Genomic DNA, 243,793 nt, shown 5'->3' on the forward strand with positions numbered 1-243,793 from the left:
TTCATAGAAGAACCGTTTTTAGTGCCATATAGCACCAGTAAAGCACCTGTGAGGAACCATATAATGCTATTTGGTTCTACACAGGTGCAACACAGGTGCTTCACCGGTGCTATATGGCACTAAAAACGGTTCTTCTATGATTAAGAGCAAAGAACCACTTTTGGTGCTACACAGCACCGTTTGTTTTTAGAGTTGTTTTAAATTAGGTGGATTGTGACATTCCTAAAATTCACGGGCAGGAATGCGGTTGGACAATTAACTCCTTGCAGGCGGGTAGTAGCACGAATGAAAAATATGTGCATTATTTGTATGTTTAAACTATACAAACTACTTTTGTTGATGCTTTTCGTAGCCTAGTTGGAGCGAGCATTGCAGGAGTAAAAATGTTGCAACGAGTCTTTAAAGGCAAAATCAGATGTGTGGAGAAAGTGTGGTGTATTTTTTCTTCTTGTTTTATTTCATTAGGATCAGGTTCCATAGCCTATTTAGCCTACTTGGCGCAAAACAAAGCACACTTTAGCTTGGTTCATTAGTCCATTCATAACGCTGTTGTGATGTTGAGAGGGGTGCGAGATAAAAAATAAAACACTTTAATTGGAATGATTTTAGCATGTGTGATTTATCGCATGCACGGATTGGATAACAGGCCAATAATTAACGGGTCTGGGCAGGTGCGGATTTGATTAAGATATTATCAAGGGTGACGGGTCGGATCTGGTGCTAAACTTTGCGATACGGGCGAGGGCGGGTCTCCAAAAATGTACCTGTGCAGGAGGGTTCTTCTTAAAGAAACAGCTACCTTTTCTTTAAATGGCAGCCCTGACAAATCCATCACACAATAATAAATGATAGAGCAGAAAAAGCATGTTCCTTATAGTATGTCATAAAGTATAGTATGTTATCCCCTTTTATATTATGCACCTTTCTAGAATACTTTGTTCTGATTGGTCAAATGCAACACTGCATAACTGATCGATTACCGAAGTCTATTTTTCATGTAAAAAATAAATAAATAAATAAATAAAGAACATACAGAAAAATAAGGGAATGAGAAAACAGGACAATTTTGGAATACATTTATAATGGAATAAATTATATTATTGCAAAATTAGTTCTTCTTATTACACGGCACATTTAAATGCTTGATTCTGATTGGCCAGTCAATAATTTTGACAAGTGCAGTTTAATATTAGACAAAAATTTAAAATAAATATGTCTTTTAATAACATATACATATTTACAAATGATTAAACCAAATCGCATTAATTAAAAATATTTCAAATCAATATTTAATGTTCCTTACCTTACTTATAAGTTAAATACCTTTGTAATAAGCGAGATAATGTGCAGGCAGTAATACTAATTACCAATACTACGTTGTAATCTATCTACTCATTTACTAGGAATGTGAAATACATAAAGAATTTCCATTAGTGCCATGAACTGTATAGAAACATGTTTTATTTTGACACAACACGTGGGAGTGTAAAGCTTACTTGCTCTTGGCTCAGATGAACAGATATAACATATGCAAAACAGTAATATTGGACATTCTTACCAAAGAACTACCTTGTAATTGTGATCTTTCTAGACGTTCTGGATCTTTTCTTTTGTACAGCCGTACACGACACATTAAGTGACTGCTTATGAAAAGTGTAAATGACAGTAATTACAGTTCATGCAAATAGAACAGAGCTGAAGTCTGATTATTAGATTAAACAAATACTGGAAGTGTATCATTAGATAATGAATCAGGTTAAGGTCGCTTGAACGTAGGAGTACAGTAAGTGTTACTGCAGGCTACATGACAAACATATTCATCATGAAATTGCATAAATATTTTGACTCACAATAAAAGCTTACTCTTCAAAATAATGCACTTTTAATTTTTGTGCACCATTTACCAAATAGGAATTATGTTTCAGTCAGTTACTTGCTGTTCAAATAGCCATGCACTTTGTTTGTCACGCTGTAGTGGTGTTAACTTAATTGATCCACTGTAGTACAGGACTCTTATCAATAAGAGCAGGATTTGCAGCCAAGCCATTGATCTCACTCTTCCAAATAAGAGTCTCTGGAGCAGCTGAGACACCTGCTAGTGTACAGCGTATAATGATGGACGACCTCTAATGCCTGTGGACATCTTGGAAGGAGCTGCATCATTCATGCCTTAAAAAAGATCAAAGTGTTGGGCCTCTCTTCATGCGGCTCTGTAGTGGGGCCATTGGTCCCCACACCTTATGGGAATGGCTCCTGTCATGCTGCATCATTTCAAACCCATATGGGAGCAGGCAGATGGTGGGCAGGCTAAACCAATGGTAAGCTGGGTTGCCATGCCAATAACAGTGTAGAATTTTTGCTAAGGGAGGAAAGGGACAGAGGCACAGTTGTTTGAAGAGTGCACTTATTTTTCTATATGAAATATAATGAATATTATAGAGTGCAATAGTGACCCAGACCTTTTCAACAATCCTGTTACCTAATTTTTTTTTCATTCCATTTTTTTTTCTTTAAGGATTTTGAGTGTTTTCTCAATAAAGGGTTGAACCAAATGGTATTGGATGATTCACAACATTCTTGTTTTGCTCTGCACTGCTTACCTTGTATCAACACAATTCATTTTTAAAGGGGACATATCATGAAAATCTGACTTTTCCATGTTTCCAGGTGCTATAATTGGGTCCCCAGTGCTTCTGTCAACCTAGAAAATTTGAAAAAGAACAACCCACTTGAAAAAATAGGTCATTGAAATTCGGCTCCCCTTGTGATGTCAGCAGGGGATAATACCGCCCCTTAATCTGCACTATCACAATAATTGCACTGCCATTTAGGGCGCACTAATATTATCTAAACCAAACCATGCCCCAGCGTGATTATCCCCCCTCCCTACTCCCCCAGATGCACGCACTCACACTGTACTTTTATCGATCTGAGCCCGAGCGCGCTTTCGTCATTAGGATGTGATTGTTTTAAACAAGGCAGAAAGTAAAGCGCTCTCTTAACACTGGAACCCATCGTAATGTTAAGTCTGTGTTTTTTATTTAGAGTCGTTTTTTTCGCGATGACAAATAGCCCTCTAACATGCCTCACATATTGCTTGATCTGTCGCGTGTGCACCCTAGACATTCACATAACCCTGCTGCATGCATCATAAGGTTTTAATGAAGGCAGATGAAGGTGAGTGGTCGTGCAATTCACATCTGTCCTTTTGAAAGCGATCACACTGCACCTTCCACGCCTGAGCCCAAGTGAACTGCGCTCCAGCCCACCTCTGTCAACCCGTCAGGCCGTGATTAACCAATCTGCGCCGGGTGCGGTACAGAGCGATCACACTAGTCAAACAAACCAGGCTTTGGGGGTCAAACGCGCCCAAACGCGGTTTGATTTGGATAGTGCGAGTACACCCTTAGTGCAGAGATTAACTCATTTGCATTTAAAAGGAAACCCCCGAAAAATCAACCTATCAAAGTGGCAATTTTAACATGTTATAATAAATGATCTATAGCTGTTTGAGCTAAAACTTTACATGTACAGATTTATTTGACATCTTAAAAGTCTTGTGAAATGTCCCCTTTAATCATACATTACCCATTTTTATTACGTTCCCTTCAAAATTGACAATTTTGAAATGTCATTTGTGACTCGGACCACAAAACCAGTCATAATAGTAATTTGTTTTTTAAAAAAAAAAACTATATAAATAAGTTTTGCATTGATGTATGGTTTGTGAGAATAGGACTATATTCGGCCAACTAGTTGAAAATCTGAGGGTGCAAAAAATCTAATTATATTAAGAAAGTGAAACCGAGTTGGTGACTCTAAAGTTGACTCTCAGTGACAAAGCCTATTAAATACTTCTATATACAAGAAATTATGGCTAAAAAGATGACACAAAAATGGCAAAGAATGAGGCATGCTTTTAGAATTTATTAAGGTTTATCAAAGTTATTCTTCAACTATTAAACAACTATATATCTCGGTAAATGCTTTAGTCACCTTTAAAGTACCAAAAAACTTTTAATCTCCTGTGACCTTTCCAACTATCTTTCCTTGTACACGCTATAATGAACAAGGCAGCCTGAGCTCAGCACTATTGTCTGTGCCAATTCATCTCTCCTGCGCTAGATACCACTTCCACAGACAGTGTCATGTGATCTTACTGGCGACAATGTAATGAGTCTGCAATCAGCAGGAAAGTGTCATAAATTCAGCTTGGACAAAGGAATGAGGCACACCAGCACAACCGAGAGAGAGAGAGAGAGAGAGAGAGAGAGAGAGAGAGAGAGAGAGAGAGAGAGAGAGAGAGAGAGAGAGAGAGAGAGAGAGAGAGAGAGAGAGAGAGAGGAGACTCAGGTGTATTTGTCGCCTCAATTACCCTCAGAACAGGTCATTAGCTTGAAGAGTTATATATCTCACTCAGTTGTTATGACCTGTAGAATGAAAGGATAATGAATGTACAAAACTAAAAAACAAAAGATTTTGGATGCAGAAGCAATGATCTGTGATGCCTTATGATTTTAGCTTGCAAATGCATTTTTGTGATAGCTTTAATAGTTCCTTAAAGGGCTCATACAGCATATCATTAACAGTTTTAATTCCCCTACGCGTAATGTGAATTGTCATTTGTAAAGCTTGGTTTCAAATAATAACCTTTTTTGAACTGATTACAAAGTTGGACATTCTTAAAGTTATTTTTTATATTTTATATTATGTTTTACTATATTCACTGGTGAGCAAATACAACAAGAAGAGTGGTAAATAAAAACAATCCTATCTTACTAAACAGTGCTCTCTCTGTCTTTATCTATCTATCTATGCACAAACACAGCATAATAGTGAGGCTGCTTTTTTATTTTATGACAAAGGGCAAAGTGAGCAGCAGAAAGAAGCTTTAAAACACAGAACAGGAGCTGAGTCACACATCAGTACACAAGCACCATAGAGCCTGAGGAAAAAAAATAGATAACTAGAAACAAAATAATGTGTCAGCTATCAGAAGTTTTACACTGTAAATGACTGTGACTGGTTGGGAAATAGTGTTTAGCAAATACATTACGCTGCTTTTGTCACATCATTAGAAATGAATGCACATGTCCTAGAAAGGCGATTCTTTGTACTGACTATAAAACAGCAGTACAAGTGCAAATTACAAGTCTGTCAGTCAATTTAAAGTTGTGATGCATAAACAAGCAATAAAGCCACACATGTGGCACTCTTAGTTGAAATGAACAGCTGGAATTTACACCGATAATGCTATTTAACTGACCAACAAGTCTGGGCTTGCTGGTCAGTTGACTTATTCCCATGGCTCACACAGGAGCGACAAATGCTTTTACAAATCAGTTAGGAGGTCTATTTTGCAGTGTGACTGATAATATACAATAAACATTACTGAGTGGTTATACAGAAAATGCCTTATGTTGACATGATTCATTACATTACCCACATAATCAGCCATAAAGCAAAATATACATGTCATATATGAGCTTATAAATCTGTGTCTGTAATTCGCAAATTGCACACTTCCATTTAATAAAATGAGGGGTTGAAACAGTGTAAGTGGGCCACATACTTATGGTGCACAGGAAAGATGCCCTCTAAAAAAATTCTTAGCAGGCGTACGGGGCTCACTAGCACCTGAACAAACACGGGGTCTCAAGATGATCTAAAATTATTTAAAATAAGACTATCTAGAATACTGTCGTTTGGATAGTAACGAAAATGGTCTGGGAATTAATCATTAAAAATCTGAATAGGCAAATTGCTCCCTGAGTCCAGTGCTTACAGGCGCAGATCAGCATGATCCAACACCTCCATAATTAAAATCACATCTTGTGACCATCTCGGAGCTGTGCCACCGCATATGCTTAACAGTGGGCGTTTCGTGCGCACCACTAGCACGCGCGCGCTCGTGGGTGGTTCAAGCGCGCGCACTGCACGAAAGGTTGTGGCAGAAGCCGCACGCGTGCGCAGTCGTTCTGCCTCACACGCAAAAAACGCAACGTAAGAGGGATGCGGTCACACCCCCTCGTCTTATCTCAGTACGCCCCCGAGACTCGTGGGCGAGCAGCAATACTTAAGGAGTTTGATGATGCAGCCTGTCACACACTAGCCAATATGATATGGATCTTTCAAATGAGCTCTCACGTGAACAGTTACAGATAAAAGACTGTGCGCCTTATGAATTCCCATGTTATCGGCAACGTCTGGATTTTAACTATGGATGAAGACGGTAAGATAAATACGCACACTTTCAAAGACGCGATTTATATTGGGATGACAAAACTTACGACTGCGTTAGTTGTGTTTACATTTAATTTATAGACAGATGTCGTTGTAGTGTTTCAGCTTCTCGTCATTTGCGCAAAGCATTAGGTCATTTTACGAGAGATGCGCGAAAGTGCGCGGGTCGTGCCGCAGCGATAAACGAGAAGTGTGCTTGTGTGTTACATTTTGATGCGATGTGCAAAGATTTCATTTTGTACAGCACTTTCTCAGGACTATTAAACCACAGCGTTTGGACCCTGACAGATGTGTTGACGATACGCGTATCATAAATAACGTACGATGGTCCTTTTACGCGCATTAAACGTCGACCTTGTAAATCAGTAGGACCTTGTGGTTTGATACTCTTGGTATCCAGGCGACAGGGCATGTGGTATGTTGTTGTCCGGAGGGAGCTTGGTTACAAGTTTTAATGTGTTGATGTTTTGTATGTTTAATTGTAAATGTTTATCAGAGTCTTACTTACAAATCAGAGTCTTACTGTCAAAACTGTTGATAAAGTCAAAGAAAGATAAGGAAAATTAATACTTTTATCTCTGGGATCTTTTATTTTAACAAGTCGAAAATGCTTAAACCCACAAGAGAGTATGCACTGCCTGCAGTAATGATCACAATATAGCATAATCACACTGCACCTGTTGTGCTGACTAAATGCAAAGGCTTGGGGATTAAAGGAAAATTATGTGTTTTTTTGGTCTGTCTTTGTATCTGGTATTGTTAGTAAGAATGTAAAACTGTAACAGGATTAAACATAAAAATACTTTGTAGCTTGTACAAAATTACTGTACCACTGGGACGGCTGCATAATCCAAGCATCCAACTGATATGGGAATCTTTATATGGGCAGTCATTTTAAAACTATTTGTTTTTATTTTGTTTTCGATTGTATAACATGCACGGGTGCCTTAACAAGGAAATTTTGAAGATAACAATCCCCCAAAGCCTTTTGGATTGTGCTGTTGTTTTTATTGATTTAACTTAATAAGAAGTGTAATTTTTTGTAATGTGTTGCTAGACTGTTATTGTCTAAATCCATTATCTTTAGTGCAAAGTAAATGAGGCTTTCTCTGACTTGGAACAGTGGTTTTCAAACTGTGAAATGTGCGTCTCTAATGCCTTTAGGAACTATGACTGAGAAAATGTTCAATACTTAATATATTATTAACATAAGTACTTGTCTTTAAATGTTTATCTATAGTTGCTCATCTATTTACTAATTTAATGTTAGTTTGTGCATCTGATTAAATAAAATTAACAACTAGTCAGTACTGACTACGCTGGTCATGGATACTTTTGTAGCTTTTGTAAGGGTGCAAAGACGCGAAAAGAAGGTTAATACATTTTTGGATGGTCTGATATAACCTTTAAAGGTGCAATGTGTTACTTTTAAAAGGATCTCTTGACAGAAATGCAATATAATATACATAACTATATTATCTGTGTTGTATTAAGGCCTTAAATAATAAACTGTATTGTTTTATCTACATACATGTGGGTCTTGGAAGTCGCTGTGATGTTTCTACAGTAGCCCTAAATGGACAAACTGTTTTACAGAGCGCGTTTCATCATGTTGTCTTGAACAATGACGTGTTTGTCCTGTGACTGCTACGGTAGCTTCTCATTGCGTTTCGAAATTGGCAAAAAAAAGAAGCTAAACTCACTTTTGGCACAAGGAGCACTTAGGTTTTCTCATGGCTTTATAAAATTGCTTTAGGACTGATATGATTTATAGATACGCAAACAGTTACTGGGTCTCAGTACCACAAAAATCATCTGAGCCTTCCTGGGATACAACCCTCCAATAAATCTGTTTAACTCTATAAAATCATCCAGCTGGGCTGCCTTCCCTGGGATACATCTTTCCCAGTGTCCAAATATAGCCTCCGTGCCTGATATCGAGCCAAAAAACCTGCTTGCTCATTTGAGGAATGGCTTTTTTTAAAGAGATAAACCTCATAAGATTAACTGCTTCTGCTCACACCTCATTTCTTACACATCATTTCTGCCATGGTTTCTCAGTCAGACTAAAATTAGAGAATTTACAAACTGTTAAAAAATAAATTCACTCCAGATCTGATTTATCCTGAGAGTTTACAGGACCTTATGATAAAGAAGCAGTAAGAGGATGCTTGGACAGGTGGTGATGGACTGTGTGAGAGCAGTCAGCCACAGGTACCTGAGATGCTAGGTGTGAAGATGCCTGCTGATCAGCCACCTTGCATATTGGAAGAAAATGCATTTTTAACACCTTGCTTAGATGAAAATGTTTATTTGCAGTGCTTAAATCTAACGAATAGCCTAACTTTAATCTTAAAAACACTGTAAGAGGTAGGGTGTAGAGTAGACAAACAAGCAGCAACAGTTTTTTATCTGATTGTGCTGCATTATATTACTTCTTAATTGTGACCTAGAATGTTGAGAGAACGAAAGCGAGAGAGATGGTGGCTAAATATTACCTCACCGAAAGGACACCTCTACACCCTTAGTCAGCTTAAAGCAGACTGATTGAAAATGGCAGCCGAAGAGAACCTTATCGTAAGCATCTGCCCTCAGCGACAGAGTTTTTATAAATAGCTTCCAAAATGTGCAATTCAGCTGTCTTTAACAATTGCCGAAAGGAGAGGTCCAGACGGCATACAAGAATTGAAACAATCTTGTGACATGAAGTACTTATGGGCCATCAACCATCCACACGAGGTTTGAACTCTGCACAGTCATTCCTGGCTGCAGAGACACAGGAGCCAATGCTTCTAATAGTGGATGAAGTACTTAATGCGTGTGCCCCCAAAATTGCTCCCAGCAGACATGTAATGCAATAAAGTAGTGCAAGTCATCCAATCCAAACGGCATCAATCACAGAACTGCACCAGATCTGATAGGTGATGACGTTTTATTACTCTTCATTTCCAAATTGTAATTTGTACCCGAGATCTTTATGAGATGCCACAGTCTATTGGCACCACTAGCTATTGATTTTGGTTAGCAACGCACAGAAAAAAAATTATGATGTTGACACTTTTTTTACCTAAATTTACAGTATGTGCTAACATTATCGTAACAAGGTTATAATTTTAAAAAGTTTGGTTCAGTAAGAGAAGCAATACGTTTAGAATGTAATGTGTAATGGTTTATACTACAGATGATAAAAATTAATTCACAAAACAAAATGAAGGTGTGAGTATATGTGTGTGTGTGTGTGTTTTAGACTAATCGTCAGTCCTCTCTGCAGGATGAACAGATGGTTTTCAGGATTGGCTGAAAAGGGTTAGCCAGTGAGTGGGCCACCATAGCTCCCACTGATATTTAGAAATCCATGCAACGTCAAATGTTGAAAATAACCTTAAAATCATATGATATTCTGGTAGATTCTAATGTAAATGTTACACAGTTTTGACCAGCGAGTAAACAAAATAGTAAAATTTTTAATATGGAATTTTTGTCCCTGTATAGTAAAACTACTATCTGGCATCCTGTTATATATGCCCCCATTTTTAACATGATTTCTATTCTATTCATTTATTTCCCCATAGAGCAGAGTGGGACAATTATTAATGGGTAAGGCTGTTGCAGTGCGGTAAAACTGCATGTATTATTTATTTATTTATTTATTTATTTGCCGTAAGAACACATTCACAAATATATTTTAACAGTAATACACTTTGAATTTAAAAGATAAAAGTCATTTCAGATTCTTGAATGATTTTAATTGCTGAATTCATATTGTGTGATAATTAAAAATGTACTATTAGCGTTGTTATTTTCAATAAATATAAATTACTAAACATATCTTCCAAATCTTTGAGGTATCTTTACATCTTGTTCATGTTGAGGAGCTTCAATAGTGATTAGAAAAAAAAACAATCTATATAAACTATGTCAATCTGAAATGAATCTGTGGAGATGTTGCAAGGCTTCCACATTTTTATAATTAATTCAGATATTTCACTCAGTGTTGTATTTGTTTAACATTTTGAGATGTTTCTCTAACAAATGATTTCATGTTTATACATGACTTGACATTCAGCAGGATGCACTTGCATTAATAGACTGAATTTCTGAATACTTATTAAACTTTATATTTTTTTAGTAGTTATATTATTTAAACAAAAGTATTACTATTGCAGCCACATACTAAATATAAATATGTTCTATAGTAACAAAAAAGTGTTTGAGAAGCAGTTTTCACATTAATTTTTGGAAGAATCGAGAAGGAAGAGAGATTTTAGGGGGTGGGATAACCTGAGAAAATCAAACTCAGTGTGCTGCAAGGCCATTTTGCTGATAAATGCTGATGAGTCTCTTGACATTTTTCTTTTCTCCTTTTGCCAGGCAGATATGTGACTGATGTCTATAATTTAAACGTACTTTCATTTGTACATAATAGTGGTCCACAAGGCCTATTGTAATGAATGCCTTGTCGAGCATACTACAAATCCACTGAGTCGAAAATTTGAGCTATTATGAAACAGTGGATAATATTCAATAAAGACCCTAATGTACAATTGACTTTGAATTAGATATTTAAACTTTACTATAGAGATATTTAAATTGTTAGATTTGAATCTAATAAGGCTGTTTTTAATTCATTCTAGGAGACACCAGCTGAAGGGAAAAATAACGGGGGTCCCTTTAAGATGACACGAACGGATCCCCCTGATATATTAACATCCACTTTGTATCAAGACATAACAATTGGCCCCAACTCTGGGCTCTCACGGTATTCTGGATCTTCTAAACAATGTGATTCACAAATGGTTGGCTCACTGAATCAAAACTTTGAAACTATAAACAAAAGACATTGCCGTAGCTTTGACTTCATTGAATCACTGGATGACCCAAAGAACTTATCCTCATCCATGGAGTATCCCTACAGGTCTGACCAGCAAACCATAAATAAGAATGCAGTCTGGAATGGCACTGGACAGCAGGGACACTTACGGTTTTCCTCTCCAGATCTGTTCAACTCTAGACACTCCCACCAACAAGTTAGCACAGACAAAGGCAACGAGGCAGCAAGGACAAGTGTTCACGGTAAGCCTCGATCAAAAAGTACTCCAAGGGTTCGAGCCACCTTGACCCCTGTGCCCATCTCGCCATCAGCAACCATGAGGCGTCAATCTCCTGTGGACCCCCAGAGGAGACCAGAAGGACTGCCAATTCGAGAAGCCTCCCATTCAACATCCAGGGTTTTAGTTAACGAGGTCCATCCTATCAAGCTACAACCCCATACTCCCTTGTATGTTTCTGATTGTTTTGAGGAGAACAGACAGGAGAAACAAGTTAACACTCCTCATGTGAGGTGCCGTGTTGATATTAAACCAGATGCCTCAGTTCTCCAGCACACTACAAGGAAGATGTCTTCCCAAAGAAGTAACGTTCCCTGGCAGCTTTCCTCTGCCTCAGGGATCAGGAACCACTCTTTTCCAAGTCAGACATCCACCCCCAGAACGTCAACTCCTAGTGAGTGTTACAGCATGGACTACAGGCATGCATATCAATATCCAAACAGCACGTCCAGTTCGTACATTCACTCTGGAGAGATACCATTTGGGAGGACTTCTCCCAGAGACCCAAGAGACTACAGAACCCTGTCCAATCCGAACATTCCTACCAAGTTCTTCTACACAGATGATCCTAACAGGTATCCGGTTCTGCCACCCAGTAGACCATATTATCAAGATGACCAATACAGTATTAACAGCAGTAACAGCCAAAATCACTCCCTCAATAATCAGTATGTACTTGACCCAAGGACTCGCTGGGTTCACACTTTGCCTACGCGTTCATACTATGCAGATTGTAATCGCGAACCCATGGACTCTTTCTACAGTAGACCATATTCAGTGACTGAGCCAGGGCCGTACTTCATATCTACCCCTCCCGCTGAAACATACTATCAAGAAGATCCAAGAGCATATGCATTTCCCTCAGACGCTTCGAAAATGTTCTATACACGACCTTACCATTACCCATCAGAGTTACACATTCCTACCAGAGCATATCATACAGAGGGTCGCAGACGCCCTCGCTTGTCCCAAGCCTTTTCAGATGACTGGCACCGGTCAAGCATTGCCACATATTCCAGTCAGTACGCATCCACACAAGCAACTCCTCAGCGTGTGCCATCAATAAGTCCTTGGTATCCTAATGACTTTTCTGAACCGAGCCGTTTAGGGCCAGATGTCAGGAACTACTCGAAATCCTGGGACAACATTCTCATTCCACACATGGACAGAGAACATGGGGTTTCACGAGGCAGGAGTTATGAAAACCTTCTCCATCACGGGAGGCCAAGTGCTCCTCCTAATAACAGCCAACAACCGGTTATTCTGAACCTTTCTAGTTCGCCCAGACGCTATGCTGCTTTGTCCCTTTCTGAAAACTGTCTAGAAAAATGTGCCAGTGACCGACGAAACAATTCAGGGCAGCACTGGTTTGTAACCCCAGAGATTACAATTACTGACAATGACATCCGTGCAGCGAACAGCAGCAAGAGAGATGGGGGCAACAGTAGCTGGAACGGACAAAACGGAGAGCAAAATGTGAACGCACACAACATACAGAGACCTACAAATACACCAGAAGTGACAGAGACGAATAACAATAATTACTCCTTGCAGCAAAGCCTGGAACAACTCGATGAGCTGCTTGCTGACTTGGTCATTGATTACAAACCTCAAAATAGCAGGCGACCAAGCAAGGACTTGATTGACCAGCTCAAGCAATTGATCAAAGATGATGAGACAACAGACGACAAGAGAGAAACAGATCAAGAGGATTCAGGACTTTTGAACACACAAACAGACTCTTCAAAGACCAGCCCTGATACATTTAAAGACCCAGACAGCGGCTGCGAAGGGTTTCCGAGGAGCATTGATGATGTATCTTTGAACCACATTACAGATGAGGATGACACGATGGTGTGCTCCAACAGGAAATGCTTGCGTAAAGACACAACATTTAATGCTTGCTTGTACTTCAAGGCATGCCACAGCTGTTATACATACTACTGTTCCAGAAACTGCAGGCGTGACGACTGGGAAACACATAAAGAAAACTGCCTCTATGGCCGCACCAGCAGTGTTTGCAGGCATTTATTAAAGCACTGTCGAGAGAACTCTGACATTCACAAGGCCTTTTCACGAATTGCAAGGGTAGGGTATTTGTCTCGAGGGAGAGGAGTGCTATTCTTGGGTTTTCCAAACCCAGGGTCTGCAGATAACTTTCTCCAGGTTGGTCTTGAGAGCCTTACCATCTCCCCAACATATTTATCCATTAGAGAGTTAGACAGTTTCAAAGACAACCTTGGGGAATACTGCAAAGAGTTGCAGAATGCAGGGAAAGAGTACGACCCCACTGAATGTTTCCTCCTGAATGTATCCATAGCTGTTGGAGACCTAGTGCCTAAAGTTCCTTCACCCAAATTACTGACGCCAACGGTCCGCAAATACGCCAAGATCTCATTAGCCTCCTCAAGCCCCGATAAGAAAATACTCAAGAAAGAATGCGAAATGGAGACACTCATTCTCACGCCACCTCCTGGGACGGTTGACATCGATAAGGATGGCCAAGAGGGCAGAAAATCAAGAGAGATCTGTTTCATTAACATCCAGAGGGAACTTCGTACCCGAGGCGTCTTTCTCCGCCACGAGTTCCCACAAATATACAACCAGCTTTGTGAGTTTGTTGAAAGCAACAAAAGATTCACTCCTACCACCATCTACCCCATTGACAAGAGAACAGGGAAGCAGTTCATGTGTATGATCATGGCAGCATCCGAGCCAAGAATGCTCGATTGGGTTGGTGCACCACACCTTTTAGATGACATTATATAATCCTATGCATCCAGTATTATTAAGCATTTGCTATATAGAACAAAACTCAATGACTAATGTTTTTAGATATGCATTTTAAAAGCAAGGCTATAGTTTTGGTTCCCCCTCACTTTCTGCCACTAAGTACTAGAAATAATAAGAGCTGCTTGTGGGATTAAAATCTAAACAGCACTAAGTAATAGATTTAAGCACATGTCCTTAATTATCGGTTAGCAATTACTGTATATCTCTTATGACTATGTTTCTTGTATTAGTATGTTGCAGCGAGGATGCAAGCGTATAACATCTTCAGTGCTAAACTTCTTGAGAAAGTCAAAATTTCTCATGCAATACAAACATTTATAGTTGTCTTTAGCCCTTTGAATGAATGAGAGTGCACTTGCATGGAAAATGCATGCTAGCAGGAGAAATGCAATTTTACTTACAATTTTAAGATGGTTGGTCTTTAATTATCCTCACAGATAACCAGTAAAGCAGATAACAACCTATGTTGGGTAAGCTTATTTTTATGGAGAAAGTCAAATAAACTGTTTGAAAGGTTCACTGTATTGTACATGGCAACAGCTTTGTGTATTGTGTTCCTGGAGTACTATATCTATTTACATGAGCATCAGCTATAAATTGTTTTACAGGAAAACCTTAAGTATGCTCATTTTCATTATATATATAAAAGATTACTTATTTTTAATTTGAAATAATTGTGCTTATATGCCATATTGTTTTGAGTGTTTTATTCATAAACTGAAACATTCATCCTTGGAAAGTTGACTGTTGTAGAGTTTAAACATGTACATAAAATAAGCTATTCAAATTTGAATGATTTGTAATAATCAATTAAACTTAGAAGCCTATATTTTAAATGTAATATTTCAATAAAAAATAATTTTTTTTAAATAATTTAAGCAGTGGTGTAAAACACCCATGCAAGACTGTAGAAATAGCACTTTAATAAAAATTCACAGACAGCCCAGTTAGACTATGTAAAAAGCATGCATTAAACAAACTTTACACCGATTTAAAGATCAGTATATTGTTGTCTTTATGTTAACATTTTTATGGCAGTAACTTATTTATTTATTTACTTATTTATTGACATTGCATATTGTGTTCCGATGACAAGTGATGCTTTATTTCTGTACAAATGGTCAATAAAATGAAACATTCAAAGCTCCCTGGCTCATGTATTTGCCTTACACTTTATAAAAACTTTCTAATGGAGCATTCCTGTGTTATTTCATCTTTTTACGTTAGATCAACAAAGTGGGCGCAAACCGTGTAAACACAAACCTTCACCAACTGTTATCTATCGAATACTAGTACATCATGTGCGTGCTTATTGTGAAGTTTCATAATGTATCTGATTTGTCTTACCGTGTAGATACAGGCCTGTTATAACTGAGAAGAAACAAAAGTAAATATTTAGGAAATGTGCTTCCATCGCCTACTATTTGTTGAGCGGCGGCAAACTAACAAAGCAAAAAATATTACTGTAGTGACACCTGCTGGTTACAATAACTTACTACAACTGAATAAGCCTTCACATCACCACACATTTCCGGAAAGGCTGCATCCTCCGGAGGTCGCATATGCAGGCTGCATACGTCATCAAGCCTGGCTTATTTGAGCATTACATTGGCAAGTCGTAAGCATTTTACAACAATTTACGATTAACCAAGAATAATAGTCAACTTTATGAATGATAATATTCTAAAAATAAGCATAAGTTTTTTTTAATGACGTATGCAGCCTACAAATGAGACCTCTGGAGGATGCAGCCTTCCTTCCTTTTTGGAGTTTCTGTCTTTGATGCCTGTTTATATGTTCTCCAATAAAGCTTTGAAACGAAAAAAATAAAATATAAATAAAGTATGATAGTTAGAGATATCACTTTAAACCTGACCAAAAAATATGATTTTTATGTAATTTCATATGATAAATGTATAATTTCTTGAAAATACATGCCCTTGATTGTTATTTAATATAATTTTTTTAACGTATTTCATAATTTTCAGTTAAATTAGCAGCCATTTATTCTAAGAATATGGCAAACCACTTGGCAAAATTAATGTGCATTTATATATACATATATATTTTAGCAGTGCCCTTCAGAAAATGTATACACATTGATATCGAAAATACAGCAGTACAGAAACGTATTCATATATATATCATATGTGTACATATATGTACAGTACAAGCCAAAAGTTTGGACCCACTCACTCATTCTTTATTTATATGTTTTTCCACAAAACAGAATAATAATAAACTCGTCAAACTAAACACAAATGCCACTGTGGGAATTATGTTGGTGACTGAAAGCATCCAAAATAAATCAAAACTCTGTTATATTTTATCATCTGTAGTGCAGTCACCCTTTGCCAAGAAATTGCAAAACCATACTCGTGTCATTTTATCAAGAAGCTTCTTGAAGTTTTACTTTAGACTGAATTTTAAAGAATATTGAAGGAGTTCACATTTAATCTGGGCTCTTATTGACAGCTTTTTCTGTAATATTCAGTGCAAGTCATCTATTTCAAAAATAATATTTTAAAATAAAATATTAATTTTCTAATAACAGAATTTAATAGTTTTTTTCTACAAAAGTATTTCATGCATTTAACCATACACCTTCAGATTAAAAGATTTTTAAAATCATAGTTAACATTTTAGTCAAGTGTGTCCAAACTTTTGGCCTGTACTGTGTGTGTGTATATATATTTTTGAGCACGTAAGCTTGTAAAATCCAAATACATTGCCAATCTTGATACATTTAAGCATAATTTTACCTTTTTAAATGTTCATTTAATAAACACAGCAGGAGATAAAATAATGAACCTTATTCAACAATCCTTACCTTGTGTATTTTCTTTGAAGCAGAATCAATGGCATGGATTTGGTTTGAACATTAGGTGGGTTGAAGTGTCAATTGTATAGGCTTGTATTTTCTGGTTTTGATTATGGGGTAACCTCCCTCCCACTGAAAACTACATCCCTAAGCAGAATGTTTTTACCATTTGGCATAGAAGTTCAAGTTACTTTGTACATATATACAGTACATATACAGTAAAGTGTAAGTTTAGCTTGTACAAGTCATTGTGCAATAAGCATGTATTTTTTCACACCTTTGACTGCCTGGATGAATTACAAAGGGTTCAGTCAACTCTCTGATAGCAAAGCAAGCAAAGTCCTGATAATAAAACAAGCAGCAATGCATTAGGCACTTTTAAGTTCTCCCTGCCTGCTCAGCCAGTAAAGCAAATACATGTTGGTGCTAAAACATGCGTATAAAAATGTCTAGTGCAAAAAAAAAAAAAAATGCTGAAGGCAGCGAGGAAGCGCAGAACTAAGATGCTTGTTGCCGGGAAACAGGAAGCAGAGTGAGTGAACATCCAGGCACTTCAGCCTGTGGGCAGGGTGATGATAAATGTGAGGCTGCTGGGAAAGCATGTGGCTGGTGAACTGATACAACGGTCTTCAGGAAAAACTCCATAAACGGGAATCTCTATCTGTACAGTAAATGGGACATTTCTCAACATAAGACCTTGTTAAAATGCCCTATTTCGAAAACACATTTACACAATACACTTTTGTGCCAAAACAGTTAATTTACTATACATCCTAAAGTGCATTGTCATTTCACAGCATATGCAGATTCTCAGCAAATAATCATTTGTGTTTTGCAAAGCTGAATGTTTTTAACTAAATTGCTTGGGTTAATAAATGCTGTGCATAGTCAAATAATTTCTTTTGCATAACATTATATGCAGCATATTTCAGAGGGATGCCAGAGAGATATGCCATATGATAGTGAATCTTATATATTAACCCACGTGCAGATTTTCCCTGTGTCCAGCAGAGGGAGGTAGACAGCTTTCTTAGTATGAGTCAGACTCAGAATGAGTCATGACTGATTCATCTGCTGTAAGGGGGAGATGATGAGCTACTGTTGTCTTTGTAACCACCACATGCCCAAACACATCCCAGCCCACATGATCACCAGGTGCTATCAGCATGTTCAAGGCACAAGTCATCCCACAACTTTGGTGACAATAGGATCACATTTGTAGCTATTAATTATGTTCTGGCCTAAAAAAACATTTACTTACAAAACAAGATACTTTATATTTCTTAAATATAAAATGTTTTGCTCTTAGATAGATTTGAGTAGGAAAAAACCTTTTTTTTGCAAATACACTGTGCAGTTTACTTATAAGCCACTTGACTTGTTTTCGTGATTCCATTTTTCAAACTTTAGTATGTAAAATGTTGCTGTAAGAGCATAAATAATGCCTGCGAAATTATAAATCTCAATGCAAAGCGATATATTATCTTAAACAGAATTCGCTTTTGAAAGACTACAAAGAGTGGCTGGTTTGGACTACAGCCCTTACTTCCGAGGTACTGACCTTCACCTACAGGAATATGGCAAAAAAGAGCGTGACCTTGGTGTGCTTCCATGGAGAAGAGGAAGAGTGTTAGTAGTTTATTTTTGTCGCCATGCCATCGAGACGCTGTTATTTTCATCCCAGGTCAAATCCCCTATGTTTGCCCATTGCTGAGGACAGCTTCCTCAATCTGGTGTGACATTTCCAGACAACGTGCGTTAAGTGCCTGCCAAATCACAATACACTGGACCAGCTACACAATCAGAACTCTTTACGTATTTCTGAAGGAGGGACTTCATAAAACAAGAAATAGCGGTATAGAGAAACGTGAATTTTGTGAAAAATACTTAATTTTTACACACAGGAAACATGGACACATGTTACATAGCGCACTCTAAACACAGGAAAAACTGCACCTTTAATGCATCCAACAGATCCATTTGAAATAAATAAAAATCATATACAGAACTGTTGTATAGCCATACTGAAAAAAATTAATGTAGTAAATATGTTTGCCAATTTCCAATAAATGGCTTTTGTGCATGCACAGTGCTTCTCACAGTGTCACTTTATCATTTCCAGCAACTCACACGCTTTATCTAAAGTCAATTTTCTCCTCACTCTGGCAGCTTACATAAAATGTTGAAAATGCTGGGCAGCGCTGTTGTGAACCAGTCCCATGGGTAAGCTTGTGGGAGTCTTGGCTGTTCTAGGCCAGTAATGCTCAAATACACTATTAGGAATATACTTCCAAATATAGACACATATATCAGAATACATTTAATGGTCTGCTAACATATGACTGATTGGAGAGTCCCATGCCATGATGAAAAAAACTTTGTATACAGATTTAGTGTACATATCCTAGTTTTAGCAACAAGTTATAAACATTTGAATCCTCTTAGTAGGGTATTTTCCCCACCTTCTGTCCTGTGTAGGAGCAAGGATGACTCAGAATCAGCAACCACAATGCTTTTGTTTACTGAACTTTGTTTAGAAGAGGACAGCGGTGGTGTCATTAATGCTGCATTGTATATAGATCATTATCATCACTAAACCCGCAGACACCTGTGACATTTGTGATACTATTAAACTTGCATTTATGTATGTATTTCCTGCATTGTTATTGTCCTTTTTAAACAGCGGTGTAACTTTCAATGCCCTCAATGTTATCTGTTTTTGTGGGTGAAATAGATCACACTACCCATTCTGGGAAAAAATGAGTCATCATAAAATGGCCAAAGTTTTCAGACTGTACTGTGTGTGTACATGGCTGTACAGAATATCAACCTTTGCTCTCTTAAACACTTAATCACATGGTCATTTGAGCATGAGGTCATCTGAGGAACCCTTGTGTGAGTGTTTGTCACTATGGTGTGGGAAAAGGCCTTTGTATTGTCCATAAGGAAACCCCATGATCTAAGTCACCATGGTACACATCATAACAGAGTCAGTAATCACCCTATATTTATCACAGATAATGGTGGCAAAATGTGACCGAAAGGGGAGTAAAGTGTCATGTTGACCATAACAGTCCTGTTCATCCAAAAACCGGTTGGCCACCTTAAAAGCATGTGTGGAATAAAAGCGTGGTTCAAGAGCACATCATGTCCTTTCCTTTGTAAATATACATCTGAAAATGTGTTTTTTTAATCAGTGTACAAAACATTATGCATGCTTTGTTTTTTAAAGGCTCATGGATGAGCCTCCTGGAAGCGCTTAGAGACACTGTGTTCAGAAAGGAAAAATGTAATCTTTTAAAACGATCATAATTATTGTTTGTTTACTGCATAAAGCTGATGTTTTCATCGATTCTGTGAAAAGATGTCTGCTTTGCATTTCCCTGTTACCATTAAGCACCAAGTTTTCATGGTTGACTCATTTTAAAGAATATTTTTAAAGACACTGTCAGAAACCCCCCCCCCCACAAATGTAACACTTACGTACCTAAAGATTTCATATTAGTACCTCAGAAATACATACTGGTACCAAAGGATCCATATTAGTACATCAAAGGTACAAATTGATACCAATTGTACGTCTGTACCCAAATGGTACATATTTGGGCCTTTAGAAACGGTATTACCACATGAGACCAATTTTTGACCATTTATTTTCTGACAGTGTAGTACATTAAAAATATTTATGTCTGTTAAAGGGATAGTTCACTTTAAAAGGAAAATTCTGTCATCATTTACTCATCCTCATGTTGTTCTAAACCGGTATGAATTTCTTTTATCTGATGAACACAAAAGAAGATATTTTGAGAAATGGTGGTAAACACACAGCAGTAAGTGACCATAGACTTCCATAGTAGGAATAAAAAAATATGATTGAATTTAATGGTTACCATCAACTGTGTGCTTACCATCATTTATCAAAATATTTTCTTAGTCATTTATCACAAAACTTCCAAAATATTTTTTTCCTACTATGGAAGTCAATGGTCACTTACTGCTGTGTGTTAACCATCATTTCTCAAAAAATCTTCTTTTGTGTTCATCAGAAAATAAAGAAATTCATACAGGTTTAGAACAACATGAGGATGAGTAAATGATGACAGAATTTTAATTTTAAAGTGAACTAGGCTATCCCTTTAAGTGCATCGCATTGGATCGCACATATGCATTTTATTAAAACACATCAAAATACCAAGCATGCAGAAGTGATGGCTGCGCTATAATCTCGTTCCTGCATTAGAATCGAAAGGCATCGCCGATGGCCGTTTACTGTTACAGGCGAATGGGAAGGGCTGATAAAGTCAGTACTGCTCTCTTCACTAATAGATATTGATTTCTGTATGGTTTCCTAGACTGTAGTGGAATCATTTCTCAGTTCAGAAGCCTTTCTGATCACAGCGAGAAATGAGAAATTTAACAGGTTTGTGCTTTACTGGAAAACATAAGCCTGCTGTGTGGTTGAGAAATGGGCTTGATTTCAGCACACACAGGAAACCGAGATGTTAAGGGGAACCCTGAGGCAAAAAAGACCCTCCTCAATTTGCTCACAGGTAACATCTCTGAGTCATTACATCACATTCTTCATAAATAAGTTCTGTTTTCAAGAAAAGCAGTGAGTTGGGGCTGTCAATTTAACATTTTATATTAGACATCTATGTCAAATCCACATCTACACAGTCAGGTCAAAAGCCTTTAAGCTGAGAGCTAATAGATGTATCAGCTCCTTATAGTAGACTATGGGGTGTTCAAGGGGCAGATTGACCTATTCAGCCTTGGATCAACCCTAAACTTAACCTCAACCTACCCATTAACCCTTCACTGATCTTGACCCCCATCCCTGTATCTGTCAGTTCTTAAGCCAGGTCAAGCCTAACATCATGAGCAATGACATAAAGAGACAATTACTGCCTAATAGCTGCTCTGTGAAAAACTCCATTGTGTTACACACTTGCACAAGAAACAAAGTGCATTTAAGTTATTTTTTCTAGAATATGTCGCTTCACATGATCAGGTCAATTATGAGACGGCACTGTGTGTTTTCGCCATTGCTGCACTGCGGTTTATCTTTGAGACAGGAAAGATGATCAGGCCTTGTGTTGCTCTTATAATGCAAACAGTGATGAGTCAGAATAAAGTCCCGAAATCTCTCCCAGGTGCTGCCAAGTGATCCGCATATGCTTCTGCAAATGTCAGAGGGCATTATGCACAATGGGGTTTTATGTTTCATCTGAAGTATTGATTCACTATAGTATTTAAATCATGTGCAGAATGCTCAGTGTTTGCCTCTCACAAAAGATTCACATGAGACTTTTAATAGTACCTAAAAGCCTCACTAGTTTTTTAAGAAACTCATGCCATCCAGTGGCATACAGAAAGGGTGGGTGTGATACACCTCATACTGTAAATGACAGTAGCTTGTGGTGCAGGCGACAAATATCAACTAATCTTGACATACTGTGACTCACTGTTGTGTAAAGGTTTTGGTTAGACCGCACACACTTGCGGTCTAAGTATGGTACAGAAATTTGTGGTTGCCCTTTAATGACATTCAGCTTATGCCCAAGAGGCATGTTTGAAAACAACCCTGTCCTGTTACATTTAAATATTAAAGATTTTAAATAGCTACAGTACTGATAATAATTCTACCTGGGGTTTTTTTAATGTGAAGAGAAAATACAGATAAGTATATTCTCACTGAAATACTTTGTTTGTTTGATCTTTGCATGCATTTAAAATAGATTCCTGAGGTGTCCATTTCAAAGAGCTGCTAGATGTTGCACATTCTTTGTCAATGACCTGAAAATCTTTACTTTTCTTAGCAAAAAAACTTTCTCTCATGTTCATTTGAAGCAAAGCTAAAACCAAAGCCCTCAGGGATGAGCATATGAGCTATTAGTGTTAGGGGATTTCCTTTGTTCTTGGAAAAAGATCAAGAGATGAGTTGTGTTTCTACCATATTCTGTATTCTGAGTCAGTTACTGCATAGTTAAACTAGAAACATCATGATTTAAATTCTTATATTTAATAATCTCCAAAAATAATAAATGCATTGCAAATCAGACTCATAATGGATGCTGCTACAAGCTGTAATTTCTGAATGGCCTGAGGCAGAATTGAAGCGAAAGTATTTAATGAAGGTTGAATATGTGCCATGAGCATTTGGTTAATATCATTACCTAATTTTTGACAGAGGTGGCGTTTAGCGGCTTTTCCTTTTGAGCTCTTCATATATTTGCTCATATTTGTTGAAAGAAAGTCATTTCTGTGAATAATACATAATAGTGTCCGGAATTGAATACTGTGGAGATGTTCTGTCCCAGATCTCACTGAATTAATGTGTGCTCATAATGTTTGCTGCTGAGGACAAAAAACATGCTGGTTTAGAATAAGGAAGACAATTTCACAATTTGGGGTGATTTTATTTCTCAGTGCACAAACCAGTTACATCAGCTGAAGTACACTGCTAAAGAAAATGCTGGATTGTTTTCAACACAGCGTTGGGTCAGAAAAGGAACAAACCTAACCCAGTGGGTGGTAAATTTACATATTTTGGGTTGTTTCAATCTAAAATGGTTGTTTTTACCCATTGTTGGGTTAAATATCAAGTTTTTTTGCATACATTTAAGCAAATGGCTTGGTTTGTCCCTTTTTGACCCAATGCTGGGTTGAAAATAACCCAGGATTTTTTGAGTGTAGTGAATTTTGAAGTCTTTTAAAATGTTTCTTGCACAAGTTTGCATTAAGATGTAATCAAACTGCAAAAAAATAATTATATTTAATAAATATTTTTGTATTGTTTTAAGCAAAAATATCTAAAAATTCTCAAGTCAATATGCATCGTTTTGATGGGCAAAATGACCAAAATAGTTTTTAGACAAAATGTCTAAATGTTTTTAAAGTTTTTTAAAAAAATGTAAGTAAATCTGTGCATAAACATTCAAAAAAATATTTTTTCTTAAACACTTTGGGGTGGTTTCCCAGACCGGGATTATCTTAAACCGGGACTAGGCCTTGGTTTAATTAGGAAATATATCTAGTTTTAACAAAAAAGCTTTACTAAAAGATTACATGTGCGCAATATAAGGCAAAACAAAAGACACTGATGTAAGATATGTCAATGCAAGTTGTTTTCAGTTTGGACAGCTCTAACATACATTTTAGTCTAGGACTAGTCTAATCTAATCTAGTCTAAATGTGCTTACCCCATTGGCAGAGTTTTCTCATCAAGAAAATGCATCTTAATTTAAGGAAATTTATGTATTTGTACTAAAACAAGACAAAAATACTAAGTAAGAAAGTCATTTTTTTGCAGTCGATATGATAATAAAGTTGATGTGCTATCCCATGGGAGTGCTCTGAGCTCGAAATTTAAGCCTGAATCCAGAGTACTTTCCATACTCCTCAGAAAACTTTCCTTAACCGGGATAGGTAGGGAGGCAATGATGTGGAAGAGGGATTCTGCTAAACTTTCACTAGGCAGAGGAAATGGCGGCTATATCAACAAATCTCTTCATGCTGATTGGTTGGGTTACATGACCATGCTCCTCCCAAATTAGTTTAAATTAATTTAATATTTTGATATCTGGGTAGGTTACATGCATTTCTTACTATGCTAAGCACACACTGTGTCTTTCTCACTCTATGTAACTCTTTTAAAATCTCAAAGGAGCAATGCAGCTGTCTCCTGAATTTGCTTATTTTTCCAAGTACAGTGGATGCAATGTTCAAATGGAAAAAACTTAATCCTAGTCTTCTAGTATAAATAAAATAAGAGATAAACACAATGAATACAAAGTGCATGCATAGTAAGTAATAAAGTGCCATTTGTTGATCCAAAGGAAATACTCACAATCCATTTTCAATGCTGTGGTCACAGACATCTGTTGGCCACAGGCAGAAGTTGTCAAAGGAGCTTGTTGGTCATATTGCCATCCATGCATCTGCTGCACTTAATGAATTTAAATCTTTGTTAATAAGAGCAAAGGCCTTCCTTTTTACTAAGCAAGAGCCTAACTAAAGAATGTTTATCCAAGTTCCCAAATGTCAGCAATACTATTTTTAATCACAATATGAGTAATACCCACAAACCTCAAAAACATTGATAAAATCAGAGAAAAAGATCTGCATATGAAAAACTGCACAGTACTGTAAATGTTTATCAATATTTTAATGACAGTTTCATAAATTCATGATTTCGCAAATTTTCTTGGGGAATGTTGTCACAATTGTTTAAAATTTCATAAACGTATCAATTATAAAATATGTTTACCAAAGCAATGTTTTGATAATTTTTATTGCATTACTTGTAATATTGTTTTTTGTTACTTGATCTGCAATTACGTAAAACAATAAAGGTTTATATATTTTAAGCAACTGCTTCTCATAAATTGAATTATTGTGAAAATTGAGTCTACGTGCTGAGGATAGCATTTAACACAGATGCTTTGTAACTGACTGACAGTAAACTAATAGCATGACCAGTCTCCCTGGAGCAACCCTGCGTAAGTGCTACGTGACATTTAACCTGCTATCTTTGTATTAGCAACCCAGATCTCTAGCCGATACACTTGTCCTCAACCTGACCCGTTCATACACATCATGAACAAGATGGCAGATATTTACTCCTTTCTGTTTTTTCTCCTCATCATTGCATTTTACCTCTAACCTAACCGCACAATTATTCATATGCAGAAATCCGTCTTGATACATATCAGTGTTTGTGTGGACATTGTTCATTTATTGAAAGTAGTTCAGCTGATTCATCTGTTTATGTCAGCATCAAGTGAGTGATATGAGACATATGAATGTGGCTGTGCTTAGAATCACGGCCTTCCCCTTCAAAGCCATTTAAACCACAGCAGCACACCAGCACATCTATCTGAAATGTGGTGTTGAATAAACACAATGCAGAACTTCCTCTCAAATCAGAAAAATTCAGCCAGCACTGCAAAACGTGCGGAGGACAGAAATGTTTTTGAAATTACAAATACTTATTTTATTTCTTGCTACTCTGCATTAAGATAAATTTCAGGTTTAGGTGTCCACATTATGTATGCATTTGGCAAACACTTTTATTCAAAGCAACTTACAGTGCATATTAATTTTATCAGTATGTGTGTTCCCTTGGATTAAACGTATGACCTTTGTGTTGCTAGTGCAATGCTCCACCAAAAACATTCAAACACTTTCAACCTAAACAGTATTTTTTAAAACATGTTAAACAAGTGCACCAGGCAAGCTAACAAAACTTATGAAGACTGTATGCAGTTTAAACAGGAAGTGTGAAGTGTGCATGCTAATTCTATCTCCTAGAAGCAAGGTGAACGTTTTCCTGAGGGCAGTTAGGAATACTGGCAACATGGTTGTTTCTCACTTTGATGCTAAAGTAAACACCTTGGTGAGTATATTTGGGAAGTGGACAAATATTTCGGACTGGAACGTTTCCGCATTTGGAAACTAAATGAACTAAAGATAGCAATCACACACGCCAAGAATTTACTAAAAATAGTCCAGTCTGTACCTCAAATAAATAACCTGCTACTGAAATAGCCTTTTATCTCATTACACTAAACCTGTTGGTTATCCAGCACATCCATGGCATTCCTAATATCCTCTTGTGCTTTTTACTCAGTCAGTCTAAAACAACATTCACAACATGACAAGGCTGCAAAATGTTGCATAACTTTTAATCAGCACTTTATTTTTATAAAAAAGTGCTAAAAAAAATACTGTTTTACTGTTTAGGTTAAAAATGTTTGAATGTTTTTAGTGTTTGAATGTTTTTGGTGGAGCATTGCACTAGCAACACAAAGGTCATGGGTTTAAGGGAACACACATTCTGATCAAATGTATACCATGAACAGTGGTGGGGAAAGTTTCTTTTAAAAGTAATGCACTACAATATTAAGTTACTTCCCAAAAAAGTAACTTATTGCGCTGCTACTTAGTTACTTTTCATGGAAAGTAATGCTTAAGTTACTTTTAAGTTACTTTTGCGTTACTTTTTCTTACTTTGCTGAGGCTTGATCTCTTTCAGGCCTTGCAGGTGTTTTTTATGATCGCAAATATTTCAAGCTCTGGCCTGCCATCTCAGTTTTTGACTCAAACTGTTCCCGCTCAGGTGCACAGAGTGCGTAATTCTATGTTAATATGTTCAGTTTAATTCAGTACATTATTTTATGTTTAACTTGAATTAATTAAACTGAAAAGTAACTTGCATTACTTTTTTTAAAAAGTAACTCAAATATTAATGTGTAAATTTATAAAGTAATGCTTTACTTTACTTGTTACTTCAGAAAAGTAATATTACGTAATCATGAATGCACTGTAAGTTGCTTTGAATAAAAGTGTTTGCCAAATGAATACATGTAATGTAGCCTGGTAGAACCATCCTCTGCTATTTTGCTTCGCTTCATAGACAGAAGCCATTTCTCAAAACCAAGTACGCTGAACTCGGACTTGTGTCCTTCGTAGTTCGAACTTGTAAGTTCAGACTCGGAAGAACGAACTCCTGACGCGAAATGCATTCTGGGAAACTTCGCTGTCATAAGTCCACACAAGTCTCCTCTGATGCATCCTCGATAAAATGGGCGGATCAAGAACACATCCGGGGATTTTATGTGAACTTGGGCTTGATGCGAACTTTGAATTGGAACAGTACTTGGGCCGCGACTGATGACGTTTCACAAGTCCGCAAGAACACAAGTACAGACAAGAACGCATATTGAGAAACGGCTAGAGTCTGGCTGGGCATAATTGACAATCGTTTTCCTTCTCATGGGAGGGGCTTGTCTGAAGTTTAAAATCATTGGTCTAAACGTAAGCCAATCACATAACGTTTGGATATGATGTGCGTTATGCGCCAGCTCAGCCGCATCAAATTTCTGCTGTAAAACACACGCATGATGTGAAAACAAACCCATCGAGCGAAATACCGAAGTTAACATGGCTATGAACGACTTCTGCAGATTATGTAAAGTAAATCGGGCCAGAGCTAGTTGAACACTATCCTTACGGTGTCTTTCCACTCACGTCTAAGTGGAGGAATGCCCCTCTCTCCTCTCAAACTCTTCCACCAGACGGCCATAACCATATGTAAATTAAATCTTCCTACCTTTTTTTCTGGTTAATCAGGAACGTCACCAAAGAATGTTTGCCCACGCGTCCTCCACCATTAACTGTGAACAATGAAATTTCCTTCCATGATATCTCGATTGTTGTGCACGTCAAGCTGTGCTGCACACAGTTTCTCGCTGACGATCGATAATAGTTGATAAATTAAACTTTTCCCAAAACCTGTCGGGAGTAGGGCAACAACATAATCTCCATTCAAAATGTTTAACAAACACTTTTCTTGTTCGGGATTAAGTTGGCAAGTGCCGGTTCTCCACAACAGAGCAAATAGCTTTCTGTGCCTCCATGTCCACTACAAACTACAACCGTACATTCAGCGCTTAGCGTCTACGTCACTGCTTTCAGCCCGCCCTCTGTTCATTGATTCGCCGGTTGTTTTGAGACCTGAGGAAAACGGTTTGAATGGGAGGTATCTCAGACTGAGTACAGAAGCGTAATGAAATTTAGCGGAAGTACAAAGTCTGACGTAGTCAGGCTACATGTAATGTGGACACTAACTGCAAAATACTAGCATGTTATTTTAATAGGATGGTCCTTAAAGAGACATTTCACCAAAAATTTGGTGTTTTGCCATGATTTACTTACACTGTAAAAAGTCAAAGTTGGATCAACTTGAAAAAATCACTTCAAGTGGTAACGTCTAAAAACTTGAAGTTTTTCCAACTTAAATTTTCTCACTGTAAGTAAAAAAATTAAAGTGCACCTATTTCATTCCTAAATAACAACATTATTTAGTGTATTTGGTATAATACAATGTGTTTGCATGGTTTGCGGTAAAAAAAACATAATTTTCTACATACCATACATTTTTGTAGCCCCAGATATCCTGCCTTCCTCAAAAGCATTGATTTTGTACAAAACTCATCGATCTGAAAAGTGCTGTGTGTACGTTGTGATTGGCCCGAATACCTCTGACATCAGCCAAATGTAGGCTCCCTACCATGCTTGAAAGATTTGCTCACAATGCAATTCTAACAGGAGTTAACTTACAGACTGTGAGTCAAGCGGGAGGAATTATGATAATGTCGATCTTGGCTGCATTACCAATCCCAGGAAGTAAACTGTTTTCCAATCCGTGTGTTTGTTGTAGTCCAAGAAAAGAGATTTACATTGGAGACGATATCACGCGTCATCGTTTACTTTGGGGTTTGTACCTGTTGCATATTGTTAACATGTACTAATACACACTTACACACACACACAAAAAAAATGTAAAATCGAGAATTGGACCATAGTTGCTCTTTATTAGGATGGTCCTTAAAAAGACAGTTCACCAAAAATGATTTTTTTTATTTCTGCCACGATTTTACACTGTAAAAAGTAAAAGTTGGGTCAACTTCAAAAATTACTTCACGTGGTAACGCCTAAAAACGAACTTAAATTTTCTCATTGTAAGTAAAAAATGTAAGTACATTTTTTTTTTTACAAATTTTAGATGTTACCAATTTAAGACATTTTTTTTTAAGTTTATTTACCTAAACTTTTGTACCAAATCTAATTTTTTTACAGTGTACTAAATATTGAGCCCTAGGTCAAACTTGTTGTTTTCTTTACAATAAAAGTAGATAGTGACGAGGGAAAATGCTCTGGAGTTTTTGTCATCAGAGCTGCATTTGGATCCTATCCTTGTTTTCTGAACTCTGTTATGTTACAGACACGAGGTGTGAGTAAATGAGTAAAAAATGTTCAACTGGATACAGTATATCCCTTATCCAATAACAACTCATTTGTTGCATGCCAGATAAATAGCATAAGCAAAAGCTTGCATGATGTCATGTATAACTGCACCACATCCACTGACGAATTACAACAAATGTTTTGCTAACAAGTAATAAGACTGATGAAAAGTCATAAACCAATAAGTATTTCAAACATTTCTGGAATGTCTCGAACTGCATGCTGCATCTGCACAGCTGTGGTGAAGAAATAATGTCCCTCACAAATGTCTGCCACTGCATGGTTTCTTAAAGAGAGGACAGAGACAGCTGTGCTCATTATAGAGTCATCTTTATAATAATGCCTCTGAATTTCCCCCATTTCCCAAGTGTGAGTAAGTGTGCCTTTTGAGCACTTTAATCCTTTGAAATAGTAGATGTTTGATTTCATTTACTTGACAAGCAGCGCGAGTGTTTTTCTGTGGTCCGGGCAGTTGGTGCAGTGAGCGGAGATGAGGACTACACCTGTTCCCCAAAGGAACTGAGCTTGCATTAGCCATTGCTTAGTAATGCCTAACCAACCTTTAACACAAATCAATAGAACACTGCAGGGATTTGCTACAGGAACCCACTTTGAAAAGAAAGATTCATGATATGCCTTTGTGCATGGATAGCTCATGTTATGCAAACCCATGGAGAACAGGATTTTATGCACTGACCACAGAAACACTGTACTTTAATGTAATATACGCTGACATGCTGAAGTGAGTCATGTATCTCTTTAGATATCACTAAAGTATTGCAGCTCTATTATAATAGGTTTGTGGGAATAAGTCCAGATTTATGCATAAAAAACACCAGTATTTCATGAGCAATTTTATATTTTATCATCATGCTTCAATTTTTGTTCATAAATCACAAAATTGTGTTGATCACATTTTTTTTAAATAACATTTTGTGTTGATTTTGTGTTGAAAAAACACAAGTTGTGTTAAAAGTAACCCAAAATGTGTTGTTTCAATAATAACAGATGGGTGGATTCTGGGACAACGCATTTAGTGTGTTCTCCCAGAATCAACACTAATGTGTTGTTTTTAACACATGAGTTTTAAGTGTGTAGGTTGAAATGTTTAATGTTTTCTGTTTCTGTCTCCTGTAGTTCACTTGGTAGAGCTTTGCACTAGCAACACAAAGGTCATGGGTTGAATCGACACACACACTGATAAAATACCTTAAATGCACTGTAAGTTGCTTTAAAAAGACATTCCACTTTTTTGAAAATATGCTAATTTTCCAGCTCCCCAGAGATAAACATTTGATTTTTACCGTTTTGGAATCCATTCAGCCGATCTCTGGGTCTGGCGGTACAACTTTTAGCATAGCTTAGCACAATCCATTGAATCGGATTAGACCATTAGCATCGTGCTAAAAAAAATAACCAAAGAGTTTCGATATTTTTCTTATTTGAAACTTGATTCTTCTGTGGTTATATTGTGTACATAGACCAACGGAAAATTAAAAGTTGCGATGATATTATGCACTGCCAGAAAATAGTCCCCTTGGTAACTTTCAAGCAGGGTACTATTTTCGGGGCACCGCGTAATATTAAAGTCCTTATTACGCCAGAATGATAGTTTAAGATGAAGAGTCAAGTTTTAAATTAGAAAAATATTGAAACTCTTTGGTTATTTTTGAGCACGATGCTAATGTTCTAATCAGATTCAATAGATTATGCTAAGCTACGCTAAAAGTGGTACCGCCAGACCTGGAGATTGAATGAATGGATTTAAAAAACGCTAAAAATCAAATGTTAAACTCTAGGGGAGCAGGAAAATGTGCATATTTTCAAAAAAGTGGTGTCCCTTTAAACCAAGGCATCTGCCATATTAAAAAACATAATATGGACACTACTACAATCAATTTTATGGTAAAACTGTTTTTAGTATGCTATTCCATTTAATAGGATGGTCCATAAAGGGACAATTCATCAAAAAATGCAAATCCTGCCATCACTTACACATGCTTTATCCAAAGCGACTTACAGTGTACTACAACATACAATTTTATCAGCCTGGGTTTGAACCACTGATCTATATAAATGACTGCGCATGACGTCATACTTGTGAAGCCACCGCGCCGCCATGTTGGTATACCCAAATGTTCTATTAAATCAATGGGCGTTTTCAGATTTTAATGAAAAAACATCACTTACTCGTCTTCGATTTCATATGTGAAGTTACCCTGTACATTATTACAACACAAACGTCCTAAGCATGTAAATAGTTATTTACTGAAAGTTGTACATTTTGCGTTTTAATCAGTTATTATATATTCATCTTTATTACAGTATCAGATCAGCAGACATACCGCAGCATACTTAGTATTAATGACAATAAACGTGCTCATTCTGAAATCTAAATAAATAATCATGCTTTGTACCGTATGTGCATGCAATAATTTGCTAGTTTTGTAATTATGTTATCTCAACTTACAAGTTACCTAAACTTATTAAGAGAAATAACGCTGACCGTCACAGTGTAGGTGAATGTCAAAAAAAAAAACTTTATTTATACAAATGCAACAGACACACTCACCTTAACGTTTTTTTATAAATCCATTATCCTGCCTGATTAAAACATAAACATTGCAAATAACACCAGAATTAACAAATAATTAACGTACACATATCCTAAAAATTAACCTTGTGTAACTGATACGCTGTAAAGGGGGTACATTTTGAATGGAAGTCAATGACGCTCTCAGCCGGTTGGGTATACCAAGATGGCGGCTCGAACTCTGCGCTGGCTTCACCTCACGCAGTTACGTCAAGCGTTCTATGCGCAATCCAGTCATTCATATAGATCAGTGGTTTGAACCCACAACCTTTTGCACTACTAACATCATGCTTTACCCGGGCCCGAGCTATACAGGAGCACATTATATTTGCTTACTAAATATTAAACAGAAGGTCAAAGCATTTTTATACAATAAATGTATATGGTCAAAGGAAAAGCAAGCATTCATTTTTGCTTATGAATCATATTCATAATTTTGCATATTTTCTGTATAGAACTAAAGTTAATTTCTGCTCTCTTCCAGAATCAACTCATTGTGAGTCACCTAACATGTTTTTACTGTAAAGACCTGAAATCTATCCAGGCTCCATAAATTATATCCCAGGTTTTCAGTGTAATACTTCTTAGCCTTTTTGTCTGTTTAATTATCTTCAGATTAGCATAACATCAAGGACATTGTGTCTTAGGTCCTTAGCGATCCTTTATTCAGCGTGTCTCTCTGGAACACACTGTCTGTTAGATTACAGTACAGAACTGGTTTATACAGTCCGTTCATTATGATGTTCAGTTATGCATTAACGTTCTCTTAAAGTCATCTCTTCTGTTCCAGCCCCATGTTGTCACTGTACATTAGGCAATATCTGTGTACTCGCTGACATTTTATGGCATTGACACACACCTGCTCCGTGTTCAAGTTATTTGTTACATAGTGTGATGTAATGAGTACAAATCATTAAAGACTCTTGAGAAAATTGCTGTGGGAAACAAACAAACAAGAATCACAAAATATCAGTTGTTTCTCTGAAACAGTAATAAGATGAAATTGAAAGCAAATGGACTTTTATGTCTCCTGCATTTAGTGTTTATCTTCTAAAAAAAGACCACAAGGTCTTATACATACTTCAGATAGAGATTCAGAACATTGTTGAGCACTGTGCCCAGACTTGCAAAAGTAAAAAATTGCTTACGCATTTTTTCATCAAACTTCTCCAAATGAGAGTTGTGCTATCTACATTCATTTAATGAGGCTCATTTATAAAATGCTGCGTAGAAACCAAAATTTCATCTCATGATCATTTCTCAAAAGTGCGTACGTGTGATGCACAGAAAACGCCCGTATAGATGTGAAATCTATAAATTGCGAATTATATTGGAATTGTGCACAGCTAAATACTTTCAAATCTCTGCATTTACACGATGCTTAAATAATGTCATTGACATATAAAAAGCACTAAGGCTTATTTTTCCAAAAACCTGCAGCAATTGGATTAGCAAAAGTGTCTGCTCAGACCCTGACGTGGCACTAAGAACTTTTCCACGTCAAAGACAGTTTTTATAAATATGGACTTTGACATATGCATATGCAAACTTTACGATCAAATCTGTGCGTATGCATGCTTTATAAATGAGGCCCCATATCTTTACATATGGTGTGTCAACAATAGGCTTTATGAACAGCTGCATTACTTCTTGAACTTCAGCCAGCTCCTTGTTTCCTGTCTGCCATTATTGGACAAACTGATTAATCCAGGTGTGTCTGATTATTGTTGTTGTGACTACTGAGGTCAGGCACACCTGGATTAATCAGTTTGTTTGTGACAACTGAGGTCAGGCACACCTAATCAGTTTGTCCAATAATGGCAGACAGGAAACAAGGAGCTGGCTGAAATTCAGGAAGTAGTGCAGCTGGGCATAAAGCCTATTGCTTTATGTTTCAGAAACATTTGAAACATGCTAAAATGACATGTTCTGAAAATAAAAAGATAGTTTTTAAGAATGATATTTATCTAGTAAGAACATTTAACAATAAAGTTTTGCAGATGTTACAATTATATGCAGAGCACAGTATAGTCATAGTACATACAGTGCATTGCCAAGAAAGACTTATTCATGATATTTGGTAGTGCGTGGCTATTTTAAGACATACACTTCTCAGCAAAAATGAATTAGCAAAAACAGTCAGCATAGATGCTCCATGTGACGCCCTTGCTAAAACGGGCACACTTGTAATGGGGCGGATAGAAGCTGTGAAAATAATAAACTAAAATCTCATGGAACCTGAGGGATGTGAACATGAAATGCATATCTTGTTTGTCAATCTACAATTCCCGACGTGACAGTCGGAATCAAATGTCACGAAAAGTAGGCCATGTCTTACACAGCATAACATTAAAAGAGGTCACTGTGGTACCATGTTATGTGTTGTGAGTGCTTTATATTGACCCACTTAGACATAACCTGCATCTTTCTTTAGTCATCTCAGGGGACAAAACAAAAATGGGAGCATCCATTGATCTATGTCGGGCCGGTGTCACTTTATCTTCCAGCTTTAGATGATTAAAAACAATCCCTAACCTGGATCGTTGTGTATAAGGTTACTCTAAGCATTATTGAGTCAGGTGCAATTAATAGACAATGTGTGGTTTTGTGTTGTAGATTTATGTTCGTTGGCAGAAATACAAAGAAATACACTAACAATGATAATGTCAGGATTCCCAGCATTCATGTGTAACCTGATTAAAACATCCTGAAGTCAGTACATAAAATGTTACACATTACGTGCATCAGGGTTGCAGCACACATTTCACCTGGAAATGATCTCAATTGCTGATCTGCCTGCTGTTGGGAAAGCATGTAGGCTTTTTGCAAGATGTTTGCCACTGTGGTATGATGACACTACTGGCTATACATGCACACTGCCTGCACGTGTCTCTGAAGGAAAGCCCGGTTATGGAAAGTGTTTTGCAAGCTGCATTTGACCTGATATTGGCTTCTCAACTGTGTTCCACTGACCTGCTCATCTGTTGTTTGTCAATACTAAAAGAAAGTTCAACCGTCTATGATATGGCTTTTGTAGACTCTGGCTCTGAGATTTTTTTTTACGTAGAGAGAAATCTGATGAATGATAAATGGTCAATGCATGAATGATTTGCCAGAGCGGTAGGTTACAACACAAGCTGTTCGCACACGTTTTAAAAAAGGAACATGATTTGCAAATCCATGGTCAGCTGCTTCCAGTAATAGCTGGTAGAGTTTAATCTCTACTGTGTGAAGAGAGAGAGAGAGAGAGATGTTGAAATACATTCATGGACTTTCCACATCCATTTACAATAAACTCTTACATCTTGCATATACAAAACAGCACAGTTTTTCAAAGCCTGACTATAAGGCTACTAAAATAACATTCATCGATCTGCAAATGTGAGTAAAAATAGAAATAAGTTGTATATTACTTGCCAGTTGCTAATAACTTTTTTGGGTACTGCAAGATGGTTTGATTTGATTTGTAAGAATGATAGTGTGACCCTTGATGATGTAAAGTGCATGACTCAACTAAAAGACCTTAAACTGTCTACTTAAGTAAATGTATGTCAAAGCTTGCATGTCTTCTTACAACTTTATTGATAGTTCACCATAATACATTGTTTTTCCATGTGGCAATATGTTTAATATTTTCCACATTAAGCCACCAAACAAAAATTTGATAAACAAATGGATAGTACACCCAAAAATAAAATCTGCTGTTTTTTCGCAACTTTGAGAGTTCAAAAAGCAGATCCAATGCAAAAGTAATCTCCATGACTTCTGGTGACATTTTGACATGTTGTGAAGCCAATCGATTGGCAAAAATTGGACATAATTTACAACATGATTAGCTTTAAAGAGCACTTATAATCCGATTCACGTTTTTAAATTTCCTTTGGTGTGTAAGTGTGTGTTAGTACCTGTTAACAATATGCAAAAGGTACAAACCCCAAAGTAAACAATGATACGAGTATACAATGTAAATCTCTTTTTTAGGACTACAACAAACACATGGATTGTAGGCAACAGTTTACTTCCTGGGATTGGTGATGTAGACGTTATCGTAATTCCTCCCACTTCGGACTTACAGCCTGTAAGTTAACTCCTGTCAGCAACCGAATCTTTCAAACATAGTAAGGAGCATCACATTTCCTGCTGCGTCAAATGTATTTAGGCGAATCACAATGTACCGATTAGCTGGCCAAACAGAGAACCCGAGCTTTTCAAATCCGTGCGTTTCAGGAAGAGAGTAAAATCTGTAAAAAATAATTTATTTTTTAACCATAAACCATGCGAACACATTGTATTTTACCAAATACACAAAATAATGTTTTTAAGCAATGAAATAGGTGAGTCTCTGCCAAACAGAGAACCAGAGCTTTTCAAATCCTTGCGTTTCAGGAAGAGAGTAAAATCTGGAGCTACAAAAATGAACGGTATGTAGAAAATAATGTATTTTTTAACCATAAACCGCGGTCACATTGTATTATACCAAATACACAAAATAACATTGTTTTTAAGCAATGAAATAGATGAGTCTCTGCCAAACATAAACGCTCTTCATCTTGTGTTGTTTGGTGGCCATTCGCAAACCTACCTCTCACTGCCACCTATAGATCGGGAGGGTAAGCACACTTCCTGATGGAACATGAAAGAACCAAAACAACATGTTGCATATTTCATAGCAGATTAAAATTAATTCATGCCCAACAGTTTAAGCAGATTGAACTCTTAATTTAGAAACTTCCCTTTTAAGGCAATGCTGCGGATTTACCACAAAAGTTCATGTTTCTGGACAATATGTGCGACTGTGTCAATGGCACGTGAGGCTCAGATGGATCTAAAAATAAAGCAGAACTGGCTGAAATAGCCTCTCGGCATAAATACTCAGTCACCTACATTTGGCCTAACTTGGGTAATGCAGCTTACATGACAAATTCCCCATTCGTCACTGTGAGTGTGCAGGGCGCAGCATAGATCCTCTGTGCTGAAATCCTCGCCAAACACTAAATGGATCTCAGATGATTTCTGAAACTCTTGTCTTTTTTGGCACTGAAAGCATTCACTAATATTGCATATGTCTATTTTGGTGTCTTTGCCTAGTGCTCTAGTACACAACCTTATACATTACCAGTGGCGGCTCGTGACTGCTTATCCCAGGGGCGCTAATTAAAAATAAGTGTTCGGAGTGTTATGTGTGTTGCTTGTTTTCAAAATATGTGTTCTGCGCGTCAAGTGATCCTATGTGCATCAAGTGTTTTGTCAAAATAAGTGCCTGCTGCACACGCTTCAAAACCGCTTATGATCAAAGAGCAGGCCCGGCGTGGGTAATCGGGAGAAACGGGAGAATTCCCGGTGGGCCGCTTCACTTTTGGGCCGGTCAAGGTTTTTGTTTTTTAAAATTTGTCACATTAGTGAGTCTATCGTCTCTTAAATAACACTACACACATTCCACATTCTGACACCCCAGCGCGCAGGGAGTTCTCCCCTCTCATAGAGTTGGTTCAGTCCATAGCGTGTCTTTCCAATACTTTTCTCAGGTAGGCTACTGCTGCTGGTGCCTACCGATAGCTGGGCTGTACTCGTTTTAGGGAGGATGGGTGGGAGGAAGAGGCCAGGAGGGGCTGAAAAAAGGCATTGGAGCCAAATGTGCCAAGCTTATGGATTTATTTTAAAGAGGACAAACACAAGTGGCAACAGGTAAAGAGAGATAGGCCTAGTAATGATTAGCATTAGCAACGTAATTATTCAGCTAATACCGTTGTCAACCTATTCACAAGCAAAATATAAATTTAATCAAAATATTAGCCTTTTGTGTTTCACCCAATACATGACGATTCATAGACTTTGTAGCAAATATTATGCAGTTTAATATTGATAAAAAAAACTCAAGCTTGATCTGTGTATGCAGTAAAATTACTTTTTATTATTATTTTGTTTTAATTACTAATTATTTTTGGTAGTGAATGAGTAAATTATTATTTTACATTTACATTATTTGTTGAACCATGGTATTAATAAAAACTACACAATAGCAAGAACTGAAATGTTGCTTCATTTATCCAATTTGGAATTCCACCATGGAAAAAGTGGGCCGGTCTTGGGCCTGAAACTCCCGGGCTGAAAAGTGGCCCCACTCCAGCCCTGTCAAAGAGATGCTCACGTTCACAAAATACACGCAAGACACTCCCTTTACAGTAAACTCTGATTACACATGAGATTATGTGAGTATCTGGCAAACACCAGCGTCTCTTTTATCATAAACCTTTAGACGCGTCTGCAGCAGGCACTTATTTTGACAAAACATGTGATGCACACATGATCCCTCAATGCGCAGAACACTATTTTGAAAAAAGGAACCACACACGGGCTACATACATGTTGTGACGAACTTTGCATCGAGCGCCATTGAAAAAAGAAGTCACCGCCACTGTACATTATTATTGCAAAACAGCATAGGAGAAAACGCCTTTTGTGTGTCATGGCAAACAAACTATACAAAATGGTTAAATGATTACACAAAATGATATTCATTTGAAGGTTTTAATCTTGTTTAAAACTGTGCAATGCTCTAAAAGTCATGAACATTTCATTATAATGAGAAAAATGGTCTTAAATAAATAAGTCAGAAAATACGACTGAAAGAATGTTTTTAATAAGAGTAAGAAACACCAATGCCCGCAATTTTAATATTTATGAATAGGAATACGTACAAATGTACGTGTGCGAAACTGTTAATGTGTAAATAATTGACGTATAGTCATGGCAACACATCAATATTATACGTTATTTATTCAATGAGTATGAAAACGTTAAGTAAATGTACTTGTAGTACAACCACACTTTACGTAAAAATACACACAATCATAAGAACACGTTTGCTATTTATAGACTGTGCACGTACGTAGCTGCAGGCACATTTTATAGTGAACTCCCCCCATATAACCTATTACAGCAAAACTAACATTTGCAGAAGGTGGAGTTCATGTTACGAACCAATTAAGAGCTATTAACACATTTGCACAACCCTCATCTGTCTTTGTCTAGGTGTGACTTGTTTACCAAAGCTTCTCAGATACTCACCTAATGCTTTAAATGGCAATAAATTAATACCGGGCTTATCAATTAGCACTGCTTGAATTCACTTGAAATGCACAGTGAGCAGGACAGGCCGCATTCACTTTTATTTTCGCTAAATAGTCTAAAAAGGAAAAGAAATCTCCTCCCTCATCCGTGCATTGAGTTTCCCTGGCTGTGCCCTCTTCTGTCTTTGGTGGTGTAGTCAAAACCTTAAAGAAATATTGTTCTTTGGTCTATTTAACCACATCAAACAAACCAGGTGATCCACACTGTCTGTGTTCAGTACTTTTAGTTAAATGCATTAACCCCCACATCTGCCCTTTCACATCTCCTCCCATTCTGCGTCCCATATGCTGTTGAATGGCCCGGGGCCCTGCGCACTGCTTACACAGCAAACACACAGCAGACAACACAGATACTACAGAGGAGCCCCTGCCTGGATATGGTGGGGTGAGAGACGGTGAGGGTAGCCAGACAGCTGTGACACAGACAGACTGTCTTGAAAATAAAGAGAGGAATGAGTACAGTGTAAAGACGAAGAACGCTGTTGATTGCTTGAATGATGTATTTATTTCGAGTTTAATTTTAGGAGTGTCATACCTACAGATTCTCGTTTATGATTTTTGCACCACTGATCTTAAAATGTGTTGTATTTTAAAAAGTATAGTGACAATCAGATTGACCATAAACATGCCCAAGGAGACAATACCTCAGATCAGACGTATTGCACATATGTGTGTTATGCACTGCCAGAAACAATTGTCAAAATTTTACCCCAGCTGTCAGTGGGGCTGTAAGGTACAGCTTTGCACCTTAGGAAGTCATATTAGTACCTCGGAGGAACATATTAGTATTTTAAAGGTACATATTTGTACCAAATGCATTATAACAGTGTAAAACGTTTCCATCACAATACAGTAGGCCACGATAATGTATTTTTATTGTTACATAAATAATATTGCTGCAACTGTAATGCACAATGTATAGCAAGCTTTATGTTTCAAGTAAATTAGCTCTGTATATATGTCAGAATCTAAAATTTGGTTGAAAACTGAATGTAGGTCAGTGTGCCACAATAGAGACCACCGGCGTGGCCTTCTGTTTCAAGCTTTACAGATCACCTTATCTACACAACAGGTGAAAGCACAGCTGCACTCTGCATTTATCTAAGTTTATGTGTGTGTGTGTGTGTGTGTCCTGTAATCACTTCATTTCATGGCTCATAACAAAGAGATCGTATGCTTGCAAATATGAGTGTCATTAAACAATTTTTAGCTTAGTGTGGATATGGTGGTTATCATATCATATTTCTATTCGTACCATGGTTCTGACAAATACATTTAATCAGGCATTAGAAAGATTTGACATATTTGTTTAGTGAACGCGTTTAGCAAGCTTTAAGAAGTTTTGATAAGAGCCAGTGTATACTGACAAGCACGCTTGTTTTCCAGATTAGAGAACGTGGCTTTATCTGTTTTTGATTTGGATAAAGATAGTAATCCTTTAACAATTGCTTCTCAGAACAAGATTAACCACCATATTTAAAACCTCTGTTTTTTTCTAAACTTGTGTTTAAATCCACCTGATATGCAAATCTCTTGTAAAGATGTTGGTTTTGTGTTGGGCCAACACCCTTGTCAAAACAAGGTGCCTGTAGAGAGAGATAGACAGTTTGGGGAGATGCAAAACCATTTAAGTGCGTCTGACATTTTCTTGAAAATTAGCATTTTCTATCAGGCTCACATGTTTAGGTTCAGTAATTTCACTTGTAAAGGTTATCAGTTAGTAATTGAAATGCTTTATTTTCACAAATGTCACTTTAGTCATTTCACTGGTATTTACCAAAAAAGTATTTCGCTGCAAAAGTGTATGCAAGCTTTTTTGGCAAAAACCTCCAGTTCTTAGGACAAGATAGTGTTGCAAAATCACTGAAAATGCAACTAGAAACATTGCAAAGCATAAAAGTCAGAATGTAAAAATGAACCGAAACCACACATTATAAAGTACTGTGATCCATGTGACTGCCACATTCAGGTGGTGCTCAGGTTCAAGTACCCACAAGGGACCAAAGTTTGAATTCTTCTGTGCACTTGGACGTTAAAATGGACGTTAAGTTAATTCTGCCAACAAACCAGTATTTCCGAATGGCCTGAGGCCGAGATTAAGGGAAGGTGACATTTAGCGGCTTTTGCATCTGAGCTCCAAACAAACAGATACAGGTATAGATTTAGATATTTAGATATCTAATGTAGCTTAAAGGAACAGTACACTCTCAAAAATAAAGGTACAACACTGTACCTTTTCTGTCACTGGGGCTGTACCATAAGTTTCCGTTTGGTACCTTAACATGAAAACAGAATACAATTTTGGGTAGATTACCGTACCTTTAAGACCTACATTGTTAGAAAAAAGTTAAAATATGCACCCTAGCTGTTAGTGGGGCAGCACCCTTTAAGAAAGTAATTGTATGGACCATTAGGTACAGGTATGTAAACATTTAGTAACAATATGTACCTTTGAGATACTAATATGTATTTTTCAGGAACTAATAAGCTCTCTTTGGTCCCAGTACCTCTGAGGTACTAAAATGAAATCCTTAGGTGCAAAGCTGTACTTTTTGAAAGGGTACAGCCCCAGTGACAGAAAAGGTACAGTTTTGAATCTTTATTTCTGACAGTGTATGTAAGAAATGAATATCAATTAATCATAAAATGGCCCTGATATATAGAATCATTTTCATTTCAAATACTTATATCACTGACTACAGTGGTCTGGCCAGGATATTGTCATTTAAAAAGTGGAGTTGCAGCCCTCAGCTGATGTTTATGTTGTCATGTTGTGTATTGGCCACCAGTTGTGTGATTGCAGTACCATTTTAGCCACAACAATCCTACATACTGTTCCTTTAATGTGGTCTAAGCCTTCCAGATACTGTTCAGGTTTAGACATTCTATCCCAGTTTAAATCTAGACTAAAAGAACATCTCAGGCTTGCATAAACATAATTGCATCATGCAATTCTGTTTTATGTTTATAAATAACTTATCATAAAATATCAGCAGCTACGCGAATTTGCCTTTCTCTGTGGGGCTGTTTACACTTGGTATTAAGATGTGTTTTCATCGATCGGATCACAAGTGGACGAGAGAGACACATTACGTTTACACCTGGTATTTAAATTCATCTCTTTTGTCCACTTTCGACCGCTTCTGTCCTAAATACTTTGAAGGGGTGGTCTGTGAGACGGTGGGCGAGTCTCTCTGCTGTCATTCAAACCCAAGTGGGAGTAATTATGAGTTTATATGGACGCAAACTAATATTATGTCGGAGCCCACTGCTTGTTACCTCAGATTAGATAAATGGGCGGAGAGAAAGCGGTCGCGTGTGGCTGTTTGAACACATTCAACCACATGTGCGTTCCGCAACTCCAAAGCGATCCGATCGAAAGTGGTTTCGACTACCTCTGGATGTGGTTGAAAGTGATCGAAAGTGGATGACCGTTTACACCTGGCATTAACGTCGTCCACTTGTGATCCGATCGACAAAAACGCATGTTAATGTCACAGGTTGGGGTGGACCCAGATGTAAATAAGGTTGTGACATTAATGCCAAGTGTAAACAGCCTCTGTGTTTTTTTCTGTTCCACATGCTCACACATGTGGAAACATGACACTGGCCCTGCTAAGACTTCAGAAGACACCTGCTCTGGACTATAACCTTTTTACAATTTTTTTATTTACATTTTTTTGTTTTATGTGTTTTTTACATTGTGTCCTCCTGTGAAAGCTGCTTTGGAAAAGTGTAACTGTGAAAAGCGCTATGCAAATAAATGTGAATTGGATCGAATTCATCTTTATATGACACAGCAGATAGCAATAATGCCAATGATGTTGAGCATTTTGACAGCTGTATGTCAGAATGTGAGTAGGACGCCAGCCCCCGGCTCACAGATCAGAAAGCATTCTTCTCATGCCTTCCATCTAAGCAGCAATGACGCTGGTACTGACCAGGCCAGGAGAATCCCTGTGGGCTTTCTCTACCATTACAACTGACCAAAGATCACACACATATTTTAACCCACACATAACAAACATATATCTTAGACAAAGGGATAGGGGTGTTGCTTTGATGTTTGGAAAAACTATTAGGACACTTGTCGGTCATTCAGAGTACATGCCCTCAATTATTGACAGAATACTGTTGATTTTTCACAACTGGATTATAGAAAAGAACAATGAATAAAAAAATCCACAATTGTTTAGGTTTAACCTGTAAAGTAGTCTTCTACATGTATATTGGACATGGTTTTCATATTTTAATTGCTGAGTGGTATACTTGTTAATGTTTATATGAACTGAAGCATTTGCATTAGAGCAGGGGACATAATTTATCTTTACATGGGAGGATTTACTGGTGCCTTGTTTTGAACAAAGGCTAAAAAGCAAATTCTGATCAGCCTGTACACAACATAAACAAACCTTTGTTCTTAACCTTGAGCTTTCAATCCTAAGGATTGAGGCTTTTCATTTTTGTGACGTTGATTATAACTCCCGATTTAGATCCAGATCTCAACAGTAAGTAAACAACAACAACAACATAATAGTTGTTTAATATCTATTTTAACCAAACCGATGAGCCCCATTCACTTCCATAGTAGGAAAAAAGAATACTATGGTAGTGAATGTGGCTTGTGAACGGTTTGTTTACAATCATTCCTCAAAATATCTTAATTCATGTTTATCAGAACAAAGAAATTTATATAGGTTTTATAACAATATGAGAGTGAGTAAATGATGAAATAAATTTCATTTTTGGGTATAATATCACTTTAACCACAAAAAAGCACACAGTTGATGGTGCCCATTGACCTTTATAGTATTTATCTTTTCTAGAAGTTAGTGGATACCGTCAACTGTGTTGTTACTATCAGTGTCGGTCAAAGTTACTTTTAAAAGTAATGCATTACAATATTACGTTACTCCCCAAAAAAGTAACTAATTGCAATACTTAGTTCCTTTCATGGAAAGTAATACTTGTGTTACTTTTGCGTTACTTTTGCGTTATTTTTTTTTACTTGGCTGAGGCTTTATCTCTTTCAGGCCTTCCAAGTGTTTTTTATGACTGAGAAGTTCTGCATTCAGAAATTGCATATTTCCATCGCAAAAATGTCAAGCGCTGGCCTGCCATCTTAGTTTCTGAATCAAACTGTTCCTGCTCAGGCACACATAGAGTGCATAATTCTACGTGACTACGTTCAGTTTAATTTAGTACATTATTTTTTTTTTAAATCAAGTTAATTAAATTAAATCGCAAATTAACTCAAATATTAATCTGTACATTTATAAAGTAATGTGTTGCTTTACTCGTTACTTCAGAAAAGAATTGTAATGCATGTTACTTATAATGATTTACCCCAAAACTGGTTACTATCATTTATCAAAATATCTTCTTTTGTGTTCAACAGAAGAAAGAAACTCACACAGGTTTATAACAATTAACATCAGGGTACGTAAACAGAATTTTCAATTTGGGGTGAACTATCCTTTAATTTAAAGATATTTTATGGTATTCATTTTAATTTGCTGGACTGGGTACAAAGAGCGGGGGCAGATAGAAAGTTTTAACTTTTCTGTGTTTTGTGCTTGTTAACCTTTGTATGTTGTAACTCATAATCCAGATGACAGATTAGCTGTTGTTGATGCCATTGTCTGATTGTTAATCTCCACAGATGGGCACTAATATCTACCTGCATGGGGTGAAGGAGGTTAACCCGGACAAGAGAGCAAAAGGAGAATCAAAACAGGCAAGTCCTACTTATGTTATTTAATTTGTGACAGCTTGTGATTGTTGGGTTTATAGATAGCTGTCACTAGGGAAGATAGCATAGGATTATGACAGATTCTACTTGGCAACAACATGACAGGGATGCTTCCCATAAATAATCCCCATTGAAATTTTAAGGAAGCTGACAGAGGCCAGGAAATAACATCCTCTGGCCCACCTGTTTGTTTATGACTGCAATAGTCTGACATGAGTTGTGTATTGTATGGTGATCTTACGGTAGACAGTATGTCATGTGTATACACTGTAAACAAAGTACATGTAATGGTGGTGGTTACAGATAGCCTGGTTAGCCAGACCTACATCAAGATGTAAGGTCTGGCAACTCTTCACACAAACGGCTCAATGCAAGGGGCGGGATATAAGGTTGTCCCTCAAAATGCCTCTGCACGCAATAGGATAGCGCTATGACCAATCAGAGCAACGAAGAAGGTGACGTAGTTACCGTAACCAGTCGGCAAAACTCCAAACACATCTTTCTTGCTTAAAATGGACTTCAGTAGGGTTATTTGCTCTTCTCTCAAAGAAAAACATAAGTCTAAGTCCTCCAGAGTCGCGGCCAAAGCCGCTTCAAAAGAAAGCTGTTCGCCAGCAGCAGCAGCCATTCTTTGTTTTCAAGTAGGAACCGTCGTAGCTCCGTCGTCATCATGTTAAGCCCACCCCACAGACGCTACACACAATGTGATTGGCCTGACCAAATTTTGGTTTTTGGAGCTGTTAAGTGTATTGTGAGTGCCTAGACTAAACCCTGGCAGCAAATATATTTTGCGGCCTCTAGGGTGCGTCTAGATTTCTAGGCTAGGTTACAGATGTATTACCGTAATTTAACTAAATTTGACAAAACAAATCATTTTTGATATTATAATAATTCTTTATGTGTCTCTGTTATTATTATTATTATAATTTTTAGCAATTTTGTATTAAAAGAGTAGCAATCCCTATGCCTTTTTTTTAGATTGCTAAGTAAAATATATCCATGTGTGTATGTGTCCAGTTGCAAATGCACATTAGAAAACAAACACACACATACAAGGCAAATCAAATAAATAAAAAATAGTGGAAATCACAAAAATAGTAAAAACACAGCTGAAGGCTTCCCCTCACTGTGCTTGTGTCTACGTGTGGGCGCATCGCCGTCATTGTTGGCTCTTTTGCGTACATGAGAATGAGGTTATCCAAAATGCCTCTCATTTCCACACATAATAAAAACTGCACCCCCTGAATGCGTCCACAGAAGAATACCCAGTGGAGATGAAAGGTCCACTCAATGCCCACTCTGCTTCATAAACGCTAGCTTTTTTACGTCAAGAGGCCTGCAGCGTAAACAGTGAGGACTCTGTTTGGGCTTCTTAATGAATGAGACATGAGTTTTAAACTGAAGAATATTTGTTTTATGGTCATAGCCCTGCAACACATATTCTTTTCTTTGACATGACTGTATGCCTTTGCTCTCTCTCTCTCTCTCTCTCTCTCTCTCATTCACTCACTCGCTCACTCACTCACTCACTCACTTTCTCTATCTCTCTCTCTCTCTCATACTGTACATACATGCAGGGTCATTGCAACAATTCACAGGGCACTGGACAAAATGTTTAGGGTTGGGCCCCCTCTCCCTCATATTTTGCATTTGAAATTCACTCCTCTGTTCAAATTCCACTGGTGTTTAACATGCTGAATAGTAACCAGCTTTAGTGAATGTATGATTTTATCTGATTTTGGTCTCTTTAAGAAAATCATGTAATATTTCTGTGGGTTGCTGAGCTGAATTCAACCTCTTTGACTCTTGTCTTCCAGCCTTTGGTAAAGACTGTCTGAACTGTCATGCTGTAAGTGATAAAATCAGTGTAGTAAAAATATTTGGTGTATCTACAGTGGTGTAAGCATCAGCACAGAGTTTAGAGACTTCAAGAGTTCATATGGTAAAAGAGAGAAAACACATTTTGAATCTGCTCATGCATAACATAACACCTTACTAAAATAGAAAGAACAATTGTTTGCTCATTCATGTACTACACAGTGAATTTCACATTGTTTGTTTAATAAAGGCCCATATTATGCTTGAAATGTGTGTGTGTGTGTGTGTGTGTGTGTGTGTGTGCGTGTGTGCGAGCGCGTGTGCGCGTGCCCGTGTGTGTGTGTGTGTGTGTGTGCGTGTGTGTGCGTGCGTGCGTGCGTGCGTGCGTGCGTGCGTGTGTGTGTGTGTGTGAACACAACCACCCTACAATGAAAAAACAACCAAATTAAGCCTAAGCAGTCTCATTAGACATGCTGTTTTGATTTTCTTGTTAATGTGATGTCACACTGACATAGCCCCACATACAGCCAAAGACTGACTGGTTAATTTTACCCAAAACACACATGGAAACAGCACTTTTTCAAACAGGGTAATTTTGGACATGCTATAATAAATTATCTATAGGGTATTTTGAGCTGAATCTTCACATCTAGGTACAGCTGAGACTTTTATCACATCTTGTAAAAATTGGCATAATATTGTCCCTTTAAGTCAAGAGTGGTTTGAATGCTAACCACTAAACGAGTCAGATACCATAACAAAATCTGCATTGTGTCATCACTCTCTAAACCAAGTCAAAGTAACTGTCAGTAACAACCTAAAAGTAAATACAATCCAACTTTCCCATAAAGAAACCTCAGTGCCTTTTATATGCTTAAAGCTTTTGCTGATATAACATTAAATCATACCCCCATATGAGAAGAAAATTGGACATTTAAACAAAATCATGAAAACTAATGTTCCTTCCTAAAAATAAAAGCCATCTTGTTTTCCTTACTTACTGTCACCATCATTATGTTTCTCATCAACTGAAACAATAATGAGAGTCCAAAACCATGCATTTATTTATATCTTGAAATAGTTTGCTTCCCGTGGCTCTACTTACGACTTCTCTTGGAACATAAGGGCTAAACTGGTTGAAGATTGGACAACAAACTTTTCTGGTTTCTTGAACATTATCCTATTTTATAGTTCAGCTAAACAGATACATTAAAGCTCCCGTTCTTTCTGTGTTTTTGAAGCTTTGATTGTGTTTACACTGCGCAATATAACATGTGTTCATGTTTCACGTGTAAATAAGCTGTTTATGTTTCACCCAATTTACTTATCTGTATAGCGCTGTTTTCACTGTCCTCAAAACGGTCTGATGTCTTCCTTATTCTATACGCAAGGATTTCTGATTGTGTAGTTTGTTAAGTGTGTTGTGATTCGATAGCAGCTTAGCTTGTCGTTAGCTTAGCTAGCGACTGACATATTCCTGTGGGCGGAGTTTAGTCAAAAAACTGTTCTACTGACGTCATTAAAGCAGGAAGTGATGGGATGTAGTTCAAACCCGCCGTAGGCTTTGAAAGGCGAAGTCTGTTAAAGAAAATACCGCCTGGCAGAGAAGTTTGAGCTTTATCATTAAAGGTATTATTTATGCTATTATAGCAACATTACACACTAACTAGGGTTTAAAAAATGGGATGAGAAAGAACGTGACCTTTAAGTGAGGCTGCTTCTTAGGCTACGTTCATACTGCAGTCTGAAACGACCCAATTCCGATTTTTTTGCCCCTATGCGACCTGTATCTGATCTTTTCATGACAGTCTGAACGACACAGATCCGATCTTTTCAAATGTGACCCAGGCCACTTGGGTATGTGGTCCTGAATCCGATACGTATCCGATCTTTTGAAATGCGACCTTCGTCTGAACGGCCAGGCCACATGGATCCGACCCGTACGTCACTGATACGCTACAAACGTCATAATTCTGCATTGAAGTAGGCAAGAACGATAAGATAAACAACAACCATGGGCGACACTGCTCCACATCATTAAATTTTGGCCGTATGGGTGCACACGTTATATGATTTCACATATAACAGCGTTCTCCAAATATATTAATATAGCATATTATTATAATGCTGCGAATAATATGTGAAGTAGCAGCTTTCAATAAATATTTTTAAAATGCGTTTATAAATCCAACAACCCCTGTGACCGGTCGACACGTCCATAAGAGGTTTCTATGTTTATAAACCATTGCCTCTTTGTTTCTACATTTAAAAGACAAAGCTGGCAATTCTGGCTATACTTTCGTTCTTTTAATAATTTCTTTATTTTATTTATAAATCACTCTGGGTTATTTGATTTATCTATTTGGCTTGTCCCAGATAGCAAAATCTGCCTGGCCCACCACTGGGCCACATATTTGCTTGAGTTCTGGCCCAGTTCTGGCTGGGTCCCCGGCCCAGAACTGGTCCACACACTAAAAATTGGATCAAACTATTAAATCTGGGCCAGTTGTGGCCTACACCCAGTAAAATAGATCTTACATACTGACTTGGCCCAGATTTGGCTAGCACACTGTAAAGTGACCTAAATTGTTTATTTGGCCCAGGTCTGGCTAGCACACTGTAAAGTGACTTAAATTGCTTATTTGGCCCAGGTCTGGCCCAGACCCTTTGTTTTATATGGCCGACAACATCTGCATGGTCCCTGGGCCAGATGTGGCCCAGAAACTGGTAAATATTGTATATTTTTTATTTTTCAAGAAAAATACACCCATTTAAGAAGATTAAGAGCCTTTTATTAAAAAAAATACACACATCACATTAATGTGAATTAACAGTTAACAAATACATAAATATGAACATGTTTTAACATGTACCAACAATTAACCAAATACATTGTAATTTTGAACATATTAATTCTTAACAAATTCAGTACACTTTACAAAAACCCAACAAATACAAACAGACATATATCTCTTACACAACACATTTTAAAAACACATAACCCACTTTATAAACAATTTAAAGGGATAGTTCACCCTTAAAATTATAATTTTCTCATAAACCACTTACCCCTGTGTCGTTGTAAACAACCAAGTGCTCCGATTGTCTTCAGAATACATTTTTAGAATTTTTTTATGAAAACCAGGAGGCTTTTGTCTGTCCCATTGACTTAAGTTAGTCTCACAATCCGTTTCCCAGAAAAGAATGAAAGACATCGCCAAAAAGGTCCATGTTCCATTAGTAGTTTAAGAATAATATTATGAAGTGACAAGAACACTTTGTGCACAAAGAAAATAAAATGAACGATTTCAGCAATTTGTTCTCCTCCGTAGTTGTTGAAAGTGTATTCAAGACCAGACTACGGCGATGCTGCTGACATCACCTGCAGCTCACGTCACTTGCTGATGTGGTTACCAATGTTTTATTTTTCTACGCTCTTTTTTTTAAAGCATAATGCAAACATTATAACAACACTTAAACAGCCCAAATAAATGTACAAATTACTTTGCAGCCCATTCTGTCTGTAGGCTGGCAACTACGTCAGCAGGTGACGTCAGCAGCAGGTGACGTCAGCATGATGCGCCGTAATCTGGTCGTTAACAGGCTTTGAACGACCAAGGAGAAGAACAAACTGTTGAAAAAATTTTTCATTGAAATACTGATGGAACACTGAACTTTTTGGCAATGTCTTTCATTCTTTTCTGTGAAACGGATTGTAAAACTAACTGAAATCAATGGGACGGACAAAAGCCTCCCAGTTTTCATCAAAAATATCTAAAAACATGTTCTAAAGACAATCAAAGAACTTGTTGGTTTAGAACGACAGAGGGGAAGTGATTTATGATAAAATTGCAATTTTGGGGTGAACTATCCCCTTAAGCAATTACAGCGAGACAACATGTAAAACAAATTAATTAACATTTAAAGAAAAAAATTCTCTCTCACACACACATCACACACAGACGTTGGCATATGTGGTTTACCGGGACAATTTCATAGACACAATGCATTTTATACTGTACAAACTTGTATATTCTATTGCCTTAACTTACCCAAGCCCAACCATAACAAAAATCTGTTGGAAGTCTTTAATCTATGAAAAAGTATCACTTAGTATTGTGTCCCTGTAAAGCATGTTTATAGCATATTAAACATGTCATTATACACTATTCCCCATAAACCACATATACCAACCCACCCGTACACACACCTCTCACACACAAACCAAGTAATTAAAACAAGTTAAACACATTTAACCAAAACACCAGCACTTTTTTACAGAACAAAACATTCTCCTTTGCAGACACAAACACAGGCGCTAACACTAACTGCTTTTCTTTTGCTAAAGTTGTCTCTTGCACCCACCCTCTCGATCGAGCCACCTCTTCATTGTCCCCTCCACAACTGTAAGGGACCTTCTCCGAACTGCATCTTTAAAATAATTAATCCATATTGTCATTGTGAAATCTTTAACATTTAATGAGCATATTAAAAAGAAATGTCTAATTTTTATTAACAAATAATTAACAGATATATTTACAATCACTACCTCTCTGAGTTGAAGGGTGTTAAATAAAGTATTTCCCATCCAGTTGAGGTTTTAAGCCAGGGAGTTGTCAGTCGCCCTCTTCAATGCCATGTGAAGTCTCGTACATCTGTCCCGCCAATAAGCCCCAACCAGTTAACCTGAAACAGATTTATAGTCTTAATAGTTGGTCATAGTTTCATACAGGACACAGGTCATACAGTAGTTGATTGCTTATATCAAAGAGGTGATGCATGCTATTTTTTGTGTGCTAATTTAAGAAAAGTTGTGTGCAATCCATAGAAGTAAACTGTTGTGTGTTTGTTGAAGTCCAAGAAAAGAGATTTAAGTTGAAGAAGATAACTGGCGTCATTGTTTACTTACACTGTAAAAAAATTCTGTAGAAATGACAGTATTACTGGGTATTACTGGCAACTAGCTGCCAGTAACTTACTGTAGATTTTACATTTATGTTATTTGGCAACAGTTTGTTCAAGTTAAATGAACATGAAACATTTTCAGTCTTTAACTTCTACAGTAAGTTACTGGCAACCAGCTGCATAATTACAGATAATTTTTTACAGTGTAGGGTTTTGTACATTTGCACATCGTTCACATGTCTCTAACACTTACACATCAAAGGGTGTGTAAATTAGTGAATCTGAAAATATGTGCCCTGCTGAAAAAAACAGCATACCAGCAAGACCAGCATATGTTGTGTTTTGGTGCTGGTTTGCTAGTGAACACCAGCTAAAACAGCCTCAAACCAGCACCATCACCAAACCAGCATTAGCACCAGCATCCCATGCTGGTCATACCAGCAAGCCACAGCATATGTTGTGTTTTGGTGCTGTTATGCTGGTGACCACCAGCAAAGACCAGCATAATTCCCATGCTGGTTTGATGCTGGATTTTTCAGCAGGGTGCTCTTTAACTTCTTAACTACTTTAGCTCAAATAAGGTTGTGTGTACTGCTCCTTTTTATGAAGACATGAACGTGTGTCTGAATTCTCTGCTTGATTATTAAAAACCTGTTAACCTGCACGAGGACGACGACTGGTTATTTACATCTTTCTAAATGGATTCAGCTGACTAACAACAATATTTAAGCTAACGTGATAGCTGGCTAAATGTGCAGGAAAATTCACGGTTTTGAATATGTAGCAAACAATTCCTTTTCATTGTTATCATGCATTTTTAACATATAAAAACTAAATCAGTGACTTACCAGTTATTGATGATGGTGTCTGTGTCGAATGGGAGCTCAGCTTTGTCCTCTGCTTGATTCAAATCATAACAGCAGTCGTGATGTTGCCGTTCAACAGCTAGAGGGCTGATTGCCACATCACGGAATCGGGCCATGTACTGTATACTGTTCGTCTGAAGCATAAACATTTTTAAATTGCCGCCAAACAGCGTTACAACCGGCATGTGTCAGTTGCACTGGCATCGGGCCACATACTGAATTTCTGACATCATATACATCTTGGCAGTATCATATCAAACCATAATCGGTCCAGGCACAATGAAATGTAGTCGGTCTGACTACACAATGCCAGATTCGGCCCGATTACACTGAGACACTACTTTAGTAGACCCGGACTTCAGCTGAGTATGCTTACACTCGGGCCAACATCTATAAAAAGTGTTTACTACTGGTATACTATTTCCTCATCTGGGCCAGTTCTGGCGCATACACTAAAAATCTGTCCGGCTTTCAGCCGACACTGGCGGAAAAAAGCCAGAATCGGGCCAGAACTGACTGCTATCTGGGGTGTTTTGTTTCCGTGCACTTGAGGCATTTTGCACATTTGTTCTGCACTTTGTTACTTCTAACCTTATTTTATAAAAAAATTGTATTTATAGTAAACGTAAATTCTGATCTAATTTAAGTCTGTAAATTTTGGATTGCGTTTCGTTGTACTGTATCGATGTTGCGCTATTGCGTGCTGGCCATGCTTGCGCATGCAATTTAGCCGAACGTGCTAGGTGCTCTTCGTCTCATATTTAGGAGTTCATCAAACTAAACATTAAAAAACGGATGTTTTTCGACGGGTATAAGTTTTTAAAATGTATTTAAAACAAACTGGTTATTTTGTCAAAAGTTAAACTACAAAACAGGTAAGCCGTTTATTTAAATTTCGGTGCTGAAACGGAAAATATCTGCACCAAACCTATATTTATGCCTGACACGACTGTCTTCGTGTGTTCACTTTCAAATGATAGCAAAGAGATTCCTGAAATAAATAATTTCATCAGGTCTTTCTGTATCTAAAGTGAATACAGAGATGATCAAAGTCAAAGCAAGCAGGTATTTCTATGCTAAATAATAACGCGTAGTGTCTATAAAATCATTAATTTCAGTGTTTTTCTTGTTATAAATTAACGTTTAATGAATTGTATGTATATAAAGCTTAGTTTTTATCATTTACAGTAACAAACACAAATTATTTTTCATTTCTCATTGTCGTTTTTTTTGTCATGACTGCTTTGACGCGCTAAATCTCCAAATTATATAAAAACACTGAATTGTAGCCGGAGTTTCCAAGGCAGGATCTCCTTTATTTTTTTTAGGTGTAGTTATCAAAATGTTTTTTGTGTGATGTTCTGTAGATCGTGGCTTTAAAATGATACGAGGAATAATTAAACAAATGTTACCTTACATTTTACATAAAAAAACAGAAGATTGTAATTGTGCTGGCTCCGTTGGGAAAATAACTTTAATATTGCAAAAAGAGCTCCACTGTTGACTACACCGTTGTTGACATCCATGTTTAACGTTAGCTTACAAGTGATGTCCTTGACCGTGGAGTACTCTTATGCGCATGCGGGTCACTTCTGGGTCATTTCACGTTCACACAGGAGATCACAAAAGGTCGCATTTTATTGGAAATGTGAACGGCCTTGCAAAAAAATCTAATTTTTTCAAAAAATCGGAATTGAGCATTAAGCCCTGCAGTATGAACGAAGCCATATATACCAGTTTCAGATGCAAATTAAGATCATGGGTTACTGTAGAGGTTTATCATGAAAGAATACAGACACAGACAGTACAATATGTATAATATGTATAGGAAGAATAACAGCTGATGATGCTGTGGCATAAACTGGCTGTTGGCTGTTGGCTGTATTGCGATGTTTGTGTGGGATTGTTTACTCCAACTGATACTCCAAATAAACTGGTTTGTTAATCATGACTAAGGCACTAGAAATAGATATAGGAAGAGTGTGGTAAATGCTCCTAACGTTTGATGAAAAAAGAATAGTAATACCTTTAAACTGGCACTGCTTGTTGTGCTCTAGCTAGCATATACAGAGAAACACTATGGGACGATTTCCCAGACAGGGCTTATCCTAATCCCAGACTAAAATGCATATTTGAGCTAAAAAACATCTTGCATTGATGCATCTTAACATATATCAGTGCCAATGTTTTGTCTCAAGATGCACACCAGTATTTTTTTGGTAAAAACTACTGCAATGTCCTAATATAACTCAGGCCTAGTGCTGGATTAATCTAAACCCTTTCCTGGAAACCCTATATAACCTATAAAGTGTGGAAATTCAAAAATCTCGACTTTTTGACCATGTAATGTAAATATTCATACTTCTGAGTTCAGGTTATATAGGATTCATCATTAATAGCATCTTACGTCTTTCTCCCTTTATCATGTTTCGTACTATCCTCACCCCTGTCCTCTACTGTAAACAACATGTGCTAGATTGCATTACCTGCTCTGCGGACGACAGAGGACACGTTTAGGCACTGGTGCCTGCGCCACTTTTGTAACCCTGACAAAACCTGACCCAGAACAGGTTTCATGGCACTGTGGGGGGTGGATGGAAAAAGTCTTTATAAGCCATGTGACTTTTGGCGAACAGTTACATGCTGTATTTTTTATTTCATGCTTAGCTTGATATTTGGCAACTGTTTAGCAAGTTATCTGGAACGTATCCTTTATCTCCATGCAAAAAGCATAACCATCAATCTGTGCACGTCGTTGCAGAATTACATTTATCATGATCTAGTGATAAACCTAATTCGGAAACACGTAGACCAACCACACACGTAACTATGCAGGTTATGAGAGAGTATTGTTTATATGAGCAATGAGCCCATATCAGTACATCTTGGTTTATGTGCAGAGTCCAGTGTTCCCTGTGCTGTATGTAACAACTGTTCTTTATTCGTTATCTGCACTCCTTCGGCTCTGACGGTAATATTGTTTGTTTTGCATGAATAAACCATTGTATGATCCCCAAACGTCCACGTTGCATTTGATAAGATAACTATCATTACCTGCAACAAAGCCATAATAACTATGAAAGAGTAAAACACTGTATTGTTGTTTATGTTTGTGTATTGTTATGTGTCTATTACCCCATAAAACTGAAGACATACTTCTTTTATGCAAACAGATGTTTTGTCATATTCCTGCATGCAGCAGTGGCGGTAGGCATTTTAATTGTCTTCGTTAAATACCCAGAACAGGGGCCAAGTGTGGAGGCCAGCACGTTCATCTTAAACTGCGATAAACCCGCATGTAACCAGAGCGCTTTTACAGCAGCTGTCGCGTGCAGCTGGTAACAGGAGAGACCCGAACATGTGGCGCTACCTGTCCATTTCAAATTTCATCCACACAAGGCAGCTGCCAGGGCTCTTAAAAATACAAGGAAGGCCAGACTGTAAGACTGTAATAGTCATCAACCTCACTAACAGTCCTTTGGGATGGTTAGCATGTGTCTAATCACATCAGGCTAGTGAGGATAGACACAAGCATAGACACTTACAGTGGTTCATCCGTTTGCTGCTAAATGCCACAGCATCACTGCAGAAAGAAAGAGATTTAGACAAAGATACACCATAGTCAAACTTAACACACTTTTATTATCTGTCTATGCTGAACTAACGACAAAATACATTAGTAATCTAATTAAAAAGAAAACCAAAGCGGAAGAGTTAGGCAACATCCCTTTTATCTGCAGAAAGTATAGTTAGACATATACGTATGTTATTTTATATATATGTCATTAGCATCTGTTTCTATGGCCCGTTAAGTCGTAAGGCGGCAGTAAACCAGTGTTGCCAAGTCTGCGACTTTCTGCGGAATCAGATTACTTTAAAACTGTTGACGTGGATTGTTTTTCAATATTAAGGTAATACTGTTTTATTTATGAAAGTAAAGTTTAGGTATTTGGGAAAAGGTCATTGGGATAGATCTGATTGGTCATTGGGATAGATCTGATTGTTACACAAATCTGGCAACCCTGCCAAGCCTGTGTGTAAACACTCGAGAGCAAGCTGTGTGCCAAGGACTGTAGTAATATGTATATTTATCAAATGTTACGTGATGTTATGTAGACCACAACATTACAACTGCTTACACAATACACCAGTGTTTCCCAACCAGGGGGCCGGGGCCCACAGAGGGGCCTCAGCAGAATTCCAAGCGGGTCTTAAGATGACTTAAAATTATTAAAAATTGGACAAAACAAGCATTAAATAAGCTTAAACAAGCAAAAATCAGGATTTTTTTGTCCATTTTATTAGCGAATATACATCTGTCTAGTCATTCCAAGCTCTGGCTAATTTTATTTGAAAAAACTGAGTGAGTGGGGTGCCTTCAAATATTGTTGTGGGCAACTAGTGAAAAAAGTTGGGAACCACTGATAAACAACTAGAAAGCATTACCTAACAACATTAAAGGGATAGTTCACTTTAAAATGAAAATTATGTCATCATTTACTCATCTTCATGTTGTTCTAAACATGTATGATTTTTTTTCCTGATGAACACAAAAGAAGATATTTTGAGAAATGATGGTAAACACACAGTAGTAAGTGACGATTGACTTCCATAGTAGAAAAAAAAAATTTGGAAGTATTGTGATACATGATGAAGAAAATATTTAGATAAATGATGTTAAGCACACAGTTGACGGTACCCGTTAAATTCCATTATATATTTTTATTCCTACTTTGGAAGTCAATGGTCACTATCTGCTGTGTGTTTACCATCATTCCTCAAAATATCTTCTTTTGTGTTCATCAGAAAAAAAATTCATACAGGTTTTGAACAACATGAGGATAAGTAAAAGATGACAGAATTTTCATTTTAAAGTAAACTATCCCTTTAAAAAGTTACTGTATATTAAAAATCTGTAATAGCGAGTTAATACATATACAAAACGCTTAGGTTACTCACGTAACCCCGGTTCCCTGAAATAACGGGAACGAAGCATTGCGTCAGTTTGCTGACGCTATGGGGGAAACTCCTGTTTACTCCGTGATTGAAGCCTATTGGTTAACGTCTGTAGAAAATACAGACCAATGACGTTTGAGCCCGCGCGGGGCGTGGCACACGTCCCTATATAAGCCGGTGAAATACGTCAAGAGCTCATTATTATTCGACTGAAGCGCGCAGCCGAATAACACTCGCTGCGTAGACGTTTGTAGCACGGCCAGCGACGCAATGCTTCGTTCCCGTTATTTCAGGGAACCGGGGTTACGTGAGTAACCTAAGCGTTCCCTTTCAATACGGTTCACTTCGCATTGCGTCAGTTTGCTGACGCTATGGGGGAACGTAATCCCATCCCGCCGTGCATACACAACGGACTGAGGTGCCCTTACCGGAGAGACACTGCATGTGGCCCTAACCCAGCATATACATAGCTCTAGCGAGCGCAAGTGTAAGCACCATATATGAGACAGTAATACGCATACAGTGAAGTTTCTAAACGCACCATGATGCATATACAATAGAGCACGAGACGGCGGGTTCCCTGAGCGCGCCGCGAGCTGTGCGTGAATTATTAATAGGTAGCCATGACGGTGAGCTAGCAACGCACCGTGAAAGCATACAGAAACGCAGTCGCGTGAATCATTAAGCCGATAAGACCTGTGCTTGTAAGGCAGGGACATCCAGGCTATAAAATCTGACAAACGTAGACGGCGAGGACCAGCCGGCCGCGTTACAAATGTCAACGATAGAAATCCCCGTAGACCAAGCCCAAGATGAAGCCATACCCCTCGTGGAGTGAGCTTTTAAACCAACTGGACAATGTTCATTCAGGGAGGCGTAAGCCAAAGCAATGGCTTCGACGATCCATTTAGATAGCCTCTGTTTAGTGAGCGGCATACCTAAGGAATGTTGCGCGAAGCTTACGAACAGCTGATCTGACTTGCGGTATGAGGCAGAACGGTCCGTGTATATTCTTAACGCTCTGACGGGGCAGAGCGTGTTCGGGGTTTGTTCGCCGTCCGCCGTCGGAAGGGCGAGAAGTGAAACCACCTGAACTCTAAATGGCGTGGTCAAAACTTTAGGAATGTATCCCGCTCTCGGTCTAAGGATCACTTTGCTATCGTTAGGACCGAATTCCAGACACGACGGGTCAATTGAAAACGCGTGTAAATCGCCCACTCGTTTAACCGATGCCAACGCCAGGAGGAGAGCGGTTTTAAACGAGAGAGCGCGCAGGTCAGCCTGTTCGAGGGGCTCGAAAGGGGGACCGCGCAGCGCTTTCAGGACCGTGGACAGATCCCAAGACGGGACCGTGTTAGGTCGCGGTGGGTTTAGTCTGCGAGCGCCTCTGAGGAATTTAATGATGAGATCATGTTTTCCCACGGTGCGACCGGCGATAAGGGCGTGATTCGCCGTTATCGCCGCCACATACACTTTAAGCGTCGAGGGCGCGCGACCGCTGTCCAGCATTTCCTGCAGAAAGGAGAGAATATGCTCCACTTCACAGGTGTTTGGGTTTAAGTCTTTCGTCGTGCACCAATCAGAAAAAATAGACCACTTTTGAGCGTAAAGGCGCCTGGTAGATGGGGCCCTAGCTTCAGTTAGAGTATTTAACACTCGTCCTGAAAGGCGTGATGGTTGCCGTTCAGAGACCAAACGTGTAGATTCCATAGCTCCGGCTGTGGATGCCATATCGTCCCTCTCGCCTGAGATAGGAGGTCTTTCCTCAGCGGTACTGGCCATGGTGCTGATGTTTTCAGCTGCCATAGGTCGGGGAGCCATGGTTGATTGTGCCAAAACGGGGCGACCAGAATTATCGCGCATTTCGTCTCTCTTATCCTCTGAAGGACCTGTGGTAACAGGGCCACCGGAGGAAAAGCATACAGAAGACACGCCGGCCATGCTTGCGACAGGGCATCGTGATGTCTCGAGAAGAAGATCGGGCAATGCGCGTTCTCGTCTGATGCAAACAGATCGATCTCCGCCCGGCCGAAGACGGTCCATATTCTCTCGACCGTCTGAGGATGCAGTCTCCATTCTCCCGGCGGCGGACCGTTGCGCGAGAGAATGTCTGCACCCGTATTGTCTACACCCGGTACGTGAGTCGCTTTTAACGAACGTACGTTCGCGTGAGCCCATAATAAAAGCCGTTTCGCCAGCCTGGATAGGGAGCGAGATCTCAGCCCTCCTTGGTGGTTTATGAACGAAACCACCGTCATACTGTCCGACCGCACTAGAACGTGTTGATGTTGGAGTTTCGGTCGAAAGTGTCGTAGCGCCAAGATAACCGCCCACATCTCGAGGTGGTTGATATGTAGCTGAGACAACTGGTTGTTCCACGCACCGAAGGCGAGCTCGCCGTCGCAGTGAGCGCCCCAACCCGTCGCAGACGCATCCGTAGTCACCACTTTCCTCCTGCTCACGGAGCCGAGCTCCGTGCCCGAGAGGAAAAGGTGAGGGGATGTCCATATCGAAAGCGCTTTCACGCAGCTGTACGTGATTTTGATTAATAAGCGGCCCGACAACCAAGCACGGGGCGGAACTTTCGCTTTCAACCAAAACTGAAGCGGCCTCATGAACAGCATTCCCAACGGTATTAGTGGGGATGCTGCTGCCATCAGACCCAACATTTTTTGGAATCGTTTGAGAGGGAGATGTGAACCCGCTTTGAACGATGCCGCCTCGCGTCTGACCGTGAGCGCGCGTTCCTGTGTAAGCCATGCCCGCATCTTTAATGAGTCGAGCGTCGTGCCTAAGAACGCGATTCGCTGCGTGGGGGTGAGCAAACTCTTCTGGAGGTTGATTTTGAACCCCAAATTCTCCAAATGCTGGAGTACAACGGTCTTGTGCGCAGTAATTTCCCTCTCTGACTGTGCTAGAATAAGCCAATCGTCGAGGTAATTCAATATGCGGATGCCGCTCTGTCTGAGAGGGGCGAGAGCCGCATCCGCACATTTGGTAAATGTGCGTGGTGCCAGAGATAATCCGAAGGGCAGAACTTTGTACTGGTATGCTGTCCCGTCGAGCGCGAATCTTAGGAACGGCCTGTGACGTGGCGCTATCGGAATGTGAAAGTAAGCGTCTTTCAGATCCACTGATATGAACCAATCGCCCGGTCGAATTAACGCCATGATTCGTCTGGCTGTAAGCATTTTGAACGGCCGTTTGGCAAGAGCGCGATTCAAAACGCGTAGATCCAATATCGGTCTGAGGCCGCCGTCTTTCTTTGGAACGAGAAAATAACGACTGTAAAAGCCTGATTCGCTTTGATCCGCCGGGACCGTCTCTATCGCGTCTTTTAGTAATAAAGAACGCACCTCTTCCCTGAGGATCTGCATACGATCGTCTGGGACAGTGGTGTAGAGAACGCCGCGAAACCGGGGTGGTCTCCGGGCGAATTGGAGTGAATAACCGTGTTGGATTACGTTTAGAATCCAGCCCGGCATACCGGGGGTGGATTGCCAAACGTGAAATTTGACGGCGAGCGTCGATATGCTTATGGACGTTAAGCCGTGTGTGTGTGTTTGTGTGTTGTAAGACGCCACCCAATTGGCCCAACGAAGGTATCCAATGCGTGGTGAAGGCATCACATGTTCTTGCCGTCCTTAGCGCTCCTAGAAGAATAATTCAATTTATTTAATTTGTTTCTTTGACCTCTGTGGTTAAATTATAATCTGACTCCAATTTAATATAGTAAGAATTTAGTGTATTATTCCAATTATCTGTTGATCATAATTTATATGTTTGATTATTTATAAATTCCCATAGTCTTAGTTATTCGTTCATTAGGGACCCGATATCGCACAGGATATACGCCGGCCGTTGCGTACATCTCACGGACACAAAATTGCCAGTCTGGTCTTAGTCAGAGGTTGCCGGGTAAACTAATATTTTTACGTCTGGCCGCCCCATGCTTGCTCCGATCATAAAAATAGTTACTTTAGTCACGATCATGCAACTTGCTAAGGCAGGTGATAGACATAAATCTGAGAGTCCTGGTGAATGTGCCCCATGCTCCATTCAACATCAAAACACCAGTGTGATCATATCCTGACATACTTATTTTGCGGTAATACCAGACTCCTTCTAATCTACTGGAAATAATAATTTCTGAAAGAATTAAAATAAATCAATACAATTTCTGAAGAATTTAGATGAATCAAATGTAACAATTTATTATACCAGGCAGGTTCCAGCTTCAAACATCAATTAAAGAATATCATACAGAATATGATTCAATTCCAATTAATTAAAATGATCAACAGTTGCAAAAGTTACAAAGTCATGCCTGGCAATAGACACTCTGGTTACAGAGTACTTTCATCGTGGATATAATACACCTAAAATGGTGTAGGAAGATTCTTGTTAAAGATTTCTTCCATGATGTTTTATACACACAAAGTGTGAGAGCTCCTGGTTACAGGATGCCTCCATAAGGTTTGAATACACACAAAGTGTTAGGCTACACACAAAGTGTGGGAGCTCCTGGTTACAGGATGCCTCCATAAGGTTTGAATACACACAAAGTGTTAGGCTACACACAAAGTGTGGGAGCTCCTGGTTACAGGATGCCTCCCAGAATGTTTTGCCAGGCCACCTTTTATACACAGCTTGAGAAAACTACCAAAATCTGGTTTGACCTGTACCAAGTGATACTAAAGAACACCTGGTCAAAATCCAGTTTGACCTGTGCCAAGTGATACTAAAGAGCACCTGGTCAAACTAGCCAGGAGTATCTTGGCAACTGGTCAAACTAGCCAGAAATATCAAGGCAAAACCCCACCTCTACAAGAAATGCATCTTCTATCCAAAGTTCTTAAACCTTAATCCATCATATCTTAGATTTATAGAAATGAGACCTTTTTACTCATCGCACCATGACCTTTAAGATAATACTAAACATTAATATTAAATACCAACTTAGAACCACATAATATGTATACATTACATCATATATTTCAGCAGATACTCAGTGATGTGAGCCTTAAGGCTAACAGTGCCAAAGCCTTTGTGATGAAGAGATTAGGAGAACAGAGAGTTGCATGTCTGTAAACAGTTTCACCTAAGAGTCAAATTTGGGTTAGCAACACCACCTGAGGTTTAATTGTTTTATAGTGTCTCTTCATAAATAAACTTAAAGTTGATTATTTACCAGCCGTACTACAATTCCTCCCCTGGCCCTTTTGGGGCAATTGAAAAATAGTCCATAAGGGCCATCGCTGGTCATATTCAAATCCTTGTGTGTTTTTTGTTATTGCAACAGTCTCTGTATGGCGGGCACTTGTAGGGGACTTAGGGTGATAGCAGCATTGGCAGATGTCCGTAAGCGAATTGTGGACCTGAAATACCAGCAAACACAAGTCCACTGCCAATCACACACCCACGAAACATCCAGTCCCACCAAGTGTATACATACTGTGCAAAGCGAATAGATGAACTTGACAAAATCTTTGCTGTTCCTTTGGCCAGGTTTGTTTCTACCTGAGCCTGGTTGAGATGATACTCAGTCTGTAGAATCATCTATTGCACCAAATCCATGGTGTCAGTCAATGACTGTGTGCTGTGTTCGTTGAAAGTGTCTCCCCACCACGGAGAGACGTGTGTCTAATGGGATCCTCCCCAAGATATTTATCTGACATTTCGAAAAGTCCTCTGTTACCTATTGACAGAAGGTTATTTTTTGTAGAATAGTCAGACCTCCATAGGTGAAGGAATTCCTCACACTGACAATGCACCACTGTATGTGGGACATCTGAAGAACATCAAACACATGATCATGCAATAGCTGAACACTGAAGAACTTGACTTTCATTGCAAGAATATGGTTGTGAAAATTACAAAAAACAAATGACATTATTAGAAGTTTCATAATAATAGGTGCGAATGGTAAAAGGTCTTATTTCTCTTTTCAAAGTAATTTCCCATAAGATGATCCCATTTAATTACCAAATTCTTCTCTATTATGAATCTCTTGTATAGAGTGGAATTTTGATATAATCTGTGTATTTTAAAGGAAGAGTGGCAAAAGTTTTTAACTGGCATATTTACCAGTGGTATACATCATTAAAGCATATAATAACAATACTATTCAAATATAATACAAATACATGTAATTATATGTATATAAAATACAGATATTTATACTAAGGTATATATAATATGATATGTCTATATGATATATGACTATATTTTAATAACCATATTACTAGTTCAGAACACTGAAATGCAAGTTAACCATGTAGATCTAAAACTTCAGTAAAGCAAATTAAAACATACCTAGAAAAACTTAAACAAACAGATTCTGAATTTCTTATTTAACCATTGTTCACAAATTCTATACATATACGTTGGCAAAGTCACATTCAATGGTTAGAAGTCTGATTGAGAATCAGTTGGTTGATCAATAGAAATGCCAGCACTTCAGATCTAACCATTTTTTAAAGTTTGAAATGTCATTAGACATGTTTGCAACCACATCAAATGGCTTAATTCTTCACTTATCTTATTCTCAAATAGGTCTTATTTAGAGTTTTCAGGTAGAGTTTCTACCTTTTATTTATACAATCAGAGACAAAACCTTAATTTGTGACTATAACCATGCATATGTCCTACGTACACTGTAACATTTCACGTAGTTCAAAAGAAAAATGCAAACATAGTTTTTATATTAAAAATAAAATTAGCATCATGAGTAGTTCTTTGATTTCCTATGTGTGAGATGCTAAATGGTTTTGCATGTATGACAAACTCTAGAGTTTGGATTCTTAGTCATTACTCATACATATGTGTGATGTTTTCAGCCTGGATAGTTTTAAAACTTATACCAGGTAACAGTGTTATGTTGTTTCAATGGTGAAAATATATGCATTAAATGTTCATGCCTGGGAGTGGGTGGATTCTAACTTAAAGTAATCTGTGTTGCACAATTTTAGTTCCGATGCTACATCGGGAGGTCATATAATGAATATAGTAGTTTATTACTGTGAGATGTGTATGACCCCTTAAAGTATTATCACACCCACCTCCTCATGCATTTCAGGTTTATGCCTGTATTTAGGCTCAGATACATCTCTAGTATCTGGACTCTTAAGGAGTCATAGAGATCCACCTGAAAAGGAAGATATTAAGATAACAGACAAAGAAACATGCATTTCTAAACTTTGGTCAATTTGCATTAAGGCATGGCATTATCTTTAGTTTCTACTGATGTCACTACCACCCAGCTGTCAATGACAGCATTAGGTTGTTAATTCTTCCTGTTAAGAAGATTTTTATCATTACTTTTTGCAAATTAATTTCAGAGGCCAGATTAAATTGGGAATTTTCTGTTATATTTGTCTATGTTGTTTCAGTATAGTCTGAGTGTATAGCACCATAAACTGCACTTGCATTTAAACTGTGAGCATAAGAAATCCCAGTTTTGCTGGGGAAATTTCTGGATTAACTTTAAACTTAAATGATTTTACTCTGAGTTGTTCTCAGTTGCGTCAGCTCACATGTTTAACTGCTGTGATGTCTGTTTAAGGTACATACTTTTAAACTTTTCACATCTCTGTGACCTGTAGGACTGTAATTTCTGATGATTTAACATTTCCCACAGTTTTAACCAACTATAAAAGTACATTGACTAATCAGATTCAGTTTAAGTTGATGTTTTAAACTTATAAAAGAGTTGTTTGGTTTGCTATCTTGTGCCATAGTATTCTCTGTGTTCCTGCAAAGCAAAAAACAAAACCAAAAAAACAAAGCAACAAGCAAGCAAAAGCATACACCTACCCCCGTTTTGGCACGAGATAGTGGACCAAATAAATTTTAATCTTAATATTCCCTGGGCCTTTTTGTGGGTCTTTAATCATGTAAGTTTGAAATGCATCTAATGCATAATTTTTCACCATATTAGGCCTGTCTGGCCATTATAATATAATGTATATTATAATATGATTATAATATAAATTACATTAAATTAAAAATAATATTCATTAAAATAATTTTATTACTGGTCTCAAGGGCTTCAAGAATGATAGTAAATTTGCAAAATTGAGAACATGTTCCTGTGCATTAACATTTCCACTAACAACAACAGCTACCTGTTGTGAATATAAAAAGTAATCAAGGAATAGGGTGTAAAACACAAACTTTTAAGCTCTGACTGATTCAATTTAAACAGGAATTCTGTATTTCTGCAGTGATTTCAGGACTCAGTTATAAGCTCTATTTTTATGACTTTCACAATCTTTAGACAATTAGACAACAAATTGCTCTTTAACAATTTCCACAATCTCATAGAGAAACAAAGACTCAGCTTCAACAATCTCTAGACAACTGGACTAAATTGTTTATTTGACAATTCTCATAATCTCATAAAGAAGGACTAAGCCTAGAACTTTAAACAGTGCTGACTACACTGTACTGTATATCATGATGTTAATCATAGCCTTAAATCACTTTGATTGATTCACAGAAAATAATGATGTATTTTATTTGTTACAACCAAGCTAAAATATTTCCCTTGAAACAAGGAGAAACAGCAGATCTTTTCTGAGAGGGGGTTAAGCCCTTTGATCTCAGTGATGAATCTTTCTCTGTGAGATAAGATCACATGTGTTTCATTGACAATTGTAAGAACAGTTTCATCATTATCTTTCTGTGCACCAGTTAAAGCTTTAGCTCAATTTGCCTCATATCAACATTATGGAATCCTGCAATAATTAGAGTTTTAAGATTTACTTTTCCCATTCTACACTTATCCAATCCTGAGTGTTCTTTAGGAGATTCACTCACAATCATTATTAAATCCTTACTTGCTTAATATCCAACATTTAGCTCCACTCTGCATGCACTGAACCTCTAACATCAACAATGCTGCCTTCAATCATTTATAAACTTCCATCTATCTTTCTATCTTCCCATAATAACACGCATCTCCTTAACTCATCAGGTATAGTTAACACACTGATGTTTGCAGCATTTACTGATTCAAAAAGGACTAATATGAACCTTTGCTCTTGTCATATCAATCATGTAAACCCAAAATTCACTTCTCATATGCAAACACATTAACTTACACTGTAGTTTAAATGTATATAAAATCCCTTTATTTAAGTTTATTCTTGCTCTGAAGGATTTTGTTCCTTTAAATGTTGCACATGTGCTGTGAACAACATAAAATCTCATACAGGGAGTTCAAATGTAGTTATTACTGTATTAATTCAATGTTTACCCTTATTTGAGAACCAGAATAAAACTTGGAAGATTTGGAATCCATTTTAAGTTTATCTTTTGTTGCTTTAACAAACAAAAAGATCTTTGATTTGCTAACGAAGGGGATTTATCCTCATCTACACTGCTGTTGTCATGCTGTATAAGTTAACTTTATTTCCATTAACAGAGTTATTATCGCCTGTTTTGCGCAGGTTTGTTTACATACATGGACGCAACGACTTGGGCACGGAGTTTTCTCATCTCATCCGACTGACTTTATTACTCACGGATATTCGTTAATACTTTACGGGTTACCGACATAGTTGCGAGATCGTTTCGACGAACAAATAGATAATCGCCACGGCAATATTTCCACTTTTAGACTCAAATGTACGACTTTTCGTAACGTACCGCGATAAAAACATGCATAACCGGATCTCTCCGGACTTTCACTGAGTTTACCATTACCGCCCATTCTACAACATACGCGGGTGCGTTTATGCTCACCCTCAACATTTCTAATAGGCAAATAAAATCAACTTACCAACACAGCTGCAGACAAAAAGTAGACGTTTAAACCTCCTATTTTGCAATGAATGGAATCCTCTGTTATGGTTGAAATGTCGCGCTGGAAAGCTTCCTGGAGTACCACGTCACTTTTTCGGGTGTACTACGTCACCAGAATTACGTCACCTGTGGTATACGTCATCACGTCGGGGTCACCAAGCTGTAAGACGCCACCCAATTGGCCCAACGAAGGTATCCAATGCGTGGTGAAGGCATCACATGTTCTTGCCGTCCTTAGCGCTCCTAGAAGAATAATTCAATTTATTTAATTTGTTTCTTTGACCTCTGTGGTTAAATTATAATCTGACTCCAATTTAATATAGTAAGAATTTAGTGTATTATTCCAATTATCTGTTGATCATAATTTATATGTTTGATTATTTATAAATTCCCATAGTCTTAGTTATTCGTTCATTAGGGACCCGATATCGCACAGGATATACGCCGGCCGTTGCGTACATCTCACGGACACAAAATTGCCAGTCTGGTCTTAGTCAGAGGTTGCCGGGTAAACTAATATTTTTACGTCTGGCCGCCCCATGCTTGCTCCGATCATAAAAATAGTTACTTTAGTCACGATCATGCAACTTGCTAAGGCAGGTGATAGACATAAATCTGAGAGTCCTGGTGAATGTGCCCCATGCTCCATTCAACATCAAAACACCAGTGTGATCATATCCTGACATACTTATTTTGCGGTAATACCAGACTCCTTCTAATCTACTGGAAATAATAATTTCTGAAAGAATTAAAATAAATCAATACAATTTCTGAAGAATTTAGATGAATCAAATGTAACAATTTATTATACCAGGCAGGTTCCAGCTTCAAACATCAATTAAAGAATATCATACAGAATATGATTCAATTCCAATTAATTAAAATGATCAACAGTTGCAAAAGTTACAAAGTCATGCCTGGCAATAGACACTCTGGTTACAGAGTACTTTCATCGTGGATATAATACACCTAAAATGGTGTAGGAAGATTCTTGTTAAAGATTTCTTCCATGATGTTTTATACACACAAAGTGTGAGAGCTCCTGGTTACAGGATGCCTCCATAAGGTTTGAATACACACAAAGTGTTAGGCTACACACAAAGTGTGGGAGCTCCTGGTTACAGGATGCCTCCATAAGGTTTGAATACACACAAAGTGTTAGGCTACACACAAAGTGTGGGAGCTCCTGGTTACAGGATGCCTCCCAGAATGTTTTGCCAGGCCACCTTTTATACACAGCTTGAGAAAACTACCAAAATCTGGTTTGACCTGTACCAAGTGATACTAAAGAACACCTGGTCAAAATCCAGTTTGACCTGTGCCAAGTGATACTAAAGAGCACCTGGTCAAACTAGCCAGGAGTATCTTGGCAACTGGTCAAACTAGCCAGAAATATCAAGGCAAAACCCCACCTCTACAAGAAATGCATCTTCTATCCAAAGTTCTTAAACCTTAATCCATCATATCTTAGATTTATAGAAATGAGACCTTTTTACTCATCGCACCATGACCTTTAAGATAATACTAAACATTAATATTAAATACCAACTTAGAACCACATAATATGTATACATTACATCATATATTTCAGCAGATACTCAGTGATGTGAGCCTTAAGGCTAACAGTGCCAAAGCCTTTGTGATGAAGAGATTAGGAGAACAGAGAGTTGCATGTCTGTAAACAGTTTCACCTAAGAGTCAAATTTGGGTTAGCAACACCACCTGAGGTTTAATTGTTTTATAGTGTCTCTTCATAAATAAACTTAAAGTTGATTATTTACCAGCCGTACTACAGTGTACAGAGGAGGAAATTTGCTCTTTTTGTGAAAAGGTAAAAATTTGTGTTTCGCTGTTACAGCGAGGGTGTGTCCAGCGCCCGAGGGGACTGAAACACGCAGAACTTTCGAGGGCGGGCCGGCCGAAGCGGGACCAGAGCCTCTTTTCCTCCTCAGACTCTCTTCAGGGAGGCGGCGCCGGCGTCGGGTCCAGCGTAATCCGAGGACGGGGACCGCGGCGTCGAGGCGGGCCAGCCGGTCGTGCAGGACGCTGGCGCTTGACCTCCGGTTCAGCTCTCTGCTGGGGCTGAGCTGGTGCTGGCTTAGGGCGTTGAGCTGGCGGCGGTTTTGGGCGGCCGGTCTCAGACGCTGAGGCAGATCGTTTAGGTAGAAAATGCCGCATAGCCTGCGACGATTTCTGTGCCTCAGTGAAGCGCTGGGTGAACCCCTCCACAGCGGAGCCGAAGAGCCCCGACGGTGACACGGGCGAGTCAAGAAGGGCAACCCGATCCGTGTCCTTTATCTCCGTCAAGTTCAGCCACAGATGTCTCTCCAGAACAACCAGGCTGGCCATGGCTCTTCCTACAGCCTGAGTGGCGACTTTAGTGGCGCGAAGGGCCAGATCAGTCGCGCTGCGCAGGTTCTGAAAGGTCGACGGGTCCGGACCTGTCTCGTCCATGTCACGGAGGAGCTTTGCCTGGTATACCTGCAGCACCGCCATCGTATGGAGAGCGGATGCAGCGTGGCCGTCAGCGGCGTAAGATTTTGACGCCAGGGTCGATGTCAGGCGACAGGGCTTTGATGGATGGTTCAACTTCACCCTCCATCCGCCGGCTGAAGACGGGCAGAGATGGGCGGCGACAGTTTCCTCGAGCGGCGGCATCTTGGAGTAGCCGTGTTCGTCGGCGCCGTCCACTACGGAGAGGACGTGGGAGACGGCGCTCTGAGCTCGGGTGGAGTGGGGAGCACGCCAAGATTTGGTGAGCTCCTGGTGAACCTCAGGGAAAAACGGCGCCGGCCGTTGGCGGGACGATTGACGGCGCCCGGGCTGCAGAAACCACTCGTCCAACCGGCTGAGTTGAGGCTCTGACGGCGGCGACCACTTGATGTTGAGCTCCGCCGTAGCTTGCGTCAAGATGCGGATGAGCTCAGAGTCGTGAGGACGCGACTCGGTAGGTTCATCAGCGGCGGCTGCGTGGGCGTCGTCATCCGAAGCCGCCCAATCCTCTAACTCCTCAGAGGATGACATCACTTCCAAGTTGTCACCGGACCCAAAGGAAACCATGCCGCTAGCACTCGGCAGGGGGCGCAGGTCTTCATGGGCGAAGGTGACAGGGTGACGGCGGGGAGACAGAGCACGCGGGGGATGAGCCGGCGTGGACTCGGTCTCAGGGCGTCTTCCAGCTTCACGGCTCCGCTGCTGTTTAGGCGGGAGAGCACGGGAAGCCTTCCGTTTAAAGATCTCGAGGCGGGAGCGCAGCACCGCGATAGGAAGGAGCTCGCAGTGGGCGCAGCCCGCCTCGGCGAGTACGGCCTCGGCGTGGGCAGGACCCAGACAGATGACGCACTCCTTGTGGAAATCCTCCACAGGCAAAGGGGCTCGGCAGGAGCCGCAATGCCGAAGCGACATTATCTCAACGCGCTTCTGCTCTTTTAGATACTCTCTTTTAGGCTCACCGGAAAGCGGCAGGGGAACACGCTGGTGTGTTGTAGTCCGCTGCAGTGCTTGGATCGACGGCGAGTAAGGGCTTCTTCTTCGGAGCAGCGAGAAGGTTCGCGCTGAAGGAGAAAAGTAATGAGCTCTTGACGTATTTCACCGGCTTATATAGGGACGTGTGCCACGCCCCGCGCGGGCTCAAACGTCATTGGTCTGTATTTTCTACAGACGTTAACCAATAGGCTTCAATCACGGAGTAAACAGGAGTTTCCCCCATAGCGTCAGCAAACTGACGCAATGCGAAGTGAACCGTATTGAAAGGGAACAACACATTCTCATATGTGATACGTCATCCAATTTTTTAGGGAATAATATTTCTGCAGGATTTTCAACCAGAGGGTGCGCAATGTATACTGAAAAACTATAAGTGACATCTGCATCAGGACCATTCTGAAATGGCAGACAAATCTACATATGGAATGGTCAAATGACGCATCTATGTATACATAACAATTCTTCACATGACCTTAAACACATAAAATACAGGATATACATTGGTTTGTAATGCACTGCTAGGTGCAGACAGTTTTTCATGGCTGTTATAAGTGCATTAGACACTGTTAGGTGCATAGACACTTTTTTTTAATAAAAGTGTCTGTCAAATGCATAAATGTAATGTTAATGCATGCTGTATATTGTAAACTGTGTATTGAGTCATACAGCTGCAGCAGATCAGACAATCATGCACTCATGAGTTTGACCCATCTAACAGATGCTCAGATCTAACAGAGCTTTCTAACAAAGCTTGTGCCATTGACAAGAACTACACTGGATCAGCGATTCCAGCACCTCAATCGTTTGTTGTGAGTTGTGATCAAAGAGATTTCTTCAGATCTGAGGTAGTTTTTCTTCTAAACGAACTTCAAAGACATCCATCGTACAACAGTTATATCTCAAACAAAGAAATGATGTATGCACACCTTCAGTACAATGACAAACATTAAAAAGCCTTATTCAAGCTTGGTTTTTACTCTCACGCTTTCTTATTTACAACCCACCATCTTTCTTTCTTTCTTTCTCTCCTTTCATCTCTTTCTCTCTCTTTTTATGTTTGTGTTATGATGACAGTATTGGTGAGTCAGCGCACTTTAAGAGCGTTGGACTTTCCTCGCGCTGCAGCGATGCCTCGCGGCTTCCCGTCAGCAGCCGCGCGCTCGTGGCTTTCCATAATGCTTCTGTGTGAATTCACCTCGCACCGTGCTGACAGAGAGGCGCGCGCTTTAGCAGCTCATTGAGAGGTTATGACAAACCGGGAACTCGCCGTTTTTCACGTGCACCTGCGAGCGGAAAGTGTTGAAATAGGGTCGATGTGATTTTAAGTTAAATATTGCATGCTGGGTTTTCTCTCTGTAGAGAGACTCTGTATTAACTGTGTGAGAGAAGTAATAATATTGTACGAAGGATTAATCACAGGTGTATGCCAAAGAACGAAAAGGGAGTAAATAACAAAAAGTTGGACCCTACATGAGTTTATGGACTTAATTATCTTATATATTTAAAGGGTCACATTTCTAAATATATATATATATATATATATATATATATATATATATATATATATATATATAAATAAATTAGAAATGTGACCCTTTAAAGCATAGTTCACCCAAATCTTCATAATTCCATAATTCATAATTCTGCATTATTTACATTTATTAATTCGGAAGATGCTTTCCAAAGTGACTTCATCTGCATTCAAGGTAAGGTATCAGTGTTTTAGGATCAAACCCATTTAATGTTAATTAAGGCGGTGCTTTGCCAATTAAGTAACAGGAACACTTACAGTAGCCCATGCTTTCTTCATGGTTGACTGGTCAGGCTTTAAATGTTAAAAAAGTTTCATAAACAGTACTCTGTTCAAAAGCATTATGGCTTTATGAGGGAGTGTCCAAATTTAAAGCCATTATATGCTACGAATCCTGCTTTTTGTTTTTCCAAATCTATTTCAGTGGGTTTATACAATGTACCCTAGTTAGATTTGCAGACAGCAGAAGCTCAGATGTTATCAGATGTACATTTCTGTATGTGATAATTTGTACTCCTGCATTTAACATACAAACCTATTTGCTAGTGGAAATGAAAGTTACGGAAAATAATGCAGTCCACCTTCTAAATATAAAATTTTCTGATGTTTATTATGGACACACATCTCATTTTTCAAGAATGTCTTTACTGATTTTGAACACAAACTGGGTGGGACGGAAATGTTTAACTCGGGGTCAGTGAGTTTTTTTCAGTGTACATGCACACACAGCACCGTATTGTGCTGCGCAAAACGAACGCTGTGGAGACTTAGCGACTTCATCAGATACTATAGGCAGGTAGATACTCGCTCTGATCTCTATCAATCACGGAGCACTGTGTGCTATTATGAGTGTAAACAGAGCAGATTCATCGGACAGACAATAAACACTCAGTTCAACAAATTGTCTTTGGGATGTCAGAAGTGTGCCCTTTATCCCCAGCATAATGCATGTGTCATGGAGAGGTGATAAAATCTACGGCATGTGTCACAGGTAAACAGCAGGTTGCTGCACACGCCGGGCAATGAAACCCCCACGTTCTTTTGTGACAGGTCACAGTCCAGCTGTAGTTTTATATAGCTGCCAGCTGCTAGAGGACAAACTTTGCTAATGCAGAGTGACTAAGTAAATGCCTTGTTGATAAGACCTGCATGTGCTGTGTTTTGGTTTCTTATAAGTTAGCCCGGTAGACTTCCTTTCTCAACTAGCTTGATCAGAAAAGTTATGCTGGTTCAACAAACCAGCCTGTATGCTAAGTTTGATCAGTAACTAGATTTTTCTCTAAACATTAAATATGCAATTGAGAATAAGGAAAAAAAACACCTTTCTTCATCTCAACCCAGTTTGATTGTATTACACTAGGTTTGACCTTTAGCCGCATTCCACCTAGTCTACATTCAGACACAAAAAGATGATGTAATCATTCACACTCAGTCACTCGCTGTTGACAAGAAACAAGACTTTCTTATCTTTGATTTGATAGCTGAAAATTCCCAATCGTAGTTTTAACCAAACAACCCCTATTTGTCATTGCTTTTGCATGCAAAAATTTTGTGAAGGTCTCAGCACTTTACAGCGCTCACTTCAGAGCTGTTTCCACAGGTGTAGCATATGCACTTTTCTGTTGAAACTTGGCAGTGAAGTCCCTCTTACGGTGCATAACCACAGGCAGCATGAGGTCTGTGCAGTCCCGTGCAGGTGTCTGGGCAAGAAGCAAACGTGTTTTCTCTGAACAACACGGAAGGAAATTACCACTTATGTTATTTGAGGGCAATCCAAACACTGGATTAATTGTAACATCAAACGCTTTAATATTTTTAGGCTTTGATACTTACTGAGAAACTTGGGAAAGTTCCGCTTATTAACTCAATTTGAGTCGGGTTATGTCAACATGCATGCTGAATTGCTTTTCAAGGTTTATGAGATCACAGACTTTTAAAACTTCTAAAATCCACACGTACACGCAATTTCTTTTTTTTATATATAAAGGTCTCTTCTTTTCCATTCTATTTTTATTTTTTGTAAATAAAACCACTGAAAAATAAACCTATTTCACTCTTTCTCTTCTGATTAAATGTTGTAAGAAATCTTTTAGAGAAGAATTAACCATCATACTGGAGCTGTGGCAGTGACTCATTAATTGTAAATGTGGCAGACGGACAGACTGTGTCACTGTGGGTTATGCAGTGATCTAATGATGACTGAGCTTACACTAACTTTTGCTCTCAGATCTCAAGAACTTGCTATTATTCAAAGCAAAGTCAGATGCTATCAATTATTAAATGCTTTGAAACATAAAAAAGTTACTGACATAAGAAATAAAACCTTAAAACAAAATTGCACGAGTTACACATCATTAAAACGACTCAATGCATATATTTCCATGCAAAACCCTCCATGCACACTTCACTCACAACAACGTTACAGGGCTCCCATTGAACACAGGCACACTTTTTCCAACAAAGCAGTTTGTTGCAGGCAACAATTTGCAAAGATAAGTGTTCAACTCTTTTGTTGAAATGACGGCTGACCCAGTAGCGTGAACAACGGCTCCATCATTCTGGGTCATGCAAAGCCATCTGCCCCGGCACACGCCCCCACAAAGGGTGTGATTGTAATTTAATCACTGCACAGTCTGACAATGTAAACTCGCCTAATTACTGAACAAAGCAGAAAGCTATTGAATGAGTGCAGTCGAGCACGGTGTCGCGTCGTGTCCGTTATTGTACAACTTACAAGTCAGTCAGAAGGAATGAAAACATCAAATGTGTTGCTTTTGACTAATAATAAGTCATTTTTTTATAATGCAGAACAAACCCAATCGTTGGGTTTAAATAATATATAACGTTTTTTATTTAAATAAAGTTTTAATATAGGTTAATTTAAACCAACAGTTTGTTTTTTTAATATATTTTTTATATTTTACCTAAACTTGAAACAACCCAGCATTCCTTTGAGTTTAAATTACAATTGTGGGGGCACTTGATGTATAATATTGATGCAAAATTTTACAAAACTTTCCACATGTTTTTATGTAAACCCACACAATTACCCACTACATAAGATTCCTGAGATTAATATATAACATGTATCATAAAATGCTAATTAGTTTATTGACCCAAATACATTTAGTGCATAATAAAACCCAAATGGGTCTGTAATATGCCATAATTATTATTTGGGCACATGATTGATTTGTTACAGTACATCAGCACAGCAATATATAAGTCATCCCTCAACTGAGCTCTTTGTGTAGCGTCAGTGTAGATGAACGTCACATGGTTGTTTTTTCTCAATGAGGGGTGAAAGTGGCCCACTCAGTGTTCCAGCTCATTCTTTTCAATTGCAAAGCCGCTATTTGGGTCAAAGCGTGCCTTTTCTTCTCCGTCAAACCGACACACGCTCCTCACCCCCTCCGAACCACTGTATCCACTCCAGTTCATCTTGCCGGCGGTGCGTCTGTGAAAGAAAGCAGAGTCAGATTTCGTGCACAGGGGCAGCAGCTGCTACTGTGCCACACACCAGAGCTTTTAGTACGGTATAGAGGACCTGACTCAGATGGATCAGACTGTCTCTTTCTAGTCTGCCTGACTGCTGCTTCACTCCTTTTGTCTTTTGCGTGATGTGTCCCTGTGGATGAAGAGAAAGGGGGGGTAGAGCTGGGGTGGTGGGGGTCTAAGGGGTCTATGCATTATCTCTACTTGGAGCCAATGCACACGTGCTAACATCTCTCTAATCTTTCTGAGCCAAAGCCACTGAGGCCTTCTGAGGCCTGGGGCAAGGGCAGCTGTCAAGGAAAAGGAGAGAGGAGGAAATAAGAGAGAGAGACAGAGATAGACAGAAAGAGAGAGCACAGCTGTCAGTTCCCTCAATCTGCCACTCATTAGGAACAATAGAGCTGTAGGGTCAAGAGGCCCCACGCTGGACCGAAATTCACTTTAATGTCTACTTTTCAGCAACAGTTTGCGACACTATTGAACTGATACATGACACCTCTAAAACCATCCATCAAGCTTTCAATGACAGACTCATCTCCAAATACTGTTATATTACTGTTGGGTTAAAAAGCACTGGGGGGCATGTCATCTGAAAAGTGGTTCTGTGATGTCATTGAATGATGGTTAGCCCACCTGACAACAATTACTGTAAAAAATAAATTTTTGCACAGGATGTAATTTAATGATGGGTAATACTTTATCTGCTTATTACAGCCACTGCCTATTGTTGATTAGAAGAAAAAAGAAAGAAAGAAAGAAAGAAAGAAAGAAAGAAAGAACGAAAGAAAGAAAGAAAGAAAGAAAGAGAAAAACTAAACATGACTCTACAGTCAATGAGATGAAAGCCTTTGAAGACTGGATGGATTTCATGAACAAGGTGAACCGAGCCCTGGTCTGTGTGTGTGTGTGTGTGTGTGTGTGTGTGTGTGTGTGTGTGCGTGCGTGCGTGCGTGCGTGCGTGCGTGCGTGCGTGCGTGTGCGTGTGTGTGTTTGTGTATCTGGTAGCTAATTATCATTTTGTGGGGACCAATTGTAAATTTAGTGTGAAATCATGGGAAATGTAAGCGGGTGGAGACATGTTTTGCTTTGATGTGCCTCATGAAGATCAAGAAATCAACGTTATGCTTGTCTTTTGAATAGTCGTTTTCAGTGAACTCTGTCTGTGGGTCTGAATGGGAGTTTCTCTCCCTCGGGCTCCAGACTAACGTTTGTGGAACCGTATTCCCATCTGCTTCTCCCGGGGACCCCCAAATGTCATGAAGCGAGGGAGGGGGAGGGATGAAGGTGAATGAGTGCAAAGGGAGGAGAGTCCTTAAACTGGGTGATGGGATGCACAGTGCAGAGCATGAGATACAGTATGAGTGCAATTTAATGTTACATGTAGCACATGCAGCAGGGTCTGACAATCTGAGAATACATCCATTCAGATATCTATCTATACCAGCTCAAGTACAATACTAAGGTGTTAAATTTGTCAATTAAAATTTTCATTTGCATTGTAAAAGTTGATGACGTATAGTAAAACTTTAAAGTCTTATGTTATAATTTTCAATATAAGCAAGTGTAGTTCTGGTGTGATTAAAGAAAAAACAACCGCTAGCTGCATAGAATAAGAGGCTTTGATCTACAGGCACTTTGTCTTGTATGGCCTGGGTCTATAAACCTGTTTCACCTGCTCCACTTTCCTGTCCTCTCCTCCACTTTTCAAACAGAAAAGGGCAGAAATGTAAAATTTAAATACAGTCCGAGATTCCTCTCAGCCCACCCCTCCATCACAGTGACCAGGAAGCTCTTTAATTTGCTATGCATTACAGCCCACTGCAGACCCTCAGGCACAGGCAAAGCCTTTGTGCTCCTTCCATTAGCTCTGGAGGAAGAACCTCTGTAGCGCTTAAAGAGAGGACGACCCACCCTCCCACCCACCCATCTCTGCTTCAATAGTGTCTCCCCCGACAAGCTGTGTGCTGTATTATCACTCTTAATGTTTTTGGGGGCGGACGAAAAAGCTCCAAGTCTACCTAGTAACCAGACTGTAGGTGCAGCAGGGTAGATATCTCATTACCACAGTGCAACTTCTTCCTCTTTCCGTTTCCTCTCATACGTTTAATCTATTGGTTTATATCTGCGTTTACTTATTTTTCATTCTGTACCTTTAAGAAGCGCAGTGATGTACACTCTCACTAGTTGCAGTTTTACCAGCTGCATCCTGTGCGTTAAAAGCCGGCTGGTTGTAGATGTTTACACAAGCAGCATGTGTGGCCACACACACACACAGCTGCACCTGCACAACATCATGCAATAGCACAGCAGTTGTGTGTTTACGGACCTGTTGTGTAATTTTGAGAGATGTAAAAAAAATATTGGATTGACTTTTTTTGGCACTTTTGTTATTGTGTCAGCGTGTAGTTTATTCAGTGTCAAATATTTTATCAAAGCGTAAGGAAAGTTTTAAACGACTTCCCAGTCATTGACTCTAGACTGCGTCACATGACACCTTTCTTGTAAGTCTTTCATAATGCGTTTTGTAAACATGTTTGTATAGCTGTAAAATTAAAATACAGCTGTTATATATAAAAAACAACAATAAAACACAATATATTTTACATTACATCTGTTCAAATGTAAATATAAATCAAATTGATATAATTCTGCAATAAATTAATATGTCAATAGATTTACAGTAGTGATAAATATTACTCTGTACATACGCTATACACTAAAAACTGTACTATTCACTGTACAAAGTCATCTACTTATCTTTGTTTTCATATTTTATAGCACTCATATGTTTACTACTATATTGCTGGATTTGGTACAGTCAAAGTTGCAACACTCCTCAAGCTCTGATTGGCTAACAGCTTTGCCTGTCTCCAAAGCAACAGTCTATCTCAGGACAAAGACATTTGGTCAACTTCAGTCTTTTAGTAAAAACAACCCGTTTAAGTATTGAATGACCTTGAACTTTGGCAGTCAGAAAAACTTTGCTGAACCCTGTCAAGAATGGCTCATGGAGTTACCCATTAACCGAAGTTTTTAAAGTGATTTTGGAGACACCTTTGAAGGCGAAAACTGAAAGAGACATCCAAAATCAATACTGCAATTTGACCTGTGGCACACGACCCTGTTTATCTGGGACATCAAAGACTATTGGTCTACTGACTGAGTGATGTAGAGCTTAGGGATGTGAAAGCTAAATACATAAACACATATGACAAAATCAACAGAGGGTAAACTCTGTTCTGCCTTTCTGAGCCAAATAAAAACAAGCTTAATACAAAACATCTTTTGATAAAAACAATAATACATCCCTTTTCTTTGACACTAAACACAGTTGAGCAATCCTAAAACAACCAATCGGAGCTCTGTTACCACCAGCAACAACCCGTACAACAGCATGGCAATGGATCCAGGCTTCTGATTGGTCAAAACATCACAGGCCCTCAGCTAACCACCCCTCCTTCTTTTCTCTCTCATCCACACAGATTAAACGACATCATCAAAACAAGTAGAGCTTAGTTTTATTTTCCTTTAGCAGCATGGCTCTACACAACAACAGTGGGCTGTGTTGCTATTTGGTGGAATGAGATTCTTGTGCATGCAATGGGAAAGAAACGGGATGAATTCCTGTTGCCAAGGTTACAGCGTGCTTTGAGGAGCCAGGAATGATGATATCGGGTGAAATATTGTATGTGCTACAGAAGGCAGAGTGTTGCATCAGATACATTAGGATTCAACCTACATAACGTAACACGCTGCTAACATGAACAGCGCATATGAAAGTTGTATGTGATAAATGCACAAGCTGTTACTAGGATGGATGGGGTCCTAATATGTACCAGATATGTATCTTTGAGGTACTATATGCACTCTTTAGGTACAAATGTATACTTTTTGAAAGGGTATCACCCCAGTGGCAGCCTTTGTACCTTTTTCTGAGAGTGTATGCATGTAATGTACAACGAATTGTACAAATAATACTCAGATAATACATTATTCTCTGTTATGCTTCACTTTTTTTTTTTTTGAAGAAGAAGTTCTGTATGGAGACAACAATGAAATGAGTTTTCGTTTGTAAGATATTAAGTCCATACAAACAGTGGGGTGCAAATTCAAAATATGTGTTTGGAGTGTCATGTGTGTAGCTCGTGTTTTCAAAATATGTGTTTGTTGCGTCATGTGAAACATGTGCATGTGTTTTGTCAAAATAAGTGCCTGCTGCACACGCGTCAAAAACGTTTATAAAGAGATGCTCACGTTCACATATGCATGAGATTATGCGAGTATTTGGCAAACACAAGTGTCTCTTTTATCATAAACCCTTTAGACGCCTCTGCAGCAGGCATTTATTTTGACAAGACACGTGATGCACATAGGATCACTCGACGTGCAGAACACATATTTTGAAATTACGAACCACACACGATGGGCTACATACATGTTTCGACGAACTTTGCACTCCCTCGAAAAAAGAAATCACCGGCCACCACTGCATACAAATGCAAATAGCGTTATTATGTTTTAAAACTTTTTTACATATGCATTTTGCTTTATCGAAAGCACTTGAAGTAAAAAGCATTTAAGCTATGAGTTTTAAATGAGCATGTGTGATCTCTGGGAATCGAAGCTCTGTACTTTGCACTGATAAAGCAATGCTCTACCAATCCAGCTGCAGGAACACATTATATGCATACTGTATTGCCTCATAAGTGTTTGTATGTTCTTGTTACGCATTGTAAATCATGCAATGTCTGACAGTTGTGACACAGTTGTAGATATGACGCCAAAGGATAAGAGCAAACAAGGCAACTGTAATTCAACAAAGGTGAGCCTTTCCACAACAGAGCAATGTCCACATCAGACTGACGTTGTTGTGAGGGCATTACAGAGGGAGGGATATGCATAGAGTGTCTATTTGCTATTGCTTGTTTGGGCATGCCAAAGGCTTCAGTTGGTGACCCTGACAACTGGATTCAGCGCTTCTTTAATTCCACCTCAGCAGTGTGTAGCTTTGTCTAAAAAACAACATTTTTGCAACCCACCTTGTTCATTTGTTTGCTTTGTGTTGTGTGCATCTGCCTGTGTGTAGCAGGTTGCACGTGACTCACCTGTAAGTCTCTTTTTCGTTTGGTATATTAATCATGTCATTTCATGGATCACGCTGCAGTGGTTTGACTGTTAATAGGTTTGTCTTTCTATTGCCTCTTTGTTATGTAGTAAATGTCTTTGATGAAAAGCAGGTGCATTTAAGAGCGTGTGGAGTTTCGACCATCATAAAGAGCCATGGAGTCGGTGAGGCTTCTAGACCGCTTTGATACCCTTGAGTAATCCTGTTAAACTCTAGGGCTTCTTGTTCTAAGACAGTTCTATCTTATCCTTTTGGATTAGTGAACTATCCCTAGTGAATTGAAGTGGCTTTTTAATCTGATTCAACGAATCAAGCAGACCAGATATCAGTTAGTGATACCATAACATTGTTAAATTCAAACATTGCCTTCATCACACAGGCTCGGACTGTTTCTGTGCTGTGCTCTTGCAGAGAGTACACATGGAGCAGTTAGCTACTGCAGTATATAGATACTGTACTTCTATTTGCTGAGTAAGGTAGACTACTTTGGGTAACCGGGCTGTTAATAACTTCCGACTAAATTTGTCCTGACACTTTCTCTATTTCTTTATATGATCACATCAAAGTTCTCAAACTTTTTAAAGCTCCCGTTCTTTCTGTGTTTTTGAAGCTTTCATTGTGTTTACAGTGCGCAATATAACATGTGTTCATGTTTCACGTGTAAAAAACCCAGTATTTTTCACACAATTTACTTATCTGTATCTAAATATGGGCTGATGGCTTCCTTGTTATATGAAGTCCCTCCTTCAGAAATACGTAACAAGTTCTGATTGAGTAGTTTGTTTATTGTGTTGTGATTCGATAGCAGCTTAGCTTGCCGTTAGCTTAGCTGGTGCCTGACGAATTCCTGTGGGCGGAGTTTAATCAAAAAACTTTCTAGTGACGTCATTAAAGCAGGAAGTGATGGGCTGTAGTCCAAACCGGACGTTCACTGTAGGCTTTGAAAGAGGAATTCTGTTAAAAAAAATCTATCGCCTAAATATAACGATATGCTCCGGGGTTTTTTGGGTCGTGTTTACGATGATGTCACAAAAGTATTGGCGGTGCAACTATGACGATAAGTCTATAATCCTACCTGTGGCAGCCGGTGACTTCTTTTTTTTGAAGCGCTCGATGCGAAGTTCGTCTCAACATGTATGTAGCCCGTCATGTGTGTGGTTCGTAATTTCAAAATATGTGTTCTGCGCATCGAGTGACTGCTCATCCAAGGGGCGCAAATTCAAAATAAGTGTTCAGAGTGTCATGTGTGTTGCTTGTGTTTTCAAAATATGTGTTCTGCACCTTGAGCGATTCTATGTGCATCAAGTGTCTTGTCAAAATAAGTGCCTGCTGCAGATGCGTCTAAAGGCTTTATGATAAAAGAGATGCTCACATTTGCCAGATACTCATGCGTAACAAAGTGTAGTGTTAGTGTCTTGTGTGTATTTTGTGAACGTGACCGTCTCTTTTATCATAAACGGTTTTGATGCGTGTGCATATATTAAAACACAAACAACACACATGACACTGTGAACACTTATTTTGAATTTGCGCCACTCGGATGAGCAGTCACGAGCCGCCACTGAATCCTACCTACTTCAAGCGGTACTAAACTGCAGTGGAAAAGCAAACCGAGGCCAAAGTAAAGCGAGCCAAGCTGCGTCGTATCAAGGCTAGTCGTACCACGCAGTGGAAAAGCGCTATAAGAGAGTAGTATTATAATTTGAGTTTGCATACTTCTAATAGTTAGTCTATTATTTCTACAATAATGTTTAACGTCCTCATACGCTTTGTAGGCTTTGGGATTATCACAAAAAGGACATTTTTTGCATTTTTGTATGAAAACTATTCAAACGTTTGTTTGTTTTTTACGCACCATATGTAGGTGGCATTTGGCAATCCTCTTCTGTACCTGCAGTGGCATCTGCCACAGACATCTTCGGCATTTGAATAGGCGCATACTGCTGTTATCACAACATACTTACAGCGTTACACGTCTGTACTGAGTGATCGTGTCTGTGCAGTTCTCCGTTTCTGTTTTTTGACTCTGCTATTTATTGGGTGTCAGATTTGCATTTTGAAATAGCACATGAACATGCTCGTCGGTCACAATAACATATTTAGACATTGGCTTATAACATTGACTATGCCAACGTTGCAATCGTGCCGCTCCTCCAATGACAGCATTGCACAGACGTATGACTGGACTTCAGAAGATAAGTGTGGAAAAATGTGTGGAATGTTAACACTCTCTTCCACCCTGCAGTTCTGCCTTAATAGTAGATCAATGCAAAGGAATGCAGTACAATCTAAGCAGCATGTGATCCATGAATATCTTGGCAGTGCTTTTCTAAGTGCTGTTCTCATACCATGCAGCTTTGTACTTAACGTAACGTCTGCACCCGGGCTCTTTAATACTGTTCTTGACCTTTTAGAGGTTTCAGCCAGTTGCAATCTAGGAAAGTGAGAGAATAGGCTGGTCAACAGCATATTTTGTGTTTTGTTTGCTGCCGGTCTTCAGCATGGGATGTTGGTGTCTTTTAAAGGAAAACACAACCTTTTTTCAATATTTAAGTATGTTTTTCCCTCAACTTAGACGAATTAATACATACCTCTCTCTTCTTAATGCGTGCACTTAATCGTTGTACAGCGCGTCAATTTAGCCTAGCTCCATTCATTCCTTAGGATCCAAACAGGGTTGAATTTAGAAGCCACCAAACACTTCCATGTTTTTCCTATTTAAAGACTGTTACATGAAGAGTTACACGAGTATGGTGGCACCCAATAAAACTTTTGGGCAATTTTCTAATGTGATAAAAAATGAGAACTATATTGTAAGGCGGAAGAGAACTTAGTTTGCAGCACTTCCACCTGGAAATGTAAATGGCTGCGCTGTACAACGATTAAGTGCACGCATTGAGAAAAGAGAGGTACATATAAATTCGTCTAAGTATAGAACACAATAAAATATTGAAAAACTGAAGTTTTTTCCTTTAACCAAGCTTCTTTATTTCAAGATATTATTTGGGCCACTTTATTTGGGCCAAGTTATTTTTTTTGGGGGGGGGGGGGGTATTAGGGTGGAGAGAGGGTTACTACAGGATCAACAAAGGACTTCAAACTGGGAATCAAACTTGGGTTGACAAACATGTTACCAAAAAATAAATATATAGTGCAAATTAATACAAAATACAATTAGTTAGTTGTACTATTTCACTGTAAGTAATGTAATCATTGATTTAAAAAAACAAACAAACTGAGTTTGTTGTGTGTTTCAAGTGTGTTTGTGTCTGGGGCGCCACCGAAACGAGGGTGTATGTAGGTCAGTAAATGAACTAAAAGCATGTGACTTGAGGCTGAGCTCTAATTGGCTGGTTTCAGTTTCACCTTGGGGCGCAGCACTGTGCGCCCCAAACCTTCCCACTTATGTTGTAAGCAAATCAATATTGTTTTTTGACTTTATTTGTTCGTTCTCCAAGTCTCATAACTGCGTTGCAGATTGCCATATGTTAAACTTTGCTTACTGTAGCAAACCATGGTTAATTTGTGGTAACTATGGTTTAAATATTTTTTTAAATGTAGTAAAACTATGCTTAACTTTTGTAAGAAGCTCAATGGACTCAACTTTTGGACTTTTTGTTTTATCAAAATGCTGTACATATCAACTAAACACAAAAATCGGAAATTACATGTACGCAGCATGGTTGATAGGCTCTCTTCACGGTTGTATCTCTACCACAATACTGTTTAATCATGCATGATTATATTTATTTCATACTTTATTTTGAAAGTTAGGACTTTTTTTGCACAGCCACGTATGTCAGGCTCAAAACTTCAAATATGAAGGTCATCTGTTTACAGATTACATTCAAACAGCCGTTTAAGAAAGGTCAAATGAGAAATCTACTCTCATATCAGCAGATCTCACTGTTTCTGAGTCATAAGACCAAGGGAACACTATGTCTGTGATCAGAGCAAGCAATATCAGTGCTAACAGATGCCAGTACTACTGTCTGGCTTTAGTCACTATAGCTGCAGGGCTTAGAAAGGAGGGGCACATGTGTGCCTATAACAGACAGTCAACCAGCTGCAAAGAAGTTTCGGGGTAAAGTTTTTATCTTCTGTGTTTTGAAGCGCACCTGTGAACATAAATTAAAGGACGCAATGTTTTGGAGATGAGCAACAAGTCACTGGAGTTTACTCGGTGGTCAGTTTTCAAGGGCTGAAGCTTTGCATAATAACTCGTATGCTATCTTGCGCATGGGGAAGTTTGGTGGCCTGTTGACTAACATTTCCTGAAAAGTTTCAGCCTCACTGCTTGGTTTTCACAGAAGGTCTGTGGGCCTCTGAGAAAAACCATGCACTTTGGGCGGAAACGCCGATGAGAAAGTTGTTTCACATTTAGAGCATGTGAGGACCCGTCGCATCTAATCACATGCGGTGCGCTCTCTGCTTAGCAGGTGACAGACGTGTGAGTCAGGTCATTCTGCGAATGTAATGCCACTATGACCAGACACAAGATAGCTACAGCATGTTATGAAACATTAAATTATTTGTCAGACAAGACACTGAAGTAAAACATGTGTTGACTAGACACTGTTCTTTCTACAAACAATAAAACTGTTTGGCAAATACAGAACGGTACAAAAGAAAACCTGTTTCCCAAGCACCTCCACACAATGGTTAACCAGGTCACCTCTGAAATTTACTTGTGTTCACATCCTCCACTAGCACAATTGTTAGAGCATTGCAAAAGTTGTGGGTTTGATGTACAGCAGGAAAGACACATACTGATTAAATATATACTTTAAATGCATTGTTTTGATAAAAGCATCTGCCAAATGTAATGCATATTTTATCTTGCTGTTAACTGTGAAAATCAGAGGATTGTGATGAAAATGACAACCGCATTGTGTCCAAAATCACATGATTCCAGAAAATGAAAGTGGATGCATTGTCTAAAATATACAGTTAACATAAAAGCAGGCATCTATTTGTGTCACTGATTAGTTTATACAACAGTTACTGGTTTATGTATTGAACATGCACACATTACAACAGACTAAATATGTTTAACATTCCTTTCTGTCGAATACGATACCTAAAACGGTCTGGAAAAAACAATGCATGTCTGAATACTTTGTTTCCTTTGAAATTAAAGAGGGTTTGTGTCATTGTTACTACTGTATTATCAAATAAGTACTCCATATCCCCTGTGTTTTCCAGTTTATGTTTTACAGAGATTTTAGTGCAATATGTGTCATAATAAATGTTAGTTAAAAGATCAAAAGATCATGCGTGCAAGGGTAAGTTTTGAGGAACCTCTTTGTTAACTTGCCTGCTGTTCTTTGTTATCATGAGCAGGTGTGTGTGGCTTTGTGTCTGCACATGTGTCTGCATGCGCTTTGCAGTACGGTTAGCGCTCTTGTCGGTTGACTTTCAAGAGCTCCCTACAAAGGTCTTTCAGCCACTACCGAAAATGCTCTTTCAAGTTTTGGTACACTTTGCTTTGGGCATTTGCCCGTAGTATACACCACCTGGTCCAGGGATTTGCTGCGAAACACATGCAAAATTTCCAGTGATGTCACTTCAGTAGTATTCTGAAGATTGAGATCTGATTGGCCACTCAAGCTCGACATGAAAGATCAAACGTGCCACATATGAGTGTCTGTCTTACAGGTAATCTGGAAGGCTTTCTCTTGTAAACCACGAACCATATGCAAATGACTGAGTTGAAATGGTCTTCTTCTTGGAAAGTAAATAAGAAGTACTCTCATTATTGTTAATAAAGAAAGTCAACTATGGACAATAGGACTCCCACAGCTTGATAATAGTATTTTAACCCCCAGCTACATTTCCTATTGTGCAAATTTTGCTTGCACTTTCATGAACTTGGTATGGTAACCTTCGCTGCACTTGTACAGTTGTGCATGGCGAGTTTAGCTCAATTAGTCATTTAACAGATCGGACTCTACCCTGGCTTTGCTCCAAATGGTTGGTGCAACCTACATAGATCAGGACTCGGTCTAAATTTGCAAGGGGGTTCTCGGAGTTGAGCAAGCCGTTTAAAAAGAGCAGCTGGTGCATGGGTGGTGAAAGGTCAGGCAGGGCTCTGGAGACGTGCCAGGTTTTCTTCTTCTATAGTGCAACCTCTCTTTCTCAGTTATTAAACTCCTGTGACCTTACTACTCTGATGTAACAGTAGGCTACATCAATTTTCACGTGTAACTGGGTGAAAATGAAATGCATTGCATTGCTAACACCATCTAAGAGCTTAAAATGAAAACAAAGAATCATTGATTTTTTTAGGTATTTATTTCATAATTCAACGGGTGGCTTTATGCATCTTTGCCACAATCTGACATTTCATTGTGAATACTTACAACTTCATTACATCATCAAACAAGGAAAGTCCTTTAACCCACAGACACAATAAAGCAAGTTACATTAGTGTCCATGTAATTTTACCTTTCCAATTCAATGCAATTCAAATGTATTTATATATCGCTTTTTTACAATGTTGCATTGTTTCAAAGCGGCTTTACAAGAAAATAAAGAAATCTTTCAAAGACATCAATCAAGAAAACTCTCCACGTGGCCTCAAAACAAGCTCTTCCAAATGTCACTTAAACTCGGCTCCTCTTTAAAATCCATATCTTCGCAGTCCATTAGAAAGCCAATTCCAAGGCTTTTCACATCCAACTATTTCATAAACATGCGCTCTCTTTCTCTCTGTCCACCTGTCCATTTTCTCCTCTTTCTTCCATGGTACCGACACAATAGACCTGAGTGGCACCAAAATCTTGACTTCTCCATGTTTGTCCAAAAAAACAAAACAAAAAAAAGCTTTGGAACAGCGGCCAGCTTTCCAGGCCCTACAGCTGTACTGTATGCCCGGACAGTCCATCTTTAACCTCCTCTGCTGCAAGGGTAATCCAGACAACATCTCAAAGCTTTTAGCTTTGCAGCTGTGTACCCTTCAGGATGGACATCTTCACACCCAGAGTCTTCGACTTGTTTCCTGCTTCACACATGTAAACATGCTAAAGCCGTCCCATATCAACGCTCAGGCAGGGTAATAGTAGGCACCCATTCATAAACATTGCGGCTCTCCTCGCAAAACATGCCCAGTCTCTTAAGAGCAGAGTCTTCCCAAGTGTCACTGTTGGGGCTCTTTGGAAAAAAAGAGGAGTAAATACAAATTAGTATGGAGTGTACAGTAGATGGAGTTCAGTATCAATGCAAATATATAAATGTACATGCTCCCTAAAAGTCTACTCACCGTTACAAGTATGCAGTGCGCATCCTTTGGTTCATCGTCTTGATCGGTGCCCAAGATGTCAGCAAGGCGTTCAATGTCGTTTACGCGAACGATGTTAATGTCGTTATCAAAGCAGAAAGCTTGAATGAGGGTGAAGTGGATTTGGAGGGCGATGTCACACTCGTACTCCTCATCCGTAGCCAGGACGCAGAAAGCCACACTGTCCGGGTCACTAAGGTCATAAAAAAGATCGATTAGGCACGACGTTGCATGCATGCATGCATATTAAAAGACAGAACTTAAATATAAACCTATCGTGTGCAAAAAAATAATTGTTACATGACAAACACTTACACATTCATAACTTGTGCGGACTCGTAAACCCCGACGGTGAGACAGTCCTGTTTTTTAGCGGAGACCAGAAGCTCCTCCAGTGCTGTTCCTGCACTTTGCATCCTGAAGAACAAAACCGGAATATTACTCAAATTGGATTCAATAAAATGTTTAACATAAAAACGTAAGTAAAGATAAGAAAATAAACTAGCAACTGATGAACTGAATAATAATAAATGCACCATATTTTTTGAACTCACCTATCGCCTGTGTCAGCCGCGTTGTCTTGTCCAGTAAATTCTTCAAAAGTCATTGTTTAAATCCACGTCAAGTGACGATGTCGTTTAATATCTCCTCTGCTGTGAGTTTTGAGTCTGTGATGTCGTGTCAAGCTCTCGCTGTGTTTTATAGACGACCAGCTTAGATTCTCGGCAGTGGGCAAGTCATTCCGCTCACGGCCGCTTCTGATTGGTTGCTGGCACGGGTGTATGTAAATCACTCTGATGCAAGCGCCTTGCCTGTAAACAGCCCACGTGGGTGGGTGTTTGAATATCACCCGATCCACACAAAGCACAGCTCGTGCTCTCTTTCTTACCGCACGGCTTGTGTGCTCTTGGGTACAAACAGTGTGGAGTTGTAAATGGTTTATTTTCTTATTCAGTCCTCGATCAGGAAGACAAAGTAATATCTCTGCGATCGCACACAAAGTCTGTGCAGACACACGCCGGTCTTTTGTATTTGTGAAGGAGTCATCCTAATTGACCCTTCTTTGTCGCGTGCCGATTAAGCAGGAATAATAGCCCCGTGTCCCACCTGCCCTTTGGCTTTGTTACGCCCTGCAGAAAGCGTGCGTGCCAGGAAGACCACAAGTCAAGCTGCTTTTGTTTATACTGTTCATTCGTTTTGTGCGTCAGTTTAATGCACGAATTAAATCAAATAAAACAGATAAATGCTTTAGACTTTAATACCAGAAGATATACAATGGTTAGCACTATTGTTCAATTATTCAGCAGCCCACGAGAGCTTCTTTGTAAAAATCCAGTCTAGGGGACCTAAACAAACTACATTCAAGGTGACTTAGATTTATTTAAAGTAGGAAAATAAAACACAACAACGCAAGCTAAAACATCTAAAGTGTCTGGTTATTTCTTTTCTTATTTTATAAGAAAAACTCATTTAAATCTTGTTATGGACAATTATGGCTAAAGTTGAGATCTAATCTAGACTATATTATTTGTTGTATTTTTGCATGCACTAGTTTAGACGTTGTAATTTTATCTGTGGCTATTTGCAACTTTTAAATACACTTGACATGATTTAAACTAGTATGGCAAAGATTTGAATAAACTCTATTTTAGGACTGTTGGTGATGATATTGGCAAATCTAAATTTTAGCAATTTGAGGCGCCATCTAGCGGCTGCCCATATAGCACGACCTTATAAGTAGTGAGTCACACAGATGCAGATTCACTCATCATCTACTCAAATATCACTGATGGGTACTTACTCATGTAAACAGTAAACACACTAAGAATTCACCCATCAGACATTAAACCTGGAGGGCATTGATATATGTAACCAAAGTACATCTGAAGATTACAAGCGGTATATTATTTCAGTATTAAACTTCGTTCCAGTAGTGCAGCAGATTGTAAAATTGTATTGCAATGTGATTCAACATGATCTGGCGCCATCTGCTGGTTAAAGATTAAAATAGAAAAAAGATATTTGAATTGAGATCCTTTAGCTTGTGATGTAATTGTTCCTCATTTTTATTGTCTACTGTTTGCTTATGTGTATACATAGGAATAAATATTTAAAAGGTATCAAAACTAAATGGGACGGTTTCTCGGACAGGGCTTATCCTAGTCCCAGACTAAAATGCATATTTCAGCTATATTGACATATCTTAACATATATTAATGCCCACTGTTTTGTCTCAAGATGCAAACCAATATTTTGTTTTGTAAGGTTTGTTTGTAAAAACTACTTAAATGTCCTGATATAACTAAGGCCTAGTCCTGGATTAATCTAAACCCTGTCCGGGATCCGCCCCAATATGTTGTAAGTAGAGGTTTACATATATTTACATATCATTTTGGTTAATGCATTTGCATTTAAGTCAAACTAGTTGTGCATAGGCGACTATAGGTTAATTTGTGTTGATTTGCATGTCTTCTCAGCAGTCCAGAGAGGTGGATAATGCTTAGACATGTACATAAGCTTAGCCCAGTTTCAAACATAATGTCTTACATGGCTTCTAAAGAATCTCAAAGGTGTTAATTTAAAGAAGCGCTGTTACAAGTGTCAATAAATGTAAAAGCATTCATTTTATATGAAAATGCATTGATTGTGAAATAAAAAATGAAGGCTTTTTATGCAAAGTTTCAACTTGAGTGTGATGAATGTCAAAAACCGAAAAGAAAACTCTTGAAGTAAACAAATTCTTTTTTTAATCAATATGTCCAGTAACATGATCAAGACTGAAATAAACAAAAATTAACATTTCATTTATAGACACATCAGTGCATCATATGACTGACAAATCAACAGGTAAATAAAAAAGATAATAAAATATACCATTAAGAGATTATAAACATTAAATATGACATTAAAATGTCTGTCTGACAGCAGAACATGAACAATTTCTTTTATAGATATATATATATATATATATATACATATATAGACATTAACACTTTATTATAATCATGTGGATTTGTGCAACACTTTACCCCTCTAAAAATAGTTTTAAGCCGAAATTTACAGCAGTGCAACAAAAAGGGGGTTTAAGCCACAAATAATGCACAATAAGAGCAGATAAACTTTTACAAAAAACATCCCTTTTCTAAATAGACCACATATCATTGATCTACTTACAGAAGTGGAATCTCTTTGAGCCAGTGCCTCCCTCACTACAAGGGAAGCTAATCTCCTAAATGCCCGGTTGCCTTTGATTGCTCAAGTAATATTTACATATGAATACATTTCCTGAATGTATTTAAAAAAATTCAATGTGGACGCAGTGCAAAGTTCAAGACAAGCTAACTCCTTCACATTTCCATAGAAAGAGATGCAGATGATGTTTAATAACATCCTAGCATATGGCTGGGTATCAAGAAAGTGCTACAAAGCATTTCAGTAGATGCATGTAAAAAAAAGATTTAAAAAAAGTTTTTTTTCTAAAACAACAAAGCAAAAGTTGTTAAATGAAGCGCTCATGCATGGGTTCCTACATTTCATCAGAGCGGTGTTGCTGTATTATAACTGAAGTTGGTTTCTGCTCCATCCAGGGCTCCTTGGTTTTACTCTGCCCGTCGTAGATAACCGGAGATGCTGTGTTTCTGTGGGATTCTGAGAGAGCTGCATCTGATTTGAGGTCTGATTGGCCAGGGGCGGGGAAGTCAGAGGAGGAGTTGCTGTTGACACCAGACTCCGAATCGGACTCCTCGACCCTCTGGTAATCAGGTGTGTGGTTTTGATTGCCTGAAAGCAGCACCTGGTTGCTGTCCACGGTGCCCACTAGGAGGAGGTCCTGATCTGGCACTTCTTTGACATGTGTGGATACGTCTTCTTTCAGGATGGCTGGATAAGAACGCAGGGCTCGGGACATCCCTGGATGGGAGCAGAACCATAATATTAATGGGTATTTCATATTTAAAAATAGCACAGTAGAGACAGTAGAATGTGCTTTGAATAGTGAGACTTCACTGGTATTGGTATCGACTATTGACATTTTGGTATTGTGACAACAACAGATACAAAAATAGCACAACAAACATGTGAGAGCAACTAGAATGACAGCATTCTATTACACAACAAAAAAAAACAAAAGCAAGCTGTGTGCTCACCTGTGGATGACGTATATAAATCTTTTTGTGCGCTGTTGCCGAAAGGATTGACCGAAGGGAAAATGATCAGACAGAAAGAAAGCAGGAAAACCTGGAAAAGTAAAAATAAGAGAAGATCAGGAAACATCTTGTATATAACTGAAATGATTATCTTACACTGCCATTGTATTAATTTCAGACAGAAATTTAATCTAAGAGAGTATGTGCTAGTGAAACACACAATCTGAATACATTTATGATAAATAATATTAATGAAACTAAATATTAATGAAACAAAAACAGTGGCAAATGCTTACCATAATACATGTGCTAGTTGTGGTGGTTTTCATTGTAGACATTTTCACAAGAGCCTGTAGTTTTCTTAGTTGTTCAACAAGGGACCTTAACACACATAAAATAAATTATTGATGAGGTTATTATTAAAATTTAAAAAACTTTAAAAGATCCCAATAAAAACGTACATGTTTTGTTTCTGTAGCATCTCAACTTTCTTTTGCAATTCCTGGTTGTGAGCAGTGCAGACCGCAACCCTGTGGATCACACAATAGATTTATTTTCATGTTTTAAACAATCCCAAAATAAGTAGATTAGTAAATGCTTAGTCTACTACTATATAATCTACAGATATACACGAATACAATATATTACAATTTCTGTAACCTTATTAACTCTTTACACTATGGGGAGGTTTTTCCGGACAGGGTTTAGATTAATCCAGGACTAGGCTTTAGATATATTAGGACATTTAAGGTTTTTTTTTACAAACCTTACAAAAAAAAAAACAATAATGGTGTACATTTTGAGACAAAACAATGGCACTGATGTATGTTAAGATATGTAAGTGCAAAGTGTTTTTAAATTAAGGCAGCTCCAATATGCATTTTAGTCTGTGAATAGGATAAACCCTGTCCGGAAAACCACCCCTATAAAACCCAAATGAAAAGTCTGTAAGTTTATGATGTTTTTCACGGAGGGCAATGTGGGAGTGCTCTTTAGACTGACCTGCTCTCCAGTCCATCCACATAAACTTTTTTCTTCTTGCGACTCTCTTGAGCAGACTGCTTGTTCCTGATCTTTCTCCTCACCCTCTTCAGGGTTCGCTCCTCTGCCTAAAGAAACACAAAACTTTTAATCATATCAAGTTCATCTAAAAACATTACAAAGCAGTACATGCATTGTATATTCATTTTGTAGCAAATATCTCAAAATGATCTAGAGATTAGAAAAGAATAGTTATATTTACATTTATGCATATTAATTTTAAGTATGTGTGTTTAATGGGGATCAAACTCATGCTCTTGTGTTGCTAGTGCAGTGCTCTAACAGCTAAGCTATATAAATGTAAAAGTATTTACCTTTGTAAGAGGCATGTTAGATGGAATGGTAGCACCTTCCTTGGCCAGAAGTCTTTTCTCTTCATCGGTCAAAACGATCTCTTTAAACTGGAACTGGAGGCAAAATATATAATGTAAGATCTGTGATAGCTTTCAAGGTAAAACATTAAGCTGCATGTTGTTTTGAAATGTACCTGGCTGTCTGTTTTGGTGCCCAGTGTGGAATCTTCAATTGTGAGGGAGCAGGGGAGCTCACTGGAGAAGTCATCTTCCAAATCCATGTCCAACTCATCTGTGGGAAGAAAAATAAAACTTAGCTGGGCCCTCAAATTAACTAGTTTCATTGAGCACCTACACACACACCTGTTATAAGAAAGCATATTAAATCCACAGTACACTACTTACCTACGTCAATAAAAACATCAGACTCAGGATTTTCGGATCGGACACTCAGCAGGGTCTCTGTGTCCTGAGGAAGGGTGTAGCAGTGGTCTGTCTGCACCACCTGTGCTTCATAGCTCTCTGTCATATACTCGGGATACTGCAGTGGTTCGAAGCCTGGACTGGGGACAGTGTCTGTCTCACTGCCGTCATGCGGACTTGGACATTGTGGAGAGGTGGTGTCCTCGGAAATTCCACTGTCGCTGCCATGAGGAGAGTGAGAGAGGCAGTTGAATGTCAGACCATCATCTTCCTCACCCAGTAGAGTGCTGAGAAAATCCTCTGTATCCATTCCATTCAGCATCTGCGACAAGAAAGGCCTTTGTAAATGAACAGTTTAGCATCGCAAGCCTATGGTCTTGGTTTATTCATGTTTGGTTAATATTAGCATAAATGTAAAATAGAAAGTGTTTGTATTAATTCCCATAAGTGGTCACCATTTTGTTTTGTTATTTTGTCAATTTTTGTCTATTATTTTGTTGTATATTTTTTTTTTGTATCCAGATTAATGATAATCAGTTATTATGTGAAAACTCTTTAATAACTATAAAATCATTGCAGTTTAAATTATGCTTCATCGAGTATAGCATGCAATACAACAGGTCAGTTCTCCATAATGTCTAAGAAACTCAAACACAACTCATCCATTTATATATTTAAATTATACACAATATTTACTGTACAATAGGCCTACTGAAAAAGTGCCAATACAAATGTTAACAAATATTCACATTGTAGGTTATAAATCATCATGGATCAATTATAAAAAAAAAACATGTTTTGAGTTTCAGATCACGTGAAGATTACTTACATCTTGCTCTGAAAGCAAATCGTCCAGCAGGTTATTCGCTTCTGCGAAAAATAGGTCGCTGGATGCCCGATCTTCATTTTGAAAGAGTAATTCAAGCAGGTCTGTATTATCCATATCCTCACCGACCGACATCTGAAAGCAATTTAAGTATAAATCAAAACTGAGACAAGAAATATAAAACACGGTACATCCGCAGTGATATTGCGCACTGACAGCTTGATAGGTGTGTCCGACTTCATACGGCGCTGCGCAGACGGATCGGTGTATGATAATGAAATACCGCGAGAGCGATTCGATAGCTGTTCTTTCGAATAGCTCTCGCGCTAGCTGATGTCAGGAACCTATCGGTCTGCGCAGCGCGGCATGAAATCGAACACGTTTATTATCTCATTCCCGCCCCGCCCACTCATCATGTGATTGTGGCTTTTCTAAATACAACAACAGAATAAACCCACAAGACATATTTACAAGAGTGACAGTCCAGCGTATCACAGTCAGAACCATAAAACAATACTGTTCATGACTAAACGTTTTGAAGAAGATTTATATTTGCAGAAAACACTCGATTAACTCGATTAGTCTTGCATATTAACCAACTAACATTATTACATTAACGTTAGTTACTAATGTAAAATGATGTATTTGCAGTATTGTTGCTACATTTTGGACAATTTATTTCGTTTAAAATGTTTAAGACTAATTTGCATGTTTAACGCAGTCGACAAAACTCGACGTGTAACAAGTACGTTATATAATATTAACAATAACAACAATAATGAAAACATATATTTACCGGGGTGGCACGCTTATATCAGCCTTTTAATTAACGTAGGGTAAATGGTGTAACGTTATCTGTCAAACACGCGGAAGGTCTGACATTTGACAGCTCCAATAAATGACAACAATAAGTCTTATTTAAATGTTGAGATTGAGGAAAGGAATCAACCTCTCATTTACATCTAGAAAGGTTGAAAATAAACGCTTACCTTTCTTGATCCTATACCCAAACAAGATACGTGGACATATACAACATATAGGAAGTCCCTTCGCTTTGTCTTGAAATCTCTCCTGATGAAATCACCCTCCAACAAGGCAAAAATTGCGTCATCACGTAAAGGCGTGTCAGCGAGGTCACGTCTTCCTCGCAAAGCTCTCTGGGAGTTGTAGTGAAATGTCTCGAACAAGCCATCCTTTTTTGGCAAGACTATTAGTTGTGCAACTATGTAACTTTTTATATAATATTAAGAACGTTATTTACACATTATCATAAAATCATATATTAATAAAACTATTAAAAATAACTGTACTTGAAATACATATTTTTACAGAAATGTTTTATTAGAACATACCTCCATCCGTAAATTCATAACTCCTGGTTAGTACTGTGTCTAGTGAATAATTATAGGTTTTGTTAAGTTAATATTGTCTTACTGTTCATATCGGTCTGTTTTTTTAAATATCATTCAGGAGTGTGCAGTTCATTCCTTGGATCACCGTAAGAACATAAACTTTATATTTAAAGTAAATGTACTTAAATTATAAAGTAGTATAATAATTTTGCACACTTAAAACATGTAGCATGGTTAATTTTCTTTGTCTCAAATTAATATTCAAAACAGAGCAGTCCCATGTGCTTTATTATATTTAAGAATAAGACATGACATTTATGACATTAGGTAGGACAAAGGCCTTGCTTTGTTCACTTACAAACATTCAGACCAGCTGGAGTCGCACACAACGTTTCAACTCAATATATTAGAGGCATTTAATGAATTCACTTTCAATGATAAAATATAACAAAAGAGGTATATCAAACATAACTACCTTAAATATAGTTTCCCATCATTTATAAATAAACCAAAATATCCCAGATTTTAGCATCACAAAATGATGCAGAGTTTGGACGTATGTCTAAGGCTTCTGTATGCTTTCAGGCGATCCTTTTTAGCTTCGGTTACATTCACTACATGGGTAACTACTGGCATACTCTCCACTGCTTGCCGCTTATGAGACCGGTGTAAGAGAATACGATAGACTCCTGTAATGGAGCTCCTGCAGTCTTTGCCCTGATTGTTACGAATGTGGTCCGCAGTGATGCCGAGGGTCTCTAAAGCATTTTTCACTTCAATTTCATGCTCCTCTAGCTCCCTCGGCCCAGACTCAACCAAATAGAGTGGGTCCAGTTTAAAAGGCTCCATCGCTTTGGAAAACTCCACCGGTAACAGCCACTCGCAGCCCATCATCTGTTCTACACTGTAGCGGTCAGATGGCTGGGGCTGTAGAATTCCTCTGATCAGCTTCTGACACGGTTCTGGTACCCAGGTAGGAACTGTGTACGCCCCATCCAGAATATAGCGCTTCAGCTTGGCCACTGTTTCGGCACGGAAGGGCATGGTGCCGGTCACCATGAAAAATAGCATGACCCCCAAAGCCCAGATGTCCACGCAAACACCTATGTAGTGTTCATCTCTAAAGAGCTCAGGGGCGGCATAAGGAGGAGAACCGCAGAAGGTGTTGAGGGTCTCATCACGACGGCTGACGGTGCTGAAGCCAAAGTCGCCCACTTTAACACAGGTGCTACAGGTATAAAACACATTCTCTGCTTTCAGGTCTCTGTGGATGATGTTGTTGTCATGCTGAAAAGGAGAAAGATAAACATTTAGAGTTATTTTAAACACAAGGTTAATAAAATAGTTATTATCAAATTATTTATTAAGATGAATTAGAAGTGGTGAGCTGAAATTGATTTTTTATGATGATGGAGTGTCTCGTGAATATTAATTAGATCAAGATGACAGCTTAGATCAGGATGCTATTTTCTTAAAACACCAAATCATGTACTGTGCTGATAGAGAGATGCAAAATCAAATCAGTTTAATACATGTACAAATAGTTATATACACTTTAACAGTTTCAATAAATATTTATAAGCACACAAATCTGAACTTTTTTTTGCTATCATTTAATCAGTTTAACATCAAATTATGATGAATGTATACTTTTTTGATTGCAATTTCCTACATAAATCTTTTTACATTCATGTAAGCAATATTTATTTTCAAGCACCCAAATGAACATGTACACAAAATGTGTTTTCTGCCTGACTTACCATATGCTTTACAGCTGAGAGAACCTGAGAGAAGACAATCTTGCTGTCGATGTCGGAGAGCTTTCCATCTGTGCTGATTTTTGTGTAGAGCTCCCCTCCGCTTGCATACTCCATGACCAGGTGTAGACGGGTCAGCGTTTCCACCACCTCATACAGACGGATGATATTCGGATGGTGCAGCTTTTCCATGCTGGAGATCTCCCGGGAGAGCAACCTTTGGGTTTTCTGATCGAGCTTGGTCTTGTCCAAGATTTTGATGGCCACTTTGTCTGTTGATAAAAAATAGATACAAATTTGAAAATATGCATGCTTCTCAGTTTATCTGTAATTTTTTTTAAAAATCGATTGTAATAAAAGAGACAGCTTTGAGCATATATTTGGTTTCATTTGATACAGAATGTTATTTTAAATCCTCTTTTTAAAATCTGCTGCAGAGCAACAAATAGTCTATGCAAATGCTCTGTACATGTATTTCACATCACTTTGTAATGGCACACCGCATGCTCATATCCCTGAAGCAATTCTAAAGGTCTCAAATGAAATACTACACCTCAGATTGATCTGATGTCTGGATCAGACAATTGGTCTAAGCTTGACCTTGACTGAAAGCATGCCTTTTCCACATTATCAATATTGCCTGACATATTTATTAACATCGTTTTTTAACATTAATAATTTATTAATAATATATTATATTAATAAGAAGTATTTATACATTATGGTTTTATATTTTGCACTTTTATAGTTTTATTCTGAATAATATAAAATGAATTATAAAATTAACTAAAAATAAAATCTAAACATTTTGGGAATAATGATAATTAAACAAAACCTTTCGAAATGGAAATATTTAGAATTTGGGGTGGCGTAAATGCCGTAAAATTAATGCAACAACAGAAAACGAATAGTTGCATTTTTATTGTTTTATTTTCATTTAAAATATAACTTCTTGTCTAGGTAAAATGTGACAGGCTTTTCTATAGAAAGGTAATTAACAACCAATTACACTGAGGCATTAATCAGCACACACCTTTCGTCAGAGCGTGGATGCCTAACTTGACATGGGAGAAGTTTCCGCAGCCGATCTCACCGCGTATTTTGTAAAAGCCGATACGTCGGCCCACGGTGAGCTCTCGCACCATTTTCTCATTTTGACACATGTCTAGATTGAGCTTTTCAAGAGGGGTAAGGTGACGCAGTTGAGTTCCCTCATCATCGGTGCAGATGTCTGAACTGTCTTGTCGGCTCCATCGTGAGTAACGCTGGGGGCCCGTGGCCACGGCTGAGACCCCGACAGAGCCCCCCCCAGTTGGGTACACAGCAGTCATCCTGCCACAGGCCACTGGGGGGCTTAGCTCATGGCAGGAGACCTTGCACTAAGGCACCACCTGAAGGTGCGAAATAATACACATTTAACAAACAATTTAGAATTACATGTCAGACATTTATAAACATAATTATTACTTAACTAGCCTTTCTCACCTTCACATGTTGTCTTGTACGTCTGCGTCGATTCACAAAATTAACTCTTCATCGGCCCATCTTGCCTCAAAATTACACACATATTCAAGCGCAAATAGATGTTTACAATCGTCTGCGTCTTCAGTCGAGCAGTCAGGTGCACAGCGAAAGCTTATCCTGTCCCTCAGTCCAATCTCTCTGACCCTCATCAAATGTGCCCAAATTAATTGGTGCGTTGTCTCAACCAAAGATACAAATAGGCAAAAGAGCAGAGTGGAGACAGACCAGGGCTGTAATTGTTGCCTGGGTGCTATAATGAGGCTCTGTGCCGCTCTGTTATGCTGAGGCTTCTGATACGTTGCTTCCTCTCATGTAACATCTTTGGCGGGGTGGTCATTCAGAAATACGGGCCTCGCATTTGTTCACTTCTATGTGCTTTATTTGCTTCCCACTTGTTTCTGCGTCGTCTTCTGGGAATAGCATGTACACAGATCCTAACCCCTGTCTTTTTTAGTCACACACTTGTGATGACCTTTTACCTGGGGAGAAAGACAGAAAAAAGAACATGATGCTATCTTTATTTTTTACTAATTCTTCTTTAAGGTAAGTGTATCAAAACACATAATGACTTTGGAACCTTAAGATTAAGAATGTGAAACACTCAAATATTTTTAAAATAAAAAATTATAATTACAAAACAAATATAAACAAATAGATGTGTGTTTGTGTCAGGATGTAATTAGAGTGAGTTTGCTGATGAAGTTTCCTTAACAACATCCCCACAGAGCAGAATATAAGTGCACCGTGTTCACACCTGACTCTCTATGGAGCCACTGATCACTAAAACACTAAACATGCATTTTACAGCTTTTATGCCATTCTGTAACTTACATTGCATGACACATGATATAGTGTGTCAATGTTTTATGAAATGATACAGTAGCAAAAATATTTTAAACTACAAAATTAATATTGAATATAGTTAATTAATGATTTTAGCCTGCCAGTAAAATAGACAGTAGAACAGACATTTAGCATTATTAAATAGCATTAAGGAAACGATCAAATATATAGTTAACTTAGGGATCATAATTTTATAGAGACCCATGGGGTAGGTTCTGTAAACTTTGGCCAGTAAGCAACCACCAAGCAATCCCATTGAAAACCTAAACAAACCCATCCAGTGCCATAGAAACTGCTCGGAAACCACTAGCAACAACCTAGCAGAGAACAGCAACTTTTGCAAAACCAAGCAACACTCTTCTAAAATTGGAAAAGTCAATAAATTAAAATTATTGTATGAGACACGACAATAAACAACACATCATTTCTTATTTATTTACTTTTTCATTTAGCTGACGCTTTTATTCGTGCCTGCATAGAAAGGACAAAGTAATACAATATATATATATATATATATATATATATATATATATATATATATATATATATATATATATATATTATAACAGAAACATAGGTTTATATAAGATTATCAATTTATGCACCTCTATTCAGTCTGAATCGAAATATAAAGAAGATTAGGGAAAGGAAAGATAGACCGGATTAAACAAAAGTTTACATCAAGAGTGTTGGACTGAGACACTTTTTTTTCTCTCACTTGCATCAAGACTATAGGTGGTTGAGACCAACAGCGACGCTAAATGCTGCTGACCATAGCTTTGCATTATTTATGGATGTAATACAAAGTATTTTTCATTCTTTCTTTATTCAAAATATTTTGTGGCATCTGTAATAAGTGCTTTAGTATTATTAACTTGATATTGCCACAATACAAGCCTATATTGTCACAAAAACTTACTTAGTTGTGTAATTGCCAAATCCATCAGTAATTGTACAATCCACTAAGAGCCAAACAGCATGAAACAGCAGGACTTCTTGAGAAGTACATTTAATCTGCCCTCTTTCATTCACTCAAAGCGAGTGCTTAATTCCACTGCCATAAACACTGAGCAATTAAAGAATAAAGCAATACAAAACCACACATACACAGCAACAATCTGTGAAAACTGCGAAACTGCTGTATGAGCACAAAATCCGCTATGGTTAAAAGCAGAGGTTCAATAACAGTCCAAAAATCTAAATATCTGACCCACGTTATATATTATCCTGACCTTTCATTTGTCATCAGATCCTTTTTGATTTCCCTTCGTCACAAATCTGTTTACCAAGGCACAGTACACAAAATCAAAGTGATGCTTCTCATGAATACTCAAGGTCCTCAGACTTCAAACATCAACCTGTGTATGCGTGTGCACTGTTGATTGGTAAAGACTCAGATGATAGGAAAAATCCTAAAGGGATCCTTTCAAGCACATGTGCCTGCATAATGATCTCTCTCTCAACCTCCACTGCACTTTACACTGTTAGAAATTTTTTTGTCAAAAATGGTCCCTAGCTGTAACTATAAGGTAATCCATTTCAAAAAGTGCACCTTTGCATATAAAAAGTTCAAATTAGTACCTCAAAGGTACATATTGGTACACGTATGTAGACTTTTGCATAAAAATGACCATGTTTGGGTTCATTGAGCTTTAATCCATAATCTCCTAATTAAGCAAATAGGGCTTAAAATTAGATGTGCATATTTTCTTTTTATTTCCTTATTTCTTGGATTAGAAAGCATTCACTTTAATACCATTGAAATTAATCAATCAAAAATTAATTCATTTAGCTCCTCTCTGGTACACAGGACCATTATTATCATAAGTCTCATCATGAGCAGAATTTAAGTAGTGGTACTTCAGCTGTGTGAATCCCTTCATGCCCCATGGGACAAAAGCGCTGACATAGTGTAACACACCATAGGGGCCTTTCTACTGATCTGGCCCTGATCTACATACAGATAAACACTTTCCACATGGGATACAAGTGGCCCATGGGTGAAAAAAGCATTGGTTCATTAAAGGATTTAACTAGTGAAATCTTTTGAGAGGATTGCTGAGAAATGCTTTTAGAAATAAAATGTTTCTTTTTTATTCTTATTGTTCCTTTTTTTGTATTACTTCCTTTGTGTTTCTCTGGCTTTCTCACCATCTTCTCACATTTGAGATGCCATTATTTTTGTCCTTTGCTCCCACACTTTGTCTCTGTGTACACATATCTCAAACCAGTAGCTGACTGCACAAAGCTTCCCTGTGTGTGTGTTCTAATAGAGACACATGGCCCACAGGAAAAAAGAACTCAGTGAAAAGACAGGGACAATAGTGTCAGTATAGCCGGGGGCCAGAGAGCCGATGTGGAATCTTGCAAACGTAACTTTTCCTGCATCCAATTGCAGCTGCGTTGCTGCACAGACAGTAAATGGCCTCACAGGCATTTTATGCATAAAGGTAAATTATAGGAAAACTAGTTTCAGATCTTCTTAAAATCCAACAAAATGTCAATGAAAAATATTCTTTTAATCTGATTTGATTTTTATTGCATATCTAATGTATCTTATGAAAAAATTGCAATAATAATATGTATTCTACATATTTAATAATTTTCCTGTTATGAAAAACTTTTTTTTAAACTGTCCTTACATCTCTATGTCAGTTCTAAAACAATTGGGTATTTTCTGTAAAGCTGCTTTGCAAGAATGAGATTTGCTAATGTCTATAGTATTTGTTGTAATAATAAATGTAAAAATATTATCTAGTAAAATAATAAATAAATAAAAATCCTGGGGCTCTTGAGTAATTAATCTTCATTCATTTCCTGTTGTATAATTGAACACAGACACACACAGGCCTGTTTTTTTCTTGAAATATCTTATTAATCATTTTAGAAGATGGAGAAGCCCTTAAGCTGCCTGACCTAAATTTTTAAGATGAGGAAGCACTAACTACACATTAGTGTTATTAACTATCTGCTGTCTGACTATTTCTAAATGACATTAGTTATAAAAAAGCCAGTATACAAAAAATATTTAATGAAACCTCAAGCGTCATACATGCTTTGGAACATATTCAGATTTTGATACATGTCCGAATGTCCATATTAATAACTATTAAAATAAGGATTATAATCAAGGAGTTCAATTGATGTTTGGACCTTTGAGGAAAAAACATGCAGATTATGTGATGAAACCCAAAGAAAAGCTGTTTACATTGTATTGTGCCCTGGTAATGTATTCCCAACCCATCAAAGCAGCTTTAATCTTAGACCTAAAACCAGATGCTTAATGTTTCATGTCAAAGGAGTCATCAAAGGAGCCTGAACAAAAGTTGACATCAATCTGTGAGAAACTAGAAAGGATGGTTCAATATCATAAATTTCAATATCCTTACTGAATTAATATTCCCATTCAATAGCCAATTGGGCTCAGCTATATTCATTCACCGATCCAAACACCTGTACCATTGTTTAAACATTAATGCTTTTTAATATAGAGCTGGGACCAAAACACCCAAGAATACCTTAAGAGGTTTTAATCCTAATGGTCTGTGCATATTTAAAGTTTGACAAGCTTTATAAATGTTTAGTTATAAAGGTCACAATACCTGCAAATAAAACATTGTTAGTTTTTTCTTTTATAAAATGTACAATAAACTACAATATGCATTTTGGCACCATGTTTTTGGCGTCTAGAATTGGCATACAGGACTCTGTGCAATATAATCGCAATACACTTCTTATAATAAAAGAGCCATGATGACGCTCTCATCTGCGCCAAAGTTACGCGTCCATAACAACCGCTGATGGGTTGCATTGCTAGCAAAATCAAAACTAACATTTGCCGGTTATTATCAATATGACTATTTAAATATATTTTATATTTGTAAAAGATGATGAATTCTGCTTTTATGAATTCATCGCTATAGTATGTCACATAACGGTACTCGTGGATACCAAACATTCACAGAACAACATGTTATATTCATCTTACCTTTCTAAAGCGTTGACCCTTCATCTCATTAGTTTACTGGTTGGATATTTTAATCTGTTTTACCTTAGTAAGTCTCGTTGGTTTGCACATAACGTGAATGTGGTTTGATGCGTGAGGACTTCATGCACCATCACAGCAACAGGGAGGTCAAATGATTGACGGCTCCTCTAGCCAATCACAACAGTCCTTGGGGAAGCACTAAGCTTGCCTTAAACCAATAGGATTGCAGCATATTACAAGACTTAAAAACGTCTCTTTTACGCAAAACTAAATTTTAAATACAAATATACATTTTTGGCGGATGTTTGACGTGTTAGAAAAAAACTTTTTGAAAAGTATCTATATTAATTTTACCGTTGGAACTATCCAGGGTCCTGATCATTTGTTTTCGTTTTTCCTGCTTGAAAGACGACTGGACACCAGTAACAAAGAAAGGTAAAAGTGAACATGTAGTCCACTTACCATATAAACTTATTAGTGACACCCCAGCAACTACCATCACAATTACTTTAATTCAAATTGACAATAAATGGCACTACTTGACAGGCTAAACATGCCCTATAATTGTAGATAAGGAGGCACACAACATTTTTTATTGCTCTGTACAAGATGCAGACATTCAAATTTTTTGCTTATCTGAATTCATATTTAAAGGTGTGAATTGCAATTCAGTATTGAGGAAAAGGTAAGAAGTTTTTTTTTTACATTCACCTCTCAGAATCATATTTAGACAACTTGTGGCTTTTAATTGTTTTATGAAAATAAGCTTCTTATACACACAATAAACAAACATAACTTAAAAAAAATTATTGCCACCCCAAAAAACAGCCTTGGCAATGTGCACCACTACTGAAACAAAGTACATGTCTTACGATCACACTTACCCACAACATAAGCTAAAAGTATGACAAAACCTGTATTTAAATTCATAGAGACCATGTTTCTATGCAGAGCTTTCCTGGCAAGAAGCAAAGCACAAAGCCGAAAAAATAAAGCAGATGACCCGTTCTCTTCTGGATTACATCACACTGACCAAGTGCATTTCTACATTTATTATGGCATAATTATATAAGGGTGGAAAAACAGATCAGGTTTGGTTCAAGTATCAATGCACAGTTGGTGTTTTTCATACATTTGCAATTTCATTTTTTTCTTTCAAATTGTCCACAACCTCTTGTTGAACCTCAGTCTCTGCTGGGTCGACTACAGTCACCTGTTCTATGTGTATTTCCATTGCTTGTTCTTTCAATCTCTCATCGTCTACTTGTAAAACCACAGTCTCTTCCACCTCACCCACCGACTGAGAAGGTTGTAACGTTGTTGTTTCTTCTTCCACCACAAGAGTCTCCTCGACAGCAACAACATCCACTGGTTCAACGGTAACATGTTCCACCCTCATTCCGTCCTCCAGAATAACCCTTTCCTCTCCGTCCTCCACCTCTGCCATGGTTAAGACTGTGGTTGGGTCTGCAATCATTACTTCCTCTGTCACAATAACCTTTTGCTGTAAGCCGTGGTATTCTTGTAGATGAGTTTCAAGGTCTATGGGTTGCGTGAACCATTGATCACAGATGGTGCAGTGGTTGGGTTTCTCACCCGTGTGGGTGACCAGATGGTCCTTGAACTGCTCCCAACTATTAAAAACACTGCTACACACCTGAAGAGCAAGACAGATAGATATCTTAATTCAAAACAATGTCTGTTGTAACGTTAAAACTTTCACATTTAAATAGCTTTTTGTTTGCCTTTATGCATAAGAATTACGCTTAAAAGGAAAACTATTATTTTACTATGTTCTTACCTCAACTTAGATGAATTAATACATTAATAAACATCTTTTTTCAATGCGTGCACTTTTAATCTTTGTACAGCGCTTTGTGAATGTGTTAGCATTTAGCCTAGCCCCATTCATTCCTATGGCTCCTAATAAAACTTTTATTTTGTGCCACCATACTTAATCGTGTAACAATCTTTAAATAGGGAAAACATGGACGTGTTTGGGGGCTTCTAAATTCATTCCTGTTTGGAGCCATAGGAATGAATGGGGCTAGGCTAAATGCTAACACATTCATAAGGTGCTGTACAAAGATTAAAAGTGCACACATTAAAAAAAGATAGGTATGTATTAATTCGTCTAAGTTGAGGTAAGAACATACGGTAATAAAATATTGAAACACTGTCAGAATAAGGCTACTTTTCTAGTTCAACAATTTTTACTAGAACAAAACCCTTCACCAATTACTGGTTAAAAAGTCACCAACCTGACATTCATATAGTTTTTTTCTGCCTTTTTTGGCTCCAGATCCATTTTGACAGGCTGACATGTGGCACTTCAGCGTACTGTTCCTGGCAAAACGTTCATGGCATTCTGGGCACTCAAAGGGTTTCTCACCTACACATGCATGAAAAGTTGATAAGACCCAAGGAAAACATTAACATCAACAACACCTCATAATCGCTCGCTTACCTGTGTGCTTTCTTAAATGCTCCTTAAAATGTCCAAAATGATCAAACTGCTTATCGCAATATTCACAAACATGCACTTTCTTTTTCAGCCGCCGGGACTGTTCTTCTGCCTCGTAGTGGTAATTATTTAGGTGCTGCTTGAGGGCTCCTTCTCGGGCGTACGCTTTCCCGCAGTGCCTGCAAACAAAACCCCTATCTGGGGCAGTTGTGTGACTCTTCATGTGCTGTTTGAGATGGTAAAAGAGTTTGAAACAGCGGTCACACTTATCACAACGGAATAGATTATCCAGCTGAGAAATCTGGACCTCCACCACTTCAATATTCTCAAGTGTCTTGGAAGCCATCACAGTCTCTTCCTGCACAACCACTGCTTCATCTTGCTTTTTCACAACATGAAGCGTCTGCTCTCCCTGTTGGTACTTGCTGGTGATGTCGGCCAACAACGCCAAAGCGGAGTCATCTGAAGAGGGTTCAGTGCTACTCCTTGCAGCATCCACCACTTCCACCAAACCACTTTCCTCTACCTCAATATGTTCCTCGCCAACCTCGACCTCGATTTCAACCGAATCAGTTTCTACCAAAGGAAGGGTCTCAGTGATCACATTGGTGGTCTCTGATATCTTCCTTTTCTTGGCTTTGCCCTTTCCAGTCAAGGCCTGTGGTGAGGTGGTACCATTTCTTCTGGGTGGGAGAAGGAAACATTTGTTGAAACTTTGCATCGTTATTGACAAATGGAGGCAAAAGTAAAAAGTTACAATTTGTGACTAACTTGTTGCTCAAGGCTTTGATTGCCTCCTGCATTTGCAGGTACTCTGCAGCTCTCCAGACATCACTGATTTCAGCCTCACCATTTACAGCTAATGTAGCAGTGTAGGTGAACTCCATCAAGTGGCGAAAGGCAGTGTTGCTTACCCCTATAAACAGAGATATAACAGATAGATTATAGTGGAAGCCATGAAAGGGATAGTTTTCTAAAAAATAAAATAAAACTGTCTGATCATCATCCATTTGCTCTTATGTTGCTCCAAACCCCCATTTACTTTCACAGACACAAAAGGAACTGACAAACTCGCTCATCATTTACTTCCACTAAATTTTCAACCATACATAGAAATTGAATGGTGACCGTGGCTGCCAGGACCTTTAACAACTCCTCTCTTGTTTTTATTTCATGGGGTGTCTCTTTAAAAGAACCCAAAAAATTTTATTCTCATTTTTTCACTGTTATCCCATCCCAAATGTGTATGACTTAGCGTATTCTTGTGTTACAGTCTCCTCTCATTTATAAAAGTTAACTGTATTGCTACATACCCTCAATCTCCACTAGAGGCTCTTGAGTGAAGTCTTGGAAGAATTTGTGGAAAAACTGACTGCAGGCAGCTAACACAGCTTTGTGAGCCCTGAACTGATGTCCTTTTAAAATAATGACAGTCATCAGAAATACCAAAACTGTACAACATTTTGCTTTTTCAGAAAGCTGATGGAGTAACATCATGTGCACATCCTTGCAACCTTACCATCCACAATGAGAGTGATATCTGTGAATTGATCCAGCTGACGCTGCTCATTTAGTTTGTCGAGCATCACTTTGTAATGGGCTGGAAACTCGTGCCCACAGTCATCAACATCTCCATCAACAGACATGATTCAGCCCTTTTCCAGCTCATGTAAGTCCTAAAAAAAATGTAATTGTAAATAGATAGAAATGAATAACTTATAATAATTATAAGAGCAATTAATGGCTCAATCAAAAAAACATAAATGCATGCATTATTATAAAAAGTGCATGTTTGCAACATTTGCAAACACAAATTAAACACATTTACACTTGTCGTTAGCCGTCATACACCTGTGCTGCAAAATAATTTTATACTGACTGACAGATATTTTGAAATCCATTTGGCAACATACTTTGTAATGGTCCTTATGCCAGCAGATCCACAGCGTCGCGCGCATATCTAAGCCGCACGAAGAAAAAGCGCGCATTTATATCCAAATATAGTACACGCAAAATATGCGAGTTCAACTGCTGCAACAGCCACGTAGTTCAACAAACCGACAGTATTGTACACACATCTTACAGACAAATAGCAAAAGCACTTTCGTTTTCCTCTCTGCTACATGTAACTTCCACACTGGGCCTGTGGTTGGTAACGCATTCGCCATTTGTTTTTCGGACCATTGTCGTTACGTCATCAAATCGCGCATTAAAATGCACTTTTAATCAGACATTTTCCTATTCGGCCGAAAAATAAGTGACACCGATCGCTTAACGCCCCAGAGTACTTACCCCGGATGACCCTTTGACGCCTAGCACGGCTTTTAATTCGCGTCGGAGGCTCGAAGCGATCAATGTGCTGTTTTTCCTCCGCTCGTCGGAAAAGGGCGGTCGCTTGCGCTCTGGCCTCAAGTTCCCAGAGTTCACCGCGTCAACGTTCTTTCGCGCGAGGCTGACGGGTCATGGCAAGGCAACGACGATTGTGAAAATTTGACATTTAAAGATAGGGAATGTAAATATTTGATCAGTGTTGGTTGTCAAGCTGTTTGAGATAAAAAAAAACAACAACTATAAAACTATATCAGGAGAATTTGTGTAAAGTCATTTTAAGTGTGCCAATATATTCCGTAATATCAGTCATTTTAATTCAGTGGGTACCGTCAAACTATGTGCCTAAGTTACTACTATCGTTTATTAAAATATCTTTTTCATCATTTTTTAGAATAATTTAATAATATTTGTTTTCCTACTATAGAAGCCAATGGTTACAATTAACTGTGTGCTTACCATCATTTATAAAATTATCTTCTTTTGTGTCCATCAGAAAAGAGATATTCATTCAGGTTTAAAACAACATGAGGATGAAAAAATTATAGCAGAATTTTCATTTTTGGCTGAACTATCCCTTTAAGGCTTTTTGAACGTCTGTATCCTTGGCTGATAGAGGGCTATACTGCCCTCCCGAGGTACAACCTTTAATTGTCTATGGGTACAACTTTTTTTTTTTTTTTGTCTATGGGTACAACTGACTTCACACATGCATTTAAACAGTGGCAGTGGGTTCAGCCTTTGCAAACCTGTGAAAACGTAATTTTATCAGTTGAAGTAGAGTGTTGAATGAATGCTTTATTTCCAGACTTCAGGTCCATTAGAATAAAATAGTAGCAAATAAATACAACAGTTACTAATAAGAACAAATAAATATATAAACAGTAAAAAGACAGCTGTTGCAAACACTGTAAAAATTCCCTGCTGCCTTAAATTTCAGATTTACAAGTCATTTCAATTTACTATTATTTATCTTAACTAGAAATGAGTTGTTATAACTACATATGTGTTGTTATAACTTATAAATTATAGTTGAAAAAAGTCAATTTAATTTTATAAGTTGTAGCAACTCATCTCTTGTCAAGATAAATAATAGTAAGTTGACATAACTTGTTAATCTGAGTTGATTCAAAAAATGTTTTAAGGCAGCATAGATTTTTTTACAGTGGAGCTTTTTTAACCAAGATGACAGTGAACAAAGCATGGCACAGACATTATCAAATTAGACTGATGCTTTTAGATATTTTAAGTAAAGCAAGGACTAAGATTTTAAATATATATAAAATAAAAATGTAAAAACTCAGTTTTGCACACAGTATGTAGAGTATATTTAACCCTGCATGTGAAATCCAGGCTAAAGTCTTGTAAATGATAAGATAAGGAGCATCAAAGGATGATTTTACTCATTGATAAAAACGGTAATTTCAATCATGACCTTATTTGTCAATTTTTAAGATATCAAAGTTATATTTTTACAGAATGTTCTTCACATAAGATTGTATTTAGAAAACAGTAGATGGTTTTTCACAGGCAGGGTCACAAGGTATAAACCACTGGCAGTTTAACCAGTTAAACATTAGGCCATCTTAAAAATGATTATCCTATGATAAGAAACATTACCTGAACCGGGATTAAGAGACTGTAATATAAAATAAGCTATATTAACAATGTAACAATTTTGTAACTGTCCATCAATGACTTGCCTTATGTTATCTGATTATTGTTTTGGTTAAAATTATTAAATCCCTATAGTTTCTTCAAGTAAACCATTAACTGGCAATTTACAGTAAATCATATATGCGTTAACTGAATCTAAAGTGCATATAGGAGGTCAGTCTGTCCTCAGAATTATTACGAAACAGATCATGAGACCTGATAGTGAGGATTAACTAAGTGATAAATCATAAAACTGTCTAGCTAAATTATGCAAGGACACACGTAGTTGTCAGAATATCAAGAACCTTGAATGTTTCTGCGAGTATTAAGCACCATCTTCCATAAGAAATGTTATCATTGCTTTTTTATCACTGTTTCCCAAGTATTCTTGCAGAATAGGTTGTTTACCAAAGTTCAGCAAAGACACAGGAAACTCAATGTTTCGTCTCAGCAAGAAAAGTGCTGACAGTAACCCCAGCTGTGCACTGCTGCACAAACAATGTCAAAAATCATGTGACGATAAAGACAGGAAAGCAGCCCAGCAAGGCATGTAGAAGCATGTTAATATGTATTCGCATGAAACAAAAACAAGCAAATTATTCTCTATGATTAAATACTTTACTAAAAGACTTTGAGTAAACAGCTAATACTTGTAACATGCAAGTATGTAACATAAACCCCCTCCCCTCGCCCCTTTAAAAAAACAGACATCTGGAATGCAGTAACTATTAACTGTTTATTATCTGGATACTATTTGGCAGAATAATAAAAGACAAATAACTTTCCATTATTTTTACTTTTATTTTAATGTTCAAATGTGTTTGTTTTTGTTTCCCTTTTGAGACATGCACTGAGAATATTAAAATAGGCTTAGTCAAAAACACACAACATTTATAACCACAGTATGTTGTTTTTCAGGTCTTGTATCATCTCCCAAACACATTATTGAGGTTACAGATAAACACTGCTAATGCATCTCTTTTCCGGGGTGAATACGTGAGCTATTACAGTTCTTGCAACAGGGACACAGGGAACTTTGCCCTGCTTCGAGTCAGGAAAAACAAGAGGAGTATAAATAGGAGGGGCCAGGCTGGAGTGAGATGTTTTTGTCTAAAGGCAGCTCAGTAAGGATCGCTGCTGAAGGCTTTTAAGTAAACAAGTAAGTGGAATCCAGAATTATTTGATATAATAAGTTTGTGTCCTTTCAATTTTTTTAAAGAGAATGTCTATTATGATTTATCACTTAAATCTATTACATCTTTGCTTAAAGGGTGTTACCTTAATAATTATTAAAGCTTAGTTAGATCATCTGAGATGTGTAATGTAGGCATAAATTAATTATTTTAAACATATTTATGCACATTATGCAAAGTTTCAAATTACAATGCAAATAGTACATTTTTCAACAACATTTGGACAAACTATGGAATTTGAGTCTAAGTCTGGATAACTGCACTATTGCATATTTGCTGAATGGGCCATAATTTTGTTAAGTTTGCACCTTAAAAAGTATTTATTACCTACTGCTAAATTAAATAAAAACTACCAATATAAATATTTTCATATACATTTTAAGCAAGTTTACCAATAAAATGCATACATAATCTCTGCGTGCAATCTTATGACTCTTCTTAATCGTGTTTAGGTCAGTGGGTCTGTTGGTTGGAGTCATGTGGAAGGCGCTCAGCCTTACTCTGGCTCTCTGTCTGCTAGCGGGCTGCAGAACAGAGAGCGATGTAAACGGTGCCCGCTGTAAGCTTCCCCCCGATTGGAAGATCGGAGAGTCCGAGCCCATGAAGGAAGCTCTTGGGCGTGTGACTGTGGTGGCTTTCCTCCAGGCCAGCTGATTATTCTGCTTGGAGCAAGCTTCAAAGTGAGTCGTTGAATGCAACGTCATCATTATATACGTGGTAGTGGTCAAAAGTGATGTCCAACTTTGAACAATTCAAATTTTTGCTTTTTATTCAAATATTTTATTAAAGATGCATTAATATTGTTCATGCATGTTTTATTGGTATGTTTGGGGTATGAACCAAAGCTCAAGTTTAAGAAGAATTTAAAGAAGCTTGGTAAATAATTACACACAACACATGAGCGACGTTTATAAAGACATAGACAAGGGATATAACAAGAAAATATTAGGATAGACAAATATTAAAACAAGACTGTAGTCAATATATACTTTATTACCTGTGCTTTTTGTTTTTCTATGCATTTTTTGTGTGTTTGAGTAAAATTTGCCTTTTTTGCCTTAAAAGTTTAGTATTTTCTCCATTTTGTACCATTTGTTTCATATTTTGATGGTTTAATTAAAGCAACACTATGTAGTTTTTTTACCTTTAAATAATGTCTCTAAAATTATTTCAGTGATAGAACAACTTTTAACTGGACAAATTGTACTTTTGCTGTAACCTGAGCAGCCTCCTAGCTGCTACAAGCACACTCTGAAAGTGGCGGTGGAGGGTAGGAAACACAGCCCCGCCCCTCCCCCTGCCTGCAGAAGAGTGTCTGATACCCGGCACTGTTGCGCTTTTCAACCACATGGGGAGCTGTAAGTCATTTTTACATGGAAACTACATAGTGTTGCTTTAACACGAGGGGGTGTTAAAAGCAAACATTGTACACATTTTCACCCTTGGACATTACTTTTGGCCACTATTGTATGACATCTGGCACAGACATGACCTTGTTTTTCACACTCTTATCATGTCACATTTTGATAGGGTTTTCTCTGTACTGTTTACATGTTGAGAATTTACCTAATCTGACTTGTTTAATATTTTTCAAGGATGAAAGACTTGCTCCTGAAGATGGAGAATCAAGGCTATGTAAATATAACTTACATGGTCGTCAACAACCAGGAGGAAAGGTCCCGGCGGCTCCACCACTTGCTCAAGGATAGGCTGCCTGACAGTATCACTCTCTACGCCCAAGAGCCCGGCCAGGCTGATGTCTGGCAGGCGGTAAATGCTGAAAAAGACGACATTTTGGTCTATGACAGGTTTGGAAAATCCACCTTGTTTATAAACAAACGAACACTTCTTTATCAATATGCAACTAAATATGTTTTTCTGCCAGGTGTGGCCGACTCACTTACCATCTCTCACTTCCCTACACCGTCCTGAGTTACCCATATGTGGAGGAGTCTATAAGAACGACTTATTGTAAAAAGATTTGTGGAGAGTGCGACGCAGAGGTAAACGCTGTAGTGGTATATAATAAATAATATAAAAAGCTCTGCCCCAAATTTAAGCCTTAGATTAATCGAAAGTTGCTTTGTGGGTTTGATCAACTAACAAACTACATTTACACAGAATCAGAACATTTACACTTTATTTATTTTACTATTTTAGCAAATGTGCAATTACATTGGACATTAAAAACTCTTAAAATTATTCTTGACCCATTACAGACTTCACTGGAACTCGACGTGTGCACCAATTCAGCAGACGTGAAGCCTGAGAAGGAGACTCATGCACCAGCGGAGGAAGAACGTAACAACGAAGAGACCAACCGTCACCATCATGGTCATCATGGGCACGGTCACCACCACCACCATGGGCATCACCAAGAAGGCATGGAGAGGCAGGAGCATCCCCAACAGCATCGTCATGATGGTCAACGTCACAGCCAGCAACAGGTTAATCTGGGTCAGGTCCAAGTAGACTTTGGCCAGGTAGCCCTTAATGAGCCACCAGTCATGAAACGACCTTGAGTGAAACACTCGAGGTGAAAAGTTCAGTACAGCTGACAGCAGGGGGCGGACTCTGCCCCGGCCAGCTGATGCTGACACTGACGACAGCTGTTTCCTGGGGAGAGCAATGGGTGTCTGTCAGGCCTCTGACAGTGTGATGAGGTGCTTCCGGCCTCCTGAGCCTGACAGGGCCTGGGAGGGGAAGCAAATCATATAAGGGAGACCTGACAGTGACGTCCCGCCCCCCCAGTTGAATGACAGCTGTCGAAGCCAGTCTGAGTCTGAGCAGCAGGTTCCACTAGTTGAGCTTGACAGGAGAAGTAAGCAGGGAAATTGGCTATTTTATAAACATCAGGGAGCCTAGAACTGCTGCTCAGTGCTTACCAACTAGTATTTACACCTCAGAGTGAGGCAACACTGGACCTGTTAAAAGAACGATATCTAAAAATGTTATCAGGAAGCCATTCAATGAAGTACCATCTGAATGGCGTCATTTGGATTAGGTTTTGTCAAACTAAATGTTTGTTAGTGGTCCAGTGTTGGATCCCTCTTGAGAGTGTGTGAGGTGCAGTCATGTTGATGGGTTTTCACCTCTGTATGCTTTATGTTGCCTTTATGAAGGCGGGTGCGGAAACTATAAACTAGTGGTGCCTGTTGGATGTTAGGCCACATAAGGCAGAGGGCAAAGGTCATGAAACATACTGTACCCTTTTTTAAATCCAAACAAAGCTATTATAGCTAAGCATACTACTATCTGGATTGTTAAAATGCAGATTTAATCTGGCATTCACAATTATGCTATTTTGTCTAGTTATATGAAATGTTATCAGAAAGTAGGCAGAGAAATTCTAACCAAACAAGACCAAACACTGTTTAATACATCATTAAAAAGTATTTTTATCTTTAGTTACTAGCAGTGACATTGTAAGAGATAGTGATATTGTAATACATTTGCATACTCAATATTGCATAATCTCAAGGGATCAAAGGGAGATGCACAATAACACATTTATTCATAAAGTTGTTGGTAAAGGTTAGGTCATAGTTATCTTGAAAAGAATTGTAACATTTTACATACTAAATGAAAGTTTTCTGGGAAATTTTCTGTAACCTGGAAGGCCTGAAGGAATGTATGGAAAATGTGGGCTGTTGTGCGACAGATGGATGTGAAAAGTATGTGACCAGCGATGTAATGTGTTACCTAAAAATAAAAATAAATGAAGTTTTGACTTCCAACCATGTTCTTTTTTATGACTCACATTTTGTATTCCACCCCTGACACTCTAAACCAAAACTGTTATTGAGTGATCTCTCATTTATTATAATTGTACATTTTTTATTAAATAAAATGTAAAACATTGATGAAATTTCTAGTTTCTGTCGCAGTTATGAAACGTTATGCTGTCATCCACCGACAGATGGCGAGAGCGCCCCTGTTAACTTGTAGGTCATGTTGATCTCCCTTTGAAAACCTCTTTACATTTTTCTTCCAAGCTGTCTGCAGTGTTTCTTTAAAAATTCACATTCACCAACGTTTTTCTCTACATTTGCATTAAACTTTAATTCTGCTTCCAGGCAAAAACGGGTGAAAGAAAAGAGATTAGCCTTGTTAATTGCTTGCATAAAACACTTACTGCAGAAGTAATGACGAGACAGAATATGCCCGTCTGGTCTCGTTGATCAGAAAGTGTAGATTAAGATGTTTCTGTAAAAGCTTAAACTCACTAAAACAAAATCTTTTTTAGATCTGTTTTTAAAGTGCCCATTAAATCAAAACCGAAGATTTCTGGTTTTTAGTATGAATTTGTTAGACATATTTAGCGTGTTGCAAACTGATTGCAAAACATTACCAAAGTTCGCATTTATAACATATTCATGGGTATCAAAGTCGTCACTTCCGCCATGCCCACCACCACCATATTTGTGTCCGTCTTGACAGCGAAAACAGCATATCTAATGCGCTAAATGATCACATTTATTAGTTTAATTCAGTGGTTCTCAAACATTTCTAAAACTCAACTTTTAATTAAACGAAACATATTAAATGATAAAAAAGTATTGCTGTTGGTTAGTAGCCTTATTTTTTTAGGTTTAATTGCACAGAATTCATGATAAATTAATTTATTTTATAAAATGTCATAAAACTGGGACCCCCCTGGCACCATCTTGCGGCCCCCCTGGGGGCCCCGGACCCCAGTTTAAAAACCACTGGTTTAATTGATGTCTTACCAGAGAAAAAATGCTTATTGTACAATCCGAAGTTTGGTGTCCGCTGCCAAGCTAGTCCCTCCAGTTGTCTGTCGATGGCGGAAGAGCACAAAATCAACAAAATGTTGATTAAAACAAACAATAAAACCATTACAAAAAAAATTCTAATGGTTTCCATTAGAATACCAATATGAACCATTAGCTTTTACCATTAAAACCACTACACTGTAGTGTGTTTTGGGCCACATTCCATTAGAACCAATACATATTCCATTAGAACCAATATATAGAACCAATAGAACCAATACATACCATTGGAGACCAACAAAAACCAATACACTGTAGTGTGTTTTGGGTCATATTCCATTAGAACCAATAAAATTCCCAATAAAACCAATAAAACCATTAGAATTTTCTGTAATGGTTTTATTGTTTTTTTCAGCAAGGTTGTCATATTCTGTTTTAAATACTTCCAGTAATTAAAAATGTTCCATAAAAGTCAATACAATATAATATCTGTCATTATATATAGAGTAGACAACTTGGTGAACATTTTTTAGTTTAATTTACTAATGCAAATTGAATCCGTCTCATAGCACGCTGTATCCTGTTACCATAACAGCTCTGCGAACCCACAGTCAGTGAATCACATCTTTTGAGTACACATTAAACATTATCTCTACTATATTTCTGTAGTTTAATGGTAAGTTATAATGCATTACTTTCACGATGATACACACGTGAAAAGTCTTTGTTTAACCTGCTTGCCGCACCTGCTCTCTGGTGAAGCAATATCATAATGTATTACAATAGATTGTTTTGTAGTCCTTATAATAAGTTGCTGGGACACAAAAGAAAGTCTGCTGTCCATAAAATCTCAGCAGGAACAAACGTGCACATGCAGAACTGTGATGTTTCAGGCTTAAACTTGACTCACATGCTCATAATTAGAAATTAAAATTATGTCATTATTTACTCACTCTCATGTTCTTACAAACCTGTATAAATTTCTTTGTTCTGATTAACACAAAGGAAGATATTTTGAGAAATGTTTGTAACAAAAAAAAAAAAAAACCTTTAACAACTCCTGACCTGACCCAAATTTTGGTAGTGGCACATGAATCACACAAGTTCTTGCGTGTCTCATGACTGCTTGTTTTGTCACAGTATCCATTATTAGGCTAAAAACAGCCAAGATTTTTTTATATTACTCTGATTGCTGAAAGACAAAAGGATGGGTATGTATAATATGGGCTAATTTTCTTTTTTGAGGTGAACTATTCCTTTAAATAAGATCTTGGGTTAACACAAGCTCTAATTCACGATTTATTTATTCACAAGTCGTGATTATCATTAAAGGTTGGTTGCTAACAAGTTATGAGACAATATTGATTTTTAATTTCATCAGGCATAAAAGTCTCCAGTATGATGCAGCATCTCCCAAAAAAATCCAGATAACGGCAGATCCGCCGACTTCGGAGAGAATTTTTTCAAAGATTTGTATTCTATCAGGGAACTATTATTAAATATTTTTTATAAAGTATTGATAAAAAGTATGAAAGAATCGAAAACTTGATGGTGATAAAGTTAAAATCGAGCCACCGTGGTCTACAGTAGTTGGCTTATAACCTAAGGTTAGCTTTAATTTGCTCTCTATTTCAAGGCACTTCAGTGGGTCTTCAGCCATTTAAATGCCTGCTGTCTACCCTTAATTACAATCACCAGTTTGTAGAAAAAAACATAATTATATAAACAAGGACACTAGGACTCTATATTTGATCCTTATAAATTCAACACACTCAATTTTATTACAGCCTCTTGACAGTAAAACCATCTATTACACTGTTTTTAAATCAGCAAGGGTGGCCTGGATTGCATGTATAGGCAATATTCGACTCTAAGACATTTGTAGTAAGATCAGGAATTGGGCATCCTCTCTCCAAAAGCCCTTGAGAAGTAAGCATCAACTCCTTTAAACACATCTTAACATCCTATTCACAGCATGCAATGGAAAAGGTCAACAAGCACGCAGAGGCAATAAATAGCGAGGGTGGGCAGTTTGATAGGCATAATTGGCTTGAAGATACAATACAGGGCTGCAGGGACTCGTGGGCAATTACTTACAATGTCCTGAGAAGTGGTCTGTGAGAGTGGGCTACACAGATTCAATCAGCATCACGCAGTGTTGCTAAGTACACACCACTCGCCAAATTGCCTGATCTGCTTTCCCCATCAGCTAGTTCCTGTAGCTGCTGCATCCCCTTAATGCAGAGCTCCCATTCGTCCGCTCTTCCTGCGCTCCTCTTACATTAAGCCTTCAGTGTGGTTGAACTGGGCTTCATAATGCATCAAGCTTTCTCAGCAGCATGGCTCTCGTTGATATAGTTAAGCTTGTCCGTCATACACATCAGACAACACCAAACTAATGGACCCCTTGAGCTGTAGGCTACAATTTGTTCCCGTTGTTTATTACTACCCTGTGAAATGAGATGAAGAACACTTCCTGTTGTTTTACGAAATGACTGTTACATATTTAAGATGTTTATATTATTCAAATTCTTACACTTAAGATCTACTTTACTAAGTATTAATAAGCAGTAATTAGGACTGTTGAGGCAAAAGTAGTTAATAGTTAGTTAATAATTTTATGTACTTTTATATGATTTATTCTAGCTGTTTCGAGCCTATCTTTGTATCAGTTACTAAATAGGATTTAGTTATTAATATTAAGTAAATAAATACTTTTTGGAGAGAATAATTTGTACAGTAATTAATTACATGATTTAAGATGTAATTAGTAACTACTAATTAATCACTTTCCAGATACTGATTTAATAATTTTCTATGTTTTCTATTGTTGTTTTCCACAGGGTTACGAAAAGACTAGTTTCTTCTTCTCTGAAAACATTATGGGCTGCAAGTTTATTGGATTTTATTTTTGCAAAATGAAAATAAATTCCTGGGTTCGCACAAATACAACATAATTCTTCTAACACCTTTTACATTGCTTGAATGGATGAAAAAGAGATAAGTCAGTAATTGAAATGCGTTGTTTTCACAAATTGACATTTTATTTAGTCATTTCATTGGTGTTTAACAAATTTAACTGTCTTTTACTGCAAAACCCTCTTAAGTGCATGCTAGTTTCTTTTTGGGGGGGAAAGATCCACTTCTTTGAACAAGACATGGTAGACAGTTTCAAAATCATTAATGATGCAACTACAAACATTGTAAATTATTTATTTAGAATTTAATAAAAAATGTAAAGGGACGAAACGGATGAAATTAAGCGGATTTGAAGCGAAAGTATGTCCTGAGAGCATTTGGTCAATATCATTATCTCATTTTTGACAGAGGTGGCGTTATAAATGCACAATATAATATTTGTACTTCTACAGTGATTAAAGCTTACAGAATACACACTGTTTATGCTTATTTCATGTTAATCTTGAGTACCTAGTCTCACAGAGTTGCGTATAAAAAGCACAAAGTGTAAAATTTCACATTCACTTAAATGGAGCATCTTTTTTGTCATTTTATTTATTGGTTTCTCAGTTTTTGTTCTTTTTTTACCATTGTCGCTTGGGTTTAAGGTTAGAACAACTTTTTGTACACAAAAATGACATCCTGACCCAAACCCCAATTCTAACCCCAACCCCAAACGACGATTGCTTAAATATAGACAAAAACCTGGAGAAACCTGTATATTAAATAACCTCCTTAAGCAAATCTCAAATCTAACCCTAAACCCAAGCAAAAATGGTTAAAAAACAAAAAATTTGAGAAACCAATAAATAAAACGTCAAAAAGTGACTGGGAAGGACTGTAGTATCATATGCATGCCAAATTGTAATTTGGCTTATGTATTGCATGATTTTCACACTTCGTGCTATTTATACACATCTACATGAGACTGGGTCGGTATTACATCCTTCCTATATCCAAAGAGTTTTATCAAATTTTTAAAAGACAGATCAGCTTTACCAAATCTTTTTGAATAAACCCGCCCCCCGTGACGCTTACTGCGGGTGTAGCATGTCACGAGCAAACAACACATACAAAACATTATCACACTATTTCCGGCAACCTATGAATTACTATGTTTGTTTCGTTTACATTATATGCACTTATCCACCGACTAAAACAAAACACAGACATTTGATGCAGTTTTACTTACCGCCTGCGACTCTTGGACCGGTTGGGACCGCCCCATTCCAACAAAATTCAGCGTTAAAAACACGCATGCACAACTCCACTGCAACCACGGATAAACCAACTATATACATTGTTTCCATAATGCTGGGTTCTTTGGGAAGCTGAACAAGCTTAAATTTCCCTCACAAACAACACAACACTTCTTTGGTGATGTTGATTTTGTGTCAGCTTTTGGTTGGTGTGCTATTCTGGTTAAAGTCCATTGTACTTCCTGCACTGAAATTGCCCTTAAAAGAAATAAAGATAGTTACATATAAATCTTTCATGTTTGACTTTCTGAAACTTGTACGAACCCTGGTGAAGTGCATTCGGCACAGAAGTACTCTTTTTTTGACACTTTGCGTATGTTTAGCATGAGGAATCAACTTTTAAAAAGTGTTTATAAGTCAGAATGCAAGTAGTAGCTTTAGACCCCCCCCACCCTTAATAAACTCTGTCCATAACAAGTAAAACATAACACAGTCATTACTCAATTTGTTTGAAGCAATCTTTATTAAACAGAAGAAAACAAAACAAAGCTAATACTGTAAATTGTTGTTCATTTGAGGTAAAATAAATCCAACCAATTTCAACAGCAAACCATACAAATGTTCCAATAACAAACCTGAATTAAGTTTATTTATACCTTAATACTTAATGTGCATCCATAAGGCAAACACAGTTGAAAAATTGGCACTAAATCATACAAATATGACTATAACCATACAGAGGATTAAATGAACTATATTTAAACCTGTGCATTTGTCATCTTGCATGTACAGACATGCATTTCTTTGCCACGTTGGCTTTGCATTACTCAAGAAGCAAAAGTGAAAGATGCTACATAACAAGAAATATAGAGAAAGAAATACAGAAAGAGCAGCACTGTACTCCATAAAAGTACATACAGCAAAAGCTAATATGCATATCGTACACCACGTATTGTGACAGCTTAAGACGTTTCCATTTAAACATGAACATGCTGATTTCACAGCGATGCCAGCAGCAGAAAAGTTGTGTAATACTTTATATTTTTCAGTAAGGCAAAACCTTTACATATAAAAGGATGGCACATCGCTTAACACAGTGTTAGGGTTAAATACAATATACGCATAGGCCCACTATATTTATCATATATACACACACACATAATAGGCATAAGCAGGGTTTTGTTAAGCATTACTGTACTTCTACACTGTTTAACCCAGCTATGCTTTAATGAATTAGCTTACACGTGTTTTGTTCTGTATGTGTGGAGGCACATTGACTGTGGGCTATGGGGTCTATAAGTGGTTTATCATTGTAAGTGACCCAGTCTGTGAAAACCCAGCAAAAGTCATAATGTAAAGAACATTCTGTGAAAATATAACCTTGATATATATTTAATATTGACTGAGTAAGGTCATGTCAAAGATTGAAATCAATGTGACATCAAACTTTGATGCTCCTGTTATTAGATTCTAAGACTTCAGACTACACGATCACATTTTTAGTTTTACACCTGTTCAATATATTTTAGATAATATCTATGTAAATATCTCATTTTCCAGCTCAGGTTCAAACTGTACCATTTTTTTTCTTTACACCACCCATCACATGAGCTTTAGCATCACATGCTTTCCTCTGGCTCATTGTTCGACAGTGTTTGGTCCCATTTGTTTTAGGCGTACCTGTGTGTTCGCACAATAACAAAGGCTTGGCATCTAATTATGCGATAAACTACTTCATTCACGGCAGCACTATAAAACACAGAAGTCTTAAAAAATAAATTATTAAATCAAACAATACATTTGATTAGCCCGAACTGTTATTACGAAAACACATACATTGCCTTCCAAAAGAAATGTATAGATAGTTTGTTTCTCTCTCTCTCTCTCTCTCTCTCTCTGAATAAACAAAACTACATATCTGAGCTAATTAAGTCACTCCATAACATCTGCATGAACTGTCAACAAATCTACAAATAACAGATTTTAGACCTTTCACATTCTAAGGAAATATTAAAGGTGGGGTGCATGATCTCTGAAAGCCAATGTTGACATTTGAAATCACCTAAACAAACACGCCCCTACCCCAATAGAACCTGCCCTTCTTTTGATAGACCCGCCGCACACATACGCAAACCAGGCAACAATGTTGGTTAGTAGACATGCCCCTTACTGCTGATTGGCTACAAGTGTGTTTTGGTACTCTGCCTGGCTCCCTTTTCCACAGTGTTTTTCAAAAATCATGCACCCCACCTTTAATGTAGCTCAGCTGGTAGAGCATTTGGAGCGTGGGAGTTGTGGGTTCGATCCCCAGGGAACGCACATACTGATAAAAACGTATAGCTTAAAAGCAGAAAAGTTTCAAAAGCTGTCACTGGGGCAGTACCTTAAAAAAAAAACACTCTAGTACCTAAAAGGTGCATATTTGTAGCTCAAAGTTACCAAAATGGTACATATTAGGAAAAGGTACCATCCCAGAAATAACTTTTTTAGTGTGTGAGAGTGTTTAAGTCCCTTTGGATGAAAGTGTCTGCCAAATGCAAATATAAATGTAAAAAACTGACTGAAAAGTCTGCCTTAAACAAGCAGATTTTGCACAGGCATCTGTACAGATCTGGCAGAATGTCAATGTGATAGCTGAAAAACATTTACTTTGGTTATTATGTGTGAACTGAATTTAAAAGCAAAAAAATTTTTTTGGTCTGAATACTTTTAGGGCCTGTAAAAGTAATCACGACCAAAATAGTGGATTTATATTTCTGGGTCAGCTATTTCTGTTTGGAAGGCACTGTAACTACAAGAGACACCTAAAACAAGGTAGGATCCAGTATTCAAGCATCATTTGCAAACCCAGGACCAATTTAGCTTGTAGTCGATAGGCTGCTTTATACCATCATATACCTCCATTGTTTTTCTCTAAAAACAGAGAACATGTAAGAGTCACAAACGTGCTCAAATAAGCTCATCTCTATCTATACACTTTAACAATCAACACTTTCTGTACAAGCTCAACAACATTGTGAGAAATCCATGGGCTTTGTTTGTAGTGTGTAAAAACTAAACCTCTAATATTCTAAGAAACTATATCTTTTTACTCTCCAGTTATTATTCATTAAATATTATAATGCATGATTTCATAAAATATCTCTAGTAGAAAGCAGCTTTTTATCATGTGGTGCATTACACAATGCTGTTTCTATAGGACGTCATTGAGCAAATAGTCCAGGCAACAATTATAGCCCCATACAGTCCAATAAAACAAGACAAGTATAAAACATTTGGCACTTCTATCCCAGCGTGTCTGCAATGTAACTCCCATTGTAAATGTATGGATACATTTATGCTTCATCAATATAAAACCGCTGCAAGTTCATCTGCCATACGGTTTTTGCATTGCACAGCAAAGGCTAAACTCTACAAGCGCTTAGTGTTGTCAACATTTCCCCTGGATACGTAAAGCAAACTTAGCAAAACCTCCAAGACAAATGGGAACGGCATAATATCTTTATAAACCATTCAATTTCATTATTTTCTAGCAAGGAACCTTAAAATATTACATTCATATACAGTGATGGTTATAAAAAGTCCACACTTTAGTGATCTGGCCACGGTAGAAAGATGAGCAGAATTGATGTGCCGTTTAAAATGACTCCCATAAATCTTGAACAGCAAAGATCAAGGGTTTGCAGTAATACGAGTCTGATGAGCATGAGGGATCAGTCATATGTTGTTCAGGGCGTATTTCGGCCAGAACAAAAACCTTAATATGACACAAGAGAAATTTTATATATATTTTTTTAAATGTCATATTCCAACAATGTCTTTAACCTGTGTGTAAACAATTTTCTCACATCATTTTAAATCTTTTTCATCTCAATGCCACTGTATCTCTACATCTGTATCCATATAATAAGATAAGCAAGTTTTAAAAAATTGCTCTCTGACCATCTATGCCAGCATATTTCTGTAGTGATGTATTTTTTTGTGCAACTAGCCGACATTTTGGATTTGAAATTGATAACAGATTTCGTCGTAGCTGCTTCAGGCAGTACAGCTAACAGAGAAGAAACGCTCTCGGCTTCATCATCCTTTTAGCCTACAGCAGAGAAAAGCCTTAGAAACATTAGCAGATAGTGATGGTATTACAGTCCCATCATTGATGCAGCTTCGGCTTCCAGCAGTGAGAAGGTAGAACGACATCAACAACTGCGCTTTTTAGTTTCTCCGAAAGATTTCATGGGGTCAGGTTTCCTAGGAGATCAGGGGTGAGGTACCCCATAGGCATGGTTGGCATGGCAGGTAGTTGTTTGTTTGGGGTGTGCGTGCAGGTCGCTGTCTGTGGGGTAGAGGGGTTTAGGAGGAGGCTGTGCTGGGCATCCACCTCCTGCACTACAGTATAGTCTGACACAGGTGGTAGTACGGAGGGTGGAGGAACCGCAGGCAGAAGGTACGGCGTCTGGGAGTCATCGACCGGAGCCATGTACTCTCCGTTCCAGCCGGGGTTCCCCTCGGCAACCTGAGATGGGAATGTTTGGTATTCTTGATCAGGACCGAGCCCGGTGGGCACATCGGCGGCAATCTGCCTCGCTGTGATCTCTGAGGTATAGGCTCCGTCAGAAACGAGCTGGAATTGTATCTTCTTCCCATCTTCGATTTTCTTCTCTTCCTCTTTTTTCTTACCTAGAGCGATGTTTAGTTGTCTGGGTGAGAGTATCACTTCTCCTGCGGGTGTGAAATCGCTTACTTGGGCGTAAAAGTCCATGTTAACCCAGTTTGGTGTAGTAGGTTGTTGTGTTTCACCGGATGTCTCCGCACCCTCTGCGAGGCTAGGGGTGGATGAGGCGCTCCTAGGAACCGTAGGGTGCTGCTCTCCGTGACCAGAGCGACCAGGTAGCAGGGCAGTTGTGAGCAAATCCTCAGAGTCTGGGATCTCTGGATCATAACAGCTGGCACGCCCCGAATCGTCGTCGCTTTTGAAATGAAGCCCGTGAGAAGAGCCTGAGCGGGACAGGCCGAGCAGATGCTGTGTGTCAGAACTCTCATTCTTCTCCGCAAGGTCATCCAGATCCAGTTGGATGAATTCGACCCATGGGTCCTCATGGTAAGAGTTGGGCTTGTACATATCCTGGCCGCTCAGCAGGGAATTTAACTGGTCTAACTTTCCATTCTGTTAGAGATGGAGAAAATATACAGGATTGTTAGACTTTATAAGATATAGTATACAGTAGGGGTCTCCAACGTGGAGCCCGCACAGAGTCTGTGAGGTGCCCACCAAAGCACATTCTATAAATAGTCTAATTTGTAATATTTAATTATTACATATTTTTTATATTAGCTTGGCTTGGTTTACGTATGTTAACATTTTAAACAATACTAAAACATATCAACAAGTAAAATAAAATAAAATCAACAAGTAAAACCAAAAAGTTTTAAGTAGACTTTATCAAAAAGTAGCCCTGGAGGGCTGTATAATAATAATTAAGATTACTTTAGCATGGATTTCACAGACAGGGTCAAATATACACTCACCTAAAGGATTATTAGGAACACCATACTAATACTGTGTTTGACTCCCTTTCGCCTTCAGAACTGCCTTAATTCTACATGGCATTGATTCAACAAGGTGCTAAAAGCATTATTAAGAAATGTTGGCCCATATTGATAGGATAGCATCTTGCAGTTGATGAAGATTTGTGGGATGCACTTCCAGGGCACGAAGCTCCTGTTCCACCACATCCCAAAGATGCTCTATTGGGTTGAGATCTGGTGACTGTGGGGGCTATTTTAGTACAGTGAACTCATTGCCATGTTCAAGAAACCAATTTGAAATAATTCCAGCTTTGTGACATGGTGCATTATTCTGCTGGAAGTAGCCATCAGAGGATGGGTACATGGTGGTCATAAAGGGATGGACATGGTCAGAAACAATGCTCAGGTAGGCCGTGGCATTTAAACGATGCCCAATTGGCACTAAGGGGCCTTAAGTGTGCCAAGAAAACATCCCCCACACCATTACACCACCACCACCAGCCTGCACAGTGGAAACAAGGCATGATGGATCCATGTTGTCATTCTGTTTACCCCAAATTCTGACTCTACCATCTGAATGTCTCAACAGAAATCGAGACTCATCAGACGAGGCTTCAACTGTCCACTTTTGGTGAGCTTGTGCCAATTGTAGCTTCTTTTTCCTATTTGTAGTGGAGATGAGTGGTACCCGGTGGGGTCTTCTGCTGTTGTAGCCCATCTGCCTCAAGGTTGTGCGTGTTGTGGCTTCACAAATGCTTTGCTGCATACCTCGGTTGTAACGAGTGGTTATTTCGGTCAAAGTTGCTCTTCTATCAGCTTGAATCAGTCGGCCCATTCTCCTCTGACCTCTAGCATCAACAAGGCATTTTCGCCCACAGGACTGCCGTATACTGGATGTTTTTCCCTTTTCACACCATTCTTTGTAAACCCTAGAAATGGTTGTGCGTGAAAATCCCAGTAACTGAGCAGATTGTGAAATACTCGGACCGGCCCATCTGGCATCAACATCCATGCCACGCTCAAAATTGCTTAAATCACCTTTCTTTCCCATTCTGACTTTCAGTTTGGAGTTCAGGAGATTGTCTTGACCAGGACCACACCCCTAAATGCATTGAAGCAACTGCCATGTGATTGGCTGATTAGATAAATGCATTAATGAGAAATTGAACAGGTGTTCCTAATAATCCTTTAGGTGAGTGCATGTAATACAATACTTTGTATTACTATTATGAATTATCGAAAAGCCTTTTTTATTGAAAGGGACCAAAAATAAACATTTAAAGGGTTAATATAAATGGGTGATGTGGAATAAAGGAATAAAAAGTAGGCATAGGTGTGTTTATTGCTTACAGTGCACTCTAAAAATGTAATACGAGGGTTGTTTAATTAACTGTTCCCAAAGCTTTTGAAGGTAGAAAATTACAGGAGCACACCCACAATATGTCAACAACTATGACCTTTATGAAACCATCATGCAATTTATGCTTTACTGCAGATAGATTCAGTCTTTTCAGTCAAATTTATTATTTAAACAATGCTTATGTAAGACTTAGCATTATGTTCGCTGAAGCAATATTTGTAATATCTATTTTTAATGTGCCACATTCTGGCATTCACACAAAAACGAACAAGTCTGCTTGTGCAACATTTATAAGCAAAAATCATCATTGCTAATGCTAATCATAATGCATGTTTTATAAAAGATTACCTTCAGCAACTCCGGGTCAATGCCTTTAATTTTAGGTGCAGGTATAGGTGGTAAAAATATCACCATTAACCTGTGTAAAAAACAATAACATTTGGTAAATGTATGGCATTGTATTTCTTCCAAATAAGATTTGTTTTGCATTATAACATTGTTGTCATGAAAAACACGCCCCCTTTTTCCCAACAGTCCGTAACATAATAAAATATAATTTATTATTGTAAAGTAAAATCATTACAAAACATCTTTATTTTCTTTACATAATGGTTTTTAATTTGGAAATTCCCCTATATGTGTTAGTAACGTCTATAAAACTATATTTTCTGAAGCTTTCTCACCTCTGCTGTTGGGAAAATATGAGAAGGATGAGAAGAATCACCACGCCTATGACTCCAAAAACCAACACCAATGTCGTCGGGAATGTTGAATCTGTGTAAAGACAAGGCTGTGTAGTCTTTTCTTACCCTGGAGTATTCACCTTAATTGATTTATTATGCCTCAGTAACATAGATGGTTTTCCTTTCCTTGCCATCCTCTCACCTTTGCTTGGTATTTGTGCCACATGTATGAAGATGCTTTCGCTGAACTCGCCAAAGTTTTTAAAGGATGACATCTTGCAGCGCACCCGCACCTCGTACTCTTTCTCTGTGTGCAATCCATAGATGGACTGCTGTGTGCCGCTCTCCAGATCCAACTGTAAAGTAAACAGGAAGGAGGCTTTGTGGGTAAGGAAAATTTTGAAATGAACTGCAAAAGAACTGCTTGTTTTCCGAACTCGGTTTTGATTACAAATTTAGTAATGCATTCAAAACGGTTTTTGTAAAGAATCTGAAATAAAAGTTATAAAAGTGTTCAACTCGATTGGAAGACACCAAGCAGCTTATGCACTGTGTGACCTCAGCAGAAGGCCTGCAGAATCGTTTATCTCCGATCTGTTCAGGTCTGCCAACATACGGCAGTAATTTACCATGTGGTTCAGTGTGGTTTCTTGTGTCTGCTCAGTCTGGGCAGGACCACTGGGCAGGCCAGGGAAAGAGTCGGTCGATGTGTAATCTGAGATGAGTACTAAGGATTTTGCCAGATGCAAAACTCGCTCAGCAACAAGCCCGAATTACAGAGCACATCTGCGCTCTGTAAACATGATCCTTATTTTCACACACGTCTCACAGAGAACATTATGTGCTGTTATCATTTAATGTTTGTTTATCGTGGTGTTGCTGTTTTTAGATTTACCTGCAGATTTACCACATTAACCCCCTTGACCTTAATTATTTACTTGAACTTCCCCCTGAAACTTTACATAAACATTTCAATCATTTAATAGCACCTTTATTTATATGTTTGCTAGTATGTTTAACTTCAAAAACATTTATTTGTCATTCGTTTTTATCAGTATTTTACATGGATATTGTTAATATTATCTGTTATTGGACCTGATCATTTTCTTTAAATGGTACATAAAACATACAGTACTGTGCAAAAGTCTTAGGCCACCATGCCAGAATTAGATTAGTTGTTTTTGCAATGTTATTGCGATCATATATAATTGTTTATCAGTCTCTTCAATAGAATACATCCAGAAAATACAGGAAATGTGTATATAGTATTAAAAACTGTATAAAAATGTGAACTGAAGTCTTCTCTAAGCGAATTCACACGTTTTAGACCATAATTTTTTTTTGTTACATACAGCACACATCTCCTCACTATCTGCTTGCTACCTGACCGCTGATCAAACTGTAAAAAAACGTGATCTCTGTAGACAGCCCAGGCTTTCCAAACTTCAATATACACACAGTGGCCAAACCTGCACCACGAAACAAAACAAAGTTTTACAGCCAATAAACGCCAAGAAGGATTTGGGGGTGGGGGCTGGTCGCGTTCACAAAAGCACGGAAGGGAGGGGCAGGGGGAGGAGTTAGCTACGCTCCGTTTGTTTGAAAACAGTTCAAATATCAACAACAAGTGACGTCGAACATATTCGCTTAGAGAGCCTTTAAACTTAAATAAAATTCAATCTTAATTTCTAATTTTAAAGAAGAGAGGTCAGGTCACACTAAACACAGACGATGCCTAAAAAAGACATTAAGTCCTGAAAATGTATTTTTTGTACATATTTCCTGTATTTTCTGTTTGTATCTTTATAAAATAGATTAAAAAATAAACATGAATGGACATTAACACTTCTAAAACAACAAGTCTGGTGGTGGTGGCCTAATGGTGCATTCACACCAGCCACGGTAGAGGTGGCAAAATGTGCTATTTGCGTGTAGTTGCACGCTTGAACATTTGAGTTTACTCGGTTCATTCGCGCATGAAAGCCGCACGTGAAATCCTAGTCATTCGAGATATTCATGCGAAAATTCGCGTCATGGGAGGGGCTTATGACACTCCACTAAGACTCCGCCACTCCGGTAGCTTCCTGTAATCACCTCACTACTACAGCAAGGTCCTGATTGGTTAACGCGGTGCAGAAATCCGCAGAATTTCAGATTTTTCTACTCGTACGTTTTCCGCGGCAACGCACAATTAGCGTACCGCGCCGCAGGATGCCTAATCGCGTCTTTGCATTGACTTTACATGTAAATCACTAACGCTTGCCACCTCTACCGCATCTGGTGTGAACCCTGTATAAAGCTACGTACACACCAAATAAAAAGCATCGCGTTGCTCGCTCTAGATTACTCGCGGGATTTAATTTTGTGTCATGCAAATTTTTCGCTCGAGTTGAATATTTTCAATTTGGGCGAAGACGCGTTTGAGGCAAATAGCGAGTGTTTTTGCGGTACACGCGCTGCCCATATTGCGTCATTTGCATCACCCCACGCGAGGATGCATCTGATCGCGTCTTTGCATTGACTTTGTATGTAACCTACTCGCGCAAATCATTAAACTCACGTCTGGTGTAAACCCACAGTAAGACTTTTGCACAGTACTGTACCTGTACATTTTGCATGAGTTCTCACTTTTCTGATATATTGTAGTGTTGTGTAATGGTCACATGAAATGCAGATTAAACAAATAAAATACATATATTGTTAGTGTTTTGTAAATGTTTTAAAATTTACGTTTTATAATTTATTTATTTTCCATCAACTCATGAACCACCTGCAATTCCCCATTTAGGAAACACTGGTCTAGGAAAAGTATGAGTTCACATCATCCCACATTAATTCATTAAAGTAATTTTCTTGTAATGTCCTTGTTGCTTTTATTGTTTCCATTTGTGTTTGTAGCTTCAATTTAGCTTTCAGTATTTTATACTCCTGCTTTATATTTTTATTTTAGCCATCACAAATATTAGCTGGTTAATATTTTTCCCACTCTACCTGATTTTGCCAAGTGAGAAATGTCCTACGGGCAACTATTTGTGTCGACCCAAGCAGAACATTTTTGTGAATAAAACCACCCCCAAACCATAACTGAACCCTAAAATCAGAGGGAAATGATAAGTGAAAAACAATGGTCTAGAATCCTAGTTGTAAGCTTAAACTTTAAACAAACTTATTTCTGAAATCTGGTTGACTGAAATGTTGTCCCAGGGTCAACATAATGTTGTCCCGAGGACATCAACCACTTGGCAAAAACATGATAGCTATAGCCCACTGCTAGTTTTTGTTGTGAAATATCTTCTTTACTGCATATTCATCAAGAGCCAAGAGAAGATCAAAACAGACTAAACGCACCTGATAAACACCATAGTGTTATTATGCGATACATATTCTCTAAATACATCATCATGTGTATCTCAAAGACAATAAATGCTGATTGCTAATTGCCACCTATAAAAAAAAACTAGTTTGAAATACTAATCAGTGTATGTTACACAATGTGTCATCAAAATTCATTATTCCATCTTCTCCAGGAAATGTAGATACATACCATCTCCCAGTGTGAGGTGTTCCTGACCCGATATTGAACCTGGTACACCAGACTCATCCAGCCCATCTGAACATCTGCTGAGGGAGGGGGAGTCCAGCGCATGAGGACGTCAAAATGCAGCCCTGAGCGACTTACGTTCAGCAGGGTCCAATTCAGTCCAACTGGTGGGTCAGGATGCACTGGAGTAGGTTGCAGGAAAGCATTAAGGTTGGACGGATGTGCGACACAAACTGCAGCCAATGCAACATTTAATGCATGCAACAATGCGTAACTGAATTACCAGGCAGCAAAAACAAAAGATGTTTTTGTTTTTACCGCCTATAAACTTGCTCAAGCCAATTTCACGGATATTATAGGAACAGTACACCCATTTATGGTGAGTCAACGATTGCTAATTTCAAAAGCAAACAACGTCACGCTTGCTTACCTATGTTTTCTACTGTAAAGCAGTCTTCATCATAAGTTATGTTGTGGGGAACTGAACGTAGCTGTATGCAATAGGAGGTCCAGATGTGTGTGAAGGTCTTGTTAAAATAACACTCATTCTGCACAGAGGATGTGTAGTCTGGACACTCCAGCCATTCACTAGAAAAGGTGCTAGACACCAATAGATAATGAAATCAATTACAGGCAGGGATTATATACACAGGACAAACCCGGAAAAATAACACAGTTCCCGGAATCGTTGAATCTCAATGCACTGCATTGCATAGACACATTAGTGGATGCAAACACATACCCGGATCGTGCTGTGACATTAAAATGCACAGTTAAGCTGCTAAGTACGTAAATATTATGTACCGTAAGGCACATTAAACAGTAATTTGATTGTCTGGAATTAGCAACATAAATTATTAGCTTACTATGGAGCCTTGATGCTGTTTATACATACACAGCCATGCAATATGAAACCCTTACTTCTTCGTCTGGTAGAAGACCCGGAGAGCTCCTGGCTCGGTGAGATTCTGGAAGCTGCCAGCGCTCCACCAACATCTAAAGGTCTCCTGCTCTCGGGAGCGACAGCCAGTGAAATGCGGTCCTCTGGATGGATCTAAGACATACATTTTTTTTTTTTATAATATTTAAAGGCACAGTACAAATTATGACATGAAGCAAACATGTGAGATTTCCTTGGTGAGTGCCACGTTGTTAAAATAGCAAATGCACTTGCACCCATTTTTGCACCCATGCGCCTTTCTTTTGTGAAATCGAGGTGTGTTCAGGCGCATTGTTGGCACGTTGCTATTTTGAGGCAACTAAAAAAGACTACGCCACTGACCAACTAAAATCTGGTCTAAAGTCTATGGCGCAATATTGTTTTTGTTATTTAAAGAGCACAATAGAAATATGCGCCTTTAAACAGGACGACAACGCGCGTTTGCTTATCACACACATGTATGCGGAGCAGCACACAAACGTTTGTAAGTATAAAAAAATGAAAGGATTAAAATGTAAAAGAGTCTCTGTTTTTTTTAAATGCTACCCCATGGGTTTATTGCATATGATGACTCTGTACCGTATGGTTAGATGAAAACCTTTTTTAAGTAATGCTTTTCAAAAAACTTACGGCGCTGTCCAAATGCTGAAACGTTTCGGCTCTCCAAACGTTTTTAAAAATCATCATCTCTTGTTTGTTACAAATAAAGTATTTTTAGAGTACAAACCTTTTCTTGCATATTTGTTAATTATTCTTCCATGACTGAAAGAAAACGACTTTTAAAGAGAACCAAAGGTGTTAATACAAAAACCGAACAATTTCAATACAAATAAAAACAATGCAATTTTTTAACATCAATCTTAAGCTGGTGGTCTTTTTCCTCCACTCAGTTTTTCAGTTTACAAAATTCGGCAACTAATTAGGGAATCGGCATGGCCCCAGCGCAACCTGCTTTTAAAAGGGATGGGAATTGAGACTCTGGTTGGTTTATTGCACGTAACACCCAAAATACACCCATTACTCATTACGCTAGGCGCACAAACCATTTTTGTGTCATTAAATTGGAAAAAATTGATTCGCGCACACACTCAATTTCCAAACGCAAAGAGAAGCTACGGCAGCTGCCACAGGACAAACAAGTCGTCGTCTGAGACAACGTAGGCACGAAACGCGCTCTGTAGAGCAGTTTGTCCGTTTAGGGCTACTTTAGAAACATAAAGGCAACTTTATGTAGATAAAAATGGCTCATTCTAAGGTAATAAAAACATTACATTTTATTTTGTAAGTTCTTTAGGCACCACTGATAATATAGTTATGTATATTATATTACATTAATGTCAAGAGATCCTTCTAAAAGTCCCACATTGCAGATTTAAATTATTAACTGAATTAATATTTACATAAAATTGAATTTTTATTTACATGTTTTTCTATGTAAATGTTTTTCGCTTTAATATTTGTATTGTTTGGTAACCATAAGCAAAAAGGGACTGAAGACTTGCTGTATCATCAATAAATAAATCACGATAGAAGGGGGTTGCAGTTCCTCTGCACTGACTTATTTATGATACACTACAACCTCTCGTACCTTATTGCTTGCATACACTTTTCACACAAATATAGAATTAAGAAAAACTAGATTTTCAAATTTTTGAAAGAAATTATAAAATGGTGAATGAGACTTGCACAACATCACATGATGGTATGAGCAACAGGTTGACTAAGGCTGGTTACATACTAGGTGAGTGGGCTGTGAGCAGCACGTGTTTGTTTTTGGTACACTGCGAGCGTAAGCTGCAAAGCGAACCCAAGGATTTTACGGCATTATTAATATCTTTAACAACACAATAAATCTGCACAAGAGACAAGGGCAGTGTGAAAACACAACATGATCGCCCTGCTCACGCTCCGCCTTCCTGCTTGAGGGCGGAGTCTATGATGTTGACACCAAAGCAGTGTTTTAAGGCCATGGTTCAGGGCAATCCTGCTGTGCTATTGGCACTAGCTGACAGGTTGATAGCCCTGGCCTGCACTGAGCTGGCCTAATGCAAGATACCCATTAAATTTGTTCTTTTAGAATAGCATGCTTCTTCTTAACAAGCCTAGCATAACATTGTCAGTTGCATAATCAGTATGTAACAAAGTTTAAGTGTTTTTTCAAATCTAATAATAATGACAATAGTAATGCAAAGCTATTAATAGTGATTATTGTATTTTATTTTTAGCTATTTTAAGAACTTTATATATGTATGCAGGTATGTGTCTGTATTTATAATTTAGCACAGCTCTCTGCAGCTGAGCTCCTCTGGTGCCAAACTAGCACTTCTCTCTCTGTTCTTGTCGTTTTGCGCAGCCATAAATAAGACTCGGAGGGTGCCATTGATTTCTCGCCCTCTATTTCTCCGCTCTCTTCCTAACTGCAGTATAAATCAGCAGAGTGGCAGCAAATCAGCTGGATATCAAGATTTTCTATGACCCAGTGTAAAGATTTCACTTTTATTTAAACTGTACCTGTGCAAGTAAATCTAGCTTAAGTGAATGCAGACTTTGGGGATAGAGAGGATTGGTAAAACATTTAATTTACGCTATAGTGGTTTTTCTGTTAAGGTTCACCCCCCTCCCACACATATTTTTTCTCGCTTTTTTCATCTGGCCCTCTATAGTGACAACAAGACGTATCTCCCTTCTGTCCTACAGATGCTGTGCGGTAAAAAATTGCACACACAGAAACGTCTGGTTTGTCAGTGTGTGAGTTTACAAACACATCTGGGGACATAAACATACGAGTGAAGGCAAATCAAAGACTTGCTTGTGAAGATTTGGTGACTTTACTGAACACAGAAAAAAATGTGCTGTTATATAACTGTACAGATCTGTTTGCCGACTGTTAACTGAGTGTCCTGGGGAAACCTGTTTAAAAACAATCATTACATTTGCAAAACTTTTTGGTTATGCTAGTGGCATAAAAATCACACACATTCTTAATAATATTATAAGGTTTTATCAGACCCTCCAGAATGATTTAATGCATAATCAGCCAAAGTCCGCATATTTTTGCGGGGGCCGCATTTTTTCAAATACGCTGCACTTTCGCAGCATAAATTGCAGATTTCCGTGCGCAAAATATGCACAGCAAAGCTTGCATGATTTCATAACCCTTGCATTTTTCGTAGCAAAAATCACATATATCTTAGCAGAAAGTTGAAATATTTTGCATTTACTTCACATAAGCGCCATGGGAACGTTATGAAGTGACGTGAACATCACTGAAAAGCTGAACATTTTTGCAAGTTCCAGCAATTTCATCGCATAAAATTGTATAAATATGCTGCATATTCCATCAGATTTTTTTTATGAAAACGTGCAGCAAAATCAAGGATTTTTGCCCGCATAATCACAAAAAAACTCTGCGTTTTTCTGGAAGGACTGTTTTACAAAAGTTTTGTCACAGGGATGCCATAGATAGAAGAACTATTTGTTTCCCAAAGAACCATACAGTCAATAGTCCATCAAACATACAGTCTTTACTAGTAATTTACTGGTAATTTGCAGTAAACAGATCATGTGAACAGAACCTTTCTGGTAAACCAGTGCTGCTAATTTACCAATGAGAGAGGTTGTAAGATTACCAGTAATTTAGGGCTATGTGTGAATGGAGAACAAGGATTACCGGCATTTAGAACGGACAACTTCAGAACGAGACAGCTTCGGGCCTATCATAGCGTTTTGATACAGATGACGCATACCCCTGCACTGTTTACGGACATTTCCACACACACACTATGGGTTTAACAATACATTGATATGGATCAATACATCAATTTTATTTCTAACAATCCGATGCATCAATGCCACACATAAAAAAAAATCGATTGAGGTACCTTTATTTTGACACTCTCCATTTTCTCATTCCTTGGCGTAATGTCCAACTACACATTTCCTCCAAAGTGAAATTTATTTTCATCTGCTAACATCAGCAAGTGAATGCGATTCAGCAACAAAGCGGTTGTAGCAGCGAAAACACAGTGAAAGAGACCGAAGACGAGCATGTGTTTAGCACTGCAGGTGATATTGTCCATGCAAAACGCGGTGTCCTCTCTCCTGAACAAGTTGTTCAGGTGACTTCTTTTAAACAAAAATCTCTCAAAAGAGACCACTGCAGCACTTCTGTTGTGTGACCGATCAAATGCTTATTTTTAACATAATTATTTTTTATATTAATTTATTTTTCAATTTAATAAAAATTTTTCATGCCAAATTGTCCCTCCCCCAACCTGTATGAATCAACTGGTTCTCGCCATGAATATAGCTGTAGATGCTGGAATGGCATAAAGAAATAAAGGAAGAAGAAGAATACATTTTTTCTAAAACTACCTCAGTGATTGTCACTATTGCAGACTTTGGCACAAAATATTGAAAGACTTTGACTGTCATCTGCCATCACAAGCTTTATTTTATGTGACATTTTGGCCCTCATTATTCATTTTTCTATATTTTAAAGTGTATTTTTGTTGGTATGTTGTTGTAAATGTTCCAATTGGGAAAGAGATTGTGCCATTTTCAAATAGTTTAATTTAATGTTCATGTTATATATTTTGGTTGCATTTATAAAAATTTAAATGTAAAGCAAAAATCTAACCGCTTAACTAGGCATGCAATATAAAAATATTGATAAATAATAGGATCGGATCGAATCATAACAGGATTAAAGTGTTTGATGTATAGGCAAAATTGTCCGAATGTATCAAAGAAAATCGATATTGTATCGCAACGTAATGTACTGTCCGATTTACACCCCTAACACACGCTAAAGTTGAGCACACCTGAAGTTAACGTTCACATCTCTTCACCAAAGTTGTTTAAAACAACCTACCATCTATTTGCCGAATTGCCCTCATCGTTAGCACACTTTCTGTGACACCTAATGTGTAAACATAACTTTTCATCAAGACGCTGGTTGCGACCCTTTCCCAGTTAAGTTTAGTTCAAAGTCACCGAATGCAAAGTTGTTTGGTCACGACGAGCAACTGCGCGACTGTCAGCATCTGCCACAGAAGTGAAAACAACAAAATACAAACCGTGGATATGAAGTCATTACCCGCCATTGTTTACAAATACTGACAAACACTGAGCTCGCCGCGTGGCAGTTTATACCGAATTTATTGATAATTTGGTACTGATGTGTGAATGATATCCCCCTGGGATAAAAACGTCACTGTGTGTGTGTGAACAGCACATTTTGTATTTCCTGGTAAATTCATGGTAATGAAAGAGGCTATTGTCTTTAACTCCCAAAACTGTTATTGTTGGTCCCACACCCTTAAAATTTCACTATATGTATATAAAAGCTCCTGCTATTGGGTCTGAGATTAATAAATAATTTGTGGACCACTGAAAAAAGACAAAAGATTAAGACATAATCACCATTAAAATAGTCCTGGTCAATATTTGGTTTTGACTGGAAAAGAGGCAAACAGCATGAGAGCACATTATTTGATTTCCAAAAAATGTTGCAAAACCAGCTGTAAAGAGTCAGATTTCATCTTTGGGACCAGTTACAACTGTGTTAAATGTCATTCCCTATATATGTTATTGACAAATCTGTTTTTCAGTGGCATGTCAATATTATCAATACGAGATGTAGTAATGAACTGTACAACAGCTTTCCATGGTATAGGTTTTGCTGCAGATTTGGTTGTCCAGAGAGGTAAATTAAAACCAATGTCTCTTCTACAGAAAGTCTTTCTGAATTTACTTTTTATCCTTTTCTACAGTATAATCGCCCATCAAATTAATAATAAAAACAATATGTTTCCAGTGATGCCTGTGGTTCTCTTTTCTCATTATTATATGAGTTTTTGTGCTGCTGTTGAAACGCAACACCAAAATGCACAGCAGTCAGAGCCTTTATGCCAAAGTACTTGCACAAAAAGGTCATATATCACCCTGATGTATCGCAATGATGTTGAATGCTAATCTGTGAGCGTTTTTGTGCACCCGTAAATATTTTGGATCTGTGCTGACAAATTATTACAAATCATCCTGTATAAGGATACTGACCGAAAAAAAAAACACATAAAAAGTTTTGTTGTATTGAATTGCAATATGCCACTAAACAAAAACACATCCTGCTTGGTGACATCTCATATTGGTGAAAGTTTCCGGTGAATGAAAAACATGATGTTTACTTAGCTCCTGTAAATCAAGACCACCGGTAACTAGGATACCAGGCAGACAGACAGCCAAAACAAATGCTTTCCTTTTCGGCAAGCTGCAAACTTTAAAATAAATAGGCCTCTTTTTAGGCCTTCTTGATGAATCCCAATAACTCGACAAGGCACCTTTATCACTGACCGTCCAGCAAACTTCTTGACTGGTTTAGGGTTTATGAGATATTGTGCAGCTGAACCATCTTTTCCAGCTCATTTGCTAACATGACGGCAGTTAGTGGCATTTAATAGCAGAGTAAAAAGCGTTTATCAAATTGCTGCTAAGAGACGGAGAGAAATAGCATCATCTGGAAGACTGGTAGACAAATACATGTCACATGACTTACTTAACCACTTATGCCCTTTAACTCTTTCCATGCCAGCGTTTAAAAAAAAATTGCCAGCCAGCACCCGCATTTTTTATGATTTTCACAAAAGTGCCTTCCAGAAAATTTTCTTCTTTAAATAAACATACAATATATCAAATGAAATAACAGATCATCTGCTTTAAAAAAAAAAAAACTTTCATCCTACCTTAATTTGTTCTCTTTTTATCACCTCTCAAATATGATTTCTTCGAAAATACACAATTTTGAGCAAAAAGCTGATATAAATACGTTTTTGTGAAGGACATTTGATAGAAATCAGATTCAGAGCATCAAAACAAACACAGAGTTTGAACTGTTTGCCCTAAAGGGTTACTTTCGGTTTTGTAAGTGGGTTTATAATAGCGGAAATACGGATTGCTGGAAAAACTCGTCATTGGTGGGGAACAGTTTTCTCTTAATTGACATCGGGGAGTGAGTTAACCACTTATGCCCATTTAAGTACATGTAAAACGATATTTAATATATTAAAAAATTAAATGAATTATCAAAATCTGGGAAGAATAAGCATCATTCTCTGCTCTCCAATGCTGGGGACATTTCGCTGTCTGCGCCAAAACCATGGCAACTTGTGTGAACGCTGCCATCTCTCTCTAATTTCAAATACCGCTACAACCTGCTTGCGGTTGTGTTAGGGGCTACAATGTTTTACACAGTTTAACAGTTTTTCTACATTTCTGTGTTCAGCATTATTTGGGCTAAAACAGGGGCACAATTCAGTACTACACAGTTCACAGTATTTGTAACACATTTCAGCATAACACATTTCTAACATTTATAATGTTTAGAAACTTTTCTCTGAAATGACTTTAAACAGATGAGATCATATTAATAACTAATAATAATATTTATATTAGCATAAATGGAGAGCAAATGTAAACTTTTGCTTAGGCATCCTGTGTGTTTCAGATATTTCTCCTGAGAAAAAGACTCAAACATGTAAAATTACAGAAGAGATCTCAACAATGTTACAAACTAAGCTCAGTTTTGTCAAGTCTGCAATCAAAAGTCGATATTATTAAAGATTAAAATGTGAACTCAAACATTTCTCAGAAAGTTTACGCAAATCCAGATTATTTTATCGTTATAATCTACAATCATATTTTAACAATGGTCTCATTTGAGACTAAATTGATGCTTAAATTATAAACACAACTGAGAACATCAGATCTCCTGAGCTGGGAAAGTTTAATCTGGGTGACTTTAACTTTACAACTGTGCGTCATTCAAAAACTATGTGTGTATATTTCTTATCCATTAGAGGAGTAAGAACACATGATAAACTGGGTATATAAAAAACACACAAACAAGCTTACCTCTGTGACAAACACAGTGTGAGGACATTTTGTGCCATTTCCATATTTATTCAAGGGATAGTTCACCCAAAAATGAAAATTCTGTCTTCATTTACTCACTCTCATGCTGTTACAAACCTGTATACATTTCTTTGTTCTGATAAACACGAAGAAAGATATTTTAAGGAATGTTTGTTCCGAACCGTTCATGAGCCCCATTCACTTTCTGTAGTAGGAAAAAAGGATATAATGGAAGTAAATGGGGCTCATAAACAGTTTGGTTGCGAACATTCCTCAAAATATCTTCCTTCGTTTTTAGATAATCCAATTTATAAAAAACTGAAGCTTAAAAATTATTTACTATTTTTTTTAAACATTGTGTATTTTTTGATAATCGTTCTGAATCTGATCTCTAACAAAATTCCTTTACAAAAACGCAATGTTTTCAGCTTTTTGCTAAAAATTTTTTTTAAAGAAAAATACCCCTTTTTAAGAGTTTATAAGCAGATAAGCATGGATTAAACGTTTTTTGTTTTGTTTTTTGTTTGTTTGTTTGTTTGAAAGCAGAGGGTCTGTTGTTTCATTTGATATATTTGTATGTTTATATATTTTTAGAAGAATTTTTTTTTCTGGAAGGCATTTTGTGAAACTTTTGTGAAGATCACAAAAAATGCTGGCGGGCAACTTAAAAAACTTTCCCCTGGCGGGCAATGAGTTTAAGCTTTAAAGTCCCCCTGTAGCTGATAATATTATCCCTCAAAACTCATCTTTGATCACCATAGTCTGAATTTAACAATCAATCATTGATTCATTTACTGTATGCGAATCCGTAAATATGCAAATTATTAAAATGGACCTGATCCAATCGATCAACAAGCTGGTGTGATTGCTTAATTTACACAGTTTGTATTAAAGTGTATTAAAAAAAACATAGACATATGACCATTAAAACTTGATTTTTACAACAGGGAGATTTCTTTTAAAGAAAAGTAAAATAAGTCAATAGTGTTTTCTGTTGCTGTTGTTGACATTTACACTTTAAATACATGTTTTTGTCTGCTCATTAAACATGACCTCAGCTATAATGAGGACACCAGGATTTCAGATGCACTGTTCATAAACAAGACCAGTAATGGGAACAAAATATGACAGCGGCAATTATATAATGTTCATTTTCTTTGTCCTTTAAAAATAATTAGCAATCACACACACATGCATACTTACACAGATATATATACACACACATACACCACTTAATGAGCGCATAACTGAAAAGCCTCTGACCCCACTGCATAACCGCAGTAAAGGTGGCTCAATATTTACTGCGAAATGCAATAAATAATCAATTAAGTTCCAGGAGAGCAAAAAGTGCAGCAGCTAAAAGCTTCAAGAAAACAACCCTCATGCATATTTAGTATGCAGTATTAAAACCAAACAGATTTTTTTTAACAAAAAATTGAAATGAAGTCTGAGTCATGTTAAATGTGTAAGACAGCCATAATGTGCCTTATAATGTTAAAATGTAATGAGGCCATGGGCCAAGCTTTTTCTCTGAAAATATGTAAAGGAAGTGGTTTTCAAGTTAGAGTCCCAAAGGAAGAAAGACTCTCTCAGAAAAATCCATTCCTTCAGGGTAATCTGCGGTAATCGTTAAAATGCTTCAAAACGCCTTCAAAAAGTGCCTTCAATAGTAGAACTGTACAGAAAAAGGGAAAGGAGGAGTTGGGAAGGAGGAGGAATGCCGGAAGAATCGTTACTGGGAAGGCGTGGAGACTGACCTGCTTATATACGCTCAAAAATGATTGACAGGACTTAATGTTTGGACCCCTCCCGAGGCTACACTTAGAACTTTATTAAAACAGAGTTTTAAGACTTTCACCAAAAGATTCAGTTCTTCAAAGTCATGTGAGGTGACTGACTGAAGAGAAGTAGTGGCCGACCGATATGGATGTTTTAAAGGGGCCATGGCATGAAAATCTGACCTTTTCAATGTTTAAGTGCTATGATTGGGTCTAACAACTTAGAAAATGTGAAAAAGAGCAACCCTGTAACTTAGTTTTGGTAAACCATTCTCTACAAGCACATGAAAAAATAGGTCGTTGAAATTTGGCTCTCCTTATGATGTCATAAGGAGCTGTTATTATAATAATACCACCCCTTAATCTGCACTATCCAACCGCAGCACTGCCATTTACTGCCGAGAAAAAGAAAGAGAGAGAAAATAATTGACAGCACAATTGAGTTTCAATTGCAACAAACCTCCATCATTGTGATCAGTGTTTGCACTACATCCGCTCATTTGCATTTTAAAGGACACCCAAAACGGCACATTTTTGCATACACCTACAAAGTGGCAATTTTAACATGCTATAATAAATAATTTATATGGTATTTTTAGCTTAAAGCAACACTAAAGAGTTATTGCTCTTTGCTCCCCCTACAGGTTAGACGCGTAATTGTTCATTAGCACTGTCGTAAATACTGCAGCATAGCTGGCTCTGATTGGATTGTAGGTCTGCTGTAAAGCAAGTTTTTCTAGTTTTCACTCGAACTACAGGACCACTACCCGACGGTTGGAAACTTCTTTAGTGCGGATTTGGCCGATAGAGGGCTGCAAAGTGAATGTGAAAGTGCCATTCACCCTGTTTTGAGTGGATGAACCACTGAAACTTTTTTTGGAAACGTTATTTTAAGGTAAAAAAAAAAACTCTTTGGTGTTGCTTTAAACTTCACATATGTGCTCTGGGGACACCAAAGATTTATCTGACATTTAAAAAAAGTCTTGTGACCTTTAATGGGCAGTGCTGATATTAAAAAAGCAATTTGCCAGATATAGCAAAAATCTAATTACAGTAAATGATAGACAAACAGAACATAGGTGAAACTAAATGAACATTTATTGTGCATAATATATCTCTGTCCAATTCAAACTTACTTAAATGTAATGCAATGTCCATATGCTACATCTGTAGATTCATTTGTCTGTGTGAACTTAATGCGAACTCGCTTCACCATTTGATATTTATTTTAATTTGATGCAGTGACTTGTGTGGTCACTCGATATTGTTGGTGATTATATCTCTTGGCTAGTCACAGGGAGAAAGGAGAGAGAGAGGCATGTGAAGACGACACTTTGTGTGAGAGCCGAGGTGTTGTCACATAAGAATCTGTGTCGGTGGAGGGAAGGGTCAGATTGCCATCAGAGCATCACATAAAAATACACAAACTGAAATGACATCTCAGCACGTTCATCACCTGTTGTGTTTTGTCTTTAAACAAAGCATTACGCTCAAAGGCAAGCCTGAAAATTGGTGAGTGGGGTGGAGTGGTAAGTAAAAGAGAGAAAGTGACACTATATACTTCTGTTAATGTGCTGAACAACAAATTGGCGCTATACCAGCCAAGCTGACAGATTTAACAGCCTTGAACACCATATCTACACAGCGAAAATGAAAACAATAGATAACGGTTTAAAATATCAATTCAGCATCTGCCATCATTGTAACAATTGTGACCCTGTATATGAAATCCAGTTTAAAGAGTTATTATCAAGATAGGAGACATACGTTTGATTTCACGTTGATTTCAATCTTTGCAATGGTCTTACTCAGTCAAAATTAAAGATATTAAAGTTTTTTTTACAGAATGTTCTTCACATTATGTAGGATGATTTCATGTAGAAAGCACTTAATCACAAAAAAAGACTTTAGTTGGGTTTTCATAGATTCCTTGAACTTAAAAAAAAAATGCTATGCAAGCTGTTCATTTTATTGACATGGTTTTAAAGAGTTCATTATGTGTTTCACCTCATGTTTCAAAAAGGATTGATGAGTGCATGGTGTGCAAAGTACTTATTGTTGACATCATCACATAAATACACATGAACATTGATGAGAAAAAAAAAACCTTAAAACATCAAATAAAAATCAAACTTATTTTGAACATCGGAAAAAATTTGCCCTGACACAAGACAACAAATTGCATGATAATGAAATCAAACTGGAAAATGCAATAATATTAAAAGGATTTCACCCAAAAATAAAAATTCTGTCCTCATTTACATCAATCTAATTTGATTTAATATCTGTATAAATTTCTTTATTCTATTCAACACAAAAGAAGATATTTTAATACCCGACGGTAAGCACTAGTTGACTTTGACTTCCATAGTATTTGTCAAGAATTTTAAAATCAATACAAATCTTACATATTGTTGGCTTAATAATGATCAATAAATGTAAATACCAATCAATAATTGAAGGTAAAAGATTTACTTCAGAACAGGGGGTCAAACTGTCTTCATTAAAAGATTTTAGTAATGTATTGGTGGCAATTCTAATAGTAATAAACCATAATTGCTCTCAATATTGTTTTGAATTTTAAATTTCACTAATATAGCATTATATAATCTACTTATAATTGAAACATTTGTTATTAAGTAAGTTTATTTAGTAAATATTGGCATACAAACATACTATTCACTATTTTTCATTTATTTATTAATAACTGTCTTATTAATCCTTAATTAATGCCTTATTAATGTATTATTATGGACCCCTAAAATAGAGTGTTACCGTTTTTCCTACTTTGAAAGTCAATGGGTACAGTCAACTCTATGGTTCCCATCATTTACCAAAATATCTTCTATTGTGTTCAACAGAATAAAGTAATTCATACAGGTATTAAATACAATTGGGGTGAGTAAATGATGACAGAATGTCCATTTTTGGTTGACCTATCGCTTTATTTGAATCCTATTATTAATACAGGCTTGTTGGAATAATAGGCTAATCGAGAAATACACTTGTTGAAAGTTACTTAAAAAAGAGAAAGTGAAATAATTGATCTTTATATCTTATAAACCTTCCAAACCATTTATTATTTGTGTGGAAAAGCTTTTACTGCTTCTTAATACAGGGTCACATATTCTTTTTGAGTTTGTTTACCCTCATTTGTCTCTGTGGTGTATTGAACACAATTACCACCAACCTTCTGTGTGGCAATAAGGAATCCTAGATGCCCCCCATTGGGGTACAGAGGATTAATTCAGGCTTCTGAGATGAAAGGTTAGAAGAGTTAAGCGTGAAAGAGTCTGGCAGAGTAAAAAGTGTCTTGAACAGAACGAAAGGTCAAATGAAGCCAACAGATACTTAGAGCAGAATGTAAACTGGTGTTAAAAATAACTGACAAGAACATGCAGTCTACAGAAAGTAGGGGTGAGAAACTCAGTAACCTTGCAAGTGTTCACTTAACGCAAACACAAAATGTAGAGAGGAAGTCCATTATAAAATTTCAGTCCTCAAATTTGATTATCAAAGCATCATTTCGAGAGTGCTTATATTTAGCATAATGGCACTGGAAGATTTCATTGCTTATAGCAATTTGCTCGTCTCTGTGGCTTTTCAGAATCAAGAGAAAGTATTCTCCTGACCAGTGGCGAACCGTGGGTACTTCAGCTGGGCCTTCAAAATATGCAATGAAGTGCAAATGCCTCTCCATCCATAATACTAGGCTATTCGTATTTCGTTAAATCATACAGTGAATGTGTAAAAATTCTGATCACGCAAAGTTGAATTACAGAATGGGCATTGTCTGCCTTTAAATGCAGTTTTAAGGTTTAAAATTAATTTAATCTAACTGATAAACACAAATACAGATTCTGCTGCTCTGTAATGACAGGGGCTCTGTAAATTTGCATTTAACCATCTTAAATTATGTTCTTTAATTTGTTTTTTATTTTTTGGAAATATATATTTAGCTGTAGGATACCTTGTTAATCTTTTTCATAAGGGGAAATATAGCACCCTGCGTTCTCAGTGCACCTCCTTGTGGCTTATAACTGTTGTCATAAGATATCCAGGGCTCGCAAAATCTCTAGCCCGAGCCCCGAAGTCCCGGGGCTATTACGAATTCTTGTCGGGCTACCAAAATGTGTCTCCGCCCTGCCCATCGGGTATAGCGAGGTAAAAAATATTTGAATGTTTTCGCATTCTCTCAGATTTAGTTAGGAAATTATATTGTATGTAATTCGGCGTCGTCTGTCAGTCATTACTATCCTCACGTAACAAGTGAAACTGTCAGGAAGTAAACGTATAATTAAACGCATTATTTTTCTCGTGTTCGCGTCATATGCACAGGCTCCTCTGCACGCGCTTCTCCCAGCTGTGCTCTTCACGCGCTTAAGTAATTTCGTTTTTACCTCAGCCCTATCAAAATAGCTACAACGTCAATCACGTTTTCCGCCATTTACCTCAACCACTATCACCGCAGAGATTCGGGCCATTAGACTGTATTAATATTAACGGTCTATGATCTTCGTCTTTGGTGTTTTACGGCAGCTCGCATCCAGTTTGTTGCATGATTAGGACTTCATGAAGGCTTACAATGTATTGTTTTTTGCCCGCCCACTTGAAATCAAAACGTGATTGGTCGATTTGCCCGTCACTCTCCACACCAAAACACATAGCTTGGCCTTCCCTGGGATTCATGAAGTCCTAACCAATGAATGAGCCAGATAACCGGGCCTTAATAGAGACAGACGATTCTGATTGGATTAGATGTTTTCATGACATGAACCTGACAGTAAACTTAACGTTAGAACATAGATGAGAGAAAATATATTACATGTATTGTATTAAATTGAATTAAATAGAAATTTAAAAAGTAAAAACATATTTTTATTGAATATTATTTATTTGTATTATTATAATAAAAAATCTTTTTATTAATTTTTTTAGGCCTTCTCTGAAGGCGTAGAAGGCCCTGAAGGTTCCCCACTGCTCCTGACCAAACACTGTCTGAGCTGAAATTATATTAACATCACTTTACGAAAGCTTAAATTCACACTTGAATACAACCTGCAGCTTTCTTGCCCTTGTGATATAGCTTATATAGATTATGAGGATTTAAAGAATAAAAACAATCAAAGGCATTAATCTCTGATGAAAAAAGCCAATATATGCATTTTCTAACATGCATATTAATGTTTTTTTTAATTTTTTTTATTTATGGTCGAACTAACATAGACAGCCGTAAAAACATTGCTCTTTAAATTCATCATTAGCGTAAATCTCTTTGATGATTTAGACCCAAACACAGCATTACAGCAGATTTATGATGATTAAAACACATGAGTCTGCTATAATGACTTTGATCCTTTCTAATTCTATAACAAACAAGGCCATTACTGGGATAAACCCCTTAAATTATTTGGACCCACTGGCGGGTCCATCAAAACAATTTGTAATGTTGTAGAGCACAAAGTTTTCTATAAAATAATAAAAAAAATTATCAGTTTACTCCAAATAATGTGGGTAGATGAATCTTTTAAATTCAGGCATTCCTAATTCTGCAAAAAAATGTATTGTACTGCTTACAATTGTACTTTACCACCTACAAAATGTTTTTAACTGACTAGAGATGCTCATGCTCCTATTAATTACTTACGGTTGCATATATTTTTATTACCACAGATAACTACAGAAGGTTTAAACATGCATTCAGATGCAAATGATTCGTTTTATGCTCTGCAAAGTCAAAAAAGTTCCCTGTGCACTATCCTGTGGTCTTCACTGCTCTCCGTTTGGCAACTGGACTCTGTGCTAAACAAAGACAGCCAACCTCAGTGTTATGTAACGCCGGGCTCTTTGCTATCCTCTGCTGTTCTCGGCACGTCTCAAAGACAGCGTACCCAGCCTCTCCCCGATTTTACCCGGCTGCCTTGCGTAAATAAACTCCAAAATGGGCCCCGCCTGTGTACTGAACTCCTTAGTCACAGGAGCGGGCTCTCATATTCCCTACCAGAGCTATATTATGGATTTAATGCACAACATAATCCTTGGACCTTTAGACGCAAAAAATATCCTCTTCGGAAAACACCATCTCAATGGCATGGCAGTATGCGGCTCAGTAAACAAGAATTTTCACGTTTTTCTGAATACTTCCTTTGTACACATTGTTGTGAAGTTGTTGGCACTGTTGTTTGTTTATTTATTCAAAGGATAGTCACTTTGAAGCCACCTGGCCTTGCTAAAAGACACAATAGCATCAGAAGCAGTTCAGAAGATTTCTGCAGTTCATTCATGCATTTGTATAAATTTCAACAGCTTATACATTCTTTAAAAGTCAAACGTATGATTCAGCAACAGTAATGGTTGTTCATTTTAATACCAGATGTATAGATGTCTCACATTTTAAATGCCTAGCATATAGACCATTTATAGCGCCTACGTCACAGAGCTAGCTGGAAGCAAGACAAAGGGAAAACTAGAGACATGCAAATATCATGTTGTTATATTAATTCACGCCATAATTTTAAAATGTATCGCATTCCTGCTGCCACTGCCAGGCAAAAAAAAGGCGATAATCAAAAATACTTGCATTTGCAGCACACTTCATGTCCACGACCATCCAGCACATAGCTATAGAAACTATTATGGTAGTTATGAGCTATTGTTTCAAAACGTTTGTACTTTACAATAAGGTTGTATTTGTTAATGCATTTGCTAACATAAACGAACAATGAACAAAAGTTCATGTTAATGTTAATTTTAGCATTTACTAATATATTATTGAAATTAAATGTTTTAACAGTTAACATCAGTTAATTCACCATGAATAAGATTGGCAATGCTTAACTATATTGGCATTAACAAAGATTGATACATAATAAATTATGACAAACTAATAATTATTGTTAGTTCATCTTAGCTAATGCATTTAATAATATTAACAAATACAACCTTATCTTAAAGTGTTAGCAAACAAACTAACAAACCATATTTAGCTAGCGTAAGCGAAGTGGTCAGCAGTCTTTCTGCATCCACCTAAACTCCGCCCACAAAAAATGTCACAATGTTTACTAACAGTAAAAGGGTTTGACTACAACATTTTAAGTACCTGCTAACATTTCCGAGTGCCTAACAAACCCCTTAACACTTACAATACAAGACGTCTTTAAATCCACAGCTCAGTAAGATCTCTTAAGTGTTAAAGGAAATAAACGAACATTTACTTATTTGTCTATTGAGTGCACTCAACTCACAATTTAGCACATTTGAATGCTCTAAGCACATGCATTTTCACAATGCATTGATACAATCACAGACTAAGGCACATCGTATCACCAGCCATCTTATCTTTCACAGCACATGCATCATCAAATCTCCATGTTGTACTAGTAATACAGTAATTAGCAGCCTTATCTCATTACAGTCATTACAGCACTGACATGAACGCGACTTTGTGCCAAGCAAAGCAACAGCATTCGTAGCAGGGCGAACTGATCCATGTCTGTTTGATTTTTTAGAGGCGTTTATTAGCGTACACACATGATCTTAACAGCGCAGGCCTGCCACAGCTGGCTAGGCTCTGCCAGCTCATTCTCTTCTCCATAAGGCATCCTCATGTCTTTGAAACCCCAGCCAACATCAGAGTCATGCTAGCCAGACCTCCCTAGCAAAGAAGTGCACATACCCTGCCCGAATGAATAACTCAAGCGGCATAACCGCTGTTCTCAATAAAACCGTATTCTGTCCTCAGGATACCTTTGAAGAGATGTGTTTTATGATGCCTGCCTAGAACATTATCTTAACAACCATGGTGGGGGTTTGTTAAGCAAACTTGCGTGTGCACATTATGATCATATCATATGGTGTTGCATCTACATCTACAGACTTTGAAAGCTTGGAAAATTTTGAACAGATTGGAAAGATCTAAATGTTACAGTTGTGATTACATGCGCAAAGCTCATTGGCGGTGTTAGGCCCTGTCTCCACCAAAGCATTTAAACACGGCTGATATGCCAGGGGAATGCTTAATGTGGGTGATTGGTGTCAGTGTGTCAGCTGAATGCTTTTGTTGCTATGATGCTTCGGTTTCGCTTTTTCGCTGGTTGGTTGGTGTGCTATTTGTCCCGCCCCCCTCCACTGTGATTGGATGATTGGATGTGATTGGTAAAATCCCGATCTGCTGGCCTTATTTTTTTCAATCGCAGAAAAAAACTTTCCATTACGTAGAATAAATATGTAAATATGTTAATAATTTCTAATTAATTCAGCATAAGAACATTGTGATATGATAAAATGATGAAAAATGAACTTGACAATGTTCATCTGGTATTAGGATTCTTGTTATTTTTTATGTACTGTAAATATTAAAGATACTTGATTTCCCCTATCACATTTTATAACAATATATTTTACAAACCTCAAGTAATAATAAGTAAAATCTTACTTTTTAGAGGTAGTTAAATATTAACGCAAATATATTAAAGCAGGCTATTTCCTAACATAAAGCACTAAAATGAACTTTATTCAATGTGCTAAAGTCTGTGCTCCAATTTATGTGCAGCTACTGGGTCATTACCCCAGGTAATTCATTGCACCAGTGAAAGTCTATTACGCCATTCACCACAACTGTCTCTATAGAGAATGATCAATATTTCATTATTAATCTTCCCTCTCTTCTTTTTAATTTTATCAGTGATTTGCTACGTGCGGTGGGGCCATCTGTATTGGCACATTGTCACCCGTACGCACCACTGTATCCTGTCCCTGGACTTTGGATGACCACAGTCAATGTGTTTACTTTCAAACAAAACTATTTATTGAGGGATTGTTTGACTAGACCAAAGTAAAATGTTCTGTGTGCTCAAAGGTGAATAATCTTGACACAGTCCCAATGATTTTCCAATAATGATCTGGCACAGACATCCACTGTTTTATATTGTGATTGATAAAATGCATCTTTAAATAGTGACCCCTGCCTATAAAATACAGTTTCATAAAAGATATCAAGGTTATATTTTCACAGATATATTTTTATGTAGCTCAAAAAAAAAAATAACTTTAGCTGGCCTTATGCAGGGCTATCTGTGGTTACCATCACTTTCATTGTATGGAAATATACATTATAGTCAATACAAAAAAATCATACGAATTTGGAGAGGAATGATAACAGAATCTTTCTATTCGGGTGAACTTTCACTTTAAATGCAAAATCCCCAGACACTAAACAGGTAGCACAGGTCAGCTAAATTAACTTAAGCCGGCCTGTGACGTGAAACAGATGCCGTTGTTATAAAGAGGGTGTTACCTGGACCTGGTGAAAAGAGTTCAGACGCTCGTGCAGACATGTTCCCACACAGCCATGCCAGGAACAGCAGGCTGAGAGGCAGTGAGAAAGCCATAGCCTCTGCCATCTCTCTGTTCAGAAAAAAAGAGAAAAGAAAAATGATCTGTGGTGCTGACACTCCTATTTAAATTAGCAGCAAGCTGCCCCTCATAAACCCCTTGGTCATCTTCTCATCTGATTCATCTTGTCCAGTTCACTCCTCCATGCCAAACGCACTCTCTGTGACCGCCATTAATTTTTAGTTGGTCTATGTGAAACTTTATATTGACACCACACACTTAACATCCAGACACAACCTCTGCAAAGCTCAGCAGTCTCAGGCAGAAGATAGTTTGTCATTATCTGTGGGTTCGCTTATTTTGAGGACTGTCCTGAGGACATTGTGAGAATAATCTTCCTATTTTTTTTTGGGGGGGGGGGGGCTTATTTTGGTCAAATATACGGAGACGATCTGATATTGTAAAATGATCTTTAAAATGTACTTAAAATTTACTGACTGGTTGTAATTTTTTACCAACCTGTTAAATGTCCCGTTCTTTTTGTGTTTTTGAAGCATTGATTGTGTTTAAAGTGCGCAATATAACATGTGTTCACGTTTCACGTGTAAAAAAAAACACATTATTTTTCACACAATTAACTTATTTGTATACCGCCATTTTCACTGTCCTCAAAACAGGCTGATGTCTTCCTTGTCCTATAAAGTCCCTGCTTCAGAAATACGTTAAGAGTTCTGATTGTGTAGTTTGTTTAGTGTGTTGTGATTCGATAGCAGCTAAGCTTAGAGCCGTTTGAGCTTAGCTTGCGACTGATGTATTCCTGTGGGCGGAGTTTAGTCAAAAACTCTTATATTGACGTCATTTAACCAGGAAGTAGACGGCTGTAGTCCAAACTGGCCTTTCACTGTAGGCTTTGAAAGGGGAAATCTATTAAAGAAAATATATCGCCTGTGTAAGGTGGTGCCAAACCCTGACAAAAGGTATTTCAAAAGCCAGCAGCAAATGGCTGAATCCACAGGGAACTGCTTCCTAATTCCTGTTGAATTATCATCTGAAACCTCTCTCAAAGAGTTCACATCTACCCCCCAAGAACACTACCCCAAGTTGTGAGACTGAAACCTCTCTCAAAGAAGAGTCACACACCCTACCACACGTTCTCATCCCCCTCTCCTCATGTTCTCAAAGCAAACTGTATATGGAATGCTACATTCTGCAAACACATGTATCTGAAACTGGTCTTGTTTGGTGTTATATGAAGTGTTTTTAATGCAAGTGGTACATCTGGGTTTATAAATATGACAACAGGATTCAATGTTAATCTGTGACAATAAATAAGTAAATTTAACCTAATGTTGGGAGACAACTCCCACCTTAGACATGTTGATCAATCACCAACTGTATGTATATTAGGCAACACCCCTGGGCTTACAAGAACCAATCAGCATGTCATATTACAATGCTTTGTTCTCTGGCTATTTAAGGAGATGTGTAGAAGATTTAGGGGGGACTTTCAATATCGAGAAATGCACCCCCATGATGCTGTCCTGGCACAGCATCATGTATTTTATTTTACTTTGAGGAATCTGTAACCAGATCTTCATCTCATTACCAGGTATGCAATGGTTTCCGTTTGTTTCGTATTTGAATTGGAATGTAAATTGGCTTCTGAATTATGTTTTACCTACCTGGTTAATAAATTGTTACGTTTGCATTCATTCTAATTTGCTCTGTATTATTGACTCTTCTAAGTTACTATAAAGTATTACGATATCCTTTGTTACCACATATCTTTGATCGGGGTTAATTCATGTTAATTAAGTTCTACCTCTAACTAAGTTGTTACGCAGTCGTGTTTATATGTGGGCCATCAGGGCGATGAGTCATAACCTCTAATCATTTCCTTTACTTTGATTAAGTTGTATATAGTAATATGATTTAACTATATTCGGCTAGACGGTGCTATGCCCGAACCTCTGATCATTGTAAGGCTTTGAATTAAGTTGTATATAACATATTGTGTGAGGCTATATGGATACGTTTTAATGAGAGTCCGTACACATGAAGCGGTATTGTTAAAATTGCTTTAGTCATGAACCTCTAGTTATTGCATGGTAGATTAATTATTTAACTTTCACTAAGTTGTTGGGTAATCGTATTTGTATGTGGGCTATCGGAGTGATAAGTCATAACCGCTGGTCATGATTTCTGCTATAATTAAGTTGTATATAGTAATATGATTTAACTATATTCGGCTAGATGGTGCTAAGCCCGAACCTCTGGTTATAGTGTGAATTTTGTACTAAGTTGTATACAAACGATTGCATGAGGCTATTTTGGGACATTTAGCAAGAGATTGCGGGAGCGGCATTGTTAAATTGTGTTAGTCATAACTTCTAGTACGGTCAAATATGTGTTCGGAATCTGCATAACGGCCGATGTGGACCGATACGACATGGGTAATCGAATGAATGAGTTCAATGTTAACATGAGTTAAATAGAATGATCAAACGTTTATCCAAATTCTATATTTACATCAATTTGATTCATATTGCAATACGTTTCATATCTTTGGAGTCAGATATTAAGTTGCGTAATGTTAAAACCGGAAGCACCGGAAAAGACCGAATGCGCTATAAACCGGCCATGCCGTTTGGATTCCGTCGTTGGGCCAAGCGGATGGATGGGGTCATATTTGGACCCTTACAAAGTGGTGATCCCGACGTGATATTCAACCAGTGGAAATCTTATCAAAATGTACAAAGTACGACTGATTCGATCCCTGGAGAATAAGAGTCTTTTCATGGAGCTAAAGGTTTGAACTTCTTCTATTTCTTCAGCTGATGTGGTAAGTCAGTCTTTTCTTTGCCTTTTAAAAATGTTTGAGGGAATGTTTTGAACATCCCACATTTATGAAATAGGTTGTAAATATACCTAATGTTAGACTGGAGATTGAATCCGGTGGGGCTTAAAAATGAAATGAAACCACATTATTAGGAAAATGCTGTGCAATGCTAAATGAAGAATGAATTGCTTTGCTCTGTTAAGATCTTTTGTTTATGTGCCTACGGAAAACAAAAGATCGTCTTACATTGGAGTTAAATCATCCAAAATTTATTCTGATTCTCAAACAAGGAAAACATCTAGAATCTAAATTTAAATCACCAAATCCTACACACAATTGTTTCTGTTGTGACAGTAAATGCACAACCTGGAAAGAGTGCCAAAATAACTTTTAACAATTGAAAAATTATGTTGGATGATTTAAACTACAATGCAATGAATGTGTTTGCATGTGAAGGGAGGACTTGGACAATTTATATGTGAAAAGCACACAGATAGTAAGATTTTTAAATGCTGCAAACATCAGTGTACAATCTATATTTGATGAATTAAGGTAATATTGTAATGAAGCTGGAAAATGAAGGAAATGTATGAATGATTGAAGGCAGCGTTGTTGGATTTAAAAATCCCCAATGCATAGAGAAATGTAACTGAATGCTGGACATTAAGCAAGTAGGGAGCAAGTAGGGAAATGATTTTAAATGAGTTGTTGTGAGTGAGCCTTTTAAAAGATCACTCTGAATTGAATGAGGATGGAATGGAATCAGTAAGTCATATTACAATTACAAACTTCTAATTCAATGTAGTATTTCTCCATTGATGAGATACAATTAAGCAAAACCTAAAATTGTTGCAGGAAAATACAATGTTGTTCTAGGCCAACACAAATGGTCTTATCTCTCATTGTGAGACACCCAACTGAGATGAAAGGGCTTACCCCCCACTCAGATAACGGGCTATCCATTGTTCCCAAGAGAGCACATTGTTTTTAAGAGAGACATTTGTCTGTAACCATATTTTTCCTTCTGTAAATCAATCTCAGTGTTCTTTAAGAACTTGATAAACACCAGGACTGTTAAAAGTTCTTGGCTTAGTCTTTCCTTATGAGTCTGTGAAAATTGTTTAAAGACAGTTTTGTACAGCTTTATAGAGATGTGAAAGGCCACACAATTCTTAGTCTTGAAACTGTTGTAGAAATACATTAGCATGAACCAATGAACATCTGTGCCTCACACCAGTCTGTCCAGGGCTGACACCTTTTCACATTCAAATACATTGATACAGTAACATCTTGCAAATTACAAACACCAGCCTGGTGTTCCTTAAAAGAGATCAGTAATGAAAGTATTTTTAATTTATACTATTTTAATGTAATATAATCTATATTGTGATCAAGTTGCAATATACATTATATTATAATGGCCAAACAGGCCTCAGATGGTAAAATGTGGTGCATTAAATGTACTATGGAATAACTTGCACAGGCCAAACCCACAGAATTGGTCCACTATGCAGTGTCAAAAGGGCGGAATGTGCTGTCACATGTTGCCATGTTTTAACACTTAAATATTACATGACACTTGTGATAGTAAACCAAACCCATTTAACTGGAAATCACTAACCCATTTTTAATCCAATACAGATTGGGCACATGCTTGTGTGGCTTAACAGCCAGTTAGCATGTGTTTAACATTCTCATTGCAGTGATCCGTTTACATTTTCCGATTTGTAATTGATCGTAAGGCATTGATATTTCTATAGAACACATTCTTGTTGTTTGTTTCGTATGTGTTTCTATGTTGAAGGATTTGTCTCCTATGTGGTAAACTCTGCTATTCCTTGTATAGCTGCAGTCAGACCCTAAAGAGGAGCACAAAAATGCCATGTGGCTACAATGTGTTAATTGCATTAATGAAAATGTTTTACCTCACAACAGGATCCAGTAGCACTTTTACCATGTTTCCTAACTAAAAACACTGGTGTTGGAAGACTTATTGAGCCAGATTACAACCTCATACCGATAATATCGAACTGGCTCCCTGTTTTAACAACAGGACTAAATTTGCATCACAATTTATCCTTCTCACCTTTGTTGCAGCATGGTATTCACACATAGCCTCAGTTAAATTAAATCACATAGCGAACACTCACTTACCAAGAATTAGTCATTATTTCAAACTGTCTGAATTTAAGCATCTGTTTTGGGTTTTCTTTTCAGAAGTTTGATCAGTTTAATGTCTACTGAAATCTTGATAAAGAGCAATTTTCTAAGTTTAATACTATTATCTTTGACATTTAATTTGCTCTGTATGTAAGACATTTAAAACTATCATGTTTATCACTACGCACCACACAACATATTCCAAACTGAACACTACACTTAAAACCAACATTCTCCTGTTACACCAACAGAGCCATCTAATCTAACACATATGCTAAAGTGATATCATTCACACCCATATTAGCAAAACTACAACACTCATAAGAAACTTACATGGCAAAGTCACACTTTGATGATTATGTTTTAAATTGCAATAACAAACTTACTAATCTCAAATCAATAATCTTACTGTTGTTGTCATAAGTGGAGGAACAGTGGCGCCCTGATTCTCAACTTATCACTAAATAACAGCACAGACAATTGTCAAGAATCAATCAAACCATTTACTCAACTCCTAATATCAAATGTGACTTAGCCAACAGATCAGAGATCACACACACACCTATACAAATATTCACATATCTCTACACTCACACACCTACTTATACACGCTAACACATTGAAATCTGAGATTCTAAATCTTCAAGTGTATGGACTACACATACTCATTAACATATACACACATACACATACAGATAGATACACATACACATAGGCACATACCTGCACACATAGAAATCTAACATGAGATTCTGAATCTTCAATTGTTCTCATGGACTCAACATGTTCTGAACATATTCTTAGTTAATCTTAGGCCTAGAAGGTGCTTATATTAGAAAATTCAGAGTTCCCGCGAAACATTGATTGAAGATGTGTGTATGGAATGATTACAACATTATGTGCCTATTATTATTATTATTATTATTACTATTATAATTATATGGTCTACAATGCCATACATAAATCTATTATAGCAATATTTCACTATTATCAATACACCCTATAGTATGCATAACCAAATTTTACTTTAACATATTCCATTTTTTATTTTCACATGACCTAATATATGCATACCTGAATATTATTTTAACACTTTCTGGGTTTTATTTTTTTATTTTTACATTACCCAATATATCCATTCATGAAGGTTATTTTTACATTTTCTGGGCTTTATTTTTCATATAATCTATAATATGCATACTTGAAGGTAATTTTAATATTTTCTGGGTTTTATTTTTACAATCTATAATATGCATACATGAAGATCATTTTAACATTTTTCTGGGTTTTATTTTCATACAACCTATAATATGCATACCTGAACAATTTCTGTTTTTTTATTTTTCATATAACTTATTATATGCATACCTGAAAGTTATTTTAACATTTTATGAGTTTTATTTTTTATAATAAGCATACCTCAATGTTATGTTTTTATTGTTTTAACCTGATCTTTTGCATCCTCTCCTTCAATATCCAGAGATCAGGTACCTTTGAATTCCAAATACAACGGTGGGAAAGAATGATGGTAATTTTATAGATCAGATATATTTGACCCTATCGTACCACTTGCTTCTTTTCACATCAAGTTATCATGTGTAATGTTTTTATTTTATTTTATTTTATTTATGGTTTGCCCTAACTATCATGTTATAGTGTTACCAAGCCTATTGATATGGATCAGTGCTCAATCAATGAATGGTCATTTAAGATGTGCAGGTGTTTTACACAGTGATGTATTGTTAATGAAATGAACTTTATTCACCTAATGATGTCTGAATCCGAGGACGTCACCTTACAGAGGTGACAACTTTCTTCAAAGGATCAGAACGTCTAAGAGCAGGTGGTTTCGTAAATGAATGACCAAACAAAGCACACAGGCCTGATTGAGCATGACTGGAACACTATAAACACTACAGAGACTGGACACCACCAAGAGCTAACACCTTATTGTATATTGATCTCATTGGGAATGTTTTGTTTATCCCACTTCATCAAAAGGGCGGATTTCTGTAAGGTGGTGCCAAACCCTGACAAAAGGTATTTCAAAAGCCAGCAGCAAATGGCTGAATCCACAGGGAACTGCTTCCTAATTCCTGTTGAATTATCATCTGAAACCTCTCTCAAAGAGTTCACATCTACCCCCCAAGAACACTACCCCAAGTTGTGAGACTGAAACCTCTCTCAAAGAAGAGTCACACACCCTACCACACGTTCTCATCCCCCTCTCCTCATGTTCTCAAAGCAAACTGTATATGGAATGCTACATTCTGCAAACACATGTATCTGAAACTGGTCTTGTTTGGTGTTATATGAAGTGTTTTTAATGCAAGTGGTACATCTGGGTTTATAAATATGACAACAGGATTCAATGTTAATCTGTGACAATAAATAAGTAAATTTAACCTAATGTTGGGAGACAACTCCCACCTTAGACATGTTGATCAATCACCAACTGTATGTATATTAGGCAACACCCCTGGGCTTACAAGAACCAATCAGCATGTCATATTACAATGCTTTGTTCTCTGGCTATTTAAGGAGATGTGTAGAAGATTTAGGGGGGACTTTCAATATCGAGAAATGCACCCCCATGATGCTGTCCTGGCACAGCATCATGTATTTTATTTTACTTTGAGGAATCTGTAACCAGATCTTCATCTCATTACCAGGTATGCAATGGTTTCCGTTTGTTTCGTATTTGAATTGGAATGTAAATTGGCTTCTGAATTATGTTTTACCTACCTGGTTAATAAATTGTTACGTTTGCATTCATTCTAATTTGCTCTGTATTATTGACTCTTCTAAGTTACTATAAAGTATTACGATATCCTTTGTTACCACATATCTTTGATCGGGGTTAATTCATGTTAATTAAGTTCTACCTCTAACTAAGTTGTTACGCAGTCGTGTTTATATGTGGGCCATCAGGGCGATGAGTCATAACCTCTAATCATTTCCTTTACTTTGATTAAGTTGTATATAGTAATATGATTTAACTATATTCGGCTAGACGGTGCTATGCCCGAACCTCTGATCATTGTAAGGCTTTGAATTAAGTTGTATATAACATATTGTGTGAGGCTATATGGATACGTTTTAATGAGAGTCCGTACACATGAAGCGGTATTGTTAAAATTGCTTTAGTCATGAACCTCTAGTTATTGCATGGTAGATTAATTATTTAACTTTCACTAAGTTGTTGGGTAATCGTATTTGTATGTGGGCTATCGGAGTGATAAGTCATAACCGCTGGTCATGATTTCTGCTATAATTAAGTTGTATATAGTAATATGATTTAACTATATTCGGCTAGATGGTGCTAAGCCCGAACCTCTGGTTATAGTGTGAATTTTGTACTAAGTTGTATACAAACGATTGCATGAGGCTATTTTGGGACATTTAGCAAGAGATTGCGGGAGCGGCATTGTTAAATTGTGTTAGTCATAACTTCTAGTACGGTCAAATATGTGTTCGGAATCTGCATAACGGCCGATGTGGACCGATACGACATGGGTAATCGAATGAATGAGTTCAATGTTAACATGAGTTAAATAGAATGATCAAACGTTTATCCAAATTCTATATTTACATCAATTTGATTCATATTGCAATACGTTTCATATCTTTGGAGTCAGATATTAAGTTGCGTAATGTTAAAACCGGAAGCACCGGAAAAGACCGAATGCGCTATAAACCGGCCATGCCGTTTGGATTCCGTCGTTGGGCCAAGCGGATGGATGGGGTCATATTTGGACCCTTACACCTGTTAGTGATCTTTGAGCTTTATAATTTTGCACGTATTATTTATACTCCAACAGCAACATTACAAACTAACTAAAGTTTAAAAAAAGGGATCAGGAAAAACGTTACCTTTAAGGCCATGTAGTATAGTCTTGCATTTGTGTGTAGACTTCTCTCTGCAAGCAAGCTTGATCACACATTATGAAGTGATGCTGAAAGCTAACTGGCTTAACTCTTTCCATGCCATTGACAAGTTAACGCGTCCCAATCAATAATGAGTTTTTCGTGCATCCGTATTTCCGCTTTTATTCAAAACCTACCCATATTTGAGAGGTTAGAGGGTTGTTTAAATGCTGGCAACTTTTAAAAAAATGCTGGCGGGGAAAGAGTTAAAATTATGGGTTTTTTTTTTTTTAATAATTTTATATATCATTTATATCCATCCTTATTACACGGCTCTCTGGAATGCTTGATTCTGATTGGTCAGTTGAGACATTTGCAGGTTCGTTCTTTTCAAATAATAACCGCTCCAAAATAATAACGCATAGCCGGACTACTTGCACGAGTAAAATCGCTCCGCGCCAATAAAGATTATGTCTGTTTGGCGCCATCTTGTGACAAACACTCGACAACCACGACAAGACACAGAGAGCTTACTGAGACTGAACTTGACTAAATAGAGCATGACAGCTACGAAGCCAACACACAAAAAAATACAGAATGGGCATTAAAACTTCTCAAAGACATGGCTAAAAGAGAAAAAATGGAGACAGACAAGTATGAAGCAGAGGATCTTAATAAGGTATTACGATCATTTTATGCATCTGTGCAAAGTTTCGCGGAAGGATAAAAATGTTAATTTAAAACAAATATGCCAATAAAATGTTTCAAATTCATATTCATGTCCAGCTTCGCGTCGGGTCCTGATCACACTGTCGGGGCTTATTTCCCAATAACTACCGGCTGCCTCTACATTATCCCTTACTTATTGGTTAGTTTATTGATAAGCTCAGCCTCCACTGAGATTCATAATCAAGACTTGCTGGGGCACAAATGAAAATACAAATACATTATAATTTAATAAAAAATTAACTGCTTTATTTTTAAAGTGCTTTTCAGTTTTGCATTGTTGCAAATGTGCTCTTCTCTTCAGTAAATAATTGACAAATAAATTAGTATACTCTAAAACTTATGTTTTTTTTAACCCAGCATTGGGCCAAAAAGAGATTAACCCAACCTGACACGTTGAACCTGTTAACTCAGAATGTTGGGTAGTTTCAGCCAATATAAAAAATGTTCTGGGTCAATTTAACTCAACAACTCTTTTGACTTAACGCTGGATTGAAAATAACCCCGCATTTTTATAGTGTACAGGCAAAATATTAGACATTTAAATAAAGACGCTTATGAAACACATAGACTGCATGATATTTTTTCAAAATGTATGTACATTAGCAATACCAACAGCGAACACTTCTGCTTAAATAAAAGCTAGATGTGTTACAGAAATTCTCTTGGCAAGGTGCCATGCCTGAAGCGCCATTAAATGATGATTTACACATTGTGCTTTGTTGACTCTTTACTGCATTCTTTTGAGATTTTGGGTTCTTAAGATCTGTTTCAAATAAAAGAAGATAATGAATGGTCTGAAATATTTACAACATTGTGACAAATAACGTTTTTAACTGTTTGGGGTGAACGGTTATTACCAAGTAGAGCAGAGCAGAGGTATAAATAATCACCCCATACTATTTTTGCTTGGTCACACTATAAATCAAAAAGCTATGAAATGGTTGACCTGTTTCTTGAGGCTAATGGTCTTTAGATTCATGTAGCTGGCCAAATATAATTAATAAAAGTAAAACAATAATAATAACATTGTTTAAATATGCAATAAATAAATAAATAAATAAATAAGTATGTATGTATGTATGTATGTATGTATGTATGTATATATGTATATATGTATATATTTGTTATGTATAACAAATATACACTTTTAAAATGTCAATGAACAATTAAAAATACAACTTGACAATCAATAAGTATTTCGACAGTGCTGTGCTGCATGTTCTGGATCTTGTTAAAATTATTGCTGAGTTGTGAATTATTGTTTGGCTTCAAAGCTATTTTCTTACTTGGCAATGGGGTTTTTAAAAACAAGCCACGATTTCCAAATGTGGAAAAATGCATAATCAGCAAATACCTGGTTTTGTTGGTTTTAATCTGTTGCTTTAACCTCAACAAACATAAAATAACTGAATAAAGATGACCACAACCCTAGCTATACCCCCCCTCTTCCTGTCCTCTGTGTCAAGGCTTGAAAGTCGCTCTATTCACTGTAGATTCCTCCTTCAATCAGGTAACATGAAGGCCACATTCCTCAGTGAAACACTGCTGTTATTTCATACATCAAAGGAGTGTATGAAGCACACGCAGGCTGACTGCCTGTCCAAACGTTGCTTTTTCTATTGTATTGTGGCTAGTGACAAAGGATTCAGGATTATGTTGCTTCTGTGTGGGATGATAACGTGTCTGCTGTGCATTTAGTCCTCAATCCTATGGTGATATAGCAAATAGATAGTGACTTAGTAAATGATGTGAAAGATTTTGGATATAACAAGATATATCACTGCTATTATGAATTAGGTGAAATGCAACGCTCAACATAGCCACTGTGATGACGGAAGTCCCGCTTTCAGTTAAAAGAACCAATCATAAATCGATAAAGAATGATGATTCTCTGCATGGGGAGAGTCGCGTTAGGTGATTGTTGACCTGTGCACATGCGCAGCAGTTGAAACTACTTTGAATAAAGGTTTTATTTAGCATAATTTGAGATAAAGACACAAAAGAAAATTTAAAAAAAAATTAAAAAATTTGTAAAATTGTTGGTCAGAAATATGTTGTTTAATGGTGATTTTAGCACACAATTTTAAGAATAGTCTTGCATAACTGTCCAGAGGCATTGCAAAGATGGCCATCTGTGCAACTTTCCTAAAGGGATTTGATGATGTATGTAATGAGTACAACCCCTCAGACACTTGTTAGTATCGCTAAAAAACTTCTTATGAAAAATTTATATAGGCACGCATATAGGCTTTATATCACTAAAAATAAAACAGTCTAAATAAAAACCTACAGACATTTAATATTTTCACAGTTAGTAAACTTATGTACATCTTCTGAAAAAAAGCAATATAACCACATGCATTCTGAAGATTGTTTTGTTTTGTCTTTACTCTTACGGGTGATTCTCACGTAATCCAGATTTAGAAGGTGTCCAGCATCAGAATTTTTAAAAAGCCCTTGAAGCCATTTTTTTTTGCACATATAAGATTTCTTCTTATGAACTTACTATAATCATTATTTTTAGAGGATTTAAAAAATATTTCCTATAGAATTTTTACTTTTATCTGCAAAGAAAAAATAAGAACTGCTTACTTGGTAGCCATCTTGAGTATCACAGTGAATTATGTCCCTTCCAACTATTTTTTTGAAAATATTAGTTCCTTGAGGGCTTAAACAATTATTGAAAATTGTTGCCGAGGATGAGAACATTGGTCTTGGACACATTTATACTCCTTATTATTGTCTCTACATTTACCATTGATCACCAAACACCACATGTTTCTTTACTGTAAATGTTTATAGTATAGCATGCACCAAAGCATTTTATTTTTTAGATTTTTTAATTATAAATATTTCCATGTCAAAGAACCCAAATCCAGTCATGGACACATTGTGGTAATGAAAATTTTCCCCTTAAATGTGGAATAAACCACACAATTGTTTTTTTATGATGTCATTTGAAATCATGTGCGAAATAGTACATGAAGAGATGTTTGTAACTGTATGCTTATTATTTTGATAGAATTTACTTTTAATATCAAAATGTTTCATGACACCTCGCAAGTCTAATTTTGTGAGAATCACCCATTTACTGTAAAGTTGGTTTGCAACAATTTAAAATTGTGAAAAGCTGAACTGAACTAAATCGAATCTGATCTCAAAAGGTCAATAGGACTACTTTGGTGGTATTTGAGATTTCCTATGAGAAATTACTACAAAGGTTTGTCTCCCCTGACCCCTCCTGATCGTATTACTTATGATGAATGGTAATACCAAGAGTATTAAGGAAATTTATGGGCAATTTAGCCCATAATATAACTGATAAGCTACTTAGTCGAGATCTGTGTATTGTTAGAATAATGTAAACCAGCCCTGTTATAGCTTAGTGTAACCATAACAAGATAATATAAGCCATCACAGTAGTAAACAGGCAGTTTTTTGATCTCCTGACTGGTTTTAATGAGGCATGTACAAACTTTATTTGCTGTGGGTCCCTGCTACTGTATGTGGGGATAGTGTTTGGAGATACATGGGGAGGACCTTGGAAGGGTCCATCCCCAGGAGAGAGAGAGCTAAGGGGCCCATCGTTCAACACAGAGGGGCCAATTGTCCAGATAGCCATGAGAGGGAGGAGGGGTGGAAATTCTTTCACTCTCATTGGCTGAGAGATTTTCCCGCTTCGCTCGAGCACATGCTGCTAATACTGCAGTGCTTCTCTCAAATAGCTTCTCTTACTATAACATCCAAAATATGCCTTCTGTTGACAACACGGCACAACTTGGATGTGATGTGCCTCTCTTAGGCCACATCCACACAAAGCTTCCCTCTACCCAAACTTTTTTTGTAAGGTTTAAAAAAATGGCAGAAACAAGGACGCGCGTGTTTTCACAACAAGTTACCTTTCAGCTCTTTGACGATCAAGATTGATGATGAGAAATGTGTCCAAACTGGAATAAGCAGAGATCAGGGATCTCCTCACTATCTATGCTGAAACCGAGATCGATTGCCAGCTTCATAGAACAGCGTGTGTCATGCACAAGTTGTGATCAGATCAGAAAATATGCGTGGTTTCTCCAGAAAAAATAACGGATGATAAGTGAATGTACACAGTTTTCTTTGTATTTCCATAATCTGTTGGAGAAAAGGGCTAAAACATACAGACTGGCTGTATACATGAAGACACAAGACTGTCCACTCTGGGACACGTTTTGGAATTGACACGTTTTTCAAAAGTGTTTGGTGGACTTGGAGATGGTCTGTAGACCAACTTGGTTCCTCTGTAGCATATTTAAGTGGTTAGTTCATCCAAAAATAAAAATTATATAATTAATGACTCACCCTTATGCCGTTCCAAACCCGTAAGACATCCGTTCATCTTCGGAACACAGTTTAAGATGTTTTAGATTTAGTCCGAGAGCTTTCTGACCCTTATTTAAAAAAACATGTACGGTATACTGTCCATGTCCAGAAAGCTAATAAAAACATAATCAAAGTAGTCCATGTGACATCAGTGGGTCAGTTAGAATTTGTTGAAGCATCGAAAATACATTTTGGTCCCAAAAAAATACAACTTTATTCAGCATTGTCTTCTCTTCCGTGTCTGTTGCGAATCCACGTGCATGACACTGCAGTGACGCTGCTGATGTACGACACTACTGACGTGTTATCTTCATTTACAGTCTGAGCAAGCTATTCTACATTGTTTGTATGTTGGCATAGCTAAATTTCTTAAAATGGTGCGTAAGTGTCTCATCAGAGTCCTTACAGTCCTCAGACTGTAAACGAAGCTCGGGCGCACCAGATAACACGTCAGCAACGTCGTACATCAGCTGCATCACTGCAGTGTCATGCACGCGGATTCGCAACAGATCCAGAAGAGAAGACAATGCTGAATAAAGTCGTAATTTATGTTTAGATCAAAATGTATTTGATGATGTTTTTATTACCTTTCTGGACATGGACAACTGTGTTCCGAAGATGAACGGAGGTCTTGCGGTTTTGAAACGACATGAGGGTGAGTCATTATGATGTAATTTTTATTTCGCTTTACAGCAATGTCTGTCATCAGTCTGTGTATAAATAAATAAAAAATGCTGGCATTAATTCAAGGACCTTGGGCTGTGTCACACATTTTTTTTATCTTACCTGTCATATAAATTAATATCAAAACCAAAACCTCTGACTTTTTGTAGGCATTACCAAACTAACAAGTTTGACAGGTAAAGAGCTCAGGTTAACAAGCATAACTGTTAAATACCATTACCATTAGGCTAACATCCAGATATAGCGGTGACTAACTACACAATTGTTCTATTTCTACCTTGTAAAAAGTCTTGAGTCACTAAGTCAAGCTATGATGATGGACTAGCAGATAACAAGTAATAGCCTAATAAATCTGTATGCAAGGGCTCTCTTATAAATGGCTTCGTAATTAATGTTCATGGTACTTAATGGTACTTATTTAACGATAATGTTTGCTCTATTCAGTTCAAGAACAATCTTCTTGCAGAGAAAGATAGAGATAGAAAGAGAGAGGGAGAGAGAGAGATAGAAAGAGAATCATGCACCGAACCGTGACGTCTGTACTGTGACGATTCAGTACGAATACATATATCGTTACACTCCGAATTACTACACAATAACTCTCAAACTGCAAATTGTTTGCATATTGCCTTTTTGAGTCTCAAAAAGGATACGAGACAGGATTCAACCTTTCCCATTGCGATCGATTTAGTCAGTCGAGGAAGCTGATATGCAAGGTTCAAAGTTGACATTCAACCACGGCAGTTGCACAAGCAAGTAAACAATCGGTTATGTTGAAACAAGCACAGACCCTTGTGTAAGCTAATATACATCATTGTCTCATGTGCACAGAAAATCAATAAAAACTGCATGTCCAATATGTGTTTGGGCCAAAGGTGTGGTTATTCCGGTAAAAACATGGTTTTAGCTTTAACAGAACATTTGGTTAAATATGGATTGGACTTGACATACTAAACTTTTGTACAAAATGTCCAGATTAAACAGAGGTTTGCTGCCAGCAACGGGGTGTGAGAATCTTTGAGCTTTTTTTGGTGGCATTCGGTTCTGGTTAATGAGACCAGATCATCTCTACTGCTCCTATTTCACGAGGCCAGTGGAAAAGTCTGGCTCAGCAAAACATGCTGCTGGAGGGGGACCGAGTGTGCATGTGTTTGTAGGTTTGTAGGAATGAGTTTTACGATACTAACACTAAACAACACAAATAGAGACAGGGAGAGGAAGAAAGAGAGAGAGAGATCCTGCTTGCTGTATAACCGAGGTTGTGCAAGTTCATAGAGAAAGTACCTCAAACCTGTCTGTGTAACAAAGGTCTTTAAATGTCTAGACGTTTTTCATTCTGAGCCATAAGACTTGCATGTATAACCATAACCCTATTCTGAAAATACTCTGTTTCTAATTTCCTTTTTGTAGATTGTTCATTCCTGTTGTCAAGCAACGCTCAATGCTCTTGCAGGCTTGCTTGACAAAAAGCAATTATTGCTAAAATTGTTTCGATTTAATTTCATTAAACTGCAACAAATAATTCAATTTGCAGATTTTTTTAGGGTTTCAGATTTAAGAGGTGATAACAGTGGAACACATTTTGAGAAACATCAACTTCCAAGAATCTCTAAAATGTGTCTGTTTTAACAGCTCCTAAGGACTGAAGCATGCAAATATTTGTGAAGCGTAAAACTCATTTAAATATTTATAGTCAAATACAGTTAAACATAAGCTGCTTTGTGAATGTACCTTGAGAGGAAAATCTGTACAACGTGCAACCTTTTCCACAAGGACAAAACTTGTCATTGGGATCTCTTCAAGTTGACAAATAGGTTGTAAAAAATGCACTAGATAAAACTTTTAATATATTTACTTGTTATACAAATATACACAAATCTGCCACACTGTTGTCTTTCTAAAAACGTGTTTCATACAAGAACAAATTCTGTTTAAGCTGAAGCGAAGGTGTGGCTCCAAAACCTGTCTTCATTGGAAATTGTGTATACAGCCCTTCTCTTTGTTCAATATATTATAACATTGCACATATTGACAAGTATGTTCAGTTAATTTAAGCCTCATATCTTAAAAAGACACAGGATGTTTAGCTGTTAACATTCACAACACTACAATTACCTCATTAATCACTGAACACACATTGTAAAGGATTAACACACCAGTAGTCTGTGTGCATACAAATGTGAAAATGCTTAAATCAAAAGACACAGCTTATTATTCAAATGAACATGAACTGTAAATGAATCAGTTAAGCATTAAATTAATTAATTACAAAAACATTTTCTAATATTGTTAATAAAAATTATTGTAAAGTGTTATCTTAATGCAACATACTTTCTATTACATCCTCAGCCAGAGTCAAGACATTGGATTTATGTATTTAGCAGATGCTTTAATCCAAAGCAACGTACGGTGCATTAACATTTATACATTCAGTGTGTGCTTTACTGGGATCGAACCCCTGACCATTGCATGCTAAAGTAATGCCCTAGCAAGCCACGGGAACCCTGACACATATTGATAGGTAAACATAGAATAACCAGGATGAAACAAGCACCTAAAGTGTCCTAAAAATTATTCAGAAGACACATTTTTTACAGACGCAATGTGAACAGAGCTGCAACACAACATCTAATTTAGGAATGAACTGTAAGTGTAACCATTAATTTCTATTCTGTTTAACTTGTTGCTCTCTCTCTCTATTTCTTTTGGTCTGGTTCAACATAACTGACTGAAATGACTTTCTTATGAATACGAGGTCATCTGAAGAGCCCTTTAAAACACATTGAGAAATAAACCAGCGCTACTTTTACTCAACTAAGTTGTATTTTTGTCATAGTTACACTTGCGCTGCGTGCAGACCAAAGTTGAAAATAGCACTCAGAGAAACTTAGTTGAACAGAAAAAGATTACCTGTCAACAAACCGTAAATAAAACACATTAAAAGGACGACAGTTTGTTGTCCAGTCCTACGCGAGCTTTGCATAGCCCCTTAACCAACATCCCCTCCATAATATCATGACTGTTAAATTCATATCATGCACGAGACGTTAAGAAGAAAAGCGCGAAACTCACTCAGCCTTAGTGAAGTTGTCCTGTTGCGACTTTACTTTTCCAAGAGTTTGTTCATCCGGATCAGCCGAAGTGTGTGTCGCGGGTCTCTCGATATTCTCCCCCTTTAAAACGACGAGAAAACGTGGCAGGACACCCGAAAATCACCCGAACATTATTTCGGGAAATGCTGCCAAATGCGTGAAGCGTTACGGGATATAATGCGCTGAAAAGCGTTGGCTGGATTTGTGGGAGGGAATGGGGGGCACCGCGCGGATCCTGAAGGGTCTCTCGTGGACTGCGCAGTAGGCTACTTCATGTCTCTATACACAGTCACAGATTCACAGTCACTGGTCTTGATCAGGGTCATCGGCTCGCGCCCCCTGCCGACAGATATTCAGGTCCTGGCGCAAGCTGAGCTGTCTCCCACGCGCTTAACGCGCGCCCAACACCGTAAACACCTATACCGCGAATGGTCATTTGTGAAAAGGTAAGTTTATAGCTTTTGGGATAACCAGTCACTCTTCTTTGTTGTGTCATTTATAATGTTGAGATGTATTTGACTTTACCAGATTTTAATATCAAAATAGCCAATATTTTATTTAATAATAAATTGACGTAACGAAAAGTAAAGCCTGCTTCAGTGTAATGTTACGTATTTAATAACAACTAATCTTGTGTTATTCATAGCTTCCTAATGTTGTTGACATTTTGCTAGCTTATTTATATTATTTTATACAATAACAGACAGTTAATGACAGCAATTGTATTTTTATAAGTCAAAAATAGTTATTTTATTTTCTACAAGGGAAACACACAATTCAAACTATAATTTTTTTTGTTTACATTTACATTACAATATGCATGACCTACAGTGCATTACAATGTATACATTTTTTATCATGAGTGTTCCTCCCATGACCTTTGTGCTGCTACCGCATTACTCAACCACTAAACTATAATAAATTTGGCCCACAAAATCCAAGTTGACCGGTTAGTTAGACCTTTGAAAACTCTTGTTGGGTTGAAATGAAATCGTAATGTAATAATTTATGCTTGACTTCAAGGTGACACATATTAAGGCCTGCAAGATGGAGATTTCTAGAACGACAATGAGGAAAAACCTTTTTATTACAATCTTTTGTTATGTGTTTAATATGATACGGCATAAAACATTTCTGATCAGTTATATATGTTAGTTTTCTTGTGCCCATGAGTGTGTGCATATGTCATGGTTTTATATAAATATTTGGAAGAGAAACAAACACTGCATATTATAATGATTTACATTAGGTACATTTATCACCATTTGATTCACACAAAAGGACACTCGAGTGTAATACTGTTTTGAATTCTGAACAGTTCTTAGAGTTGTGGTCCACATAATGGGGCCTAACAGAGACCCCAAACATTCAAAGCTCCCTATGGTCCCTCAGAGAATGAAAGTGAAAAAACTTATTAGGTGAATGTTGGCATGTGAACAAAGCAGTTGGACGATACGCCAAGTGTCCACCACAATGCCTCCCTTATTGCAAACTTTTAAAGGATAAACTCTGTAATTTCTTTGCCTTCTTTTATTTCAAAATATGCATGTTTTTGCTAACATGTTTGTTGTTGTTACCTGATTTTAAGTTCTAATATTTTAAACGTTCACAGTCAATGTTTTGAACTCAAAAATACAAAAACATATACAGTATGCACATACATACAGTGTGCCTACGCAACTCTGCCAAGTACATTGTTATCCTTTTAGCAACAGAGGTTTTTCCTCCTTACATACATTAAAATAAGTTTAAAATGATCTTTTAAAAATATCTATATGTTGTATATGCCTTAAAAGTTTCTCTCTCCTCTTTCTATCGAGCCCTTTCTTGCTCCATAATAATAAAACGTAATTCGCTTTGTTGGTGTCACAGCACCTAATGTCTATTTACCTTAGTGTCAATAGCTAAGCTTCAATTAGATTAGGAAGGCTGTTGTGCACAGCCTGTCGTTTGGTTGGATACATCTTAGGTTTTAAGTCCCCTTAGGCATTAAAATAACAACATTTGTATTTGTGTAATTGAAACAACAGTAAGGTGCAAAGAGAAATGGGAAATGTCCGATTATTTGACAGAAATAGAGACAAAATGGTTGCTCCATCCACATTTAACAGATTGAATGGCTGTCTGATCGAATGCACTATTGAACTTTTTAGGATGTAAAAATCTGGACCTGGAAATCCTGAGCAAAGAGTCGCCTGTAAAAAAAATAACTGAAAAAGGACATTTTTTCAGTATTTTTGGGTATGATATTATTTTTATGCAATACACAAATCACAACACCCACAATGCAAATGACATTTATATCTTAACTAACATCTTCAGAATAAGGATGATTAAATGAGCAATGATGTGAATCGTCTCAATGAACGCACGGGACCCTTATGAACTCAAAAGAGATGTTTTTATCCACCCGCTGACAGCTGTTGTGAGCAAGTAAAAATCAAAGCAATTAGCATCACTATTCTAATACAGTATGCAAATCAAATGTTTTCCTCATATTTTGTAGCACACGGGTGATCTTAATGGAGATGAACCTAAATGAATACAAATAAGATATTTAATTCTAAAAGGAAGTGAAAAATGAATTGCAAAGTGTGTGCGTGTGTGAGGTGGTGGCTTGAGGAAACAGAGCCACATATACATATTACATGAATCAAGACTACATGGCCTCCATAATTCATACAATAAAACAGGTATGAGAGGTCTGGAACAAAAACCCTTTAAAATGAAGAGAACTACAGCTGAAATTCAGGCCACATGCCTGGCTTTATCCTTAATGGAGGAATGATACAATTAACAATATTAGTGAATGTATAAGTAAAAATATGATTCATTATGGTTGCAGAGAAAAACAGAATTATTAGCTGTTGCAGAAAAGCAGCTATGAGTGTATGGTATACATTATTGGGACATTACCAAAGAAATGTAACAAAACTAGTGCATCGTACCCGTTTTGCTCTGACCCCTTGTGGCACAATGGAAAAAATCTGAATAAACAACACAAACACAAGAACTGATATGTTAGTCATGCGGTCTATGACCTGCCTCTTTATCTCTGTACCCATGTGTGAGATCCATTAGATCCATGCGGAATTGCATTAAAATGATCATGGACCTAGATGGAGTTGAGCCCAGCATTCAATTTGTATGGCTGTTTTTCCTAAACGGTCATGTGTATGTGATCCTGTATTTCACTGTGTGATTTCAAAACCCCCAGAGCAGGTCCACAGGTGAAACATTTTATTCTACTACATCCATTACCAAAATGAAATTTGGTGCACCGTGTTTTGTCCACATGCAACATGTTCCAGTTAGGAGGTAATTTTGTGTGATTGAATTTGTTTTTCTTGTTGTATAACGTCTAGTTGAATATTCCTGTCTCAGTAGTAATCATTAGGAGATGGAATAGCAGTGTGCTTAAATTCTTGTATTAAAGATAAAAATGAAATGTTTAATGCACAATTATATGTGAGCAATGAATTATTATTTCCATCAAGGTACTGTATACATTTAAATGGAAATAGGTTTGGAAACAGCATTTTATATCAGAACAATAAATGTAAACAAAAAAGCAGAAATAAAAGCTAATCTTTCACAGTGGTTACAGACAGTGCATGGTTTGTCTCTATACACAAAATAATGGAATGAGTGAGAGAAAGTGAGGGAGAGACAGATGGAGTGGAGTGTTGAAGACAACAAGAGCTTTAGTGAAGATGAAAGAGAAGATTTCAATGTAAGGAAAGGTCACCGCTTTCTCAATTTTGTCACATTTCACCACAGAATAGACAGCCGTAACTACCATTCACATTGGACTTAATGCATCTAAATTGCAGCAATTATGATTTCATTTTTTAAGTCGTCGACGTCGATTATTGCTATACATAGTAATTTTGGGTGAAGAATAATAGAAGAGATGGCAAGGAAAACAATTCTGATTCTGAAGACCTAAAAATATACTTTTTCATAATGGGTTTTAGACAAATCAAATCAGAACAGTGTAGCGGAAATTATTTCTTTTTTCTTTTTTAAATGAAACCGTAGCGAAGTACCTGTCAAACCTTTAAAATACTCAACCTTTCAAATGTGAAAAGAAAAAAGAATTGTATGAACCCTTGCTTTATCTTTTTGTTTTGTCCTTAACACCATTTCAAGCGTTTGACAGTTTAAGCGTGGCAAGCACGCTCAGTCAAAGTGTGGCCTTTAGTTCGTCTGAACTGTGTGATTAGTCTTAAGAACTTAGTTTAGCATATTACCTTTGTAAAATGCCGTAAGCATAGACTGGCTTTCACTTTAATTAAACATAGGAAGAGAACGGAGCCACAGGGAGTCGACAACAAAGAGAAGACCGAGACAAAGCGAAACCTAAATATCTCTGGAACGTTGGCCAATGAACGACCTCCACCCTGAATAAAACTGGACGGCAGGATGATGAGGTTATGCTGGGTCAGTGATGTTGGTAACAAATATCTTAATAAACCTACGGATGCTGCCTCTCTGTGGACAGAAGTGGGAAAACACCCTTCATGGGTTAATTGTTGATCTTAAACCATTTCGAATAATTCGGACACTTTAGAAACTCGTTGTTTAAATTTATTTCCTAAACATTTTTTAATGCCATTACATATAAAAAAAATTCATGTTGCAAAGCTACATAAATATATCCTTATAAACTTGATTTAAAAAGATTTTAAAAAATGTTTACACCTAAAAAACAGAATTAAATAACAATAGGAAGACAAAGAAACAAGTACAGGATTGTATAAAGTGAATACATTCAAACAATTGGTACAAAACATTCACTGTCAGAAATAAAGGTACTGTACCTCTTCTGTCACTGGGGCTGTACCCTAAGTTTCTGTTTGATATCTTTACAGGACTACAAAAAAGAATACAATTTTGGGTAGATAACTGTACCTCAAAAGTCAAAATATGTACCCTAGCAGTCAGTGGGGCAGCACCCAATTTAAAAAGGTAATTAGGTACAGATATGTAAACATTTAGTACCAATATGTACCTTTGAGATACTAATATGTATTTTTCAGGTACTAATAAGCTCTCTTTGGGCCCAGTATGTACTTCTGAGGTACTAAAATGAAATCCTTAGGTGCAAAGCTTTACTTTTTGAAAGGATACAGCCCCAGTGACAGAAAAGGTACAGTTTTGTACCTTTATTTCTGAGTGTTTACTGTACTGTACAAATGAAAAGCAAGTGGTCTGACTCTGCACCATACGCATAGCCAGTGTAAACTGTATCTCAAACAAATAATAAGATGCTTACAAAAGCATTATTATATGCTTTTAATAATATATAGTACATCTAGCAGGTACTTAACAGTCTTATTGGTTACAACCTGACACCAGAGTTTCTCATTAGCCAATCAATACCATCCAGCAGTCCAGTAAGTGATTCTGCAGCAGTGTCTTGTACCTACAGTAGACAATATAGGGTACATTTTTATAGCATCGCTTTGCAATTTGATTGTATGGTGCTCAAAGAGGACATGGAAATTTAAATGTAAAGTGTCACAAATGCTTTTCTTACCATCCAGGGGTTGGAGAGTGAGCTGAGCTGAAGATGATCGGCCACAGTCACACATGGAATCCTGTGTGTGTCTGCTGTTTCTCTAGATATACAAGAGAGCACCAGGATGGGTCGTGAGACAGAACCTACCGCAGGGTCCAACATAACCCTGATCTGAGCACTCTCTTCTTCCCAACTTTGGTCAGATCCTGGTTTATGACAGAAACACACAGACAAAAACACATGAGATTCATTAATCAAATTTCTGTTGTTCATGCTAGATTTTGACATTTAACGACATTTACATGTATGCATCCAAAGTGACTTACAGTGCATTCAAGGTTTACATTTTATCGGTATGTTTGTTCCATTTTAATCAAGCCCCCAAATCTTTGCATTGCTGGTGCAATGCTCTACCAGTTAAAGGGATAGTTCACCAAAAAATAAAAAAATCATAATTTAATTACCCTCAAGTTATTCTGTACAGATTTCTTTGTTCTGCTGAACACAAATGAAGATATTTTGAAAGATGTCAATAACCAAACATATCTAGGGCACCATTCACTTATGTGTCAATGGTGCCCCCCATATCATGTCTGCTTGGTTACAAAGATTGTTCAAACTATATCTTACTTTGTATTCAGCAGAACAAAGAAATCAATACAGGTTTGGAATAACTTAAGGGTGGGTAAATGACAATAGACTTTGTATTTTTCAGTGAACTATCCCTTTAAGATACAGAAACACTTTGCTTGATGAATCTAGATTACAGTTCCAACATTTGTGAATTTACAAAAATCATATTACATGGAGCAATGTCAACCTGAAGAAATATTAACAGCATAATTAAAAAATATATTGTTTTCATAAAACATTATTTAAATTGCCTAATATTTATTGCTTTCCATGACACTACACTCTAAAAATGGCAGGGGTCATGTTTGACCCATAATGGGTGAATATTGGACAGAACACACCACTGGATTAAAATTGACCCAATGCTGTTTTTTTTTAACTCAACTGCTGGGTTATTATACCCCATGGTTGCATTACATAAACCCAACATTGGGTAATTTTTAACCCAGCGTGTGTTCTGTCCAATATTTACCCATTATGGATCAAAAATAAAAAAATACCCCTGCTATTTTTAGAGTGTGGTGGTAACCCTGTATATGTTATCTATGTAGCTTGTATGTCTATTTTTTAAGACAATTATACCTCTTTCCATCTCGGCGTTTGCCACAAAGATGAATCCATTTACAGCCTGAAAAGCTTTATTAAACATAGGGTTAAGACTTAAGGGTGTATTGGAGTCACTATCATCCTGATAGAGAAAGACTTTACTGCGCAGATTGAGGTGCTCCAGACGAGCCCTCTCTCTCTCTGTCCTAAACCAAGACGCAAAGATTTTTATTCAGAAAGACTTTTTAATTAAACTTATTTTAACACAGACTCCTATTAAAACTATTTATAAAGTCACATTCAAATAAACCTAATCTGATCAAGTTAAACCTCACCTGTATGTTGAATACACAGTAATAATATTGAAGCTGTGCTGATCCTTAAACTTAAAACTTATTCCAGATCCAATGCCTAAAAAAATAATAATGAAAGTATGAGATCAAATGCAGGAAAAAAAGCATATAAAAATGAGTAATAACTGTCACCTTCAATCTGATGCTGAGGCATTCCTGCTATAGGTAGTACATGAGGGGAGTTCATGATCCTAGTCATCAGCGAAACCTCTAACTGTTCAAGGCCTGGGCCAAACATGACAAACTGTGGCTCTGCGGTACCTGGTACTAAGAAGTGAAAGAAAGAAGTCACAGACTCAAATGTTGCCCTGGGTTGCTGTCGCCATTGGTTTCGACAGGCTGGGCAGACCCGTAGGTACCTGTGGACAAAGATAATATTGCTTTAAAATAGAGAGAAAGACAATAAGACACATATGATTAGGAAACCTATATCTCAGTCCTAACCCCAACCAATTTCCCATAGCCCTATACCATTCCCATACAATCTGCCCATTTAAAACAAACGGGGGACTTTGCTAACTTATGTCTTCATTGGCACTGTTGAACACTTACTCAGCCATATAATCAAAGTGGTTCATCTCAGGATCCCCGAGCATTGATGTACCACTGAGCTTGATCTCAGGCATCGATACATTATCAACTGACTTCCAGAGCGGCATATCACGCAGCAGGAAGTACTTCCAAAGCACAGGGTCTCGAACCATGGACCGCCAGTATGTACTAGTGCCCCCCAGTCTGCACAGGTCTTGTGGAGAGAGGAAGGTCATGATGTGAAACTGCATGTCAACCTGTATAGACATAGATAAAAAGGACAAAACTACATTTTGGATAAACTTTGGATCTGACAAACATTATTAAGTTTCCTATGTTGACTCTGGTTAACTTGCTTAAAAACTGTGATCAGAACAATAATTTAGATCTGTGTATCTTAACCTTTTTGACTTCAAGGTCCCCAGCCCTACTGAAAAATCCAGCATAAGCTGGTGACCTGGTTTTAAGATGGTCTCCCAGCTTGGTTTTAGCTGTGTTTTGGTCACTTTTTAAGCTTAGTCCAAGAAGACCAGCTGACCCACCAGCTGCTGCCACCTTAAACAAGCTAAAATTTTCAGTAGGGAGCTCAAGGGCCCTTCAATCACAATTTCTATTTAGTAAAATATTCTAAAGCTGGGCATAAGTTATTTTATTATTTTAAAATATAATTTTAAATAATTCAAGTTTATTGTGGCCCCCTGGTTGGGTACAGCTTAGTATGAATAATATTAGGAATACTATAGTATGTTTAGTATTAGCTATAGGGTGCTGTACATAAAGGCGTCAGCTAAATGTATAATAAATTCAATAAATTTATAAATAAATATCTTACCGACAAATTGTCAAGAGAGGGACCCGTGACGTCATGACTTGTCTCAGCCCCAACATCATTTTGTTCATTTCTTTGTGGCCCTGTATCAAAAAATCTATCTCTAATACTCCTGAGACTCTGTAAGACTATGGATCGACTCAGCATGCTGACACTTGTTCTAGAAAGTATATTTTAAAGATTTCGTAGATAGTTATGCGCGAAAGCATAACAGACTTAAAACAGCACAGTTCGCTTTCTTGCATTAAAAAACATTTCAATTGTAGATCGCGGTTTCAGTTGGACAATCTTAGATTTTCCTGTGGGTTTTCCCGGAACTGTCAAAGTTACACGTCCCTTCTTGTATTTTCATAGGAGTGTGTGAAACGTCAAGCGTGTATTGCATTGTGGGAATTGTAGTACTTTAGAGCCGCTGTCAAAACATTGAACGATGTGGATGTGTTCGACGTCATGAGGCGCTGCGCAGACCGATCGGCGTATGACATTGAAGCACCGCGAGAGCGATTCTGCAGCTGTGCTTTCAAACCGTTCTCGCGGTACTTTGATAACATACACGTATTAAGTCAAACTGACCTATTAATGACTCAGTTTGTGCAAAACGGAGTAAATTTTGTATGTTGAAATATTTGGATATTGTCCTGCATTAGCTTGTATTGCACTAGTGACGCTGATATGTTGCTTTCAGTCACAAACCACCATTAATCAGACTCCACCAAGATTTCAATTAGTTCCTTTAAAGACCATTTTCACTTAAACCAGGACAGTTTTTCTAATTAAGCAGTCCTGGATCACTAGGCAATAACATTATAAATCATGTTTTAAGATATGGGGGCAGTTTCCCGGACCGGGTTTAAATTAATCCAGGTCTAAGCCTTGGGTATATTAGGACATTTAAGTAGTTTTAACAAAGAAACCGTACAAAAAACATTACAGGCGTGCATCTTGAGACAACACAACAGCACTGACATATGTTAAGATGTGTCAATGCAAAGTGTTTTTGAATTAAGGCAGCTCAAACATGCATTTTAATTTGGAACTAGGTTAAACCCTGTTTGGGAAACCACCCCGTAGTCAATTCTATAAATGAACTTTGTCTTTGTGGTACACCCACACTCCGACTGGATATTGTTATTAGCTTTTTACTTTATTACCTCTGTTAGTATACAAGCATCACTTTGAAATTTAGCAAGATAAATGCACTTGTGTTTCAGCAAAAGCATGGTGTGTTTGTTTCACATCAATGCTTACACTTAAGATGAACTAATGGTGTTTACAAGCATTTACTGACAGTGATACATTCACATTTCTTAACCCAAAATTTATTTTCCATGAAGACATAAAAAACGAACAATGAACTTTTCCAAACGAATATGACCAAAAAGTTCAGCTTTTAAAATTGCACTATCAAAATATCCAAATTTCCATCTGTGAGCATTACATCTTGTCATCAAAAGAAATAAAGATGCAACTTTTAAAAAGCAAAAGGTGTCATACAAATGTGTTATTAAAAAGAAAAGGGCCATACATAAAAATGGTCATGAATACTTAAATTTGCAACATATATTTGCATTTCTCCCGCTCCTTTGTACCATTTCTTTTAACATATATAAATGACATATATAAATGTAATTAAAAATAAATAAATAAAAATTAAAATAAATAAAGAGAGTAGCGTGACGTTTCTCGGCTGGAATATTTTTTCTTAAACAAATAGTTATTTGTTTATATTTTACATTAGAAGTATTATTCAACATTCTCAGCGAAAACACACATCCAGAAAACAAATCTGGATTGGAAGATAAGTGCCTTTTTTGTTTTCAGTTTTTTCTTTTTAATTTTTTTTGTTTGTTTGCTTTTTTGCTAGCTTCAGAACAATGACATTTTGTGAACCCCTCCTTAAACCTCTGGCCAGGTTTACTGTAAAATACTTAGGATCTCCTTGGCGTTCTCTGTGTTCCAGCCCTGACCCTGAAGCGGCCCCTCACATGCCAGCACATACTTATGCAGGATTTGTGTGCCGATGTCCCGGAAATGAAGCCTGTCCTCTTTTCGTTCTGTGCTATCCATGCTGCAGTCCTCATATTTTACTGCCCAGAAGCACATCTCACCAATGTACATCATTGTAAGCAAGTGAGTATCAGAAAAGATACCTAAAGGAGTAAAAAGTCAAAACCTTTTATTTCAATACTAGATACACACATTTTCTTTTGGTTATTGAAAAATCTGGTCTAAAACATGAAAAGGCTGCATTGAAAAAGTTAATCCTTAAGCATCTTGTCATATCCTGGCAATCAGCATCATAATGAAAGTTTTTACTGACTTTGATGCCAATGAGAAGTAAAAACATGAATCCAATGTATACAAATCAATGCATTGTAAAAAATTTGTTTGATGCACATCCATCTAACCACTAGAAATATTGTATCTTCCAAATTGAATATCCCTTTCAACAAACCATCAAATTTGTAAATGCCCACTCGTAGGCCAGGGGCTGTGCTATTTAGAGATGGTATAAATCAAACTTGTGGTATGCACATATTTGGTATTCACATATTTCCAAGTTCCAAATAAACTAAATCAATCATTTCACTTTCACTTTTTGAACAGAAAGTACATGTACCTTCTGCCAGAAAATTGGCGGTCGCAGAGTCATGAAAAACCACACCATCGTTCAGCTTCACCGAGTTCCTCACTTGCAACATTCTCATAAGGTAACGCACACCTTCTTGAAGACACTGTAAGACATGGAGCGTTGCAATACTTACTCAATTCACAGCCACTTAAACAGGCACTGTGGAGTGAGAGATTGAGGAATGAACCTTAAGGAATGTGGCTTTGTTCTTCTTGATCCACTGCTTGCGCTGGTGCAGTGTGTGGCAGTACATATATAATAATGCCCCACGCCTCCAGTATAGGCACTCCAAGAGCTCCAGCCCCAGCACAGACTGCACCTGGTCCAAAACAAGCGTTACTTACAGCAGTGTGTTTAAGAAATAAAAAATTTAAGGAGTTTAAGAGTAAAAAATATTAGGTGTTATAATAAACACTTTTAAAAAAAAATCATTTTTAACAGTAAATACCACACCTCTTGAGAAGGTACCAGTCGCCCTGCTAAAACCTCTGGCTCTGTCAAGTCCTGTAGTAACTGCTGAATTTTAAAAGGAGAAGTATCTTCGGGAAACTCCTGATCTACAAGCTTGTTTTCCTCATAGAACGTAATGTCCAAGACAACCTGCGGATATCAGGTCACAACATCAGAAATCTGTCCAAAATAGCATTTGTTGAAGTTTTTCTCAGTATAAAGTATGACCTAGTATGGAAACTAATCCTGTAAAAGAAAATTGTATTACTCAATTTTCCACCCAGTAGATCCTTTTCCAGCCCACGTGATCAAATAGCCTGCACGCGCATTTTGGCAACGGAGGTGGTGTTGTTCCCCAGTGGTTCTAATGTGTTAGCAACTCAGAAAGTTTATCAAAGCGTTTTCCCAGCATCAAAATGTCTGGTTGTTGCGTTCGGTTGCACTAATATATATACTAATATACGTATCTGGCCACTTTATATTTGGCCATCTGCTAACGTCTTCTATCCACTACACTATAGTACACGGATCTAGTTGCTGTGTTGAAAATGTTGATAGTTTTTTAAAATAACTTCCTCTGTCTGTGTTGCTTCACTGCTGATTGTTGCCGTACTTCCGTTGCCAATATGCGTGCACTACGTTGCCATGTCATCATTGTGTTTGTGTACAAACAGTAAAAGGGTCTATATGCCTGGCAGCAAATCAGTAAGCTTATGTAGGCTAAAAAAAACAATCGATTGCATATTACCACAAAATCTAAAGACATATAATTATAAGCGTGATAATAATAAACATAAAATGTGTTACGTATATACCTGTGTGTAATCCTGCAGAAGTTTAGGGAGGCTGCTGCTCTCTCCTCCATGTCTGTAAAAGGTTTTCAACTTGTCTAATATGGAAGATGCATTCTGTAAATAATCATCATCTAGAAAAAAACAACAACATTAATTTTCAACTGATGTCACATTACGTACGTTTTATTAAAAAACATAAATAGTTTATCTGCCTTGCACAGGGTCTGGCAGAAGTACATACAAATAATTCAACCAAAAATATGTGTGACAGTTAAAGAAACAACCAATGTCTAACGTTACACTTTCAATATCATGACTATAAAGCATTGTTTAACATTTTGTGTGCATCTTGTTTATCCGTAGCATAACGTTACGTCGGATCGTTGCAAGACTGCTTGAAACTTCTTACACGAAGTAAACTACATAACAACTGGCTAACGTTAATCAATATAGATAACATACAACAAATACAGCTTTTGAAAAACAACATTTACCATGCACTGCGACACAGAAATAAGTAGCGTGCTGTTTAAACCCAGTTGATTGACGATTTTTCGTATAAACGGGGTGACAGAGCTGCGGGAAAATGTTTGTTGTGGTTCGCAGTTATGCTAACGCACACCGGCTAAGCTAACTAACTAGCGATGACAACACTGCCCTCATTTCGTCAATTAACATGCATTTTCTTAAATAAAGATATACGGCATGTACTCCTTCGACTACGAAGTTCCCGATTACCTGGTTTCTCCACCCGAAGTGTGGCACACTTGTTATCCAACTCAAAAATCCTCCTCTCCAGCTCGACGCTTCGTCTGTAGTCGTCCGCCATGACTGCAAACGACAGTCACGTGACGAGCGCGCGATTATTCACGTGCGGAGGATTACTCGGGAAAATTGCGCGTTTACGATTCACAAATGTATTTGTTTACTAAATTTATAGACGTAATATAAATGTCACATCCAACTTTGTACATCATCATCAATCTTTAACCGCAAACGCTGTGTTTAATAAATTAATGCTGGCAGTGAAAGGGTTAAATGCAAATAGGCATGCCAAGCCCCCGTCAGTCCTCTGTTTCCCTCATCTTGCGACTCCGCCTCCGAGATCGTCGAGTGCGCTGTAAACTGTCACCATCACTCAGACACAAAACTCGAACTGTAATTTACAAATATGGCGACACTAAAAGTGCTGTCTAGGGCCGAGAATGTCGTCTTAAGGAGCGTGTCATCGAAGATCAGATCGAGCCTCGCGCGGCACTCTCTCATCAAGGTCAGTGTTGATAATCAAAGACGATGCATGCATCATCAATACTGCATGATGGTGAACGTGTCGGTACTTCTTTTGTCTGTTTTGGATGAACAAGGTGGATGTTCAGGCTTAAATAAAAATGCATCAATCGTTTGCAATAGTTCACATTTTTAATGTGTGGCATGAACGTATGCATCTGATTTATTATTTGCAATAAGTTGTGATGCATGTATCATAAATACAGGATTTTTTTCTGTTGTATAGTTTCGTGCTAATGCTAGTCAAACAGTGTCCGTTTTGAAGCGTAATATAAAATTATATCTAACTTATAGACTTTTTTTCTATAGACTCTGCTATTTCTATTAATATCTTTATATTTAGATATTTCAGGGCCCTAGGATCATAAGTAGCCTAGAAGCCAGAGTCACAACCTATCATATTCATTCAGGTTTTAAATGTATGTTTTATTTTAGCCTGGAATCACGTGCTTATAATGTGATTGCTTGATTCATAAATTCTTTTTTACACTTTTTACACTTTGTCAACTAACATAACCTTCATCTGATTTGGATAATAGTTATCTCCCTTTCTCTCCCCTATATCTTTACCATCTCCTAATGTCTTGCATATATCATTCAGACTGCTAGTTTAGCTAGAGAAGTATCCAGACTTTGAGCAATAACCTTGCATGTTAGAGGACTTAAAACCTAGGTCGTTTATTTATACAGCATACAGTATGGCCCAGTTCCATGAAAGTGTCATGTGGTTGTGAGGGTCACATGAAGTTGGTATTTAGACGGAACAAAACCTTTAAATGATTGTTTCAAAGAATAACACAGTGTTAGACAATGATCTATTTGTTAAATAAACAATAAATCGTCTTCCTTGTTGAGATTTTATGATCTTCAGATCACTACAACTATCTTCTTTGTTATTTAGCAGTAGAGTTCAGATGTTTTGTTTGGGATAAAGTGTTTAGCTGTTGCCTTGCCTCTTAACCAGTGACAGATTGTTTTTAGAAGTCAGATATATATATATTTTCCTTCAAACGTCTTGGCAGGAATCCCAAGTTTTTTTATGATTATGTGCAAAGCAGTCAAACCAGCATGGTTAACCATAACATATTTTAAATGTTCTTTCGCAGAACAAGAGTTTTTTTTTAAATAATACATATCTTAGTTAATTGCACGTAAATTTTAAATTTTTTTACATAGTTTACGAATGCATTATATACTTATACTGTTTGGGAGCTCCAGCATCAATGAACCATGTGGAAGTGTGTTATCCAAATATCTTGTGTAAAGACTAGATTTTATTCAATGGTAAATTGACAGTAGGCTCACTGTGAGTTAATCAAGTGAGGAATTTGGTTTATTCAAGACTTTAAGTCTCTTGCTTAAGTGTTTGTGTTTGCCCTTATTCATTCAATCATAACGTTTTTGTTGGCAGACTTGTGGTTGCTACTTTTCCACTTCACGTCAGCGGTCAGCACAGTTCTATTCTGACCCCTTAGATGCTATCAAAGATATACCTCAGGGAGCTACCGTTCTTGTTGGAGGTAAGGGATGATGTTTAAAATCATAACAGAATATCAGAAACTTAAAAATATTGTACCTGTTGTATAATAAAGTAAAAAGCCAAACATTTAAAAAAAATATTTTGTTAATATTTGGTTATTCCCAGGTTTTGGCCTATGTGGTATTCCAGAGAACCTAATCAAGAGTTTGCTCAAATCCGGGGTGAAAAACTTAACAGCAGTCAGCAATAATGCAGGGTAAGTGTATGCAGGATTAAACAACAGCGTACAGTCTGGTTTGATAGATTTATGTTTTAAATAAAATTTAAAATAATAAATCATTCAGTAATGTTTTACTTTGTATGTCATTATTGAGCTGGAGTTTAGTTACGTTACTGTATGTGAGTTATATTATAGATGTTTAATTATCAGCTGTTGTTGCATGTTTTTTGGGGGCTACAATAGTAGGGAAAATCTTAAGAGTTTGTTTACACAAACAGATTAAGTGATCACATTACCTTTATTTACAGACAAGAAAACAGGTCTAATCTGCTATTGGTAAATACAGTGGTGCACAGTGAAATGAATGATCAGGTTTCCTTCTTAGAACTCACTTTGCCTGTGACATCCAGGCTAAAGTATCGTAATCAAATTATGAGATAATCATAGTTTGATTTTAATCATTAATTTTACATTGAGTTTAATCTTTCACATGGTAATCATGTTTAAGATATCAAGGTTATATTCTCACAGAATGTACTTTACATTATGTAGGATGATTTTATTTAGAAAACTGTAAATCATTAAAAATTTTTTAGCAGGGTCACAATATTAGTTTTCTTAATGACTGTAGTTTTACAGTCTTTTTACTGCTGTAAATCTTGTAGGATATTGGTGTTCGGTTCATTGCTGGTATGTTTTAGCTGTTTGGCTGGGCGTGTAACTAGACCCTCTGGTCTATGAATAGGTTGATCTTTGCTGGCATTGTACCAGGTTTTGATGTCTATCATAGGGTAATCTTGAGAGTGGGCCTTTTTTCCATTGTGTCCAGAAAGTAAAAACCAGTGTGGGTTCCTGCTCAAAACTGTAGAAAGAAGTGCAATCATTCAACCAGACCTTAACAGGACCTTGTGAAGTGAATGTCATATTATATGAACTTAAACGTGAGAAGTTTTGACCTAAACAATACTACAAAAAAGTAGTGAGTTTTTAATGTGCCTTTAGCTTATTTTACACAGGACAATACTTCTATGGCAAGACATTTTACTGACATATATATTTATTTAGACCACCGGGCCAAAAGTTCATTTCCGGTCTGTGCTTGTTGGTCTGGCTAGCAGCTAAACTGACCTCTGTAACACATATCTTGTGGAAAATAAAAAAATGTTGGTTTCCAAAAGACGAAGGGAAACAGTGAGCATGAATCACTGTTGTGCTGATTTGGCAGCCAGGCAAGAATTTAAAGTGCACCTATTTCGTTGCTAACAACTTTTGTGTATTTGGTGTAATGCAATGTGTTCGATTCTTTTATGGTTAAAAAACACACATTATTTTCCACATACTGTACATTTTTGTAGCTCCAGATATACTGCTTTCCTCAATCACATTGATTTTGTATAAAACTCATTGATCTGAAAAGCATTGTGTCCCTGATTGGCCAGCTAATCTGTACGTTGCGATAGGCCTGAATACCTCTGACGTAAGCTGGAAATGTGACGCTCCTTACCATGTTTGAAAGATTCGCTCACAATGCAATGCTAACAGGAGTTAACTTACCAAGCGGGAGGAATTATGATAATGTCGGTCTTGTCTACGTAAAAAAAACCCCGGAAGTAAACTGTTGCTTACAATCCGTGTGTTTGTTGTAGTCCAAGAAAAGACAATGACTTGTGTCATTGTTTACTTTGGGGTTTGTACCCCATCGTTAACATGTACTAATACACACTTACACACCAAAGGAAATTTAAAATCATGAATCGAACCATAGTTGCTTCTTAAAGGCACACCATGGAAGTTTTGGCCACTAGGGGGTGCTAGACATGTATTTTTCACGTCTAGCGCCCCTAGAGGCCACAAGCGCCGCAGCACTGTCGCAAAGGAAAAGAAGACAACTCTTTAGGTCACAAAGTGTGCCTTCCAGCATGTCATATGAATATAATTTCGTGGGTTTTATTTTTTTCAAACGCCAAAAGATCGCATAGCTCACGTTTACAAGCCAGTTCATATATAAAAAATATTACCTTAAAAGGGAATCGAACCCTGATCACCCGTGTCGTAAGTCCATGAGGTTACCACGGCACCACAGTGTCACATGATATAAGTCTCTCTACACTCTCCAAGTAGCCTCCTGTAAAATTCACGTCAAAAAAGTGTTCGGGCACCAGACAGGACTTATATATGCAAGCATTATAATATTACTTACTAGTACAAAAGCATGAGGGCCAAGTCAGCATCGGTCAGAAACCCCTCCTCCTTTAGTTCACGCCAGTGAGCGAACGCTGGCCCAATATAATTGATCCTCATCCTTCTTTTTGTTCTGTCACTCTCCCGTTTTCTCTTTCTGGTCTCCTCGGACAAAACCTTGGGTTTTTTTTCTTAATTGCTGCTTCGGCCATGACAAAAACATCAGGAAAATAAAAAGTTGCGCTCTCACGTCCGAATTTGAGGAAGTGGAGGAAGTGACGTATGCCGTAAAGCAGATTTGTAGTTCTTTTTTTTTGCTCGGGTTACTACCCGAAACCCCAAGTTTAAAAGTACAAGTAAAAGCGATACAGACCCCGTCAGGCTATGATGGACATGTCATTCAACCTATTTTAAGTCAATGTACAATCACAAGGGTCTTGAAAATATATTATGAAGGTTGAGAAACTACAAAGTGTCACTTTAAGGATTTATTCTGTAGCTAAAATTTATACATTCATTTCACACAGTAACGTTAGCTCAGTGTATTGGTTGATACGTTTTAGCTATGATTTGAAGTAATTTACTGGTTATTTATTTAGCTTGTTTTCCGAAATAATCAACTTTACACTCTCAGAAAAAATAGTAAAAATGTTGTAACTGGGACGTTACCTTTTAAAAAGGCCCACACATTTTGGTACATATATGTACCATGTACCTCTGAGGTACCAATATGCACCTTTTAGGTAAAAAGTGTACTTTTTGAAAAGGTGCCACCCCAGTTTCAACTTTTGTACCTTATACCTTTATTGCTGACAGTGTAGAATGACTCTATTGTTATTGATTTTGTGGAAGTCTACCTGAAGTTAAGTTTGGGTCACAAAAGAGGTTTGTTTATGTTTTTGACAAAGAAACTGTCTATATGAGACATCTAAATGGAGATTTATCTGAAAATATCCTAGCAATAAAAGTCTCTGAAGCTTTTGTTGTGTTAGTGTTTTGTAAATCTCCAGAGACCACACAAATATAACATTGTTCGCATTCAACCACCCCCTACTCCCATTTTTATTTAGTCTAACGTTTTGAAGCCTATCATTTGTTGTCAGAAAGCTTGGACACTTTGTGCTGTCAAAAGCCCCTGTTTTTTGCTCAAAAATGCCTTGGGCCAACCCAAGAGAGACAGCTCAGTGGGAATGTAATGTGAAACCAGTGTCAAACACAGAACTTGGCATTAACATGCATTGCTAGTACAGAAGGACGCTGTTTCCCATGCAACATTTTTTTCCATCAACAATCCCTGCTGATACTCGTGACACCCTGCTTGTTGCTTAGAAATGCTTACTTGCTTTGAAGCACGTATAAGCTATTGTACTTTACTTTTACTGTGTGTTTAAAAGGCTTTCAAAGCCCTGCTGTGATATTATATAGATTAGTATGTGACAAACATAACATCTCTTAGAGTTAAAGAACATTCTTCTATTAAAAGATCTTGCAAGTCTGAGCAATTGCACCTGTCATTACATTTAGTTTTAATGGGTTTACTTTGGGATTCAACTCTTTTTGGCTCATTGTCAATAAATTCCTTCCACATTTGACCTAAATAGAAGCTTTGACGGCACCTTTTATCCTGTCATTTAAAACTAACATCAGAACTAAAGCTATTGTTGTCTTTGCCTGAAGAAAAATCGAGGAGGACACATTAGGAGAGAGTTAATGAGAACAAGGAATGACGCAGCGTGCTTCTAATAACAATCTTTAACGGTTCGCTGAAACAGTCGTGACATGAAAAGTTTGTGCTCCCTGTTGAGTGAATGAATTTAGATGTGTCTGGATTAAAGCAGTACAATGTGTAACTTTTAGAAGGAGCTCTTGACAGAAGTGCAATATAATATACACAACTATATTATCAGTGGTGTATAAAGACCTTACATAATGAATTGTTTTTATTACTTTAGAATAACCTGTTTTTATCTACATACACTGCAGGTCTCCTTACATGGAAGTCACCATCATGTTTCTACAGTAGCCCTAAACAGACAAATACTTTTCATAAGGGTAGTTAAGTATCTGCTTTTGCTGTGTACATACATTAGCAAATCAACATGAACAAGCATGCTAAGCTTGTTTAAGTTTCATTAAAAAAAATAAGAAAACGGCTATAGCAAACTACTCCCTTTGGTTTCACACCTCAGTGCATTGCAAGTCTCAGTAAGTCATGCCATTTGTTAATGGATGACAAAATCAGTTTTGAGTCACCGCTTCAATAACTGTACCGAGTCACTGCTCACCGAGTGAGCCAGAGAGACCATAGAGACTAGTAAAAGTTTCATATGTTTCATGCAGTAAAAATGAGATGTGTGGCCTTTGGCTCAGTATTTTCTACGTGTTCAGAATTTTAATGAGTTAAATGCTTCTTGTTCAAGAAACACATGCTTCTTTAGTCGTTCAGCCTAAACTGAAAATGAGTTTTTTAATCAATCTATACTTGTGTTCAAAGTGATGCTGTATCTGGATTGGTAATAGGTTAAGAGACATCATGAAGCACGTTGCAGCTGAAAAGTTGGATGTTTATCGATGTGTGCGTTTTGCAGAGTGGATGACTTTGGCCTCGGTCTGCTCCTGCAGACCAAACAGATCAAGCGTATGATCTCGTCGTATGTGGGGGAGAATGTAGAGTTTGAGAGGCAGTATCTGGCCGGTGAGCTGGAGGTGGAGCTGACACCACAGGTGAGAACACAAACACCTCCATCCACTCCTCCATCTTTACGATCATCATCTGATTGTGTTTTCTTCAAGTGTATTGCTTCTGATGTTTTATTTATTATTTCTTGATATACACATATTACATATTGTCGCTGCCCAATGAAACTTCCGTATGTCCAAAATGGTTACTTTTCAGGAAGTGAAAAAACACTGTATTTCAAAAGCAGTTTAATACGTGCATATTTTACAGTAACGGGGGTCGATACGCGTTCTTTCGATCATTAATTAGAATGGCCTAGTCGCGTTTCATATACAGATGAATACGCTCAGTTTATTAAATAGCCTACGTCTTAGTTTATTAAATACGCTTAGTTAATTTAATATTAATTACACATTTATTAAATGTCTCTTGCAAACTTTGAAGGGACAATGAATCAATACACTGACATGGTAATGCTAGACAGATACTTTGTTTGCACAGTCCTACCGTAATTTTGTCACTCCTAGACGTACGTCTGGCGTCAGGAGGGAAACGTTTACCTCGATGAAGGAAAGTCATTGTCTCACCAGGCTATGTTTATTCGGCTATCCAGTGCTGAGCTTCGATGAAACTTCACGAGACCGGCGAGATGCTTCCACAGGGCGGGAGATACGCGGCGTGATTGACAGCTTTGACACCAAATGGATATATGTGAAAATCAGATGACATGATTTCACAACTTTTCATTGGCCATTTATATATGTGAAGCATACTGTATACGGAAATGAACCTGGACATTCAATCCGTCGAAAAATCTCAAAATCGGCAAAATGGACATTCGTGGTTCTCATCGGACAGCGAGGATATACGTATTGGGGCAGTCGCAGACAGGGCTTACCTTAGTCCTAGACTAAAATTGCATGTTTGAGCTGCCTTAATTTAAAAAAATCTTGCACTGACAAATCTTAAAATATATCAGTGCCATTGTTTTGTTACAAGATGCACACCAGTATTGTTTTTTGTAAGGTGTGTTTGTAAAAACTTCTCAAAGGGGACATTTCACAAGACCTTTTTTGGTGTCCACAGAGTACATATGTTAAGTTTTAGCTCAAAATAGCATATAGATAATTTTTTATAGCATGTTTAAATTGCCACTTTGTAGGTTTGAGGATAAATGTGCCTTTTTTGGGTGTGTCCTTTTAAATGCAAATGAGCTGATCTCTGAACAAATGGCAGTGCCGTGGTTGGATAGTGCAGATTAAGGGGCGGTATTATACCCTTCTTACATCACAAGGGGAGCCAAATTTCAATGATCTATTTTTTCACATGCTTGCAGAGAATGGTTTACCAAAACTAAGTTACTGGGTTAATCTTTTTTCAAATTTTCTAGGTTGATAGAAGCACTGGGAACCCAATATAGCACTTTAATGTGGAAAAAGTCAAATTTTTATGATATGTCCCCTTTAAATGTCCTAATATAACTAAGGCCCGGAATAATCTAAACCCTGTCCAGAAAACTGCCCCATTAGGTTCAAATGAGATCATGGTGAAATTCTGGGATTCAAATCTAACATCTTTAATTTAGAAATCAACAAGGTGTGAGATTTTGAAAATGTCATTTTTACACTTTTTTTGTCATTTTTAACCTTCACATGATCACTATTTCTAGTACATCTATCTAAGCAACCAAGGTGTTACATGAAGACACACAAGAAACATTCACAAATCCAAATTCACAATGGGTACATGAATCATCAGTTTTTGCACAAATGTGGAGATAATTTAGCTTGAAAATATCGGATACAATGAAATCTGAATTTTTGAAAAGTCTCATTTGTGTTCTCAAACCTTCGGACCTCACTGTATAACCTAAAGATTTTCCTCTGTTTCTTCTGAATTCATAAAAAAATCAGTCAGTTGGGTGCTATTTACCTGTCCTACTTTTCTGATGGCAGGGAACGCTAGCGGAGAGGATCAGGGCAGGTGGTGCAGGTGTGCCAGCCTTTTTCACAGCTACGGGTTACGGCACACTGATCCAGGAAGGCGGGTCTCCTATCAAATACAACACAGATGGCACTATCGCCATTGCCAGTGAACCCAGAGAGGTCAGACCTGCAGTTTGTCTCCCAGTCTAACTAGATGCTTTACAACCAGTGTGTCTGCTTATGAAGTTGCTATCAATAGCGGTAGTATGATCAGTAGCTCCTGGTAAAGCCTCTTGCATCTAATGTGCCGAATCTTGCTTTGGATAAAAGAGTCTGCCAAATTCTTTTAAAGGTAAAAATTGATAGAGGATTTTTACATTTGCATTTCAGGTGCGTGAATTTAACGGCAGGCATTACATCATGGAGAAAGCAATCACTGGTGACTTTGCTCTGGTCAAAGCTTGGAAAGCAGACAAGGCAGGAAATGTTATCTTCAGGTAACCAAATGTTCTTCACTTTATTCCTCCTCTAAGCTGATTTAGCCCCACTTCAGAGTCAAGTATAAAGTTTTAAATCACATGTTCACTGGTGTGCTTGGTGCTTTGCCCAAACCTGTAAATAACTGAATTTTCTCACCTTGCCGTTTCCATTTAGCACATGCCCACAGCAACACTGTGCAGCGTGACAGGGAACATAAGATAGCACCATATTTAATATTTACTATATTTACACTGTAAAAGAAGCAAATCATTTTAAACTCAAGCATTAAACATCTACATATAATAATGTTTGTTATAAAATTACTATGTTAGTGGATTGTGATCATATTCTGTTATATTAGATATAAAACAGTGGATATAAAGATGTGTTTCATACACTTTAAACCTTGACAGTATAAGAACATAAATATACTTATTCACTTTTCCACCATTACGCAATGTAATATGCAATATTTTGTTTTACCACAAGGTTGCACTGTTTCCTTTTTAATAAAAACGAGTACGCACCTGCTTTGCTTAGCCTGTGATGGTTGAAATATGAAGATTATTTAAAAGTAATAATTTTTTTACATGAATAATGCAATGCATTACTTTATAAAATTTTTAACAGTCAATTGCACACATTTGATGTTAAGTGTTGCATTAATTTGAGATTTTTTTGTTCATTAGAAAAACAGCACGAAATTTCAACCAGCCAATGTGCAAGGCAGCCAAAATCACAGTTGTAGAGGTGAGTAAATATTACATTTAGTACATGCATGTTTCAATGACATTAAGCAGCTTTATATGATGTCTCCTGTGGTGACATGTGTATCATGAAATTATTTTGGACAAGAAACACTGAAACCCTTATAGTTGCTTCTTGTTACACCGTGAAAACGTCCCCCTGATATTTAACCCTAGTTTTCCCTATATCGTGTTATCCATCTTGTGAATTGAATTCTCCCATATTTTTCCTTATGTGCTTTGTTTGTTGTTTTTTACATAAGCAAAATAAATTGATGGATTTATTTAGATCTTTGAAGTTTTTGTTTCGCATTCACGGTTTCATTTCCTTTCTAGCGAGAGCCCTTTTCAAACACTTGTCTGCATATCAAATATGCTTTTATCTAAGCCTTTGTTCAAAACACGCACAGGCGAACAAAAGACTTATCAAAAGGCATTTTCAGTTGCTGTGAACGAACTCCATTAATTAATCTGGGCTTCCAGGAGCCTTCTTTTTCCCCCGGCAAGCTTGGATCGAAACGGTTTACCGTAAAATCACTATTGCCTGCAAGCAGTCATTTGAGCTGATATTTGAAAGACTAGTCTTCATCTATTTGCGATAATATCTCCAAGATTTTTTCCTTTTGCTATCAGCATAGTTGAGCTTTTATTTGTTTGGTTTCCAAACTTTATTGTAGCTATACTACAGAATGAGTTGTTTTTACTGCCCAATATCATTTGACAATACTGTTATTGCAGTTCACTTAAGATAAGCTTATCCGTCAATTGAACACACAGTTATTGTCACAGGCCTCATCTTATGTTTGTGGACGTGATGATGAATGAATGATGCTGAGCAACTGCGTGTCTTACGTTTTGTGACTGTTTAACGGGTTAAGATGATATTTTCGACAGAAATCCTTCATCTTTCACAGCAGGGATTCAGTATATAGATGATGTCTTTTGTCAGGGGATTAGTTGTAGAAAACAGTCGACTGGTTTAATACAGGTGATATATGTGTCTCATTTAGGTATTTCATACTGAACATCTGTTTTGTATTTTTCTAAGGGGAGCCTATCTTTTTGGTTTATATTGTAGTATAAAAGTGTCTAAAAGTATGAGACCTAATTAAAAATATGGATTTAAAATTTAAACGTGTAAAAAATTATAGGAGTTTTTATTGTACTGTAAAAATATGGTCCTTAAATTATCATATTGTCCCCAATATAACATGACCCCCACCCCCAAATTAGCCTAGGCTCTCCATCTCATTGTGAAAAAACATGTTGCCTATTAATATTTCATTAACAGTAGAAGTCTGCCTTACTGTAGACTGTAGTTTATCAGGTTGGTTTAGTCGAGGAGAACTTGTTTACATGTATTTGGTGCCACCTACCACATTTTTGCAGCTGTACGGTATGATTATTAAAGCATTAGTCAATTTTCTTAAAAAAAAAAAATCCAGATAATTTACTCACCAACATGTCATCCAAAATGTTGATGTCTTTACATTTCTGATTTTCGAAATAGCAAAGGCCTTATTTATCTTGGTAACTGGAAGACAGTGTTTTATGATCACCCAGATATAATCTGTCAACAGCAGCAGCCATGTTGAATTATTTCCTCTCAATTAGCTGACTGATGAGGCTTGCCAATGGCTCAGTGTTTGGAGAGAACACGTCCCTGTTGCCTGTCAGAGACAGGCGCTGAACATACTGATGGCTAAAACAAGTCACTGGGGAAAACAGCCACCCTAATATCACTCTGTATACAACACACAGCGCTCTGATGTGATATCACTGTGTTCGAATTAGCGTGATATCTGATGTTTTCTTATTAATGCGAATTGAACAGCAAGAGAGCATTATCATTAACCGAAGGAAATGCACATGCACTAAAAAAGTAATAATAATAGAGCAGGTGAAAAATAATCGATTTGGCCATGTGGTTGCCAGGCAACGCAAGCTTTCACAGCAGATCTGTGGCATATTACTGCTATCCTGTAATCGCAGGTACGTTGAGGGACACAATGCATTGTGGGACACAAGGGCAGTCGGTTCAACAAGGCCATATTTGCGTTTTGTTGAAACGACAGGTTGCGTGAAATGGGTTTCCCAGGATGAGGCTAATTGGTTATTGATGAAATCCGTCGACAGAGGTATATTATCTTTCCTCCTACCCCTGTCCAATTTTAAAACGCTAATTATCCTTTCGGTTTGTTGCAGCGCAACAGCTGGGGCGATATGAGCAGGTATATTTAAAAACGTAAAACTAATGGTATTGTAAAATTACCCGCCATTTTAATTAAACAGCCCCTCGTAGGATATTTGTGTTTGTGTCTGGAGTTCATCTCTATATCCTCTTGTTGAGCTTAACAGGAAAATACATTGAAAGCTCATTTGAACCATAATAAAAATAGGGTTTTACGCGCAGAAAGGATCATTAAATGATAGTATTGTACAGTAGTTTGTCAATGAAGTATACTAGGAAGGCTGTATTTTGTATTTGTACTTCTGTAAGGCTTTTAGCATGGATTCATTTGATGAAAATGTGCCTCAGGTCAACATATGATGTTTAAAACTTACTGTATTAAAATAATTCCCTTCTCCTTTTACATTTTCCCTTTAAGGTCCACTTGAGTGAAAATTGTGTTTAGCCTCAGGTTGACGGCTCTTCAAGGTGCTTGTTGCTGATAAGCAGAGTTTTCTGCAGGTTTAACATTACCACATTGAGCTGAAACCTCACCAAATTTTAGAAATCATTGTTGCTTTTTGGATTCGATTTGTTTGTTTCATCAAGTTTGTTGACGCAGTGATTCTAAAGAAAATTAGCATCTGCTTGTCCCTATATGACACGTTAGGTGAAACGAAACTAATTAAATAAATTAATGCTTGTAATTTTTAGCTACCTGTCTGAGTCAAAGTGATATGTAGCATCGGCTCACTGAAATGCTTCATATTGAGAGACAGGCTGTTTCATAACAACATGTGCCCATCAGCTTCTGCAGATTTAACAGGCTTTGACAAGGCTCGTGGTCCAAAAAAAGAACAAGCAGTTGAATAAAGGTTTCTCTGTTTTCCTCAGGGATTTTGTATCCTTGTTTTGCTTCTTTTTAGATGACATTAAGCCTATTTACATTCCTTTTGAAGAGCAAATGTTACTGTGGTGTGAGGGATATTGATGAGTATTTGAATTTCCCCCCGTTGTGTACATGGCGAATATATAATAGTATTATAAGGCAGTAGGAGCTCAGCATAGTTGGGAACATCTTTAAAAGCATGTCTTTGATTTTGTATTTGATTTTAACATTTTACGTTCATGTAACACGGTGTTATAACAGTGTTATTCCATAGTTTTGATGAATTTTTTTATGTGAAAATATGAAGAGTTCAGATGCAAAACCCTCAGACGGTACATTCACGTGGTGCAAAAGTGTTAAAGCCTCTCATTTACTATTAATGGGTGATGTCATGTGTTGCTGAACTGAATTGTTGATCCATCCACATCACGTCAGCCAATCAGAATGCTTTATGCAAGACCGCAGCATGTGATTTTGATGTGTAAAACTTAAGTTGGCCACGCTTCAGACAACGCTTCCGCCCCGTGTGAATGTACTGTAGGTGCGTCTAAAATGTTTTCTTCTAAACATAAGCATTCTTTCTAAACATCTAAACATTCTAAACATTAATTTCACTGTAGTGATAGTCAGTAAATGAAATGTCTTATTTTCCACAAATGTCACTTCATTTTATTGGCGCTTAACAAATTTGACTGTCTTTTGCTGCAAACCCGAAAATCTAAAATCTACACTTCTAAAATGTCTTCTTTCACGGTCCTTCCTGAGTAAAAGTAAAAGGCTCAAAAATTCAGTCAATATCCTAATGTATTCAGTAAATCTTTTGTTTTCGAGTAAGAACACAATTGCACCTTGACGTATGCGGCCATGGTTTATCCAATTCATCTTCCGTGCACTTAGAGGACTTTGCTGAAAAGTCGTTTAACGGTTTCTGCCAACAAGCTGGTATTTCTGAATGGCCTAAGGATGGGATTAAGCGGATTTGGTGCGAAAGTATTTGATGAATGTATAATATGTGCCGAGAGCATTTGATCTATATCATTATCTAATTTTTGACGGTGGTGGCATTTAGCGGCTTTTGCATATGAGCTCTACAAATATAAAGTATAAGTGATCCTGCACTTTTGAAAAGTAGTTTATCTCTGTCATTTCTCAAAAGGAAATGTTTAGCTATTTACCATTTAATATGGATCAACATTATCCCGTGAACTGTTCCTTTAAGAAAAATGCTATCTGTTTATATCCCAGTGTATATGGTAACTGCGTTCATACAGGGTTAATGGGGTAGAGAGCTCCCTAGGGAGATTATGTCTAACTCCTGCAGATTTCATTTTGTGCTCCGCATTAGACCCTTAGGCCATCAAGAAGCCTGAGCCTTTCAATCATTCTCTACCCTGAGCAGCCCAGCTAACGATAAAAAGGCAAACGCCACCAGCAGTAACCATGACAACAGCTACACCGCTCAATCCAGGCTCATCTTTCTGCCCTCTTTAACAGCGCTGCGTGCAAAGGACAACTCATAATACACACCCATTTCAGGAAATGTCTCTTTATGCATGATATGCAAGCTGACAGACAAAGTCATGCTGGTGTTCTGCAATAGGGTTGGTTGGATGCAGCGATAGCCTGCCCTTTGTTCTTTGTTTGTGCACGTCCGCAGGGCTTAAATGCGCTTTGGACACATCGATTTGGTTCTTGGCAAAGTGTGTTTTCTCTCTTGGGCCTTTATCAGAGGCTCAGATTTTTGTTCAGTATTTTAAGAGCTTATTTTGGTCCCCAAAAAAAAGTGCTAAGCCGCTCTCTGTATAGCAGAGCTCACAGTCTTGTGTGAGGGATTTGTGCTGCTGTCAGAAGCTCAAACAGAACAGCTACAACATCGATTTTTGTACCAAAGGAGGATACATATAGAAAGATGAGTCAATTCCCATATGAATGATGTGTAAAATTTAATCTGTGTCTCTAAATTCTTAAAGCATTTTCTTTAAAAAAACCTTCGTTTTCGGGGGCCTGAAATGTAGAATATATTTTTCAACTCTGATTGATAGCAGCCAGACTGATGCTGCAGAAGAGGGTGGATAATGATACAGAACAGTGTGGATGTCTCTGACATTGAAACAATGTCATATGACCATCTGTTACTGCTAATTTTTTTTTGGTACAGGTGTTCAGTTGCTCAGTTGGTAGAAGATTGCATTAACAGTCGAAAAGTTCTGGGTTTGTTTCACAAGGAGCACACATACTGATAAAAGAACTGATAAAAGTGCATCTGATAAATGCAATCTTTTAAATAGTTTTATCAAACATATTTCATTATTTTTCTTTAAACATTATAGTTTTATATTATATTCAATGTGCAAACTTGGTCACTTTATTCAGCTACAATCACATATTCCATTTTAATCTGGTGCTTCTGTTTGTAATCACTTTAATACACTGTTAAAAATTACTTGTTGCACTTAAATGTTTAAGTTTAAATTAACTTAAATTTACAATTTATTTAAACTTTCTAAGGAGTTGCTACAAATGATAAAATTAAAGTTGAATTAGCTTAGTTTACTTTATTTTAATATTTTTTGGCCACTCCTCACAAGTCAAGAAATTAATTGTCATTTTAAATTGATTAAACTTAAAAATGTAAGTGCAACAAGGAATTTTTACAGTGTTGTCTGTTGTTGTATGTTTGTTTAATATTTTTTACCACCAGTCAAGAACAATGCCCCGACATAAATAATGCTGTATAAAGGCGTTCAATTCAATTTGAGTTACTTTAGTTTTCTTTTAGTTTTAATTATAATTAGCTAGCTTTTTTATATTTTTAAATTTAGTAAATTTTTACTAACTTTACTATGAGCATTTGTCATTTTATTAGCTTTTTCCAAACTCATTTTGCTAATTTAAATGTAAATGTGGTAAAATTAGCAATTCATGTAAAATTTCTTTCAATTTTAGATTTAGTTCATTTAAGTAAATCTTTTTGCTAAAGCAACATTTTTTATTATCATTTACTTTGTTATAAAAGTTCTTAGCCAAAATTTAAAGGGAAATATAATTTCCAAAAATGATATTAAACCCATGATTTACTCACCCTCAAGCCATCTGAAATGCATATGTCCATCATTTTTCAGACAAACACATTTTCAGTTATTTTAGAAAATGTCCTAAATCTTCCAGTTTTTCAAATGTATGAATATGAGGTCAACCTCCTTAAATACAAATAAATGTGCATCCATCCTTCACAAAAGGAATTCAAATGATATCATGAGGATAAACAAAGCCCTTCTGAGGGTAATCCATGCAGTTTTGGTGTAGAAATATCCATATTTAAAACTTTACAAACAAAAACAAGTAGCTTCTGGTAACGCCGCCATCTTGGACACCTCTGCATTCAGGAGAGAGTAAGTTATCAGTGTAGTGTACGCATTTTTCTTAGTGACGTATACAAATGCGGAGGCACAAAGCAACAGCAAAGAACCCTCTACAAAAGTGCATACACTCTCATCTGAATGCAGATGGCGACATTTTTTTAAGTTATAATATGATAATAATCTGATTCTGTTTAGGTTTCAATGCTGCTTTTATTGTATTAAAGGGGACATATCATGAAAATCTGAGTTTATCCATGTTGTGCTAAAATTGGGTTCCCAGTGCTTCTGTCAACCTAAAAAATGTGAAAAAGATCAACCCAGTAACTTAGTTTTGGTAAACCATTCTCTGCAAGCATGTAAAAATAGGTCATTGAAATCTGTCTCCCCTTGTGATGTCAGAAGGGGATAATATCACCCCTTAATCCGCACTATCCAACCACAGCACTTCCATTTAGTGTAGAGATCAACTCATTTTCATTTAAAGGACACACCCAAAACGGCACATTTTTGCTGACATCTACAAAGTGGCAATTATAACATGCTATAATACATTATCTATATGGTATTTTGAGCTTACACTTTATATGCGTACTCTGGGGACACAAAAGATTTATTTGACATCTTAAAAAAGTCTTGTGAAATGTCACCTTTAAGTAAAAAAAACCTACATTGAAATTTTTTTTGTCATAATTTACTCACCTTTGTGTAGTTCCAAACCTGTATGACTTTTGAGGACCACAATGTTCAAAAGGGCTGCAAAAGTATCAAATACTCTGAGTCGAAACTTTAGTCTTTGAACTAGTAATAACTACATATTGGTTTGGAACAAAGTTATTAGGGTCACTCACTATGTAGCGTGTATTTCTGAAGATTGCTTTCTGTTGTCAGGTTGAGGAGATTGTAGACGTGGGTACGTTCGCGGCGGAAGACATTCACATACCCAGCGTTTACGTCCACAGGATTGTCAAGGGAGATCGCTACGAGAAGCGGATTGAGGTTTATTTCGGCTTATTTCTATCGGTTTTCCTTTATCCATTTATCCTCCATCATCTTCCTCTTATTATCTGACCTTTTGCAGAGGCGAACAGTAAAGAAGGGCCAGACCGAAAAGCCCAAACCCAAGAAAGATTCAGATATAGTGAGGGAGAGGATTATTCGCAGAGCTGCGCTGGAGTTTGAAGATGGGATGTACGGTACGTTTATGAAACGTTACAGACATTCAGTTGATATAAGCTAAATAATTTGTTAGGGTTATATGTGTGCTGAATGAAGGGTTTAGAAAGTTGGATGTTCCTGTAAAGCATGCTGCTTGCAACGCCAATTGTTTGATTCCCAAGGGAAACATGAACATTTATGAGCACTCTTTTTGGATAAAAATTAAAATTTACCCACGCTTGTTATTTTAATCCCTTCATTTAAATGACGACCGTTTGAAAGGATGGAATGTCACGATTATTAAAAGGAATTCTGTGTTTGTCTCTTATGGTAATCCATCAATGCAGTGTGTTAATCTTTTCAGCTAACCTGGGCATTGGAATTCCCATGCTGGCCAGTAATTTCATTAAACCAGATATTAAAGTTCACCTGCAGAGTGAAAATGGCATTCTGGGATTGGTAAGATATCCTTTTTAATAGCTTAGTTTGAAGTTGCTTAATACAGTTATCAATTCCCCGAATATGAATTTAAGAGAGAGAGAGAGAGAGACAGAGAGAATTGCTCTTAAAGAAAAACTTTACAGCTGTTTTAATGTTCACTGTTAAAAATGTCTGAAGAAATTACAGTATTGGCAACAGTATTTGTTTTAAAGTTAAATGAACATTAAACATTAACAAGTTTTTATCTTTACAGAATAAAACTAAATTAACTAAATTTGCCTCATGCAAAGGATTCTGGAAACCAAAATCTAATGGAAAAATCAGAAAAAGGATTTCTGGTTCCCAGAATGCTTTGCATGAACAACATAAATTTAATTCTACAGTAAGTTACTGGCAAACAGCTGCACAACTATAGTACATTTTTACAGTGTTGGGGATTTAATATTGCATTTAATGTTGATGAATATGAGGTCCACCTTCTTCAAGCCCAAAGAATTTGCATCCATCCTTCACAAAAAATACAAATATAAAATATTTATAGTGGTAAAATTGTCTGACATAGCAGTCGTATTTGAAAGTAGCATTGTGTATTTGATTTGATCTATTTGCATGAAGTCTACATGCATTCGGGTCCATTCAACTTTAAACGCTATTGTCGTTTGTCATGTTTTTTCTATGTTAATATGAGTGATTTTGCGGTCATTATAAATAAATAAATGTTCTGTTTTCGTGTGCTCTGTTGAATAAACAGGGCCCGTACCCAACAGATGATGAGGTTGATGCGGATCTCATCAATGCTGGTAATAATACTTCCTCACTTTTATACTTGTATACAACATACGAATTACATAAATTGCCTTTTATTATCCTAATTTGTGCATTTAGAGCATTTAATAAAAGCTTTTCACATTTCCCCCTCCTTCTTTCAGGTAAAGAAACTGTCACCGTTCTTCCTGGAGCCTCATATTTCTCTAGTGATGATTCCTTCGCCATGATCAGAGGGTAAGGATCACAATGGAGTTTGAACAAAAACTTTTTATTATTTGTTCTGTTTTTGTTCAAGAAAAGAGAAATATTCAGGAATTTTTACACCGCTATTTTCTAGTTTGCTCCTTTTTACTATTGTAGGTTTAAAGAAGACTTGGAATATAATTTACAATAAAGTGTAGTGCTTTAAATAAATATATCTCACATATAAGTTGCTTTGTATAAAAGCATCTGCTAACTGTAAATGTAGGTGTAGAGGTACTGTTGTGGTTTTCTCTTTTTGAAGCTTAATAGATACAGCCAATGTGTTTCCAAGGATAATACCTGCATAAAGGTTTAGAAAAACATGATGATGATGACGAGAACCCTTTAAGCTTTCTATAAAATACATACACACATAAAACAAAACTTTTGCAAGTTAGCTCTACTGCGTAATTTGACCCAGATACTAATGCACGCATGCGTGTACACTTCCAGTGACCTTGTCGCTGTGTGTCGCCCATCTTTTTTAATAAGGTCATTAGGAGGCATTCCTTATTTTTATTGTCCTAGTGGACCTCAGTGAAATAGGGTAGACCGCAACTCTAAAATTATATAATTTCACAATATAGTGGTTAAACGGATTACATGGATCGAATACTTTTCAGATCAGCAAATAAGTAAAATATAATAAGAACAAATCAAGTATTTATAAACATATGAAAAAAAGAAAAGAACAAAGTTTTAAATATACAGTGGGGCGGTTCTAGACAGATTTTACGAGCGGGGCCAAGGAGGGGCCAGTGTTTAACCAGAATTAAATAAATTATAACATCTTCTTCATTCTATAAATTAAATATGAATCTTTTTAAAGCCACAGAAGTGATTTTCCTTTTGTTTTATGTTGTTTGATAATGACACAAACAAAAGGCAGATTTCTGGAGCGTACTGCCACTTTAACACGGAATAATCACGGACCCATACTGACGCACAGATCTGATTTTTTTCTGAACTGTTTGCGTTCACTTTAAGACATATGATTGTTTTTATAAGAATACTTGCGAACACTGTGGTATTTCGAGAAAATTTTGCATAGAGATCGCGCGTAGAGATTCTGTGTGCTTATAAGTGCATGTCAATTTAGCTTGTGTGTGTGTGTGCGTCTGCACCATTGTCTGTGCACACAGAAAACAGCTCACTTTAACATCATCTTGTGCTCAAATTGTTTCAAATTATTTGAATGTTAACATTTGCAAGGTTTAGAAACACGTGCAAATGATACACTTTCTATTTAATAAGTTATTTATTTCTGAATGCGTATTTGAGCGATTATTATTAAAGAGATTATTATTAAAGAGATTATTATCATTTATGCGTGATTTCGTCAGCTTTCCCACAAAAATAGTTTGTGTGTCTTTTGACTGGGTGGGCCAGCCGTCAATTTGAGTGGGCCACCCTGGCCCTTATGTAGCCTCCCCACTGGCCTGTTGAATGGTGGATTCTCATTTGCACACCCATGGCATTACCAGCTTGGGTGTGCATTATTTTTTAATAATTTAACAACCCGCCGTCAATTATTTCTTACATGCGTAACCGTTGACTGAAGTAAGTTGACAAAAGATGAAACACTTTATGCCTCACTCCTATTGGAAGTCGATCATTTGCATAAAGTTGAAGGTTCTCATCCGGTCGCGAACAGTCACTGTTGCTCATGTTGCCAGAAATTGCAGCTTTCCATTAAAAATGAATGGGATTGTGTCGCTTTGGCACTGTGTGTTCCTTTATGAGACCGGGGCATTACACCTTTAAGGTTATCATTTGTGGGTGAAAGAGCCAATTAAACATTCCAATAACCAAGAAAATGGATGTTTGCTTCAAACAAAGCTGTGCGACTGTTTTCGTGGCATTAATGCTTGATATGTAGTGGATGAAGGGTTGTTCACTGGGTGTTAGCGGAGAAAGCAAAGAATGGACAGAGGCAGAATATGTAATGAGTCAGCCGTGAGAGTGGCTGCGCCTCAGGCCACGCTGGCTGACATTTTCAGTTCTGTCAAAACAGGTGGCTACTTTAATTGGACACTTCTTGTAGTGCTCAGTAGGGTGAGGCGGGACAGAACCGGGGTGCTTTGTCATTGCCAGGGCCTTCAGGGGAGGGGCCGTGTTGAGCTGTCGATAAAGCAATTGACTCTTGCTGGTCCTGAGTGTGGGACTATATGATTGTGTATGCAGTGATTATGTAAGAAGATCAATTTCTTGATTGAAACCATTGTAAATGCAGTTTTGTTCAGTGTATGTTTTAATATCTTTCAGTCTTCTGTTGTCACAGTTCAAATCCGCCTGTTTTGTTGAGGTCACACACTCATGTTTCTCTTTAATAACTCCTGTGACATTAAGCTATTTGCATGCTGTATGTTCGACATCAGTCCCATGTTGTTCAGAGCCCTCCCTGTCGATATTTTATGGGTCTTATTGATTTTTCCACGGATGGCTGACGCCGTCTTCCCACAAGCACTGGTGTTATTATGTGTTCACCGTCTGCGTGTCCAGCAGCGGTCATATATTTAGGTCTTAATTGTCTGGTGCCAAAGGGAGCAGGGAGAGGGGTCATCGGGTCTTTGCTGTATGGCGTAAAGAAGAGTCGTGACGGCACGTGCATTAAGAATAAAGCCTTTCCACCCACTTAATGTCCATAGACTGATGAATAAGACTGTGGTTTACTGGTGGGCCATTTTAAGCTAATAGGCTAGACATATTTGTCTAGTAGAGATGGTCCATTTCATTTTAAGTGAGTAAATGTTGACTTTATTTGGATGGCTTTAGCTCTTTCACATTTTTAAAACTTGAAATTTTACAGTATATCAAACTGGATTAGTCAGAGTAATAGATTTTTTGTGAATTTCGACTTAAATTGTACGTATTTACTTACATTTTAGACAAAATGCCATGTCATTGATTTTACATTGATTTTTCAATCTTTGACATGACCTTGGTCAGTCAGTATTTAAGGGACACTCCACTTTTTTTGAAAATTTGCTCATTTTCCAGCTCCCCTAGAATTAAACATTTGATTTTTACCATTTTGGAATCCATTCAGCTGATCTCCGGGTCTGGTGGTACCACTTTTAGCATAGCTTAGCATAGTTCATTGAATCTGATTAGACCGTTTAGCATGGCGCTTAAAAATAACCAAAGGGTTTCGATATTTTTCCTATTTAAAACTTGACTCTTCTGTAGTTACATTGTGTACTAAGACCCTCAGAACATTTAAAGTTGTGATTTTCTAGGCCGATATGACTAGGAACCATTCTCTTATTATTCTGGCATAATAGTCAAGGACTTGCTGCCGTAACATGGCAACTTTTAATTTTACATCTGTCTTATTACACGATGTACAGTAACTACAGAAGAGTCAAGTTTTAAATAGGAAAAATATTGAAACTTTTTGGTTATTTTTGATGCTAAATGGTCTAATCAGATTCAATTAACTATGCTAAGCTATGCTTAAAGTGGTAGCGCCAGACCCAGAGATCAGCTGAATGGATTCCAAAACGGTAAAAATCTAATGTTTAACTCTAGGGTAGCTGGAAAATGAGCATATTTTCAAAAAAGTTTAGTGTCCCTTTAAAGATTAAGAAGCTTACATTTTTACATAATGTTCTTCATATTTTGTAACATGATTTTATGTAGAAAACAGTAAATTACTTCTCACAAGCTGGGTCACTTATCGTATCATAGTTTGAGTCAGCATAAATGATGACAGATTTCTCATATTCAGTAAAACTGTGCCTTAAAATTGTTTGTCAGTATTAAGTTTAGGTTCTTGCTGTGATATCTATTTGTTGTTTTCTTTATTGTTATTGAGCTCTTTTTGCTTTTTTACTTTATCCTCAAGGGGCCACATCAATTTGACCATGTTAGGAGCCATGCAGGTATCCAAGTATGGAGATCTGGCTAACTGGATGATTCCGGCAAGTTCATATCATTCACTTATTTATTTGTACATTATGTCAGATTGACTTTGACCAGGCAGATACTGAAAGATTTTACAGAATAGACCCTTAAAGGTCACATAACAAATTTTGCTAATCTCATGTTAATCTTGAGTACCCATAGAGCAGTGTTACATCCTTCATATCTCCAAAGAGTGTTTAGTTTTATCAGATTTTTAAAAGACAGATCCGCCCTTACTGCTACTTTTCCAGAAAAACCTGAGCCCCTGGAGGTGCACAGAGGGCGAATCACGAGCAAGCAACACGTGCAAAACATTATCTCACTATCTCTGAACAACTTATGCTGCGTTCAAACCAGCTGCGCGAGTGATTTCAGTGTTAAGTCAATGTGAAGACGCGTCAACGGGCGTCTGGAGGTCTTGCGGCACGAATGAGGCCTTTAGTGCAGCGCGGTAGACGTGATTCCGCCTCATTCACGCATCTAGTTCACGCGAATGGTGCGAATCGAGTGTTGAACTTTGGCGGAAATACGCGCCGCGTTAACCAATCAGGAGCTTGCTCTAGTAGTGACACAAGTACAGAAAGCGAGTTGCAGAAGCCCCTCCCATGACGCAAATTTTCACATGAATTTCTCGATGACTAGAATTTCACCCGCAGCTTTCACGCGCAAATGAAGCAAGTAAACTCAAAATGTTCAAGCGGCAAACTAGACACGGTAGACGCGAATTTGATGCCTGAAACGTGTCTGGTGTGACCCACGGTTATGATTCCTTATATATTCATGTTCAACAAAACACAGAAATTTGATGCAGTTTTACTTACCGCCTGTGAGTCATGACCTGGTTAGGACTGCGCCATTTTAACGAAATCCAGCGTTAAACAAACACGCGCATAACTCCGCTGTTATATCCATTGTTTCCAATAAAACTGGGTTCATTGGGAAGCTGAGCAAGCTTACATTATCCTCACAAACAACAACACACTTCTCTGGTAACATTAATTTCATGTCAGCTCTTGGTTGGTGTGCCCTTGTGCTATTCTGGATGAAGTGCCCATGTAAGGACTTCTACCATACTTCCAGCATTGAAATGGCTCATAAAAGAAATAAAGCGAGATTGTTACGTGTGAATCTCTCATATTTGAAAGCCATAGACCCCCCTTTAAGGAATGATTTAGCTTCAGTTGGTTTGCTTATTGTCCACACACAGGTTGTAAATCTAACACTACTGCAGGTAGACTCTCAAGCACAGTATGTTTGTAATTGCTTATTGTTTTGTCCTGATCTGAAGTATTTTGAGATAATGGCATGTAAAAAAGTTTTCAATGCTAAATCAGAACGACCTTTAAAACTGCCACAGCACAACTCCTCTTCTTTCTTCCCGCATCTATTTTCAAGTCTCCTGCTGGAATTAACTTGAGAGCTTTTCTTTTGTTTTATGGAAATCGCTGAGCAGCTAATGACAGAATACACAGCTTGAAATCAGAAATGATTTATGTAGATGTTTTCTGAGGAGCACAAATGCGTGGTCGTATTTTACGGCTGTTACGATCTCCTTTCGAGCAGGACAATGATGCTCACTCAGGTAGCACTTATACAAGCGCATGCAGAATGGGATTTAGGATGCAACATTGTAGTGCAGGATTTCATGATACCAATTTTTTTTTCTGGTTTTGCTTTAGGAGACATTGCAGTAACTGGTGTACATCGAATTGAAATTTAACAGAGTGAATCATTGCATTATTGTATAAATGAATATTGTGCAACTATGTTGCATAAAAACATTGGAATGATTTGTAAGATTATTAATGTACACAAATTGTTAATCTTGTCAGAAAACGTGTATTTTCTGCACAAAACCATTTTTATCCTTGTTGCCAGATAACTTTTATTGCATGTAGTCTGGCTCTGTTTTCTTTTACCTTGTGTAGTTTTGTACTTGGTTTTCAAGGATGTCATGCTGCACACAATCTGTTCATATTGGCATCTACAGTATCTAATTTGGCTCGTCTCTGTCACGTGAAAGATAAATTTGGGCCAAGATACTTGAGTTTAAATTGGATGCACAGCCTTTGACATCAAAAAATCCCATGGTGACAAAATTGTTTAGTTCCTTCAAGTCTCTATACTTAAACATTTATGGTTAGTTGCAATTTATTTATATACATTAATATTATTTCATCACTACTGTCTATGATTCAACTCAAAATCTACCTTTTTTCAAACTTAGCAACACACCAAAGAAAACTACCGTATTTACAGGACTATAAGTCACTCCGGAGTATAAGTTGCATCAGTCAAAAATGCATTTTGAAGAGGAAACAAATATATAAGTCCCACTGGACTATACGTCGCATTTATTTAGATAAATGATTTCATAAAATCCAAGCCGAAGAACAGACATTTAATCTGGAAAGGGAAGTTATTCAACTAAACAATGGCACACAGAACAGCAGGTTGAATAGGTGTCCGTACATATTAACGTAATATTACCATTTATTCATTCCACATCACTAAATCCATTGAATTACATAAATACAGGAGCAGCCTAGAGCGGACTCTTGCGGCTGTAGACGGTAATGGTTTCTTTTGAATTATAAGTCGCACCTGACTTTTAAGTTCCAGGACCAGCCAAACTATGAAAAAAATTTGACTTATAGTCCGGAAAAATCGGTCGTAAAGATCATCAATTGAGATATCAAATGAGCAATACCTGAATGAAAAAGGTGCACTTGTTAGTCAGACCTGCCTCAGGTCAATATATTAATTTCCCTTATTCTTTTTTATTTGTGTGTTTCAGTCCTATTTTTCCTTGTGGCCGCACATCAGTAAACCTGCTTATTGCCCTAAATCCAAAGTCCTTGCCTCCCGCTAGGTTCATGTAAGGGTTCCCGAGCCCTAATGAGAGTCAATGCCGGCTGTGGTTTTTGGAGCCTTACTTCTGTCGGCTGTCGCCTGTGGCGCCTGGTCTTGCTGTCAGTTGAGGGGGCTGTCGATACTCAGCTGCACTGCATGCAGACACCTCTGCAAGGTTATTTATAGTCCTTCAAGGCCCAGCCTGTCACTGAATGATGCCTCCCAGCCTCATGGCCCTCTGCGCGTCTCGCTTATCGAGTTTGGTTGAAGGTTATTTCTTGCGAACTGGCGCTCATCGTGGACCATGAGCTGCATTCTGCTCTCTGTTTTTTGTTTTAAGTCACCTCACTTGCATTGTGGTATAAGGGATAAATGTGAAACAAATATACTGATGAAAAAATACATATTTAATATAAGTGCTTAGATGCAAAAGCCGCTAAACGCCACCTCTACCAAAAATGAGATAATGATATTGATCAAATGCTCTCGGCATGTATTTTACGTTTATCAAATACTTTCACTTCAAATCTGCTTAATCCCATCCCTAGGCTATTCAGAAATACCACTTTGCTGGGAGAATGCTTTAAATGCCAAGTGCAATTGAATTGAACAAACGTACATCAAGGTTCAATATCTGATTAAATGAGGTTTACAGAATATATTAGGATGTTTACCAAATCTTTTAGCCTTTTACCTCTATTCAGAAAGGACAGTGAAGAGTGACTGAAGGCTTTATTAGAAGTGGAGATTTTTGCATGTACTTTTTTCAGGTTTGCAGAGAAAGAGTCAAATCTGTTAATACAATTACTTAAGTGACATTTATGAAAATAAGGCATTTCAATTACCGACTAAAAACCTTTTCATTACCATTAAAGGGCACATTTTACAAGACTTTTAAGATGTCAAATAAATCTTTGGTGTCCTCAGAGTACATGTGTGAGGACACATTTTTGGGTGTGTCTTTTTAAATGCAAATGAGCTGATCTCTGCACTAAACGGCAGTGCCATGGTTGGAAAGTGCAGCTTAAATGGGTGGTATTATCCCCTTTTGACATCACAAGGGGATCCAAATTTCAATTACCTATTTTTTTCACATGCTTACAGAGAATGTTTACCAAAACCAAGTTGATGGGTTGATCCTTTTCACATTTGCTATGTTGACAGAAGTACTGAGACCCAATTATAGCACTTAAACATGAAAAAAGTCAGATTTTCATGATATGTCCCCTTTAAAGTGAAATCTAAACATACACTCTAAACATACCGCTTAGTTATTTTTAAGTCATTTTGGGTAAATATTGGACAGAACACACCGCTGGGTTAAAATCGACCCAATGCTGGGTTGAATCCATGGTTGCATAACAACAACCCAACATTGGGTAATTTTTAACCCAGCACGTGTCCTGTCCAATATTTACCCATTATGGGTCAAAAATTACTCAGCCTTTTTTAGAGTGTAAGAAAAAAATCTAATTAACAAGACAACACGTCAGACGCACTTATAGGGTTTTGCATCTGAGCTTTCATATATAAATAAATAAATATCCATATTTTTAAGTAATATGCAAATGCTAATTTAATCTACACCAGCTCTGTTGTAAATACAATTAAATTCCTCATTTATAAGCATATTTTTGGGCAGTAGTCGACTCTGTAGGGACATCGGCGTACATTATAAAACATTATCGGGTTTGCATGCAGCGCTACAGATTGTTCTAAGCTGTCTTTAGCCTTTAAACTCTTAATGAATCAGACGAGCCTGGCAGACTAATTACAATAATCCCTCCAATTACTCCGGGCTCCCCGGCCACCTCTCAAGACTAAAGGGCCAGCAGACTGTTGTGCAGCCAGAGGGCCCTGAGCTGAAAGATGTGTCAAGAAATGAACAGGGACATTACAAGACGCCCCCCATCTGCCCATTCACTGATAGCAGTTCTCTTTCTTCGGCATCCCAGATGTTGATGAAGACACGCTACATCAAACAGTCGCAGCATCCTCATCGGGGAGCCAGAACCGATAAAGAGCAAGAGTTGCTTCGGGTTGTGCCAGTTTGGAGAAGGTTCTGGTATTAATTGGAAAATTGAGCAGAAAGAGTGCCTGTTTCGTTCTCCGTGTTTTATGCTTCGATTGAAACGTCTGTAATGGGGATTCGTGAATTAGCATTCGTAATGTGCCCAAAAGCAAAATGCTAAAAAAGAGCACTGCTTGGCATTTGTTGGTGAAAGGAACTGTAAAGAGAAAAAATAGAGCCACTGCTCAGTTTACAGTTATGTAGCGTCTTTAAATATTACATACAATCCTGGTGGAAAAATGGGGGCTGAATGCACATTGTGCTAGATAAAATAGTCTTGCTTACATCCAAATCCCAACGCCCACATGTTCTCTCTTTAAACGTAATTCGTGCACGCAAACCCGAGTTGGGACTCGCTAACTGTTGACCCTCGTTCAGAAATGGTGCTTGTACAGCCTTTCAACAAACCCAGACATAAAATTATAGTCCACTTCAAATTACATATTACCTGAGAGAACTTAAGGCCACTGCCATTGCGTCATCTCTGCTAACAGTTCTGCAGAAATCTCATTCTTTGTGATAGTGCTGGTACTTTAATGCATGAATAATTTTAGACACCTGTTTTATTACAGAAACATCAGGCTGGCATGTTTTCTCGTAAATGAGCATTTTCAGTAATTTCACTTTAATGGCAATGAAAAGGTAATTTGTCAGTCATTAAAATGCCTTATTTTCACAGATGTCTCTTTAGTCATTTCATTGGCATTTAACAAATATTGTATCTTTCGATGCAAAACCCTCTAAGTACATGCTAAAATATCAAATCTAAAAAGTGTCCAGTCACTCTGAACTGTCTGAATAAAGGTACATTTGGTCAATCTCCTAATATATTCTGTATAACCTCACATAGCGGACAGTGACAGGCGATGAGAAAGCATTACTTGAGCTGTAATTTCGGATACACATAGTTTAAAAGAATAAGGGTGTTTTCACACCTGGTTCGTTTGAGCCCTCCAAACGCTCTCATAGCAGTTCAGGGTGTTTATGTGAACAAACCAAGTGATTTCAGACCCCCCTAAAAGTGCACCCCTAAAAGTGCAATACACCATCGGCTCCGACCCAGAGGTTTGCTCCTAGTTAAATGTCCAAGAACAAAAGACATGAAATGCTATACCCTAAAGTTCACAGACTTCCTTCAAGATGTGATAAAGAGTCATACAATTGTCTGAAATTCTTCCGCTCTGTTAAACTACACACAGCCTTTTGTCACGCTGTTGCGGATCAGTAGTTGTCTTGGAAACGGCATTAACGTTAGTCGCCGTCGAATTGCCATGCATTTAAATGTCCAGTCGGTTTGTGTAGGAAAGAATGAGTTTACAGGAGTGGATAAGGATGCAGCTTGACGAAAGGAAATTGCCTGGAGTGACGGACATAATTTCTCGTCTTCATCAGCATCAAACATGAAAAGCAAGGATAGTGTGAATTACAGGAGAAATATTTGATATGTTGTCATGGAAACTCTCAGTCTGCCGTCCACTAAAGTTGTTCTTTTTTTCATGAGAAAAATCCCCTCAACACATATATACACACACACACCCACACATCAAATCCATGTGACACTTTCCCCAATGTGTAAAACCACTCTTCCTCCTGAATGTTTGCCTTATTCAAAGCCGGCATAGATAAACAAGTAAAATGCCCTGGTGCTTGCACTCTGACCCTCTCTTTTCACTTTCCTCCTAGTTATTTTTTCGCATGCTGTTTAATGTCTCTGGATTAAGAGCGCTTTGGATTGACGTTGAAAGCTTGTGGTTAACTGATTGATTTGCTCTGTGGTTTCTGATACAGGTTCTTGGACCATTTTCAGCTGGTTAATGCATTGTGATTTATCATCTGTCGGATAACAGTTCAAGTATCAGTATATGTTATAGATCAGTCTATACATATTGCCATTCCTGAACTTATTACGATATTGGCTCAGTGGGTACCACTGTTGCCTCACAGCAAGTAGGTTCCCGGTTCGATCCTTGGCTCAGTCGAATGGCCTTTTTGTGTGGAGTTTGCATGTTCTCCTTCGTCAGTGTCCATTTTGCTTTTGGTTGGCTAGCGTCCTGCCACAACTCAGCCAAATGCTTTTTCACACAAAGGTGTTACAAAAACAGAGCCAGAATTAAGCCTGACGTGCCTAAAGTAAGCCAATTTTGGCCCAGAATGTGTTGCTATCTGGGAGGGCGCTGTCCGAGTGCTGAAACGCCTCTCTACATGAATGTAAATTCTTTATCTCCAGTTTTTTACAAATAAAAGTATTTTTATTTATGCAAACCTTTTTTTTGCATATTTGTAAATTATTCTTATAAAACCTTTTTGAGATTATCATGCATCATACTTTATCAGAAATTAAAACACTGCTTTTTTACTTATTACTCCATTACTTAATTAACGACTTTTAAGGAGAACCAAAGCTTTAATTATAAAATAACCATTTCCATAAATAAAACACAATGCAATTTTTTTATATCAATCTTAAACTGGTGGTCATCTTCCTCTGCTTACAGTTTTTACGCTTACAAACTCCGCCATGTAAATAGGCAATCGTTACACCCAAAAACACCCAATACTCATTACGAGAATAGGAACAACCCTTTTAACAATCTAAGCGCATTGTCTAAAGCACAGAGCGCAACGTCTTAATGGGCGTGTCCGAATCCACTTTTGCTAATTTAACGACGGGAAAATGGTTTGTGCGCAGGGTTGGTCCTTTTTTTTAATGAGTAATGGGAGTATTTTGGGCATAACGTGCAATAGACCAATGAGAATCTCAGCCCTCATCCCCTTTAAAAGCCAGTTGCACTGGCGCTATGTTTGACCCCTATATAGAATAGATGACGGACTTTGTAAACTGAAAGCGGAGGAAGAAGATCCCCAGTTTAAGATTAATGTTAAATAATTGTGTTGTTTTTCACTTGTATTGAAATTGTTATTTTTTTATCAAAACCTTTAAAACCCGTTTTCTTTTAGTCATGGAAGTAAAAAAGCAGGCTTTTAATTGCTTTAAATGTATGGCTATCCAATATCATCAAAAAATAATTTACAGGAAAAAGGTTTGTACTCTAAAAATACTTTATTTGTAACAAACAGGAGATAAAGAATTTACAAACGGCTCTCCGCACGTTTCAGCACTTGGACAGCGTCAGTTTTTTTTAAGCATTACTTAAAAATGTTTCTCATCCCACCATATCCATAAAGTCATCATATACAATAAATCTGTGAGGTAGCATTTTAAAAAAATTAAAAACAAATGCATTTGTTTAAAGCAAAGCATTTATTTACTTACCAGGCTGCATGTGAAGCAGCTCTTTGCACCTTCTAACGTCTCATAATTAGTCCTCATTTATGTCCAAGAGACTCAGTTATAATCTTTTACATTCAATTTTTTAATATTTAATATTTAAAAGCATTTTTGTGCTGCTGCGCATTCATGTATGTGATAAGCAAACCCGCGCTGTCGTCCCGTTTATAGGCGCATATTACTAATGCAGTCTTTAAATTACAAAAAACATACTGCGTCTATTTTAGTTGCCTCAAAATAGCAACGCGCCAACAATGCGCCTGAACACACCTCGTTTTCAGACCAGAACGCCCATGGGCGCAAACGGGGGCGCAAATGCATTTGCTATTTAAACAACGTGGCGCTAAACCTGAAAATTATAATTGTGCAGGGTGGAAACTAGCAAAAGACACTTGCGTCATGCATTGCGCTGCATTGCGCCAGGTGTAAGATAGAGCCCTTAGACTGTGTGCCAGACCATTTTTCCTGTCATTAAACTAGCAAAAGTGGATTCGGACACACTCTTTTAGACTGTGCGCCAGGGACATAGACCATTTTTCCGTCATTAAACTAGCAAAAGTGGATTCGGACAAGCCCCTCTAGACTGCGTGCCGTGCACTTTAGACCATGTGCTTAGCTCGTTAAAATAGGGCCTTAAGTCTTTGAAACCACTGCCTTACTGAGCATTTCTGCTCATAATTTTACACAGCGTTTGAAAGATGTGCTATTTTAGTCCCAGCCTTTGAAGAATATTTCTTTTAATCTTGTGCACATACTGCCTTTTTGACCTTTACAAGACATGCTTTATAATGCTCTGAAAAGAAAGAAAAGTTTTAGTATTCCATTCATATACTCTCATTTTATTTAAGCAACTACTCAAGCTTGTCAAGTGTAAGAAAAAGTACTTTCTGTTTCTGTTCAGTACGACAAGAGACATGCTGGTTGAGCCGCAGCCAGCTTCTATAAGAAACACTGGAGCGCTGTGTTCCTTTAAATGAATCTTCATGGTGTGTAAAATAGATGTTGAACATTTGTAACTGACACTATGGGGAATCAGCCAGCTGGAATGGACAGGGACAGAATCACAACAGAATTCATTTATTTTCAATTGGGAAGTAAAGCATGGCAGATGAATAAGCATTGATATGCTTAAATGTGTTTCTTTAAGAACAACGAGGGCCATTATTCTGATGCATTGTGTTGTCATGTATGCTCAACATTGATTTTTGTCGCTTTTGTGAATGTGCACACATGCATGCATGTTAAGCTGGAGACACACCGAATGATTTTCGCACAGATTGTAAATGTAATGTGATCATAACGATTAATGTCTAGTCTCACTCAGTCTTTGTTTACAATCACAGATAAAAATCATTCATGCAAGAAACACTCTTTATGTGGGTTGAGTCCAATCTAAGAATGTTTTAGGAAGTTATTAGGTGTGTCACCAGCATTAGGAAAGACAATAAAATAAGCATCACTCAAATCGCCCTTTTGTTAAGTGATTCCAGCCACAGGTAATCAGGTTTACGGTTTCCTAGCAACAATTGCCTTTCTGATTTCTTCCCAAACCAACCTGAGCGTTCCTGTCCTCCTTGAATCGCACGCTGGCCGCTATGTTAATTTGTTTTCTTTGTTTCTCACTTTCTGAAATAATACGTGTTTGCAATGCACAAAAATTGTTTTTTTGAAGTAAATCTGTTGCTCATTTCTTGCACCATCTTTTTTTGTGTTTTCCCTCAGGGTAAGATGGTGAAGGGCATGGGAGGGGCGATGGATCTAGTGGCCAGCGCTGGGACAAAAGTGGTTGTTACAATGGAGCACTCGGCTAAGGTAGCTATAATCACACACGTTCATGAGACTGCATCATATTGACTTTTTTTTATCACAGCTGTGCTGATGTTCAGTATGACAACACTTGCGAATATGATATTGCTTTTAAACATCATATAGAAACGGCCATATGCTGTGCAAGGGATTGAAGCAGAATGCAAATTTTTGGAAGTCTATTGCTGTAGAGGCTGTGCTTTAAAAGCGATAAGCTTTTCTGTAGGGGTTTGCTGTGCAAAATGTGTATATTTTTATATTTATATATATATATATACATTGTATAATATGTTGGCCCATATTGATAGGATAGCATCTTGCAGTTGATGGAGATTTGTGGGATACACATCCAGGGCACAAAGCTCGGTTCCACCACATCCCAAAGATGCTCTATTGGGTTGAGATCTGGTGACTGTGGAGGCCATTTTAGTACAGTGAACTCATTGTCATGTTCAAGAAACCAAATTGAAATGATTCAAGCTTTGTGACATGTTGCATTATCCTGCTGGGAGTAACCATCAGAGGATGGGTACATGGTGGTCATTAAGGGGTGGACATGGTCAGAAACAATGCTCAGGTAGGCCGTGGCATTTAAATGATGCCCAATTGGCACTAAGGGGCCTGAAATGTGCCAAGAAAACATATATGAAATATATATATGAAGAGTTTAGTTGCAAAACGAGATAACTCTGTTTTTAACATTTTTGTCAAAACATGTTTATTATTATGTTATCATGTTATTATTTTGTTTTATGGTGCTACTTAGCTGAATGTTTTAAGTTATGAAGGTTTAAATCAAAACAAATTGATATTAATTGGAATGCACAACCAAAAACAAGATTTCAGAAAAATAAAAAACGGAGTTATCTTGTTTTGCAACGAAACTCTTCATAATGTGATAAACTATATATCCCACTAAATGTATCCTACACTGTCAGAAAAAAGGTACAAAACTGTCACTAGGATGGTACCCTTTTAAAAAGTTCCTAATATGTACCATTTAGGTACATATATTTACCTTTGAGATACCAGTATGTACACCTTTAAGGTACTAATATGTAACTTTTAGGTGCAAAGGTGAACCTTTTGATAGGGTGCCGCTCCAGATCGGTTTTAATGAACCGATTCATATCAAGTCACACGGCACGACTCACAGCAAGTAAAGCTTCATTATTTTCCATCAGTGACAGAATCTCTCTTCCTTAAGCAGATAGTTGGAGAGATGTCAAAAGTCTGTGAAGTTTTCAGCTGCACAAACACACACACTTTAAGGTCTGCAACCTTATGTGTCACAAGACAATCCTATATTTATTCATCCTCATGTCGTACCAAACCTGTGTACTGCTGTTAGAAACTTTCACTTGAAGAATTGCTATGTATTTTTTGACATAATAGTGACGGTTCATACTTAACCGGTGGCTGTTAACATTTTTGGTTGAATTATTACTTCAAATTGTTCTTTTTTATTACAGCATATGGCATAATGGTGCATACAATACGCAGTTCATGCTGTGTATTTCCAACATCACGTAGCCTTCACCCTTATGCCGATAACCGAAATCAAATCTCTACACTCTCTGTTATAACAAAGCCTGTGGCTGGCATAGAAAATGTTCACCTCCCAAATTATACACCGTTCTGCCAGAGATTTTGATGGGGTTTTTTTTGTGTATGTCATGAGTTTTTATTTAAATTACACTGATCTGTGTCAAAGTTCACTGCTCTCATCAATGAAATGCACTTAGATTTGTTCCAGGGTCGCAAATACGATGCATTTATGACTGCAATGACTTGATTCATCGGTCCAGGCAGTGACCGACTGAAAGGAGGGAGTAGGACAGAGAAAGACAGTTATTAGAGCTCTAAAGACTGCCGTTCACATTTGCCCTTGCGTGTGTTCATGCTGGCATTGGGGAAAGGGGCTTGACTGGGTTCAGGGTTGCAAGGCCAGCTGTCTACCCCTGGTGTGATGAAATCTGTGGACATGGGTAAAATTAACCACCATCAGCTATCTAATTATTATCCCCGGATCGAGCCCTGATCCAGCAGCAAATGGCGTCAGAAGGGCCTTTCTTTTCCTCACGGCTGGCGATGGATAGAGCTAGCTTAGTGTGTTTGTTTTTAGTGCCCATGGGCTGAATGATCGACATTTCTGACGTTGATTGTCAACAAGAGAAGAATTAAAGGATTCTTGAATGCATAGAGCTGGAGAGGAAGAAGAATGGCTGTAATATGTGCCAGTGAAAAACAACGTGTTTAACTGCTTTCTCTTTGTTTTGTAATTTGATGTTTTAGGGTGGCAAACACAAGATTTTGGACAAATGCAACCTGCCTCTGACCGGGAAACAGTGTGTGGACCGTATAATTACAGAAAAGGTGGGTTGATTAACAGAAATTATTGATTTTGCTCTTGCAATCTGTCTTCTAATATAACATGCACTTAATTTATTCACCGGCTCGTTGCTTCATCGCTGTTCTGGATAGGTGTATAAAACTTTATTTATGGCAAATGCTGTGAAAGGGGTTTGTTTCATTTCTCTCATGCAAAGGCAAAAGGGAGTTGATAAATTGTTGTGATACCGCACATAGGCAGTGGAAAATGGAAATCCAATTATTGGGCTAACCCTAATCAGATCTCCTGATCAGAGCAACATATTGACATTTTTCTAACACGGCGCTTCCTAATGTGAATGTTGCTTAATAATATCATCTCTGCCACATGGCCTGGGTTTATAGGGCATGAAATACCATGTCAGTGACATGAAAGGGCCGCCCGTCACATTGCAAGAAAACTACATCGCTCCCATTATAATCAACAAAGCTGTCTACACTAGAAGCGTTTGAGCGCTCTATTTACTACCGTTCAAACGTATTAGAACACTTACCTGAGATGTTTCTTATGATCTTAAAAATTGTGGACAAAAATATTATTGTAATACTAGAAAACTACAATATTATAAAAAAATAGACTAAATAATAAAGAAAAAGCAGCCAAATACAAGCCCATAATAGATGTGAACTCCTTTAATACTCTTTAAAAACATCTCAAGGTCAGACTTCAAGAAGCTGCTTGATAAAATGCCAAAAGTACATTTCTGCAAACTCTAGGCAAAGGGTAACGGCACTGCAGATGATAAAATACATGAGCTCAGATGCAAAAACAGCCTTCTCCTTCAAAAAATTAAATAAGGAAGGATGTTAACCGAATGCTCTTGGCACGTATTCATGTTTATCAAACACTTTTGCTTTAAATCCGCTTAATATTGGCCTCAGGCCATTCAGAAATACCAATTTTCAAAAGACACAAGGATTATAAGTCGCTCATAAGTCTCCCAACAATACATTGTATTGGTCAAAACTATTGATTTTCTTATGCAAAAATCATTAGGATATTAAGTAAAAAATCATGTTCCATGAAGATATTTTCTACATTTTCTACTGTAAATACGGTATATTAAACATTTTGTGGTCCAGTGTCACATTTGTGAAAATAAGGAATTTCAATCATTGATTAATAACCTTTTCATTGCCATTAAAGTGAAATTACTGAACCTAAACACTGAACCTATTACTGAATAGTTTTTACTTCTTATATTTTTTATATACATTTAAATCCACAATATGTAACTTTTGCCTCTCTATTGCCATCTCTCTGAAAACATCTCTATGAAACATAAAATTGCATTTAGGTTGAAGTCAAATGTCAAACTGGCATTACCCACAAAATTGTACATGACAGCTTAAATCATAAATCATTATTATACTATAGGATTATGAATTAATATTTTTATGTATGTGCTCATTAACAGATTTTTCTTTTTTATTCTTAGCAAAAACTCATGTATTGCAGCTTTAAATAAGTTGTGATGTTAAATCTAGGGGAAGACTGGGGCAAAAGTAACGTGGGACGAAAGTAACAAAGTGATTTTCTCCAAGCCCTGATAACATTTGCATTACAAACTATGACAGCATCTTTAGTACACAACCCTTGACAGAGCTGACAAAAATCGTGTTTATTTTTGCGTGTGTAGGTCCAGAAAGCTGTTTTCAACCATGATAAGTAAATTCCTTAATTGGACATTTTTTTTCTTATAACGCTTGTTTCTCTTTTCATGTGTTACAGTACTGATAAATCTACAGGTTATTTAGTGCTCTAACACATCCTGAAATTCGACTTCTCAGAGTTTTTCAAAATAAAAGTAAATCAGGTTTAAATTTTAAGAGTTCCTGTTGCGACGGTGCTAATAATGTTGCATTATATAAAACATTTATATTATTATAATTGGATTTAATTCAATTCAATATAGTGTATGGTGTTGAAAAATTTCAAGTTTGTACTGTCAGGTTGCTTTTGAAACATTTGATGAAATTTAAATAAAATTTTAAATGAAAATGTAATTTAACATTTTTTTCAAAGATAAACGACAAAATATGTTTGCAGTTACATATTAACAAGGTCATAGTCATGTATATTTACTAAAAACAAGTGTAACACAAAAAATACTGACAGTATCGAAAGTAATAATGCGCTACTTATGTTCAAAGTAAAATTATGCTGAATATATTTTACTGTACATTTGTTCGAAGTTCCACCTGGTATTGATAGACCAGACTTGTGAGTTATTGGCCACAGCAAAATATTTATCTCTGTCTAAAACATTATCTTTTAAAATTACTTTTTTCTGAAAAATTTTACTTTCAGCCCTGATATCCCCTACTCCTGATGTTTCTGCTGAGTGCCCTTTACATTCACATGTAAAATGTGTGATTTTGGGATCATTTTTGTGTGATCCATGTGAAGCACATGTGATCACATGAAAATAATTCACCACATTATGCACCACAAATCATGTGTTTTTTCTGTATGGTGGCTTGGTTGTAACCCCTTATTTTGCTATTCTAAATTACCCACATAATTAATTTCTATACCAATTAAATGCCATTTATATAGGCTTTTATTTTCATTATAACGTTACTGAAGTCTAGTTTCGAGCTCACAGCTGATAGTGGGTTGTAAACATTCTGAGGTGATGTGCCGTGTTGACACTTCCAGCTCAGACAGCCTCAAGCTGTTGCAGTCGCTTCCAGTGTAGACGCGTAACAAAGATTTGCTGTGTTCTCATCAAAAGCACCAGGGTCTGTACGCTACCAAGAGAGCCTTCTTACGAGGCTGTTCAAGGGCACTTGACTGAAACAAGCATTCACAAGCAAACTCAGCTGCTCAGAAGGGCTAGGTTTTTTGGACTGCTGCTAGCACTTGTTGATTCAGCCTCTCGTCTTGCCAGTGGTGGACTATATATTAGCAGTCTGATACGCTTTATTCACATGCCTTCCACTCTTCTTCTCTCTCAATCTTTTCTTTTTTTCCTTTCATGCCCTCTCCCCAACTCTCTTATTGTATGCTTTGCTTTTATAACAGCTACACAACATGATTTCTAGTGAAAGGATTCTGTCAACATTTAGAAAGGTTAGATCTCTCCAGCAACACGGCTACCACCTTCTGTTCAACCTGTGTTTGTAATCTCACCCTGCTGTTCAACACAGACCCTGTCTGTCAGCCTAACAAGCTGAGGTTTAGCTTCAGTTCAGAGAAAGCAGTCAGCTTTTTAACCTTTTTTATGAATCACGCTACAAAATATTAACAGGAAGGTGAACTGTGAGAGCTTAAAGGAAAACACCACCGTTTTTGAATATTTTACTATGTTCTTACCTCAACTTACACAAATTAATACATACCTATCTTTTTTTCAATGCGTGCACTTCATCTTTGTACAGCACGTCGTGAATGTGTTAGCATTTAGCCTAGCCCCATTCATTCCTTAGGATCCAAACAGGGATGAATTTAGAAGCCACCAAACACTTCCATGTTTTCCCTATTTAAAGACATGTTACATGAGTAGTTACACGAGTAAGTATGGTCGCACAAAATAAAACTTTTGTTTGGAGCCATAGGAATGAATGGGGCTAGGCTAAATGCTAACACATTCATGAAGCACTGTACAAAGATTAAAAGTGCACGCATTGAAAAAAGATAGCTATGTATTAATTAATCTAAGTTGAGGTAAGAACATAGTAAAATATTGAAAAATGGTGGTGTTCTCCTTTAATGTGTGTATTTTGTCATGCTTGCAACCTAACAGTCATGGTTTCGATTCCCGAGCTGTACAAGTGAAAGTTTACTTCAGGTTCACAGAAAGTTGCTTGTATAGAAGTGTCTGCCAAATACATAAATATAAATTAAACTAAATATAGGGCGACTCATAGCATTCACGCAAACTAATTCTGGTTTTCTGATGCCAATTTGCTACTTGTCATTTTCAAGTTTTTATAAAAATATCACTGGCACGCTGTGATTGCACCATCCATCTTTGCCATATTTGACTGCTCAATTCCTCCTCCACGACCGCGACTGTTGAAAAAATAAACAAGCACCCGCAGCAATCTGTCTGAGGGGGAGAGACATTTTTTTGGACTGTCATAGTTTACGAGCATAACCCTGGCAGGTGGATTAATCCCATCGACTGCATTGTTACACACTCATGCTAATCCTCTGGCAATTAGAGACTCGCGTTCAGGTGGAAGAGAGGAACAGAGACAGCGGGTAGAGGCAGACTAACAGCGAGCGTGCTGTCTGTGGCAGGTTGTGCTCCATGGGTCCTTTGTGAAATGAGACTACAGGAATGTTAGACGTGGATCACGTCGCGCAGAAATGCAAAACAGACTGCTGGTTTAATGCAAACATGCATGGTTTGGTTCAGTAAAAGCCACGCACAATACTTAGGCACTTGTCCTCTGCCAGTCATTGTGAGGGAAATTACTTTAAGTGCCTACCTTACAAATTGCATGAAGTTTATTGATTCTTAGCTCTGGTTAGACTTTATTTTACGTATTATTATTATTATTATTATTATTATAAGAATAGTAGTATCATTTATTAGTGTTTGCCAAGTCAAGCATCTATATTACAGTTGTATCCAGGTGTATTTAACAGTGAAAATGATCAAAAGTTGCATAATTCAATTTAAAATGGTCCCAAGCTGTCACTGGGGCAGTACACCTTAAAAATGTACATTTAGGTACAGGTATTCATTTGGTACCAGTATGAGGTACTAATACAGTATGCACTTTATGATATCAGTATCTCTGAAGTACTAGTATGATCTCTTTAGGTGCAAATGTGTTTTTTTTAAGGATTGTGCTTGAGTGACAGCTAGGGACCATTTTTTAAATATTTTTTCTGACAGTGTAGGATGAATTATGCAACGTCACTTTCATTTTCCTCATTTCAATGTCAAAAGCAGCTGTCACAGGCATGGATTAAAATGTAAATGTACAGACATGAATATTACTTCAAACTTTGCAAGTTATTGAGTTGAGTTGAGATCAGATTTTTGGATGATAAAACAGGTTTCAAAATCCTAGGGACCATGTCTTTGAAACTTGAGGACAGGATCTTTTGACTCGCACCTGCTGAAAATCGCCCTAGCAACTGCATACCAATCCACTAAAAAATACTCAAACACCTTAGCAACCTCCCAGCACCTCTAAGATTATAGCAAGCACCACGTTTTCTTCAAAACATGTAAAACTCTAGGATGTTATGATAATATTTTTTATCAATTCAAGCCTGTCTTTAACACTGTTATTTATTTTATCATTATACACTAAATTAAATTAATATAATGTAATCAAAAACAGAATATAAAATGCACTCTGGTTTTATAATCCAATCAGGAGATGATTCATTTTTAAAATTAGTGTTCAAAACAAGCATTGGTCTGCACATGGCATGTGTTTTTTTAGGTGGATGCAATACATTGTTTAATTTAGATTGGTTTTAAACATATTAAAAATCTAAGTGTGTGATTTTGAAGTCACAACAGGTCAAATCTTTATTCTGCACTTCTTGTGTTACATTGCATTTGTCTGCTACATCCTCAAAGGTCCACATGGTTGTATTTTATGGCACTTTTATCATTGTGGCATTGTTCTTATTTTTCCAGGCAGTATTTGATGTGGACAAGGATAAAGGTTTAACCCTCATTGAGGTTTGGGAGGGTATTTCACCAGACGACATTAAGAAGTGCACAGGGACAGACTTTCTGGTAAATGACTTTGTTGATGAATTACAGGAACACTTAGTGATATCGTAGTGAACACTTTGCACTAAATGTAGTTTCCATGACACAAGATGACATTTAGCGACGCTTAAATCCCTTTAATGCTTAATTGAATCTAAGCTAACAACATTAGACAGAAAGCAGTCATATTTATGAATCTTTGCTTATTTTCCTGATTTTCTTTTTTTCTCAAACAGGTCTCTCCGAACTTAAAACCGATGCAGCAGATTTAACGCTTGACTGACAAGTTGTTGGGATTGTTCACAGCTGATGGAAGCCGCACACTTGTTAAATCCCCACAAAAATCCTTTAGAAGATTTGTGAGGATATTTGACTGAAGTAAACCGAAAGCAACAATTGATCAATGAAGTCCTCGATCCATGATGCTGTCTTCATCTGTTAAAATAACATATGAAAGTGTTAAATAAGTAAGGTTTTTTTAAGGTATTCTAGAATATTTTTAGAGTATTGTCATTATCTGATGAATGTAGAGTATTGACAATAGATTGAACAAGCATTTTGTTAATCAGTGTACATTTCACAATGGAATTTTATTTTAAAATGGTCTAATTCAAGTGCTTCACGATGCCATATAGAAGAACCTTTTCTGTTTTTAAATACTTCTTTAAGGTAAAAATGTATAAAGGAAATGGTTCTTTAAAGAAGGTTCTACTATGGCATCGCTGTAAAGAACCTTTCAAGCATCTTTATTTTTAAGAGTGTTAATGTTTCATTTACAGTGTGTACATATGCTTTGTACAAACAATAAACATCTATTTGTCACGCCAGCCTTGTTTTTGTGTCTGTCCTTATACCAAGGATGTGAACATTGGGGAGGGGGACCAAAGCATTCAAGGCTATATGTATATTAAAAATATTAAAGTTTCTGATTATTAGGGGGGCATGTTCCCCTCAATGTATATTGTGGTTACAGTCCTGCCTAATACCCTAAGCTGCACTTAAGTGAAACACGTTTTAAATTGGCAGACTTTTAAAAAGAAATGTCAAATACCAGCTCCTATTAAAAAGTAGCACCAATGAACAGCGACCTTGCTAATATCCAGATGAACCGGAGACCTGGTGAACATTGTACTTGTCCGTCCTGTGCTGCTCAGCACAAACGCTAATTGTTCAACATCGAATGAATGAAATAAATTCGCATGCGCCATGCGCGCGCAACCCAGTCCAACTGCGCACACCCTTACACGTGAGGGAAATCATTTCCCAAGGATATATATATGCTTGTTACATGTAACGAGCTTGTTGTACCTGTAAAGAGGTTTAAATCGAGAAGGTTGGAGAAAGTGTGATGTATGTGCGGCGCGCGCCGTGTCTCGGGGGTGTGGTGATGCTCGCGCTGTGAACTCGCGCGCACGGGCGCTGAATACTCGAGCAGTCGGAGAGAAGCGCTGACACTGATCACCGGAGAATCGACGGCATGGCTTCGTCTCATGGGAAGAGTGAACTCCGTTATGCGGACTGGATGGCAAGTTTACCGGAGAGCTTGCACAGCATTCCTCTCACCAATCTCGCAATACCTGGTAAGCGCTCGTTTAAATGCGCGTGTGGAAGTGGCAGTGAGAATGGGTTGCATATTTTAGGAAATAAGAATGCAGTGTACGTTTGGAATTAGATAACATGAGCTGACGTTTTTAAAAAAGTTTACATTTTTTGTATTTTATGTTGGTTAAATGTTGCCTACGTTTGTTACGCTAAAAACTCTATCATAAGTCACATTACACCCAAACGTGGCTATGGATTCTGCTTATAACATGGTCTGTAAAGTGTGATTTTTTTAATGGCAAGCGACATTATAATAAGGTTAAGATGTGTATCAGAAATTAAATAGGACACTTGTTGCTTGGGGCTCGATGGATTAAGAGACACATTACATTTGTGCTACAATCCTGACCAGTTTTACATAATATTATTTAAAAAAAACGGATATACTGTAGTGAGCTGCAAGAAAACAGGCAAAGTGTTGGATAATTGTCAAGTTTTTATATTTACTCGACACCATGCGCATACAATTCTCTTTCATTTCCTATTGTGCACATATGGCATGTATCTATTCACTGGAAGTGTTCTTGTTAAAACATCTAACATCAGTAAAGCCGTGTTGGAATGAGAGCGCATTCTTTTAAAAAAGGTTTCTAAATAAATGGCTCTTTGGACTATAAAAGGGTAAGAACGTAACGGTTCCTTGGAACGAAAAACTTGTCTGCGCACTCTCAAAAAAAAAAAAAAAAGGTACAGAGCTGAAACTGGGCCAGCCCCCAATATACACATTTGTAACCTAAGAGTGCATATGAAGAGTTTGGTTCCAAAACGAGAGAACTCTTTAATTTTATTTATTTTTATGTTGTCATTTTATTTTATTTTTTTATTTATTTATTGTGTTTAATTGTGCTACTTAGCTGTATTTTTTTAGTCATGAAGGCTAAAATAAAAGTAAACCAACTGCATTTTGAATGATATTAATTGGAATGCACAATCAAAAAACAAGATTTTTGAACAAGTAAAAAACAGAGTTATCTCGTTTTGGAACCAAACTCTTTATATTGTACATATTGGTACCTTTGGGACATTTTTTTGTATCTATACAAATCAGGACCTTTTTTTAAAGGGTACTGTCCCAGTTACAGCTTCTGTACTTTATTTTCTGATGGTGCAGGTGTCTGTCAGTAATTTTTGGTCAGACAAATGCATCAATAAAATAACTCCTAATACTAAAAAGTTTGGATGCTATTTGTTTCTTCAAGCTTTCTTTTTCAAAGCCCAGCATTAAACAACTCAGCATAAGTTAATTCAAACCAAACGGTTGGGCTTGTCCATATTTTACCTGCATGGGTTTAAACAACCCAGCATTTTTTTAAATGTCTAACCGATGGTCAAGTATGCACACTCAAAAATAAATATGCTGGGTTGAAAATAACTGCCAAGCACTTGGCTTTTCATTAAACTGTGTTATCTTGTTCATACATTCCAAAAAATGCTTGGTTATTTTCAATCCAGCATTGGGTCAAAAAGGGTCAAGCCCAGCAGCTGGGTTGAAATTAACTCAGAAAATGTTTATATTTGACCCAACAATGAATTAAAAAAAACAGCATTTTAGGTTGAAACAACCCAGCATGGATTACATTACAACCCAGTGTGCTGGGCACGTCCCTTTTTGACCCAATGTTGGGTTGAAAAAACCCAGCATTTTATGTTGTGTATGAACAAGATTTTGAGTGGCTGTGGATCGACATAGTTATTATGAATTAGGTGTTAAAGTCGCCATGAAAATAAAATGAAAAACTGTAATTTGTTTTGGAATATTGTGGTATTTGTACAAATGACTTATCTGTGAGCTTAATTATTATTTTCTTAATTCATGTGCCCTAATAATCTTTAATCAAAAATGCAAATCTCCTCTCCTCCTCAAAATGATCTCTCTTTCCGGATTATGGTATATCAAGTGGGCGGGGTCCGGAAGAAGATCGCTGCGATTAGCAATCAGCAACATGACCCAATTTCAAACGACCCAATCAGATCTCAATGGACAAATTTAAGTCCAGCCCTAACTTATTCATTTTAGAAGCCGGTTTCACTTGGATATACATCACCAGGTGAAAAATAAGGCAATTGCTACTTCTGTTTTATGTCGACTTTAAGTTAATCTGCTGAAAATCACCAGTTGAACAATGCCAAAAGCTCAAGTAATCAAACCATATAGGCCTTAAGAGACTTAATCAGGGAATTTAATCAGTCTCTGTGTCGCTGATTTCAACCTATTGCCACAGGCCGGCCACCTTCAAATCATCTTGTTAACCATCAATTACATTCTGGTTTCTTGATCATACAATAAATGCTCTGACTGGAACAAATGAATGCAAACTAAAATGCTTGGAAGACTGCAGTGGAGATTACATCATCTCATAGACCTGGCTTGAATTCATCGTTCGAGTAGCTATACATTGGGCAGCTTGACACGGTATCATCCTCACTCTTTTGTAGAAGATTTGTAAAATGTGATGTCAACAAGGCTGTGGGTGGGTGAAGGAAAGTTGTAGCAGCTATTTATCAAAACACTCTAAACAAATTAAGTCTTCGCTAAGATTTCTGGGACACATTGCTCCCACGCAGTTATTTTGCAAAGCTGAAGGGAGCTTGTAAATTGGCCTCCCAATGCAAGGTTAAGATCTAACTCTTAAAAGAGATGGAAATGAGATTCGTGTAAATGTATGCAGCTTGTCCAGAAGCTTGTGTCCTGGTGTGCCGAATGACATTTTCAGTTTAGCCACACACAGATATAATTAGAGACAGCAAAGATCAGTCTAGCTCCTCAGGATCAAATCATAAAAAATAGCCAAGGATCAGATCCTAAAACAGCCTAATCAATGATCTCTCGCCTTTGTCTCATGCATATTTCAGTGGTGCTTTATTTGAGCTCCAGGCAATTTTGTGTTTCATTCTGTCATATACAGGCCACTAAAGATCTACGTTATTCTCCAATACCATTTTATGTTATTTTTTTAACCTTGCATTACATACCCTTTTTTTTCTAAATATTTGAAGAATTCTGAAGTGTGTCTGACATGATTTCTTGTAAGGGAGAATTTTTTATCAGGTTATTTTGTTCAGGTTAAATAATTTCACTTTAATTGCAACGTTATTAGTCAGTAATTGAAAGGCCTTATTTTCACAAATGTCACTTTAGTCATTTAATTTGTATTAAACAATTTGACTGTTTTTTCTGCAAAACACTCAAGTGCATGCAAGCTTTTTTGATCAAAACCTCCACTTCTATAAAAATCACTTCTTTGGACAAGACATAGTAAACAATTGCAAAATCACTAAAGCTGCACCTAGAAACACTGCAAATGATAAAAGTCAGATTTTAAAAGGTAAAAATTAAGAAACTGAACATGACCGCAACATTCAGGTTTTTTGGTCTAAGTAATTACAAGGGACTTGGCCATTTTTACTTTATAAATGCATGAGATTTTTATTAATTTTTTCTCATGTTGAACTTTATTTCTCAAAACTGTCAAAAAAATTGTCTCATGTAGCGTGATTCAAAGTTAAGAATCTGGTGTGTTTTTGATTTTCTCCCTTTTTATCATCATATTTTCAGAGCTCGACCGATAAACATGTTGCAACATAACATTGTTTTCCTGCAGTACAAATATTTGCAGTATTTTGAAGGTTATCTACACATACTACACAAACACATACAAAAGCAATCTTTCTCCTATTGGTAAACTCCAGAAGGGAAACGTAAGGCTAACCGGAAAGAATACAAAGATATTTAAATGAATTTCCATCTACCTTGTATTTTTCTGTAACTATCTTTCTTTATCTTTTATGTACCAACAAATACATTTCTCCATCTTGCAAGCTCATTTGTTGCAGACATTGAAGATATATATACTGAACCTGTTTGTGCTGTCTAGAGTCCAGAGCAGTGGCTATTGTGTATAGCAAATGTGAGGTTTTGTACATCTCATCCTCCACTCTGCTCGAATGGGCAGCTGGATTGATGAGGTCATCACCCTGTTACACCAGCCATTGACACCTGGGTTTGTTGTGGGACCTGGGCAGTAGAACTGTGTCAAGGCTGAAAGCTAATGTGCTACAGTGCAGAATAAGCTTTATACTGTATGTCACCAGAATTCCTGGAACCTAGGCAGAATACTGCTGTTCTGAACCTCATAAATTTTTATAGAGAGCCATTATTGATATTGAAGAAATAGATGTCTTTTATTTTGTGTGGATGTGCACATAAGTTACTAGCCTGACTACGTCAGACTTTGTACTTCCGCTAAATTTCATTACGCTTCTGTACTCAGTCTGAGATACCTCCCATTCAAACCGTTTTCCTCAGGTCTCAAAACAACCGGCGAATCAATGAACAGAGGGCGGGCTGAGAGCAGTGACGTAGACGCTAAGCGCCGAATGTACGGTTGTAGTTTGTAGTGGACATGGAGGCACAGAAAGCTATTTGCTCTGTTGTGGAGAACCGGCACTTGCCAACTTAATCCCGAACAAGAAAAGTGTTTGTTAAACATTTTGAATGGAGATTATGTTGTTGCCCTACTCCCGACAGGTTTTGGGAAAAGTTTAATTTATCAACTATTATCGATCGTCAGCGAGAAACTGTGTGCAGCACAGCTTGACGTGCACAACAATCGAGATATCATGGAAGGAAATTTCATTGTTCACAGTTAATGGTGGAGGACGCGTGGGCAAACATTCTTTGGTGACGTTCCTGATTAACCAGAAAAAAAGGTAGGAAGATTTAATTTACATATGGTTATGGCCGTCTGGTGGAAGAGTTTGAGAGGAGAGAGGGGCGTTCCTCCACTTAGACGTGAGTGGAAAGACACCGTAAGGATAGTGTTCAACTAGCTCTGGCCCGATTTACTTTACATAATCTGCAGAAGTCGTTCATAGCCATGTTAACTTCGGTATTTCGCTCGATGGGTTTGTTTTCACATCATGCGTGTGTTTTACAGCAGAAATTTGATGCGGCTGAGCTGGCGCATAACGCACATCATATCCAAACGTTATGTGATTGGCTTACGTTTAGACCAATGATTTTAAACTTCAGACAAGCCCCTCCGATGAGAAGGAAAACGATTGTCAATTATGCCCAGCCAGACTCTGTCTATGAAGCGAAGCAAAATAGCAGAGGATGGTTCTACCAGGCTAATAAGTTACATTTATGCAATCACATTTTGTACGGAAACCAGCAATATTTTTTCTTTGAGAGACATGCATGGTTATTTTGGCATTGAAACGTTTTTCACTGATGGAAGTGCAGGCTACTGTATGCAATCCTGCCTATTCACTAATGGCAGAACCAGAGCTTTTTGATTTTATATAAGGGTTTACAGAAGTTGGCATAATCTGGAGTGGTGAAGCACTCTTGTCATGTCTAGACATTTGACCTTGAAACCAACAGCGGTGCCTTTTAGAAACTTGTCAGCTTTTCCTGATCAAATAACAATAAAGTATATCTTATGTTCCATATATAATTGTTCTCTAAAAAGATTTTAACTACCCATTTTTCTTTCTACCACCTCTGTGTCATCTTTATTTCACAGTAAAGAATTGCTTTGTTTTGATGTCAAAAATAAATGTTTTAGAAAGTGCAGGATGTGTAGAGCGTGCACAGATATGTGCATGCATGCAAAATGATTTCAATTACTTTAAATTGCATGAAAAATTGTAATGGCTTCAATCCTGGAGGGCGTGATCACTCCAGTCTGATTTATCTTTAAATCTGTCCATCCATCCAATAGTTCATCCATTAATCCTGCACTTTATTCTAAATAAAAAAAACTAAAAGGAAAAGATTAACTGATCAGACATGAAATTGCAGAGTCACCATTGGGAAAAGGTTCTCATTCCTTTAACTATTCATTTCTTTGGATGCTGCACTGTGTGGTCGTCCCCTGTGGTTGACAATGACATGTCAATCTATGAAGCGGTTACATCACCCGGTAGCCCAGGGGTTTACAGTCAACCTGTAAATGTTGCTGCATTGTTTCGTAGCATGTCTTCAACAGTACTTCAGGGGTTTTTCATTTGTATCTTTTGATCATCCAGTAATGTACAAGAGGCCATGCTGTTTTGTGAATAGCACTGAGGCATGTATAATATATAATCAGCAAAAAATGCCTTTATATATTAAGAACACATTGAACAAATTCAAGTGCCATTCTTCCACTAGGATAAGAATACTGTACAGCAATACTGCAACGATTAAAATAACATTCATGTCTGCTATGCATTTGGCAGATGCATTTAGTCATAGTGATTCCAAGTGCATTCAAGTTATACATTTTATGAAAGTATTCCCTGAGGATTAATCCCATGACCTTGGCATTGCTAGCCTCAAGCTCTACCAAGCTAGGAACACATAGCACTTATGCACAGTGAAATGGTATATGCTTGATGATGTTTTTTTCATATGGATCAACAATTGTTTGGTTAAAATAACCTATGGTTGGGTAAAAACACCCCAACATTGGGCAACTTTTAACCCAGCAGTGTGTTCTGTTGAATATTTCCCCAGCCAAGGGTTAAAAATAACCCTGCATTGAGAGTAATGTTAACAAATTACTCAACAAAAATAACTTTTTGAATAATCTCTGAATTTTAGGTTTCAAAAACAAAAGTGGAATAAAATTGTAAATGTCTTCTTTAATCCATCCTAATGTTCCTTCTCGCTGTGGTTTGGAGTCAGTTGTTATCATTTTGTTAAATTATTTTCCCATAAATAAATTCCTTAGATCTACTTAATATAGCATTAAGTATATCTGTATCACTCCCCATTTAGCAGATGAGAAGTTCAAACATTAAATAAATGCACTTGGACCTCTTGGAGAAGAAGTTGTTGAGGGTCTGTTGAATTATATTGTGTTTTAAGTGTTTGCATGTTGATTGGTTCCTTAAATACATGTTAATGTATGCAGCTGTAAATTGTGAAACAGTAATAATAATCTTTTTACAACACCGAATCAATCCTTCCTTCTGTTCACCAGTATCTCCATTATCTGCGCTCCATGGCTTGTTAAAAGCATCCTCTAATGTTCCCATGATTTGACTGGTTGCGCTGTTGCCCCGATTGTCGAGATGTGTCTGCCGAGCAGACAGCTGTTTGCCTAATGGCCCTTTCCCATGGTAAATGATGATGGCTACAGTTCTGCCTTCGAATGGAAAGAAGCATTGTTTATTCATCAAAAATAACATTCGGCGAGTCTCTCTGTGACACTCACTGTGTGACTGCATACTGCTTTCATTTAATTAGATTAGCAATGCATCTGTTTAAATGGGTTGTAGCCGTTTGTGATTTGAGAGATCAAACATAGCACCTGGCTTTGCTCTGTATTAATATTGAAAACACGCTTGTGAACTCCATGTTATTGTACTGCAAGCCCTGGCAACGCTCTCCCCCTTGCACGTTATTTTATGTTGCAGTTCATATTCAAGGGTTTGCTTTTGCATTATTATATTTCAGCCCTTACTTTATGAACAACATATTTTTTTGTTAATTAGCATTTTTTATTGGTTATGTTCAGTAATTTCTATTTAATGGCAAGGCAAAGGTTTTTAGTCAGTAATTGAAATGCATTATTTTCACAAATATCATGTTAGTCATTTCATTGGTATTTAAAGGACAAGTTCGGTATTTTACACTTAAAGCCCTGTTTTCAGATTGTTGATGATGAAATAGAACGGTTTTGACTGAAATTTGGACATAATATGTGATGCTGGCCCGAGAATTTTCGGTTTCTGTTGTATCAGCCCCAACCTCTACAATGGGTTTAATGGTGCACTGGAACAATCCTTTCTAAAATGCATTAAACTTTCATTTACAAAGACGTGAAACTCACCGAGTGGTCAGGGGTGTTCACTGAAATGCTCACACAAAAATCGCTGCAAATGATGCTTTCCAACAGGTTTTTTAGCATTCGTTGTAAACTTGTGGACCTATTTTTTCAAACGCCTCACACCCGTACATTCTTCCGTTGAGAGCTTGAATAATAGACACTCCAGCCCAGTTGGTGGCGGTAATCCGCCTTTGCCAATTGCAAGAATACAAACAACGTTCCCGGCGGCATCTTTTGCAGCAATTTTTGTGTGAGCATATCACTGAACACCCCTGACCACTCGGTGAGTTTCACGTCTTTGTAAATGAAAGTTTAATGCATTTTTAGGAAGGATTGGTCCAGTGCACCCATACACCCACTGTAGAGGTTGGGGCTGATACAACAAACACCCGAAAATTCTCGGGCCAGCATCATATGTCCAAATTTCAGTCAAAACCGTTCTAGTTCATCATAAACAATCTGAAAACAGGGCTTTAAGTGTACAATACCAAACTTGTCCTTTAAATACCAATGAAATGACTAACATGATATTTGTGAAAATAATGCATTTCAATTACTGACTAAAAACCTCTGCCTTGACATTAAATAGAAATTACTGAACCCAAATAACCAATAAAAAATGCTAATTTACAAAAAATATTTTGTTCATATTTTGTTTTGTTCAAATTTGACTGTATTTTGCTGCAAAACCCTCTAAGTGAATGCAAGTTTTTTTGGCAAAAAAAAAGTTAAAAAGGAAGAAACTGATCCACACATTAGTGGGCACTGTTAAGCATGTGGCTGCCACATTCGGGTTGTATTTAGGTCTCAGAAATGTAACCCTTTAACCGGCGCAGCCCTTTGTACACCTTTAAATGAATATAACTCTGGCATTTTTTTGGTCTAGAAGCCTAATTTTGGTCTTGTTTTAAAGAAGACGCTTTAACATTTTTTTTACGAAAGTGTCTGGAGGTGAAAATATATTTTTTTATATATTATTTTAAAGAAATAAATGCAATATAGTATTATTTTTAATAAATAAAATTATAAAAAACTGAGGTTTGTGTTGGTTTGCTGTGAGGTTTGCTGCATACTCTTGTCACAAATGCACAATAAATTACAGGTACTGCATTATTACTACTGCTAAAAGGTTTAGAAATTATGAAAACTACAATCTTAGACTTACCAACAATATATAGTTTGTTGTGATAGATTAACATGAAAAATGTTGAAGTAAACTTACATTTGGTTGGGGTTAGAGTACTCACAAGGACCCAAGTTTGAATGTGATACAATGTTGTTTCACATTCGTCATTGGTGCACTTTGAGGCCTTTGCTGAAAAATTGACATGGCATTTAGCAGATTCTGCCAACAAACCGGTATGTCTGAAAAGCCTGAGGCTGGAATTAAGAGGGTTTGAAGCTAAAGTATTTGATGAACGTATTATACGTGCAGAGAGCGTTCAGTCAATATTATAATCTCAGTTTTGACAGAGGTGACATTTAGAGGTTTTTGCATCTGAGCTCTTTATATGTATATTTAAGTTCCTGTTGTGTCACATAAACTCTGTTCACATTTTTAGAGTATTACACTTTCTTTATAACTGCAAGTCAGCCTAAGATAATTGATATCATGATTTGTATGTGCAAATGACTTAATTATTTGTTGTGACGGGATCACAACAGATATGAGGAGAACAAGAGACCATAACCACAAGACATCTAGGAGAATTTTGCGACCTCTTCTCTATAGCAAAGTGAATGTCATCACTGTTATTTCACAGCCCAATGACTTGGAAATTCTATCATTCAGTACCATTCAGTTTCCTCTCTTGAGACTTCAATAAAGCTGTTGTCATTATCATTTTTGTGCATGCGGCGTTGTAAAGAACTATACTAACTCGAAAAAACCCTCTCATTCAGGTTCCCACGACTCCTTCAGTTTCTACATCGATGAAGCCTCACCTGTAGGACCCGAACAGCCGGAGACGGTGCAGAACTTTGTCTCTGTGTTTGGCACTGTGGCAAAAAAGCTGATGAGGAAATGGTTGGCTACACAGACCATGAATTTCACCAGCCAGCTGGAGGCAGGCGTGCGATTCTTTGATCTCCGCATATCAACCAAACCCAGAGACCCAGACAACGAGCTCTTCTTTGCACACGGCCTGTTCAGCGCCACCGTGCGTGAAGGCCTGGAGCAGATCAGTTCGTTCTTGGCCTCGCACGCCCGCGAAGTGGTGTTCCTGGACTTTAACCATTTCTATGGAGTACAGAACCTCCATCATGAGAAGTTGGTCCAGATGCTGCGCACCGTCTTCGGGGACCGGCTCTGCCCGGTGGTGTTTGCTCAGGAGGTAAGCCTGAAGTACCTCTGGGAGAAAGAGTATCAGGTGCTGGTCTTCTATCACAATCCAATGGCTCTGGAGGTTCCTTTCTTATGGCCGGGGCAGATGATGCCATCGCCTTGGGCCAATACCACAGATCCCGAGAAGCTCATTCAGTTCCTCCAGGCCTCAGTGAAGGATCGGAGACGTAAGGGGACATTTTATGTGTCCCAGGTGGTGCTCACACCCAAAGCGAGTACCGTCATGAAAGGAGTGACCAGCGGACTGAGGGAAACCATTACTGAGAGGTGGGAACCGTGTTTATTTTATTGCTAAGTTGTTTCATTTGTATCTTTTGTATATGTTTTATCATTATTGATGTGTCCCCTGGGATCGAACCCATGACCTTTTGCCCTGCTAATGCAATGCCCTCACAGCTGATCTACAGGAACATCATGTTTAGTTTAGTTTTGGATTATTTGTTTCGGTGTCATCCCATGAAAACCCAATTCCACCACTAATCTGCAAACAGAAAACTTTGATTGGTTTTACATGGGAATCAAATGCTTACTTTTTTCTAACTGGGTGGTTTTTCTTTGTATTTCAGTCGTTTTTTTGTTTTCTTTGTAGTTTTTAATAATAAAGCACGCTCGTCTGCTGTAACAAAAGCACTTCAGTGATGTTCAACATCAGAGGATGTGTTGAATTATTAGAACACTGTGATTCCTTTAGTAAAACAGCACCAGGAAGATATTTTACGGTCTCAATTTAATCTCATTACAGTTATTAGCAATTCCTCTGAGTATCTTGGGCTTAACTGATCAAGATTTGTCAGGCTTGGTTAGAAACATGAAACTCTTGGCAGAGGTAGACTTTAAAATGGCTCTGGGTGACAGAAGCACATATTCACTATTAACCAATATTCTTGTCATTCAGATGTCTGAGAGGGTATTTTTGCTCTTCCCTTATGGAGTACATCTGCATCTGTCAGTGAGAGATCTACTGTTGTTTTTTCGCCTGCCTGCATACAAAATATATTGTGCTATTGAATCTGCTATTATGCCCAGCTATAATGCATCTTAGCTTACGGTAGTACCTTGTTGTCCAAGTGCATATCTGACCCAATCTACATAGCCGATGTGGAGCAGAGCATTACTTCTGCTCATTGTAACTAGAACATTAGCTAAAGGGCAAAGCTGACACCAGCGTTAGTCACCCTGTTTACTGTTATTCAGAATTCTCAGCCTGTAACATTATTGTTCAGGTGGTGCTCTTTTATAGTCCAGGAGATTTAATGGAGTTCTCAGTTGTGTTTCATTTACGTATCAACTTAATGTTACAGTAGATGTTTCTCTTGAATTGTCTTAGGAGAAAGAAAAATAGAAAAAAAGTGACAATTGGTAAAATACTTTAAGAGTATGGAGCTGATGTAAATATATGTAAATGTATAGGTCAAATAATCTGGATTTGAGTAAATTTAAATGGGGCATTTCACAAGACTCTTTTAAGATGTAAAATAAATCTTTGGTGTTCCCAGAGTATGTATGTGAAGTTTTATCTCAAAAATATCATATATAGCATGTTAAAATTGTCACTTTGTAGGTGTGAGCAAAAATGTGCCGTTTTTGGCTGTGTCCTTTAAAATGCAAATGAGCTGACCTCTGCACTAAATGGCAATGATGTGATTGTATAGTGCAGATTTTTTTTATTATATATTGAAACATAACAACATTTAGATTTTTAACAAGACATCCAAAAAGATAGCATCTTTAAGAATTTGGGTTAACATTACATTGAAAGAATAAAATAAAATACATTTAAATAGTAAAAATAAATAAATAAATAATATATTTAAATAAATAAAATGGAGACAGTATACCAGTTAAATTTTCAATTAACTTCAATTCTTTGGCGTATAAAAGTGTATCTCTACTTTTTTATTTTTTGTTATCAATACATTGGAGAGACACAATATATAAATGAAAATCAATTATAAAAACCTTCAAAGAGGGTTTAGAATTATTTCTTTTACTTTTATGGATATAATATTTTCTAAATAAAATCATAAGACTCATCATAAAATTGACTGACGGATTTTTTGATTCAAAATATAAGATAACATCTTTGGTGTTAATTCACAGTTATAATTAGACTTCTGTTGAAAATGTGTAGATAAATCTTCCCAGAATTTTTTTTGAAGGATAACATTAAAAAAGATGCAGAGTTCTATCTATACTCTAACAAACAAACAGTGCTATATAGCACCAAAACTGTTGCTTTGGATCGTAACCATAGAAGAACCATTTTTAGTGCCATATAGCACCGGTGAAGCACCTGTGTAGCACCTGTGTAGAACCATATAGGGGCCATATAGCACCACTATAGCACCACATATGGTTCTACACAGGTGCTTCACTGGTGCTTCACCGGTGCTATATGGCACTAAAAATGGTTCTTCTATGATTACGAGCAAAGAACCACTTTTGGTGCTATATACCGTTTGTTTTTAGAGTGTGGATGATATAAAACAAAATGAAAATTTTTCTGGATAGTGCAGCTTATGGGGCGGTATTATCCCCTTCTGACATCACAAGGGGAGCCAGATGTCAATGACCTATTTTTTGCACATGCTTGCAGAGAATGGTTTACCAAAACTAAGTTACTGGGTTGATCTTTTTCACGGTTTCTATCACTGGCGACCCAACTATAGCACTTGGAAAAGTCCGATTTTCATGATATGTCCCCTTTAATGATTTTTTTAAAGTTTATATAGGGGTGGTTTCCCAGACAGGGATTATCTTAAACTAGGACTAGGCCGTAGTTTAATTAGGAAATATATCTAGTTTGAACAAACATGCCTTACTAAAAACATTACTTGTGGCATTTTGAGGCAAAACAAAGATCACGGATGTAGTTTAAGATATGTCATGGCAAGATGTTTTCAATTTAGACAGCTCTTACATTTATTCTAATCTAGTACTAGTCTAATCCCTGTCTGGGAAACCGCCCCATAGAGTGCTGCAGGGATGACATATTTTTGTAGGCCAACCCCAGAAGTTAATGGGACACTGGTTCCTTGTGGCTAAAAAGCCCATTCGTTTTTCCCATAGACTTTTGAATTTTTGCAAAAACTAAGCTCTGTGTTTAACAGATACACTTACACATTTTCTCCAACAAGATATTCTTCACAGACACAAATTTTATGATTTTAAATTTGTCAAAATTTGTATTTTCTAGTTAAAGCATTTATTTAATATATATATTGTATATTAGGTTGGCCTACAAAATACATAATCATTATGGTACTCTATTGAAATCTTAAATAATATTGTCTTTTGTATTTCAATTATTAGATTTTTCTCAGGAGAAATATCTGAGACACAGGAGACTTAAAAGACATATCATGAAAATCTGACTGTTTCCATGTTTAAGTTTATTGGGTCCCCAGTGCTTAAATGAACCTAGAAAATTTGAAAAAGATCAACCCAGTTACTTAGTTTTGGTAAACCCTTCTCTGCAAGCATGTGAAATATAATTGAAATTTTGCTCCCCGTGTGATGTCAGAAGGGGATAATACCGCCCCTTAATCTGCACTATCCAACCACTGCACTACCATTTAGTGCAGAGATCAACTCATTTGCATTTTAAAGGACACAACCAAAAACAGCACATTTTTGCTCACACCTACAAGGTGTAAATTTTAACATGCTTTAATAAATTATCTATGTGGTATTTTGAGCTAAAACTTTACAAACGTACTCTGGGACACCAAAGATTTATTTGACATCTTAAAAAGTCTTGTGAAATGGATCCTTTAAATAAAAGTTACCATTTCCTCTTCATTTAATCTCATTGATGTCTAGGAATAATAAGTGACATATTAAATATTATTATTTTTATTACGGGCAAAAACATTTTATTTTCCAAGTCCAGTGGAGAAGGAAGAAAAACTATAAAACAAAGAATATTACTAAACCAATAGCAAAAAATCCCACCGTTTTGTATTACTTTAAGCATGATGTGAATCTATCTGAGTCACAATATTCCCATATTTTGACCACTGAATGTGACTCAGATATTGATATAATATCATGTTGGCAGGTCCTGGCTGATTTCCATCCCAACTCAGCTTGTGTGCATCAACATCTTAAGCAACAAATGTCTTTGTACAATAGATCTGTCTTGATTGTTATTGTTTGTGCCAAAGAGAATGTGCGCCTTTTAATTTGATGAACCACTTTATTAGGACCAAAGCCAATGTTACAGTTTGGTAGAATATGCCATACAGTTTTGTATCGATTGCAGTGTCGGCAGATTTATAGATAGAGAGTGCAGATATAAAAAGGTAAAGGACCTCTGCTACAGTACCTCAGTTTAAAAGATGGGTTGCAGAAAATCTGATTCAGCCTGCCAGCCAAAGCATCATCTCCGATTGAGCATTAGTCATAAACCTCACAGGGCTGAGTCTGCATCTGCCCATGGGACCCTACTTCAGGTGAACCCATCATCACCTGAAGAAGATTTCTATATACACTGAAAAAAATGATTCATTGAATTTAATCAATTTTTTTAAGGTAAGTGGTTGCAATCAATTTATTTAAGCTACATTTAAACAAAAAAGATTAGTAACGTAAAATGAAATATAAAAATTTTGTTTAAATGTAGCTTAAATAAATTGATTGCAACCACTTACCTTAAAAAAATTGATTAAATTCAATTAATCATTTTTTTCAGTGTACACTCACAATCATACAACACACAAACCCAGTCTGCTTAGTCCAACTAAAGCAAGTATTTAAAACTAATGTATTCAACATTCTGTGAAAACAAAACCTTGATATCTTTAAATTGACTAAGAGCATGCCAAAGATTGAAATCAATGATGTTCCTAATCTCATAATAAGATTATGGGTCACATATAGTCCACTGATGTTCTTTAGATTGAAAAGACTCTTGATGTGTCCTCTCAGGGCTCTTCCTGGCATGATGCAGTGGATCCGCTCACAACGACCTGGAGAAAGCGGAGTTAACATCATCACAGCCGACTTTGTGGAGCTGGGCGAATTCATCAGCGCCGTCATCACCCTCAACTACTATATGGACGATGAAGAAGAGAACGCCACCTGAATCTCCAAATTTCCCAACTCGCTTGTGGTATCAGTTACACTCGCTCTTTTTCTATTTGCCTTGTTATGTTTTGTTTTCATTAAGTTTTTGAAACATAGAAGCTCTGTTCGTCTACGACATTTTAGAGCTTATAACCGTGAGGATAAGGGTAGAGCGCACACACGGTCAGGTGGATTTATTTCAGGTGTCGAGGAAAAAATCCGAAGAGTGGTTTTATTTATTCTGGGCAAAAAGATGACTGGGCTTTTCCCCTTGTTTCTCTGCTTCCCATTTGTTGCACAACTAGTCACTCGCTCGAAACACACGCTTCCGAATTCTGCTTTCAATCAAAGTAACAATAACTCATTTCATGGGAAATAAATATTATTTGTACAGTGAATGTGACTCTATAGTAGCTTTATTTCTAGTGGTAATAGTAATTTGTATAATTGTCAAGTTGTAAATACCTGTTTAAAAGTAACTTTGCTTACTACTGTACTTGTCACGCTCAAACATACAGTACGAGTTGAGGTACCGTTCAGGGCCTCGGTCTGGTCTTACAATGTTGAACTTGTATTGAACTATTAGATGTTTGTTTGTATTCACAACCAAAAATTGCAAATGTATGTTTAATAGCATTTTTGCCATTTTCAGTACTAATAAGTGCAAAGATTTTTGTAGTAGTCCTTTACTTTTTCCAACAAATCCTTTTGTATCCATGAAGAAAATACATATTTGCATAAAGTACTCTGCTGTGACTGTTAATAAGCGGCCAATGAAGTTTTGGTTAAATCCAAATGCAGAGAAAGCATTAGTCGTCATTTAGTGTTGTAAAAATCCCCCAAAAATGTAAACTCTTAAAGGGGACAGAGAATGAAAAAACATTTTTACTTTGTCTTTGTTGAATAATGGTAGTCTACCCACATTCACAAACATACAAAAAGTGCTAGACATGCTAAACATCTCAGTCTCATAGAAATTCCTCTTTTAGAAAACGGCCCAATCTGAAAAACTGATGCTTATGACATCACAGGCATCTCACTGCTCCTCCACTTTAAAATAATTGGCTACATTTTTTGAGTGGCAGCCAATCAGTAATGAGATTGCAAGTTAAGCCAGTAGGGGAAGCCAAATAGGTGCAAAACCACTTGTTTAAAATCCCCAACCTTATAGGGCTATCTGACAGATGGTTTTAGGAAGCTTCTAAGGCATTACAGACCCAAACAAAAAAAATTTGTCTACATGTCACATCACAGAACAAGGATAAATACCCCGTTCAATCATTCTATGTCACCTTTAAAGTGTACAATTGGCATTGTAATGTAAAGTATACACATTCATGAATAAACACTTACTTAATGGTTTATGTGGACTAATTGGCTACATGGCCTTTCAAATATTTTAATTACCCAGATGCCAAATAATCACATTATTGAATATGTGACTAAATCTCATAGATCCCTGTCTTCTTGCTATTTCTATTAGGATTAGTCCTAATAAGCTAAATAGGTGACATGTTGCAAAAGCAGACCTGAGCTTGAGCACTCGAAACGTTTGCAGCATCATTTTCTTTATAACAATGTTTAACTGATGTTGATCAATAAAACAATCCCACAGGCAATCGTGAGCATGTACTTAAGTGTAAATGCATTTATCATGCCTTTGTACAGTATAATTTGCATGTAGGTCGATAAATTGTACGTAAACTTTCCATGGTTGTATGTCTTAGTCTAACATTTCATGACAAATCTGGTGTACAATAAATGTAAATACTGCATATAAACCTCCATAGTGTATTTCTTTATTTCGAAGACCTATTTAAGACCTATAAAAGAAGCTATTCTGAATAAACAACGGCATACATGTATAAAAAGCTGAAATATGCCGTTTGCCAATTCTATCTCTTTCTGATGCAGATAGTAGAGTCCATGGCCTCATTACATGCTTTCTCAATTACAGCTATTCATTGCTGGCAGAGGTCCGCTCAGCTTGGTTCGACAATGGCTCCGTGCAGCTGTGAAAAACTCTCTTTCATTTATTTTGTGCACTTCACGCTCTCTTTCCATTGTGAGCTTATTAGTAGAAGCTGTTTGTCTGCTGCTTGTATATTCTTTTTTTAATTAGTGATGTCTTTGTTGCTCTGCTTGAAGTGTAACACCTCTCAGTATCTTTGAGGTTTAGCGGTGTCACGGTAATAAAGTGACCCTTTACAGTGTACAATGAGCTGACTAAATATGCGATTTCAATCATTTTACCTCTGCTAAACCATGCCCACTTAATGTAAATGTGCTAAATGATTCATAGACATTTTTGTTTGGCTTTTCTTTCTGTTTTTTTTTTGTAGCAAAGTCCATATTAGTACCTCAAAGGTACATGTTGGGACTAATATATATGTGTACTTAAAGGAACACACCCACATTTTGGGAATTTAGCTTATTCACCATATCCCCCAGAGTTAGATAAGTCCATACCTTTCTCATCTCCGTGCGTGCTGTAACTCTGTTGCAGCCCCGCTAGCTTAGCTTAGCACAAAGACTGGAAGTGAATGGCTCCAGCTAGCAAACAGCTCCCAATAAGTGACAAAATAACGC

The 243,793-nt window shown here is 37.5% G+C and overlaps 11 protein-coding genes and 1 long non-coding RNA gene across 16 annotated transcripts; 4 read left to right on the top strand and 8 right to left on the bottom strand.

Moving 5' to 3' along the window:
- The first annotated feature begins 5,985 nt into the window (after positions 1–5,985).
- unm_hu7912 (un-named hu7912) lies at positions 5,986–15,291 on the top strand. Of its 2 annotated transcripts, XM_065247246.1 has the most exons (3): positions 5,986–6,232; positions 9,816–9,840; positions 10,878–15,291. In XM_065247246.1, exon 3 carries the CDS (start codon positions 10,920–10,922, stop codon positions 14,118–14,120), a length of 3,201 nt encoding a protein of 1,066 aa, XP_065103318.1. In that variant the 5' UTR covers positions 5,986–6,232; positions 9,816–9,840; positions 10,878–10,919; the 3' UTR covers positions 14,121–15,291. The 2 variants fall into 2 exon arrangements, with proteins under 2 accessions (XP_065103318.1, XP_065103317.1); XM_065247245.1 differs by lacking the exon at positions 9,816–9,840 and having other exon boundaries at positions 5,987–6,232.
- Positions 15,292–51,351: 36,060 nt separating this feature from the next.
- On the bottom strand, positions 51,352–53,302 carry LOC141282952 (uncharacterized). The gene is made up of 3 exons (XR_012337863.1): positions 52,822–53,302; positions 51,618–51,754; positions 51,352–51,499 (listed from the first exon to the last, which is right to left on the bottom strand). It is a non-coding gene; the product is annotated as an uncharacterized lncRNA (long non-coding RNA).
- Positions 53,303–87,514: 34,212 nt separating this feature from the next.
- gadd45ga (growth arrest and DNA-damage-inducible, gamma a) lies at positions 87,515–89,230 on the bottom strand. Its single transcript, XM_065247247.1, has 4 exons — positions 89,073–89,230; positions 88,834–88,935; positions 88,501–88,711; positions 87,515–88,391 (listed from the first exon to the last, which is right to left on the bottom strand). Exons 1-4 carry the CDS (start codon positions 89,123–89,125, stop codon positions 88,278–88,280), a joined length of 480 nt encoding a protein of 159 aa, XP_065103319.1. The 5' UTR covers positions 89,126–89,230; the 3' UTR covers positions 87,515–88,277.
- Positions 89,231–91,242: 2,012 nt separating this feature from the next.
- Positions 91,243–96,377, bottom strand: creb3l3l (cAMP responsive element binding protein 3-like 3 like). Its single transcript, XM_065247251.2, has 10 exons — positions 96,236–96,377; positions 95,250–95,381; positions 94,403–94,742; positions 94,192–94,289; positions 94,019–94,111; positions 93,666–93,772; positions 93,125–93,193; positions 92,960–93,044; positions 92,664–92,754; positions 91,243–92,427 (listed from the first exon to the last, which is right to left on the bottom strand). Exons 2-10 carry the CDS (start codon positions 95,379–95,381, stop codon positions 92,045–92,047), a joined length of 1,398 nt encoding a protein of 465 aa, XP_065103323.1. The 5' UTR covers positions 96,236–96,377; the 3' UTR covers positions 91,243–92,044.
- A 491-nt stretch (positions 96,378–96,868) lies between these two features.
- Positions 96,869–104,851, bottom strand: nim1ka (NIM1 serine/threonine protein kinase a). Of its 2 annotated transcripts, none has more exons than XM_065247252.1 (5): positions 104,711–104,851; positions 99,841–100,358; positions 99,389–99,746; positions 98,359–98,627; positions 96,869–97,885 (listed from the first exon to the last, which is right to left on the bottom strand). In XM_065247252.1, the coding sequence occupies exons 3-5, from the start codon at positions 99,684–99,686 to the stop codon at positions 97,130–97,132; spliced, it is 1,323 nt and encodes a 440-aa protein (XP_065103324.1). In that variant the 5' UTR covers positions 99,687–99,746; positions 99,841–100,358; positions 104,711–104,851; the 3' UTR covers positions 96,869–97,129. The 2 variants fall into 2 exon arrangements, with proteins under 2 accessions (XP_065103324.1, XP_065103325.1); XM_065247253.1 differs by having other exon boundaries at positions 104,774–104,850.
- An 896-nt stretch (positions 104,852–105,747) lies between these two features.
- On the bottom strand, positions 105,748–109,604 carry znf131 (zinc finger protein 131). 2 transcript variants are annotated; one of them, XM_065247248.1, is made up of 7 exons: positions 109,467–109,604; positions 108,694–108,850; positions 108,488–108,589; positions 107,946–108,090; positions 107,178–107,857; positions 106,972–107,102; positions 105,748–106,367 (listed from the first exon to the last, which is right to left on the bottom strand). In XM_065247248.1, the coding sequence occupies exons 2-7, from the start codon at positions 108,818–108,820 to the stop codon at positions 105,837–105,839; spliced, it is 1,716 nt and encodes a 571-aa protein (XP_065103320.1). In that variant the 5' UTR covers positions 108,821–108,850; positions 109,467–109,604; the 3' UTR covers positions 105,748–105,836. The 2 variants fall into 2 exon arrangements, with proteins under 2 accessions (XP_065103320.1, XP_065103321.1); XM_065247249.2 differs by lacking the exon at positions 109,467–109,604 and adding an exon at positions 109,088–109,435.
- Positions 109,605–112,161: 2,557 nt separating this feature from the next.
- selenop (selenoprotein P) lies at positions 112,162–116,088 on the top strand. The gene is made up of 5 exons (XM_065247254.1): positions 112,162–112,317; positions 112,804–113,031; positions 113,947–114,159; positions 114,237–114,354; positions 114,571–116,088. Exons 2-5 carry the CDS (start codon positions 112,829–112,831, stop codon positions 115,129–115,131), a joined length of 1,095 nt encoding a protein of 364 aa, XP_065103326.1. The 5' UTR covers positions 112,162–112,317; positions 112,804–112,828; the 3' UTR covers positions 115,132–116,088.
- Positions 116,089–121,744: 5,656 nt separating this feature from the next.
- ghra (growth hormone receptor a) lies at positions 121,745–170,314 on the bottom strand. Its single transcript, XM_065247255.2, has 9 exons — positions 170,027–170,314; positions 152,279–152,388; positions 133,276–133,408; positions 132,785–132,954; positions 132,358–132,536; positions 129,016–129,169; positions 128,814–128,904; positions 128,479–128,548; positions 121,745–126,408 (listed from the first exon to the last, which is right to left on the bottom strand). The coding sequence occupies exons 2-9, from the start codon at positions 152,382–152,384 to the stop codon at positions 125,476–125,478; spliced, it is 1,836 nt and encodes a 611-aa protein (XP_065103327.1). The 5' UTR covers positions 152,385–152,388; positions 170,027–170,314; the 3' UTR covers positions 121,745–125,475.
- A 4,103-nt stretch (positions 170,315–174,417) lies between these two features.
- On the bottom strand, positions 174,418–179,459 carry fbxo4 (F-box protein 4). 2 transcript variants are annotated; one of them, XM_065247258.2, is made up of 7 exons: positions 178,466–178,579; positions 177,655–177,919; positions 177,235–177,461; positions 177,085–177,160; positions 176,786–176,955; positions 175,589–175,776; positions 174,418–175,474 (listed from the first exon to the last, which is right to left on the bottom strand). In XM_065247258.2, exons 2-7 carry the CDS (start codon positions 177,900–177,902, stop codon positions 175,391–175,393), a joined length of 993 nt encoding a protein of 330 aa, XP_065103330.1. In that variant the 5' UTR covers positions 177,903–177,919; positions 178,466–178,579; the 3' UTR covers positions 174,418–175,390. The 2 variants fall into 2 exon arrangements, with proteins under 2 accessions (XP_065103330.1, XP_065103329.1); XM_065247257.2 differs by having other exon boundaries at positions 174,443–175,474; positions 177,655–177,890; positions 178,466–179,459.
- A 126-nt stretch (positions 179,460–179,585) lies between these two features.
- On the bottom strand, positions 179,586–183,299 carry rimoc1 (rab7a interacting mon1-ccz1 complex subunit 1). Its single transcript, XM_065247259.2, has 6 exons — positions 183,077–183,299; positions 182,360–182,469; positions 181,548–181,694; positions 181,282–181,413; positions 181,083–181,197; positions 179,586–180,612 (listed from the first exon to the last, which is right to left on the bottom strand). The coding sequence occupies exons 1-6, from the start codon at positions 183,165–183,167 to the stop codon at positions 180,377–180,379; spliced, it is 831 nt and encodes a 276-aa protein (XP_065103331.1). The 5' UTR covers positions 183,168–183,299; the 3' UTR covers positions 179,586–180,376.
- A 105-nt stretch (positions 183,300–183,404) lies between these two features.
- oxct1a (3-oxoacid CoA transferase 1a) lies at positions 183,405–225,198 on the top strand. The gene is made up of 17 exons (XM_065247256.1): positions 183,405–183,608; positions 185,037–185,145; positions 185,271–185,361; positions 190,095–190,230; positions 192,142–192,291; positions 192,502–192,608; positions 193,281–193,341; positions 200,647–200,754; positions 200,837–200,951; positions 201,278–201,372; positions 202,106–202,154; positions 202,284–202,356; positions 206,213–206,288; positions 216,207–216,296; positions 218,586–218,666; positions 224,294–224,395; positions 224,608–225,198. Exons 1-17 carry the CDS (start codon positions 183,510–183,512, stop codon positions 224,641–224,643), a joined length of 1,578 nt encoding a protein of 525 aa, XP_065103328.1. The 5' UTR covers positions 183,405–183,509; the 3' UTR covers positions 224,644–225,198.
- Positions 225,199–225,599: 401 nt separating this feature from the next.
- plcxd3 (phosphatidylinositol-specific phospholipase C, X domain containing 3) lies at positions 225,600–242,990 on the top strand. Its single transcript, XM_065247260.2, has 3 exons — positions 225,600–225,951; positions 235,696–236,404; positions 241,067–242,990. Exons 1-3 carry the CDS (start codon positions 225,849–225,851, stop codon positions 241,221–241,223), a joined length of 969 nt encoding a protein of 322 aa, XP_065103332.1. The 5' UTR covers positions 225,600–225,848; the 3' UTR covers positions 241,224–242,990.
- Positions 242,991–243,793: the final 803 nt, after the last annotated feature.

The sequence above is a fragment of the Paramisgurnus dabryanus genome, chromosome 11 (genome assembly GCF_030506205.2).
Source record: "Paramisgurnus dabryanus chromosome 11, PD_genome_1.1, whole genome shotgun sequence".
NCBI classification, from domain to species: Eukaryota; Metazoa; Chordata; class Actinopteri; order Cypriniformes; family Cobitidae; genus Paramisgurnus; species Paramisgurnus dabryanus.

What these genes read in the sequence shown, in the direction of transcription:
- nim1ka (XM_065247252.1), bottom strand. Translation starts at nt 99,686, where the DNA reads ATGACTGCTGTGTACCCAACTGGGGGGGGCTCTGTCGGGGTCTCAGCC. An exon ending in CATCCACGCTCTGACGAAAG is followed by an intron (nt 98,628 to 99,388) that starts GTGTGTGCTGAT and finishes TTTTATCAACAG; the next exon opens with ACAAAGTGGCCATCAAAATC. An exon ending in TCTCAGCTGTAAAGCATATG is followed by an intron (nt 97,886 to 98,358) that starts GTAAGTCAGGCA and finishes TCTCCTTTTCAG; the next exon opens with CATGACAACAACATCATCCA.
- ghra (XM_065247255.2), bottom strand. Translation starts at nt 152,384, where the DNA reads ATGGCAGAGGCTATGGCTTTCTCACTGCCTCTCAGCCTGCTGTTCCTG. An exon ending in GTCTTCTACCAGACGAAGAA is followed by an intron (nt 132,955 to 133,275) that starts GTAAGGGTTTCA and finishes ATTGGTGTCTAG; the next exon opens with CACCTTTTCTAGTGAATGGC. An exon ending in GGCACAAATACCAAGCAAAG is followed by an intron (nt 128,905 to 129,015) that starts GTGAGAGGATGG and finishes GTCTTTACACAG; the next exon opens with ATTCAACATTCCCGACGACA.
- rimoc1 (XM_065247259.2), bottom strand. Translation starts at nt 183,167, where the DNA reads ATGGCGGACGACTACAGACGAAGCGTCGAGCTGGAGAGGAGGATTTTT. An exon ending in ACAAAGCCACATTCCTTAAG is followed by an intron (nt 181,198 to 181,281) that starts GTTCATTCCTCA and finishes CATGTCTTACAG; the next exon opens with TGTCTTCAAGAAGGTGTGCG. An exon ending in CGCCAATTTTCTGGCAGAAG is followed by an intron (nt 180,613 to 181,082) that starts GTACATGTACTT and finishes TTACTCCTTTAG; the next exon opens with GTATCTTTTCTGATACTCAC.
- fbxo4 (XM_065247257.2), bottom strand. Translation starts at nt 178,609, where the DNA reads ATGCTGAGTCGATCCATAGTCTTACAGAGTCTCAGGAGTATTAGAGAT. An exon ending in CACTTTGATTATATGGCTGA is followed by an intron (nt 177,462 to 177,654) that starts GTAAGTGTTCAA and finishes CTTTGTCCACAG; the next exon opens with GTACCTACGGGTCTGCCCAG. An exon ending in CACTCTCCAACCCCTGGATG is followed by an intron (nt 175,475 to 175,588) that starts GTAAGAAAAGCA and finishes TGTCTACTGTAG; the next exon opens with GTACAAGACACTGCTGCAGA.
- gadd45ga (XM_065247247.1), bottom strand. Translation starts at nt 89,125, where the DNA reads ATGACTTTTGAAGAATTTACTGGACAAGACAACGCGGCTGACACAGGC. An exon ending in GCGGCTGACACAGGCGATAG is followed by an intron (nt 88,936 to 89,072) that starts GTGAGTTCAAAA and finishes TTTGTTCTTCAG; the next exon opens with GATGCAAAGTGCAGGAACAG. An exon ending in TCCGCACAAGTTATGAATGT is followed by an intron (nt 88,712 to 88,833) that starts GTAAGTGTTTGT and finishes TTATGACCTTAG; the next exon opens with TGACCCGGACAGTGTGGCTT.
- creb3l3l (XM_065247251.2), bottom strand. Translation starts at nt 95,381, where the DNA reads ATGTCGGTCGGTGAGGATATGGATAATACAGACCTGCTTGAATTACTC. An exon ending in GTGGATGGACTGGAGAGCAG is followed by an intron (nt 93,194 to 93,665) that starts GTCAGTCTAAAG and finishes TGTGATCCACAG; the next exon opens with GGTTGCGGTCTGCACTGCTC. An exon ending in CAACTAGCACATGTATTATG is followed by an intron (nt 92,755 to 92,959) that starts GTAAGCATTTGC and finishes TTACTTTTCCAG; the next exon opens with GTTTTCCTGCTTTCTTTCTG.
- oxct1a (XM_065247256.1), top strand. Translation starts at nt 183,510, where the DNA reads ATGGCGACACTAAAAGTGCTGTCTAGGGCCGAGAATGTCGTCTTAAGG. An exon ending in GTTTGAAGATGGGATGTACG is followed by an intron (nt 200,952 to 201,277) that starts GTACGTTTATGA and finishes TAATCTTTTCAG; the next exon opens with CTAACCTGGGCATTGGAATT. An exon ending in AAAATGGCATTCTGGGATTG is followed by an intron (nt 201,373 to 202,105) that starts GTAAGATATCCT and finishes TTGAATAAACAG; the next exon opens with GGCCCGTACCCAACAGATGA.
- znf131 (XM_065247248.1), bottom strand. Translation starts at nt 108,820, where the DNA reads ATGTCTGTTGATGGAGATGTTGATGACTGTGGGCACGAGTTTCCAGCC. An exon ending in TATCACTCTCATTGTGGATG is followed by an intron (nt 108,590 to 108,693) that starts GTAAGGTTGCAA and finishes TTATTTTAAAAG; the next exon opens with GACATCAGTTCAGGGCTCAC. An exon ending in ATCAAAGCCTTGAGCAACAA is followed by an intron (nt 107,858 to 107,945) that starts GTTAGTCACAAA and finishes TCTCCCACCCAG; the next exon opens with AAGAAATGGTACCACCTCAC.
- plcxd3 (XM_065247260.2), top strand. Translation starts at nt 225,849, where the DNA reads ATGGCTTCGTCTCATGGGAAGAGTGAACTCCGTTATGCGGACTGGATG. An exon ending in CACCAATCTCGCAATACCTG is followed by an intron (nt 225,952 to 235,695) that starts GTAAGCGCTCGT and finishes CCTCTCATTCAG; the next exon opens with GTTCCCACGACTCCTTCAGT. An exon ending in AGGGAAACCATTACTGAGAG is followed by an intron (nt 236,405 to 241,066) that starts GTGGGAACCGTG and finishes GTGTCCTCTCAG; the next exon opens with GGCTCTTCCTGGCATGATGC.